We start from the raw sequence: 288,358 nt of genomic DNA, 5'->3' as shown, positions 1-288,358 counted from the left end.
CTGAGGCAGGAGAACTGCTTGAACCCAGAAGGCGAAGGTTGCAGTGAGCCGAGATCACACCATTACACTCCAACCTGGGTGACAGGGCAAAAACTCCATCTCAAAAAAAAAAAAAAAAATTTGTAAACAGATTACAATTTAGTATAAGTCAAAAACAAACATACATATGTGGTACAAAGGTAGAATAGGAGAGTAATTTTTCTGGGATTGAGCATAAAATTTATCAAATAAAAATTTCCTGGAAGAGTAATATCTGAACTGGGGTTTATTTAGCTAAAAGATAACGAGTTTGGCAAGTAAACAATGTGAAAAGCCACTGCAGGCAGAGGAAACAGCACATGCAACTTGGTATGTATAGATATAAATTTTAAAGCAAGAGCAACAGGACAATGAAAATATGTAAAAGCCAAATCAAGAATTCATGAATTCTTGCTTGCCAAATAAGAACTTTATCCTGAAGGGGGTGAGGAACCACTGAATAGCATTAAGAAAAACAGAGAGATAATCATATTTATATTTTATGATGATGAAGGATTTTAGAAGGATGAAGGATTTTCCTTGGAATCATTTACTTTGAAAATAATGTAAGCCTGAAACTATCAATGGCCATTGTTGCGCCCACTCAGAGAAAGCATAAATGAAAATGAAGCTAACACAGAGGAAAGTACACCAAAGATAGGGGTAAAGAAAAGCAAAGTCATTCTTTGGTGTCTTATACAAAGCTTTGCCTAAAATCAAGAACTGCTTCTTGGACTTGTAGTAAATTATCTTATTTGCTAGGAAAAAAAAAAATGAAATGAGAAATAAGGAGGAAAGACTACTCTGACAAGAGTTAAGCTAGAAAGACAATGAACTAAAGCCAAAAACCTCCTATAAAACTTCTATAGAGAGATGACGCATGGCAGTAGGAATGAATATGAAAGGACTGATAGGACCTAGTGACAAATTACATGTTAGAAGTTAGGATAAATGGATGGGGACTCCTAAGGCATCCAAGCAAAATAAAAAATATAGGTTAGGGGTAGGTTTTCTTTCATTTTTTTAAATGAGAGACACAATATAAAAAAGATGCCTATGAAACATAAGACAAATAACTGGAGAATTTAGTAGGCTACTGGTAATATAGTTCTAGAGTCCCAAAAAGACACAAGGGAGTCATTAGCATACAGTTGATAAATAAAAACCCAAAACTTAAGAATAGAGTCTATTATTTCTGGACAAGCTATCAAAGCAATGAGAGAAGTAGGCCAGGGATAAACCAGGGAAGACCACATTTTAAAAGGCAAACTGGTCAGGCACCGTGGCTCATGCTTGTAATCCCAGCACTTTGGGAGGCCAAGGCAGATGGATCACGAGGTCAGGAGTTCAAGGTCAGCCTGGCCAATATGGTGAAACCCCATCTCTACTAAAAATACAAAAATTAGCCAGGCGTGGTGGCACACACTTGTAGTCCCAGCTACTCAGGAGGCTGAGGCAGAAGACTCACTTGAACCCAGGAAGCGGAAGTTGCAATGAGCCAAGATTGTGCCACTGCACTCCAGCCTGGGCGACAGAGACTCTGTCTCAAAATTAATAAATAAATAAATAAATGGCAAACCAAGGCCAGGTGTGATGGTTCATGCCTGTAATCCCAACACTTTAGGTGTTCAAGGCAGGCAGATCAGCTGAGGTCAGGAGTTCAAGACCAGCCTGGCCAACATAGTGAAACTCTGTGTCAACTAAAAATACAAAAATGAGCTGGGTGTGCTGGCGGGCACCTGTAATCCCAGTTACTCAAGAGGCTGAGGCAGGAGAATCGGCGCTTAACCCAGGAGGTGGAGGTTGCAGTGAGCCAAGGTCGCACCACTGCACTCCAGCCTGGGTGACAAAACTCTATCTCAAAAAAAAAAAAAAAAAAAAGGCAAACCAAAATTGTAAACTTAAAACTGTAAAATAATACATTCTGTTGTGTATGCTTTATCACAATTAAAAAACAAAAGTAAAAAAGAAAGAAGAAAACCACTTTGTTGTGCCATAAAATATACATGTGCTGAACAGATGAGGACATGCTGGTTATAAGCAGGAGCCATCTTGAGAGAGCTCTAACCTGACTAGGTTTGAGATATTCTGAACATCAAAATGAATGAGGACAAGAACGGATAGAAATCCATGTTGGAGTCCATATTAGCACTAAAAAGGGAGAAAATTAAAATATAAAAATAAAAAATGAAGTGGAGAGGAAAGTTATTCTTTATAGAAGAATACTGACAGACGTACAGGGAATAACAAATTTAAAAATCACCATCTTGGCCAGGCACAGTGGCTCATACCTGTAATCTCAGCACTTTGGGAGGCCGAGGCAGGCGGATCACGAGGTCAGGAGATCGAGACCATCCTGGCTAACATGGTGAAACCTCGTCTCTTGAAAATACAAAAATTAGCTGGGCGTGGTGGTACGCCCTGTAGTCTCAGCTACTCGGGAGGCTGAGGCAGGAGAATCGCTTGAACCCGGGAGGTGGAGGTTTCAGTGAGCCGAGATTGTGCCACTGCACTCCAGCCTGGGCATAGAGCGAGAGTCCACCTCAAAAAAAAAAAAAAAAAACAAACCATCTTATAATAAGCATAATAGCTGATTCAAGCAAAAATCATTAGTGGAAGCTAAAATATTGAATAAAGACTGTCGGGGAACACAGTTTTAAAATATCACTCCAAGGATCATTTATTAATTACAAAGAAGAAAAGGTACATTTATAGTGAGCAAATCTGGTAGATACCATCATAACCAAATGACCAAATCACCAATTCTAACCACATCAAATTTTGTAACTGACATCACATGTCTCTGGAGAGCATATACTGAACAGGGCACATTCCCTATATAATGTTCTTGTCAAAAATACTTAACCTGGCTGGGCGCGGTGGCTCTTGTCAAAAATACTTAACCTGGCTGGGCGTGGTGGCTCACGCCTGTAATCCCAGCACTTCGGGAGGCCAAGGTGGGCAGATCACTTGAGGTCTGGAGTTCAACACCAGCCTGGCCAACATGGTGAAACCCTGTCTCTACTGAAAATACAGAAAATTAGCCGGATGTGGTGGTGCATGCCTGTAATTCCAGCTACTCGGAAGGTTGAGGCCAGAGAATCACTTGAACTCAGGAGGCAGAGGCTGCAGTGAGCCAAGATCGTGTCACTGCACTCCAGCCTGGGTGACAGAGCGAGATTCCATCTCAAAAAAAAAAAAAAAAACTTAACCTGAAGCTAATCATATAAACATATCGGGCAAATCCAAACTGAAGGACAAAACAACTGGCCTGAACTCTTGAAAAACATCAATGTCATTAACAGCCAAAAAGAAAAAAAAAAAGCAGGCCGGGCGCAGTGGCTCACACCTGTAATCCCAGCACTTCGGGAGGCCGAGGTGGGCGGATCACAAGGCCAGGAGTTCGAGACCAGCCTGGCCAATATGGTGAAACCCCATCTCTACTAAAAATACAAAAATTAGCCGGGAGTGGTGGCGGACACCTGTAGTCCCAGCTACTTGGGAGGCGGAGGCAGGAGAATTGCTTGAACTGGGAGGCAGAGGTTGTAGCAAGCCGAGATCAGGCCACTGCACTCTAGCCTGGGAGACAGAGCGAGACTCCACCTCAAAAAAAAAAAAAAAAAAAAAAAAGCAGCATAACTGTTCTAAATGAAAGAACATTAAAATTATATGACTCTCAATGCAGTGTGTGATTCCTGGCTGGAACTGACTTAGAAAAAAATAAAAGAAATTAAAAAGGACAGCTGAGATAACTGGAGAAATGTAAATATAAACTGCATATTCAATAATAGCATTCTATCAATGTTAAACTTCTTGAGTTTTTGATAATTGTGGTTATGTAGGAGAGTATACTTGTTTTTAAGAGATACTTGCTGATGTATTTTAGGATAAGTTGACATAATGTCTACAAGTAACTCTCAAATGATTCAGGAAAAAAATGTACATATATGCACCTATATATATTATACATAGAAAAAAAGGCAATATGGTAAGATGTTTGCCGAATCTAGGTGAACAATATACTGGCATTCCTCATATTATGTATGTAACTTTTCTGGAGGTTTGAAATATTTCAAAATGAAGACTTGGAGGGAATAAAATATAGATGCATAGTACTGATACGCAAAAATATTCATAACATTAAGTGAGAAAATTACATTGTCTTTCAAAGTATACATTTCTCTGCAACTCATATTGGTCTGACTAGAAAGAGGAAGTTTAAGCAACAAGGATTTCCCTTCAGCCAAATTGCTTGAAAGAACGCTTGGTGCTTTGACTTTCTCACTTCCTATTCATGTCAATGTGAATTACAGTCTGATGGCAGGTCCAAGGTGGTCAGCAGTAAGGGATTTTTGTTTTTTTATTTTATATTTATTTATTTATTTATTTTTTCCTAGACAGAGTCTTGCTGTCTTGCCCAGGCTGGAGTGCAGTGGTGTGATCTTGGCTCACTGCAACTTCCACCTCCCGGGTTCAAAGAATTTTCCCTGCCTTAAAATAAGAAGTCAGTGGGGGAAAAAAGATGAAAGTTGGTTGAGTGCAGTGGCTCACATCTATAATTCCAGCTATTCAGGAGGCTGATGTGGAAGGATTACTTGAGGCCAGGAATTCAAGACCAGCATGAGCAACACAGCGAGACATTATCTCCACAAAAAAAGTAAAAAATTAGTCAGGTGTGGTAACACATGCCTGTAGTTCCAACTACCGGGGAGGCTGAGACAGAAGGCTCCCTTGAGCCCAAGAGTTTGAGGCTGCAGTAAGCTATGATCTCACCACTGCATTCCAGCCTGGGCACAACAGGGTGAGACCCTGTTTGAAAAAAAAAAAATTAAAGCTATAGTTGAGATAGAATGTGTCCCTTTATGGGTCATAATCTCAGACACTGTTTATTTTCTTGGCTTCTTCAATAAAACTATATATAATAACCACACTTATTTTTTTGTTGTTTTGTTTTGTTTTGAGATGGAGTCTTGCTCTGTCGCCCAGGCTGGAGTGCAGTGGCACGATTTTGGCTCACTGCAACCTCCGCCTCTTGGGTTCAAGTGATTCTCCTGCCTCAGCCTCCTGAATAGCTGGGACTACAGGTGTGTGCCACAGTGCCTGGCTAATTTTTGTATTTTTAGTAGAGACAGGGTTTCACCATGTTGGCCAGGATGGTCTCGAACTCCTGACCTAATGATCCGCCTGCCTCGGCCTCCCAAAGTGCTGGGATTACAGGCGTGAGCCAACGCGCCCGGCCCACACCTATTTTTTTCCCCTCCAAATTACCACTAGTGGACTTCCTGTCTCAATTGTTCCCTCTCCTTTTCTTTAATAACTTAAAACGTTCAATCACTTTTCCTGCTTTAAGTCTCCCTTCTTTACTAAATACTCCAAAATCTACATTTCTGGCCTTCTTATCATCTCTAGGATTTAGAGAGAGGGTAAAAGATATTTCACATGAATAGACACCATGATATCAACTCAACATTTCCAAATCTGATCTCAAGATCATTCTCTCCTAGGTTTTCCTTGTTAATGTCCCTACTTCTTTCACAAGGTATTATGAACTGTTTCTTTAAAATCTCTTCCAATTTTGGCACTTTTTCATTCTCACGTAAGTTGTTAATGAATGTGGAGAAAATAAACAATATTCCTTTTGTTTAGCACTTCATTTCACCCTTGGATTATTATAAGTGGGTTTTTAACTCAACTTCTGTCCTCCTCTATTCTGATCTAGGTTAATGCCTCACATATATAAACCTATTAAACCACTATTTTGATCATTCCACTTTCTTTATAAAAACTACAATTGCTCTTTATTATAAATTCCTATGTAACTTTCAAGATACTTTGCAATCTGGTCCCTCCTCACCTACCCGAACAATCTTCAGAGTACTGTAGTGCTAACATTTAACTTACAGAAATTCAATTATACTTGTTTAGCAATAATAATACACTTTTTAAATGTGCTAGCAATGCCACTTGCTATTCTACTCAATGAATGTATGCACTGATATAATCAAACCCAACTGTTAATGCACAGAAAGAAAAACCTAACGAAAGGATGAATACATTTCGAAAATGTCCTGACCACTGAAAAGTGCCCAAACAAGTATAGTTTTACCATATCCTTTCATGTTCAAAAAATGCTGAAAAGCATAGGGAAATAACAACTAAAAGTAGATATAATTATTTTAAATATTAGCCTCAGGCCGGGGCAGTGGCTCACGCCTATAATTCCACCACTTTGGGAGGCCACGACAGGTGGATTACTTGAGGTCAGGAGTTTGAGACCAGCCGGGCCAACATGGTGAAACCCCATCTCTACTAAAAATTCAAAAATTAGCCAGGCATTGTCGTGACCACCTATAATCCCAGCTACTCAGGAGGCTGCGGGCAGGAGAATTGCTTGAACCTAGAGGGTGGAGGTTGCAATGAGCCGAGACCCCGCCACTGTGCTCCAGCCTGGGCGACAGAATGAGACTCCATCTCAAAAATAAATAAATAAAATAAAATAATAAAATTGAAAATAAATAAGTTTCTAAAGAGAAAGATGACTATGGACAGGAAGACCCACCAAATTAGAATCTTTATAAATATGCTCAAGTACTTCAAAATTCAAGCACTTCAATATTTTACTTTATAAATATGATCCTGCTACATTACTACATATATATTTGGAAATTTTTTTTTTTTTTTTGAGGCAGAGTTTTGCTCTTGTTGCCCAGGCTGGACTGGAGTTCAGTGGTGCAATCTCGGCTCACTTCAACCTCCACCTCCCAGGTTCAAGAGATTCTCCTGCCTCAGCCTCCCAAGTAGCTCCCACAGGCGCCCACCACCATGCCCAGCTAATTGTTTTATATTTTTAGTAGAGAGGGATTTCACCATGTTGGCCAGGCTGGTCTCAAACTCCTGCCCTTAGGTGATCTATCCGCCTCAGCCTCCCAAAGTGCTGGGATTACAGGCATGTGCAACTGCCCAGCCTTAGATGCATATTAAAGTGTAAGGTTATGCATAAAGTGATATGTATTTTACTGGTGATTTAAGAGAATTAGGAATATTTTGATCATTCTCAATTTTCAACTTAAAAGGGCTCTAAAACCTATTCCCAAATAATATTGAACTCTGTTAGATAATTCACATACTTAGCTCTCATTAGACAATGTCAAGAAACCTTTTGTTACTCAGGAGCCAATTTCGAAAAAAAGTTGTAAACTCTGTATTTTTTTTCATAAATTATATCAACAGGCTATTAATAAATACATTTGTGCTTATATATTACTGCATTCTATCAATGAAGGAGTGACTAGAAACTTTATAGATTGTATTATAATTACTGGCCATAACTCTTTTTTCTTTTTTTACTACTGGCCATAATTCTATATTTGATGAAGACACTTCAGAAACTCATTTGTTTTCCATTTATTGACTTTATAAGTTTTAAATTTTGAATTCTGGGTCACAAAAAGTACTCTTCAATCCACTTTATTTGAAACACAAGATTTTCTTCAGCCACTGTTCTAGCAATAACCATATACAGATTTCAACATTGAAGAGGCAATCTACCCACTTAGAGCACCCCACACTACTTTCTGTCCTCAACTTCTCTTTTTTACTGTTCCCTTTCATAAATCAAGTCCACCAGCTACCTTCTCTAGCTAGACTACTTATTCTCTGGTTTGATTTTGTACATATATCCAAACATTGTCTAATAATCAAGGCAAAACTCTTGCATGCATCAAGGGCAGGAATTTTTGAAAGAATGTATAAAAGAGCAAATTTTTCAATTGCTGTCTTAGCAGTGAGAAAAAGGGAAAGACTCTGCCACAGAAATCTGAGCAAAGAAACCAGGCAGTCTTAAAAAAAGGGCAAGAAAGAAGCCAGCCAGTTGTTTGGGGCTAACTAGTTCACGCCTCAAACCAAATATACAAAAGAGGTCTCTCATCCCAGCTCAACAAAGAGGAGAATCATAAAGAATCTGGGGACTGGAAACTCCATTACTCCTCAACACTGTTCACAAATTGCCTATCACTATGCTTAGCACCTAACAGCTACTCAAATATCTGTTAAATGAATAAATGGATGGATGAATGAATGAGTGAACAAATGGGATAGACACTGTAGTCAAGGTGAATGTGTTCCAGTGGAAGTTATCCTCTGTGTCCTTCATTTTTGGTCAGGAATACTAAGCATAATAGTGGGTCCTAGATCAGATGTTTTATAATACAGACTATTCATTATTTAGGACCTAGTTTTAAGTTCTAGGCTTCTCTAGGATGCTTCCCTTGATTATGCCAACCTAAAACTCTCAAAATTCTTTCATCCAGCTATTTGTAAATAACTGTTTTACTTTGAAATATCTTGTATAAAACCTATGTGTACGGTATAAAAATTAATACAATGAATACTACATGCTACTACCATCTATGTTAATAGGACACTGCCAATATCCTAGAAGTCCCTTGTTTGCCCTTGCCCAATCCCATTCCCCTCCTTCTCTTCAGAAAAACCACTATATTGACCTTAGCAAAGACCAATTTCCTAACTGTTCTTTCATTTATTACCTTTGAAAGTTTCCCTATGCAATATATTTCATTTCCCCAGTTTTGGAACTGTATATTAATAAAATCATATTTTCTGCATATATTATATGGCTACCATCCATCAAACTTAAAACTTCTTTACTTTGGAATTTTTCTAACATATAAAAAAATAGAATAGTATAACAAAGTCCTATATACACATCACATAGTTTCAACAACTATCACCATTTTACCATTCTCTTATTTGATCTATATTGGCATTGTTTTTAAAATCATCTTCATTTCTATACCAATTATTTCACTGTTAAATACCATACCATTGTATACAAAATACATATAATACCATTTTAGACATAATGAAGCTATTAGATTTAACAATATGTATGTGTCTCATAGTCCACAGATTCAAAAGTTTCTCTATATGTATACGTATAGACATAACTAGAAATGGAATTGATGCATACTAGAAATATGCATGCATACATATGTACATGTGGAAATGGAACTGATGCTTCTTAGGATACATAAACAATCAACTTTAATAAGTAATACTCAAGTTGGTTGTAACAACTTAATGTAATACCAACAGTGATGTGTGAATTCATGTTGCACCACTTCTTTACCAAGACTTAATACTGTCAGACCTTTTAATTTTATGATGTAATGTGTATGGTCTTCTGCTTTTGGCTATGATGGAGTAACCAATACCAGCCTGTGCCTCCTAATGTAAATAACCATAAAACTTATATGAATATGAAACAACTATTTTTAGGGATTGAACAAAAGTAGTGTAAGACTGTGATCTCTGAGAGAAGAGCTCACAAAATGGGCTCCACAATCACCCCAGCTCTCTTTCTGGGTACAATTTCCTAACCATGGCACAGCAAGCTTCAGCCCAAGCAAAGTATAACTATCCTGCTGAGCTGAGAAGGTAGTGCTTTAGAGTTCAGTACAGTTTAAGCAGTGGAACCTGTGGAATAGAGCACTGGAGACAATCTATGCAGGGAAGAGTCGGGCAATAAGTCCATGTGAGGGTCAGGCTGCTGTGTGTACTTGGCTGGAGGCAGAGCACATGTGTTCAGGATAAGACTACCTAAGACATATCCTAAAGTGACTACTATGTGGTTAAGCTGAACAGATACACTAAAGGTCCAGTAGTGCTGGGGGATGGTGAGCATACAAGCCCAGTTAAGAATGGATACCCTTTGTAAGCCACTCGTTAACACTCTGGGCATTCATCTGTGATACAGTTTTGAAATGAAGCCATGCTACAGAATAAGGTCCACACTCAAGTACAGAGAATAAGACCTGCTCTAGACTCACTAGCAAAGCCTAATATAAAACCTGACAAGATCTAGAGGAGACACAGAATGTGGAGGTTAAGTTCTGTCAAGTTAAAGAGGCTTTCCACAGATCTAACCTAACAAAGAGTAAAATAAGCCTACACAATTGCAAGTGTAGCCTACAACACCCAATAAAACAAAAAAACTCAACAGCCTTCAGAGGAAGATGACATCTATAATCTCTACAGCATATGTATAATGCACAATATAGAATTTTTAAAAATACTAGCAGTGAAAATAAATAAGAAAATGTAACACATAGTCAAGGTAAAAAAGCAGTCAGTAGATCGCTCAAATGTTATCACAAGATTTCAGATGTCAAATGTCAGATTTTAAGACAAGGACTTCAAAGCAACTATTATAAATATATTTGAAGAAACAGAAGAAAAACATGGTCTTAATAAGTGAACAGATACAAAATCACAGCCGAAAAAATGCAAACTATAAAAAATGGAAATTCCAGAACTGAAAAATATATACTTGGACGGGTCTAAAAATAGAATGAAAATGGTAAACAAATATTAGTGAAGTTTAAGACAGACTGATAAACACAGTACAATCTATAGAACACAAATATTTCAGGAAACAGAAAGAACCAGGCATGGCGGCTCACGCCTGAAATCCCAGCTACTCGGGAGGCTGACGTGCGAAGATCACTTGAGCTCAGGATTTCACAAGAAGTCTGGGTAGTATCTCAAAAAAAGAAAACAAAAAAACAGAAAGAACCTCAAGGACCTGTGAAACATTATCAAATAGCGTAACATACCTGTAAGTGAATTCCCAAAGTAAAAAATGAATAAGGAACAGAAAAAATATTTGAAGAATTAATGACTGAAATGTCCCCAAATTTGATGAAAAACATCAAATTACTAATTCAAAAGTTTCACCTAACCTCAAATTGGATATATTCAAAGAAAACCAAACCAAGACACATCACAGTAAAACTGCTAAAAATCAATGGTAAAGTAAAAGTCTTGAAAGCCAGAGAGGAAAACAACACATTACACACAAGGGAAAAAGAATACAAATAATGGCTGACTTCTGTGGTTCTCAACTGGGTTTTGATTTTGTCCACACCTCCACCATACATTTTTTATTGTCATGGGATTGGGGTGGGGGGATGCTACTGGCATCTTGTGGGTAGAGACTAGAGATAATGCTAACCATCCTATGACATATAAGACAACTTCTACAACAAAGAATCACCTACTTCGAAATGTTAATAGTACTGAGGTTGAGAAACCACCACGCACAGCTAATTTTTATATTTTTAGTAGAGATGGGGTTTCACCATGTTGGCCAGGATGGTCTCAATCTCTTGATCTTGTGATCCGCCTGCCTCAGCCTCCCAAAGTGCTGGGATTACAGGCATAAGCCACTGTGCCTGGCCTCTGAAATCAGGTCTCTTGATTCACTTGACTGTCCAGCAGAAAGAACTTTAGTTCAAAACCATTTCTAAAGAGTGACTACAGTTAACTTGAGAGCTCACGTTGTCCATGAAAGGAAAGCGATCTGAGAAGTCTTTCAGAGTAAGGTTTAGGAAGAGTGTAAAAGAATTTTGCATTTTGAAATATACAACATAATCCAGGCACAGTGGCTCATGCCTGTAATCCCAGCACGTCGGTAGGCCGAGGCGGGCAGATCACCTGAGGCTGGGAATTTGAGACCAGCCTGAGAAACATGAAGAAACCCCGTCTCTACTAAAAATACAAAATTAGCCAGGCGTGGTGGCGCATGTCTGTAATCCCAGCTACTCGGGGGGCTGAGGCAGAAGAGTAGCTTGAACCCGGGAGGAGGAGGTTGCAGTGAGCCGAGATTGCGCCATTGAACTCCAGCCTGGGCAACAAGAGCGAAACTCCATCTCAAAAAATAATAATAATAAATTTAAAAAAGAAATATACAACCTAAGAGGACTAATAATGGAACTGTGGCACCTGGAAGAACTCCACAGACTATACTTTAATGGTACAGTTTCTATGTAAAGGCTGCCTAAGCTTCCATATTCTTTAAATTCTTGGTCTTCCCTCCATTTGTAGCATTGTTTCTGGTCCCACATAACCATCTGGTCTTTGTTCTTTCTTCATATACGCCCAGTTTTTTACAGTTTTCAAATTCTTTACAACCCCATGAGGTGGAGAGGGTAAAAATGACTCCTGCCTGAGATTCACAGAAGTTAGGTTTCGGTCCAGAACTGCACTCCCAATGGAATTTGCACATAGTTGACTGCTAGTCAAGAACAAGCTTAGCCAGACAGGTTCTCAACTTGGTGTACTTCTCTAATAAGGAGAAAAGTTCACCTCAAGTGATGGTAAGGAGACAGGAAGTTTACATGACTCTCCTCTTGACAAGTCAGTATGAAGCTATTGTTTCTGTCTGCCAGCCATCTCCTGATAAATGTGTACAGCATTTCCACCTTTATACCAAATACTCTGCCACAACTGAAGTTCCTTTCACTCTCTGAAATAAATACAGGTAAGGACTTGCCTCATTTCTAAGGGGGATGCTGCATAAGACAGTGAAGTAATCAGCAAAGTCAAAGTGAATGAAAGCCATCCGGTCTTCCAAGGCTCAAGGACCCCAGTAATTCCAGAATGCTGTCCGGGTCAAGGCAGAAGAAAGCCACTAAAGGTGGGCTTTTTTGTTGACAGTGTAACCTCTCAACAATGTGCTTGCTGATGGTCTCAATCGCCTCACTACTGGAAATGTTCTCTCAAATACCACAAAGCTAAGTACATCCAAGAAAAATTCTGGGAACTGATGTTTAGGCCACCAGTGAGGAGTATAAGTTCACCTGATAATATATAAGTAGTACTGGACAAAACTGGTATATTTCACTACTGTAAAAGCAATGAGCCTAAAGATTAGATTAAGTGATTGGCAGATGTGATTCAGAAGTTTCAAATTTGAAGGTTCTTCCTAAAATGTTGGAGATAAACACATTAGTATATTTAAGTTTCTACACAAGCAACTTGGGCAGAGGATAGAATACTGAGCAACTTGTAATGGGTTTCTCTCTCTCTTATTCTGTAAATACAAATTAAACATTTCTAGTTAGGGGAAGGTATCATGAGATAGTGGACCAGGAAATACCTGAGCTCATAAGCCCAGATGCTAGCCAATGATACCAATAATAAGATGTAAAGGCCTACCAGCGTATTTTTGGGATGGACATCTGATCTCTACATCCTATGTTAACAAAGCCTTCAATACTGTACAGATTTATACCACTCAAGCAGACCACTGGAAAGGAAGACAAATAGGTGGGCACAAAAAAGCAGAGACAACTGACCAACTGCGGTGGCTCATGCCTATAATCCCAGCACTTTGGGAGGCTGAGGCAGGTGGATCACAAGGTCAGGAGTTCAAGACCAGCCTGGCCAAGACAGTGAAACTCCATCTCTACTAAAAATACAAAAATTAGCCGGGCATGGTGGTGCATGTCTGTAATCCCTTGGGAGGCTGAGGCAGGAGAATCACTTGAACCCGGGAGGCGGAGGTTGCAGTGAGCCAAGATCACGCCACTGCATTCTAGACTGGGTGACAGAGCAAGACTGTCTCAAAAAAAAAAAAAAAAAAAAAAAAACAGAGACAATCAACCTACCTTGACTTTAGACCAAGGAACAACAACGTGGCACCTTCAAGAAGTAAATAAATCAGCTTTGGCTTGCCTCTTTTGTAGTACCCATCCCCCTTTAATTCTAGCCTTTTAGTATTGTTATGAAATATGCCTCCTAGAAGAATACACAAAATATATATGTGCAACTTATAATGCATTCATGTAACAACTACGAGAAATACAACTGTTAGTATTTTAGAAACTTCTGAGTATCCTACACCTCCCCCCAGCCCCCACAATGAACAAATTCTGACTTATGTAATAATTATTCCAGGTTTTTCTTTATGCAACTATCTATATACGTAAGTATACCTAAAAAATCATGTTTCATTTAACCTGTTCTTGAGTTTTGTGGAGTCATATTGTGTATGAACCCTCATTTCTTTCATTCAGCATTGTTTTCTTTATGTATTCATAAAGATGTGTATGGCAATCTTTTTTTCTCTACTATATAGCTACTTTTCACTACTATGATGACATAGTCAAGTACTGATAAATACTTCAAATATTTTCAATTTGTGACTATAATGAATTATTCTGCTATATTATTACACATTGCTCCTGGTGAACACATCTAAACTCCTCTAGGGTAGTGCCATCCAATACAAACACAATGTGATCTTAAATTTTCCATAACTACAAAAAATATAAAAAGAGGTACATTTTAAATATTTAATCTATTTTGACATGCAATAATTATTAAAATTTGAGATATTTTATATTCCTTTTTGTTACTAAGTCTTCAAAATTCAATATTTTACAGTTAAAACACATTCTATTTTGACTAGCCACATTTCAAGGGCTCAATGTCTTTGTTAACCAATGTTAACCAATTGTTTAATCAATGTTAACCAATGTTAACATATGGTTAATGTCTACTATATTTAAACAATGCAACTCGAGAATATATTCCTGAGTGGAAATGGTGGATCATAGCATATGGTTGACCATTTTTTATTCCCAGACAGATTGAGGTTCTTGCTCCAAATACTCCCAAACTCTATTTACCATCTGATGTCTTAACACTGCTAATGTAAGTTTTATGAACTATTTCATTGAAATATTTTTATCTCCTTGACTAATAATGTTGAACATCTTCTTGTGTTCTGTCATTTAGACTGCTTCTTTTGTAAAAAGTTTGTTCATGTCTTATAAGCGGTATACTGAATCTTTTCTTCTTTTTTTTTTTTCTTTTTTTTTTGAGACAGTCTCACTCTGTCGCCCAGGCTGGAGTGCAAAGGCACGATCTTATACTGATTTTGTTGTAACAGTTACACAGTTACAAGCATTTAGTAAATCTACTTTATGGATTTTTTTCTTCCTTTTAAGAGATAATGCCTCACTATATTACCCAGGCTGAAGTGCAGTGGCCATTCACAGGTGCAATCATTGCACACTACAGCACTGAACTTTTGGGTTCAAGGGATCCTCCTGCCTTAGCCTCTAGAATAGCTGGGACTACAGGTGCATACCACTATGCCTGACTTACAGACATTCTTTAATGCCTAGACCGTTAGTGGTTTGGGGACTTCTTATGCTTCTTAAAAAAACTGATATATGTATATTAGTCGTACATACTTCTGGGGTACATGTGCTATTTTGATACCTGTATACAATGTGTAATGATCACATCAGGGTAATGGGGATATCAATCACCTCAAATATTTTTCTTTATTCTCTTCTATTTTTTTCTTTTTTATTCAAGTGATCACAATCTTCAATCTGTTAATGTGAATTTCCTTTACTAACTTTTCTAATGTACAATTAATTCATGATCTTGAATGAACACAACTTGGTTATCTATTTTCTTAAAAACTGCTAAATTTGGTTTACTAAAATATTGTTTAGACTTTTTAAAAATTATTATTATTAATTTTATTTTTTTGAGACAGGGTCTCACTCTGTTGCCTGGGCTGGAGTGAAGTAGCGTGATCTCAGTTCAATGCAACTGCCTCCCAGGTTCAAGCGATTCTCGTGCCTCAGCCTCCCAAGTAGCTGGGACTACAGGTGCCCACCACCATGCCCAGCTAATTTTGTATTTTTAGTAGAGACAGGATTTCACATTGGCCAGGCTAGTCTCGAACTCCTGACCTCAGGTTATCCACTTGGCTTGGCCTCACAAAGGGTTGGGATTACAGGCATGAGCCACCATGCCCAGCTATTTAGCCTTTTTATACCTAGGTAATGCCTGACTCTCATTCATATTCTCATGAATTCTAATTTCTTATGTATAGTTCAGGTACCAATGATAGGTTCTTCTCATAAGTATTATCCCCCACCACTACCATTTCCACAAATATTTGACTTATTATTAGCTCTATTCACTGGAAATATTTGTGCATTCCTGAAATCATTCATTCTAAAGAGATATGTTAATAAAATATCTGTATTTGAAATTATTATAGAGTTTGAAGATGTTTTAAATTGTCATAGCACTATCTGGACTTTCTTTTCCACTCAATTTTGAAGTTATATACTTTTCTAGAAATCTGTCTTTATAAAAATGTTCAAATTTATTGCTCTAAAATTATATTTTAAAATTTCTGTATGATTAGTAACTATATCCCCTATTGCATTCCATGTAAAATATCTATTTTCTTTTTTGTTATCATAAGCTTAATTCTAGCCTTTTTGAAAAATTAAGTCCTGAAATGACTAAGTCATAAATTAGGTCCTCTATTATGTGTTAGATGTAATTAATTAAATTCTGCTATTTATTTCCTTCCATATTTTTTATGGGGGTTTATATTGTTAATTCTTTTCCTAACTTCTTGAGATCAATGCTATAGCAGATTCTGTTATGTTGTTCAATCCTCATATTCCCCAGAAGAGAAGATTATGCATATTCACCACTGTCACCTGCCTTTTAAGAATATATATTACAGGCCGGGCGTGGTGGCTCAAGCCTGTAATCCCAGCACTTTGGGAGGCCGAGACGGGCGGATCACGAGGTCAGGAGATCGAGACCATCCTGGCTAACACGGTAAAACCCCATCTCTACTAAAAAATACAAAAAACTAGCTGGACAAGGTGGTGGGTGCCTGTAGTCCCAGCTATTTGGGAGGCTGAGGCAGGAGAATGGCGTAAACCAGGGAGGCGGAGCTTGCAGTGAGCTGAGATCTGGCCACTGCACTCCAGCCTGGGCGACAGAGCGAGACTCCTGTCTCAAAAAAAAAAAAAAATATACACACACACACACACACACACACACATATATATATATATATATATATATATTCCAAAATTAGCCAGGTTTGGTGGTGCATGCCTGTAGTTCCAGCTACTTGGGAGGCTGAAGCACAGGAATTACTTGAGACCAGGAGGTGGAGGTTGCAGTGAGCTGAGATTCATGCCACTGCACTCCATTCTGGGTGAGACAGCAAAACTCTGTCACCACCCGCCCTAAAAAAAATATACACACACACACACACACACACACACACACACACACATACACATATATATATAAACACGCACATTTGTGTATATAGTGTGTGTATATATATTCCCCATCCAAGTACAAAGAAATGATAAATGTTCGAGGTGACATATATAAATTACCCTAATTTGATAATTACACATAGTATGCATGTATCAAAATATCACACGTATCCCATAAATATATACAATTATTATGTATCACTAAAAAATAAATTTCAAATGGAATGAAAAAATATATGTTCCCCAGCCTATAGGCTTGGCCATATAGTCAATGGAATATAAAAAATGCACAGAAAGCACATACAAGCAGCAACGTCAAATATAACTAAGATTTGGCTCTGCCTCTTGTTCTTCCCCTCTGCCACATGAATAAGCATGTATTGTACAGGAACTGCTGTTCTGGAATTAATCCCCAAATGAGAAGACAATTGGAGAAGAACCAAACATACAGAGCTGCAATAGCTGACCCACAGCCAATGTCAGGTAACATGAATGAGAAGCTTTTGCTCTATCTTTGAGAATTGGGGGAGTTTTTTGTTTGTTTGTTTCTTTTTTATTTTTTTTTTGAGATGGAGTCTCGCTCTGTCGCCCAAGTTGAAGTGCAGTGGCACAATCTCTGCTCACTGCAACCTGTTGGGGGAGTTTTTTTTTAATAAAGCCAAGATAATATTGGTAATTGGCCTATTAATTTCAAGTGTTTTCCCTAATATTTGCATTTAAGCCTATTGCCTTAGCTGCACTTTTTAACTTCAGTTATCATTCAATTCAAATTTTCTAATTTCTACTAATTTCTTCTTTGAATGCTGAGTTATTTAAAACCATACCATTTTCAGGAATACGGGAATTTATTTCATTTAGTTTTATTATTATTAATCACTAGCTTGACCAAGTGCAGTGTGGCATGCCTGTAATCCCAACACTTTGGGAGGCCAAGGTCATAGAATCTCTTGAGGCCAGGAGTTCAAGACCAGCCAGGCAACATAGTGAGACCTCACCTCTACAAAAGTATTTAAAAATTAACAAATAAAATCACCAGTTTAATTCCACTAATAATGTGCTTTGTGTAATATAAAAGCTTTGGAATTCACTTTATAAACCAGCGGAGGTCTAAGTACCATGTATATACTAAAAAAGAACATATGCTCTGCAGTTCTTAGGCAAAACATTGTTTCTGAAATTACTTTTTATTGTCTGATTATGCCTTGTTTATATAGAGAGTAAATCACTCATTACAACAGTGGATTTGTTTTACCAATTTTTGTTTCATATATTTGAAGCTTTGATATTAAATATATTGAATTTGAGGTTATCTCCTCTGATAAACTTCACTTTTTATCATTATATGACACTTGCACACTAGTAATGCTTATCTCTAAGCCAACTTTGTAAGTCTATTCCATCTACTATTAATATGCATGTATGTTTTGGTTTTTGGTTCGTTTTTTTTTTTTTTTGATATGGAGTCTAGCTCTGTCTCCCAGACTGGAGTGTAATGGTGCGATCTCAGCTCACTGCAACCTCCACCTCCCGGGCTCAAGCAATTCTCCTACCTCAGCCTCCCGAGTAGCTGGGATTACAGGCATGCATCACCACACCCAGCTAATTTTTGTATTTTTAGGAGAGATGGGGTTTCGCCATGTTGGCCAGACTGGTCTCGAACTCCTGACCTCAGGTGATCCTCCCATCTCAGCCTCCCAGAGTGCTGGGATTACAGGTCTGAGCCTATGTGTATTAAGTTTTCTTTGGTTATTTTTTTTTAATTTGGTATGTAGTTGGATTTTTTAAATAATTTTTAATTATGTTAAAAAACACATCACAAAATTTACCATCTTAACCATTTTAAAGTGTGCAATTCAGTAATGTTAAATATATTCACACTGCTGTGCAACAGATCTCCAAAACTTTCCTCTAGCAAAAATAAAACGCTATACCCATTAAGCAACACTTTCCCAGTTTCTCTCCTGCCCTCAGCTCCTGGCAACTACCTTCTTACTTTGTTTCTATAAACTTCACCACTTTAGTTAGGTATCTCCTATAAGTGGAAACATACTTTGATTGAGTCTTTTTGTGACTGAAGCATAAAGTCCTCAAGGTTCATCCGTGTTGCAGCAAGATTTCCATCCTTTCTAAGGTGGAATAATAATCCATTGTATGTATATGCTACATTTTGCTTATCCATTCCTCCACTGAAAGACATTTGACTTACTTCCACCTCTGGGTATTGTGAATAATGCTGCTCTGAACATGGACATGCAAATACCTCTTAAAGATCCTACCTTCATTCTTTTGGATATATGCCTAGAATAAATATTGCTAGATAACATGATATTTCTATCCTTAATTTTTTGAGAAACTGCCATCCTGTATTCCATAAGGGCTGCACCATTTTACACTCCCACTGAGAGTTCACAAGGGTTCTAATTTTTCCAAATCCCTGTGAACAACTGTTATTTTCTGTGTGGTTTTTTAAATGGTAAACATCCTAATCAGTGTGAGGTGATAATCCTGTGATTTTTTTTTATTTGCATTTCTATTCTGAGTAGTGATTTTGAGCATCTTTTCAAATGTTTGTTAGCCTTTTTTTTTTTTTTTTTTTTTGAGATGAAGTCTCAGTCACCCAGGCTGGAGTGCAGTGGTGCGATCTCAGCTCACCACAACCCCCACCTCCAGGGTTCAAGCGATTCCCCTGCCTCAGCCTCCTGAATGGCTAGGATTACAGGCGTGCACCACCAACCCTAACTTTTTTGTATTTTCAGTAGAGATGGAGTTCCACCATGTTGGCCAGACTGGTCTTAAACTCCTGACCTCAAGTGACTGACCCACCTCGGCCTCCTAAAGTGCTGGGATTACAGGCGTGAGCCATTGCGCCCAGCCTTATTAGCCATTTTCATATCACCCTTAGAGAACTGTCTATACAAGTCTTCTGTCCATTTTTAAAATTAAGTTATATTTTTTGTTGATTTGTAGTTCTTTATATACTCAGGATACTAATCCCTTATCAGATATATGATTTGCAAATATTTTCTCCCATTCCATAGGTTGCCTACTGTTAACTGTGTCCTTTCATACACATACATTTTTAATTTTCAAGAATTCCATTTGTCTACTTTTGTTCTATAACATGTGATTTTAGTGTGATACCCAAGAAACCACTGCCAAATCCAAGATCATGAAGGCTTTCCCCTAAGGCCTTCTTCTAAATGTTCAATAATTTTAGGTAATATGCTTAAGTGTTTAATCCAGGTTAACTCACCTTTGTTTATGGTATACGGTAAAGATATACGGTAAAGATCTAACTTCCTTCCTTTACATGTGGATACCCAATTTTCCCAATATCATTTGTCAAAGAGATTATCCTTTCTCCATCGAGTGGTCTTGATACACTTGTCAAAAAAATCATTTACCCGGACAGGTTCAGTAGCTCACACCTGTAATCCCAATACTTTGCAAGGCCAAGGCGGAAGGATTGCTTAAGGCCAGGAGTTTGACACCAGGTATAACAAGACCCTGCCTCCACAAAAAAAAGCTGTTATAAAAAACAACAAATAAATGGAAAGTCATCTCATGTTCATGGATGACTTAATATTGTTAACATGTCAGTACTACCCAAAGTATCTGCAGCTTCAGTGCAATGCCTATGAAAATCCCAATGGCATTTTTTGCACAGTTAGAAAAATTCACCCAAAAAATTCACATGGAATCTCATGGGACCTTGAATAGCCAAAACATTCTTGAAAAAGAAGAGATTTGGAAGCTTTAGAGTTCCTGATTGTTACAGTAATCAAAACATTGTGGTACTGTCATAAAGACAGACATACAGACCAATTGAATAGACAGTCCAGAAATAAACCCTTATGTATATGGTTAAATGATTTTTTTTTCTTTGAGACGGAGTTTCACTTTTGTTGCCCAGGCTGGAGTGCAGTGGTGCGATCTCAGCTCAATGCAACCTCCGCCTCCTAGGTTCAAGCAATTCTCCTGCCTCAGCCTCTCGAGTAGCTGGGACTACAGGCCTGCACCGCCACGCCCGGCCATTGTTTGTATTTTTAGTAGAGATGGGGTTTCACCATGTTGGCCAGGCTGGTCTCAAACTTCTGACCTCAAGTAATCCACCCGTCTCAGCCTCCCAAAGTGCTAGGATTACAGGCGTGGGCCACCGTGCCCAGCCCGATTTTTTTTTTTAATTAATTTTTTTTATTCACTCGAGTATACAATTCAATTGTTTTTCATATATTCAGAGTTTCACAACCATTACCACAATCAACTACAGAACATTTTTATCACCTCCAAAAGAAACCTGATAACCATTAACAGTCACTCCACATTTCCTCCTAGCCACTCACCAGTACTGGTCTGTAGCCTGTTAGGAACCATGGTGAGTGGTGGGCGGGCAAGCGAGTAAAGCTTCATCTCTATTTACAGCTGCTACCTATCACTGTCATTACTGCCTGAGCGCCACCATCTGCCAGATCAGTGGCAGCATTAGATTCTCAGAGGAGCATGAACCCCTTTGTGAACTGCAGATGCGAGGAATCTAGGTTGTGTGATCCTCATGAGAATCGAATGCCTGATGATCTGTCATTGTCTCCCATCACCCCCAGATGGGACTATCTAGTTGCAGAAAACAAGCTTACGGCTCCTGCTGATTCTACATGATAAGTTGCACAATTATTTCATTATATATTATAACATAATAACAGAAATAAAGTGCACAATAAATGTAATGTGCTTAAATCATTCCAAAACCATGCCCCCCAGTCCATGGAAAAATTGTCTTCCATAAAATTAGTCCCCAGTATCAAAAAGGTTGGGGACTGCTGCTCCGTAAAATGTAGTCTTTTATGATGGCTCCTTTCACATACTGTCTTCATAATGCTTTCATATTGTATCATGTATTAGTCCTTCATTTCTCTTTCTCTGAAGCAGGTTAGAGAAAAAAGATCTTAAGACAAAACTAAAATAATAATTAAAATAAAAATTTAAAAATCGGCCAGGCACAGTGGCTCACCCCTGTAATCTCAGCACTAAGGAAGGCAGATCATTTGAGGTCAGGAGTTCAAGACCAGCCTGGCCAACATGGCAAAACTCTGTCTCTACTAAAAAATACAAAAATTAGCCAGACGTGCCTATAATCCCAGCTACTTGGGAGGCTGAGGCAGGAGAATCACTTGAACCCGAGAGGCAGAGATTGCAGTGAGTCAAGATCACGCCACTGCACTCCAGCCTGGGCGACAGAGTGAGACTCTGTCTCAAAAAATAATAATAATAATCAAAAAAAATTAAGTACTTCATTTCCTTTGATTGCCACTCTATTGTATGGATATACCACATTCATCCAAACATCAGTTAATAAAAATCTGAGTTCTGTTCATTTTTTGAAATGCTGAAATGAACATTCATGTACAAGAACATGACATCTATCTGCATAAATGTCTTTGTTTCTTTGGATTACATACATAAAAGTGGAATTGCTGGGTCACATAGTAACCCTATGTTCAGCCTTTTGAAAACTGCTAGACTGTATTCCAAAGCAGATGCACCATTTTACATTCCCACCAGTGTGGTATGAGGGTTCCAACTTCTCCCTATCCTCACACTTGGCAGTGTATCTGTCTTCTTTATTATAGTTATCCTGTTGGGCATAACATGGTATAATTACGATTTTATTTCAATTCCCCTGGTGGCTAATGATGTTAAGAAACTTTTCAAGTGTCTATTGGCCCCATGTATCTCTTCTTTGAAGAAATGTCTACTCAAATTCTTTGCCTATTTTAATTTATTTATTAGTTTTTAGAGACAAGGTCTTGCTTGATTGCTCAGGCTGGAGTGCAGTGGCACGATCATAGCTCACTGTAACCTCAGACTCCTGGGCGCACACAATCCTCCTGCCTCAGCCTGTGGAGTAGCTGGGACTACAGGCACACACCACCACATCTGCCTAGTTTATATCTTTATTTTTTTTTAGAGACAGGGTCTCACTAAGTTGCCCAGGCTGGCCTTGAGCTCCTGTTTTCCCTTTTTAAAATCAGGTTATTCATCTTATCGATTTGTAAGAGCTCTTTGTATATTACAAATATTCTTCAACACATACAGACGGGCAAAAACTTTTTTCAAAGAAAAATTTTTGGAAGAAAATAAGTTCTTTGCCCCTCCCTCCTTTAATTTGCAAATATTTTCTCCTAATCTGTTATCTTTTTTTTAGGTATTCTTAGAAGTTTTAGGTTCACAGGAAAACCAAGCAGAAAGTACAGAGTATACCATAGACCTCCCGCACCCAAACACATACAACCTCCCCCACTATCATCCTGCACTAGAGTGATACATTAGTTACAATAGATGAACACACTTACGGTATGATCAAAATTGTCCTGCACATTTTCTATGGGTTTTGAGAAGTGTACAATGGCATGTATCCATCATTAGAATATCATAGAAAATAGTAGCACTGCCCTAAAAAACCTGTGCTCTGTCCATTCATCTCTTCCAACCCTTGGCAATCACTGATCTTTTTACTGTTACTATAGTTTTGCCCTTTCCAGAATGCCACCTAGTTGGAATCATACAGTATGTAGTCTTTTCAAATAGGCTTTTTTCACCCAATATAAACTAAGTCTTGGTATGAATCCATGTCTTTTCACAGCTTGATAGCTCATTCATTTTTGAGCTCTGAGTAAGTCCACTGTAGGAAGGTACCACAGCTCGTTTATCCATCCACCTACTGAAAGACACCTTGGTGTTTTCCAAGTTTTGACAATTTATGGATAAAGCTGCTATAAACATCCATGTTCAGGTTATTGTGTGGCTATACATTTCAACTCATTTGAGTAAATCTGCTAGATCCTTTGGTAAGAGTATGTTTAGTTCAGTTTTGTATAAAATTGTCAAACTACCTTCCAAAGAGGCTGTACTGTTTTGCATTGCCGCCAGGAATGAATGAGATTTCCTAATGCTCCACATCCCTGCAAGCATTTGGTGTTATTGTTTTGGATGTTGGTGCTCCTAATGAGTCTACGGTAGCATCCCATTGTTGTTTTTACTTGCAACTCCCTAATATTTGATATCGAGCATCTTTTCATATGCATTTGCTGTTTATCTTCTTTGGTGAAGTGTCAGCTCAGTTCTTTCAATAGTTTTTTCTTTTTTTCTTCAATAAACTGATCTATCAACCATTTTTTCGTGAACCATTTTTAAATTGGGTTCTGTTTTCTCAGTTTTAATAGTTATTTGTATATTTTGGATAATAGCCCTCTATCAGATTTGTCATTTGCAAATATTTTCTAGCAGTCAATGGCTTCTCTCCTTTTTTAAAAAAATTTTTTTTGTAGAGACAGTCTCACTATATTGCCCAGGCTGGTCTCAAACTCCTGGTCTCAAACTCCTGGTCTCAAGCAATCCTCCCACTTCAGCCTCCCAAAGTACTGAGACTATAGGCACGAGCCACTCACTGCACCTGGCCTTCCTCATTCTCTTGACAGTATCTTTCACTGGGCAGAAGTTTTTAATTTTGAAGAATTCTAGCTTATTTCTTTCATGGATTGTTTTGGTGTTGTATCTAAAAAGTCATGATAAGCCCAAGGTCATCTAGATTTTCTCTTAGATCATCTTCTAGGACTTTTACGGTTTTGTCTTTTACATTTTGGACTACAGTCCTTCCACTTTCTCCACCCTTTCTGAAGGGTGAAGATTCATTTTTTTTCACATGAATGCTCAGCTGTTCTAGCACTATTTGTTGAAAAGACTTTTCTCTTTTGTATTGCCTTTGCTCCTTTGTCAAACATCAGTTGACTGCATCTGTGTGGGTCTATTTCTGCAGTTTCCATTCTGTTCTATTGATTTAGTTGTCTATTCTTTCACCAATACTGTACTGTCTTCATTACTGTAGCTTTACAGTAAATCTTGAAGTCAGGTAGTATCAGTCTTCCAATTTTCAATGTTGTATTAGCTATTCTGGGTTTTTTAGGTGTTTTTTTGCCTCTGGAGATATCCACAAAATCATTTGCTGAGATTTTGATTGGGTATACTAAATGCATCTCAATTTAACAAGACCATAAACTGCACAGAATCTATAGTTATGTTGGAAAGAATTGACACATTATTGAGTCTTCCTATCTATAATATGAACATGGAATATTTCTCAATTTACTTATTCCTTTTTTTTTTTTTTTCCCCGAGACGGAGTCTTGCTCTGTGGCCAAGGCTGGAGTGTGTGACCTCAGCTCACTGCACCCTCCGCCTTCTGGGTTCAATCAGTTCTCCTGCCTCAGCCTCTCGAGTAGCTGGGACTATAGGCACGCGCCACCACACCTGGCTTTTTTTTTTTTTTTTTTTTTTTTTTTTTTTTTTTTTGAGAGGGAGTCTCGCTCTGTCACCCAGGCTAGAGTGCAGTGCAGCGGTGCGATCTTGGCTCACTGCAAGCCCCACCTCCCAGGTTCACGTGATTCTCCTGCCTCAGCCTCCCGAGTAGCTGGGACTACAGGCGCCACAACCACGCCCAGCTAGTTTTTTTGTATTTTAGTAGAGACGGGGTTTTACCGTATTAGCCAGGGTGGTCTCAATCTCCTGACCTCGCGATCCGCCTGCCCGCCTCGGCCTCCCAGTGCTGGGATTACAGGCGTGAACCACCGCACCTGCCCCCTTTCTTTCTTTCATCAGGGTTTTGTAGTAATCCTCATATAGATCCTGTACATATTTTGTCAGATTTATACTATTTCATGTATTAGGGTGCAAATGTAAATTGTATTGTGGTTTTTTGTACAAATAGCCCCAGGCTTATGATAGTTTGACTTACGATTTTGCCTTTACAATGTTGTGAAAGCAAGAGGCACTTAGAAGAAGAAACTGTATTTCAAAATTTTAATTCTCCCAGGCCAGCAATATGTGGTATACTTTCTTGCAATGCAGGGCAGCAGCAGTGAGCCATTCTGTTTTTCACTTTCAGTACAGTAATCAATACATTATATAAGATATTAATACTTTATTATAAAATATGCCTTGTGTTTAAATGATTTTGCCCAACTAAGGCTAACATTAAGAGCTCTGAGCAGGTTTAAGGTAGACTAGGCTAAGCTATGATGTGTGGTAGGTTAGGTGTACTAAATACATTTCAGTTTAACAGTATATTTTCAATTTATGATGAGTTTATAAGGATGTAACCCCAACATAATTTGAGGAACATCTGTACTGGCTTTTCACTCTCTGTATGGTATCCTTTGAGATTCAAAATTTTTAAATTTTGATGGTGTCCAACTTACCTGTTTTTATCATTTGTCGCTTGTGCTATTAGTATCATATGAAAAACCACCGTCAGATCCAAGGTCATGAAGATTTTACACATCTTATCCTAAGAGTTTTATCCTTTTTCCTCTTAAATTTATGAATTTAATTCATTTCAAGTTAATTTTGATATGTGATGTAAGATAGGGAGGGACCCAACTTCCTTCTTTTGTATGTAGATATCAAGTTGACAGAGTCCCAGTTGTTGAAACAACTATTCTTTCCATACTGAATGGTCTAGGCACATTTATTGAAAAGTTAGTTGAAAATAGACATGTTTATTTCTGGGCTCTCAATTTTATTCCATTGATCTATATGTTCATCCTTATGATAGTACCACTATCTTGATTACTGTAGCTTTGTAGTGAGTTTAGAAATCGTAAAATGAGTCCTTCAATTTTGTTTTTGTTGTTTGTTTGTTTTGAGACAGAATTTTCACTCTTGTTGCCCAGGATGGAGTGCAATGGCACAATTTCGGCTCACTGCAACCTCCACCTCCCAGGTTCAAGCAATTCCCCTGTCTCAGCCTCCCAAGTAGCTGGGATTATAGGCATGCACCACCATGCCCGGCTGATTTTGTAATTTTAGTAGAGACAGGGTTTCACCATGTTGGTCAGGCTGGTCTCCAACTCCTGACCTCAGGTAATCCACCCACCTCAGCCTCCTGAAGTGCTGGGATTACAGACGTGAGCCACCGCACCCGGCCATAATTTTGTTATTTTTTAAGAGTGTTTTGACTACTATGGATTCCTGAAATTTCCATATGAACTTAGTTCACCTTGTTAATTAAATGGTATCCTTCAAACTGCAATTTGCAAACTTTAATAACTTTAATCAGTACCTTTTTTCCAGATATGAAGTTACATTTAAATACTAGATTCATTTGCTGCTCTCTCTCCCAGTTTGTGTTAATGTTATAGTAAATCTATCAGACATAATAATTGCTTTATACAGTTAATATTCACTTAGGTTTATTCATGTATTTATTACTTGTTTTGCTCTGCAGTCCTTTCTGTGTTTCTGACATGTAAAATCACTTTTATTCTACCCTTTGGGACTTTCTTTCATGAGGCTCTGCTGGTGGCAATTTCTCATATTCTACACTCTTACTGAAAGATATTTTTGCAAGGCCTACAACTATAAGTTGATAGTTATTTTCCCTTGCAAATTAAAGCTATCATTCTATTGTCTATTGGCTGTCACTGTTGGGAAACTAGCTATCAGCTGTCTAATGATTCTTCTTTCTTGAAAGTAATATGTCTTGGGCCGGGCGCGGTGGCTCACGCCTGTAATCCCAGCACTTTGGGAGGCCGAGACTGGCGGATCATGAGGTCAGGAGATCGAGACCATCCTGGCTAACATGGTGAAACCCCGTCTCTACTAAAAATACAAAAAATTAGCTGGGCGTGGTGGTGGGCGCCTGTAGTCCCAGCTACACGGGAGGCTGAGGCAGAAGAATGGCATGAACCCGGGAAGCAGAGTTTGCAGTGAGCCGAGATCGTACCACTGTACTCCAGCCTAGGCAACAGAGCAAGACTCCGTCTAAAAAAAAATAAAAAAGAAAGTAATCTGTCTTTTTTTTCTGGCTAAACTCTGACACCTCTCCTTAGTTCTGCAGAGGTCCTAATTGCCTCTTATAATAATGACTTGGCCCCATTCTCTCTACCCTTTCACTCTGGAACTCTGACTAAATGTGTATTTTAGACCTTCTCCATTATCCTATATTCCAAGTTTCTTGCTTACCTTTTTTTTTAAAAATAAAAATAAAAAGCTTTATAACAAAATCTAGATGTTAAATTACAAAATTTGATTTAAAACTTATCAACTGATAGGAAAGACTGTGTAGAAAATCATTCTGTACCCTCTTTTCATATATTCTATTTCTTTGCTACTCTGGAAATTTCTGAATAAATTCTTGTGAACAGTCTTCCAAATGACTAATTCTCCAATTCTGTCTAATCTGTTGTTAATCCCTTCAATTGATTTAGCTCTTAATTTTAATCATAATTGTTTTTACTTCCAGAAGTTCTATGGTTATTCTTTAGGATTTCTTCTTTTCTACACATATTTTTATTTTCTTAAACATAGTAAGCCTAGCTACTGCGTATTTTGTTTAATAATCTGACTATCTAAATTATTTTAAGGGGCCAGTCATGGTGGTTCACACCTGTAATCCCAGCACTTTGGGAAGCCGAGGTAAGCAGATCACTTGAGGTCAGGAGTTCGACACCAACCTGGCCAAAATGGTGAAACCCTGTCTCTACAAAAAATATAAAAATTTAGCTGGATGTGATGGCACACGCCTGTAATCCCAGCTAGTTGGGAGGCTGAGGCAGGAGAATCACTTGAACCTAGCAGGCAGAGGTTGCAGTGAGCTAAGATGGTATCACTGCACTCCAGCCTGGGCGATGGAGCGAGACTCCATTTCAAAAAAAAACTATTTTAAGGTATGTTTCTGCTGCCTGTTACTTTCTGCTCATTCTCACATGCAAGATCTCACTTTCTTGTTAGATTATTCACTTTATGTGCTGCTAACTTTCCTTGCAATATAATGTGAATAAAGGAGGTCTAAGATAAAGGTGAATATTTTCACACACACAAAAATATCTTTATTTTCATATGCTAGGTGTCTGGGAAACAAAAAGACCGCAATCACATTAAATTTACAACTAGTGCTTCCTTTAGTCACCCACAGAGTATGAACTTGGGTTTCATGAATACAACTTCTAGCCCAATTTTTTTCCTCCCTATTCTGCTCAGCACAACCAGAAAACATTCTTTTTTTTTTTTTTTTTTTTTTTTTTTTGAGACAAGAGTCTTGTTCTGTCACCAGGCTGGAATGCATTGACGTGATCTCCGCTCACTGCAACCTCTGCCTCCCAGGTTCAGGTGATTCTCCTGTCTTCAGCCTCCCGAGTAGCTGGGACTACAGGCACGTGCCACCATGCCCAGCTAATTTTTGTATTTTTAGTAGAGGTGGGGTTTCACCATATTGGCCAGGGTGATCTCGATCTCCTGACCTTGTGATCCACCCACATTGGCTTCCCAAAGTGCTGGGATTACAGGTGTGAGTCACTGCACCAGTCAGAAAAATATTCTTTATAGAGTCCCTTAGGGGAGTAGGTAGGAAGCAAGTTTAGTTCTTTCACTGTAAGTGTATTCTTTGGGGTACCTTTTTTTCCCATAGATTTTTGGGGAACAGGTGGTATTTGGTTACATGAGTAAGTTCTTCAGTGGTGATCTGTGAGACTTTGGTGCACTTTTGGGTACCAATTAAATGGGAAAAGGAATCCTATGGGAATCCACAATTTTGGCTGGTCCCTGAGTTTATGGTTTTTACCCCTGTTTGGGTAGCTTCTACAAAGGGTCCTAAGGGTAAAAGTAAGTTTCAGTACTTCACTTCTGTATAGTTTTATCCTGATAATAATGTACCTAGCATATCTTCAAATATTTTAAGCAGATATTTTCTTACCTATAAGCCTATTCATTTTAGTAGTCTTCAGCAGTAAATATATGCCAAAAACAGAATAAAGCCTTTACTCACTCTTTGGTCCAGTTCAACATAGCTTCTGGATCCACTAAAACTCTTATTGCAGAGGTCGAAAATCAGTACTAAACTGCCCTATCAATTTGGCATACTTTTCATTTCTATCTAATTCAACCTGTAAAGTTGCTGACACACCTATTATTCTTAGGGCCAGCTTTTGACTTTCACAACAACACACTTTCCTACACAACTGCTATATAATCATTCCTCATGGCTCAGATGAGATGGGTCTTCTCACTTCTATATTTCCTCTGCCACCTGTTTGTCTCAGCCTACCAATTCATCTTCTATATGGATAGCCTCTTAACTGGATTTCTTCTGCCCATTTTTGTCCCTGTACAATCCATTCTGTGCCAAAACAACCAGAGTGATTTATTAAAAATAAAAATTAGATGTTACACTGCCTTTGCAAAACCTAAAGTACTGCATTTGAACTTTAGATAAATTCCACATTATTTAACATGGCACATAAATGATATGACTCCTGCCTATTCATCTATAATTAACCTTTTATATAATACCGTAGGCAAATTGACCTTTTTTCCATTTCCTCAAATACGCCAAATTCTTTCCTGCCACATATCCTTGACATTTACTGTTCCCTCTTCCTGGAATACCGTTTCCCTACTCTTTGCTTGGTTACATGTCCTACTTCCACTTCAGATTTCACTATTACTGACTTTCTCAGAGGCCTTCCCTGACTACTCAAAGAAACAGCATCCTGTTTTTTTCTTTTAGAATATTTATTATAATTTGTGATTAAGTACTTCTTGTGGGTTTATGTCTGTTCCCCCAATTATCTGTAGGTTCTAGGTATGTAGAAACCCTATTTGTTATCTTCTCACTCTGTGCCCAGTTTCTAGCAGTGCTTGGCACACAGTAAGCATTCAATGAGCATATGTTAAATGACTGATTTCTCTCCCTTTAAGCAGACCCACAGGAAAAGTATAAGTCTAATGAGGAACTACATGTAGACCACAGAATCAGAACCAAAGAGAATGAGTTAAATGACAGGAATGTAAGAATCAAGTCAAAGTAAGATATATTTGCAATTATAATGGTTAAAGTTATATAGCCAAGATTACTTTCTGTTAATAGTTAATGAATAAGATCAGCACATGCCTCAAGAACTCAATACATGGCATTTAATTATTGTTGTCTATAATTTAAGGAAATAATCACCTACAAATGGCATGTTTCTCAAGTTGGCTTACAAATTTGTTACTACTTGGAAGACTGAAAACATTTTCCCACAGAACCAATATTACACACAATGGTTGGGTTCCTTTGGTTAGTGCATAATGTTTACTCTATAATTTATTTACCCACTTTAACAAACATGAATTGAATATTTATTTGTGCCAGAAACCATTCTAGCACTAGAGATACAATAGTAATGAACAAAATAGACAAAAAATCCTATTGTCATTGGTATTACATCCATGGTTTTTCTCCAAGAGAATAAAAGTAAGTAAAATATACAGAATTATAGATAATGATACATGCTATGGTGAAAAACAAAGCTGGGTAAAGGGATTGAGAATGGGGGAAGAATAATTTTAACTGATTATTAGTAGAATGTACTAGAATCTCTGTTCTAAAAGGATTTAAGATAGGTATTACTTACAGAAACTAAGTATTACAAATAAAATAGCAATGCTTACACTAGGAAAGCCTTTCAACTGAGAAGCATTATAAAAACACACTTCCTTTCCCATAGCAGTAGGATAGGCAGAGAACTACTCAGGCTCTAAGTCACATAACAAGCTATCATAGCCTGAGGCAGGTTCTCCAAGAAGGCAGTGGTTACAGAAGGCTAAAAGCAGTACTGGGGATTCCAGGAAGAAAAGAAATGAGGAGCCAAGAAGGCTAGGACACTTCTTGCTGATGATATGAAGCCCCATCAACAGGCAGTCCCCTCTACCCAGCCACTAGTTGGCTAGCTTTTCTTCCTACAACTTTTTAACTATTTCCAACCAAGATCAGTTTCCTATTTGGCATATAATGTTTCCCTTATTATACCCTATCCTGAAAACAAATATTTAACTATTGGGACTTTTCTGATAAACTTAATGGCAGAAAAAGATCCCTTTTTATCCCCATATCTGTGCCATTATAATTCATATTGAAGGAATGCAGATACCTAGTAAACTATTCTGGGTCTCTATTTTACCTTAATAACTAGGATAGAGACCAGGATCTGAGGTGAAATGCAAGAAGATAAAACAAATTAGAACAAGGTTGTAAAAAGTAACCCTAGCACCACAGTAATGACTAGACCAAGAGAGACAATCATCCAGTTTAGTCATTTATAGTTTGTCCACAACCATTTCCACTATCTTAGATCATTCACCATAGACTAAGTGGGGAAAACAGAAAGGGGGAAGAAGAGTGCTCTCTAAAGCCACTGGCTCATACAGCTGTGGTGATAGCCAGGTAAGTAATGAGTATATAATTCAAGCCTGTCCCCACAGTAAGTTGTTTTTATTTCATATGAGAAAGCGTGTTCTTAGTATTTTCACCTATTAAAAAAAAAAAAAAAAAAAAAAAAAAAGCAAGGGTTTAAGTCAGTGAGTGCTAATTTTCTTTTGTAATTACAGTATTCATCACGCTGTTACTTTCATAAAATAAAATGATTCCTCAGGTAGTAATTATCAGGTATATTTCCAGGAATTTTAAGTTAAATACAATGTATTTATATTCAACATTTCATAAAATAGAGCCTCAAGTTTAAGAAAATATAAACAGCAACATACAATCAAAACAAAGCATCAGTAGAAAGATGTTGGCCAGAAACAATTACCTTTATGGCTGTATGTTTGTTTTCATCTTCTTCCATCCATAGATCCTGTTCATAATAATATAAGCCATCATTGATAACTTTAGCAAGTTCAGATGTGATTTTTGCCCGAGACATGTGGTTGCCTGTTCGATCTCCTCCGGGATGTTTTTTCACATAAGGTGGTGTCTGAGTTACAATCAAAATCTTGTTTAAGTCTTGGTCATCAATTTCATAATCTGAATCATTATCAGACCAATCAGTAAATGTGTTTTTTCGTCCTATTTGTTCAATCTCTTCATCAAACAAAAAATCAAGTTCTTCTTGTTCTGGTTCTTCTGAAGAACATAGCTGATTTAATGACCCTTCAGGGACAGACACTGATTCCTGAAGGAAGAAATTGGTAATTTATATAAAAAACTTTCTATCACTTTTAAATTAAATGTCATAAAACAGTGTTGCAAGTAAGTAATATCAAGCTTTTATGCTCAATTTCTAGTTTAACAGCCAAACTGTAAAAGAAAATCAAGTTAGTATTATTTTGGCCCAGTAAATTTAAGACTAAAGAAAAACACAAAGTTGAATAAAGAAAGGATTACATTAAAGACTCTTTTAGAGTTGGAATAGTCTTAATCATCAATTACATTGCAATGACTCATCTTACTGATGAAAACAAACGTCCAGAGATATGGAAGTATTTGCCTATGATTTCATAATTATAAACAGAACCAATTATCTGGGTGTGGTTGTAGATTCCTATAATCCCAGCTACTCAGGAGGCTAAGGCAGGAGAATCATTTGAACCTGGGAGGCAGGAAGGTTGCAGTGAGCCCAGATCGCACCATTGCACGCGAGCCTGGGCGATAAGAGTGAAACTCTGTCTCAAAAGATAAATAAACAGACAGACAGATAGATAGAATCAAGGTCTTCTGATTTTCAGAGTCAATGGTCTTCCCTATTCCAAACCTTTTTACCTCACAATGATAATAACATAGTTTCCTAGCTAATCCCTCTACTCTATCCTCATCCCCATTCTACATGGCCCAATTTTCATGTCAAATTCACACTAATATTCAGCAAATGTTAAAATGTCTACTCCTCAGGCCGGGTGCCGTGGCTCACACCTGTAATCCCAGCATTTTGGGAGGCCAAGGACGGTAGATCACAAGGTCAGGAGTTCAAGACCAGCCTGGCCAACATGGTGAAACCCTGTCTCTACTAAAAATACAAAAATTAGCCAGGCGTGATGGCACGCACCTGTAGTCCCAGATACTCGGAAGGCTGAGGCAGGAGAATTGCATGAACCTGGGAGCCAGAGGTTGCAGTGAGTCAAGATCATGCCACTGGACTCCAGCCTGGGCGACAGAGCAAGACCTTGTCTCAAAAAAAAAAAAAAAAAGAAATTGTCCACCCCTATATAGAACTTAAAACAGCTAGGCCAGGTGCAGTGGCTCACACCTGTAATCCCAACATTTTGGGAGGCCAAGGTGGGCAGATTACCTGAGGCCAGGAGTTCGAGACAAGCCTGGCCAACATGGCGAGACCCCCGTCTCTACTAAAAATGCAAAAATTACCCAGGTATGGTGGCGTGCACCTGTAGTCCTAGCTACTCAGGAGGCTGAGACAGGCTGAGACAGGAGAATCACTTGAACCCCAGAAGCAGAGGCTGCAGTGAGCTGAGATCGTGCCACTGTACTCCAGCCTGGGTGACAGAGCAACACTCCAGCTCAAAAAAAAAACTTAAAACAGTTGTTGGTTTACATGAAAAGTCTAAGCTTTTAGATCCTAGATCTTCTAATATATAAACTAGTCTAAAACTCCCAACAGCAGGAAGTAGTTTCTCCTTGGTGTTACCTTCATTGGTCATCCTCTGGTCTATTTTACCCTTCAGTTCATGCTAACTTCCTATGTCTAGGAAAAAGACAATTCCTCCCTTTCAAAACTCCCAATAACGTAGATCCATATTCATTTAGTCAGTTGATAATTATCTGAGTGCTCCCTCTGAGCCAGGCACTGTTCTAGACAGGGACAGACAGCAATAAATTTAACAACAACTATGCCCTGATGGAGCTAACAGTCTAGTAAACAGAAGGCTGCCCAAGATGTTTTTACTAAAAAAAGACAAGTTGTAAAACATTGTGAATATATATTTTTTAAAAATTGATGATATATTTTAAACTATATACATTGCTTTTCACATTTGCAAGTACATAATAAAAGTCTAAGACAATAAACACCAAACTGTCAAATTTGTTTTTGTAATTTCTAAGGAAAAGACCATTATTAAGAGATTAGGAGTTGAAGATGACTTAAGTTTGCATACTTATTTGCAGTAGTAATACACAGTGCAAAGAATAAAAGCAATAAATCCACATCAATACTGAAAACACGTATTACTATTGGAAGATCGAAGACTTTATGACTTTCTGGAAAGCAGAAAATAAATGGGATTGTATTGATAATAAACAAGAGTAGAGAAAACAGCAGCCTAGAACTCATACAAAGGTTAAAAGGGAAGCAAAAGCCATTGATACCGCCGGGGTTCTAGAAAGTTTTGAGATGGCAGTTAGAAGGAGTAGGAATGGACTACTGGATGGTAATCAAAATAGGTATGTGGAAAACCAACTACAGAATACAGCTAGAACAGTCAATCCAATCCCTTTATCTCAGAATATAAAACTATATAAAGATCGCTCCCAACTAAAAGCCCGAGAATTACTTCCTAAACAAAATAAGATTTCACAAGAGAGGGCTCATGTTTTGGGTACTGGGGCTGAACAGAAGTTGAACACATCCTAGTATTATTTTGAACCTCTAAAATAGAGTTGGGGAAGGAAAAGAAAAGGTAATTTCACCAATGAATGAGATACACTAAGAAATTCTACGTCTCAGAGAAAACTACTTTTTTTTTTTTTTTTTTTTTTTTTTTAGCAATTTTGGAGAAAAAGAGCCAGCCTCTCTATTCTCTGCCTAGGTGTCCAAGTCCATAGGACGTTTTCACTTACCAAGAGTGTGCAATCAGCTGAGCGCAGTGGCTCACGCTTGTAATCCCAGAAGTTTGGGAGGCCAAGGCAGGTGGATTGCCTGAGGTCAGGAGTTTGAGACCAGCCTGACCAATATGGTGAAACCCCGTCTCTACTAAAAATACACAAAAAAATTAGTTGGGCGCGGTGGCAGGTGCCTGTAATCCCAGCTACTCGGGAGGCTGAGGTAGGAGAATCGCTTGAACCCAGGAGGTGGAGATTACAGTGAGCCGAGATCATGCCACCATTGCACTCCAGCCTGGGCAAACAAGAGCAAAAATCTGTCTCAAAAAAAAAGCTAAAAATAGAGTGTGCAATCATACCTCACATTAAACAAAACAGTCCTGGATGAGCAGATTACACCAAAAAAGAAAACCATACCAATTTACTGATATTAACATGAACCATCAACCAAAAATCGCCAGATATTAAGAAAGCCTTCAAAAAGCAACCAAAACAATGATGCAAATAATGAAAGTATCAGAAGAGAACTTTTTTTAAACATCCAACACCCAGTAGTTAGATGATCAATCATAGAGGTCCAACATCAGATGAAAACAGATACCAGAAAGTGGAAATAAGAGAAACATTAGCTTCCCCAAAATGAAGGACATGAATATTCAGCACAATGAATAAAAATACACCTGACTGAGCTGGGTGCGGTGGCTCACGCCTGTAGACCCAGCACTTTGGGAGGTCGAGACGGGCGGATCACGAGGTCAGGAGATCAAGACCATCCTGGCTAACACGATGAAACCCCGTCTCTACTAAAAATACAAAGAAAAAAAATTAGCCGGGCATGGTGGCGGGCGCCTGTAGTCCCAGCTCCTCGGTAGGCTGAGGCAGGAGAATGGTGTGAACCCAGGAGGTGGAGGTTGCAGTGAGCCAAGATCGCGCCACTGCACTCCAGTCTAGGTGACACAGCGAGACTCCATCTCAAAAAAATAAAAAATAAAAAAAAAGACCTGACTGGGCACGGTGGCTCATGCCTATAATCCCAACACTTTGAAAGACTGAGGTGGGTGGATCACTAGAGCCCAGGAGTTCAAGACTAGCCTGGGCAGCATGGAGAAACCCTGTCTCTACAAAAAATATATATACATACACGAAAATTAGCCAGACCTGTTGGTTTGTGCCTGTAGTCCCAGCTACTTGAGAGGCTAAGGCAGGGGAATCGCTTGAGCCCAGGAGGCAGAGGCTGCAGTGAGCAGAGATCACGCCACTGCACACCAGTCTGGGCAAAGGGAGTGAAACCTTCTGCCAAAAAAAAAAAAAAAAAAAAAAGATTTTCTATTTAAAATTAGACCTACACCAAAGCATATCATCTTGAAATGTCAAGAGTGGGGATGAAGAAATGATCTTAAAAATCTCAAGCAAGGCCAGGTGAGGTGGTTCACACCTGTAATCCCAATACTTTGGGAAGCCGAGGCCAGCGGATCACCTGGGGTCAGGAGTTCGAGAACAGCCTGGCCAACATGGTGAAACCACGTCTCTACTAAAAATACAAAAATTAGGCCGGGTGCGGTGGACCACACCTGCAATCCCAGCACTTTGGGCGGCTGAGGCGGGTGGATCACCTGAGGTCTGAAGTTCGAGACCAGCTTGGCCAACATAAGGAAACCCCGTCTCTACTAAAAACACAAAAATTAGCTGGGCCTGGTGGCGCGTGCCTATAATCCCAGCTACTCTGGAGGCTGAGGCAGGAGAATCACTTGAACCTTGGATGGGGAGGTTGTAGAGAGCTGAGATCGCGCCACTGCACTCCAGCTTGGGGAAGAGTGAGACTCTGTCTGAAAAAGAAAAAAATAGATAAATACAAAAATTAGCGGGGTGTGATAGCAGGTGCCTGTAATCCCAGCTACTCACAAGTCTCAGGCAGGAGAATCTCTTGAACCCGGGAGGTGAAGGTTGCAGTAAGCCAAGATCACACCACTGCACTCCACTCCAGCCTGGGCAACAAGAGCAAGACTCCGTCTTTAAAAAAAAGAAAAAAAAAGAAAAAAAAAAATCTCAGGCCAGGCACAGCGGCTCATGCCTATAATCCCAGCACTTTGGGAGGCTGAGGCAGGCAGATCAGGAGGTCAGGAGATCGAGAACATCCTGTCTAACACAGTGAAACCCCATCTCTATTAAAAATACAAAAAATTAGCTGGGTATAGTGACACACGCCTATAGTCCCAGATACTCAAGAGGCTGAGACAGGAGAATCACTTGAGCCCGGAAGGCAGAGGTTGCAGTGAGCCAAGACTGCGCCACTGCACTCCAGCCTGGGCGACACAGCGAGATTCCATCTCAAAAAAAAAAAATCTCAAGAAGAAAAAAAAAAAAAAACACTTGATACAAAGAATGCGAAGGGACTGACTTTTATAAGATGACAAAAGAAACCAAGATGACAAAAGAAAAATGCTTTTAGAATTCCAAAGAAAAATGATGTCCAACCAAGATTTCTATACCCACTCTAGAATGTTTTTAAAAGATCACTTTTTAAAAACTATATTAAAAATAATGTCAATAACTGAGCTACCCCAACAGTTATCTCTGAAATATCTAGGTCCCCAGAACCTAAAGCCATGTTTCCTCCAGGCCAGATCCTCAGTCTGTAGCATCAAAATACCATACATTTCAGATATACTGGCATTCTTTGGCCATAAAACTATGCAGTTCTCCTTACACTTTTAAAACCAGCTACCAGAAACAATTTGCTGGTCCTCCACATCACAATCCTCTCAATACCTTCCATCCTCTTTAGAGAGCTTACTTTCAATATTTGAATCTTTTGAGTGGCATTCTTCCCAAGTTTATTTTTAGTGAACTTTTACTTTGAAATAATTATACATTCACATACAGTTGTAAGAAATAATAGAGATCTCATGTATCCTGGTTTCCCCCAATGTTAACATCTTACAAAAATATACTACAACATTCCAAACAAGGTATTGACTTTGATATAAATCAGTCTTAGCTTATACTTCCCCAATTTTACTTGCACTCATTTTTTACTTAGATCAAAGCAATCCTATCACATATGTAAGTTCGTGTATCTGCCACCAGCGAAAAATGCAGAGCAGTACCACCACAAGGATCTCCTATTGCTCTTTTTATAAATATAACCATCTCACTCCCTTATGTACCCCCCACCAAAAATTCAATTTTCTTTTCCTTTTGTGCATTATATCACCAAAACATATATAAAGCTGATGTATAAATCACCAACACTTATATAAACCTTATAAATAATTAACATGGGTATAACTTCAAAATTTATATATTTTCTGGCCAGGCTGCAGAGGCTCACGCCTGTAAGCCCAGCACTCTGGGAGGCCAAGGCAGGCGAATTATTTGAGGACAGGAGTTTGAGGCCAGCCTGGGCAATATGGTGTAATCCCGTCTGCACCAGAAACACACAAAAAAATAGTTGGGCATGGTAGAGTGAGCCTGTAATCCCAGTAATTCAGGAGGCTGAGGCACAAGACTGTCTTGAACCCAGGAGGCAAAGGCTGCAGTGAGCCAACTTCGCAGCACAGCACTGCAGCCTGGGCGACAGAGCGAGACTCTGTCTCCAAAAAAAAAAGTCATATTTTTTTCAACTTTATAAAAAACTGAAATATTATTCAAGTTAAAATTAGTCACAAGTAGAAAAACCAAGACAAAATTCTTTCTTTTTTTTGAGATAGGACCTCACTTTGTTGCCCTCCCTGGAGTGCAGTGGTATGATCATGGCTCACTGCAGTCTTGACCTCCTGAGCTCAAGTGTTCCTCCTGTCTCAGCCTCCTAAGTAGCTGAGACCACAGGCACATTCCACCAAAAAATTGGCATTTAGCTAATTTTTTGAATTATTTGTAGAGACAGGGTCACCCTATGTTGCCCAGGTGGCCCCGAACTTCTAGGCTCAAGCAATCTTCCTGCCTCGGTCTCTCAAAGTGCTGTGATTACAGGAATGGGACACTGTGCCCAGGCTCCAAAATTCTTAAATCATGTTCAGAAATAAAAAATACACTTTAAGGCCGGGCGTGGTGGGTCACGCCTCTAATCCCAGCACTCTGGGAGGCTGAGGCAGGTGGATCACGAGGTCAGGAGTTCAAGACCAGCCTGACCAACATGGTGAAACCCCGTCTCTACTAAAGATACAAAAATTAGCCAGGCGTGGTGGCTCATGCCTATAATCCCAGCTACTCAGGAGGCTGGGGCAGGAGAATCGCTTGAACCCGGGAGGCAGAGGGGGCAGTGAGCCGAGATCCCACCACTGCACTCCAGCCTGGGTGATAGGGCGAAACTCCATCTCAAAAAAAAAAAAAAAAAAAATACACTTTGAAACTTGATACAACTTATTTTCCTCATAGAATAACCCATAAGTGTCTACTGAAGGCCAACAATCACAAATTTAAAACTTTGCTAAACTTTTCCAAATTTTACATATGCACCTAACAAACATAAAATGCACTGACCTTATACTCCACCCAGGGTATGTCACACTTCACTCAGTCTGTAACAACTTACCTTCAATTTCACTGGTGCTGGCTGATGTCTCTTTTTAACTTCTATCCAAGGTTCTGAGTCCAAGTCAGGCAAACTGGTGGACAAACCTCTAGACATTGCTTGAAGAATACTTGTTTCGCTATTTTTCTTTGGGCTCAATGGGCTTCCAATTCTTGGAGAATTTGGGGCAGACTCTAAAATTTTAAGTTAGTTCTATAGTTAAAATGATAATGGCTTTTCTTACTTATAAAATACACTTCATTTTTTCCTTAAATGGGGCTTGATATTTTTTCACAAAAGCATGATCAGTCTCAACTGTAAGGTTTCCAGTGATTTTCAAACCTGAAGATTTACTAAAAAGTGAAACCATTGAATAATTAAAGGAATGTCACCAACTCTTACATAGACCACTACATTCACGCAAACTTCTCAAGAATATCAATGTGATTCACTTCCTAATTATGACAGTACAACTATTAGGAAGTCAAGTTCTCTGAAAAATCTCAGATTAAAATCTATAAATTATAAGGAAATTATGGAATCTCAATTGCTATTAAGCCATAGTTAAGCTAAATGCACATCTTATTCAAGATAAAATTAGTCTCTTGTTCTACTAGGGTCTAAACTAAAGCCGTTATTATTCCTAGTTTTCACATTTCCTTGGCTCAACAAGGTTTGCCTACTGCAATAAATGCAGTGTAGTCATTTACTACTTTGGCTCATACTGAAATACTTTAAAGAGTAAAATGTCGACCAGCCTGACCAACATGGAGAAACCCTATCTCTACGAAATATAGAAAATCAGCCGGGCGTGGTGGCGCATGCCTGTAATCCCAGCTACTCAGGAGGCTGACGCAGGAGAATCGCATGAACCTGCGAGGCGGAAGTTGCAGTGAGCTGAGATGGCGCTATTGCAATCCAGCCTGGGCAACAAAAGCCAAATTCCATCTCGAAAAAAAAAAAAGAGTAAATGTCACATCACTACATCCTTAATGCACACAGCCCTGGCATTAAAAGCATTTAAAAGCTGTTGGAATTTAAAATGTCTTTCTATACAGTACACTTCTGTAGGTTTATTTTTAATCAAAATTATAAAACTCAAATTGTAGCCGGGCACGGTGGCTCACGCTTGTAATTCCAGCAGTTTGGGAGGCTGAGGCAGGTGGATCACAAGGTCAGGAGTTCAAGACCAGCCTGGCCAATATGGTGAAACCCCGTCTCTACTAAAAATACAAAAAAATTAGCCAGGCCTGGTGGTGGGTGCCTGTAATTCCCGCTACTCAGGAGGATGAGGCAGAAAATTGCTTAAATCCACAAGGTGGAGGTTGCAGTGAGCTGAGATCCACACTCCAGCCTGGGCGACAAAGCGACACTCTGTCTCAGAAAAAAAAAAAAAAATCAAATGGCTTCTTTTATAAATATTTTTTCAAAAGTCAGAGTATTTAAGTATTTTAAGCCACATTCAGGTTCAGGTCTGAAGATGCAATATGAACTTGCTTTGGACACAAGGTGCCTTTAAAAAATGTAATCTCTACCATTAGGTTGTAAGTCTCAAATATACACAATAAAATTTATTTTTCAAAAATGTATACCATAAAATTCTTAACATCATTAACTTCTCTAAGTCAATTCATTGACAATATGGAGAAGTTAAATGTTAGATGCAGAAAGCTGATATAAATTAACACCAGCAATCTTTTTTTTAATATTTACTAAATGAAAGGCACATTTCAAGAATGGATTTAAGAAGAGTATTTCAAGATTTTACATTCATCTACATGCTAGACATAGATAAGAGTAAAAGCTTTAAAATCTTCCCCCTTGGACACATGGACTCAACCAGGACTCAACTACTAGATTACTGTATTATTTATAGAAGACTATATATTTGTTTCATAACAGGAAAAGCTCTAGAACTGTGCTGTGCAACAGAGTAGGCACAGTTGGGCGTGGTGGCTCACCCCTGTAATCCCAGCACTTTGGGAGGCCAAGGCGGGTAGATCACCTAAGGTCAGGAGTTGGAGTCCAGCCTGTCTGACATGGCAAAACCCCATCTCTACTAAAAATACAAAAACTAGCCAGGCGTGGTGGTGGGTGCCTATAATCCCAACTACTTGGGAGGCAGGAGAATCCCTTGAACCAAGGAGGCAGAGGTTGCAGTGAGCCGAGATCGCGACATTCTACTCCAACCTAGGAGACAGAGCAAGACTCCATCTCAAAAATAAATGGATCTATTAAGTTACATTAAAATATTTATTTAAAATATTAAAATTAATTTCAACTGTTTTATAATTTTAAGAATACTAAAATTTTTAGTTATATATATGGCTCACATTTTCATTGGACACTGGTGCTCTATAACTTTATTAACAACACATGTATCACCAATTCATTCACAAAAAAAGTACAAGTGAAATACATGCTTTGGATGAACATTAATAGTCTAGTTATAGGAATGGGAAAAATATTAACTCCAGAGAACACTTTTTTTTTTCCTTTCTCATGAACCATACAAGAGACTTAATTTTTTTTTTTTAAGAGACAGAGGCCAGGGCGCGGTGACTCACGCCTATAATCCCAGCACTTTGGGAGGCCAAGGCGGGCGGATCATCTGAGGTCAGGAGTTCAAGGCTAGCCTGGCCAACATGGTGAAACCCCGTCTCTCTAAAAAAATAAAAATAAAAAATAAAAAAATTAGCTAGGCGTGGTGGCAGGCGCCTGTAATCTCAGCTACTCGGGAGGATGAGGCAGGAGAATCACTTGAACCTGGGAGGCAGAGGTTGCAGTGAGCCGAGATCACGCCACTGCACTCCAGCCTCGGGGACAAGAACAAGACTTCGTCTCAAAAAAAAAAAAAGAGAGAGAGACAGGGCCCCTTACAGCAGTACAGTGCCATGGTAATGCTCACTATAGCCTCCAACTCCTGGGCTCAAGCAATCCTCCCAACCCAGCCTGCTGAATAACAAGGACTACAGGTACACACCACCATGCCCAGCCAATTTAAAAATATATATATTTTGTAGACTGGGTCTCACTTTGTTACCCAGGCTAGTCTTGAACTGGTCTCAAGCGATCCTCTCACCTCAATCTCTAAAGCGCTGAGATGATAGGCATGAGCTACTGCACCTGGCCCAGAGAACTCTTATTTCTAATACTATGAATTATCAATGTTCATACTAAATAAAGCCTTAAAAGTAGACGAAGACCTGGGCATGGTGGCTCATGCCTATAATCCCAGAACTTTGGGAGGCCAAGGCAGGTGGATCACCTGAGGTCAGGAGTTCTCGAGACTAGCCTAACCAACATGGTGAAACTCCGTCTCTACTAAAAATACAAAAAAATAGCCAGGCGTGGCAGCACACACCTGTAGTCCCAGCTACTCAGGAGGCCGAGGCAGGAGAATTGCTTAAACCTGGGAGGCGGAGGCTGCAGTGAGCAGAGATCATGCCATTGCATTCCAGCCTGGGCAACAGAGCAAGACACCATCTCTAACAAAAAATATATATATATACACACACATATATATATATATGAGTTTTTGGTATGTCACCCAGTCTGGCCTCGAACTCCTGGGCTCAAGCATCCTCCCAACTTTGCCTCCCGAGTAGCTGGGACTACGGGTGTATGCCACAACACTCAGCTGTTTCTTATAAAATGATCTCTAAATGTTATTTAAGCTTGAATTATGCTTCTACTGGGAAGTAAAGCATTTCAATATATTCACAACACATATGCTTAGAAATGAAATGACATTAAAACACTAAAGAATTTGGGTAAGATGAGAAAACATGCAATTCTTAGAATAAGACTTGTAAAGGTGTTAACCTCATAATAATTAATTTATACATATGCTCTGTGCGGTCTTCTGCATCTTTTTTTTAGATAATGAAGATTTCAAACTATACATCTGAACAGATTAAGGGTAACAGTAAACCCCTAATCTTCCAAGACAAAATGAGTTTAAATGACTTAGATTACCTGATATTAAACTTACTTAAAAACAAAAAACAAATTAGATACATATATTGAATACTTGTTATAATTTGTAAGAACACAGAAAATTTATCTTTGCTGCTTTTATTAACTGAAAATTATCAGTGGCTGGGCATGGTGGCTCATGCCTGTAATCCCAACACTTTAGGAGGCTGAGGTGGGCTGATCACAAGGTTAGGAGTTCAAGACAAGCCTGACCAACATGGTGAAATCCCGTCTCTACTAAAAATACAAAAATTAGCAAAGCATGGTGGCGCGCACCTGTAATCCCAGCTACTCAGGAGGCTGAGGCAAGAGCCTTCTGCTTGAACCCAAAAGGCAGAAGCTGCAGTGAGCCATGATTGCGCCACTGCACTCCAGCCCCTGCACGACAGAGCAAGACTCTGTCTCAACAAAAAAAAAAAAAAAAAAAAAAGGAAAGAAAATTATCAACTAAACTCTCCAAAGATAAATCACCATATACATTTCATCTCTGGTATGTTTTTTTTCTACCTTGGGAGGATCACATTTCTGGGTAATTAAACAGGTTTCCTGAAAAAGGGATTACATATTTTAAGTGTGGCACTTTTTAAAATTCTCATTGAGTGGTGTTAAGAGTCAAAGGAAAAAAAAAAAAAAAAGAAAGAAAAACACTACATTACAGTGCACTTGTGAAGATTATTAAAATTTAAAAAAAGAAAAAAAAAAAAAACATTGTCAGGTACCTGACCTTTCAATTTTGATGAATGAAATCCTTTCATTTAAAAGTTAATAGTACAATACTAACAATATCCATAAAACTGCAAAACCTGTTTCAGAAGTAATCTTACCATTCCCATAATCAATGTTTTGTGGTGCATAAAGGTAGACTTCTGCTCAGTTCAACCCCTATTAGAAAATTCAACCTCCAGATAGGAAAAAAAAAATAGAAATTTTAATCTCTTTGATGAAGAAGACCAATTATGTTAGAATATTTTACTATACAAATCCCTCCCAAATCATAAAGAGTTATGTCGTTCAAATTTTTAAGGTCTTCAAATTTGAGATTAAAATGACATATAGTTTCACTACTTTTCTCTACCCATAGATACATATAAACACAGTCTATGCTTCTTATCCCTATTTCCACTTCAAATTTTTGGTGACATACTACTCCCCATTGACTTAAAGAAACTAGGCTTTCTTATCACTAGGAAATTATTAAGGTGAGAAATTTGGGAATTCATGGAAAGAGGCGATTTACATATTTATTCCTATGACCTAATGTGAATCAGTATAATTCTAAGAACCCTCCATCTTTCTATATTTCTTCATTAATCATCTAGTTGCTGATATGTAATCTAAAGAACCTAAAATGTATGACATTTGAATATATACTGGCTTGTTTCAGACAATATGTATGTGCATGCATCTGAGTGTATATAAAAAACACAAAAATGTACAAGACATTATGATTTTATTCTTATAATTTTATTAGTATGCATAAATGGTTGATGGACAGTCATTACCAACTTGACTGACCTATCTTACCTACCCTATAGAGAAAGTATATGTTATTTCATCTAACTTACCCAATGCCTGTTCACAAGTTGGCTAAAACTATCATCTTGGACCCAAGTTGATACAATAAATAAATCTAACTTATTTAATCACTCACTATATCTTAACAAAAAATAAATTAAAAATCACTAGCTAAAATAATGTCACTTTTCTTCAGCTTTTAAAATGCCTGTCCAAGTTGCTTACTGGAATTAGAAGCAGAAGCCTGACAAAGAAACATAAGATAAAAATACTGTGAGACTGCCCATCATCGATGCTTTGTTGATGGGACGTTCTCTCATATTGATGTATCAAAAATACATTTTGAAGAGTAAAGAAAGAAATACCCTCATCCAGTTCTTAAATTCCTTACCCCTTAAGTGTCCACATTAATAAGTCTTATGTCCAAGTGAAACATCATGACAATATCTGAGTTTTGCAATGTACACTACACTGAAAGGCAAATCAAATAACAAAGTACTTAAGAATCTGGGAAATGCTACTCAATCCCCTTTTTCTGCTTTATTAATCTGGACACAAGTACATAACCCTGGAAACAGAAAACATACTCTTGCAGTATTTCCAGAATAATAATAATTAACTTTCCCACCATGAATAAAAGCAGCCCATGCAGCCCAGGCCAATCACACAGAAATAGGCAGCTCCTATAAAAAGAGTAGCAGTCCTCTGGTCTGTCTCTCATTATCGCAAAGGTGGTTATCTCCACTGCAGTGTTGGCCCAACTTCCTCCACCAGGAGGTGGGAATAGACATTCTTGAACAGAAGACAGTCTGATCGCTTTCATTTTTGCAGCAGGATTTGTTCCAGTATTTATAATGGCATTTCAGTGAGTCACCTATTCCACTGCATATTCCGATCAAATGACATCCAAGAGCTTCAGAAGATCATCACCCTGACTGAAAAAAGTTTAAGCACACATTTTTTCCCAAGAGGGAATGTCTTAAAAATGATCCAGGAAAAAATTATTAACATTAAAGCTGTTGGAAATTCTAAACACAACCAAATTAAAGAGAATCCCAATTCTGATTTAGAATGTAGGTCATCTTATCTTTCCAAGACAAGATTAAAGCACATTGGTAACAAAATTAAAGGAAGACTACCCCACTCTTGAGTATAAGACCTTTCTAGAATAATCCAATCATACTATTCCAATTTTACAGGGGAAAACAGGATATATATCTACAGTTATTTAGTAAAAATAAAAGGAAGAAACTCCATACATGACAAAGTACACATGTAATTTAAGAACAAGAAACATAAGACAGCTTTCCTCATAATTCTTAAATCCTTAATTTATACCTCTGTGAGTGAGGCAATATGAATACAAAATGGGACATCAAAAGTCCTTCAGTTAGCTTTAATTTTCCTATCAAATCTAAATAAACTATAAATAAGTAAGTAAGTAAACTGGACCAAATAACCCACTGTTACATCGTTTGCTCTAGAAGAAAAGATGTTACCTGTATGTGAGCAAAAGGCTTGGCCTGGTACAAACTCTGGACAATCAATCAGTTGAGAGAAGTCTGTTGGTGGCACATTGCGTGAAGGAGGGCCTGGAATTGGCCATTTTTCTGGTTCTATCTTTTTTCTCATTTTCTCATCCACAATTTCTACTTCTGTGCTATCCTTCAGTGCCTATTAACAGAAATTGAGCTATTAAAATTATGAGCTATTTCACTGCCTATGCTATACTTCTAAGAACCTAAAAATTTGAAAATCTGAAATTAGCAAACTAATTTGCAGTTAACGATTCTAAACAATCCATAACTACATAGAACACAACAAGTTTTAAAATCATTTGTGCCTGTAAAGTAACAAATATCCTGGATCTCCCACTTAAATTTAACTTCAGATGATAAATTTTTCACAATTAGAATAGTCATTTAAGGAATACTGAATCAGCTAGAAGCAAATTGACTTTTGCTATTTTCTTCTCTCTCTCATATTTCCTTGTCTTCCATTAAAATATCACCAAATAAAATTTAGGCATTTTATTATTGTAATAATTACCACAATTTATTGAATAATAAGTACTACATGTACTCATGATTCCTCACAATACCTCACAAAGAAGGTATCACCCCTACATATAGATGAGGAAACTGAGGCTCAAAGAAATAAACTTAATCGAAGATCATAGATCTAGTATGAGACAACACCAGGACTCAAACCATTATCTATCTGCAACTAAAAGTCTTAGGCGTTAGGCTATGATGCCTCCCCAATATGTACTATAATTTAAGGATAAAACAAAACTAGGCCAAAATCTCTTCAAGATACAAACTAAAGCCTTACTGATTTAACTTCTCACTGAAGTACAGGAGTTTTTAGAAATTAGGATAAATACAAAATGTATAATATAAAAACAATACAAAGTTATATGTACATTAACTTATAAAAATTAAAGCCCACTACATTTTAGTTAGAGAACATGCTGTATATAATTAAGAACATTAACCGGGCGAGGTGCTCACGCCTGTAATCCCAATGCTTTGGGAGGCCGGGGCAGGTGGATCATGAAGTCAGGAGATCGAGACCATCTTGGCCAATATGGTGAAACCCCATCTCTACTAAAAATACAAAAATTAGCTGGGCATGGTGGCACGTGCCTGTAATCCCAGCTACATGGGAGGCAGAGGCAGGATAATCACTTGAACCAGGGAGTCAGAGGTTGCAGTGAGCCGAGCTCACGCCACTGGACTCCAGCCCAGAGACAGAGCAAGACTCCATCTCAAAAAAAACAAAAAAATATAATATTATCCATTCAGAAATGAACAGATTTTGAAAAAAGAACATACTCTTGCTCTTAATATTAGTATGGTACTTAACTCTCAAGTTATATTTTCCATAACTGGGTATTTCTTTTTTATTATTATTTTTATTTTTTGAAACAGTCTCGCTCTGTCACCCAGGCTGAAGTACAGTGGTGTGAACTCGGCTCACCGCAACCTCCACCTCACAGGTTCAAGCAATTCTCTGCCTCAGCCTCCCAAGTAGCTGGGATCACAGGCGCCATACCCAGCTAGTTTTTTGGACTTTTAGTAGAGACGGGGTTTCAACAAGTTGGCCAGGCTGGTCTTGAACTCCTGACCTCGTGATCCACCTGCCTCGGCCTCCCAAAGTGCTGGGATTACAGGGGTGAGTCACCGTGCCCAGCCATAGCTGGGCATTTCTTTAAATTACAATTAGGACTTATTTTAAATGAAACTCCTTTGAGAAGGGAGTCTGAAATATAAAATGGAGAAAGATAGGAAAGAATCCTATGGTGAAAGCTTTAAATGAGTAAAATCAGTATATTTTTCCCAACATATATTTTCCTCCTTTTGTCCACTGAAAGACCTAGAAGCAATGACGCCCCAGTAGCAAACAGTATGCCCAGCATCCAGACCATGCAACGACATGGATGAATGTCAAACACTACCAATGAAAAGAACCCAGAGACAGAAGTCAATTTATACAAATGCCAAGAACAGACTAATCTAATCTATGATATGAAAATCAGAAAAGTTGTTGGAGAGGCTGTGTGAAACTGACTAGAAAGAGCCATGAAGGAAGTTTTTAGAATAATGAAAGTATTCTACATCTTGTTTGGGGTAATGCTTATGTTTAATTTTCAAAACTCACAGTGAACACCTAAGATCGCTATATTTTACCATATGTTATCTATCCCTGAATGTTAAAAAAAAAAAAAAAAATTCCTCGAATCTTTCCCATATGTTTAAATTTTCCAAAGTAAAGTTGTGGAAAAAGACTGCCAATAGTGTTGTTTTCTAGTGAAGCAAGTCAAATTCCTAATAGTGGTAGTTTTGATTGGTTCGATACTTTAAAAAAACGTTTAGCAGCATCTACACAGAAAAATTAACTGTTGCTGGGCATGGTGGCTCAAGCCTGTAATCCCAGCACTTTGGGAGGCCGAGGCAGCTGGATCACCTGAGATCAGGAGTTCGAGACCAGCCTGGCCAACATGGTGAAACCCTGTCTCTACTAAAAATACAAAAACTTAGCCAAGCTTGGTGGTGGGTGCCTGTAATCTCAGCTACTCGGGAGGCTGAGGCAGGAGAATCGCTTGAACCTGGGAGGTGGAAGATGCAGTGAGCTAAGATCAGGTCAGTATAACTCTAGCCTGGGCCACAGAGTGAGATCAGGTCAATATAACTCCAGCCTGGGCCACAGAGTGAGATCAGTCTCAAAAAAAAAAAAAAAAAAAAAAAGAAAAGAAAAGAAAGAGAAGAAAAAAAGAAAAGATTAACTGCTTTATTCGTACAATGGAAAAACTACCAAAAAACAGAAAGTAAACAACTGCTATACACCAATATGAATAAATCTCACAGAAATAACTTCAGAAATAAAATCAGATATAAAAGTCATAACACCCTTTATGTGAAATTCAAAAAACAGGAGAGAGGCCTCTTAAAAGGGAGAGCAGTGGTACTGACTAGGAGGGTACAGAAGGCGGCTTGCTTGGGTCTTGAAAATGTTCTATATCTTAATCTGGATGGCAGTTACCTGACCGTATACATAGGAAAAAATATCATCTCTAATCTTATGAGTTACAATATGTAATGTATAAAGGCCAGGCATGGTGGCTCACGCCTGTAATTCCAGCACTTCGGGAGGCTGAGGCAGGTGGATCATGAGGTCGGGAGTTCGAAACTAGCCTGACCAATATGGTGAAACCCCGTATCTACTAAAAATACAAAAATTAGCCAGGTGTGGTGGCGAATACCTATAATCTCAGCTACTCAGGAGGCTGAGGCAGGAGAATCACCTGAAGCCAGGAGGCAGAAGTTGCAGTGAGCCAAGATCGCCCGACTGCACTACAACCCAGTCATCAGAGCGAGACTCCGTCTCGAAAAAAATAAATAAAATAATAATAATGTATAAATTAGGCCTCAATTTAAAATAAAATATTTAAGGAAAAACTTGTGGGATGAAAAAGCTCAAAGTTCTTTATGTACAGCTACTAAAGCCTCTTCCAACACATGCTTTTTATAAAAAATAAAAAAGAGGAGGCCGGGCACGGTGTCTCACACCTGTAATCCCAGCACTTTGGGAGGCCGAGGCAGGCAGATCATTTGAGGTCAGGAGTTCCAGACCAGCCTGGAAAACATGGCAAAAACCCGTCTCTACTAAAATGCAAAAATTAGCTGAGCGTGGTGGCAGGGGCTTGTAATCCCAGCTTCTCAGGAGGCTGAGGCAGAAGAACTGCTTGAACCCGGGAGGCAGAGGTTGTAGTGAGCCAAGATTGTGCCACTGCACTCCAACCTGGGTGACAGAGTGAGACTCTGTCTCAAAAAATAAAAAAAAAGAGGAAGGGGCATAACAAACATTGTATATAGTAAGGTATCATAGTATTCTCTTATATAAACCAACTATCTCAGGAGGAAGACTCAAGAAAGAAGTAACACTGACCACTACCAAGGCAGGTAACTCATTCACTGTTGGTGAAAAATGGGAAAAAAATGTTTTACCATATACCCTTTTTTTCCTTGGACAATCACTGGAAGATAACCATATAACCTTCTGAGTTTTGAATTTTGTGTAATTTATTTCCTATTTAAAAATAATAAATTTAAAAGGGAAGTGAAGAACACAGAAAGTGAAACATTCATCACTCAGGCCTTAAAAGGATCATACAGAAACTACACCATGCACAAAATTAAGGTAAAGACGAGAAGAAACAGAGTTACACATATTTTTATTAAAAACCAGGCCTTGGTAATCCTGAACTCCTAAACAATGAGTTACTGGGTACATAAATATTTTCCAGTATCTGAGGTTTTATCTGACTTAGCTATTAATTTTGATCCTTTTCTTAATGATACACACCTACTATTATGAATAACTACCAATGCTGGAATACATAGATGTTGCATTCTCACTGCCTGGTAGTAAAGGAAGACTTGAATGTGCAAAGACCTGGAGATAAAAAGAAAAGAGCACAAGTTCTGAGGAACCACAAGTTCAGACAATTTAGAAAACAAGGTTTGAGATGAAAGTAGCAGGTACAGTTCTGAGGCTGATATTATATTAATTATTCCTCTCAATCCTCATACTCTATTATAGCTTAAGTATTATTTCCTAAATTTTAACAAGAAAATTGAAGCATGAAGATGTTATGTCAATTACTTAGTTATACAACTGGTAAGCTATAGAACCAGGATCAATTTGTTCTAATAAATGGAAGACACAAAAAGCTTTCAATTACAGGGAAGACATCAAGAATGCAGTAAGCTAAAAAATAAATGAGTGGAGAAGAATCAGATTCAACCAGTTTGGTTTGCGTATGCATATTTAACCAGGGCAGATACAGGTACCAGCTAAAGTATTTTGCTTCTCTCGAGTTTTTTTCAAGAAAGGAAAACCTTCAGCATATTCAAATACATACAGGAAGAAGACGGTAGAAATGAAATGCATGAAGATAAAGGAGTTAACAACAGAAAGACATCATTTAAGACTAACAATAATAGCAAATGTTTACTTATTTAGAGCTTACTACCTTTGGCAGATACTTTCATTAATACAATTCATCCTCACAACAACCCTAGGAAGTATATATTATTGTCTCAGGACACTGACCATAGTCACAGAACTATAAGGGACATATTCATAGGTCCATGACCTTAGTATCTTTACACTGCAATGCATAATGAAGCCTCAGTTTCTTAACAGAAAAAGAACACCTTTCCTACTATTACAAATGGTAGGTGCATAATGAATGTTAAATGAATGCAGACTTAAGTTCTTCTAAATTGCTATGTTTACATGTTTCTGCTTTTCAATAGTGGTATTTTTTACTGTATCATTAGCTACTGTATCAGTGCTAACATAACAGCAGCTCAAAAGTTTCCTTTTAAAAATCCTTCCTAACTGTTGTAGGTTGTAAAAACAAAACGTCAATGATCTTAAAATTGTGCTTGAGGATTTAATGGGACTACAAACAGACCAAAAAGGCATACAATAATAAAATTACAACTATATTCGTACAGAAGTAGACAGGGAAAAAATGGCAACAACTTCATAAAAAATGGCAGCTGAGTTGGACCTTTGCTATAGCACAATGGCAGCAGTTAATAAACTCATTCTAATGCCGGGGACAGTAGCTCACGCCTGTAATCTCAGCACTTTGGGAAGCTGAAACAGGAAGATCACTTAAGGCCAGGAGTTGGAGACCAGCCTGGCCAACATGGTGAAACTCCATCTCTACTAAAAAATGAAAATAAATAAATAAATAAACAAACTCATTCTACTATGAATCATAATATTTGCTCTAAGAACAAATTTGGAAAAAAAAAACTAATTTTCTCTGTTAATTACAATATATAGAAACCTTACATACCTATCTATAAACAAATGCAATAATGACATTGCTGACAGTAATTATTTTCATGAAACCAAGAACCATTAATTATACACCAACAAATCATTATTTTATGTTGTTTTTAAAACATGGATTTTACTATAGTAAAATCAATTCTCCTGTCTCAGCCTCCCGAATAGCTGGGATTACAGGCACATCACCACATCTGGCTAATTTTTGTATTTTAGTAGAGACAGAGTTTGACCATGTTGACCAAGCTGGTGTCAAACTCCTGACCTCAAGTGGTCCACCCGTCTTGGCCTCCAAAAGTGCTGGGATTACAGGTGTGAGCCACCGCGCCCAGCCCCATAGTTGATTTTTAAAATAGGAAGCACAAATGTGTTCAAAAACTTGCTATTCAAAGAAGCCTGTTAAGAAATGAGGGTGGGCACAATGGCTCATTCCTGTAATCCCAGCACTTTGGGAGGTTAAGGCAGGTGGATCACCTGAGGTCAGGAGTTCGAGACCAGCCTGCAACATGGTGAAACCCTGTCTCTACTAAAAAATACAAAAATTAGCCGGGCATGGTGGCAGGTGCCTGTAATCCCAGCTCCTCAGGAGGCTGAGGCAGGAGACTCGCTTGAGCCCGGGAAACGGTGGTTGCAGTGAGCCAAGATCACACCATTACACTCCAGCCTGGGTGACAGAGCAAGACTGTCTCAAAAAAGAAAAAAAAGAAAAGAAAATGAAAAGACAAAAACTAGGAAAAAAAATTTGCAAAATACATATAATGGACTTGTATCCAGAATAAAGAACTCATACAATTATCTTTTAAAAAACACTTCAATAATAATGAACAAAAAATCTGAACAGACATTTCCACTAATAAGGTATGCAGATAAAAAAGCACATGAAAATATGCTGACAGCTTTAATCACTAGGGAAATGCAAATTAAAACCACAATGAGTCCAGGCACAGTGGCTCATGCCTGTAATCCCAACACTTTGGGAGGCTGAGGCGGGCAGATCACAAGGTCAAGAGATCAAGACCATCCTGGCCAACATGGTGAAACCCTCATCCCTACTAAAAACACAAAAGTCAGATGGGCGTGGTGGTGTGTGCCTGTAGTCCCAGCTGCTTGGGAGGCTGAGGCAGGAGGATCACTTGAACCCAGGAGACAGAGGTTGCAGTGAGCCAAGATCACACCACAGAACTCCAGCCTGGGCAACAGAGAGAGACTGTCTCAAAAAACAAACAAAAAAACACAATGAGAGGCCAGGTACAGTAGCTCACACCTGTAATCCCAGCACTTTGGGAGGCCAAGGCAGATGGGTTGCCTGAAGGTCAGGAGTTTGAGACCAACCTGGCCAACATGGTGAAACCTCATCTCTCTTAAAAATATAAAAAATTAGCTCAGCGTGGTGGCAGGTGCCTATAATCCCAGATACTTGGGAGGCTGAGGCAGGAGAACTGCTTGAACCCAGGAGGCAGAGGTTGCAGTGAGCCAAGATCATGGCATTGCACTCCACTCCAGCCTGGGCAACAAGAGCAAAACTGAAACTTTGTCCAAAAAATAAACAAACAAAAAAAGCCCACGATGAGAAACCACTACATATCTATTATTCAAAAAACTGACAATATAAGCCATGAGGAACAAGTCCCACACATAATGGTAGGAATGCAAAATGGTAAAGTCACTTTAAACAATAGGTTGGCATTTTCTTATAAAGATAAGCATATACTTACTATACTTTCCAGCAATCACAATACTATTTATCCAACAGAAATATATATATCCCTATAAAGATCTTCATGCTTTACTCATACTCTCCAAAACCATAAACAATCTGAATGTCCACCAACATGTGAATGGATGAACTGTGGTATATCCACACCATGGAATACTAGTCAGTAATATGAAAGAACAAACTACTGCTACATGCAACATAGGTGAATCTCAAAAGCACTATACTAAGTGAAAAATCAGAAACAAAAGGCTACAACTTCTAAAATTTTATGATAGTCTGGAAAATGCAAAACTATAGAACTATAGGGATAAAAAGTAGACTAGTGGTCAGGCGTGGTGGCTCACATCTATAACCCCAACACTTTGGGAAGCCAAGGCAGGTGGATCACCTGAGGTCAGAGAAGTTCAAGAGCAGCCTGGCCAACATGGGGAAACCCTGTCTCTACTAAAAATACAAAAATTAGCTGGGTATGGTGGCACACTCCAGTTATCCCAGCTACTTGGGAGGCTGAGGCAGGAAAATCACTTGAACCTGGGAGGTGGAAGTTGCAGTGACCCAAGATTGTGCCACTGCATTCCATACTGGGCAACACAATAGGACCCTGTCTCAAAAAAAAAAAAAAAGCAGATTAGTGATTGTGGTTACCAAGGGCTGTGTGTAGGGAAAGAAACTGGCTAGAAAAAAAAAAAAAAGATGTTGAAAGTATTTCTAGAAACAGGCCAGATGAGAGATTTTTTTTTTCCCCAAAGTGCTGGGATTACAGGCATGAGCCACCATGCCCAGCCAGAAGGACTATTTTAAATTAGCCTTTCAATAAGTGGGAACGGCTGGGCATGATGGCTCACACCTGCAATCCCAGTATTTTGGGAGACGGAGGTGGGTGGATCATGAGGTCAGGAGTTTGAGACCAGCCTGGCCAAGATAGTGAAGCCAAGTCTAAAATACAAAAAGTAGCCAGGCATGATGGTGCGTGCCTGTAGTCCCAGCTACTCAGGAGGCTGAGGCAGCAAAATCGCTTGAACCCGGGAGGTGGAGGTTGTGGTGAGCTGAGATCGTGCCACTGCACTCCAGCCTGGGCAACAGAGTGAGACTGTCTGAAAAATATATATATATTATATATTTATATACATAATAATAAATATATATTATATACTTTTATACATAATAATAAATATATATTATATATTTTATACATAATAAATATATATTTATATAAAATAATAAATATATATTATATATTTATATAAAATAATAAATATATATTATATATTTATATAATAATAATATATTATATATATAAATAGATAATATCTATATTATATATCTATATATAAATATATATGGGAACACATGCTTTTTTACAGTAACCTAAAGAAATTTTTGTTTGATTGTGTTGTTGCACTCTATTGCCCAGGCGTGAGCCACCACGCCCAGCCCTGAAGAAGTTTTAAGGACCAAGAATGTTCAAAAGGGTTAAAGTTTGAAGGATCAGGTTTAAAATAGGTTGACTAATTGAGGGGGAGGGGAAGGAGAAAATATGTAGTAACAACATTAGCAATACTTTCAGGGTTTTCCAAGGTTAGACATTTATGAAGGTTTTACAAAACAGAAAAACGTCATGGAACGCTGTCTGAGCCTCAAGCAACTACAGATTGTCTGTTTTTAATATTCTGTTTTTTAGAGAAGTTTTAGGTACAAAGGAAATTTGAGTGGAAAGTACAAACTGTTCTTCAAATGAGCAATTACCTCTAAGATGAGATTAAGGTTTGTAGTGAGAGCCTGAACACGCTGAAAACCAGCAATCAGGGAAATAGGCAAGAAACCTTGTTCATCCATCTTTCCCCGAAGAAAGAAGTCTCGTTCCAAATTTTCTACACTGAAGTAATATTCACTGAAAAGAGAAATTAGAATTTCATCCATTTATTCAGTAGAAAAAAAATATTTCTATTGCTCGCACACTAACTGTGAAAAACAATCATTAACATGAAAATATTATAATTTGGCTAACAATATGTATAGGTCTAATACAACATAGATAGGGTAAAGATATAAGATAGCAAAAAACCCTACTGAATTAATTTCTCTTATACTTAAAATACTGATTTTCCAAAAAATTAATAACTTCTATTTAGATCAGCTTCACTAAATATAAAGAATTAAGCTGCTCATTTTACTTTAAGATAGTTCAATAATTGATTTTAACGAGTTAATTAGATGAAAATCTCTACAAAGCCACTTCTACTTGTTTCATTTAAGTATTAGATAACAAAGCTAATCACGTTAGCATAATGCCTGCCAATTTTTTCCCAGTCACTGAGAAGAATGGTATATTGGAAGTATCCTTTGCCAAATTCGCATACAGAAAAGTAGTTCGTTTTGTTTTCTAAATTGACAAAGTACTGACATGTTTAACACTTCTGAAGCCTAGTAACCAGCACAATGCTTAGTTAAAAACTTAGTGAACATGGCCAGGCGGGGTAGCTCATGACTGTAATCCCAGCACTTGGGGAGGCTGAGACGGGCAGATCACCTGAGGTCGGGAGTTCAAGACCAGCCTGACCAACATGGAGAAAACCTGTCTCCACTAAAAATACCAAATTAGCCAGGTGTGGTAGCACATGCCTGTAATCCCAGCTACTTAGGAGGCTGAGGCGGGAGAATCCCTTGAACCCAGGAGGCAAATGTTGCAGTGAGCCAAGATCGCGCCATTGCACTCAAGCCTGGGCAACAAGAGCAAAACTCCGTCTCAAAAAAAAAAACTTAGTGAACACACAGGCATATGTGCACATATATATTTTGAATGATTCAAGTCCTCCATACTTCTTTCTTTGATAGACGGACTATAAGACATTAAGGGTGGCCCGGTGAGGTGGCTCATGCCTGTAATCCCAGCACCTTCAGAGGCCAAGGCAGGTGGATCGCTTGAGGTCAGGAGTTTAAGACCAGCCTAACCAATATGGGGAAACCCCATCTCTACTAAAATACAAAAACTAGCTGGCCATGGTGGCAGGTGCCTGTAATCCCAGCTACTCAGGAGGCTGAGGCAGGAGAACTGATTGCACCTGGGAGGCAGAGGTTGCAGTGAACAGGGAGCGTGCCACTATACTCCAGCCCGGGCGACAGAGCAAGACTGTCTAAAAATAATAATAAAAGACATTAGCTGGCCGTGGTGGCTCACACCTATAATCCCAGCACTTTGGGAGGCTGAGGCGGGCGGATCACAAGGTCAGGAGATCAAGACCATCCTTGGCTAACACAGTGAAACTCCGTCTCTACTAAAAATACAAAACACTAGCCGGGCGTGGTGGTGGGAGCCTGTAGTCCCAGCTACTCGGGAGGCTGAGGCAGGAGAATGGCGTGAACCTGGGAGGCAGAGCTTGCAGTGAGCCGAGATTACACCACTGCACTCTAGCCTGGGCAACAGAGCCAGACTCCATCTCAAAAAACAAAAAAAAAAAACAGAAAAGACATTAAGGTATAACAGAATACAGCTAAAGAAGGAATATCCTTGATACCATGAGGCACATGGAGGCAAAAATATAGAAAATGATTAGATGTCTTCTCTTGAAAAACACAAACTGGCAGGGTGTGGTGGCTCAAGCCTGTAATCCCAGCACTTTGGGAGGCCGAGATGGGCGGATCACGAGGTCAGGAGATCGAGAACATCCTGGCTAACACAGTGAATCCCTGTCTCTACTAAAAAATACAAAAAAACTAGCCGGGCGAGGTGGCGGGTGCCTGTTGTCACAGCTACTCGGGAGGCTGAGGCAGGAGAATGGCATAAACCAGGGAGGCAGAGCTTGCAGTGAGCCGAGATCCGGCCACTGCACTCCAGCCTGGGCGACAGAGTGAGACTCCATCTCAAAAAAAAAAGAGAAAGAAAAACACAAAACCACTTAACCTTTCTGAAAGAAGTATAAATGGATGAACATCAATGATGATGGGGCCTACAGTTTAATAATCCCACACTATTTCCAAATCACAGAGAAAGTTTTCAAACATGGTATACAAGTTATGGGAAAACAAACCAGCTCACATTTTGGGGTATAAAACTCAGTGACTAAAGATGCCCTTGAAGTATACGGACCAAATTCTCTCTTTGAAAAAAAGGCATCATAACTGAAAACTGGTTTTCAGCTATCTTTTACACAAGGGGAAGAAAATAAATCAACTTATTTTAAGAATGTAAATATCCAAATTTTCCTTTAATAGTTTGACATTTATCCAATTGTCAGAGCGCAAAACTCTCTCAAAGACTACTGAAATACTACTGACATCTCAGTAACACTAGTAAATCACTTACTCTTTTTTTTGAGATGGAGTTTCACTCTTATTGCCCAGGCTGGAGTGCAATGGCATGATCTCAACTCACTACAGCCCCCACCTCACAGGTTCAAGCAATTCTCCTGCTTCACTCTCCTGAGTAGCTGGGACTACAGGCGTGTGTCACCTTGCCCGGCTAATTTTTGTATTCTTAGTAGAGACGGGGTTTCACTATGTTGGCTGGCCTGGTCTCGAACTCCTGACCTCAGATGATCCACTCGTCTTGACCTCCCAAAGTGCTGGGATTACAGGAGTGAGCCACCTCGTCCTGGCCTCATTTACTCTTTTTAAACACTGAAGGAAAAAATCTAAGTCTTAAAGAAATGAATATTCTGATGGTTGTTACGCCTCAAAAGCCTTATTCATAATATCTGGCATGTGGTAGATACATAATACATGTGTTAAAATTCTAAAATTTCATGCAGGGCACGGTGGCTCATGCCTGTCATTTCTACATGTTGGGAGGCCATGGCAGGCGGATCACCTGAGGTCAAGAATCCGAGACCAGCCTGACCAACATAGTGAAACCCCAACTTTACTAAACATACAAAATTAGTCGGGCATGGTGTTGCATGCCTGTAATCCCAGCTACTTGGGAGGCTGAGGCAGGAGAATCGCTTGGACCTTGGAGGCGGAGGTTGCAGTGAGCCGAGATTGCACCATTGCATTCCAGCCTGGTTGACAACAGCAAAACTCCATCTCAAAAGAAAAAAAAAAATTCGAAAATTTCAGACATTAAGACATTTGATTTAGTCACAAGTTACAACTGGTCTTAGCTGTGAGATGTGAACTTCCCTAAATCAATAATAAACTGTCCCGGCTAGGCACAGTGGCTCACGCCTATAATCCCAGAACTTTGGGAGGCTGAGGTGGGTGGATCACTTTGAGCTCAGGCATCCGAGACCAGCCGGGGGAACATGGCAAAACCCTGTCTATAATAAAAATACAAAAATTAGCTGGGCACAGTGTCACGCGCCCGTAATCCCAGCTATTCGAGAGGCTAAGGCAGGAGAATTGCTTGAACCCAGGAGGCGGAGGTTGAGGTGATCTGAGATTGCACTGCTGTACTCCATCCTGGGTGACAGAGTGAGACAATGCCTCAAAAAAAAAAAAAAGAAAAAAGAAAAAAGGAAAAAAACCTCTAAAGAGCTGCAAATCTGTCATCTCTCAGTGCCAAAAGAGATTATCACAGCTAGAAATAATCAAGATCTTTACATTTTAATGCTGATATCACAAACAATTAATATAAATGTTAAAATGTTAAAATATAAAACTTAAAATGTTAAAAACAAGTAGGCCAGGCACGGTGGCTCATGCCTGTAATCCCAGCACTTTGGGAGGCCGAGGAGGGCAGATCACAAGGTCAGGAGTTCGAGACCAGCCTGACCAGAATGATGAAACCCCGTCTCTACTAAAAATACAAAAATTAGCTGGGCGTGGTGGCATATGCCTGTAATCACAGCTACTGGGAGGCTGAGGCAGGATAATCACTTGAACCCGGGAGGCGGACGTTGCAGTGAGCCGAGATCGTGCCATTGCACTCCAGCCTGCACAACAAGAGCAAAACTTCGTCTCAAAAAAAAGTTTAAAAAAAAGACCTTCAACCTGACACCTTCAACCATTTTGAATACTTTTAGGCCTCATACTTTACAATTCATTTTGCATCATTTTTCCACAGGTGTCAGGAAAACTTTTGGTGACTTCTCATAAAGAAAATCAAAATCTTAATCAATCAGCCTATCTATATATTAGAAACCAAATAATACAAGGTAAAAAGCACGACTCCTTCAAAGCCAGATCTCCACTAATCAAATAATGGTAATAATAACAAGCCACACTAAACCTAGTGCTCTACTAACATTTGCCAAAATCCCTACTGCTAGATCAACCAAAAAAAGAGGCATGACCAATGCCATATCTGACATTTTGCTCAGTGTCCTAGGGACATCATCAAGTCCTACCTTAGAGGTTCTGGATTCTACACTGCATGATCAGAAATTTTGTCAACACTGAAGTAGCTCTGCTCCTCCCTCACTTGTATGAGCACTGGAGGCCGATTATCCTGACGTGGAGTTGCATGTCCACTGTCAGGTCTCAGAAGGGGCTTGGCAGCAAAAGTTACAAAAAAGACAGTAATAGTGGTATGAAGTTGACAGCCACATGTCAAGCACTTTCTGCCCATAAAAAGGCCCTTTTCTTCAGTGTTTGCATCAACTGTAACAAAAGAAGCAAGAACAAAATAAACAAGTTGCTCCACACTGTAAGCAAATTGGATCCACCATGAAGGCAACCCAGGAAGGTGCCTGGCTGATGATGATAAAGAAATTTTCTAGTAACAGAGTAGAGTCTATTTTATTTTGGAAAAATAGATGATTCTAAAATGCTTATGCCCTTTCAAAAATAGCCCTTTTCCTTCACCTTGTAAGGAGAGAAAAATTTCAAGTTTTAACAAATTGGTTGTGCAAACTGCTTGGCAACATTTTTCTCTTGCCTATAAATAAGCAAAATATCCTATACAATACTAATATGCATAGGGTTTGTTTTTCCTTTCAAAAAATAGAGCTGATATTCTCCTGACTTCACATTCAGTACCCAAAAAGCAACTACTATGAGAACTAGAGTAAGAAGTCTGAACTAACATATAAGGTAGTCCCCATTTAATTACATGTCACAAAGAAAAACTCAGAAGATAAAAAAAAAAATTTAGAATTCAGAAGTCAATTGCTAAGAAGAAAATTAAAAGATACTACCATTCTTTGTTATTTACATTCATTTGCAAATTCTAATATAAACACCTACTGGCAAATAATAAGCCAAATTTTACTTCTTCAATTTCAAGTATATATAGAGAAGCTTTACAGTCTTATATTTATTCATATTATGCAATAACATTTTACCTAATCTCCTTTAAGGAGAAAAATATCTAAATAGTATAGAAGCCAGGAGACATATAAACAACATAAACCAAATACAAAATTTTTCAAATACCTATTTTAATCATATTCCCTAAAAATATATAACCAAAATAATTGTTAACATTTTCCAACCTTTACTAATAAGTAGCTTTAAAAATGTTATAACAGGCCAGGCATGGTGGCTCACACCTATAATCCCAGCACTTTGAGAGGCCAAGGTGGGCAGATCAGCTGAGGCCGGGAGTTCAATACCAGCCTGGCCAACATGGCGAAACTACAAAAATTAGCCAGGTGTGGTGGCATGTGCCTGTAATCCCAACTACCCAGGAGGCTGAGGCACGATAATCACTTGAACCCGGGAGGCAGAGGCTGCAGTGAGCCAAGATCGTACCACTACACTCCAGCCTGGGCAACAGAGAGAGACTCTTTCAGGAAAAAAAAAAAAAAAAAAAAAAAAAAAGTTATAACATATTCATTATCAGTAACATTAAAGTTTGATATTGCCACAGATTTTGCTATCCCATCTGCTTACATCAAACATCCACTTACATTTGACGCTTAATATACTCTTTAAGCAATGCTTCTTCCACAGGATACACCTGTACACCTGTACCATCATCATAGTAATACATCATACTGGTATTAAGTTCTGTTTGAAATGGTTGATCAGTCCTTTCACCATGTTCTTGATAACCATATGAATAATCAAAGTTCACTTGATGTGAATAAAGAAAAAGAAAGGTAATCACATATTAGAAAAAAAAATAGTTACTATAGATAAAGTGAAGAACTTCAAAGGTTAACAAACATAAAATCATCTATTACCAAACAAAGAAAATTAGTTAAAACATAATAGAGGATAGTTGCTCTATTTTTTTCAAAGTTTATCTAATTTAACAAAACAAAAATTATGTCATACATCGAGGATTTCCTCTGCCTCGTCCTCTTCCCCGTCCTCGGCCTCTTCCTCGACCTCTAAAGGAACCTCGGATATTACCACCCTCACTTCTCACACTGGAAACTTCATCTTGATCATCTCTTTTTTCTCTCTCTCGCCTCCAACCTTTTAAAAATAAAAATATTTTTATATACTTCGATTTGCCAAGTAAAATAACATGATTGTCTTTATGAAAACATAGTAGCCACCTTCTTCCACTTTGTCACTAATTAACAGTAGCCAGGCATTTTTCAGATGGATACAAACTGAAGAGATCCAACAAGAATTTATCAAAAATATCTCTAGCATAAAACAGAGCCTAAAAAGTATTGGCATATGAAGAATACATTCTAACAAGTAAAATCACATATTAGAAAGATAAAGAGATAATTTTATGAAGATTGTGCTGATAAAGATTCAAGAAATTCTAAGACTACTAATTTGTACTATATAAAACTCCTAAAAAACACTTCTCACAAAATATTTAAGGATGGTTCTATTTAAGTAAATGACATTCCTTATAAAGTAAAAAGGAAGCCGGGCGCGGTGGCTCACGCCTGTAATCCCAGCACTTTGGGAGGCCGAGGCGGGCGGATCACAAGGTCAGGAGATCGAGACCACGGTGAAACCCCGTCGCTACTAAAAATACAAAAAACTAGCCGGGCGAGGTGGCGGGCGCCTGTAGTCCAGCTACTCAGGAGGCTGAGGCAGGAGAATGGCGTGAACCCGGGAAGGCGGAGCTTGCAGTGAGCCGAGATCGCGGCCACTGCACTCCAGCCTGGGCGACAGAGCAAGACTCCGTCTCAAAAAAAAAAAAAAATAAAGTAAAAAGGAAATGAAAACACAAAACAAATTGAGAAAAGATATCTGAAGCGAAATACAGAAATTCTATCTAGAGTACATGTAAGAACCATACCACTCTCTCTCATGCAACACACACACACACACACACACACACACACACACACACAACCACTCAATGGGGAAAATATCTAAAATACAAGCAGGGCAAAAAAATGCAAGTGGACAATAAATACTGAAAATGCTGCCTACCAATGAGTCAATAATCATACAAGTCCGGGCACAGTGGCTCAGGCCAGTAATCCCAGCACTCTGGGAGGCCGAGGTGGGTGGATCAACTGAGGTCAGGAGCTGCAGACCAGCCTGGCCGACATAGTGAAATACCGCCTCTACTAAAAATACAAAACTTAGCCAGGCGCCGCAGCACACACCTGTAATCCCAGCTACTCAAGAGGCTGAGGGAGGAGAATCACTTGAACTCGGGAGGCAGGGGTTGCAGTGAGCCAAGATTGCACCACTGCACTCCAGCCTGGGCTACAGAGCAAGAGTCCCTCTCAAAAAAAAAAAAAAAAAGAAAAGAAATCATAAAAAGAGGCCCGGTGTGGTGGCTCATGCTTGTAATACCAGCACTTTGGTAGGCTGAGACGGGCAAACTGCTTGAACTCAGGAGTTCAAGACCAGCTTGGGAAACATGGAAAATCCTGTCTCTACTAAAAATACAAAAAATTAGCCGGAGGCCGGGCGCCGTGGCTCAAGCCTGTAATCCCAGCACTTTGAGAGGCCGAGACGGGCGGATCACGAGGTCAGAAGATCGAGACCATCCTGGCTAACACGGTGAAACCCCGTCTCTACTAAAACTACAAAAAAACTAGCCGGGCGAGGTGGCGGGCGCCTGTAGTCCCAGCTACTCGGGAGGCTGAGGCAGGAGAATGGCATGAACCCGGGAGGCGGAGCTTGCAGTGAGCTGAGATCCAGCCACTGCACTCCAGCCTGGGCGACAGAGCGAGACTCCGTCTCAAAAAAAAAAAAAAAAAAAAAAAATTAGCCGGGCGTGGTGGTGGAGTGCCAGTAATCCCAGCTACTTGGTAGGCTGAGGCAGAAAAACTGTTTGAACCTGGGAGGTGGAGGGTGCAGTGAGCCAACACCCTGCCACTGCACTCCAGCCTGGGCAACAGAACAAGACTCCATCTTAGAATAAAAAAAAAGAAAAAAGAAAACAGTGCTCAGCCTTACTGACTATAAGAAATGCTAATTAAGACAATGAAAGGTTCTTTACCCCAGTACAACAAATATTTTAATGTCTCTAATATGAAACGTGGACAAAGTTTAAAAAGGTTTAACATTAGCCAGGTATGGTGGCTCACACCTGTAATCTCAGCACTTTGGGAGGCTGAGGGGGGCCAATCACTTGAGGTCAGGAGTTTGAGACCAGCCTTGCCAACATGGCGAAACCCCATCTCTACTAAAACTACAAAAATTAGGCCGGGCGTGGTGGCTCACGCCTGTAATCCCAGCACTTTGGGAGGCCGAGACAGGCGGATCACGAGGTCAGGAGATCAAGACCATCCTGGCTAACACGGTGAAACCCCGTGTCTACTAAAAAATACAAAAAACTAGCCGGGCGAGGTGGTGGGCACCTGTAGTCCCAGCTACTTGGGAGGCTGAGGCAGGAGAATGGCGTGAACCCGGGAAGGCGGAGCTTGCAGTGAGCTGAGATCCGGCCACTGCACTCCAGCCTGGGCGACAGAGCGAGACTCCGCCTCAAAAAAAAAAAAAAAATTAGCCAGGCATGGTGGTGGCACCTGTAATCCCAGCTACTTGGGAGGCTGAGGCAGGAGAATCACTTGAACCTGGGAGGCAGAGGTTACAGTGAGCCGAGATCTCGCCGCTTCACTCTAGCCTAGGTAACAGAGTGAGACTCTGTCTCAAAAAAACAGGTAGAACATTTGTATATTGCTAATAAGGTTGAAAACAGGTATATCTACTTTGAAAATCAACTTGGAATAATCTAATTAATGTGAAGATATGCAAATCCTAGAGAAAAGGTTTTACAACCTTAGCACTTTAGACTTTGGTGTGGGGGCCTGTTCTGTGGACTACAGGATGTTTAGCATTATCCATGACCACCACCTACTAGATGCCAGTAGCACCCACTCACTCCCTCAGTTGTGACAACCCGTAACAAATATCTCCAATGTCAAATGACTCTATGGGGAAAAAAAAAATCACCCTCACTGAGAACATTACCTTAGATTCCATAGTTCCATCCTCAATGCTTAGACCTAAAACAGTCTTTTTCAAACATTTCTCTTTTTTTAAAAATAGAGATGAGGTCTCACTACGTTGCCCAGGCTTGTCTTGAACTCCTGAGCTCAAGCGATCCACCCACCTCCCCCTCCCAAAGTGTTGGGATTACAGGAGTGCACCACCGTGCCCAGCCACTTTTTCAAACATTTCTGCCTTAATCTGTAAGTAAGCCTTATGTATGTCACACACAAGTACACTTACAAGAAAATTTATAATTTAAACACATATCATTTTAAAATTTACTATGTGAAGCACTCTAGGTTTTTAAAAACCTTATCATGAACCAATATACTGATTTCATAACCCACTCACAGACTATAGTCTGCAGTCTGAAAAAATTACCCTAGAGAACCTCTTGTACTTGAGTGCTGGAAAACATGCATATTAAAATGTTTACGGTAGCACTTTAATATCAAAAAAACAAGAAACAATCCAAATACCCACCACCATTAGTACAGATTTTATCAAATAGTGAAACAGCCTTTCAGCAGGAGGAGAAAAGAAGACTTACAGTAATACAACCAACACACATTAATCTAAAGAAAAGTAGGCTGGATTTAAAAAAAAAAAAAAAATTCCTGCCAAAGAATGTTGATAAAGTCACATTGCACGGCGATTTCAAAACATGCAACAAACCAATGCACTTAAGCTCATTTTTTCCGAAACAATGGGATGAAACTGCAGAATGCACGACGGGAAGTTTAAAAGTAATAGTAATATATATTTCTTAAACAGGGTGAGTTTCCACTGTTCATCATCATCATCATTATTATTATTATTGATTTTACAGATGGGGTCTCACTCTGTCACCCAGACTGCAGTGGCATGATCATAGCTCACTGCAGCCTCGAACTCTTGGGCTCTCAAGCAATCCTCCTTACCTCAGCCTACCAAGTAACTGGGACTACAGGTGAATGCCACCATAGTCAGCTCATTATATGGTTGTTCTGTATAACTTTATATCTATTTTCTTGTATATTCAATATTTTTCTTTTTTTTTTTTTTTTTTTTTTTGAGACGGAGTCTCGCTCTGTCCCCCAGGCTGGAGTGCAGGGGCCGGATCTCAGCTCACTGCAAGCTCCGCCTCCCGGGTTCACGCCATTCTCCTGCCTCAGCCTCCCGAGTAGCTGGGACTACAGGCGCCCGCCACCTCACCCGGCTAGTTTTTTGTATTTTTTAGTAGACACGGGGTTTCACCGTGTTAGCCAGGATGGTCTCGATCTCCTGACCTCGTGATCCGCCCGTCTCGGCCTCCCAAAGTGCTGGGATTACAGGCTTGAGCCACCGCGCCCAGCCGTATATTCAATATTTAATAAGAAAAAAATTAATGAAATTAGGAGTATCCATTACTTTTAGAATAAAAACTTAAAATGACATTTTGAAAAACAGTAGGAAAAAAGTCCATTTTGCTATAGACAAGTTTTATACATACATACATATATATATGCACCCCTACACATGCATGATCACTGTGCATTACAGCCCCAAATTCCCAGGCTCAAGCAATCCTCCCACCTCAGCTTCCCAAGTAGCTGGGACTACAGGCTTGCACCATTGCATTTAGTTAAAGTTTTATAATTTAGAAGTCATATTTTGTGGACAATTGAGAAAAATTAATTGTTGACTAGATTTTAGATGGTACTAGGAAACTAGTGTGATTTTCTTAGATGATGCATTTTCTTAGGACATTAGTGATAAAGCGTCAACAGCTCCAAGTTACTTTCAAGGGATTCAGCAAACAAATGAATTAAATACAGAGAAATTATTAATCTAGATGGTGACTAGACAGGTATTCACTGTACAATTCTTTCAATTTTTTGTATGTTTAAAGTTTTTAATAATACATTAGAAATTTTTTTTAATCAAAATATATTTACCTCCACACAGGTATATTTAAAATTTTTGAATGGCTATATTGTCTGTAAAATTTCCTTAGGCCTTTCTATCCATTCACAGGACATGACTTATCAGATTTCAGCAGAAAACTATAAAAACAAATGCTCATCCTATTGTTTCCACATATCCTCCTATCCTCTGCTTTCTGAAAATCTGAGCAAACTCCGTGAAAAAATGTATCTGGGTTGGATGTGTTGGATCGCACCTGTAATCCCAGCACTTTGGGAGGCCGAGGGAGGCAGATCACCTGAGGTCAGGAGTTCGTGACCAGCCTGGCCCAACATGGTGAAACCCTGTCTCTACTAAAACTACAAAAAGTAGCCGGACACGGTGGTCCATACCTATAATCCCAGCTACTTGGGAGGCTGAGGCAGGAGAATCCAGCCTGGGCAATACTGTGAGACTCTGTCTCAAAAAAAAAAGTATCTGGCCAGTATATTTAATGAAAGTAAAACCATTCAGTAAAAACTAATGGGCCGGGGTGCAGTGGCTCACACCTGTAATCCCAGCACTTTGGGAGGCAGTGAGCCAAGATCGCGCCACTGCACTCCAGCCTGGGCGACAGTGAGGCTTTGTCTCAAAAAAAAAAAAAAAACCCAAAGACTAATGGGATACTTTTTATGGAATGATCAGCCTAACACCTGAGCTAACTCGATATTAACACAACTGAAAGTGAAATACACACAGTAGTATTCCAAGCAAAAAAAAAAGCCTGAACCTAATCAACCTAGCTCTTTCTTATTGCCAGTTTTAAAAGGAACAGGCAGGCCGGGTACAGTGGCTCTCACACCTCTAATCCCAGCACTTTGGGAGGCTGATGCTGGAAGATCGCTTGGGCCCAAGAGTTTGAGACCAGCCTGGGCAACATGGGGAAACCCCATCTCTACAAAAAATACAAAATTAGCCAGGTACGGTTGTGCATGCCTGTAGTCCCAGCTACTGAGGAGGCTGAGACAGGAGAATTGCTTGAGCCTAGGAAGTGAAGGTTGCAGTGAGCCGAGATCATGCCATTGCACTTAGCCTGGGAGACAGAGTGAGACTCTGTCTCAAACAAACAAAAAAAAGGAACATGCAAATGCCAAAGAATACCATGACAAAGCGGCCGGCACAGTGGCTCACGCCTGTAATCCCAGCGCTTTGGGAGGCCAAGGAGGGCGGATCATGAGGTCAGAAGATCAAGACCATCCTGGCTAACATGGTGAAACTCCGTCTCTACTAAAAAATACAAAAAAAATTAGCCAGGTGTGCTGGCGAGCGCCTGTAGTCACAGCTACTTGGGAGACTGCGGCGTGATGTGGAGCTTGCAGTGAGCCAAGGTGGCGCCACTGCACTCCAGCCTGGGTGACAGGGCAACACTCGGTCTCAAAAAGGAAAAAAAGAATACCATGACAAAGCAATCAGTCAAATCCAAAATACAGGAATTCCACTAGACATGGGACTTAACACATAGCAAAAAGAAAAAAAGTTGCTGATGAAAATGTAAAATGCTACAAAGTAGCCGTTTCTTATAATGTTAAATACACAGCTACTATATGACCAATCAATTCACTCACAGGCATTTGAGAAATACATACATTCCACACAAAGACTTGTAAACAACTATTCATCAGCGTTATTCAAAGTCCAAAAACTATAAACAAGCCCCTTATCCATCAACAGATAAAAAGACAAAGGGCTATATGCATTCAACAGAATATTATTTGGCAATAAAGAGGGAGAAGCTGAGTGCAGTGGCTTAACTTTGTAATCCCAACACTTCGGGAGGCCGAGGCAGGAGAATCGCTTGAGACAAGGAGTTCAAGACCAGCCTGGGCAACACAGCAAGACTGTCTCTAAAGAAAACTTTTTATTTAATTAGCCGGGCATAGTGGCATGCACCTGTCATCCTAGCTACTCAGGAAGCTGAGGTGGGAGGATCACTTGAGCCCAAGAGTTCGAGACTGCAGTGAGCTATGACTGTCCCACTGCTCTCCAGCCTGGGCAACAGAATGAGACCCCATCACTTATTTTAAAAAAAAAAAAAAAAAAAGAGGAAGCTAAAGCTTGTTTGAAAAGTCTAATGAGAAAATTATTATCTCCACAGTCTCAAAGCCTCTCTCCACAAATTACATAGTAATTACAAAGGGAGAAAAGAGTATTTTTATAATTAAACAAAAAACTGAAGAAAATTTAAAAATTTTTAGTCTAGAGTACACTACCTAAACCAAGTTATCAAAGTTAATAATCAGTGTTGTGGTCGGTCGCAGTGGCTCAAGCCTATAATCCCAGCACTTTGGGATGTTGAGGTGGGTGGATCATCTGAGATCAAGAGTTAGAGCCCAGCCTGGCCAATACGGTGAAACCCCATCTCTACTAAAAATAAAAAAATCGGCCGGGCACAGTGGCTCAAGCCTGTAATCCCAGCACTTTGGGAGGCCGAGACAGGCGGATCACGAGGTCAGGAGATCAAGACCATCCTGGTTAACACGGTGAAACCAAGTTTCTATTAAAAAATACAAAAAACTAGCCGGGCGAGGTGGCGGGCGCCTGTAGTCCCAGCTACTCAGGAGGCTGAGGCAGAAGAATGGCGTAAACCCAGGAGGCAGAGCTTGCAGTGAGCTGAGATCCGGCCCCTGCACTCCAGCCCAGGCGACAGAGCAAGACGCCGTCTCAAAAAAAAAAAAAAAAAATTAAAAATTAAAATTAAAAAATTAGCCGAGTGGGGCCGGGCACGGTGGCTCAAGCCTGTAATCCCAGCACTTTGGGAGGCTGAGACGGGTGGATCACGAGGTCAGGAGATCGAGACCATCCTGGCTAACTCGGTGAAACCCCGTCTCTACCAAAAAAATACGAAAAACTAGCCGGGCAAGGTGGCAGGCGCCTGTAGTCCCAGCTACTCGGGAGGCTGAGGCAGGAGAATGGCGTAAACCCGGGAGGCGGAGCTTGCAGTGAGCTGAGATCCGGTCACTGCACTCCAGCCTGGGCGACAAAGCAAGACTCTGTCTCAAAAAAAAAAAAAAAAAAAAAAAAAAAAAAAAAAAAAAAAAAAAAAAAATTAGCCGAGTGTGGTGGCATGAGCCTGTAGTCCCAGCTACTTGGGAGGCTGAGACAGAAGAATTGCTTGAAACTGGGAGGCAGAGGTTGCAGTGAGCCCAGATCACATGCCACTGCACTCCAGCCTGGGCAACAGAATGAGACTCCATCTCAAACAAAAAACATAAATAATAATAATAATAACCAATGTTGTAATCAAACTAACAATCAAATAAAGTTACAGGAGCAATCAAAATTAATATTAATCAATGTTGTAATCAAATAACCAAATAAAGTTATAGGGGTAATCAAAGTTAATATCTTCAATAATGGAACAAACCAAGGTCATACTGCCAGGCAACTCACTAAGAAGAAAATATTATTTTTTTACACAGTACTCCTGGCCAAAAATTCACAACCCCAATCCAATCACATGGAAACATCAGAAAACCCACCCAAAGTAAAGGATATCTACAATACAATTATCCTACAATCTTCAAAAAAATCAACGTCATGAAAGATAAAAGCAAAAGAACTGTTACAGATTAATGGAGCCTAAAGAGAAAAAAAAAAATTAAATGAGTGATCCCAGAATGGATCCTTGGAGCAGGGGAGGGAACGACTATAAAGGACTTTATTGAGAAAAATCTGCCTGTGGACAATCACATTGTATTAATGTTAAGTTTCATTGTTGTTAATTGCATTACGGTTATATTGTTCTTATGAAATATACTCTGAAGGTATTTAGGGTTAAAGGGACATGATGTCTTCAACTTATTCTCAAATGGTTTATACATGTGGTTACTAAAATAACAAGCATTAAGACTAAGTCTTTCCTTAGTCATTTTTGTCTTAGAATGGTAACTTACTTCGTGTATCATTTCTCCTATTGTTATGTGTTGGTTTATTTGCTTCAGGTTGACATCTTGAGCTGTTCCGGGATCCAGGTCTTTCTTGACTCTCTGATCTTACATCATCTAAGTGGAGTGGTACCCACTTGTGTTTATTAGCTTGAAGAAAACAAAATAAAATCATTTAAGGACAAATGCACAATTTTCACTAAACCCTTGCAATTTGAAAGCACTCTGAACTTTAATCAAATAAGTGAAACAATGTATATTTTAAGATTATTTGTAAAGAGGCCAGACACAGTGACTCATGCCTGTAATCCCAGCACTTTGGGAGGCCGAGGTGGGTGGATGACTTGAGGCCAGGAGTTCAAGAACAGCCTGACCAACATGGAGAAATCCTGTCTCTACTAAAAAGTACAAAAATTAGCCAGGTGTGGTGGCACACGACAGTAATCCCAGCTACTCAGGAGGCTGAGGCACAAGAATAGCTTGAGCCTGGGAAGCGGAGCTTGCAGTGAGCCAAGATCATGCCAAAAGGCCGGGCGTGGTGGCTCACACCTGTAATCCTAGCACTTTGGGAGGCCGAGGCAGGCAGATTACCTGAGGTCAGGAGTTCAAAACCAGCCTGGCCAACATGGTGAAACCCCATCTCTACTAAAAATACAAAAATTAGCCGGGCCTGGTGGCACATGCCTGTAGTCCCAGCTACTTGGGAAGCTGAGACAGGAGAATTCCTTGAACCTGGGAGGCAGAGGTTGCAGAGAGCCAAGATCGTGCCACTGCACAAGACAAGACTCTGTCTCTAAACAAACAAACAAAAAAGTACATATACATACTATTCTGTTTAGTACCTTATGCTTTAAAAAAAAAAAAAGTTTAATTTAAAATTCTTAGGCTTTAGAATGGGATATATCTGATAAAACACTATAATGTATACTTTGGAAAGTTAGGCTTTAGGTTTGAAGCACTTTTAGCTCCAGATCACTGCCTAAAATATTAATTTACCCAGGATTTTTACTAATGAATGAGGTTTCTCAAAATATAAGAGGGAAAATGGATAAGTATAAAATTTGTTTAACTTGACAGAACTTTTTACAGCTATTGTGCATCTTCCTAAGGACAAAAAAACACAAGCAATTTGACTTTTCTTGATGACTAAATGACAATGTAACTATTTATGATTATTCTATAGTGAAATTCTGAAGATCATCTATTCATGAATGCCATACCTCGGGTTTCAAAATGTTCAGTATTCTGCCCAATCTATATTTTCTACTAAAATAAAGACTCATGGGAATGAAAAAACTGCCAAGGTAATTTAAAAAGAAATATTAGTGTGCAACTACAATATTGATATCCTATAAATCCTGCAAACTATGGATCAAATGAGGAAAAGTGAATATAAATGCATCTAAAAAGGCTTTTAATCTTATACTATAAATTTATGTCAATGAGATTCCTTGACACAAAGAAACCCTTCTTCTGAAGTCAAAAATCTGTACTCTAGATCAATTAATAGCTTGATTATATGAATTGTTCTAACTACAAAACACCTGGGTTTTAGTGTTGACTGACCAGTTTTAATTGAAGCAATTAATAAAGACAAATTTTAGATCAGGATAACAAATCTGTCATCTGTATGGATTCTAGACAGTCAAGAACACTACTTATGTATGTAGAAAGCAGGAAATAGTTAAGCGACGAAGTAGTTAAGAAATGGGGAGGCCAGGCATGGTGGCGCACACTTCTAATCCCGGCACTTTGGGAGGTTGAGGCAGGTGGATCACTTGAGCCCAGGAGTTTAAGACCAGCCTAGCCAACATCGGGAAACCTTGTCTCTACAAAAAAATACAAAAATTAGCCAGGCGTGGTGGCACATGCCTGTAGTCCCAGCTACTCAGGAGGCTGAGGTGGGAGGAACACTTGAGCCCAGGTCATCGAGGCTGCAGTGGGCCATGAGCATGCCACTGAACTCCAGCCTGGGTGACACAGCAAGACCCTGTCTCAAAATTTTAAAAACATTTTTAAATTTAAAACTTAAAAAAAAGAAATAGGGATAAATTTTTCTAACAACCACTTGTTTGTCTTCTTGTCACTGTTTCTGAGCAATCAGCCTTTATTTATGGTATCAAGTAACCATCATGCTTATCCTGAACTAAGGATTAGTTGTTTATTAGAAAAACAAACTATTCGGCCAGGCACGGTGGCTCACGCCTGTAATCCTAACACTTTGGGAAGCCGAGGCAGGTGGATTGCCTGAGGAGTTCAAGGCCAGCCTGGGCAACACAGTGAAACCCTGTCTCTACTAAAATACAGAAAGTTAGCCGGGCGTGGCAGCGTGTGCCTGTAATCCCAGCTACTCAGGAGGCTGAGGCAGAAGAATTGCTAGAACCCGGGAGGAGGAGCTTGCAGTGAGCTGAGATCCGGCCACTGCACTCCAGCCTGGGTGACAGAGCGAGACTCCATCTCAAAAAAAAAAAAAAAAAAAAAAGAATCCTAACTCCAAGGCCCTGTATACCATGGACCTTGCCTATCTATGTCTCTAACCTCATCTCCTGCTACTCTCCCAGAAGATCACCTTGCTTCAGTCACCGACAACTTAACAGTTTAAAGCCCTTTTCTGCCTAGAAGCGCGTGAAGACACTTTGACCAAGACTCTGACCACTGAATGAGTATATGCTTTTACAAAGCAGGTAAATCATAAACTGTCCCTAGACACATGAAAAGTTCAGAGAAGAAAATGGAAAAGGACATGAAGACAATATTTTTATTCCTTCAAAGTGTAATTTTGACAGGGGAATGCTATGAGGGAAAAGGCTGACTAAAAATTTTTTTTTTTTTTGAGACAGTGTCTTGCACTGTTGCCCAGGCTGGATTGCAATGGCGCAACCTTGGCTCACTGCAACCTCCACCTCCTGGGTTCAAGCAATTCTCCTGCCTCAGCCTCCCGAGTAGCTGGGACTACAAGCGTGCACCACCGTGTTCGGCTAATTTTTTTTGTATTTTTAGTGGAGACAGGGTTTCACCATGTTGGCCAGGCTGGTCTCAAACTCCTGATCTCAAGTGATCCGCCCGCCTCGGCCTCCCAGAGTGCTAGGATTACAGGTGTGAGCCACTGCGCCTGGCCTATTCTCACTTTTCTCTTAGGAAAAAAATGTATCTAATTTTCACAGTACTCCCTAAATATAGGGAGCAGTTCCAATGCAGATGTAAAAGAACAATAATTGTCACACAACTTTCCAAGAATGTATCTACAACTGTACCTCTAAGTGGAACTCCATTCCATTTTCTTGCATAGAATACAAGTTGCATACAAAAAGGAAAGTCTAATAGTTCAGAAATGTTACAAAAGCAAATGAGTTACCACTGCAGATTGTTTATCCTGAAGAAATACAAACTATACATTTTTGACTATCAGAGATAAGTTAATGAAATACAATTCCTCATTACAACTTTCTTCAAAAACTAAAATCAAAATAAAGATATGGACAAACTGACCTCTCTTTCGTTGATTACTTGACTGAGCCTCATCCTCACTGACATTTTCACCAGGACCATTTAACTTTGTTTCCCGATTTTCTTTGCTCTCACTGTTACTTCTCTTTTCAACCTTCTCTTCTTTTTCTTTTCTATTTTGTGGCTTTTTATTTCCTTGGCTGAGGACGCTCTGAAACTGCAAAAAGGTTTTCAGAATGAAATGATTTCCATTAACATTTTCACTAACACACCCAAAAATTTGTGGTAATATACCTAACTTAAAATTGCAAAACAAATGACAAAAACTGTTATCAAAAGCAAAAAATTACTTCTCAAAAGACAGTTAAAAGTAAAGCTGCAGACTAGGAGAAAGTATTTAAGTATTTGAGAAAGAACTTTTATCTAAAATACAGAATGAACTTTCAAAACTCAGTAACAAGAAATCAATTCCACTTTTTTTTGGTGGGGGGGAAGGAGTCTCAATCTGTTGCCCAGGCTGGAGTGCAGTGGCACGATCTCAGCTCACTGCAGCCTCCACCACCTGGGTTCAAGCAATGATCCTGCTTCAGCCTCCCTAGTAGCTGGTATTACAGGCACATGTCACCACACCTGGCTAGTTTTGTTTTTTTTTTTAAGTAAAGACAGGGTTTCGCCCTGTTGGTCAGGCTGGTCTCAAACTCCTGACCCCAATGATTCACCCTCCTCAGCCTCCCAAAGTGCTGCAATTACAGGCATGAGCCACTGCACCCAGCCTTCCATTTTTTTAAATGGGCAGATTGATCAGATACTTCATCAAAAAGATATACCGATGGCAAATCTATGAAAAGATTATTGCATTCATTCGTCAGAAAAATGTAAATTAAAACTGCAATGGGAGACCACTCCACATTTATTAGAATGGCTAAAATTTTTTTGAAACTTGACTAAACTATGGGCGAGTAAAGATGGGTGCGGTGGCTCACACCTGTAATCCTAGCACTTTGGGAAGCCAGGGCAGGTAGATTAGTTGAGCTCAGGAATTTGAGACCAGACTGGGCACATGGCAAAACCTTATCTCTACAAAAATACAAAAAACTTAGCCAGGCATGGTGGTGCATGCCTATAGTCCCAGCTACTTATGGAGCTAAGGTGGGGGATCACTTGAGCCCAGGAGGTCAAGGCTACAGTGAGCTGAGATCACGCCAATGCACTCCAGCCTGGGTGACAAAGTGAGATCGGGTCTCACAAAAAAAAAAAAAAAGAGAGGGCGTGAAAATGTGGAGTAACTGGAATTCACGTACACTGCTGACAGAAGTGCAAATTCGGCAATTTCTTAAAAAGCTAAAACAGGTAACTACTATATGATCCAGCCTAGTGACATACCCAAGAAAAAATGAAAAATGTTCTACACAAACGTTCATATAGCAGCTTTATCTGTATCAACCAAAACCCAAAATTAATCCAAATGTCCATTAACAATAGGTGAATGGACAAACTGTGTTACATCCATACTACTCAGCAAGAAAAAGGAATGAACTGCTGACACACAAGTAAAATCTCAAAATAATCACGCTGAGTAGAAGCCAGGAAAAAAAAAGAAAAAAGAGTACCTACTGAATGCTTCCATATATACAAAATTCTAGAAAATGCAAATCTCGCATATAAGGTTACCTCTTTTTTTTTTTTTTTTTTTTTTTTTTTGAGACGGAGTCTTGCTCTGTATCCCGGGCTGGACTGCAGTGGCCGGATCTCAGCTCACTGCAAGCTCCGCCTCCCGGGTTTACGCCATTCTCCTGCCTCAGCCTCCCGAGTAGCTGGGACTACAGGCGCCCGCCACCTCGCCCGGCTAGTTTTTTGTATTTTTAGTAGAGACGGGGTTTCACCGTGTTAGCCAGGATGGTCTCGATCTCCTGACCTCGTGATCCACCCGTCTCGGCCTCCCAAAGTGCTGGGATTACAGGCTTGAGCCACCGTGCCCGGCCAGGTTACCTCTTAAGAATACAACCAGAGGAGGCCAGGCACGGTGGCTCACACCTGTAATCCCAGCACTTTGGGAGGCCAAGGTGGGTGGATCACCCACGGTCAGAAGTTGGAGACCAACATGGTGAAACCCAGTCTCTACTAAAAATACAAAAATTAGCCGGATGTGGTGGTGCGTGCCTGTAATACTAGCTACTCAGGAGGCTGAGGCAGGAGAATCACTTAAACCAGGGAGGCAGAGGTTGCAGTGAGCTGAAATCCCACCACTGCACTCCAGCCTGGGTGACAGAGCAAGACTCCGTCTCAAAAAAAGAATACAATCAGATGAGGGAAATGTGATGAATTAAACTAGGTTATCTGAAATGTGGGTAAACTATCAAAAGGATAGCTGCCATGTTTTCAGCACCTCTTTATCAATGTATGTAATTTTATACAAATATAAAAATTTGATTACAATTTATAATATGTCTTCATTATTAAAGAAATAATAGGCAAGGCATGGTGGCTAACGCCTATAATCCCAGCACTTTGGGAGGCTGAGGCGAGCCAATTGCTTGAGCTCAGGAGTTCGATATCAGCCTGGACAACATGGCCAAACCCCCATCTCTACAAAAAGTTTAAAACCTGCCAGTGTGGTGGCGCACACCTGTAGTCCCAGCTACTTGGGAGGCAAAGGTGGAGGATCACCTGAGCCTGGAAGGCCAAGGCTGCAGTGAGCTGTGATCACATCACTGCACTCCAGCCTGGGTAATGGAATGAGACCCTGTCTCAAACAAACAAAAAAAAAAAAGAAAGAAAGAAATAATAGGTTAGGTTAAGCTTACCATGAGTAAACCTTAAGACAAGTTCATTACTAATGCTACTGGCAGCATCAAAGAATAACTGCAAATTAAACTAACAAAATGTAATCTTCTTGATGAATCAAGTTTTTAAATCTGTTACTCAGCCAGGTTCGTAGCTCATACTATAATCTCAACACTTTGGGAGGCTGAGGCAGGAGGATCACTTGAGCTCAGGAGTTGGAGACCAGCAAAATCCTGTCTCTATGAAAAATACAAAAATTAGCTGTGCACAGTGGTGCGTGCCTGTAGTCCCAGCTACTCTGGAGGTCAAGGTAGGAAGATCACCTGAGCCTAGGAGTTTGAGGCTACAATGAGCTGTGATCACACTACTGCACTCCAGCCTGGTGACAGAGCAAGACCCTATCTTAAACAAATAAAAAAAAATCTGTCCCCCAGTATGACAATTCTTTACATTTTAAATAAAATAAAATTCTGCATGTTGAAATGGATATATTTTCCTTTCTTTAAAGAAAAACTTTAAAATAATACTCACTCCAGTGTTCACTAATTCACTTGGTGTTGGCCAATTCTCCATATCGCTGAAATCACTAGCCTAAGAAGTAACAAATAAGAGTTAGGTCTGCAAATTAGTTTTAGAAATTTTAAGCAGAAAAAAACATTTTCTAAAAGTGAAAGAAGTTTTAATAATCATTCACATTCAGTTATATGCAGGCATCTGCCAAATTAATCTAAAAGTTTCTGCAAACAATAGAACATTTGCAATAAGAATGGCTTAATCTTATGATAAAACTTTCACCACTATTTAATGACATTAACTAAATTGAGTTATACATGATAGCAAAGGCATATATAGAGATTTGGATAAAGGTTATGATTCTCCATAATATTAACTTTAATCTAATACCAACAGTACAATTAGAAGAAAAATACACTTACAATAACCTAAGAGTTCTTAGCCTCAATTTTCAAAAATCAGTACAGTTAAGAACTATTTCCTATGAAAACATACCTTGTTGGATTTCTTTGTCTTGAGTTTTCCTGCTTTTATAATTTTGAGGGAACCGAACTCTAAAGAAAATATATAGAATTGTTTTTACAACTACTTCATTCAATAAATTTAACAAAATAACTATTATGGCAATTTCAGTAAATCAGTATAATCATCATTTCCAACAAAATCCAAAGTTCTAAGACTCAAATTCCTAGCAAAAAATCAACTCCATTTGACACATAGATTCAAGGTGGTCTTCAGTCTCCAAATCAAGAAGAAAGAAATATTAACAGTGTGTTACACTGAACGAACAGAACAATCCTTTCATTAATAGAATACAGGCTAGGCCTGGTGGCTCACACCTGTAATCCCAGCACTTCGGGAGGCCAAAGCGGGTGGATCACTGGAGGTCCAAGAGTTTGAGACCAGCCTGGCCAACATGGTGAAACCCCATCTCTACTAAAAATAGAAAAATTAGCCAGGTGTGGTGGCATATGCCCATAGTCCCAGCTACTCAGAAGGGTGAGGCAGGAGAATCGCTTGAACCCGGGAGGTGGATGTTGCAGTGAGCCGAGATCAAACCACTGCACTCCAGCTGGGGTGACAGAGCTAGATTGTCAAAAAAAAAAGAATATAACAGGAGAAAATTACAAATATAACTTTTTTTTTTGAGACAGAGTCTCTTATTTCTCTCATGCTGTTGGTAAGAGTATGACGTAGTATTTCTTTCTTTCCTTTTTTTTTTTTTGTTGAGACAGAGTCTTCTCACTCTGTCACCCAGGCTGGAGTGCAGTGGCACAGTCTTGGCTCACTGCAACCTCCCCTTCCTGGGTTCAAGTCCTTCTCCTGCCTCAGCCTCCCAAGCAGCTGGGGTTACAGGCGCCTGCCACCATGCCTGGCTAACTTTTTTGGATTTTTAGGAGAGACAGGGTTTCACCATGTTAGCCAGGCTGGTCTAAAACTCCTGACCTCAAGTAATCCGCCCACCCTGGCCTCCCAAAGTGCCGAGATTACAGGTATGAGCCACGGCGCCCAGCCAAGGTAGTATATCTTTCAAGGGTAATCTGTCACTAAAATGTATATAACCTTTTAATAAAAGAATTCCATTTTCGGGAAATTATCTGGGAATCAAGAAAAGGTACCAAGATGTTTATATAGGATGTTCAGTGCAACTTTGTTGATAATCCTATTTAGCCTCTACGTATTAATACACAAAATACTATATAACTTTTAGAAATCAGACAAAGCTGTGTATGTATTGACATGGAAAGAAGCCCACCAGGTTTTAAATATAATTTTACATACACAGGCCAGGCTCAGTGGCTCACGCCTGTAATCCCAACAGTTTTGGGAGGCCAAGGCAGGCAGATCTCTTGAGGCCAGGAGTTCAAGACCAGCTTGGTCAAAATGACGAAACCCCATCTCTACTAAAAAAACAAAAATTAACCAGGTGTGGTGGCGCACGCCTGTAATTCCAGCTACTTGGGAGGCTGAGGCAGGAGAATCACTTGAATCCAGGGGTGAAAGTTGTAGTGAGCCAAGACTGCACCACTGCACTCCGGCCTGGGCAACAGAGTGAGACTCTGATACAAAAAAAAAAAAAAAATTATATATACATACAGATTACAGGTAAAAGAAGCCTAAGAAAGGAAATTTTTCATTTTCTCATTGTTTTAACATGGAGGAAATCACACTGCATGTCATTAGAGAACACCTAAGACTGAAATAGCAAGCCAATTTAGGAAATTGTTTTAAATTAAAAAATTTTTCACATTAAAAAATATGTATATCTTTTTTTTTTTTTTTTTGAGACAGAGTCTCATTCTGTCACCCAGGCTGGAGTATAGTGGTGCAATCTTGGCTCACTGCAACCTCTGCCTCCCAGGTTCAAGCGATTCTCCTGCCTCAGCCTCCTGAGTAGCTGGGATGATAGGCGTATGCCACCACGCCCGACTAATCTTTCATATTTTTAGTAGAGATGGGGCTTCACTGTGTTAGCCAGGATAATCTGGATCTCTGATCTTGTGATCCGCCTGCCTCAGCCTCCCAAAGTGCTGGGATTACAGGCGTGAGCCACCGCACCCGGCCTAAAACATGTATATTCATACAGATGAAATCTGTTTTTTGTTTCTAAGTAAGAAACAAGCCAGGCACAGGGGCTGTGCCTGGAGGCTGAGGCATGAGAATCTCTTGAACTCAGGAGGCAGAGGTTGCAGTGAGCCGAGATCGTGCCACTGCACTCCAGCCTGAGGAAGAGAGCGAGACTCCATCTCAAAAAAATAAATAAATAAAATAAAATAAAAACAAATAAACAATAAAATGTTATTTTTAAATACTGGGACCTACAAGGAAATAACTATAAACAGATAAGGAAAACAATATACTTTTAAGGGCTAGGATACTTTAAACAAAAGCTACAACATAACAGAGCCTATTTCACTCAGTTTAATTCTTATGACCATAACCTTTTGGCAAAATTTTAATTAAGAAAATGCACTGATGATATCAATATTTCACATTTTATCATATTTAAGGGCAAATGTAGTAAAAATTAGTGCTTTTAAAGATGTTAAAGAAGGCCCGGGCGCAGTGGCTCACACCTGTACTTCCAGCACTTTAGGAGGCCAAGGCAGGCGGATCACCTGAGGTCAGGAGTTCAAGACCAGCCTGGCCAACATGGTGAAATCCCGTCTCTAGTAAAAATATAAAAACTAGCCAGGCGTGGTGGTGGACGCCTGTAATCCCTGCTACTCGGGAGGCTGAGGCAGGAGAATTGCTTGAACCCAGGAGACGGAGGTTGTAGTGAGCTGACACAGTGACACTGCACTCCAGACTTGTGAAACAGTGAGATTCTGTCTCAAAAAAAAAAAAAAAAATGTGAAAGAAGACAATTCTCAAATTCTAATAGTGGGAGTATCAATTTGTACAGTTACTTTAAAAAGCAACTTGTAAAGGCCAGCACGGTGGCTCATGCCTGTAATCCTAGCACAAATAAAAAATAAAAATAAAAATTTAAAAATTTAAAAAATAAATAAATAAAAAGCAACTTGTAAACTAAAAAAAAATGCTCTATAACCTAACAATTCTACTTCTCAGCATCTACCCTAGAGAAAGGCACACATGGATATAAGATGAATAAAAATGTTCGGTTTCCTCACCTAAATACAAAAATGAAAAAAAATTAAGATGATCAATAGGTAAATATCTAAATTAACTATGTCAGCTATATTTAGGACCATTCCTTAGCTTTTTTTTTTTTTTAAATTGAGATGGGGTTTCACTATGTTGCCCAGGCTGGTCTCAAATTCCTGACCTCAAACCCTGGTCACCTCGGTCTCCCAAAGTGTTAGGATTACAGGTGTGAGCCACCACAGCCGGCCATCCTCAGCCTTTTTTTTTTTTGAGATGGAATTTCACTCGCCAGGCTGAAATGCAATGGCACCATCTTGGCTCAGCGCAACCTCTGCCTCCCGGGTTTTTAAGCAATTCTCCAGCCTCAGCCTCCCAAGTAGCTGGGACTACAAGTGCTGGCCACCACCCTCGGCTGATTTTTGTATATTTAGTAGAGACGGGGTTTCACCATGTTGGCCAGTCTGGTCTAGAACTTCTGACCTCAGGTGATCCGCCTGCTTCAGCCACCCAAAGTGCTCAGATTAAGGGCATGAGCCACCGCGCCCGACCAGTCCTCAGCAATTTTTAAAAGGAGTTTAGATTTAGTAAATTCTTTTGAGACCGAGTCTTGCTCTGTCACCCAGGTTGGAGTGCAGAGGTGCCATCTTGGCTCACTGCAAGCTCCACCTCCCGGGTTCACTCCATTCTCCTGCCTCAGCCTCCTGAATAGCTGGGACTACAGGCGCCCGCCACCATGCCCAGCTAACTTTTTTTGTATTTTTAGTAGAGACGGGGTTTCACCGTGTTAGCCAGGATGGTCTCGATCTCCTGACTTCATGATCCACCGACCTCAGCCTCTACCTCCCAAAGTGCTGGGATTACGGGCGTGAGCCACTGCGCCCAGCCTCAGTGAATTCTTAAGGTGACATGAAAGTTTTTTATTTTTGTAAAGAGAATATATTTATGCAGTTTTTTCTATATAACTTACTTAAAATGGTATTTCATGGCCGTGGGATTACACGCCTGTAATCCCAGCACTTTGGGAGGCCGAGGCAGGCGGATCACAAGGTCAGGAGATCAAGACTATCCTGGGTAACACAGTGAAACCCTGTCTCTACTAAAAATACAAAAAAATTAGCCAGGCGTGATGGTAGGTGCCTGTTGTCCCAGCTACTCGGGAGCCTGAGGCAGTAGAACAGCGTGAACCAAGGAGGCGGAGCTTGCAGTGAGCCGAGATCGTGCCACTGCACTCCAGCCTGGGTTACACTCCAGCCTGCACTGGCCTGTAGTGAGACTCCGTCCCCCTCAAAAAAAAAAAAAAAAAAAAAAAAAAGGTATTTAATTAGGGTAACAACAGTAAGCTTACTTGAGGTTTCTAAGAACCAAACAGGAGAAAATAAGGTTGAAGAACCAAATAGTAGGAGAAAAGAGGGTTGATGATGAACATAGGGTTCAAGAAAAGCAAGAACTTTTTGAAAAAAATCAGTATTTTTTTACACATCATAATTTTATGAGTAAAAGAATGGAAATTATACTAGAATGCTGATGTTTAACAGGCAAAAAACAACCATAACTACAAGTAAGGGATTAATAAACCCATATTGTGATTTTAATAAAGAATCTGCACCCTTTCCGTCTAGTGGCAGCCATCATGTAAGCCAAGATGGGTGCATACAAGTAAATCCAGGAGCTATGGAGAAAAGCAGTCTAATGTCATGCGCTTTCTTCTAAGAGGAGGTTGCTGGCAGTACTGCCAGCTCTGCTCTCCACAGCGCTCACCATTCCACTCGGCCTGATAAAGCGCGCCAACTGGGCTACAAGGCCAAGCAAGTTTACGTTATATATAGGATTCATGTTCGCCATGGTGGCTGAAAACACCCAGTTCCCAAGGGTGCAACTTACAGCAAGCCTGTCCATCATGGTGTTAACCAGCTAAAGGTTTGCTCAAAGTCTTCAGTCCATTGCAAAGGAGCGAGCTGGATGCCCCTGTGGGGCTCTAAGAGTCCTGAATTCTTACTGGGTTGGTGAAGATTCCATATACAAGTTTTTTGAGGTTATCCCCATTGATCCATTCCATAAAGCTATCAGAAGAAATCCTGACACCCAGTGGATCACCAAACCAGTCCACAAGCATAGAGAGATGCATGGGCTGCCATCTGCAGGCCGAAAGAGCCATGGCCTTGGAAAGGGCCATAAGTGCCACCACACTACTGCTGGTTCTCACCAGGCAGCTTGGAGAAGGCGCAATACTCTCCAGCTCCACCATTATGGTCAATGTAAGTAAAGTTTGTAAAATTCATACCTAATAAAAATTTAGGACGCTCATGTCTGCTAATAGGTGTTATTTATCTGTTGAAACTAGTCTGCAGGCTGTTTCATGAATGCTTTGTCAAATTAAAAAAAGTTGGCCGGGCGTGGTGGCTCACGCCTGTAATCCCAGCACTTTGGGAGGCTGAGGTGGGTGGATCACAAAGTCAGGAGATCGAGACCATCCTGGCTAACACGGTGAAACCCTGTCTCTATCAAAAATACAAAAAAATTAGCCGGGCATGGTGGCGGGCGCCGGTAGTCCCAGCTACTTAGGAGGCTGAGGCAGGAGAATGGCGTGAACCCGGGAGGCGGAGCTTGCAGTAAGCCGAGATGGCGCCACTGCACTCCAGTCCAGGAGACACAGCAAGACTCCGTCTCAAAAAAAAAAAAAAAAAAAAGAAAAGAAAAGTTACAGTGCAATACTGTTCGAAGAGAATAAGTTATGGTGTATCTTCTTTCTAATAAGATAAACTTTTTTGGCTTTGCTTTATCTTGTTAGGGTGTTATATATCTGTATAAAACATACTGTATGATATAATAGGTTTAAAATAAATTATTTGAAAGAGGGAAAAAAAAAGAAATCTGCAAGGCCAGGCTCACACCTGTAATAGCAGCACTTTGGGAGGCTGAGGCAGGGAATCCTTTGAGGCCAAGAGTTCAAGACTAGGCCTGGGCAATATAGGGAGACCCTGTCTCTAAAAATAATAAATATAGCTTGAGTTCAAGAGTTCTGAGACCAGCCTAGGCAACATAGCAAGATACTGTCACTATTTTTAAATTTAAAAAATAAAAATAAAATAATTTGCCAGACATGGTAGCACACGCCTGTAGTCCTAGCTACTTGAGAGGCTGAGGCAGAAGGACCCCTTGGTCCCAGGAGTTATAGGCTGCAGTGAGCTATGACTGTACCACTGTACTCCTACTCTAGCCTAGGTGACAAAGTGAGACCCAGTCTCTTTAAAAAAAAAAAAAAAAAAGCTGCGCACAGTGGCTCACGCCTATAATCCCAGCACTTTGGGAGGCCAGAGTGGGTCAATCATCTGAGGTCCAAAATTCAAGATCAGCCTGGCCAACATGGTGAAACTCCATCTCTACTAAAAATACAAAAATTATGCAGGCATGGCGGCAAGCGCCTGTAATCCCAGCTACTCAGAAGGCTGAAGCAGGAGAATCGCTTGAACACGCGAGGTGGAGGTTGCAGTGAGCCGAGACTGCGCCATTGCACTCCAGCTTGGGCGACAAGAGCGAGGCTCCATCTCAAAAAAAAAAAAGGAGGTATCCAAAATGAAACTAATGCCAAGTCAGGACACAGATGGCAGAAGTTCCTTCTGGTCTCATGACTAAATTTCAAGATAGCAGGCCTCTTGGGTGGGCAGCAACTTTGGCTGAAGAGTGCCTTATCTGGATTTCTGGAAACAGCAACACATGATCAAAATCATCCTAAAAGTGGAAGAAAGTATCTCACGAGGGCCGAGGCATCAAGAATCTGGTTCACTTAGATCTGCAGGTTTTAATGTAGAGAAGATTCATAATTTCTGTCCTGAAATACTCTCCCATGTGTTTCCTATGTTTCTAACTGTAGTAGGAAACTTCCTGGCAAAATTTTGTGGATGGAATTCCTTTACCTCATTAACAGAGTGACAGTAAATCCAAGTTTGAGCAGGATAGACCTGATTTAAGTCTATTATTTCAATACAATTATCTCTCTCAAAGAGTATCCTGTTTTGTAGAATTATACAATTTATATTGTATAAATTATACAATCACTAATAGATAACTAATAGATTTAGAGGTACCCACTGTGAACTTTAAACAACCTCTGGTCCTATTTATTTACTTCTTAAGTTGCAAATTTGCTTAAGAAAATAGAAAGTCCAAGACCAAGCATGGTGGCTCACCCCTGTAATCCCAGCACTTTGGGAGGCCAAGGCGGGCAGATCTACTGAGGTCAGGAGTTCGAGACCAGCCTGGCCAACGTGGTGAAACCCCATCTCTACTAAAAATACAAAAAAAAAAAGAATTAACTGGGCATGGTTGCGCGCACCTGTAGTCCCAGCTACTCAGGAGGCTGAGGCAGGAGAACTGCTCAAACCTGGGACCAGGTGGGGGGTTGCAGTGAGCCAAGATTGCGCCATTGCACTCCAGCCTGAGTGACAGAGCAAGACTCTGTCTCAAAAAAAAAAAAAAAAAAGGAAAGAAAATAGAAAGCCCGGCCGGGCGCGGTGGCTCACACCTGTATCCCAGCACTTTGGAAGGCGGAGGTGGGAGGATCACCTGAGGTCGGGAGGTCAAGACAGCCTGACCAACACGGAAAAACCCCATCTCTACTAAAAATATAAAAATCAGCCAGGCATGGTGCCGCATGCCTGTAATCCCAGCTACTCGGCTGGCTTAGGCAGGAGAATCACTGGAACCCAGGAGGTGGAGGTTGCGGTGAGCCGAGATCACACTATTACACTCCAGCCTGGGCAACAAGAATGAAACTCCGTCTCAAAAAAAAAAAAAAAGGCCAGGCGCGGTGGCTCATGCCTGTAATCCCAGCACTTTGGGAGGCTGAGGCGGGTGGATCACGAGGTCAGGAGATTGAGACCATCCTGGCTAAAACGGTGAAACCCTGTCTCTACTAAAAATACAAAAAATTAGCCAGGCATGGTGGCGGGCGCCTGTAGTCCCAGCTACTCGGGAGGCTGAGGCAGGAGAATGGCGCGAACCCAGGAGGCGGAGCTTGCAGTGAGCAAAGATCGTGCCACTGCACTCCAGCCTGGGCTACAGAGCAAGACTCCGTCTCAAAAAAAAAAAAAAAAAAAAGAGAAAATAGTAAATAGAAAGTTGCCAGGCAGGGTGGCTTACACCTGTAGCCCCAGCACTTTGCAGGGGCTGAGGCAAGAGGATATCTTGACCCCAAGAGCTCAATATCAGCCTGGGCAACAAAGGGGGATCCTGTCTATACAAAAAAAAAAAAATTAAAAATCATTAGCCGGGCATAGCTAATTCCATGCATGCCTGTCATCCCAACTACTTGGAATGCCAAGGCAGGGGAATTGCTTGAGTCCAGGAGGCCAAGGCTGCAGTGAGCTACGATCTCACCACTGCAATAGAGCAAGATTGACGATCTACCTACCTATTTAAATAAATTAAAGTAAAATGTATTAAGTAAATTAAATAATATTAAATAAATAAATAAATGGAAGCCAAGGCAGCCAGGTTATAAGTGGCACTCTGGTATTATGAACCAGAGATGAGCCCATCCATGTTATTCATTTATAATGCCCAGAAATCTTGCCAGAAGTCAACTAGCTAGTTAGTAACAAATACCTGCACTAGAACCCAAGTCTCTCAAAACAGTACATTTCTACACCACAATCTCTTTTATCTAAGTTACCTAAGTTATGCAAATAGAGTGTGGTCCTATTTCTTTTACTTCTGAAGTTGTAAATTTGCTGAAGAAAATAGAAAGCCTGATTACGTCTGTAATCCCTGCACTTTGGGAAGCAGGATTGCTTGAGGTCAGCAGTTCAAGACCAGCCTGGGCAACACAGAGAGATCCCATCTGAGGAAGGAAGGAAGGAAGGAAGGGAGGGAGGGAGGGAGGTGCAGAGTCAGTGTTGGGAAGAGACCATGGTTACTACACTATTACTACACTATTCCAGGTCTGAAAGATGGTCTTCCTGCCAGTGTGGAATGGATTCCATCCAAAGACAGAAAAGAGTTGCCTACACAAGACAACTTTCTACACAAGACAAAATTTCAGCAAAACTGAAATTCCCGTGAACCATACCATAAAACTAGTATCACAGTGTTCTTAATCTCCAGTGAAGACTGGAGAATGAAAGCATCAATAGGTTAACTGTTAAATATTTTTCACAGGTCATTTGCAATTAAAGTTCCCAAGGCTTACCTTGACAGTTTTTAAAGTTCTATTATTATTATTATTATTTTAAATGTGATCTTGCTATATTGCCCAGGCTAGAATGCAGTGGCTATTCACAGGCACTATGATAGGACACTACAGCCTCAAACTCCTGGGCAAAACCGATTTTTCCGGCCTCAGCCTCCCAAGGAGCTAAAACTACAGGCACACACTACCATGCATGGCTTCAAAGTTTTAAAATCTGTAATACTGGTTTTATGATCAACAAAGGGTTCCTACTTGGTAATTCACTGAATATACAATTGTCTGTAAGTCTAGAAGTAGAGAGGTGAAACAGCAAATAAGATGATTCACTAGGGTTTTCTTTCTTTGCTAAATTTTAAAGTGCTTGCCACTGGGTTTTAAAAAAGAAAAAAAAGAAAAACTTTATGAGGTCTTTTTTTTTTTTTTTTTTTTTTTTTTTTTTTTTTTTTTTTGAGACGGAGTCTTGCTCTGTCACCCGGGCTGGAGTGCAGAGGCCGGATCTCAGCTCACTGCAAGCTCCGCCTCCCGGGTTTACGCCATTCTCCTGCCTCAGCCTCCCGAGTAGCTGGGACTACAGGCGCCCGCCACCTCGCCCGGCTAGTTTTTTGTGTTTTTAGTAGAGACGGGGTTTCACTGTGTTAGCCAGGATGGTCTCGATCTCCTGACCTCGTGATCCGCCCGTCTCGGCCTCCCAAAGTGCTGGGATTAAAGGCTTGAGCCACCGCGCCCGGCTATGAGGTCTTTACTAACAGTGTTCTCTTCAGTTAGTAACAGGAGTAAACAAACAGCTCTTTACAGCGAGGAAGGAATTATGCCAATATTAAATCCGGAGCAAACTGCTAAGCTTTTTTCTGCAAGTGTCAAAAGTTACCAACAATTAATTAGGAGTATTTCTATGCAAAGGCAAGAGAATCAATTAACTCAACACTTATCTCCCTCTGTTGGAGAGTTCCTCTGAAGAAATGTTAACATAACAAAACGGTGCTTGTAACAATCTCCTTTTCTTTTCTTTTCTTTTTTTTTTTTGAGAGGGAGTCTTGCTCTGTCACCCAGGATGGAATGCAGTGGCTCAGTCTTGGCTCACTGCAACCTCCGCCTCCCAGGTTCGAGTGATTCTCCTGCCTCAGCCTCCTGAGTAGCTGGTATTACAGGCACGCACCACCACATCAGGCTAATTTTTGTATTTTTAGTAGAGACGGGGTTTCGCCATGCTGGCCAGGCTGATCTCGAACTCCTCACCTCAGGTGATCCACCCGCCTCGGCCTCCCAAAGTGCTGGGATTACAGGCGTGTGCCACCGCGCACCGCCAATTGCCTTACATTTACACCACATCTTCATCGCATTTGATCCTCACAAGTCAGTAAACATGCCCTAATATTTCCTATTCTACTAACCTTTAATTTTAAATAAGAATGAAAACTTGGGCCGGGCGCGGTGGCTCAAGCCTGTAATCCCAGCACTTTGGGAGGCCGAGACGGGCGGATCACAAGGTCAGGAGATCGAGACCATCCTGGCGAACACCGTGAAACCCCGTCTCTACTAAAAAATATAAAAAACTAGCCGGGCGAGGTGGCGGGCGCCTGTAGTCCCAGCTACTCGGGAGGCTGAGGCAGGAGAATGGCGTAAACCCGGGAGGCGGAGCTTGCAGTGAGCTGAGATTCGGCCACTGCACTCCAGCCTCGGCCACAGAGCGAGACTCCGTCTCAAAAAAAAAAAAAAAAAAAAAAGAATGAAAACTTGCAACTAAACAGCTGTCATTTGCATATAAAAAGTTCAACTCATTTACAACTTAACTGAGAAAGTAGAATATACAGGGTTTTTTGGGGGGTTTTTGGTGTTTTTTTTGAGACAGAGTTTCGCTCCTGTTGCCCAGGCTGGAATGCAGTGGCTCGATCTCAGCTCACCGCAACCTCCGCCTCCCGGGTTCAAGCGATTCTCCTGCCTCAGCCTCCCGAGTAGCTGGGATTACAGGCATGCGCCACCACGCCCGGTTAATTTGTATTTTTAGAAGAGACAAGGTTTCTCCGTGTTCGTCAGGCTGGCCTCAAACTCCGGAGCTCAGGTGATCCACCCGCCTCAGATTTCCAAAGTGCTGGCATTACAGGCCACCGCGCCCGGTCAGATACTGCTTTTTGTCATGGTTTTTATTTCCATTTTCACTTTTTTTTTTTTTTTTTTTTTTTTTTTTTTTGAGAGGTAGTCTCACTCCGTTGCCCAGGCTGGAGTGCAGTGGAGCGATCTCGGCTCACTGCAACCTCCAGCTCCCGGGTTCAAGCAATTCTCCCTGCCTCAGCCTCCCGAGTAGCTGAGATTACAAGGGCCCGCCACCACGCCTGGCTAATTTTTGTATTTCTAGCAGAGACGGGGTTTCGCCATGTTGGCGAGGCTGGTCTCGAACTCCTGACCTCAGGTGATCCACCCGCCTCCGCATCCCAAAGTGCTGGGATTACAGGCGTGAGCCACAGCGCTGACCCATTTTAACTTTCTTAAGCTGCAGTTGCTACAATCAAAATAAAGTACCAAGGGCCATACTGCATTGGTCAGCATTCAAATACAGTGGCATAATCTTATCTCTTCTAAAGGGAAGGAGAGCTGACAATGTTAGAAAACCATTTACATAACGTGCAATCCACGCTCGCATGTCAACCATCCTATTTAATTATTTTCCAGCACACTCACAACTTAAAGCACTTTAAAAACCACATTTAAAGTCTCATTTTTAATATAACTGCTTAGCAGTGTTTCGAAAACCTTGAGATTTTCATCTTATTTCACACTAAAAGACTACAATCGCGCTTCCACTTACGAATAAATCCCCTTGCTCTGACTTGCTTCAATCCTTTAAAAAAAAAAAAAAAAAACACCAAAACTTTCCCATACGAAGCACTGCAATATCTAAAGTTAGCTACTTTCCCAAGTCACTAACACGTGGGGACAAAACACAATCGCAACCGCGCCAGCAGAGCTGCGCCGCCAAGCTACCCCCTCCTTGCCCCCATCAGGCAAGGAGAACCTGAGGTCCCACCTCTTCCTGCCGCTCCCTTCCCAGATGCCCATGTATGTAAATAGGCAGCGTGAATGACACCTTGGAACAAATTACATCCGACTGACAGGGAAGGGAGGCCTGCAGTTACCCGGGCCCGGCGCCCGCTATCGCCGCCACGCGCCGGCAAGTCCCGCAAGTCGCCCCTGCCCGCACCCTGCCAGTGCCCAACGCACAGCAACCACAGACCTGCCTCCAGGGTTTCCAGCGGGGGCGGCGGTGGACCTGTCGTGTCTGGGGACAGGTGCTGGGGAGGCTTTTTGGTCCAGGGATTTCCCTTAGGCGGCAGCGGCGGCGGCTGCCGCTTTTCCGCAGGGCCAGCTGCCGCCTCTTCCCGGGCGTCCTCGGCCGGCGGATCCCGCAGCAACGGCGGCAACGGCGACGGCGGCGGCGGTGGCGGCTCCCCGCCGAAGGGGCCACCTGGCCCACGCGCCTTGTGCGCCAGGTGCAGCGCCAGGGGCCTCACGGGGACAGCCGCCTGGGGCACGCTGCGTCCCAGCACCAGCGCCGGCGACGGCTCTCCCCGCGCCCCCGCGCTAGTGGCGGCCGCGGCCCTGTCCTCCCTCGCCGCCTCTTTGCCCTCACGTTCGGGCGGGGGCGGCTGCTCGGCCGGCCGGTTCGCCGCGGCCAACAGCGACTCCCTCTCAGCAGTCACCGCGGACGGATCCTCCCGAGAATGGGCGGCGGGCACCGGGGCGCGAGCAGACATCGTCCCTCTGCTCCAGCCGCCCCGGCCGGGGTGGCCCCGAGGCCAGGGAGCCCGACTGCCCGTCTCTCCGCCCGGACACCGAACGGCTCCAGCTGGGGGCAGAGAACCTGAGAGCCCGGCGGCCGTGGCCGCCACTGCCGCCGCCCGCCGAGGCCGCGCAGCGCCCGGCGTGACGCCCCTCCCCGCACCGAACGGAGCGCCAACCGCCCGCCGGCCCCGTCCTCTCCGCGACGCACGCCCGGAGCCCGCCACCACGCGCCGGGAGCCGCAGCCGGGAGCCGCGAGCTCTCACCTGGCGCAGGGCAGCTGCGGAGGCGCAGCACGCAGGGGCCTAGGAGCTTTACCCGAGTTGGGGAGGCGCGAGCAGCCAGAGCCGGTAACTGCCCGCGGAGGCGTGGAGACGGCGAGGAGGGGCGGCCCGAGAGCACGGGGCGGGGCCTCCCTGAGGAGCGTGACGTGGCTACTCACCGGCTCCTTCCCTCGCTGGGCCACTTGCGGGAGCTGACGGATTCGACCGCCCGGGTGCCGCCCGGCCCGAAGGCCTGCCCCGCCCCGGAGGCCCTCCGAGTGCTAGGGAGGACTTAGGGGACGACTCCCGGCTCACGGTCTGAGGCCGCCCCTACTGCGGACTCAGGGGCGGGGCGCGCACCAGGCCTCTGTGGCTCGCGGCCTGCCCCCGCGGCGACGGTGGCCAAGGGCCTGGGCGGGCCGCGCACATGGCGCCGGGAGGACTGGGCGCTTGATTTGCCCTTAGGCCCTAAAGCTGGGTCGCGGCTAGGCTAAGGGAGGGGACGCGGTGTCGACCCCCGGCCTGGGGCGGCTCCCAAGTGAAGTGGGCTCCCAGGCCCAGCCGCTTGGCCCCCTGGCGCCCGGCGCCTCCCCCCGGTGAAAGTTGCCTCCTGGCGCCTCCGGGCACGGCGATCACCTGTAATGTTGAGCCACGTCCGAGTTGAAAGCGGCGTTACCTCCTGGTAACTGTTTAGGAAACCTTTGCCAGGGCGTTCGGTTTAGTGCGCCTCCGCGCCCGGATTCCCACCCACCAACTAAGAGTTTTACAAGGGTTCCTGAGTAAATTAAATAGTATTTCGCCGGCTTTTAGATTTTTTTTTGTTGTTTTTTCTTTAATTTGGGGAAACAGCACTTAATTATAAATTAACCATATTCCCAATAGGCTTTTTCTTCCTGGTATGGATGTTAAAATGGTACAAAGACGTTGCGATAATAAATCGGATACTAGCTTTCTACTTGGCACTCACATTCACTTAGAGATGATACTCGTTTCATATGCGTGTATTTTTGAGTCATTGTTTGTGTTCTGGTGCAAGGTGGCTGAGAGCAGGTTCCGCCGCTGATGTTTCTTTTTCCGAGCCCCACAACCCCATAGCCTTGTTAAATAAGTTATCCGTGCTTGCCTTTTGTATGGGCTTGCAACCCCCACCCCATGTCCAGTAGGTCTGGCTTCAATTACATTCAACCCGACGTTAATACTTGTTGCTTACTCAAAAGCTGTACTCGGCATAAATGATTTTCCTAAGGCTAATAACCTATTTATACATAACAGCTATAAACAATGAGGGTTTTCTTGTTTTCCATGTCAGTGATCTCCAGTTTACCTGACCCTAAGTAACCTAGAGAACCTTGTTGCAATTAAACGGGGATTGTACTTCCACCTATATTCCTAGCCATCTTTACTAGCTCTGTTATGTTATTAGTGGCCATGTGGTTTTTTTGTTGTTGTTGTTGTTTTGAGACGGAGTCTTGCTCTGTCGCCCAGGCTGGAGTGCAGTGGCCGGATCTCAGCTCACTGCAAGCTCCGCCTCTCGGGTTCATGCCATTCTCCTGCCTCAGCCTCCCGAGTAGCTGGGACTACAGGCGCCCGCCACCACGCCTGGCTAATTTTTTGTATTTTTTAGTAGAGACAGGGTTTCACCGTGTTAGCCAGGATGGTCTCGATCTCCTGACCTCGTGATCCGCCCGTCTCGGCCTCCCAAAGTGCTGGGATTAGAGGCTTGAGCCACCGCACCCGGACTATCGCTTTGTATTTTTTATTGGTGGTGGTGGTGGTGGTTGTTTGAGACAGAGTCTCTCTCTGTTGGCCCAGGCTGGAGTACAGTGGCGTGATCTCGGCTAACTGCAACCTCTGCCTCCGAGGCTCAAGAGATTCTCCTGCCTCAGCCTCCTGAGTAGCTGGGATTACAGGCACGCCACTACCACCCAGCTAATTTTTGTATATTTAGTAGAGACGGGGTTTCATCATGTTGGCCAGGCTGGTCTTAAACTCCTGACCTTAAATGATCCACCCACCTCAGCTTCTCAAAGTGCTGGGATTACAGGCGTGAAGCACGGCGTCCGGAGTTCTTTTTTTTTTTTTTTTTTTTTTTTTTTTGGAGGTAATCTCTCTGTGCCCAGGCTAGAGTGCAGTGGTGCAGTCAGGGCTCACTGCAACCTCTGCCTCTCGGGTTCAAGCGATTCTCATGCCTCAGCCTCTGGAGTAGCTGAGATTACAGACTCCCACCACCACACCTGGCTAATTTTTGTATTTTTGGTAGAGATAGTGTTTCACCATGTTGGCCAGGCTGGTCTTGAACTCCCGGCCTCAGGTCATACCCCCCCGCCCACCTTGGCTTCTCAAAGTGCTGGGATTACAGGCGTGAACCACCATGCCCAGTCTCACACCTCTGTAAAGGGTCCTTTTAATAATAAACTTAAAATTACAAATTTTGAGCGTTCCGTCTGATTTTAGTTTCATCTGACTGACCTAATTTGCTGTTATTAACCTCTATCTTGTTACTTCATTCTGCCTCTGCAGCTACGTGCCAGACTCTTCCTCTGCTTCTTAGTTCAAAATCAAGGATAAAAGACTGCTTGACCCTAGTTATTTTTTCCAGCCAGATTATACAAGTCATTAGCCAATCTGTGGATTTTCTGCCCTTGGGTAGGGTATTCACCTGGTCTGGAAGAACAAATTATTTGGTTCAAAACACTGCCATCGGCCAGGCGCAGTGGCTCAAGCCTATAATCCCAGCACTTTGGGGGGCCGAGGCTGGCGGATCACGAGGTCAGGAGTTTGAGACTAGCCTGGCTGACACGGTGACACCCTGTCTCTACTAAAAATACAAAAATTTAACCGGGCATGGTATTGTGAGCCTGTAGTCCCAGCTACTCAGTAGGCTGAGGCAGAAGAATTGTTTGAACCTGGGAGTCAGAGGTTGCAGTGAGGTGGCACCACTCCACTCCAGCCTGGGCTACAGAGTGAGAGTCCATCTCAAAAACAAAAAAACACTGCCCTCTGGGTTGGCGTGGTGGCTCACGCCTGTAATCCCAGCACTTTGGTAGGCCAAGGCAGGCGGATCACTTGTGGTCAAGAGTTCGAGACCAGCCTGGCCAACATGGTGAAACCCCATTTCTACTAAAAATACAAAACTTAGCCGGGCATGGTGACGGGTGCCTGTAATCACAGCTACTCGGGAGGCTGAGGCAGGAAAATCTCTTGAACCCAGTGAGCTGAGATCGTGCCACTGCATTCCAGCCACTCCAGCCTGGGAGACAGAGAGAGACTCACTCTTAAAAAAAAAAAAAAAAAAAAAAAGCTGCCGTCAAGGCAATGGGGGTGAGAGAAGAGCCAATTTACAGTAAGCATGTGTGAGAGGTAGCATCCTTTAACCAGATTTTTTAACCCTGTTCTCTATCTCAGTGAATAGCACCATAAAACCTAGTCCATAAAACCTAAGAGTCATCCTTTCACCCCCGTCCCTCAAGCTCCATGGCTAGTTTATTCATTTGCAAATATTTCTTAAGCATCAGCCAGGCAATGTTCTAGGCACTCAGCAAGACCAATTGATTGTACCTCCTAAATCTATCAAATCCTTCTGCTGCTTTCTCCACTACTATTGCCCTACTCCAAGCTGCCGTCCTCCTTCCCTAATAGTATTATAGGCAGGCATTGTGGCGTGTGCCTGTAACCCCAGTTACTCAGGAGGCTGAGGCCGGAGAATCACTTGAACCTGGGAGGCAGAGGATGCAGTGAGCCGAGATCATGCCACTGCACTCCAGCCTGGGCGACAGAACTAGACTCCCATCTCAAAAAAAGAAAAGAAAAGAAAAAAAAAAGCCGGGCATAGTGATGCTGACCCATGTAGTCCCAGCTACTCGGGAGGCTGAGGCGGAAGGATCTCCTGAGATGGGGAAGCTGCAGGATGCAGCTAGCCAAGATCGCGCAACTGTACTTATAGCCTGAACGAAAGAGTGAGATCCTGTCACACAAAAAAATTAATAAAAGAGGAATAAAAGCATTTTTAGAAAATGTTGCTCTTTTTTTAACTGACCTATATCATACAAATATGTAAAAACACAGTGTTTGCTGTGCAAACATAGGCGCTTTTTTTGGGGGGGAGGGGTGTTGGTTTTGTTTTTGTTGTTGTTTTGTATTTGTTTTGTGTGTGTGTGTGTGTGTGTTTGTTTTGGTTTTTGGTTTTGATTTTGGTTTTGGTTTTGTTTTTTGAGACAGAGTCTTGCCCTGTTGCCCAGGCTGGAGGGCAGTGGCACGATATTGGCTCACTGCAACTTCCTCCCGGGTTAGGCATTTCTCCTACCTCAGTCTCCCGAGCAGCTTAGACTACTGGCGCATGCCACCATGCCTGGCTAATTTTTGTATTTTTAGTACAGACGGGGTTTTGCCATGTTGGCCAGGCTGGTCTGAAACTCCTGACCTCAAGTGATCTGCCTGCCTCAGCCTCCCAAACTGCTGGCATTACAGGTGTGAGCCACCGCCTCCGGCCAAGCAGTTTCAACTCAAATCCAGGCTACTTTCCAGCCAGATTGCTGTTCTTAAGCCCCTTCTAAGTAAGCATTTTGAAGCTCTCTTTACTTTTAGGTAGGTTTTGTTTTCGTTTTTGTTTTCTTTTTGAGACAGAGTCTCGCTCTGTCGCCCAAGCTGGAGTGCAGTGGTGCGATCTCGGCTCACTGGAACCTCTGCCTCCCAGGTCAAGTGATTCTCCTGCGAGTAGCTGGGACCAGAGGCGCGTGCCACCGCGCCCGGCTAATTTTTTGTATTTTTAGTAGAGATGGGGTTTCACCATGTTAGCCAGGATGGTCTGGATCTCCTGACGTCGTGATCCACCCGCCTCAGCCTCCCAAAGTACTGGGATTACAGGTGTGAACTACCGTGCCCGGGCGTTTAGATAGGCTTTAAGGGGCCAGTTTAACAGAAATAGGGACTAAAAAGTTTATGTGTCTTGGCTAGAAACTCTCAGACTAATAATTGAGTTATGATACATATTAAAATCTATCTGCCTTTCCTGACACACCAATCTTTTTTTTATAACAACTTGGAATACACAAATAACAGTAATATTTAATATTTTTGAAAAAGTACTCCAATGATATTCAGTAAGCTCAAGGAAGCATATCTTTTTCTGTTTTCCAGCTTTCAAAGAAGTGTTCAAACAATAAGGTGTAGGAGAAGGGGTCAGTTAGTTTTTCAAATATTTCTTGTTATCTAGTTATATTAATATTAGTACAGTCTTGTGAATACTGGTACAACATAAATGTGCTTTTCTGTTTGTTTGTTTGGTTGGGGTTTTTTTTGGTTTTTTTTTTGAGACGGAGTCTCACCCTGTCACCCACACTGGAGTGTAGTGGCAAGATCTCAGCTAACTACAACCTCTGCGTCCCAGGTTCAAGCAATTCTCCTGCCTCAGCCTCCTGATTAGCTGTGATTACAGGTGCCTGCCACCGCACCCAGCTAATTTTTTAATTTTAGTAGAGAAGGGGTTTCACCGTCTTGGCCAGGCTGCTCTCAAACTCCTGACCTCAAGTGATCCACTCGCCTCGGCTTCCCAAAGTGGTAGGATTACAGGCATGAGCCACGCACCCAGCCATAAATATCTTTCTTTTTTGTTGATTTTTTATTTTTAGCTGGAGTCCAGGCTGTAGTGCCGCAGCACAATTTCGGCTCACTGCAACCTCCACCTCCTAAGTTCAAGAAATTCTCCTTCCTAGGGCCGGGCGCGGTGGCTCAAGCCTGTAATCCCAGCACTTTGGGAGGCCGAGACGGGCGGATCACGAGGTCAGGAGTTCGAGACCATCCTGGCTAACACGGTGAAACCCCGTCTCTACTAAAAAATACAAAAAACTAGCCGGGCGAGGTGGCGGGCGCCTGTAGTCCCGGCTACTCGGGAGGCTGAGCCAGGAGAATGGCGTAAAAACCCGGGAGGCGGAGCTTGCAGTGAGCTGAGATCTGACCACTGCACTCCAGCCTGGGCGACACAGCGAGACTCTGTCTCAAAAAAAAAAAAAAAAGAAATTCTCCTTCCTCAGCCTCTGGAGTAGCTGGGACTACAGGCGTGTGCTGCCATACCCAGCTAATTTTTTGTATTTTCAGTAGAGACAGGGTTTCACCGTGTTGCCCAGGCTGGTGTCCAACTCCTGAGCTCAGGTGATCTGCCCACATTGGCCTCCCAAAGTGCTGGAATTACAGGCGTAAGCCACCTTGCCTGGCCTGTTTTTTGTTGTTTTTTTTTTTTGTTTTTTTTTTTTAGAAAGAGTCTCACTCTGTTGCCTAGGCTAGAGTGTAGTGGTACGGTTTTGGCTCACTACAGCCTCTGCCTCGTGGGTTCAAGCGAGTCTCCTGGCATGCGCCACCATGCCTAATTTTTCTTTTTTTGAGACGTAGTCTCACTCTGTTGCCCAGCCTGGAGTGCGGTGGCGGGATCTCAGCTCACTGCAAGCTCCACCTCCCAGGTTCAAGCAATTCTCCTGCCTCAGCCTCCCTAGTAGCTGGGACTACAGGCATGCACCACCACGCCCAGCTAATTTTAGTAGAGACAAAGTTTCACCATGTTGACCAGGCTGGTCTTGAACTCCTCACCTCAAGTGATCCACCCTCCTGGGCCACCCAAAGTGCTGAGATTACTGGTGTGAGCCGCTGCGCCTGTCCCTAATTCTTGTGTTTTTAATAGAGACAGGGTTTCACCATGTTTACCAGGCTGGTCCTGAACTCCTGACCTCAGGTGACCTGCCAGCCTCAGCCTCCTAAGGTGCTGGGATTACAGGTGAGAGCCACCACGCCGGGCCTCATTTTAATTTTTTCTTTTTTTTTTTTTTGAGACGGAGTCTTGCTCTGTCACCCAGGCTGGAGTGCAGTGGCCTGAACTCAGCTCACTGCAAGCTCCGCCTCCCGGGTCACAACATTCTCCTGCCTCAGCCTCCCGCGTAGCTGAGACTACAAGCGCCCACCACCACGCCTGGCTAATTTTTTGTATTTTTTTTTTTTTTTTTAGTAGAGACGGGTTTCAGCATGCTAGCCAGGCTGGTCTTGATCTCCTGACCTCGTGATCCGCCCACCTCGGGCTCCCAAAGTGCTGGGATTACAGGCATGAGCCACCGCGCCTGGCCTCCTTCTTTTTTTTTTTTTTTTTTTTAAAAGACAGGGTCTCACTATGTAGGCTAGGTTGGTCATGAACTGCTGAACTCAAGTGATCATCCTGCCTTAGCTTTCCTAGTAGCTGGAACTACAGGTGTACATCACCATGCCTGGCTAGAAAAAATAAACTGAAAAACAAAAAGAAGAAAGATGGGCGTGGTGGCTCACACCTATAATCCCAGCACTTTGGGAGGCCAAAGCAGGTGGATCACGAGGTCAGGAGTTCAAGACCAGCCTGACCAACATAGTGAAACCCCGTCTCTACTAAAAATACAAAAAATTAGCCGGGCGTGGTGGCGTATGCCTGTAATTCCAGTTACTCAGCGGCTGAGGCAGGAGAATCCCTTGAACCTGGGAAGCAGAGGTCACAGTGAGCCGAGATCGTGCCACTGCATCCAGCCTGGGTGACAGAGCGAGACCCTGTCTCAAACAAAATAAAAAAGAAAAAAAGAAACTCTGTAGAGAAATTAAGCAAAAGTTTTTAATCAGCTTCTCAGTACTTATCACGGCTTGTTTTAATCAATTTATAAATATTCACTGACTGATTACTATGATCCAGTAACTGATCTGGTGAACTAGTCACTTCAGGAACTTACACAGAGAGGCAAAATGCATAGTGCAATGACTTTCACATCTAATGACTTAATATGTATAATTGAACCAAAAGTTTCAGAAAACAGTACTTATCCTTACTACATGAAGACATTCTTTTTTTTTTTTTTTTTCCGAGACGGAGTCTTACTGTGTCACCCAGGCTGGAGTGCAGTGGTGCAATCTCGGCTCACTGCAACCTCCACCTCCCGGGTTCAAGCGATTCTCCTGCTTCAGCCTCCTGAATAGCTGGGATTACAGGCGCCTGCCACCATGCCCAGCTTCTTTTTGTATTTTTAGTAGTTTCACCAGGTTGTAGTAGTAGTTTAGTAGTAGTTTCACCATGTTGGCCAGACTGGTTTCAAACTCATGACCTCAGGTGATCCACCTGCCTGGGCCTCCCAAAGTGTTGGGATTACAGGCGTGAGCCACTGTGCCCGGCTATGAAGACATTCTTACATGGTCTATTCAGTTCCATTTCACTTTTTAATTAATTATTATTATTATTATTTTTTTGAGACAGAGTCTCACTGCATTGCCCAGGCTGGAGTGCAGTGGTGCCATCTCAGCTCACTGCAAACTCTGCCTCCCGGGTTCAAGCGAGACCCTGTCTCAAAAAAAAAAAAAAAAAAAAAAGAAAATGGCCAGGTGTGGTGGCTCAAGCCTGTAATCCAAGCACTTTGGGAGACCAAGGTGGGTGGATCACTTGAGGTCTGGAGTTCGAGACCAGCCCGGCCAACATGGCAAACCCCGTCTCTACTAAAAACACAAAAATTAGCCAGGCATGGTGGTGGTGCCTGTAATCCAAGCTACTGGGGAGGCTGAGGCAGGAAAATTGCTTGAACCCAGGAGGCGGAGGTTGCTGTGAGCCAAGATCATGCCACCGCACTCCAGCTTGGGTGAAGAAGCAAGACTCTGTCTCAAAAAAAAGAAAAAAAAAGCATGAGTAAAGATGAGGTGAGAGAGAGAGCCTAAGGCAGAGCCTGCAGGGGCTTCTGGATTATGACAGATTTGAATTCTATCAGAGCAATGGGGAAACACTGAAAAGATGTAAGAGTTAATACCCCTGTTGCTGTAATATGGAAAATGAAGTGGAATGGGCAGTGACAAAATGCAGAATATGAAAAACATGAAGTTGTTGTTGTTGTATTCCAGGAACGATATGATGATGGTCTGGACTTAAGAAGTGGCAGTGCATAGGGCAGTGGAATGATTTGAGATACATTTTGGGAATTATCTCATTAACTGGAATTGCTAATCTAATGGATATAATAAATGAAATAAAGAGATCAAGTTCTAAATTTCTGACTAAACCTGGGCATAGTGACAGCTGCCTGTAGTCCCAGCTACTTGAGAGGCTGAGGCAGGAGAATCATTTGAGCTCAGGAGTTTGAGACCAGACTGGGCAACATAGCAAGACCCTATCTCAGCTCATCTTCTTAGTATTCTTAGAATTTAATTAAGTAGGAGAAAAAGTTGAGAATTAACTGTAGATAGTGTATTCTGAGTGTAAAATCTGAGAGAATCAAAATGCTTCATATGTTATATGAAAACCATAGGCTCGGCCAGGCGCGGTGGCTCACGCCTGTAATCCCAGCACTTTGGGAGGCTGAGGCGAATGGATCACCTGAGGTCAGGAGTTCCCAACCAGCCTGACCAACATGGTGAAACCCCATCTCTACTAAAATAGAAAAAATTAGCCAGACATGGTGGCAGGCGCCTGTGATCTCAGCTACTCAGGAGGCTGAGGCAGGATAATTGCTTGTACCCAGGAGGTGGAGGTTGCAGTGAGCCGAGATTGCGCGATTGCACTCCAATCTGGGCGACCAGAGCGAAACTCTCCCTCAAAAAATAAAAAGAAAATCACAGGCTGGGCATGGTAGCTCAAGCCTGTAATCCCAGCACTTTGGGAGACAAATGTTGGTGGACTGATTGAAGCCCAGGAGACTTGAGCCCAGGAGTTCAAGACTAGACTGGGTAACGTGATGAAACTCTGTCTCAAAAAAAAAAAAAAAAAGTAGCCAGTGAGGACTAAGCTCTCATTTTTTTTATCTTGCCCAAATTCCTATTTAATGGGTCTGGGGATTCATGCCCTACAAACCATAAATTCTCATCAGATGGGTTTTATTTAACCTTATATATTGTGACTTACTTTCCAATCTGACTCTGGCATAACAAAGAAGAAAGTCAAAATATTTTACCTCAAAACATGTTTCTTTGCCATATTTTGTTTTATTTTATTTATTTATTTATTTATTTATGAGACGGAGTCTCGCCCTATCACCCAGGCTGGAGTGCAGTGGCACAATTTCAGCTCAATGCAACCTCCACCTCTCAAGTTCAAGCGATTCTTTTCCCTCAGCCTCCTGAGTACTTGGGATTACAAGTGCACAACACCACGCCTGGCTAGTTTTTGTATTTTTAGTTGAGATGGGGTTTCACTGTGTTAGCCAGGCTGGCTTCAATCTCAGTGACCCCAGGTGATCCGCCCGCCTGGGCTTCCCAAAGTGCTGGAATTATAGGCTTGAGCCACTGCGACCGGCCTTTTTTTTTTTTTTTCTTTGCCATATTTTGAAATGGCCCTGCAAAGCTGTCCTTTGTGTGTGGGGGGGTGGTGAATTTGCATCTGTAAAGAATCTATATTAACATAGCTAGATCTTTTCTTCCAGGCCCTCTCAATCCTAAAGCGATTAACTAATAGTGTAGCACCTTTTAAAGATCTGAATAGGAAACATTTGTCATCTATTGTCTCTAAGCTAGCCACTATACGACCTCAAAAGAACCTTGGTCTCCGTAATCTTTTAACTTCAACATTTTGTTTCTTTCGAAAGGAAAATGCCTTTCTTTCCCAGGTTTTGTTTTTGTTTTTGTTTTTGTTTTTCCAGACAGAGTTTCCCTCTTGTTGCCCAGGCTGAATGGTGCGGTCTTGGCTCATCGCAACTTATACCTCCCGGGTTCAAGGGATCCTCCTGCCTCAGCCTCCCAAGCAGCTGGGATTACAGGCACTCGCTACCACGCCCGGCTAATTTTTGTATTTTTAGCAGAGATGGGGTTTCACCATGTTGGCCAGGTTAGTCTCGAACTCCTGACCTCAGGTGATCTGCCCTCTCCGGCTTCCCAAAGTGCTGGTATTACAGGCATGAGCCACTATGCCCGGCTACTTTCCCAGGTCTTTAAACAAACTCAACCAATTGTCAACCAGAAAAGGTTTAAATTTACCTATAGCCTGGAAGCCCCCCACCCACTCCGCTTTGAGTTATCCTGCCTTTCTGGGCAAAACCAACGTATTTCTTAAATGGGTTTGATGTCTCATGCCTCCCTAAAATGCATAAAACAACGCTGCACCCCTACCACCTTGGGCACATGTTCTCAAGACCTCCTAAGGGTTGTGTCACAGGCCATGGTCACTCATATTTGGCTCAGAATAAATCTCTTCAAATATTTTACAGACTTTGACACTTTCCTGGATACCTGGTATTGTGGCATGCCTGTAGTCTCAGCCACAAGGGAGGCTGAGGTGGGAGGATCACTTGAGTCTGGGAGATTGAGGCTGCAGTTAGCTGCGATCATACCACTGCACTGTAGCCTGGGTAACAAAGTGAAACCCTGTCTCAAAAAAGAAAAAGAAGAAAGAAACAAAATCATGTTTAACCTCATTAGAAAGCAGGGAAATGGGGCTGGGCGCGGTGGCTCACGCCTGTAATTCCAGCACTTTGGGAGACTGAGATGGGCAGATGACAGGTCAGAGAGTTCGAGACCAGCCCAACCAACGTGGTGAAACCCCGTCTCTACTGACAATACAAAAATTAGCTGGGCATGATGGCTTGTGCCCATAATCCCAGCTATTTGGGAGGCTGAGGTAGGAGAATCGCTTGAACCCGGGAGGGGGAGGTTGCAGTGAGCCAAGATCGCACCACTGCACTCCAGCCTGGGCGACAGAGCAAGAAAGCAGGGAAATGTAAGTTAAAATCACAAAGAGAAAACACTACAACCTGGCCAGGCACAGTGTCTCACGCCTGTAAACCCAGCACTTTGGGAGGCCGAGGCGAGCAAATTACAAGGTCAGGAGTTTGAGACCAGCCTGACCAATGTGGTGAAACCCCGTCTCTACTAAAAATACAAAAATTAGCCGGGCATGGTGGCACACACCTGTAATCTCAGCTACTCAGGAGGCTGAGGCAGGAGAATTGCTTGAACCCGGGAGGTGGAAGTTGCAGTGAGCCGAGATCCAGCCACTGCACTCCAGCCTGAGCAACAGGGCGAGACTCACATCTCAAAAAAAAAAAAAGGAAGGAAGGAAAAGAAAGAAAGAAAGAAAACACTACAACTTACCAGATGACATAAAAAAAAAAAAAAAAGTCTGACACTACCAAAATTAGTACAGCTATTGTGGGAAACTGGCAGTACTTACTATAGTCGAATATGAACATATCTCTGACCCAGCCATTTTGCTCCAACAGTAATGTGCACCAAAACGCATGAACAGAAAAATCCCAGCATTCTTTATCATTCTTCTATCCCTAAACTGGAAATAGCCTAAATACCTACCAGCAGTAGAATACATAAATAGTGGCATGGTATATGTAATGGTTAATATTGAGTGTCAACTTGATTGGACTTTATTGAAGAATGAAAATCCTGCAATCCAAGTATTGTTCTGGGTGTGTCTGTGAGGGTGTTGCCAAAAGAGATTAATATTTGAGTCAATGGACTGGGAGAGGCAGACCCACTCTCAATCTGGGTGGGCACCATCTAATCAGCTGCCAGCGTGGCTAGAATAAAGCAGGCAGAAGAAAGTGGAAGGACCAGACTTGCTGAGTCTTCCATCCTTCATCTTTTCCCCATGCTGGATGCTTCCTGCCCTCAAACATCAGACTCCATGTTTTTCAGCTTTTGAACTCTTGGATGTACACCAGTGGTTTGCCAGGGACTCTTGAGCCTTTGGCCGCAAACAGAAGGTGGCATTGTTGGCTTCCCTACTTTTGAGGTTTTGGAGGACTGATCTACCACCACTGACTTCCTTGCTCCTCAACTTGCAGACCACCTATCCTGGGATTTTACCTTGTGATAATGTGAGTCAATTCTCCTTAATAAACTCCCTTTCATATCCTATTAGTTCTGTCCCTCTAGAGAACCCTGACTAATACAGTATATAATGAAATAATATACAGCTTTGAAAAATTAACTACATCTACAAGCAACAATATGGATATATCTCACAGGCATAGTGTTAGGCTGGTAAACGTAAAAGATGGCACACATAAATACACTGTGATTTGTATAGAGTTAAATTTACTTAAAGTTCAAAAAGAGCAAAATTAATCTATTGTGTTAGAAGTAAAGATAGCAGTTATCAGGCCGGGCGCGGTGGCTCACGTCTATAATCCCAGCATTTGGGAGGCCGAGGCGGGTGGATCACGAGGTCAGGAGTTCAAGACCAGTCTGGCCAAGATGGTGAAACTCTGTCTCTACTAAAAATACAAAAATTAGCTAGGCGTGGTGGCATGTGCCTATAATCCCAGCTACTCAGGAGGCTGAGGCAGATAACTGCTTGAACCGGGGAGGCGGAGGTGGCAGTGAGCTGAGATCACGCCACTGCACTCCAGCCTGGGTGACATAGAGAGGCTCCATCTCAAAAAAAAAAAAAAAAAAAAAAAAGCCGGGCGCGGTGGCTCAAGCCTGTAATCCCAGCACTTTGGGAGGCCGAGACGGGCGGATCACGAGGTCAGGAGATCGAGACCATCCTGGCTAACACGGTGAAACCCCGTCTCTACTAACAAATACAAAAAACTAGCCGGGCGAGGTGGCCGGTGCCTGCAGTCTCGGCTACTTGGGAGGCTGAGGCAAGAGAATGGCGTAAACCCGGGAGGCGGAGCTTGCAGTGAGCTGAGATCTGGCCACTGCACTCCAGCCTGGCCTACAGAGCGAGACTCCATCTCAAAAAAAAAAAAAGATAGCAGTTATCTTTGGGAAAGTCAAAGGAGTTAAGAAAAAAATGTAAGGAATATGATCAATGATTCATGGAAAATTGAGTATGCATCTGTTTCTTCACCTCTACCTTTTCAGTCCAGTTTCTGGCTCTATCACTCAACCATGTCACTAAAATATCAAATTACTTACATGTTAATAAGTCTACTGGGTAATTTTCAGTCTTCATCTTTTCCTTTCAGCTTTATTTTTCACAATTAACTACCTAGTGGTAGGTAATAGTTAACACACATATGCTAGACACTAAGTGTTTTACATATGTTAATTCATTTAATCCTAAGAACAACTATATAAAATACAGATTATTATTGCCCCCCTTTTTAGGTGAGGAAGTTGAGGCAAAATGGATAAATGGCTTGCTTAGAATCATACAATTAGACAGTGCCAGGGCCGGGCATGGTGGCTCACACCTGTAATCCCATCACTTTGGGAGGCCAAGGCTGGTGGATCACCTGAGGCCAGGAGTTCAAGACCAGCCTGGCCAACATGGTGAAACCCTGTCTTTGCTAAAAATACAAAAATTAGCCGGGTACATGCCTGTAGTCCCAGCTACTCGGGAGGTTGAGGCAGGAGAATCACTTGAACCTGGGAGGCGGAGGTTGCAGTGAGCCAAGATCACACCACTGCACTCCAGCCTGGGTGACAGAACTAGACTCCCATCTCAAAAAAAAAAAAAAAGTGCCAAAGCAAGGATTTGAGCCCAAGCAATCTGGCTTCATAGTTCTCCATAGTTCATGCTCTTAACCATAACAGTACACTATATTGCCTTTTTTTTTCCCTTAAATTTGTTCAACAATACTACAAAATAGCTTGCGATTTTTAAAATGCAATTAGCCACTGGGTGCAGTGGCTCATGCCTGTAATCCCAGCACTTTGGGAGGCCGAGGCGGGCGGATCACCTGAGGTTGGGAGTTCGAGACCACTCTGACCAACATGGAGACACTCCATCTCTACTAAAAATACAAAATTAGCTGGGTGTGGTGGCCTGTAATCCCAGCTGCTCAGTAGGCTGAGGCAGGAGAATCGCTTGAACCTGGGAGGCGGAGGTTGTGGTGAGCCGGAGATGGCGCCATTGCACTCCAGCTTGAGCAACAAGAACAAAACTCTATCTCAAAAAAAAAAAAAAAAAAAAATGCAATTAACTTCTGCATATGGTAACACCAAATGGTACAATATAGTTTATTATGAATAAAAAAAAAAAAGTTCTACTTCACAGAGGTACTAATCCCCAAAGTCACTATCTTTCAACTTTTGCCTTGCCACTATAAAACATGAGGATCAAACACACTTACATAAGCCCCTCCTCGATTCTCCTCCCAATTTCTGATGTTTTTTGTTGTTTACTTGGAAATTTTAAATAATTTAAGTACTTTGAACATTTACTTACTATTTCACTGATTTTAGAAAGAGCTTCTTGGCCGGGCGCGGTGGCTCAAGCCGGTAATCCCAGCACTTTGGGAGGCCGAGACGGGCGGATCATGAGGTCAGAAGATCGAGACCATCCTGGCTAACACGGTGAAACCCCGTCTCTACTAAAACTACAAAAAAACTAGCCGGGCGAGCTGGCGGGCGCCTGTAGTCCCAGCTACTCGGGAGGCTGAAGCAGGAGAATGGCGTGAACCCGGGAGGCGGAGCTTGCAGTGAGCTGAGATCCGGCCACTGCACTCCAGCCCCAGCGACAGAGCAAGACTCTGTCTCAAAAAAAAAAAAAAAGAAAGAAAGAGCTTCTTATATTGCCACTCTATAAAATGAGAATATATCATCCTACACTTTGTTCTACCTTCCAACTGTTGTCTGTTTTTCTTTATTTTTACATTAAACCCTCTTTATTGTAAAATATAGCATACACAGAAAAGTACCCCCCCCACTTCAAATCAAAACCACAAAATGTACACATTAATGGTTAAAGTGAACAACCATTCCATATAATGACCACCCAAGTCAAAAATTAGAACTCCCATGTGTCCCCCCACCAACACATACCTTTTTTTTCTTTTGGAGGGGGGACAAGATCTCACTGTGTTGCTCAGGCTGTAGTTAAGTGCTGTGATCACCGCTTACTGCAGCCTTGAACTCCCAGGTTCAAGAGATCCTCCCACTTCAGCCACTCAAGTAGCTAGGACCAGAGGCATCAGCTGCCAAGCCTGGCATTTTTTTTTTTTTTTTTTTTTTTTTTTTGAGACGAAGTCTTGCTTTGTTGCCAGGCTGAAGGGCAGTGGTGCAATCTCAGTTAACTGCAACCTCCACCTCCCAGGTTCAAGCAATTCTCCTGCCTCAGCCTCCGAAGTAGCTGGGATTACAGGCACATGCCACCATGCCCAGCTAATTTTTGTATTTTTTTTTAGTAGAGACAGGGTTTCACCATGTTGGGCAGGATTATCTCAACCTCTTGACCTCTCGATCAGCCTGCCTTGGCCTCCCAAAGTGCTGGGATTACAGGCGTGAGCCACTGTGCCTGGCCCTGGCAAATTTTTTATTCGTTTCCATTTTTGTAGAGAGCAGGTGTCCCCATGTTGACCAGGCTCATTTTGGACTCCTGGGCTCAAGCTATACTCCTGCCTTGGCCTCCTCAAATTTCTTGTTTTTCTTTATGGTTTCTCACTAAATATGCATCCCATAATTTTGCCTATTTTTAAAATTATATGTAGACGGAATCATATGCTATTTTCTGTCTTGCTTCTTTCATTCAATATTATGTTTTTAAGATTTATACAAGTTGAGAGTAGCTATAGGTCATTTGTTCTGTTATAGTATGTGTATTTCATTGAATGACTATATCACAATTTTTTATGCTATTGTTGATGAATTTTTTGATTTCCAGTTTGGGTCTACTATAAACATGGCTTTTATGAACATTTTTTTTTTTTCTGGTGTGTGTGTGCATATTTATTGAGGGTATCATTTTAGGAATATAATTTCTGAGTCATAGGATCTGCATATCTTCATTTGTTCTAAATATTGCCAAGTCATTTTCCAACCTCTTGTACCAATTCTCACACCCACTGGTAGCATATGAGAGGTCTCCACATCCTGGACATTTCTTCCTTTTCCTTACTTTGTCAGGAGTAATCACTTATACTCTATTGAGTAACCGTAATGTACCTTTGTGCTTTGTTCACAGATTGGTCTGAAAATTTAAGAACCCACAAACAGCTTTATGTTATTTGGAGTTTATAATATCTCTTACTACAGAACAGTGTAGTATGAGAGGATTGCATTCCCTTCTCTGTGGTTTCAGTGTCATGATCCCCTAGAAATAAGATCAAATGGGGCTGAGCACAGTGGCTCACCCCTGTAATCCCAGCACCCCAGCACTTTGGGAGGCCGAGGCGGGGGGATCACCTGAGGTCAGGAGTTCGAGACTAACCTGGCCAACATGGTGAAACCCCATCTCTACTAAAAAATACAAAAACTGGCTAGGTGTGGTGGTGGGCGCTTGTAATCCCAGCTACTCCAGAGGCTGAAACAGGAGAATCACTTGAACCCAGGAGGCAGAGGTTGCAGTGAGCCGGGATCGTGCCCCTGCCCTCCTAGGGAACAGGGTGAGACTCTGTCACACACACAAAAAAGAAAAAACTATTGATAACAAAATAGGTTTACTTGTGCTTAGGTAATTTGGCAGACATTTTCTAAAAAATGAATGAAATGAGCCTGTCACATCAGTGGCAACAACTAGACAGTATCTGTTGTCAGTGATAACCTTCAAGTTTTCAAGAGAAATTGAGAAGCTTGGAAAACTTGTAACCATTACCATAAACTCAACAGCTTCCTAGTGCTTAAAGACTTTCTGATGAGCTCAGTAGTGATTTTAATGAACCTACTTTTTGCTGTTGTGTAATGAAATGTGTCAACATTTTGGAGGTCTACATAACTCAGTAACCCAATATTTTTTTTTTTTTTTTTTTTTTTGAGACGGAGTCTCGCTCTGTCGCCCAGGCTGGAGTGCAGTGGCCGATCTCAGCTCACTGCAAGCTCCGCCTCCCGGGTTTACGCCATTCTCCTGCCTCAGCCTCCCGAGTAGCTGGGACTACAGGCGCCCGCCACCGCGCCCGGCTAGTTTTTTGTATTTTTTAGTAGAGACGGGGTTTCACCGTGTTAGCCAGGATGGTCTCGATCTCCTGACCTCGTGATCCGCCACAAAATCATAGATAGGGAACATGAAGGGTAAGAAAGACTACTGGCTTTTTTTCTGACTTACAATGTTTTTATTACTATATGTCACATATATGAACAACCATATTTGTTACTATATAACTGCTTGATTCCAATCATAAGCACTAGTAAAAATATATTACTTAGAAAACAATTCAAGGTCATATAGATTATCTGGATCAGGCCTTGGCAAACTATGGCCCATGGGCCAAATCTGTCTACCAACTATTTTTATACAGGGACAAACTAAGAATGAATTTTACATTTTTTAATGATTATGAAAATAAAAAAAGAGGGGCCAGGTGCGGTGGCTCACACCTGTTATCCCAGCACTTTGGGAGGCCGAGGCGGGCAGCTCATGAGGTCATGAGATCGAGAACATCCTGGCTAACATGATAAAACCCTGTCTCTACTAAAAAAATACAAAAAATTAGCCAGCCGTGCTGGCGGGCGCCTGTAGTCCCAGCTACTCCAGAGGCTGAGGCAGGAGATGGCACGAACCCAGGAGGCAGGAGTTGCAGTGAGCCGAGATCATGCCACTGTACTCCAGCCTGGATGATAGAGTGAGACTCTGTCTCCAAAAAAAAAAAGAAAAAAAAAGGAAAAGAAAAAAAAATAGTCTTTTGTTACACATAAAAAAACACATAAATTTCAAATTTCTTTCCTTTTTTTTTTTTTTTTCTGAGATGGACTGTTACTCTGTCAGCCAGGCTGGAGTGTAGTGGCTCGATCTTGGCTCACTGCCACCTCAGCCTCCCAGGCTCAAGTGATTCTCCTGCCTCAGCCTCCGAGTAGCTGGGACTACAGGTGTGCACAACCACACCTGACTACTTTTTATATATTTTTTTAGTAGAGACAAGGTTTGGTCTTGAACTCCTGACCTCAGATGATCCACCAGCCTCAGCCTCTCAAACTGCTGGGATTACAGGCATGAGCCACTCCACCCAGCAAAATTCAAATTTCAGTTTCATAAATTAAATGTTGTTGGAACAAGGCCATACTTATTCATTTATGTATTGTCTATGGCTGCTGTCACACTACAACAATAGAGTTGAATAGTGGTAACAGAGACCTTATGTAGTGCTATCATCACTTTATATTGCTGCAGAAAGGCTGAAGGGCAAATATCAGGAACAGAATCAAATAGAATTCTATAAATTGCCTTTCAAATGGTGAATATGTTCAATTAAAAGCATTTGCTTGGCTGGGCGCAGTGGGTGGAGGCAGGAGAATTGCTTGAATCTGGGAGGCGGAGGTTGCAGTGAGCCGAGATCATGCCATTGCACTCCAGCCTGGACAACAGAGTAAGACTCCATCTCAAAAAAAGAAGAAGAAAAAAGAATTTGCTTTTAGATTGATATCAGTATTTGGCAGTACCTATCTGTGTGGAGATATTTTTGAAGCTGAAATACGTAAAATGTCATTACAGGTCAGTATTAATAGATGAATATTTGCAACAGATTTTGTTGACAGGGAACACAAATCAATAATTATTGTATTTTGAATTTCATCAGTAAAAATTTGTGGAAATTTATTTTCAACCTCATATTAGTACCTAAATTATAGCCTCAATTTTGTGTGTTGGCCTGCAAAGCCTAAAATATTTACTCTCTGGCCCTTTGTAGATGAAGTTTGCCAACTCCCTGATCTAGATCATTGTAAATCTCAACATTGACAGTACATTTTTTTTTTTTTTTTTTTTTTTGAGGTGGAGTTTCGCTCTTGTCGCCCAGGGTGAAGTGCAAAGGTGCGATCTTGGCTCACTGTAACCTCCGCCTCTTAGGTTCAAGTGATTCTCCTGCCTCAGCCTCCTGAATAGTTGGGATTACAGGCACCCACCACCATGACTGGCTAATTTTTTGTATTTTTAGTAGAGACGGGGTTTCACCATATTGGCCAGGCTAGTCTTGAACTCCTGACTTCAGGTGATCCACCTTCCTTGTCCTCCCAAAGTGCTGGGATTACAGGTGTGAGCTACTGTTACTGGCCTTGACTTTACATTTAAATCATCTCAAGATCTTTGGGGGAAAAAATGCCCTTGTAGGGGGCCCCCTTCTCAGAGGTTCTGATTTAATTAGTCTGGAGTGTAGCTTGGACATCAATATTTATTAAAAGCTTTCTACTGAGACTCAAATCCATAACCAGAATTGAGAACTATTAGCCTAAATGATGCAGAAGATTGTATACTAGTTGTTGTTTTAGAATGTCATTAAGACAAAAGCATGTAATTTTATTTTTTTATTTTTTTATTATTTTTTTAATGAGATGGAGTCTCACTCTGTCACCCAGGCTGGAGTTCAGTGGCATGATCTCGGCTCACCTCCCAGGTTCCACCTCCCAGGTTCAAGCGATTCTCCCACCTCAGCCTCCTGAGTAGCTGGGATTACAGGTGTGCGCCACCACACCTGGCTAATTTTTGTTTTTGATTTTTTTTTTTTTTGAGACAGAGTCTCGCTCTGTCGCCCAGGCTGGAGTGCAGTGGCCGGATCTCAGCTCACTGCAAGCTCCGCCTCCCGGGTTTATGCCATTCTCCTGCCTCAGCCTCCTGAGTAGCTGGGACTACAGGCGCCCACCACCTCGCCCGGCTAGTTTTTTGTATTTGTTAGTAGAGACGGGGTTTCACCATGTTAGCCAGGATGGTCTCGATCTCCTGACCTCGTGATCCGCCTGTCTCGGTCTCCCAAAGTGCTGGGATTACTAATTTTTGCATTTTTAGTAGAAACAGGGTTTCACCATGTTGGCTAGGCTGGTCTCAAACTCCTGACCTCAGGTGATGTACCCACCTTGCCCTCCCAAAATTCTGTGATTTCAGATGTGAGCCACCTCACCTGGCTGTAATTTTTTAATTCTAAAAAACAACTCTGAGAAGCATGTGGAACCCAGTTTGAAAACCACTGGAGAAGATCATAAAATTTCTGCTTAAAATTGCTGTCTAATATGGTTTAAAATTGCAAGTTGGAACAGTGAAAATAGCACTACACTTCAAATCATTCTACAAAGTTTGATGGACCACTTGGTAATGCCAATAGTGCCAGGCACTAAGGGCATAAAAATGAATAAGATCTGCTTCCTTCACAGACTGGGCATGGAGGGGGTGGGACGCAATTAACTAATTATTTAAATTATTTCATTGTGTTTTCTTTTTATAAAATAGACATAGTTCAGGCTGGGCGCGGTGGCTCACCCCTGTAATCCCAGCACTTTGGGAGGCCGAGGCGGACGGATCACTTGAGGTCCAGAGTTTGATACCAGCCTGGCCAGCATGGCGAAACCCCGTCCCTGCTAGAACTACAAAAAAATTAGCTGGCCGTTGTGGCACGCGCCTGTAATCCCAGCTACTCGGGAGGCTGAGCCAGGAGAGTCGCTTGAACCCGGGAGGCGGAGGTTGAAGTGAGCCGAGATTGTGCCATTGCACTCCAGCCTGGGCAACAAGAGCAAAACTCCGTCTCCAAAAAAAACAAAAAACTAAAGACAAAAAAACAGTTAAAGGATTTCTTACATGAAAAAGTTTGAGAACCATTGTCCCATGTCCTCTTCCTTTCCTAGGCTCTCCTCAAAATCTCACCCATGCCTATAACATCAGTTACCATCTAAATACTAGTGATTTACGAGTTTTTATCTCCTGTTCAGGCCTCTGCTCTGAGCCTTCAACTGCCATCTTACTGTCTAGTTTTAGACATATAAAAATCTGTATGTGCCTGGCGTGGTGGCTCACGCCTGTAATCCCAGCACTTTGGGAGGCTGGCGGATGCCTGAGCTCAGGAGTTCCACACCAGCCTGGGGTAACATGGTGAACCCCTGTCTCTACTAAAAAATACAAATAATTAGCGGGGTGTGTGGCAGGCGCCTGTAGTCCCAGCTACTCAGGAGGCTGCGGCAGGAGAATCGCTTGAACCCAGGAGGTGGAGGTTGCAGTGAGCCGGGATCGCACCACTGCACTCCAGCCTGGGACAGAGCGAGACTCTGGCTAAAAACAACAAACAAACAAACAAAACCCAAAAACACCAAGGTATGTGCCAGACTAAGATCTTTAATCTGTATTCTCACACTGGTTTTCTTCCAGGGTTCTCTCTTTTTTTTTTTTTTTTTTTAAGACGGGAATCTCGCTCTGTTGCCCAGGATGGAGTGCAGTGGCTCAATCTCGGCTCACTGCAAGCTCTGCCTCCCAGGTTCACGCCATTCTCCTGCGTCAGCCTCCCGAGTAGCTGGGACTACAGGTGCCCGCCACCAAGCCGGACTAATTTTTTTTTTTTTGTATTTTTAGTAGAGACGAGGGTTTCACCATGTTAACCAGGATGGTCTCCATCTGCTGACCTCGTGATCTGCCCTCTCGGCCTCCCAAAGTGTTGGGATTACAGGCGTGAGCCACCACGCCCGGCCCTCTATCTCAAAGAGTGCCACCCTCACCCCCAACCCACCATTACTGCATCACCTGTATTATCTCTGAAATCCGTCCACATTTCTTCATATCCACAGACACCATCCTAGTTTTAGCTATCATCATTTTTTACCTGGCCACATTGATGACCTTCTAGTTGAAACATTTGCATGGACTACAGGCCCCCTTCAATTGGTTCTTCTCACTGAAGCCAGAGTGAATGACATTTTTTTCCAATGATCAATTGACAATCTTTTTTTTACTTTAAGTTCTGGGATACATGTGCAGAACGTGCAGGTTTGTTACATAGGTATACACATGCCATGGTGGCTTGCTGCACCCATCAACCCGTCATCTAGGTTTTAAGTCCTGCATGCATTAGGTGTTTGTCCTAATCCTAAATCTGTACCAAACATATCTTAGAATGTACTTAAGACACGTTAAATCAGTGGAGAAAAACCTTTAATGTCTTCCGGTAGCTCTTTGCATAGAGACTAAAATCCTACAGGACCCTGCGTAATCTAGTTATAGCACTTCATTAATATTTTCAGGAACAAATTTTAGTGACCAAGTTAAACTCTGATCAATTTCTTCACGATGCAGTTAAGCCCATTTCCACTTCCTTTTTTTTATTTTTATTTTTATTTTTTAATTTTTTTTTTGAGATGGAGTCTTTCTCTGTCGCCCAGGCTGGAGTGCAGTGGCACCATCTCGGCTCACTGCAAGCTCCACCTCCCAGGTTCACGCCATTCTCCTGCCTCAGCCTCCAGAGTAGCTGGGACTACAGGCGCCCGCCACCATGCCAGGCTAATTTTTTTGTATATTTAGTAGAGATGGGGTTTCACCGTGTTAGCCAGGATGGTCTCAATCTCCTGACCTTGTGATCGGCCCACCTCGGCCTCCCAAAGTGCTGGGATTACAGGCATAAGCCACCGCACCTGGCCCATTTCCACTTTCATACTAATTCTTAACTAATTTTCTTGGGATCAGTTCTCATCCCTCTTAATTTTATATTTTGAGTTTTCTTTGAAAATCTTTAATCGATTTTTGTAGGTCAAATTCACAGATCTAAATTTTGTCAAATTTTGGTGCATCTGTAAATTTTTTAGTCAACATCAGTTTATTTTTATCTGGAGACGGAGTCTTGCTCTGTCGCCCAGGCTGGAGTGCAGTGGTGGGATCTTGGCTCACTGCAAACTCTGCCTCCAGGGTTCAAGCGATTCCCCTGCCTCAGCCTCCTGAGTAGCTGGGATTACAGGTGCGTGCTACTGCACCCAGCTAATTTTTGTATTTTTAGTAGAGATGGGGTTTCACCATGTTGGTCAGGCTGGTCTTGAACTCCTTACCTCGTGATCCGCCCACCTCGGCCTCCCAAAGTGTTGGGATTACAGGCGTGAGCCACTGCACCCAGCTATTTTTGTTTTTTAGAGATAGGGCCTTGCTCTGTCACCCAGGCCGAAATGCAGTAGTGCAACCATAGCTCACTGCAGCCTTGAATTCCTGGGTGCAAGTGATCCTCCTGCCTCAGCCTCTTGAGTAACTGGCAGTACAGGTACACAAGACTGCCCTACTATGCCTTTTTTTTTTTTTTTTTTTTTTCTTTTTGAGATGGAGTCCTGCTCTGTTGCCCAGGTTGGAGTGCAGTGGTATGATCTTGGCTCAGTGCAACCTCTGTCTCTCAGGTTCAAGCGATTCTTTTGCCTCAGCCTTCCGAGTAGCTGGGATTACAGTTGTCTGCCAGCACGCCTGGCTAACTTTTGTATTTTTAGTAGAGATGGTGTTTCATCATGTTGGCCTGGCTGGTCTTGAACTTCTGACCTGAGGTGATCCAGCCACCTCGGCCTCCCGAAGTGCTGGGATTACAGACACGAGCCTTTGGACCCGGCCACTTTTCAGGTTTTTTTTGTATCGGTGCTATCTAATAGTTACCAGTTACATGTGGCTATTTACATTAAATTTTAACACTTGAGTATTAAATAAAAAATTTAGACCGGGCGTGGTGGCTCACACTATAATCCCAGCACTTTGAGAGGCCAAGGTGGGCAGATCACCTGAAGTCAGGAGTTCAAGACCAGCCTGACCAACATGGAGAAACCCCATCTCTACTAAAAAAATACAAAATTAGCTGGGCGTGGTGGCGCATGCCTGTAATCCCAGCTACTTGGGAGGCTAAGGCAGGAGAATCACTTGAACCTGGGAGGCAGAGGTTGTGGTGACCCAAGATCGTGCCACTGCATTCCAGCCTGGGCAACAAGAGCAAAACTCCATCTCAAAAAAATAAAAAATAATAAAAAATAAAAATTCAGTACTTCAGTTATGATTGCCTCATTTCACATGATCAATAGCCACATGTGACTAAAGACTACTATGTTGGGTAGAGTAGATGGAGTACCTTTCTGTCACTGTATAAAGTTATATTGGACAGTGCTGTTTTATACTCTTATTTAATGGTTGCTCACATGACCTGTTACCTCAGTCTGTTTGGGCTACTATAAAATAATACCTTAATTTGGTGGCTTAGACAACAGATATTTATTTCTCACAGTTCTGGAGCTGGGGAGTCCACCAAGGTGCTGGCCCATTTAATTCCTGGCTTATAATTCATACAGTCATTGGTTTCCTAGGATTTTGTCTATAAGAATATTCCTAGAATTAGGCTATTTTACTGCAAAGTGGCCAAATGACCTTTTTCCCCTTTGTCTAATCTACTATAATCTTTCCTCACATTTCCACATGCAGTTGCTATTATTAACATACAGGAGACTCTAAGACTCCCATTCCCAGTCTAACTAAATCTCTAGATTTTGTTTGCAGTATATTTATTTATGAGTATAAATGTAATCACATTCAACATTCAGCAACACTGAGATAACTATGGTCTGTAAGAATGTTTATTTCCCTCAGATCACACAACTTTGGGGAAAATTTTGGTTATTTTTATAGAGATACTGATACTGTTCTGCTAGAGCCTCCCTTGCTTATTTCTGTCTTACCTTGTTTAGGGCATAACAACAAAGAGGGAACATACACACTCAGTTTAAGTTTGGGTACATTAATCAAACGTGACATGTGTCTACTGTATTTACAATAATACCTCTTTAAAAAAGCACAAATGATTAGCTTTTAAAATATACTTTTATTGTGAAATATAATACAAGATTTGAAAATGATTTTTAAAATTTCAATTACTGTGTTAACAATTCAATTATCTTTATGAGAGAAAGCACCACATTACAAAAATACAAAAAAGGAATCTAAAATGCACATGCTAAAATGACAATAGTAATTACATTAGCAAATCATGAAATTCAGAAGCCTTTTCTAATTACAGATCTAAATCAGGGGTCTCAAACTTAGAAGTCTTCAGGGCTGAGTAGGAACTACAAAGTAGAGAAGTTGTCTGATATAAGAGGGAAGTCCAGTAGGCTGTGGCAAACTGGAGAATGCATACCCAATCGAAAGACTTTTCAAATTCAAAAATTTTTGAAACATTATGTACATCAAATAAAACAACTGTGGGTCAAACTGGCCTACATGGACTACAAGTTTACAACTCTGGTCTAAATGAATTTATAATATTTTATGTAGTACCTAATCCTCAAAATGGCAGACAAATGGCAGACCGCCCTTCGAGATTTCTTTTTTTTTTTTTGGAGACGGAGTCTCCCTCTGTGCCCCTGGCTGGAGTGCAGTGGCCGGATCTCAGCTCACTGCAAGCTCCACCTCCCGGGTTTACGCCATTCTCCTGCCTCAGCCTCCCGAGTAGCTGGGACTACAGGCGCCCACCACCTCGCCAGGCCAGTTTTTTGTATTTTTTAGTAGAGACGGGGTTTCACCGTGTTAGCCAGGATGGTCTCGATCTCCTGACCTCGTGATCCGCCCATCTCGGCCTCCCAAAGTGCTGGGATTACAGGCTTGAGCCACCGCGCCCAGCCTCAGGATTTTTTATATATATGTATATGTATATATATGTGTATATACATACATGTATGTATATGTATATATATATTTACGTATTTGAGAATACTTAAGCCACCATTTTGGGGGGAATAGATTAAAAAATTCTAAGAAAAGTTGCAATTTGAATTCATCAACTGAGGTAGTTTTAGGGATATATATATATATATATATAAAAAAATATATATATATATATTTTTGAGAGACAGAGTTTTGCTCTTGTTGCCCAGGCTGGAGTGTAATGGCACAAACTTGGCTCACCGCAACCTCCGTCTCCCAGGTTCAAGCGATTCTCCTGGCTCAGCCTCCTGAGTAGCTGGGATTACAGGCATGTGCCACCACGCCCGGCTAATTTTTTTTTTTTAATTTTGTATTTTTAATAGAGACGGGTTTCTCCATATTGGTCAGGCTAGTCTCGAACTCCTGACCTCAGGTGGTCTGCCCACCTGGGCCTCTCAAAGTGCTGGGATTACAGGTGTGAGCCACCACACCCGGCCTAGGGATATATTTTTAATACATCTGGTTAAGAGATGAAATTTTAAAAATACTTTCTTTCACACTTTATTTGGGAAAAGTTAGTTATGCCTAAGAATTAATTAAAACTAAATCAAAATTTCATTTTTTAACAATAGAAATTCACACAACATATTACATTATTGCTTAGTAAGAAATGTTTATGTGAACAATAATAAAGTACTGGTTTTACTAAAACCATTGTTCAAAAAGCATTCAATCATATAACCTCAATATATACATAATATAAGAAAATCATAATTCAGTTGACAAGTTTTATTTAAAGAGCATTTTGTGGAAGAACTTTAGTAGATTTTATACTTTTGGTTAAAACTAAAGGTTCTCATCTGAACATGTAAAATTGCTTATCGCTCAAAGAGCTGTACAGTGTTGGCTTTTTGTGCCAAAGTAGTTTGAAAGAAGTTACTACTTTACCATCAATAACTTTACATTAATAATTTTTAAATATTTGTAAAAAATTAAGATGATAGAGGCATTAGAGGTGACAAATGAAATCTCCTTTAAAAAGACTGCAAAGGCACATTATAATTCAAATATCTTTAGTAGACTAAGAATACCTATTTAAAAATAATTCACAGACAACACAGATTTCGAACGAAACTCAAATATACCTACTGTAAAACTTCACACAATACCCCAAAATATTTTCTACTTTTTTAACATTTTAGCTGAGAGCTAGAGAAGTTTAACATAAACAGAAAGCACCAAATCTAGCCATATAATCCCCCATTTAAAAGAGTTAATAGCTATTACATAAAACTGTATTTTCTGTAAAATAAAGTTTATATGGGACAAATCAATTGCATATGTGTCTATTAAATTCTGAAATTAAAAGCCAAAGCTGTTAAGTATTTGGGTAGTTAGATGGTTAGTAATCCAGAGTAAGCATATAAAAAAAGTAATTAAAAAAAAAAATAGGCTGGGCACAGTGGCTCACACTTGTAATTCCAGCACTTTGGGAGGCCGAGATGGGCAGATCACGAGGTCAGGAGATTGAGACCACGGTGAAACCCCGTCTCTATTAAAAACATAAAAAATTAGCCGAGCGTGGAGGTGGGCGCCTGTAGTCCCAGCTGCTGAGGAGGCTGAGGCAGGACAATGGTGTGAACCTGGGAGGCGGAGCTTGCAGTGAGCCGAGATCGTGCCACTGCACTCCAGCCTGGGTGAAAAAGAGACTCTGTCTTAAAAAAAAAAAATAAATAAAATAAATAAAATGTCAGGTCGGGTGTGGTGGCTCACGCCTATAATCCCAGCACTTTGGGAGGCCAAGGCAGGTGGATCACTCGAGGTCAGGAATTTGAGACCAGGCTGGCCAACATGGTGAAACCCCGTGTCTACTAAAAATGCAAAAATTAGCCAGGCATGGTAGCAGGCACCTGTAATCTCAGCTACTCAGGTGGAGGCAGGAGAACCACTTGAACCCGGGATGCGGAGGTTGCAGTGAGCCAAGATCATGCCACTGCACTCCAGTCTGGGCCACATAGTGAGACTCTGTCTCCAAAAAAAAAAAAAAAAAAAAAGAAAAGACACAGTATCCATCAGTTAATGCAACAGGTCTTCCAATGTTTCCATTTTTGTGAATTGAAACTTTTTCAGTAGGGAGAAATAAGTTTGGCATTTTGTTTTGTTTTGGTTTGAGACTGAGTCTTGTTCTTGTCTCCCAGGCTGGAGTGCAATGGTGTGATCTCGGCTCACTGCAACTTCTGCCTCCAGGGTTCAAGCAATTCTCCTGCCTCAGCCTCCTGAGCAGTGCCTGCCACCACGCCCAGCTATTTTTTTTTTTTTTTTTTTTTGAGATGCAGTTTTGCTGCTCTCTTGCCCAGGGTGGAGTGCAGTGGTGCAATCTCAGCTCACTGCAACCTCTGCCTCCTGGGTTCAACAAATTCTCTTGCCTCAGCCTCCTGAGTAGCTGGGATTACAGGCACACACCACAATGCCCCGGCTAATTGTTTTGTATTTTTAGTAGACACAGTGTTTCACCATGTTGGCCACGCTGGTCTTAGCCCGGCTAATTGTTTTGTATTTTTAGTAGAGACAGTGTTTCACCATGTTGGTCACGCTGGTCTTAAACTCTTGACCTTGTGATCCACCCGCCTCAGCCTCCCAAAGTGCTGGGATCACAGGCATGAGCCACCGCACCCGGCCTACTGGCATTTTTTTTAAACCCTAATCTTTAGTAAAGTTTTAGTCTAGAAAAGTCTAATGCATTTTATCTGCAGAACACTCATTTTGATTATTATTATTATTATTTTGAGACGGAGTTTCACTCTTGTTGCCCAGGCTGGAGTGCAATGGTGGGATCTCGGATCACTGCAACCTCTGCCTTCCGGGTTCAAGCAATTCTCCTGCCTCCCGAGTATCTGGGATCATAGGCATGCGCCACCATGCCTGGCTAAGTTTTTGTATCTGTTAGTAAAGAGGGGGTTTATATTGGTCAGGCTAGTCTTGAACTCCTGACCTCAGGTAATCCGACTGCCTCAGCCTCCCAAAGTGCTGGGATGACAGGCGTGAGCCACCACACCCTGTCACTCACTTTGATCATTAAAAGCACTTGCATTCAAGTAGAGGTACATATCAAAAAAAGAAAAAAAAAAAAAAAAGAAAGCAAAGCACTTATCTATGAAGCTATCAGGATATTTTAGAATTCAAAGTTAACACTGATTTTATACATCGTAAGTATTTATTTCCACAGCAGAAAATTAGTTGAACACAAGATTATGAATTCACCATACATTCAAAAAATAAACATGTTTTTCAAATAAAGTCAATAGTGAAATGTTATAAGGGTACAAAGTAAATGCTGATATATTAAAATCTTGGTTTGATTTAGCAATTTTACTAAAACCCAGAAGAGTTTCTATGAATAAATTTATTTAATTTAATAAATTATTCATGATTAAAAATTTAGTTTTCATAGATAGTAACAACAGACTAAACATTGAGTATATGGGATTCCAATGAACAATAATAAAAATACTTTAACATTATTTACTTCAAATATTATCTTGAAATTATTCAAATGTATTCGAAGTTTATAGTTAACAGATCTGTAACAATGAATTCCAGACTACATTGATAGCGATTAGATATATTAGTGCTGTCTGCTTGTCCTTCACATGATCATAGGATGAAGCTTCCTTTTGTAAGAAACATCTTGGCCACACTGGTTACATATAATAATCCAATTAGTTAGCGTATTTATGGAGGAAGCGTTCAAATGCATCATAGATGGCTTGTCTAAAATTAAATATGAAAGAAAAACTCTAAGTAACTAACAAAAAGGGGGGACAAACAATGCCTTTACCGTAAGTTATTTCCAAATTTATCTGTGGCTTGCAACTTTACATCTTCTCTAAATAGCTATGAAACAGGCAGTTTACCCTCCTCAGAATGGGTGTTTGAATCCATGTAACTTTTTTTTGTTTTTTTGAGACGGAGTCTCACTGTGTCACCCAGGCTGGAGTGCAGTGGCGCAATCTCAGCTGACTGCAACCTCTGCCCCTCCAGGTTTAAGCAATTCTCTGCCTCAGCCTCCGGAGTAGCTGGGATTATAGGCGCATGTCACCACGCCCGGCTAATTTTTTTTGTATTTTTAGTAGAGACGGGGTTTCACCATCTTGGCCAGGCTGGTCTTGAACTCCTGACCTCGTGATCCACCTGCCTCGGCCTCCCGAAGTGCTGGGATTACAGGCATGAGCCACTGCACCCGGCCTTTTTTTTTTCTTTTGAGACAGGGTCTTGCTCTGTCGCCCAGGCTGGAGTGTAGTGGCATGATCTCTGCTCACTGCAACCTCTGCCTCCCAGTTCAAGTGATTCTCATGCCTCAGCCTTCCAAGTAGCTAAAATTACAGGCATGCACCACTACACCCTGCTAACTTTTTGTATTTTTAGTAGAGAGGGGGTTTCACCATGTTGGCCAGGCTGGTCTCGAACTCCTGGCCTCAACTGATCTGCCCACCTCAGATGCATGCAACTTTATCACCACTACTGGAAAACATCAAACATACTTCCAACTTTGATGGATCTAGAAGCATTATCTTTTTCTGAAGCACTTTTTTGTGCCTTAGAATATATATATTCATACATACATACAGGCACACACACAGTGGCATATGTGTGTGATGTGTGTGTATAAAATAAATTATGAAAGAAAAAGGGACTGATTTATCATCACTTTGTTGAAAATTAATTATGTGACTTTTCAGAATGTAAGATTCTGTTTCACAGATTATGATATAGATGCTTTTCATTTACTATGAACATGTTCCTAGCTACTTAAAATCAAAAGCCTTGGTTTCCTACATTAACTTTACCGAGTATTTTAATATTTCAATTGAAAACGAATAGACAAATTTTATCTTCCATAAGGTATTTTTTCTTTCTTTCTTTTTTTTTTTTTTTTTAAGAGAGAAATCTCACTATGTTGCCTAGGCTTGAGTGCAGTGGTTACTCTCAGGTGCAATCCTAGCACGCTGCAGCCTCAAACTCCTGGCCTCAAGCTATCTTCCCACCTCAGCCTGTTGAGATCTGGAACTATAGTCCTGTGACAACCTGCCCCACTCACAAGATATTTTTTTCTAAAGCTGTTTTTTTTTCTATTGTATAATACATTTTCATAGCAGAATATTCAGAAAATCGAAAATATAGGAAGGGGAAAACATCATAATCCCATCACTCACATCTACTGTTAATCTTTTCATATCTTTCCTCCAGGCTTTTAAGAAAATGCATGTCTAGGCCGGGCGCACTGGCTCATGCCTGTAATCCCAGCACTTTGGGAGGCCAAGGTGGGCGGATCACAAGGTCAGGAGTTTGAGACCAGCCTGGCCAACATGGTGAAACCCCATCTCTACTAAAAATACAAAAATTAGCCGGGTGTGGTGGTGGATGCCTGTAATCCCAGCACTTTGGGAGGCCAAGGTGGGCGGATCACAAGGTCAGGAGTTTGAGACCAGCCTGGCCAACATGGTGAAACCCCATCTCTACTAAAAATACAAAAATTAGCGGGGTGTGGTGGTGGGCGCCTGTAATCCCAGCTACTTGGAAGGCTGAGGCAGGAGAATTGCTTGAGCCTGGGAGGCAGAGGATGCAGTGAGTCAAGATCACGCCACTGCACTCCAGCCTAGGTGACAAGCAAGACTCCGGCTCAAAAAAAAAAAAAAAAAAAAAAAGAAAGAAAGAAAAAAGAAAATGCATGTCTATATTTTCATCCAGTTTAAATAATAACTATGAGATATTAATTTTGTATCCCATTTGTTCAACTAAGCATTTCCTGACATCCTAACAAAGCTATTAAGACTATCTTTGGCCAGGTGTGGTGGCTCACGCCTGTAATCCTAGCACTTCGGGAAGCCGAGACACGTGGATCACGAGGTCAGGAGATCAAGACGATCCTGGCTAACACAGTGAAACCCCGTCTCTACTAAAAATACAAAAAAAAAAAAAATTAGGCAGGTGTGGTGGCAGGCGCCTGTAGTCCCAGCTACTCGGGAGGCTGAGGCAGGAGAATGGTGTGAACCTGGGAGGTGGAGGTTGCAGTGAGAGGAGATCATGCCACTGCACTTCAGCCTGGGTGACAGACTTGAGACTCTGTCTCAAAAAAAAAAAAAAAAAAAAATAGATTATTATTTCCAATATGTTGGGAAGTCATAGCTTTACAACATGCTTGTCTTTCTTTGGCTCAAGGATTCGATCCTTGTGAATTATAATGAACCATGAGAAGGGAAAAAAATTAGAGGTGGATATTTGCATGTTGGTGTAAACACATAAAGAGATTTTGTTTTGAAGATAGATATGACAGCAATAGGGGAGAAGTAAAGAGGACTTTGAAATTATTGCCCACTGGATAATTTTTTTCCTCAGAGTTAGTTCCAGGCACTTGCTTTTGTGGAATGAATCTGAATTTGTTTACTTCCTGGTGCCTAAAGTTACAATACAGGCTTGTGTACATGTGAGAAGGGTTAGGAAAGGTACATGTCCCTTTTTAATCATTTAAATAGCCTCTTATTCACTTGTATTATCAATAAGCTCTAAATAACACAAAATATTAGAGCACATAAAGGAATGGCTTTATTTATTTATTCATTCATTCATTTTTTGAGACAGAGTCTCACTGTCACCCAGGCTGGAATGTAGTGGCACAATCTCAGCTTACTACAAGCTCCGCCTCCCGGGTTCAAGTGATTCTCCTGCCTCAGCCTCCTGAGTAGCTGGGACTATAGACGTGCACCACCATGCCCGGCTAATTTTTGTACTTTTTTTTGTTTTTGTTTTTGTTTTTTTGAGACGGAGTCTCGCTCTGTCCCCCAGGCTGGAGTGTAGTGGCCGGATCTCAGCTCACTGCAAGCTCCGCCTCCCAGGTTTACGCCATTCTCCTGCCTCAGCCTCCCGAGTAGCTGGGACTACAGGCACCTGGCACCCCGCCCCGCTAGTTTTTTGTATTTTTTTTAGTAGAGACGGGGTTTCACTCCTGACCTTGTGATCCGCCCGTCTCGGCCTCCCAAAGTGCTGGGATTACAGGCTTGAGCTACCGCGCCCGGCCTAATTTTTGTATTTTTAGTAGAGACGGGGTTTCACCATATTGGCCAGGCTGGGCTCAAACTCCTGACCTTGTGATCAACCCCCACCTTGGCCTCCCAAAGTGCTGGGATTACAGATGTGAGCCACTGCGCCTGGTAGCTTCTTTTATTTTTATGTTTGGTGTGTGAAAAGACTGAATTTTTAAAAATTCTACTATTCCAATGTCATCTAAACTCTGTTAAGTTTTGAAGTGACTGATGGGGAATGGAAGAGGTCAAATAGCTTAGTAGTGACTCCACCTGAGCAAGTTACTTAATCTTTTTTGTTCCCCTCATTCTGTGTAAAGGGGATAATAACAGAGCAATTGCCCTAGCATCTGGCACATGATAATAGTTAGCATTTATGTCTCTCAAGTGAAGCCTTCATAGTAGCATTTTTGAGTTTTCATATTTGACTTTGATTATAAGTCTACTCTTCCTAATACCTCTTAGCTATACTCCCACTTAGATACACAAAAGAGTGAAATAAATTTGATACTAATTTACTAATGCAAACAAGTGGGTCCTCTGCATTCACATGTATAACAGAACTTTAGACTCTTCTTAAGCAACCCTAGCAACCCTAGGTAGTCACAGATTTTTGTTTATTTGTTTATTTATTTATTTTAGAGACAGAGTCTTGCTCTGTCGCCCAGGCTGGAGTGCAGTGGCATGATCTCGGCTCACTGCAAGCTCTGCCTCCCGGGTTCAAGTGATTCTCGTGCCTCAGCCTCCTGAGTAGCTGGGATTACAGGCACCCGCCACCACGCCCAGCTAATTTTTTGTATTTTTAGTAGAGACGGGGTTTCACCGTGTTAGCCAGGATGGTCTCGATCTCCTGACCTCGTGATCCGCCCACCTCAGCCTCCCAAAGTGCTGGGATTACAGGCATGAGCCACTGCACCTGGCCTGTTTATTTGTTTTAATTTTGTTGTGCCAGAGGGCCAATGAGTATTGGATAGTCTGCTCACTCACCAATAGGGACTCAAATGCTGCATGAATGCTTCTTAAAAGATCATACTATAAAAAGAAAGGTTTACTATATCCTTCAAGACATGACAGACTTGAAGAATTGGTCTATTTCTCAAAAAGGTGACATTTATAAGTTGAGCTAGATAAGTAACAACATACGAAAATTATTTCTTACCTTAACAAGAGCTAAAACATGTCAAACATATCACATACAATTCTTCCATTAGATAGTTATCCAGTTGGCAGCTTTTTTGAATACTTATGGACAGGGCACTGATCTAATCATTTATGTGAACTAATTTATTTAACCATTAATAATAACATGATGAATATGTTCCAATAATGCAGAATACCAGAAAACTGTAGTTTTAGCATAAAAGTTTTTTTTTTTTTTTTTTTTTTTTTTGAGACAGAGTCTCGCTCTGTCTCTCTGGCTGGAGTGCAGTGGCACAATCTTGGCTCACTGCAAGCTCCACCTCCCGGGTTTTAAGCCATTCTCCTGCCTCAGCCTCCCGAGTAGCTGGGACTACAGGCGTGCACCATCTACGGCCGGCTGTGCACCACCTACACCTGGTTAATTTTTTTTTTGGTATTTTTAATAGAGACGGGGTTTCACCATGTTAGCCAGGATGGCCTTCATCTCCTGACCTCATGATCTGCCCACCTCCGCCTCCCAAAGTGCTGGAATTACAGGCGTGAGCCACCGCGCCCAGCTAGCATAAAAGTTTTTATAAGTTCTAACTAAAATAGTGGAGTCATATAAAGTTCTTAACATTAAAAGCACTTCTTATTTAAGGTTCAATATTCACTTGCCAACTGAAAAACATTGCTAAATTATTCCACAGATGTTCAGGCCATTCTGAAAAAACATCAGAATAGAGTGAAAAAACTCTTGATGCACCAAAGCAACTTTAACAAGCTGTGATCGTCCTTCTCACATCCTAAAATACCTGGCCATTAATATTTGAAGAGGGGAAAGCCACAGGATAAAGCATGCCTATGATATGCATCATGCCTAGTTCTCTAGAAGAAAAAGAAAAGAAGAAGATGAAATCCTAGGAAAGAGGGAAAAGTAACTCAATGTGAGATTTGTGGGAGGTGAGGGGGGGAATTCAAAGATTGAAACAGATAATAAAAATATCTAATCTTTTATATTTGTTGAAGCAAAAAAATCCAGAAAACAAACAACAAAAACAAACAACAAATGAACGAATTAGCCGTTTAGACCAGCCATCTTACCTGAAGAGTCCTTGTTTAAAAAGATAAGCACTAATATGACCCCCTTCTAAGTATCGGATCTCACAACCAGGCCAAATTTCTTGTAAACTTCGAACTCCTGTTCGTGGAATATAGGCATCTTCTTTGGCTTGAACCACTATAATGAGGCTTGGATCAACTGGTACTAGGTATAGGATTTTAAAAAATTCAACATATACACATTAGAAAATAAAAAACACCACACAATGTAGTAAATAAAACATTCATCAAACTAAACATTTTTTTTTTTTTTGAGATGGAGTCTCACTCAGTCGCCCAGGTTGCAGTGCAGTGGCGCGATCTCGGCTCACTGCAAGCTCCGCCTCCCGGGTTTACGCCATTCTCCTGCCTCAACCTCCCGAGTAGCTGGGACTACAGGCACCCACCACCACGCCCGGCTAATTTTTTGCATTTTTAGTAGAGACGGGGTTTCACCGTGTTAGCCAGGATGGTTTCGATCTCCTGACCTCGTGATCCACCCGCCTCGGCCTCCCAAAGTGCTGGGATTACAGGCGTGAGCCACCATGCCCGGCCTAAACATTTTTGATTAAGTTAAAAATCAACTATAATAGGCTACATTACTCATCTCCAGTACGAGATAAACATTCTAAAAATGATACAAAATACTGTGGTTTTTAAAAATTAACTAATTCTTTCTTTTGTGTGTGTGTAGGTACACAGTATATTATGGGTTACATGATGTAAGATATTTTGATACTGGCATGCAATGCATAATAATCACATCAGAGTACATGAGGTATGCATCACCTCAATAATTTATTTTAAAGATGGGATCTCACTATGTTGCCCAGGCTGAAGTGCAGTGGCTATTTACCGGCAAGATCATAGTGCACTACAGCCTTGAACTCCTGGGCTCAGGTGATCCTCCCTCCTTAACTTCCTGAGTAGCTGAGACTACAGGTGAATGCCACCACACTCAGCAATCTAGTGGTTTTTTTTTTGTTGCTTTTTTTTTTTGGGAGACAAGAGTTTCACTTTGTCACTGAGGCTAGGGTGCAGTGGTGCAATCATAGCTCACTGCCACCTTGAATTCCTGGGCTCAAAGGATCCTCCTGCCTCAGCCTCTGAGTAGCTGGGACAATAAGCATGTGCCACCACCCCCAGCTAATTTATTTATTTATTGTATTATTATTTTTTGAGATGGAGTCTCACTCTGGTCCCCCAGGCTGGAGTGCAATGGCACGATCTTGGCTCACCGAAATCTCCGCCTCCTGGGTTCAAGTGATTCTCCTGCCTTAGCCTCCTGAGTAGCTGGGATTACAGGCGCCTGCCACCACGCCCGGCTAATTTTTGAATTTTTAGTAGAGACAGGGTTTCACCATGTTGGCCAGGCTGGTCTCGAACTCCTGACCTCAGGTGATCTGCCCGCCTCGGCCTCCCAAAGTGCTGGGATTACAGGCTTGAGCCACTGCGCCCAGCCTATTTATTTTTGAGATGGTGTCTTGCTCTGTCACTCAGGCTGGAGTGCAGTGGAACGATCTCTGCTCACTGCAACCTCTACCTCCCGGGTTCAAGTGATTCTCCTGCCTCAGCATCCTGAGTAGCTGGGATTACAGGCGCCTGCCACCATGCCCAGCTAATTTTTGTATTTTAAGTAGAGATGGGGTTTCACCATGTTGGCTAGGATGGTCTCAAACTCCTGACCTCAAGTGATCCATCCGCCTCGGCCTCCCAAAATGCTGGGATTACAGGCGTGAGCCACTGGGCCTGGCCACCCAGCTAATTTTTACATTTTTTGTAGGGATAGGGTCTCACTATGTTGCCCGGGCTGGTGTCAAACTCCTGGGCTTAAGCGGTCCTCCCACCACAGCCTCCCAAAGTGCTAGGATTATAGACGTGAGCCATTGTGTCCAGCTCCAGAGTGTGTGTTTGTGTGTCTGTGTGACAGAGTCTTGCTCTGTCACCCAGGATGGAGTGCAATGGTGTGATCTTGGCTCACTGCAACCTCTATCTCCTTGGGCTGAAGTGATCCTCCCACTTCAGCCTCCCAGGTAGTTGGAACTACAGGCATGCACCACCACACATGACTACTTTTTCGTAATTTTTTTTGGTAGAGACAGGGTTTTACCATGTTACCCAGGCTGGTCTTGAACTCCTGGGCTCAAGCAATCCACCTGCCTCAGCCTCCCAAAATGCTGGGATTACAGGCATGAGCCACCATGCCCGGCTGTCCAGTGTGTTTTTTAATGAGTAAGATAATCTTAAATTTTCATAGATAGAATATGATACATTTAAGTAAAGCAACTTATCTTTGCAAACATATTCTGGAGCCAACAAAAAAATATACCCTTGAAATATATAAAATTATCTTATAAAGCATCCTTTAAAATGTTTCACAAATATTTACACATCAGCAAATATTCTCAATTTCATATAAAAATTAGTACCTGAGAAATTTGCTACATGAGTACATTCATCCATGACACCTTTCATAAATATTAAAGATTCTTTCCGAAGATTGTTTCTTCTTTGTTCTTTACTAAGTAGGTGGTATGACTGAGGGTTGCAACTTGTATAACTACTTTTGTTGGTTGAAAGTGTTTGACTGAAGCACTTCATCTTAGAGGTATCTTGCAATAAGAGTCCTTCTGATGTTGCACTGACAGATGTTTTACTAGAATTATGGCAGTCAGCAGGTTTTTGGGATACAACTTGGTTTGTTATATCTAAATTTAAAGTTCTGGAAACCAGATTAAGGTTAGTTAGCTTGTCTGCACTGCTAGTGAAGCATTTCACAAACTCTTGTCCCATTTTGAAAGAATCTGTCTGAACATATGAAAGAAAACATTATTTAATATAAAATAGGGTTTTATTAACAACTTTGTCAAAAAAAAAAAAAAGAGAAAAGACAAATGTCCATCAGTGAATAAATGGATAAACAAAATGTGGTACATTCAAACCATTAAATATTATTCAGTCTTAAAAGGAATGAAATTCTGACACATGCTACAACATGGATGAACACTGAAGACATTATCTTAAGTGAATAAGCCAGACACAAAAGGAGAAATACTGTATGATTCCACTCATATGAGGTCCCTATAGCTGTAAAATTCATAGCAATGAAAAGAGAATGGCAGCTGCCAGAGACTGGGAGAAGGGAGGAATGAGTAGTTTTGTTCAATGGGTAAGTTTCAGTTTGAAAAGATAAAAACGTTTTGGAGATAGATGGTGGTGATGATTGCACAACATGTATATACTTAATGCCACTGAACTATACACTTAAAAATGGTCACGATAGTAAATTTTATGTTGTATATATTTACCATAATTTTTTTCTTTTTTGAGATGGAGTCTCGCACTGTCCCCCAGGCTGGAGTGCAGTGGCGCAATCTCGGCTCACTGCAAGCTCCTCCTCCCGGGTTCCTGCCATTCTCCTGCCTCAGCCTCCCGAGCATCTGGGACCACAGGCGCCCGCCACGACACCCGGCTAATATTTTGTATTAGCCAGGATGGTCTTGATCTCCTGACCTAGTGATCCACCCGCCTCAGCCTCCCAAAGTGCTGGGATTACAGGCGTGAGCCACCGTGCCCGGCCTCATAATTTTTTTTAAAAAAGAAAGAGGTATCAAAATTTAACTCAGGACTAAGATAAATGACTTACACTTTATTGCTGTTTCCTACTTAACAGTAAAGGGTATCATTTAGCCTGCATCATTTTTTTTTTTTTTTTTTACAGCCAAAGTTTTGAAATCCATGATCTGCCTTAACCTTTGAACTTCTTTTTTTTTTTTTTTTTTTTTTTTTTTTGAGACGGAGTCTTGCCCTGTCGCCCAGGCTGGAGTGCAGTGGCCAGATCTCAGCTCACTGCAAGCTCCGCCTCCCGGGTTTACACCATTCTCCTGCCTCAGCCTCCCGAGTAGCTGGGACTACAGGCGCCCGCCACCTCGCCCGGCTAGTTTTTTGTATTTTTTTTTAGTAGAGACGGGGTTTCACCGTGTTAGCCAGGATGGTCTCGATCTCCTGACCTTGCGATCCACCCGTCTCGGCCTCCCAAAGTGCTGGGATTACAGGCTTGAGCCACCGCACCCGGCCTAACCTTTGAACTTCTAAAAGTCTTACAAATGAGTAACGTAAATTCAAACAGAAGAGGACACCAGCTTCCCCAAGTCCCTTTCTCTGGTTGAACTAACCAGAATTAAAAATTATTGGCTGGGCGTGGTAGCTCACGCCTGTAATCCCAGCACTTTGGGAGGCTGAGGCGGGCAGATCATGATGTCACGAGATCAACACCATCCTGGCCAACATGGCAAAACCCTGTCTCTAATAAAAATACAAAAATTAGCTGGGCACGGTGGTGTGTGCCTGTTATCCCAGCTACTTAGGAGGCTGAGGCAGGAGAATCACTTAAATCTGGGAGGCAGTGGTTGCAGTGGGTTGATATTGTGCCACTGCACTCCAGCCTGGGTGTCTCAAAAAAAAAAAAAAAAAAAAAAAAAAAAAAAAATCAAGAAAAAAAAGAAATATTGCCTATTAAAGTCTCAAAACTGTATTCTAAGTTTAAGGACTTGTAAATACAGTTATGTGTTGTTTAATGATGGGATATGTTCTGAGAAATGCATCATTAGGTGGTTTCATTGTTGTGTGAACATCACTGTGTATTTACATAAACCTAGATGGTATAGCTGACTACACACCTAAGCTATATGGTGTAATCTATTGTTCCTAGGTTACTAACCTATACAACATGTTACTGTACTTAATACTGTAGGCAACTGTAACACAATTGTAAGTATTTGTATATCTAATCATAGAAAAGGTACAGTAGGCCAGGCACGGTGGCTCATGCCTGTAATCTCAGCCCTTTGGGAGGCCGAGGGTGGGTTGATTGCTTGAGGTCAGGAGTTCCAAGACTAGCCTGGCCAACATAGTGAAACCTTGTCTCTACTAAAATATAAAAATTAGCCAGGTGTGATGATGGGTACCTGTAATCCCACCTACTTGGGAGGCTGAGGCAGGAGAATCATCTGAACCCAGGAGGTGGAGGTTACAGTGAGTAGAGACTGTGCCACTGCACTCCAGCCTGGGTGACAGAGCAAGACTCCATCTCAAAAAAAAAAGAAAGAAAGAAAACGAAAAAGAAAAGGTATCATAAAAATATCGTATTAAAATCTTTTGGGCCACCTTATATATGTGACTGAAGCATTGTTATGCAGAACATGACTGTACAATGTAAGTAAATAATATATGAGGTAAGTGTCTCCCTATAAAAGTATTCAAACTAATACATGAAAAAGAAGTAATAGAATATCAGCAACCATCAATGTATTGATACAGTCATTAAGCATCAGTAGAGGCTTACATCATAAAAAAAGAGAAAATCAGATATTATGTGTTTCCTATAGCCTTGTGAAAGAAATCAAAACAATGAGTTTAATCAAGCCTTTATCTAGATCCAACTGCCAATTTTCAGGCAATGTAGAGTAAAATGCTGAACTGTACCATGCGAACACAAACAGAAAAATCTAGATTGTGAGACACCTACAGGTCAAATAACCTAAATTCTTCATGAAATAAATTATAAGGAACATAAAGGGATGCAGGGCAACTTATTTCTTTTCTTTTTTTACAGATTGATTGATTGATTGATTATTATTATACTTTAAGTTCCAGGGTACATGTGCACAACGTGCAGGTTTGATACATAGGCATACACGTGCCATGTTGGTTTGCTGCACCCATCAACTTGTCATTTATATTAAGTATTTCTCCTAATGGTATCCATCCCCCAACCCCCCACCCCCCGACAGGCCCCAGTGTGTGATGTTCCCCGCCCTGCCCTGTGTCCAAGTGTTCTCATTGTTCAATTCCCACTTGTGAGTGAGAACATGTGGTGTTTGGTTTTCTGTCAGAAGGCAACTTATTAAAGGCACTTCAAAAAAAGAACTATAGGGTCTACAGATACACATTTGGATAATAAAATTATTTTAAAAGCAGAAGGAATAAACATAAGGATAATGATTACTAATAATGCAGGAAGGAAGGCTTTGTGATTAGGACACATTTGAAGGGGTTTCTGGTTTGGGTGGTCAAGTTTTATTTTTGACCTAGGTAGTAGTTACAGTGTGTTTGCCTTTTAATAAATGTAGTAAACCACATATATGCTTTGCATGATTCTCTGTATCTGTGTTTTATTTTAAAATAATTTTTATTTGTTTATTTTTAAGAAAGAGTCTCACTCTGTCACCCAGGCTGGAGTGCAGTGGCACAGTCTTGGTTCACTGCAACCTACAACTCCCAAGTTCAAGAGATTCTCCTGCCTTAGCCTCCTGAATAGCTAGGATTACAGGCATCCAACAACACATGCGGTTAATTTTTCTATTTTTACAGAGATGGTGTTTAGAGATGGGTTTGGCTGGGCTAGTCTCAAACTCCTGACCTCAAGTGATCAACCCACTTCGGGCATCCCAAGGTGCTCGGATTACAGATGTCACTCACCATGCCCGGGAAAAAATGAAAAATTTTTGAAGTTAAAAAATAGTATGTACGGCTAGCTATGTTTTTAAAAATTTGCTATTCTCTTTAAAAACCTGAATCATTAAATATACAATCAACTCCCCCCTCCACCAATGTTGGGTGGAAAGTGAAATACTTACTCCACAGTATTCAAGCATGTGAATAATTTCTTCTTCATAAACTGTCTGGGTATAATATTGCTTTTCCAGCTCCCGCCAATTAATTGATTTACTCAACACACCCTGAAATAATAAGCTAAATTAAGATCAAACCACATCATAAGGCAATTTGCCCAATACTTTTATTATTATTACTGTGTGAGACTACCTATCTTTTTTTTTTTTTTTGGCAGACGAAGTCTCACTCTGTTGCCTGGGCTGGAGTGCAATGGCACTATCTCAGCTCACTGCAACCTCCGCCTTCCGGGTTCAAGTGATTCTCCTGCCTCTGCCTCCCAAGTAGCTGAGACTACAGGCATGTGCCACCATGCCCAGCTAATTTTTGTATTTTTAGTAGAGACAGAGTTTCACCAAGTTGTCCAGGCTGATCTCGAACTTCTGACCTCAGGTGGTCCACCAGCCTCAGCCTCCCAAAGTGCTAGGATTACAGGTGTGAGCCACCGCTCCCGGCCTGAGACTGCCTATCTTTCGCCTGCGTGTAAGGTTGGCCCTTAACTAGAGTCTGGGAAATTGACCAATAAACAGCTTTCTATACTTATATAAAACTTTTCCTAAAAGATAAGACTGTGTCACTGTATCTAAACTGCTTATATGAACAATGCAGTTTCTGCTGAACACCTGCTTTCCTTCTGAATTTTTGGTGCATGCTAGGCAGAAGTTATCCAAGTCACTAACCCTTGATAAAAACTCTGGACTGCAAGGCTCAGGGGAGCTTCACTGATGGACAGCGCTTTGCACTTACTGTCAATAATTATTGCTGGAAGAATTAAGCATGAACTGTAACACTCCATTAGGAGAGGAATCTCGGAAGCTTGTTCTTGGTTTCTTTTGTTGTAGTTAAGCCTTAATCATGATTACGACTATATCATCATACGACTCAGGAGTCCTATAATTCCTTCCATGAATCACCAAAGCTGAGGGTGGTTTTGGGGACCCCCAAAACAATTACCTCTAATTATATATAGCTACCTAATATTAATTACAATTAAATTACCGTAGTGAAGACCCCAGATGCTGTGGACCAAGACAGGCATGGAATCAATGGCATGGGCTTAGGCCAGTTGGATACCGCTAAGGAAGCCATCTGTAATATAACAGATAGTTTAGAGAGCTTCTGTAGAGTTTCTATTCAGTAAAATAAAAATATTTAATATTAATAAGCATTCAGTGCAGTAAGTTGGTCAGATAAACACAAAGTCTGCAAACATTTGTGAGACTGTCTAGCAACCTCATTAAACTTCCCAAATCAAAAATTCAACAACATTTAATTTCCCCCTTAGAAAGCAATAAAATGTAATAGAAAACTTTAAGTAACCTCAAGACCATTCACTGAGAGCTACTTTCTACTGTGTAAATATGGAGCAAAGATGCCGAGATGTAGATGCTGGGCAGCAGGATAAACACACTCATTACTTAAGTGACTTACTCAGATACAGCAAAATCACAACTATAAAACAGACCATTGAGGTGGACTGAGTATGCAAAGAATTTGGGAAACCACAAAGCAGATTATATAATAGATATAAAATAATGTAATGGTGTGTGATTAGAGAAGGGAAAATTACTCTCCCTTTTGGAGAAGGGAGAACTTTATCTTCTGGAAAAGTTACTTTCCCTTCTGGGCTGGAGGAATCAGAAGGGAAAGGCAGGCTTCATGAAATGGGTGAGTCTTCTAGAGGAATGAAAGATAGGGTCTTGTCTTCCATAGAAATAAATCAGTATGATCAAAGGCAAGATGGTGAGAATGCACAGGGTCTCATAGGGAAATAACCAATATGCTTCAGTTGGGATGGTCAATAGGCACATGTGGCCAATGGAGTGAGGGAGATATGTAGGGCTAGAAAGATTGATCAGGATCAGATTAGAGGTCCTTTGTTCTATAGATAATCGAGAATTAATAAAGAGGTCTGAGCAAAGGAGTAGTATTGTCAAAGAAGTGATTCAAAGAAGGTAACATGATAGTAGTTTACACGACTGAATAGAGAAGGGGAGAGTTGAGGTAGGAAGACCAGTTAATAGAGAGTAATCCAGGTGAAAGTTATAAGGACCTGACCTAGGTGATAACAATGGAAACACTACTAGGTAGGAATATAAATCCTTTTCCATCTTCTGTTTCACTGTCAGGTAGTTGTTTTGAATTTTTCTTTTTTTTTTGAGATGGAGTCTTGCTCTGTTGCTCAGGTTGGAGTGCAGTGGCGCAATCTCAGCTCACTGCAACTTCCGCTTCCCAGGTTCAAGCGATTCTCCTGCCTCAGCCTCCTGAGTAGCTGGGATTACAGGCGTGTGCCACCACACCTGGCTAATTTTTGCATTTTTAGTAGAGATGGGGTTTTACCATGTTGGTCTGACTGGTCTTGAACTCCTGACCTCAGGTGATGTGCCTGCCTCAGCATCCCGAAGTGCTGGGATTACAGGTGTGAACCACTGCGCCCAGTGTAGTTTTAAATTTGAGTGTTTTTGAACTTAATTTCAAATTCAAGAGAAATATAGAAACTTCATATAATAATAATTATTATTATTATTTTGAGATAGAATCTCACTTCTATCTGGGTCACCTAATCTGGAGTGCAGTGGTATGATCACAGCTCACTGCAGACTCAAACTCGGGGGCTCCCCCTCAGCCTCCCATGTAGCCACAACTACAGAGATGTGCCACCATGCCTAATTTTTTAAACAATTTTTTTGTAGAGACAGGATCTTACTACTATGTTGCCTAGGTTGGGGTATGATTATTTTTTAGGCCAGGTGCAGTGGCTCATACCTATAATCCTAAAACTTTGGGAGGCCAACCTGTGTGGATCACTTGAGCCCACACACAAACAAAATACTAATAATTTTTAAAAAATGTACTGAGTGACTAATATGTGCCATGTAATAAATCAGAGCATATTCCTGGCCCTCTATGTCTCAACTGCTTCATGGAGAAAACAGACTGCTGAACAAGTCAGTAAAGTACAGTAAAAAGTTACTAATGAGAGTTTCAAGTATAGTCTGGAGGTAAGGCTGGGTGTCACAGCTGAAACAGAAGGATAAGCTATTACTCAGCTAGGTGAAAGGGAATAAGGGAGCACTAGAGGGATGCTAGCATGTGACACAGCTGGAGCCCAGTGTGCACACAAGCTTTTGGCAGGTTTTGAACAAGACAGAACAAAGACAAGACTTAGAAAGATCACTGTAGTTAGGGTGTGGAGGAGAAATGGTTAAGGAAAAGATCAATAAGAGGCTGGGCTTGGTGGCTCATGCCCGTAATCCCAGCACTTCGGGAGGCTGAGACGGGTGGATCATGAGGTCAGGAGATCGAGACCATCCTGGCTAACATGGTGAAACCCCGTCTCTACTAAAAATACAAAAAATTAGCCGGGTGGTGATGGGCACCTGTAGTCCCAGCTACTCGGGAGGCTGAGGCAGGAGAATGGCATGAACCCAGGAGGCAGAGCTTGCAGTGATCCAAGATCAAGCCACTGCATTCCAGCCTGGGCAACAGAGCAAGACTCCGTCTCAAAAAAAAAAAAAAAAAAAAAAAGAAAAAGATTAATAAAAGACTAGAGACAGAAAAGCAATTAGGAATCCATTTTAGTACACTCTAAAAGGCAGACAAAAAGTAAAATAGGTTGGTGGTACTAGGGAGATAGATAAATGGAAAGTATTTTCCAATTCAGCTATCTTGACCAATGTAACAGCAAAATTGGGCATTTATACTTGAGACTTGAAAAGTTAAATTTTATAATTAATTTGTAATAAAATATTAAATCTAATACCTGAGATACAACTGTGGAACAGTACAGTGTCTATATAAATCATGCAAAAAATTAACATCATTACTTCATAATTGGAATAAGAGTTTGGAATCTGTTTCTGCTTCCTACTTTTACCAAAACTAATTCTATACCTAAAGTGAATTTTTAAAATAACCAGGTTCTCTAGATCTTATAAACATAAACATAATTAAATGTAAGCAGAAATAAAAAGGCTTACGTGTCCTCCCATGGATATTCCAGTCATTCCTAAAGGGCCGTAACCTTCCCTCTCTAGCCAGTGCAAGAGAGCTGCAGATTCTAAAACAAGAGCTCCTCCCATCACAAAAAGGTCAGACACATTTTTTAAGCTGGACCTCCTACCCTCACAAAACAAAATAGAAAATGATTATTTTATGTATTTACATGCTAATATGTGCAAATTTACAACAGGCTGCCAGACTTCATGTATTTCTTTTAAAGGACCAGATAGTTAGGTAAAACAATGTAATAAATTGGAATTAGGGCCAGGTGTGGTGGCTCACACCTGTAATCCCAGCACTTTGGGAGGCTGAGGCAGGGGGATCACTTGAGGTCAGGAGTTCAAGACAAGACTGGGCAACATGGTGAAACCTTGTCTTTACTAAAAATACAAAAATTAGCAGGGCATGGTGGCGCATGCCTGTGATCTCAGCTACGTGGAAAACTGAGGCATGAAAATCGCTTGAACCTGGGAGGTAGAGGCTGCAGTGAGCTGAGATTGCACCACTGTACTACAGCCTGGGCAACAGAGTGAGACCTTGTCTCAAAAAAAGAAAAAAGAAAAAGGAATTAGACAGCTGCTAACATTGGATTACACATCAAATCACCTAAAACTTAACAAAAATTGTGTTCCTGTTCTATAGCACATAATCTTTACTGAAATTATTATAATAGAATTTAAAGCATAACTTTTTTTTTTCTTTGAGACAGTGTTGCTCTGTTGCCCAGGCTGGAGTGCAGTGTCATGATCTTGGCTCACTGCAGCCTCCACCTCCTGGGTTCAAGCGATTCTCCTGTCTCAGCCTCCTGAGTAGCTGGGATTACAGGCGTGTGCCACCACGCCTGGCTAATTTTTGTATTTTTAGCAGAGACAGGGTTTCGCCATGTTGGCCAGACTGGTCTTGAATTCCTGAGCTCAAGTGATCCGCCTGCCTTGGCCTCCCAAAGTGCTGGGATTCCAGGTGTGAGCCACCACGCCCAGGCTTAAAGCATAACTTTTATTTTATTTTATTTATTTTTTTGAGATGGAGCTAGGCTGGAGTGCAGTGGCGTGATCTCGGCTCACTTCACTCCCGGGTTCAGGCCATTCTCCTGCCTCAGCCTCCCAAGTAGCTGGGACTACAGGCGCCTGCAACCACACCCAGCTAATTTTTTGTATTTTTAGTAGAGACGGGGTTTCATCATGTTAGCCAGGATGGTCTTGATCTCCTGACCTTGTGGTCTTGATCTCCTGACCTCGTGATCTGCCCACCTTGGCCTCCCAAAGTGCTGGCAGGATTACAGGCAAGAGCCACTGCGCCTGGCCAAGCATAACTTTTAAAAAAGGCAACATAAATAAAGAATTTAACCAAACACTAGGCTCATGTATTACTGAAATCTTAAATATGTTGCTTATTTTCACAAAATACACAATTTATGAATATAATAAAATATAAAACAAATACGTTTTTATAAATATACATGTTTTAAATAAAGACCAATTCAACTGGAATTTCATTTTTAGAAGCTAATTTTACACAGAAGTATATTTCCTTATAAAAAGTACTTAAGCTGGGCGCAGTGGCTCACACCTGTAATCCCAATACTTTGGGAGGCCAAGGCGGGCAGATCACGAGGTCAGGTGTTCGAGACCAGCCTGACCAACAGGGTAAAACCCTGTCTCTACTAAAAATACAAAAATTAGCCAGGTGTGGTGGCGCGTGCCTGTAATCTCAGCTACTCAGGAGGCTGAGGCAGGAGAATCGCTTGAGCCCAGGAGGTGGAGGTTACAGTGAGCCAGACATCATGCCACTGCACTCCAGCCTGGGTGACAGAGTGAGACTCCATCTCAAACAAAAACAAACAAACAAACAAAAGTATTTAAATATATCCTTTTGGGTCCTAGAACCATCCGTATACAGTGATTGAAATATATTTTATTTTATACTAAAATGACCAAATTAGAATCTATTTTTCAAAATGCAACTTGTATTAAGACACACATAACTGGTTACTGGATGAAACCTTGCCAAAGTTACAAAAATTCATTTTACCAATGATTATTTATCGTATGCCTACACATAATATGTGCAAAGAACCAGGTGCCAGAAGGAATGCCAAGCATGAAAAACAAAATCTTGGCTCCCAAAGACCTTACTGCCACTGTCCTACCAAGTTCTCTCGGAGCTCTAAGTCCAGAAGGTAGAGTTTCTGTTTATGGAAACTATGCTATCCTTCATCCAAACAGATCATAGTCATACTTCATCAGAAAAAAAATCCATTTATTCTTATCTTTGTTTCCTATCCTCAAGTCATTTTTCTATTTATGATTACACAATTTCCCCAACTTTTTCTTTTAGCCTTGTATGGGAGCCTTGAATTCTCAGGTCTCCCAGTTTGCTCTTTTAGAAGTTACTGATATGAAATTCTGGGACAGTGGTTATTTATAACGGTAGACTCGGTCTCAAATTGTTTCAGCATTTTTGCTGAAAACAGACTTAAGATGGCTTTTTAAAAAGAAAGAATGCGCAAGAGAGAAGTATCTGTGATTTAAATTGCAAACCATTTCTTTTTTCTTTGAGACTGGGTCTCACTCTCATTGCCCAGGCTGCAGTGAAGTGGCTTGATCATGGCTCACGGCAGCCTCGACTTCCCGGGCTCAGGTGATTCTCAACCTCAGCCTTCTGAGTAGCTGGGACTACAGGTGTGCACCACCATTTCTGGCTTTTTTTTTTGAGATGGAGTTTCGCGCTTGTCATCCAAGCTGGAGTGCAATGGGGTGATCTCGGCTCACTGCAAGCTCCGCCTCCTGGGTTCACGGCACTCTCCTGCCTCAGCCTCCCGAGTAGCTGGGACTACAGGCGCCTGCCACCAGGCCCGGCTTTTTTGTATTTTTAGTAGAGATGGGGTTTCAGGGTGTTAGCCAGGATGGTGTTGATCTCATGACTTTGTGATCTGCCCACCTTGGCTTCCCAAAGTGCTGGGATTATAGGCGTGAACCACCGCACCCCGCCCAGAACTTTTGATTTCCCTCCCACAACATCCAATTCATAAACAAGTCCTATTATTTAAACTTAAATATATCTTGAACCCAGGAAAACTTCTCTCCATTTCCACTGCTACCTAAAGTCACTACTCTTTCCTGCACCATTCCAATAGTTTCCTATTTGTTTTCTCTGTTGCTTTATTTATTTATTTATTTTATTTTTTGAGACGGAGTCTTCACTCTGTTGCCCAGGCTGGAGTGCAGTGGCATGATCTCTGCTCACTGCAAGCTCCGCCTCCCGGCTTCACGTGATTCTCCTGCCTCAGCCTCCCCAGCAGCTGGGACTACAGGCACCCGCCACCACCCCCGGCTAATTTTTTGTATTTTTCAGTAGAGACAGGGTTTCACCGTGTTAGCCAGGATGGCCTCGATCTCCTGACCTTGTGATCCACCCGCCTCGGCCTCCCAAAGTGCTGGGATTACAGGCGTGAGCCACGGCGCCCGGCTTGTTTTCTCTGTTGCTACTCTTGCCCCAGTAAACCAAAGTAGGTCTTAAAAAATATAAATCAGGCCACTCATCTGCTTGAAGTCCTCTAGACACTTCCCATTGCACTTTCAGATCATTCACATTCAAAGCATGATGGCCTTTCACAATCTGGTCCTTGTCTTTTTTTTTTTTTTTTTTTTTTTAGACGGAGTCTTGTTCTGTGGTCTAGGCTGGAGTGCAGCGGCATGGTACTGGCTCACTGCAACCTCCGCCTCCTGGGTTCAAGTGATTCTCCCGCCTTGGCCTCCCCAGTAGCTGGGGCTATAGGTGCATACCACCACACCTGGCTAATTTTTTTATTTTTAGTAGAGACAGGGTTTTACCATGTTGGTCAGGCTGGTTTCGAACTACTGACCCCAAGTGACCCACCCACCTTGGACTCCCAAAGTGCTGGGATTATAGGTGTGAGCCACTGCACCCAGCCCTTGCCTATCTTTCTGACCTCATCTTGTACTACTCTCCCCTCCTGATGCTTACATGGGGCTTTTCATTTACTTTTCCTTCTCTGTGGCTGATCTTCTTCCAAGTCTTCATGCAGGTGGCTCCTTCTCATTATATTATGTTTTCATATATAATACTGTTACTACACTGCACCCCATATTACTCTTTATACAATTGCCCTGCTTTACTTCATTCATTGGGTATTGCTAAAAATCTGAAATCACCTTATTTATTGTTATCTATCTCCCACATACAAACTTTATGAGAAAATGTTGTCTTATTGTTGCAGTATTTCCAGGGTCTAGGTTCAAATATTTATTGAATAAACCAAACGAAACACAGTATAGATTATGGAAACGCCTTGAAGTTTATCATTTTAAAAGAATGAAAAGAGAAAGTTTATCTTCAGATTTTCTTTTTTTTTTTTTTTGAGACAGAGTCTTGCTCTGTCATCCAGGCTGGAGGGCAGTGGAGCGATCTCGGCTCACTGCAAGCTCCGCTTCCCGGGTTACACGGTTCTCCTGCCTCAGCCTCCTGAGTAGCTGGGACTACAGGGGCCCGCCACCGCACCTGGCTAATTTCTTGTATTTTTAGTAGAGACGGGGTTTCACCGTGGTCTTGATATCCTGATCTTGTGATCCGCCTGCCTCGGCCTCCCAAAGTGCTGGGATTACAGGCGTGAGCCACCGCACCCGGCCTATCTTCAGATTTTCTATACTATTCATTGTAACAATAAAGTGTCTAATTACACAATGTAAATGTACCTTAAAAAGGAAAAGGTAGGCTGGGCACGGTGGCTGACGCCTGTAATCCCAGCACTTTGGGAGGCCAAGGTGGGCGGATCACTTGAGGTTAGGAGTTTGAGACCAGCCTGACCAACATGGTGAAAGCCCATCTCTACTAAACATACAAAAATTAGCCGGGTGTGGTGGTGCATGTCTATAATTCCAGCTACTTGGGAGGCTAAGACAGGAGAATCGCTCGAACGCCGGAGGCAGAGTTTGCAGTGAGCTGAGATCGCACCAGTGCACTCCAGCCTGGGCGATGGAATGACTCCGTCTCAAAAAAAAAAAAAAAGCAAAACAATAAAAACCAAAAAAGGAAAGGGTTTTATCATTTCTTCATTTACAGTTTCACAACTAAACTATATATTAAGTCTACCTATTAAAATTTTTTATTGTATTTCCTTAACAGACATTAAAATGCAAAAATCTTAAAAATAAAAATTAAAGTCAGTATTCATACTACAGTTTTACAACAGAACTCCCCCCATAATATTTAGATATTCAATTTAGAAATGGTTAACTGAAGGCAACCAAAATTTTAATACTGCTGGATATTTGGTAAAAAGACTGCAAAAATGAAGGTGATATATACTTACACTTGGTCCTTGGGTTTCCTGCAGCCATTTAAGAATGTGGGTCAAAGAGAAAGTTTTAAAATAATTAAATAATTTTGTTTGAGAGTACATTAAGTAGTTAAATTTTCTACAATTTAATACTGAAATAACTCCATTCTAATTCTCTTAAGTAGGCTGTTTAGTTCTTAAATTTTCAACTTAATTATTTTCCTTTTTATTAAAAAAACCCCCAGCTTTATTGATATCATCATATATCACATAATTCAGCCAATAAAGTATACCTATTAATGTTTTCAGTAAATTAACAGGGTTGTACAATCTTCAATTTAAATTTTAAATGAAGTTTATTGATTTTTTCATTTATATAATTTTTATTATAGAAAATCCAAAAAGTACTAAAAAGCAGATTAAAGAACAACTACTTAATCTACAGACAACCAGATTACATTTTGGTATATTTCTCTTTATGTACACTTTTTTTTTTTTTTTTTTTTTTTTTTTTTTGAGGCATAATCTTGCTCTGTCGCCTAGGTTGGAGTGCAGGCAGCTCACTGCAACTTCTGCCTCTTGGATTCAAGCGATTCTCCTGCCTCAGCCTCCCAAGTAGCTGGGATTACAGGCGCATGCCACTATACCCAGCTAATTTTTGTATTTTCAGTAGAGATGGAGTTTTGCCATGTTGTCCAGGCTGGTCTCAAACTCCTGACCTCAGGTGATCCTCCTGCCTCGGTCTCCCAAAGTGCTGGGATTACAGGCGTTGAGCCACCGTGCCAGGCCAATGCACAGTTTTTGCTTTGGATTTTGTTTTTAGTTTTTTTGCATACCTGTGCCACACCATAGAGTCTATATCCTATTTTCTTTTCTTTTTTTTTTTTTGAGACAGAGTTTTACTCTTTTTGCCCAGGCTGGAGTGCAATGGCGTGATCTTGGCTCACTGCAACCTGTCCCCTGGATTCAAGTGATTCTCCTGCCTCAGCCTCCTGAGAAGTTGGGATTACAGGCATGTGCCAGCATGCCAGGTTAATTTTATATTTTTAGCAGAGATGGGGTTTCACCATGTTGGCCAGGCTAGTCTTGAACTCCTGACCTCAGATGATGTGCCCACTTCAGCCTCCCAAAGTGCTGGGATTACAGGCGTGAGCCACTGCACCTGGCCTATATCCTATTTTCACATCAGAAATACTTGTCATACATTATTGTAAACTTTTTAATAATAATAGTTAAAACTTACTGAATGCTTATTATTTATCAGGGACTGTTCTAGATAGTATTAATCATTTAATAACCTCAATAACCTAAGAGATTATTCCTATTTATCAATGAGAAAATTGAGGTATTAAAAGTTTATGTAATAGCCAAGGTCACAAAGGTAGTAAGCAGTAGAGAAATAAATATAACACAGGTAGAGAAATAAATGTAACACAAGCAATTGCATAAAATTCCAATATTATGAACCACAGTTTACATAACTATTTCTATTTTAGACACTGAGCTATTTCTAATGCTTTACTGTCTAAACTAAAGCTATACAAACATGTTTTTGTTATTTAATTATTTCTTAGTTTTTATCCTTAGAATAAATTTCCCAGAATCAAAATCATTTTGTCAAGGGATATGATGTTTCAAAGCTCCTGATACACATGGTAAAAAATGTTTTCCCAAAGGGTTGAACTAATTTTCCGTCATTAATAACAAGAGTGCCCATTTCAAAGCAGCCTCACCAGTACTGTGTTTTTTTCTTAAATAGTTGATCATTATTGTTTTAACTCTACATTTATTACCAGCAACGTTGGACATTTCTTTATATCTGTGCATCAGTTTCATTTCTTCTTCTGTGAATAGTCTGACGTCATCTTGAAAATTAAGTTAAGAACTGTCTAAACCTCAACTGATACTGTAAATGCATTTAAAACATGAGTGTTTCCTTAATAGTAAACATTTGACTTACTAATATTAAAAATCTAGCATAAGTCTCCCAAGAAATAGAAGTACAATTTCTTTACTGCACAATAGAAGTACAATCCTTATGTTAATTTTTAAGAGGCATGAAATAGTCTTTCTCTCCTTTTGATTATTGCTTCTTAAGTATTTTCTGAACTGATGACTAAATTTAACTGGTTTAGAAAACTTGGTTACTATCATTTATTTTGATGACTAACTATATTAATAAATAAACAAGGCAAAAGATTTCTTAGATATCACAAAAGGATATAATAAGGGTTTTCTAACAATAAAGAAGCCATTCGGGCTTCTTTAATCATAGGACGGGCCATTAGTGTTCGTCGCCTCCAGTAATGCTAAGGAAAGAAAAGAACACATACTCAAAAGAATACAGTAGCCACATCTGTTAAGGAGAACATGTTAACAAATTATCTGGAGATTAAGGCATTATAATAAAGTCTTACATGATCTCCTGTTCCAGCAAGATGAATGCATACAGGCCTATATTTGCTGTTCCATTCTTTAGGCACAATAAATTGGAACCTATTTTTAAAAGCAAAGACTTATCAATAAAATTCTCTTTAAAGGGCTTTCAATAAAAACTTTCAATTCTTAAAAATTTTACACAAATTATTTGAGAGAAAAGATCTGTCGAAATTTTAACATTCAAATTGTAATTAACTAAATTAAGTTGTCCAAACACTACAAAGATATTGTAAATCTGCTTTCTGTTAGGATATTAAAATATTAAATACAACATAAACACAGAATTTATTGTCACTATTCTTTACCTTGTTCAATATCACAATTTTATAAATACATAAAGGAATTTTCTTATCTTGTAGAGACACCACCGTATATGAGTAAGTCTTAAAAGAAGTAACTATTAGCCGAGCGCAGTGGCTCATGCCTATAATCCCAGCAGTTTGGGAGGCTGAGGAAGGTGGATCACCTGAGGTTGGGAGTTCGAGACCAGCCTGACCAACATGGAAGAACCCTGTCTCTACTAAAAATACAAATAAAATTAGCCAGGTATGGTGGCGAATGCCTGTAATCCCAGCTACTCGGGAGGCTGAGGCAGGAGAAGCACTACAACCCAGGAGGCAGAGGTTGCAGTGAGCCAAGATCGTACCACCGCACTCCAGCCTGGGCGACACAGTGAGACTCCGTCTCAAAAAAAAAAAAAAAAGAAAAAGAGAAAAAAGGAACAGAGTCTCGCTCTGTCACCCAGGCTGGAGTGCGGTGGCACGATCTCGGCTCACTGCAACCTCTGCCTCCCGACTTCAAGTGCTTCTCCTGCCTCAGCCTCCTGACTAGCTAGGACTACAGGTCCACGCCACTGTGCCTGGTTAATTTTTGTATTTTTAGCAAAGATGGCGTTTCACTATGTTGGCCAGACTGGTCTCAAACTTCTGACCTTGTGATCCACCCGCCCCAACCTCCCAAAGTTCTGGGATTACAGGTGTGAGACACCGTGCCCGGCCAAAAGAAATAACTCTTTAGATATAGCTCTGACTTTTCCTCTTTGCAAAAGAAATGCTTGGCTGTACAAGCTGTTGATGAATCAATAAAATAGTTTATGTTGTCTTTTTAAAAAACTTTTAGTATATGATAGAATCTGACTCATTAAAATGTTGATACTAACAAGTCAAGTCAATCCATGCCAGAAAACAAAAAACACAAATGCGCAGATAGTTTTCTCTATTTGTCTTTTTTTTTTTTTTTGAGACAGGGTATTGCTGTTACCTAGGATGGAGTGCTGCAGCATGATCACAGCTCACTGAAGCCTTAACTTCCTGGGCTCAAGTGATCCTCCCACTTTAGCCTCCCAAGTAGCTGGGATTACAGGTATCTGCTACCAAGCCCAGCTAATTTTTTATTTTTTGTAGACATGGGGTCTCGCTATGTTGCCTAGGCTGGTCTCAAACTCCTAGACTCAAGCGATCCTCCTGCCTTAGCCTCCCAAAGTGCTGGGATTACAGGCATGAGCCATTGCAACTGGCCTTTGTTTTTTTCTTAATTGTAGTATTTTGTTCCTCATTTAATGTTTTATGTTTTTTCTTTTAACCTGTACGACTTCTTTTTTTTTTAAACTGTGGTAGAATATACATATCATAAAATTTACAATTTTAACCATTATTATTTTTTTTTTAGAGACAAGGTCTCACTTTTTAGCCCAAGGTGGAGTGCAGTGACACAATTATGGCTCACTGCAGCCCAGACCTCCTGGGCTCAAGCAATCCTCCCACCTCAGCATCCCAAGCAGCTGGGACTACAGGCATGTGCTATCACACCTGACTAATTTCTTTCTTTCTTTCTTTCTTTTTTTTTTTTTTGAGAGACGGAGTTTTGCTCTTGTTGCCCAGGCTGGAGTGCAATGGCGTGATCTCGGCTCACTGCAACTTCCGCCTCCCAGGTTCAGGCGATTCTCCTGCCTCAGCCTCCTGAGTAGCTGGGATTACAGGCATGCACCACCACACCCAGCTAATTTTGTATTTTAAGTAGAGATGCAGCTTCTCCATGTTAGTCAGGTTGGTCTTGAATGGCTAATTTCTTTTATTTTTTGAAGAGACAGAGTCTTCTTATGTTGCCCCAGATGATCTTGAACTCCTGGGTTGAAGTGATCCTCCTGACATGGCCTCCCGAATAACTGTGATTACGGACATGAGTCCCCACACCTGTCCGTTTTAACCATTTTTAAGTGTATGATTCAGTGGCATTAAGTACAGTAATGTTGTGCAACCATCACTACCATCTATCTTCAAAACATTTTCATCTTCCCAAACTCATTTCTCATTTTAATTTTCTTAGTAGTTTATATTTTAGAATTACTATCATAGGAAAAGACTGTACTGTCACCTGAAGGTTTGACCTGAGGTGACTAGATTCTCAAGCAACATAAAACCTCAATTCTGAGCTGAAAACTTTGCTTGGACAGAATGGGTAATATCACCACTTATCCACTGTCAATAAATTGCAGAATAGAACAAAGACAAATAAATTTAGGATGATTTAAGAATTATTTATGTTTTGTGCTCATGGGAACCTTTAATTTTCAGTTCCATAATGAGAATTGCCACTGTTAACTAACAGCTTTGCTTCATTTTGCATTCTGAGCATTGTCCTGTTTCCTGATATTTTAAAGATTTTGGGGAAATGAAAACATTTACAAATTTTTTCAGTAGAAAGCTGGACATCTCTGCTATTATTTGTACTTTCCTTTTGATCCACAGCAATGCATGTAGTGACTTCATTATTGGATAATAGCTTTAATAGGAATTTTTTATTGTAGTATTAACTAGCTACCCACCTAATTCGACTATCTTTTAACAGTCTTCCCCAGTGTCCCATGATGAATGGGTATAGGCCATGTGACTCCTCTGCCACAGCTGACTGGGCCAAGCATAAGCCAAGTTAGGGCAATGAGATTTGCTCTTTTGGTAATATGGAATTGGGACAGACTATAGTTAGATTCTGTTGAGCTTTTGGATATGAAAGCTTTTGGATATGGCACAACCCCGTCTCTATTAAAAACACAAAATTAGCTAGACATGGTGGCGAGTGCCTGTAATCCCAGCTACTTGGGAGACTGAGGCAGGAGAATCACTTGACTCTGGGAGGCCGAGGTTGCAGTCAGCCAAGATTGCAGGGCCACTCCATTCCAACCTGGGTGACAGAGCAAGACTCCATCTCAAAGGAAAAAAAAAAAAGAGAGCAATGGAGCCTTGCTCTGTCGCCCAGGCTGGAGTGCAATATCATAATCTTAGCTCACCACAACATCTGTCTCCCGGGTTCAAGTGATTCTCCTGCTTCAGCCTGCAGAGTAGCTGAGATTACAGGTGCTCACCACCATGCCCAGCTAATTTTTGCATTTTTAGTAGAAATGAGGTTTCAACATGTTGGCCAGGCTGGTCTCGAACTCCTGACCTCAGGCGATCCACCCGCATAGGTCTCCCGAAGTGCTAGGATTACAGGCGTGAGCCACCATGGCTGGCTCCAGCATGTTTCTAACAGGAATCTCAGAAAAGAATGGAGAGAAAACAGGAGAAAAAAAAGTGGCAAAAATAATAGATGAAAATTTATCTGTTTTTTTTCAAACTGAAAGGGTCTTCTAAGTGGCAGGCACAAAGAATTAAAAAAAAAAAAACAAAAAAAACCCAAACCAAAACAACAACAACATCTAACCACTAAGGATACAGAAAAGACCACAAAAGTTTCTAGAGAAAAACAACTGGTTACCTACAAAAGTAGAAGAATCAAGTTGGTATCAAGTATTTCATCAATAATGCTGGAAGACAGAAAAAAACACACCAAAGCCTTCTAAATTCTGAAGGAAGTTATTCTGAACCAAGAATTACATGAGTAGGCAAGGGGTTAACTAAGTATGAGGGACAATAAAGTCATTTTTACATATGAATAACTCAGAAATTTACTATCTACAGAACCTCAAGGAAAAAAGTATCAGAAGCTATAAGGACAACACTAGCACATCAAAAAGTTATCCACTACAATCAAGTGGGCTTTTATTCCTGGGGTGCAAGATTGGTTCAATATATGCATATTAATAAAGGTTATTCACCACATAAACAGACTTTAAAAAAACCACATGATCATCTCAATAGATACAGAAAAGGCTTTTGATAAAATTCAACATAACTTCATGTTAAAAACTTTCAATAAATTAGGCATCAAAGGAAGATACCTCAAAATAAGAGCCATCTATGACAAACCCACAGCCAACACCATACTGAATAGGCAAAAGCTAGAAGCATTCCCCTTGAGAACTGAAACAAAACAAGGATTCCCATTCTCACTACCACTATTCAACACAGTATTGGAAATCCTAACCAGAACAATCAGGCAACAGAAAAAAATAAAAGGCATCCAAATAGAAACAGAGGAAGTCAATTATCTCTCTTTGCAGTCAATATAATGTTATACCTCAAAAACCCCATAGACTCTGCTAGAAGGCTCTCAGAACTAATAAATGACTTCAGTAAAGTTTCAAGATAGAGATAGAAGATTAATGTATAAAGCTCTGTAACATTTCCTTTTTTTTTTTTTTTTTTTTTTTGAGACAGAGTCTCACTCTGTTGCCCAGGCTGGAGTGCAGTGACCAGATCTCAGCTCACTGCAAGCTGCGCCTCCCGGGTTCACACCATTCCCCTGCCTCAGCCTCCCAAGTAGCTGGGACTACAGGTGCCTGCCACCACGCCCGGCTAGTTTTTTTTTGTATTTTTTTAGTAGAGACAGGGTTTCACCATGTTAGCCAGCATGATCTCGATCTCCTTACCTCGTGATCTGCCCGTCTCAGCCTCCCAAAGTGCTGGGATTACAGGCTTGAGCCACTGCGCCCGGCCCGCTCAGTAACATTTCTATACACCAATAACATCCAAGCTGAAAGCCAAATCAAGAACACAATCTCATTTATAATAGCCACACAACAACACACACAGAAACCTAGGAATACAGCTTACCAAGGAGGTAAAAGATCTCTACAATGAGAATTACAAAACACTACTGAAAGAAATCAGAGACAACATAAACAAATGTAAAAACATTCCATACTCGTGGATAGGAAGAATCAATAGTTAAAATGGCTGTACTGTCCAAAGCAATTCACAGATTCAATGCTATTCCTATAAAACTACCAACACCATTTTTGACAGAATTAGAAAAATTATTCTAAAATTCATATACGGAACCAAAAAAGAGCATGAATCACCAAAGCAATCTTAAGCGAAAAAAGCAAAGCTGGAAGCATCACATTACCCAACTTCAAACTATACTACAAGGCTATAGTAACCAAAACAGCATGGTACTGGTATGTTGGTATAAAAACAGACACATAGACCAATGGAACAGCATAGAGAACGCAGAAATAAAGCCACACACCTACGACCACCTGATCTTCGGCAAAGTCAGCAATAACAGTCAAAGAGAAAGGACTCCCTATTCAATAAATGGTGTCAGGATAGCTGGCTGACCATATGCAGAAGATTGAAATTGGACCCATTCCGTTCACCATAAACAAAAATTAACTCAAGATAGATCAAAGGCTTTAATGTAATACCTAAAACAATAAAAACCCCAGAAGAAAAACCTAAGAAATTCTGGGTTCAGCCTTGGTGATATGGTTTGGCTGTGTCCCCACCCAAATCTCATCTTTAATTCCCATGTGTTTTGCGAGGGACCTGGTGGGAGGTAGTTGAATCATGGGGGTAGGTCTTTCCCATGCTGTTCTTGTGATAGTGAATAAGTCTCACGAGATCTGATGGTTTTTAAAAGGGGAGTTTCCCTGCACAGGCTCTCTTCTCTTGTCTGTCGCCATGTGAGACATGCCTTTCACCTTCGGCCATGACTGTGGGGCTTTCTCAGCCACATGGACCATTAAGTCCATTAAACCTCTTTCTTTTGTTTGCCCAGTATCAGGTATGTCTTTATCAGCAGTGTGAAAACAAACTAATACACTTGGCAAAGAATGTATAAGTCCCCAGAAGCAATTGCAACATAAAGAAAAGAGACAAGTGGGACCTAATTAAACTAAAGAGCTTCTGCACAGCAAAAAAAAAAAAAAAAAAAAAAAGAAAGTAGCAACAGGCTGAGACAACCTACAGAAAGCAAGAAAAATATTCACAAACTTGCATTCAATAAAGGTCTAATACCCAGAATCTATAGTAAACTTAAACAATTTAACAAAAACCAAATAACCCCATTAAAAAACAGGCAAAAGATACAAACAGGCAGCCTTCAAAAGAATAATAATCCCATCACCCAGGTCATGAGCATAGTACCTGATAAGTAGCCTTCCTAGAGATTCCTCCAGAATCTGTATTATTTGCACTCATTTCTATAATGACCATGTATTATTTTGTAATTTTAAAACAATCTAAATGAGGGCTCTAGCTAATATGTTGTCACTGTTTTGTTTTTAAATAGAGTGAAAAAATCCTGTTTTTTCCCACATCAGCAGCTCACCTTCACCTAGGAACCTCTTTCATTCTAAGCCATGGTAGGAACTAAGCCACCAGAAGGCTACTTTCTTATTTATTTTTTAATTCTATTTTTGAGATGCAGTCTCACTCTGTCACCCAGGCTGGAGTGCAGTGGTGCGATCTTGGCTCACTGTAACCTCCATCTCCCAGGTTCAAGTGATTCTCCTGTCTCAGCCCACCGAGTAGCTGGGATTACAGGCATGCGCCACCATGCCCAGCTAATTTTTGTATTTTTAGTAGAGATAGGGTTTCACCATGTTGGCCAGGCTCATGTTTTATATATATATATATATATATATATATATATATATATTTTATATATTTAAATGAGAGTTTGCGTATAATAACAAACTCATTCTACCTTGAGTAATCAAGAAATCAGTGAACAAGTGTATCACTTTCATAGCTACATAACTGCTTTGCTTTGGATTCTAGACACTAAAACCCAATATTTCATCCCAATAATCATTCAAAAGATTTTTAAAGTTCCTAAGTATGTAAAGCATCATAGTGGCAGAGTTAAAGACAAACTATAGACTTAGACAATTCATATAATTTAAAATGTAACGTTTATAGGTTACTAGAATAAACTGTTTTGCTTTTATCTGGTTTAGTTCTTTGCCTTTTTGGGGGGGCTACATTTAATAATGGCATTTGCAGAGAGAGGGAAGTGGAGAAAAACCAGAAAGACCTGAAGAATTAGAGCTGGATGCAACGGTGCCCACCTATAGTCCCAGCTACTTGGAAGGCTGATGGGTAGAATCACTTGAGTCCAGGAGTTTGAGACCAGCTTGGCCAACAGTGAGATCCAGTCTCTTAAAAAAAAAAAGTCAGCCGAGAGCAGAGGCTCACACCCGTAATCCTAGCACTTTGGGAGGCCAAGGCAGGTGGATCACAAGGTCAGGAGATCGGGACCATCCTGGCTAACACGGTGAAACTTCGTCTCTATTAAAAATACAAAAAATTAGCTGGGTGTGGTGGCGGGCGCCTGTAGTCCCAGTTACTCAGGAGGCTGAGGCAGGAGAATGGCGTGAACCTCGGAGGCGGAGCTTGCAGTGAGCCGAGATTGCACCACTGCACTCCAGCCTGGGCAACAAAGCGAGACTCCATCTCAAAAAAAAAAAAAAAAAAAGTCTTGAAAAATGTACACAGGATAAGACAAATTAGACCAAGTCAAAGAAAGACAGAGAGAGAGAAGAGGAAGTGAGATAAAGAAGTGAAGCTGGGGATGGTGGCTCAGGCCTATAATCCCAGCACTGTGGGAGGCTGAGGCGGGAGGATCCCTTGAGCCCAGGAATTCAAGACCAGCCTAGGCAACACAGAGAGACCTTGTTCTCTACAAATAATAAAAATATTAGTTGGTTGTGGTGGTGCATGCCTGTAGTCCCAGCTACTCAGGAGGCTGAGGTTGGAGGGTCGCCGGAGCCTGGGAGTTCAAGACTGCAGTGAGCTATGATTGCACTACTGCACTCCAGCCTGAGCAATAGAGCATGACGGTCAGAAAAAAAAACCCAAACAACAAAAAATAAACCAAAAAAAAAAAATGAGGAGGAGAAGGAGAGGAAGAAGGTGGAGGAGGAGGAGGAGGAGAAGAAAGAGAAGGACAAGAAGAAGGAAGAATAAAGAAGCAGGGAAAGTGGAACAGAAAGTAAGGAGGGAGGGAGATGAGAGCTAATAAGAAATGACTAAGTTTTTCTCTGAGCCAACAGCTGCTATGGTTACATATCTTTAATCATACATTTGCCTACTGCTGCTAGGTCGTACACTGCTTTTCTTAATCACTTGTTGCCTTTGACAAGGCTGAAAGCAGTACTCTACAAGTTTCAAACCACAAATTCCAAAAGACAAATACCTAGCTTTTTGAGTCTAGAAGGAAGGCAGACTGAAGAGGATTGAGATTCAAGGAAACTCTAATTTTAGTCATATGAAATGAGCATTCCTTCTACCCCGCCCTCAAAGAACTCCTTGTACTGATTCTGCCTAGTCTTTTGTTGTTACTTTTTCCTTTTTAAAATAAGAATATCCTTTTGACTGCCTAGTCTTTTGAAATGTAAGTCTTCAACACTCTTTCATCATATTTCCTGATCTCCGGAGAGTACAGTAAGATTGTGTATGTGGCAGGGCTCAGTGGCTCAAGCCTGTAATCCCAGCACTTTGGGAAGGGCCGAGATGGGCAGATCATGAGGTCAGGAGATCGAGACCATCCTGGCTAACACGGTGAAACCCCGTCTCTACTAAAAAAAAATACAAAAAACTAGCTGGGCGTGGTGGCAGGCGCCTGTAGTCTCAGCTACTCAGGAGGCTGAGGCAGGAGAATGGCATAAACCCAGGAGGCAGAGCTTGCAGTGAGCTGAGATCCGGCCACTGCACTCCAGCCTGGGCGACAGAGCGAGACTCCGTCTCAAAAAAAGGATTGTGTATGTACATCTGTATTAGACACAAATCAATTAGAAAGTGTGTTGTGGGAAGTCAGGGACCCCGAACAGAGGGACTGGCTGGAGCTGAGGCAGAAGACATAAATTGTGAAGATTTCAGGGACATTTATCAGTTCCCAAAACTGATACTGGTATTTTTTTTTTTTTTTTTTTTTGAGGCAGAGTCTCGCTCTGTTGCCCAGGCTGGAATGCAGTGGCCAGATCTCAGCTCACTGCAAGCTCCGCCTCCCAGGTTTACGCCATTCTCCTGCCTCAGCCTCCTGAGTAGCTGGGACTACAGGCACCCGCCACCTTGCCCGGCTAGTTTTTGTATTTTTTAGTAGAGACGGGGTTTCACCATGTTAGCCAGGATGGTCTCAATCTCCTAATCTCGTGATCCGCCCGTCTCAGCCTCCCAAAGTGCTGGGATTACAGGCTTGAGCCACCGCGCCTAGCCAATTAATACTTTTATAATTTCTCACGCCTGTCTTTACTGCAATCTCTGAACATAAATTGTGAAGATTTCATGGACATTTATCACTTCTCCAATCAATACTCTTCTAATTTCTTATGCCTGTCTTTAATCTCTTAATCACATTAGCTTCGTAAGCTGAGAAAGTACATCACCTCAGGACCACTATTGTACAAATGGATTGTAAAACATGTGTGTTTGAACAACATGAAATCAGTGCACCCTGAAAAAGAACAGAATAACAGCGATTTTCAGGGAACAAAGGAAGATACCCATAAGGTCTGACTGCCTGCACAGTCGGGCAGAATAGAGCCATATTTTTCTTCTTGCAGAAAGCGAGTAGGAGAAATATCGCTGAATTCTTTTCCCAGCAAGGAATAACCCTGGGGAAGGAATGCATTCCTAGGGGTAGGTCTATACACAGCCACTCTGGGAGTATCTGTCTTATGAGATTGAGATAAGGACTGAAATATGCCCTGGTCTCCTGCAGTACCCTCAGGCTTACTAGCATTGGGAAATTCCAGCCTGGTAAATTCTAGTCAGACTGGTTGTCTGCTCTTGAATCCTGTTTCCTGTTAAGATGTTTATCAAGACAATGCATGCACAGCAGGACGTAGACCCTCATCAGTAATTCTAATTTTGCCTTCGCCTGTGATCTTTATTGCCCTTTGAAGCATGTGATCATTGTGACTTACTCCCTGTTCATACACCCCCTCCCCTTTTAAAATCCCTAATAAAAACTTGCTGGTTTTGTGGCTTGCGGTCACCATCACAGTCCTACGAATATGTGATGACACCCCTGGAGGCCCAGCTGTAAAATTTCTCTCTTTGTACTCTTTCTCTTTATTTCTCAGATTGGCCAATACTTAGGGAAAATAGAAAGAACGTATGTTGAAATATTGGGGGCTGGCTCCCCCAATAAAAGTGAAAAGGTGAGTGAATACTATTTATTTGAACAGTTAAATTTTGACTCTGCTCAGGTCATATCACATTAGTTTTATAAAAGATTTTTGCTAAATACTGGTTTTCCAGCACATATAAATAAATATGTAGCTGTCTACTCCTTTTCCTCTACTAGTCCACACTCCTTTCAACTTTAATTTCTTTATTCCTGCCTGTATCTTTCCAGCAAGCCCTAATTCAGAAGTGAGAAGACGTTAAGTACCACACAGTTAAATAAATTACCCAAGGACAGGGAGCTGAGTGGCTGAGTCATGGCTGAGACATAAGTCTTCCTTATGTTAGACACAGGGAATTATCAGTACCTACACAGAATTTTTTACAGCCAAGGAAAATTTGTATGCAACTTTTTTTTTCCTTTTTAGAATGAGTAGAGAACTACTGAATGCCATTTATGCCATTTAAAGACAGTAAGAATGATTTTTAAAACATTGGCAAAAACTATTGTTGTAATCATTAGAAAAAAACAGAACATAATATTAAAGTCTTATTTTTCCTGCTTATAACATTGAATTTACTAATTTAGTTACATACTTATATTTAAAATGATACATATATTTAGATTTACTGCTGTTAAAACCATCAAAATAAAGTAGCAGTGAAAATTAAAGTATTATTTTTCCTGTTTATCTTTATTTTATTGATATGTATTTAAAATGTTATAAAATTTAATTTTTAATTTATTTTTTATTTATTTATTTTTTATTTTTTTGAGACCGAGTCTCACTCTGTCGCCCAGGCTGGAGTGCAGTGGCGCGATCTCGGCTCTCTGCAAGCTCCGCCTCCCGGGTTCATGCCATTCTCCTGCCTCAGCCTCCCGAGTAGCTGGGACTACAGGTGCCTGCCACCACGCCCGGCTAATTTTTTGTGTTTTTTTAGTAGAGATGGGGTTTCACGGTGTTAGCCAGGATGGTCTCGATCGCTTGACCTCGTGATCCACCCGCCTTGGCCTTCCAAAGTGCTGGGATTACAGGCGTGAGCCACCGCACCCGGCCTAATTTTTAATTTTAAAGTTTAATGTATATATATTTAAAATCACATGAGTCTATTAATTTAGAAATATTGCTCTTTCTACTCTCTAATAAACCACTATTCTTTTAAAAATAAAAACTAGATCAGTAGTAAGCATGAAATCAGAACAGGAATTATCTACATTTCGTTATTTTAAGTAGTATCTTACTTCTTTGGTTCAATTTGGAATATGGCATAAAAGTAACATCTGAAGTAATGCTGAAAGGATAGCTGGTTTTGTTACAAATACACACACAGATATATACATATACATACACACATATTTCTATAAATGGAAAAAAATATCATGAAAGCCTAGAGCAGTTTATTGGCAAGTATGTATAATTTAAAATGAGTGCCTGGCTGGGCCAAGTGGCTCAAGCCTGTAATCCCAGCATTTTGGGAGGCTAAGGCAGGTGAATCACTTGAGGTTAGGAGTTTGACACCAGCCTGGACCACATGGTGAAATCCCATCTCTACTAAAAATACAAAAATTAGCCAGGCGGGTGGACGTAGTGGCATGTGCCTATAATCCTAGCTACTAGGGAGGCTGAGGCATGAGAATCCCTTGAACCTGGGAGGCAGAGGTTGCAGTGAGCCAAGATCGCATCACCGCACTCCAGCCTAGGCAACAGAGTGAGACTCCATCTCAAAAAATTTAAATAAATAAATAAATAAATAAATACATAAAATGAGTGTTTTATCCCTCAATATTTGAGGAACCTAAACCCAATTATGTGAAAAATATTTTTTACCTCTGATGCTGAGAAATGAAAATCGCATAGAAGACATATAAACTATCCTCAAAGGAATACTAATATTTTACCAGAAGATAAATATTAAATTTTCCTGAACTTTTATTACAATTCAATCTTGGGTAATATTTGAATACTAAATTATGCCATGTTACCATAAAATTATTTAAGGTTGCTCAAATGGATATTTTCTTTTTGTTTTGTTTTGTTTTGAGACAGAATTTTCGCTCTGTCACCCAGGCTGGAGTGCAATGACACGATCTCAGCTCACTGCAACCTTCGCCTTCCTGGTTCAAGCAATTCTCCTGTCTCAGCCTCCCGAGTAGTTTGGATTACAGGCACCCGCCATCATGCCCGGCTAATTTTTGTAGGGACAGGATTTCACCATGTTGGCCAAACTGGTCTCGAACTCCTGACCTCAAGGTGATCTGCCTGCCTCGGCCTCCCAAAGCGCTGGGATTATAGGCCTCCCAGAGCCACCACATCTGGCCTGAATGCTATGTTTTAAAATATTATAGTTCATTTGGAATTTTGACATAAGTACATTTCCAATATAGGCTGTCCAGAAGATACATCACAATTTCATGAGCTATTTTACATTACATAGGGAAATCCATAATTTGTGATCTATAAATCCCGTCACCACAGATCTTTAGCAGTCTTAAAACTGTTCTTTTAAGAGAAAAGAATGCTTGCAGTTTCCTTATTTCATTTACCTGATATATTTTTCTCTACCTCAATAAAAACAGAAAGTGTGAAAAAAGAGACAGAATCATGAGTAATAGACCAAATGATAATAGGACAAATAGGTTTCCCCCTGTGGATTAATCTATACTTGGCATAGCCTTAAACTTTTCCTACTTATTTGACAATATAAGCAAAAGTTCAAAATCTGCACAAATCTTATAAATACAGAAATTCCATGTTTAGCAACTTATGGCACAAAAATAATCAGAGAAGCAGGTAAGGAGATATACATAAGGATGGTCATTGTGATGTTTATAATAGTGAAAAACAATGCAACTTAAATGTGCACCATAAGGAATTAGTTAATTATGGTAGAGCCACAGTATGGAATACCAAACAGTCATTAATGATAACCAACTGCATATTCATTGATTAATTAGGTAAAAAAAAGAGTAAGTACAGTTGTATGTGAACACATAGGAAAAAGATTAGAATATACATAAAATAGTGGTTATCACTCATTGGTGGAATTACCAGTGATTTTTTTTTTCTTTTTTCTTATTTGCATTTTCTAATGTTTTAATGCAATGAGATAAATTGCTGCACAAGAATGACAGGGGGAAAGAAATGAAAAGTAGATGTCAATGTGCATCACCTGGGAATTTATAGTCTTTCATCAAAATAAGTTATACTTTACATCTGACTAGAAATTGTTGAAAAAAATATTAATTATGTTGTAAAAATATGACACTGCAGAGACAGGAAGTCAACTTGTTTCCCCATTCCTGTCACTAACTGGAAAGAACCCTTCCTCAATTTCCAACAGATGTTGAGGAGTACTTCTGAGTCTGAGTAAAATCACATAATTTTCCTCCTTTCTTTATGCTTTATAGCTTGTATAACTGTCCAGATAAGGTGGAGAATCTATGAGAAAGGGACACATAGTTCCAGGGATTGAAGTGATGATATGTAAAAACTGAAAGTTTCTTTTCCTTCTATATCCTTTTGCCTACAGGCTAAAGAGCTACACAACCACTTATGCTTTAAAAAAATTTTTTTTTTTTTTTTTGACACAGGGTCATGCTCTGTCACCCACGCTGGAGTGCAGTGGTACAATTATAGCTCACTCTAACCTCGATCAGGCAACCTTCAGCCTTAGCCTCCTGAGTAGGTAAGACTAGAGGCACATACCATCATGGCCAGTAAATTTATTTTCTATTTTTTTTTGTAGAGATAGTGTCTTTCTATGTTGCCCAGGTTGACTTAATGCTTTTAATAAAGCATTAATAAGACAAAGCATATCTAAAACAGTTAAGGCTGGGTGCAGTGGCTCAAGTCTGTAATCTCAGCACTCTGGGGAGCAAAGGCAGGAGGATCACTTGAGCCCAGGAATTTGAGATCAGCCTGGACAATGTAGTGAGACCCCTATCTCTACAAAAAAACTAAAAAAAAATTAGCCAGGTCTAGTGACATCAGTCTACAGTCCCAGCTACTCAGGAGGCTGAGGTGAGAGGATCACTTGAGCCGGGGAGGTTGAGGGTGCAGTGAGCCAAGATAGCACCACTGCATCCTAGCCTGACTGACAAAGCAAGACTCTGTCAAACAAATAAATAAATACATAAACTAGCTACACGTTTATGTTTTTTATATTCCCTGCACACTATTTTCATTCCTTTTTTTTTTTTTTTTAAGATGGTGTTTCACTCTTGTCACCTAGCCTGGAGTCCAATGGCATGATCTCAGCTCACTGCAACCTCGGCCTCCCATGTTCAAGTGATTCTCCTGCCTCAGCGTCCCGAGTAGCTAGGATTACAGATGTCTGCCACCATACCTGGCTAAATTTTTTTGTATTTTTAGTAGAGACGGGGTTTCACTATGTTGGCCAGGCTGGTCTCGAACTCCTGATGTCAGGTGATCTGCCCGCCTTGGCCTCCCAAAGTGCTGGGATTACAGGTGTGAGCCACCGTGCTTGGCCTCATTCCTTATTTATTACTTTCAACAACCCTACGAGATTAAGTGTTATTAGTCCTACTTTATAAAGCCTGGTTCAGAGATTAAGTAATTGACATTAGGTCCATAAGTAGTAGACTCAGGGTTCGATCCCAGATCTGTTTAATTCCAAAGTTCTAGTTCTTTCCACTATATGACATTGCTTGCCTTTCATTCAGAGGCTATCAACAGAAAAAAATATAAATTTAAAATAATGCCTTAGGGGTAACAAAATAATGGACAGCTGACTAAAACTTCTAATCAGGTCTATCAAACCGCTCTTCTGTTAGTTTGCACTTTATAGGTTCATTTACAGGGTTGGTTAAAAGGTTAAGTAGGTTTCCATTACAGAATAATCTCTTCTTGACTGAAGAATTTTTCAAACGCCCATACATGTATCACTATTTTATCATTGCTATTGTAGACAAAATCTTAAAAGGAGAAAACACCTACTAACCAGAAACAGCAAATAGTTTATTATCAACAATGTAGGGGAAAAAAGTACAGTATTTTGTTCTTTTTAAATAAAATTAGTTATAACATAAAATAGAGAACTGTGTAAAGATCTAGGTTCAACACTGATTTAGAATTAAAAACAACTTAAAAAACCCATTATCAAGCCAGGCACAGTGGCTCACTCCTGTAATCCCAGCACTTGGGAGGCTGAGGTGGGCAGATCATTTGAGGTCAGGAGTTCGAGACCAGCCTGCCCAACATGTTGAAACTACATCTCTACTGAAAATACAAAAATTAGCCGGGTGTAGTGGCAGGTGCCTATAATCCCAGCTACTCCAGAGGCTGAGGCAGGAGAATCACTTGAACCCAGGAGGCGGAGGCTGCAGTGAGCACCACTGCTCTCCATCTAGCCTGGGCAACAGAGTGAGACTCTGGAGACTCTGTCTCTAGCCTGGGAGACAGAGTGAGATTCCATCCCCAAAACAAAACAAAACACAAACCATTAACAGTGGCTGAGCGTGGTGGCTCATACCTGTAATCCCAGCACTTTGGGAGGCGAGGCAGGTGGATCCCTTGAGACCAGGAGGTTGAGAACAGCCTGGCCGACATGGCAAAAGCCCATCTGTACTAAAAATAAAAAAATTAGCCTGGTATGGTGGCACACGCTCATAATCCCAGCTACTCAGGCAGCTGAGACATGAAAATTGCTTGAACCTGAAAGGCAGAGTGCACAGTGGGCAGCACTGCTCTCCATCCAGCCTGGGAAACAGAGCAAGACTCTGTCTCAACAAACAAACAAACAAAAAAACCACTAACAAGACTGAGCTAAGAATAATCTCTGTACTCTAACAAAGATCCAAAAAGCCAGTTTTCAACTATTGTATAATTAACCACTTAGGAACCTCAGGTATTTCAGAATATCTATTTACATTCTCAAACTGACATGCTAATTACATACCAATCCTGAGGTGCTTTACTTAGCTGAACTATGTAGTCTGTCTAGTCTAAGTTACCACATGCTTTTTAGTTTCTTCACTTAAAAGTACTTCTTCTTCCTGTTATAAAATCAACACATGTACATGGTATTTTTTTTTTTTTTGAGACAGAGTCTCACTCTGTGGCCTAGGCTGGAGTGCAGTGGCACAATCTTGGCTCATTGCAACCTCCGTCTCCTGGGTTCAATCAATTCTCCTGCCTCAGCCTCCCAGGTAGCTGGGATTACAGGTGTCTGCCACCACACCTGGCTAATTTTTTGTATTTTTAGTAGAGATGGGGTTTCGCCATGTTGGCAAGGCTGGTCTAGAACTCCTGAACTCAAGTGATCCAACTGCCTTGGCCTCCCAAAGTGCTGGGACTACAGGCATAAGCCACCATGCCTGACCTAAAACTAAAAATTTAAAGCCAAAAATCTCTCCACTCAGAGATAAGCAGAGTTTGTATATTCATATATATCCTTTGGAAACTTCTGTGTGATTATGTGTGCATACTTATGTATTTACAAAAATGGAACTAAAAAATCCTTTGTATTATCTTCTTAAACTTTCACACGTTGTGACCATATTTCCATGTTACTAATGGTATCCACAGTATGGATAATTAATCACCTACTGTTGAACATTTAGGCATTATCTATTTTTTGCAACTATAAACAATGCTTCGATGAATATCCTTGAATTAAAATATCTTCTAATTCAGCCTTTTCAATAATTTAGGCCTGCCTTGTTAGTCCTAATTTCAAATAACATAGTGTTGACATTATAATTTCAATGAACATAAATAACATATTAATTCATCTTTTTGAACAAAAAATTCTTACCTTGCAATAACAGATTCAATTGGCATGATATCAGGCACATAGTGAGCCATAGGGGAAACAAAGTGTCCATCTAAGATCTTACAATCTGATTGCTCTTCAATCTAAAAGAAAATCAAAACCAAGATGTATGCAAGAAAACTAAGATATCTTGGTCTATCATGGATGTTCTTCTAATAAAAAGTTCTATTCAATTAAAATCATGTTTTCAGCACCTACCACGTAAACTTTTCGTGCCACTGTACTTTATTATTAATTATTCTATGTGCATAATCATTGAGTATATTATAGGGTACATGTGATGTTTTGATACCAGCATACAAGTTGTAATGATCAAATCAGGGCAACTGGGGTATCCATCACCTGAAGCACCTATCATTTCCTTGTGTTAGGAACATTCCAATTTCACTCTTATTTCAAAATATACAATAAATTATTGTTAATTATAGTGACTCTATTATGCTATCAAATACTAGATATTATTGATTCTAACTGTACATTTGTACCTGTCAATCATCTCCATTCTATCTTCCCCTCCCTGCTACTTTTCTTAATCTCTGATAATCATCAATCTACTCTTCATCTCCATGAGTTCAATTTTCAAAAATATTTAGCTCCCACGTATGAGTGAAAACACATGAAATTTGTCCTTCTGTGACTGGTTTAATTTACTTAACACAATGTCCTTCAGTTCCATCCATGCTGTTGCAAATGACAAGATTCATTCTTGCTTATGATTGAATAATATTTCACTGCATATTTGTACATTTTCTTTATCCATTCATCTGCTGGTGAACACTTAGGTTGATTCTGCATCTTGGCTACTATGAACAGTGCTACAATAAACATGGGAGTGCTCATATCTCTTTGATACAGTGATTTCCTCTCTTTTTCATATATACCCAGTGGGGGGATTGCTGGGTCATATGGTAGTTCCAGTTTTAGCTTTTGAGGAAGTTCCATACTGTTCTCCACAGTGGTCATACTAACTTACATTCCCACCAACAGTGAACGAGGTTTCCTCTTCCTCTTTCTCTACATCCTCACCAGCTTTTACTATTGCCTGTCTTTTGAATAAAAGCCATTTTAACTAGGGTAAATGATATATCACTGTAATTTTGATTTGCATTTCCCTGATGATTAGTGATGCTGAGCATTTTTTCATATACATGGTTGGCCATGTGTATGTCTTCTTTTGAAAAATGTGAAATGTCGGCCAGGCGCGGTGGCTCACGCCTATAATCCCAGAACTTTGGGAGGCCAAGGCAGGCGGATCACCTGAGGTCAGGAGTTCGAGACCAGCCTTACCAACATGGTGAAACCCTGTCTCTACTAAAATACAAAAAATTAGCTGGACATGATGGTGCGCGCCTACAGTTCCAGCTACTCAGGAGGCTGAGGCAGGAGAATCACTTGAACCCAGGAGGCAGAGGTTGCAGTGAGCCGACATTGAGCCACTACACTCCAGCCTGGCAACACAGCAAGACTCCGTCTCAAAAAAACAAAAGAAAAATGTAAAATGTCTATTCAGATCTTTTACCCATTTTAAAATCAGATTATGATTTTTTCCCTATTAATTTATTTGAGCTCCTTATATTCTGGTTCTTAATTCCCTGTCAGATGAGTAGTTTGTAAACATTTTCTCCGATTCTGTGGACCACAGTGGTTTTTAAAGACATGGTTCCTGCCTATACACATTTCTTTTCCTTCCATATCCTTTACTATAATCTAGTTGAGAAAATAAACTATAAATAAATCACATTGATACACTGACATGCAATAACTCAAAATAAACTACTAGTTAAGAGAATTACATTCAACACCTAAACTTATTTTCCCCTCCAATAAGTATTTTATTTTTGTAGAGACAGGATCTTACTATGTTGCTCAGGCTAGTCTGGAACGCCTGGCCTCAAGCCTCCCAAAGTGTTGGGTATTAAGGCATGAGCCATCGTGTCTGGCCTAATTATTTCTTAAAAATTTCAGGTCAATAGTAAAAAAATTAAAGTAGCATTGAATTACCACATATTTTCATTCAAATCAGAAACAAAAACGTATCTGTGGATGATGTATATATCTAACTTTTTAAAAAATTAATTAACTAATTAGTTAATTTTTGGGGAAATGGGGTCTCACTCTGTCACCCAGGCTGGAGTACAGTGCTGCCATCCTGGCTCACTGTATGCTTCACCTCCCAGGGTTCAAGCAATCCTCCCACTTCAGCCTCCAGAGTAGCTGGGACTACAGGCATACCACCATACCCAGCTAATTTTTACATTTTTTTGGTAAAGACAGGGTTTTGCCATGTCGCCCAGGATGGTCTCAAACTCCTGGACTCAAGCAATCTGCCCGACTTGGCCTCCCAAAGTGCTAGGATTACAAGCTAGCTTTTTTTGTTTTGAAACAGAATCTTACTTTGTTGTCCAGGCTGGAGTGTGCTGGCGCGATCTCGGCTCACTGCAACCTCTGCCCCCCAGGTTCAAGCGATTCTCCTGCCTCAGCCTCTCGAGTAGTTAGAATTACAGGTGCACATCACCATGCCCGGTTAATTTTTTTTATTTTTAGTAGAGACGGGGTTTCACCATATTAAAAACCACCAGGCTGGTCTCAAACTCCTGAGCTCACATGATCCACCCATCTCGGACTCCCAAAGTGCTAGGATTACAAGTGTGAGCCACTGCACCCGGGACAAGCTAGTTTTTTAAAAAACAAATTCTAGGTCATGTGCAGTGACTCACACCTGTAATCCCAGTACTCTGGGAGGCCGAGGTGGGCAGATCTCTCGAGCCCAGGAATTCAAGATCAGCCTGAGCAATATGGCAAAAACTCTGTCTCTACAAAAAATACAAAAATTAGCTGAACGTGGTAGCATGTGGCTGTGGTCCCAGCTACATGGGAGGCTGAGGTGGGAGGATCACTGGAGTCCAGGAGGTCATGGCTGCAGTGAGCCATGACTGCACCACTGCAGTGCAGCTGGGTGACAGGGTGAGACCTTGTCTCAAAACAAAACAACATTTTGTTTTGTTTACCAAAAAAAAAAAATTTTTTTTTGTAATCAGCTGGACAAATGTTATCTATTAAATGACCCACATATTTTTGCAACTGACTTAAAACACTACTATTACTATGTACTAAACATCCATATATTTCTGCTAGTTATTTTCAATCCTTCATTAGGTCTTATTTGCCTACCTTTTATTTCTGCACCCATATCATGCTGTGTTGATAACTGTAGCATTTTAATACTCATTGTTATATGACTAAACTAGTCTTTGTTTACAACTCTTCCTTTCCAGCGTATTCCCAATCTGATTTTATTCTCATGCATTTTCTTAAAATAATTTTAGGATGCTTTTATGGATGTAGGTTCTATGTTCAATACTTTAATTGAAATTGCATTACATTTTAAAAAATGCTTAAGGAGACATAATATCTCTATAAAACTGAATTTTTAATCCAAAAAACTTTCCAATTTAGTTTTTTATGCCTATTGGTATAGTTTTAAAGTGTTCTTCTTATGTATTCATTTTTATTTATTTATTTTTATTTTTTGAGTCTTGCTCTGTCACCCAGGCTGGAGTGCAGTGAGTGCTATCTTGGCTCACTGCAACCTCTGCCTCCCAGATTCTAGCAATTCTCCTGCTTCAGCCTCCTGAGTAGCTGGGACTACAGGCATGTACCAGCATGCCTGGCTAATTTTTTTGTATTTTTAGCAGAGATGGGGTTTTGCCATGTTGGCCAGACTGGTCTCGAACTTCTGACCTCAAGTGATCCACGCTCCTCGGCCTCCCCAAGTGCTGGGATTACAGGCATAAGCCATCGCACTCAACCCTTTTATGTATTTTACAAGAATAAGTTATTTGATAAAGCAGCAGCACAAACTAATACATAATTAATTTTTTTTTTTTTTAAGACAGGGTCTCATTCTGTTGCCCAGACTTGAGTACAGAGGCATGATCTCAGCTCACTGCAACCTCTGCCTCCTAGGCTCAAGCAATTCTGCTGCCTCTGCCTCCCAAGTAGCTGGAATTAGAGGCATGCACCACCATGCCCAGCTAATTTTTGTATTTTTAGTAGAGACGGGGTTTCACCATGTTGGCCAGCCTGGTCTTGAACTCCTGACCTCAAATGATCCACCACCTCAGCCTCCAGAAGTGCTGAGATTACAGGTGTGAGCCACCGCGCCCAGCCCATTATTAATTATTAATAAAGGAAGCAGAACAAACTAATGTTAAAGGGAAAAATAGTGCAACAAATTAGCGTTCTGATAGCTGGCAACTTGGTAAGAAAAGACAATTTCAGAATTACACATATTATACATAACATGGATTTTAAAATTAAGCAAGATACAACCCAACAATAAAAAGATAGAGAACTCAATGTAAAAAGGAGCAAAGGTTTGAAAAGACAGTTCCCCAAAGAAGGTATACAAATGGCCAATTCACACTTGAAAAGATGTTCAGCCTCACAGCCATTAGGGCGTAGTCAAAACCACAAGGAAATACTTTTATACCCACTATGATGACTTGGACAAGTACAAAGTTGGTGCGTATGGCAAAATCAGAATGTTTATTCACTGCTGGTGGGAATATATAAAATAGTATAGTCACTATGGAAAACAGTTTGATAGTTAAACTTAGAGTTATCATCATATGACCCAATAATTAAACTCTTCAGTATACACAAGAGAACTAAAAACATACATTCACACAAAAATCATACTTGAGTATTCATAGCAGCACTATTTATAATAGCCAAAAAGTGAAAACAACCCAAATGTCCATCAATTTATGAATGGATAAGCAAACTGTGGTATACAGTACAATAGAATATTATTTAGCTATACAAAAGGATTAAGTTTTCCTTGAATGTTCTGATGCTGTAAAAAAAAAAAAAAAAACTAAAAAGAAGTACTGACACATGCTACAACATGGATGAACCTTGAAAACATTATGCTAAGTGAAGAAGCCAGATAAAAAAAGCTACATATTGCATGATTCCATTTATAAGAAATGTCCACAGTAGGAGAACCCACAGAGACAGAGGGTAGACTAGTGATTGCCAGCAGGTGGGGGAAGAGGCAAGGGAAAGTGACAGCTAATGGATACAGGGTTTCTTTCTAGGACAATGAAAATATTCTAGAATTAGTGACAGTGTTGATGGCTGCACATCTTGGTAATATAATTTAAAAACCATTCAATTGTATACTGTAAAACGGTGAATTTTATCTCCATTGCTTTTTTTTTTTTCTTTGAGACGGAGTCTCGCTCTGTCACCGGGCTGGAGTGCTGTGGCATAATCTCGGCTCACTGCAACCTCCGTGTCCTGGGTTCAAGCGATTCTCCTGCCTCAGCTTCCCGAGTAGCTGGAACTACAAGTACGCGCCACCACGCCCAGCTAATTTTTGTATTTTTCTTTTAGTAGAGACGGGGTTTCACCATGTTGGCCAGTATGGTCTTGATCTCTTCACCTCACGATCCTATCGCCTCGGCCTCCCAAAGTACTGGGATATCCTTGTCTCAGTTTTTAAAAACTAAAGGTAGTGGATCAGTAAGAATGCATTCCAAAATCTTAACAGCAATTCACTCTTGGGAGGGAAATGGAATTAGGTAGTGGAAAGTGGCAGAGATTAAAGGAGATTTTTTTTTTTAACTTGGTACATTTTAAATTTTTTTTAAGTTTATAATTTTTTAATAGAAAAAATATAGAGGATAAAAATATTTGGCAAAATTTGAGGGTACAGGGAGAAATGCTATTAATTCAGAAGATACAGAAAGAACTTCTATTATGTGGAGGAGGGGTTTTCAATCTATAAAATTTTGTTCTTAGCAGTCGAACTCTTTTGAAAAGAGAAATCTAAAGATATCCAAAACATATGAGATGCAAGTACAGTTACTTTGGTTGAAGGGGAGTGAGGGATGTGTGAAGCTTGCCTATTTGTATCCCCTCTCCAACAATACATCAAAGTATGCAATTACATAAACCTAGAAATATTTTACGGAAAACCAGGTGCCTCCTTTAAAAAAAAGATCTCAAAAACATCCTTGGCTTCTCTAATTTTATAGCTTTTTCTTTCTACCATTCTCTCAGGAATTAACTGTATCCCATAATATTTTTCCTGGTGTTATTTAACAGTTGTTTGCTAATAATTTCTTATGTGCTGATTCTCCAACTAGATTACTCCCCTTTAATACTCACTATTCTTCTGTAACGTTGAGTAGTTTAACCCTCCTGAGCCTAAAGACAGAGAATGAGATCCAGAAATATCCAGCCTAAGTACTTCTTTATATATTAGGCAAGTAATAAACATATGCTCCCAAATATACGTGAACGTAGTTATTAACAACATCCAGTTAGTGCACAGATAGTATTATTTGTTTATTTTTGAGACGGAGTTTCACTCTTGTCATCCAGGCTGGAGTGCAATGGCATGATCTTGGCTCACTGCAACCTCCACCTCCCGGGTTCAAGTGATTCTCCTGCCTCAGCCTCCTGAGTAGCTGGGATTATAGGCATGCGCCACCATGCCCGGCTAATTTGTATTTTTTTAAAGTAGAGACGGGGTTTCTCCACGTTGGTCAGGCTGGTCTGGAACTCTCAACCTCAGGTGATCCACCTGCCTCCACCTCCCAAGTGCTGGGATTACAGACGTGAGCCACTGCACCCGGCCCACAAATAGTATTCTTTAAATATGAAATGAAAAATCCATACTGCACTCATATTTTAGTATTTATTGTTGTTATACTCCAATATGTAATCTATTCTTTTTTTCTGTTTTTCTCTCGTTTGAATACCTTATCAATGTGTACTGGATAATCGCTTGAAACCAGATTCTGGCATCTTTCTCGATTTCCAATCATCTTTCTGAATTCAAAGAGTCTATTATGGGAAAGAAGACAAAAAGGAAAAAATTCATCTTTTATATCACCTACTAGGCATATTATAATTGAGACTGATTAACAGTAATTAAAAATTAGCAAATCCAGTTCATAAGCCATATTAAAATTTAATTTTGATCATTAAAGAAAGAGATTAGGCTGTTTTTTCCCAAACTGAACACTTTTTTCAAAAAAATGTGAGAAACAATATTGTTCAGAAAGTAATTAATACATATAAGACTCAAAATTAAAGGCACCAATCCTGAAAATTCATTTTCTCTTTTTTTTTTTTTCCGAGAGAGAGTCTTGCTTTGTCACCCAGGCTAGAGTGCAGTGGCGCGATCTCACCTCACTGCTCTCACCTCACCACAACCTCTGCCTCCCAGGTTCAAGCCATCCTGCCTCAGCCTTCCGAGTAGCTGGGATTACAGGCATACGCCACCACATCTGGCTAATTTTTGTATTTTTGTATTTATTTTTTTGAGACAAGAGTCTCACACTGTCGCCCTGGCTGGTGTGCAGTAGCGCTATCTCGGTTCGCTGCAACCTCCACCACCCGGGTTCAAGCGATTCTCCTGCCTCAGCCTCTCGAGTAGCTAAGATTACAGGTGTCCGCCACCACGCCCGTCTAATTTTTTGTATTTTTAGTAGAGATGGGATTTCACTACATTAGCCAGGCTGTTCTCCAACTCCTGACATCGTGATCCGCCTGCCTCGGCCTCCCAAAGTGCTGGAATTAGAGAGTGAGCCAGCGCGCCTGGCCAATTTTTTTATTTTTAGTAGAGACGGTTTTACCATGTTGGCCAGGTCAGTCTGGAACTTCTGACTTCGTGATCCGCCCACCTCAGTCTCCCAAAGTGCTGGGATTACAGGAGTGAGTCACCAATCCTGGCCGAAAATTCATTTTCTTAAGTCCAGATTTTCCTATGAGCTACAGTGTATTCCAGTTTTAAAGTCATTACAAATTTGGGTTACCCAAGAAGACTCAATCCTTGAAAACTACATACAATTCTTATCAGCTTAATAATTATTGAAGTAAAAAATCTACCCTGTGTTTCTGAGAGCTCTCTATTTAAAAAATCTGAATTATTTTTAAAATAGTACAATTTATGATATGGGCTAAAACTTAAGAGAAATAACTAAAAAGACAAAAGTAAAAAGGAAATAATTACATTTTACATAGTTTAATGTCTAATTTGCTGGACAAATGCTCTGTACTTGAGAGTAAGGGATTTTATAACAAAGTTTTAAATGTTCATTAAAACAACAAATTCAGAACAAGTATTCAGGAAAAAAAATTGCTTGCCTTTTGAGATCTTCTGGCCTTCCCCATCCTCTGATAAAAAGTTTTGTTAGGAGAAGTCTCCGGTATAGAATATCTAACTTGCTCACACCCATCAGTAGCAAACAAGCATCTATAAAACAAAATTAAAATGGTTTTAAAATGTTTTGTTTTTTTCAAGGCAGCAGGTCAATTCTCTAACCATTTCTTTGACTATCATGTAAAATTAAAGATTCAGACTAAATTCTTGAATTAATTCCTTTGGAAACAAAATACAAGATTTTGGGGAAAAAAAGAGCTGGGTTGAAAAGAGAGAAGATGTACACCCTTGAACTTCACTAAACTGTGAATTCCTCTAGGGTAGGATCTTCCCATCCTCAGTACAGTTGCTGAAATAAGTACCCTCTATTTGCTGGAAAAAAATAGTAGGGGAATATGTGATAGTGTATTATCTGCCAGGCACCACTATTTTAAGAACTACAAACACATGCACAGGTTCTCATTAAACCTACCAACAATTTTGAGGATGGATTTATTATCCCAATTATACAGACAAGAAAACTGAGGCACAGATAATTTACTCAAGGTCACACAACTAGTGGAAAACATAGCTAAGATTCAATCCCAGGCACACAACTTAACATCTAACTATGACACTACACTCTCCTCTACTATACTACAGTGAATGAAAAATAATAATCACTGCTACTACTTGCATACCGTTTATCTATCTTCTCAAATATTTCCAAAGATTTTTAAGTATCTACCTCCATCTTGTCAAACTGAATGGTAAGATTTTGATTTGTGGGTGAAACCTGACACAGATTCAGTGTTTACTCTACTTAGATAAATGAAAAATGAAAATCTGCATTTCCTTTTTCAATTGTTTTATTTTTTCTCAGATCTTAGGAAATCTGCATTTTCATCAACGAGCTTTAAGAAGTACTTATCCATTGCTTCAGATTTTTTTGAAACCTTCCCTTTTATCTTCTATTTTAACTTTTTCATTTTTTAATAACCTGCAAGACCAACTTAATATCCTCTGTTTGCCTAGGTATAGAATGTAACCCACCATCAATTGGGCTGGCATTTAAGTTGTTTTAATGGTTGGACCAGCAAAACCAAGTCATTCATACTGCCTCTTATAATTCTCAGTACCAAGAAGAAACATTTACTAGCCAATGTACTTGTTAGACAAGACAACCTATAGCCAGAGTATAGGATTAAGTGTTTTTAAAAGCACCCATCTCTCTTTTTCCCAGTTTCCATGTGCTCTTCAATGACTCTTTGATAAATGTGTGGTTTAGACATAACAATGTTTGAAAAAATGTATTGCATACACAGTTTTGTTATTATACTATTTATGTCTACCACTATACATAAACTGGTATTAATTACTAGAGTCCTATAAATTATCATCCATCCAGTGTTAAGTGCAGTTCACCATAGACGAACCATCTCTGGGTGGGTTAATAAGTTCCTGAACTTGTAAGACTATGTATGATTTTTTTCATTCAACAAATATTTATTAACTGCTTATTATATTCCAATCATTATTTTGGGCCCTGTGCCACAAAAATGACAAAGGAATGGTCTTGTTCTCATTGATCTTAGATTTTAGTGGAGGGAAAATAATTAAAAATTTAAAAAAATCTATCTAACTATCAAAATAAGTAAGAGTAGAAGATAATAACACTATGGTTAAAATGAAACAAAGCAATGTGGTAACAACTAAAGGGCTCTTCTGGTAATTTAAAAACCTCTTTGAAGAGGTACCAAAAAGGCAATACAGATGCTCCTCAACCTACAATGGGATTGCATCCCAATAAACCCATCATAAGTTAAAAAAAAAATCGTATGTGGAATATACATTTAATACTCTGACAAACTTATGGTCAAAGTCAAAACAATCATAAGCCAAACCATCATAAGTTAGAGACTGTATGTATTTAAGCCAATAGCTACATGACAAGGAGCACTCAAGTCTTTAAATTGCAAATCTCATTAAAATCATACACCTCTTGAAATCTACCCATTACTATGTTCCAGTGAAATTTGTTGAAAATTACCTACTCAGTGGGTAAAGCACAGGTAGAGATAATTAATATAAGGGAAACGAAAGAAAAAATAATTACATACTCTTTTTAAATTAAAAACGCTCACTGTAAAATTCTTAAATTCACCATTATGAAGGTATGTATAGTAAAAATGGAGAAAATAATCCCCTTCCAATCTTTTTTTTTTTTTTTTTAAGAGGGAGTCTCGCTGTTGCCCAGTACAGTGGCGGAATCCCAAGCTCACTGCAACCTCCGCCCCTTGGGTTTGGGCAATTCTCCTGTCTCAGCCTCCTGAGTAGCTGGGACTACAGGCACCCATCACCATTCCCAGCTAATTTTTGTATTTTCAGTAGAGACGGGGTTTCACCATGTTGGCCAGGCTGGTCTTGAACCCCTGAGTTCAGGTGATCTGTCCGCCTTGGCCTCTCAAAGTGCTGGGATTACAAACGTGAGCCACTGTACCTGAGCCCCCTTCCTATCACTTTTAATTTTACTTTTCAGGCATATCTAGTGCTAACAGTTTGGATTCTACTCTTTCTGATCTTTTTCTTGTTGATGTTACTTATTTACCTACACATACTGTCTTGCTCTGTTTTGTGTTGCTATAACAGAGTAACACCAGCTGGGTAATTTGTAAAGAAGAGAAATTTATTTCTTAAAATTCTGCAGGCTGGAAGTCCAAGGCTGAGGGGTAAACATTTGGTGAGGACCTTGCTGCATCATAACATGGGGGAAGTATCACATGATAAGAGAGCAACAGAGAATTGAACTCACTTTTATAGTAAGCCCACTCTCCAGATAACTAATTCACTTCCAAAATAATAACATTAATCCATCCATGAGGATAAAGCCCTCATAACCTAATCATCTCTTATTAGGACCCACCTCCCAACACTATTGTATTGGGGATTATGTCTCCAACACATGAACTATGGGGGACACATTCAAGCCACTGCACATACTTTTTAAAAAATTACAAAAGTAATGTAACACATTTTGGGCAGAATTAAGACAATATAAAAATTTTATACAGAGTAAATGGAGAAGCTTCTCTTCATCACTTCTTCGTCTCCTCCCATTGGCTTTTTTTTTTTTTTTTTTTTTTTTTTTTGAGATGGGAGTCTCACTCTTGTCACCCAGGCTGGAGCACAGTGGCACAATCTTGGCTCAATGCAACCTCTGCCTCCTTGGCTCAAGTGATTCTCCCATCTCAGCCTCCTAAGTAGCTGGGATTATAGGCACGCAACAGCACACCCAGCTAATTTTTATACTTTTAGTAGAGCCAGGGTTTTGCCATGTTGACCAGGCTGGTTTCGAACTCCTGACCTCAAATGATCCACCTGCCTCAGCCTTTCAAAGTGCTAGGATTACAGGTGTGAGCCACTGCACCTGGTCACCATTGTTAATATTTTAATACTTTGTTCTATCCACTTATACACATACACATGTTTTATGGTGTTTTGTTTTTTTTCTTTTTTTTTTTGAGATGGAGTCTCACTCTGTTGCCCGGGCTAGAGTGCAGTGGCATGATCTCGGCTTACTGCCAGTTCCGCCTCCCAGGTTCATGCCATTCTCCTGCCTCAGCCTCCCGAGTAGCTGGGACTACAGGCGCCTGCAACCACACCCGGCTAAATTTTTGTATTTTTAGTAGAGATGGGGTTTCACCATGTTAGCCAGGATGGTCTTGATCTCTTGACCTCGTGATCCGCCCGCCTCGGCCTCCCAAAGTGCTGGGATTACAGGTGTGAGCCACTGCGCCCGGCCTTTCTGATGTTTTTTAAACATGGAAGAGAGTAACTACTAATTTTTTTTTTTCAGTGCTATTCCTCCTTTTGTTTATAAACATCCGCAAAGCTCTTTCAAATTCAGGGTATATAGATCCACCTCATATTTTTCTCTTAACAGGTAAATTTAGATAATTTATATTTATTATTATGATAAATATTTGGTTTTAGTTTTTTATTGATTCTGTCGGTTGTTCACATTTAACTATTTTACATTTACTTTGAATAAACAGTTTGACTTACATACTTACCATAAAGTTGATGCTTCAACTTTATGATGAATTTATACAATGTAACCTCATCATAAACTGAGGAACATTTAGACTTACAGTGGTTCAACTTACAATTTTTCAGCTTTACAGTAGGTCCATCGGAGTGTTCAGTGCATTTTCAACTTAACAATATTTTCTATTTACAATGGGGTTTATCAGGATGTAACCATATCACAAGCTGAGGAGCATCTGTATTTAACATGTGATATATCACTGTGGCTAAGAGAACCGACTCTAGAGCCAAATTGGGTCAAATTCTTACTATAAGACTTTTAACAAGTCACTTAGCCTTTTTGTAATTCACCTGTAAAATGGAAGTAATGATAATACTTACCTGAAATAATTGGTATGCAATTTAAATTAGTTTATAGAAGGCACTTGAACAGCTCTTTGAAAATTTAAGTGCTACACCTAGTATAGAATCAGGATTTTAAGTCTTTATCAGATTTATAGCAAAAAGCTTCTACCATTCCATTAACTTTACAAATTATATTTACATGTATTCTATATGCTTAAATGTTTATATAATCAACCACACATCCAGTAGAACTCAATACACTGTAAAAATATTCAAATTTAGTTCTTTAAAATATGAAATTCCTTTTTCTCATTGGAGGTCATTGTAAAATGGAGTATTTTTCTTCTCTTTACTAATGATTTTTCCAGGAACATTTTCTTTCTACTGTATTCTAATTCCTATTTTTTAAATCTAGAAATCTATAAATCCATACACCTACTATGTACCCACAAAAATTTTCAAAAATAAAAAAAACTAGAAATCTTTTATAAACTTGGATTAAGTTCTAAAATCTATATTGTTTTAAATTTCTTTCAAATAGCTCTTATTAACTACAATTGTTGTTTTCATGTTTAAAATTCTACAATGAGTTTTCCATATATATTCAATTTGTCATGACTTAAAAAATAAAAATGTAATTATTTAATAGTGTTCAATCTATATATTAACTCGATAGCACTGTGACTTTTAGTCTTCTCATCAAGCGATATACCTATTTATTCATTAATCCAGTTTTGCTTATTTTCTCCACTAATGTTTATGCTATCCCTTAAGTATCTTTACTACACACATTCTGCTACTAATAAATTATTTAGTATTTGTGATAACTACTATAAGATTCCTTTTCTTTGTATTTTCTACCTAGATGTTTATTACTAATTCATAAAAAAAAATTTATTCTAAATGTTTCTTCTGTCCTGCAAGTTTTGTATTAGAATTGCAAATGAATGCATCACACATTGAGCAGACTTATTCATTTGTAATGCAATATGCATCTTTCTACTATACTATGCCACTCCTCCAATATCTTCAAAGTTAAGCCTATCAGAAACCCAAGGTGAAAAATCATAAAGTTCTATGCATGTTACTACCTTTACAGGATTAAGCTTTTCAATCTGTACTATCCTAAATATTTTTATAACTGTCTTTAAAATAGATTTTATTTTCATTTTTAAAACAGATTTCTGATTATATCTGAATAACATTTTTCCAAAACAGCCTTAATAATATACCTAATTGGGAGAAAATATTGACTTTAAGGTACACAAAAACTAAAGGCTATTTTATTATTTATTTATTTTTATTTTTATTTTTCTTTGAGATGGAGTCTCACTCTGTTGCCCAGGCTGGAGTGCAGTGGCACGATCTTGGCTCACTTCTAGCTCTGCCTCCCATATTCACACCATTCTCCTGCCTCAGCCTCCCAAGCAGCTGGGACCACAGGTGCCCGCCACCACATGTGGTTAATTTTTTGTATTTTTAGTAGAGACGAGATTTCACCGTGTTAGCCAGGATGGTCTCAATCTCCTGACCTTGTGATCCGCCAGCCTCGGTCTTCCAAAGTGCTGGGATTACAGGTGTGAGCCACCGTGCCTGGCTGAAGGATATTTTAAAAACAACTTATACTAAGTATATCCAATGACTGGTAGGATACCTAGTAGAATTCCTCATGGAAAAACAATAAATAGATGATATAAACAAAAAGTTTTAGTTTCCATTATAATATGTTTTCAAATAGTATCTGAAAAGAATGCTATAAGAAGACTACAGGAGAGACCCTGCAAAGTTTTTGCACAAAGGGTCGAAGAGTATATATGACAGGCCTTGCAGGACAAGAGGCAAAGTTAAGGATATTATGTAGGTATTTCAGATAACAAAAGTCACATTTTTTTCACTGAGGAAATTCAAAATGTCATAAAAATAACTGAGTATAAATTTTTGTAATGTATAATTAATGAGAAGAATGAACTTTTTCTTCTTGGGAGTTTGCTTAGTTGAGATTCAAAGTTAGTACCCCATAATGAAATTGGGTACAAATGTTCACCTGTAAAAACTATTCTTAACTTGAAAGACATAGAAAAACAGGCAGGTTGACCAATAGGCCATAGCTTACTGACCCCTGGGTTAGAAAATCAAATAAATCATAGGTATGACACAAATACAACACTGTTATAAATGTAAACATACAACTATAAATCACTACATTAAAATTACAGGCCAGACGTGGTGGCTATTGCTTGTAATCCCAACACTTTACGAGGCTGAGGCAGGCGGATCACTTGAGGTCAGGAGTTCAAGACCAGCCTGGCCAATATGCCAAAACCCCATCTCTACTAAAAATACAAAAACTAGCTGGGTGTGGTGGCACATATCTGTGATCCCAGATACTCAGGAGGCTGAGACAGGAAAATCACTCGAACCTGGGAGGCAGAGGTTGCAGTGAGCCGAGACTGCACCACCGCACTCTAGCCTGGGTGACAGAGCAAGATTCTGTCTCAAAATAAAATAAATAAAATAAAATAAAGTAAAATAAAAAAGTAAATTATCCCAACCCTATAAAATGGGCAAAAATATAATACAAATACTGATTTTAAGGAAATTCTATATGCCATAAAGTAGACCTAAAATTAATATTCTATCTAAAGTAAACACTAGTTATCTAATCAGCCATGCATTGTTTTCCTCCATAAAATTTAGAATTTGGCAGAAGCTTCTTCACTTCCTAGGTAATAAATACATAAAAGGTGGAAGCTTTTAGTGCCCATTGGCAGATGAATGGATAAGCAAAGTAAGTACATACAAACAATCACAAACAACACACAATAGGAATATTTCAGTCATATAAAGGAAGGAACTTCTGGCACATGATACAACATGGATGAACTCAGAGGACATTATGCCAAGTGAAATAAGTCAGTCACAAAAAGACAAATATTGTATGATTCAATTTAAACAAGATACCTAGAGTAGTCAGATTCATAGAGGCAGAAAGTAGAAGCATGGTTGCCCAGTACTAGGGGGACGGGAAAAGGGGAAGGCTATTGTTTAATGGGTATAGAGTTTCAGTTTTGCAAGATGAAAACCGGAGATGGACGGTGGTGATACAGCTGCACAACAATATAGACGTACTTACCTTTGAACAATAGAGTTAAAATTATTAAGATGGTAAATTCTGTTAGTGTATTTTACCACAAGAACAAAAACTGAGAAAACAAAATAGAATTTGGGGTTAATCTGAGTCTCCAAATATAATTCTGAGGGGAAGTAAATTGATGCTTTCTTTTCCTTTTGACAGCTTTGTCAGTAAGCAGAAGTAGTTCACTATTCTTTTTTTTGAGAATTTTCGCTCTTGTTGCCTAGGTTGGAGTGCAATGGAGCGATCTTGGCTCACTGCAACCTCCACCTCCTGGGTTCAAGCAATTCTCCTGGCTCAGCCTCCCAAGTAGCTGAGATTATAGGCGTCCACCACCACGCCCAGCTGAGTTTTCTATTTTTAGTAGAGATGGGGTTTCACCATGTTGGCCAGGCTGGTCCCAAACTGCTGACTTCAGGTGATCCACCCTCCACCCTCTTCAGCCTCCCAAAGTGCTGGGATTACAGGTGTGAGCTACTGAATCCAGCCAGACGTAGTTCACTATTTAACTCAGAACAGAACTAGCCAGATGCCATGGCTCACACCTGTAATCCCGCACTTTGGGAGGCTAAGGTGGGTGGATCGCTTGAGCCCAGGAGTTCAAGACCAGCCTGGGCAACATGGTGAAATCCCATCTCTACAATAAATACAAAAAACTAGCCATATATGGTGGTGCATGCCCATAGTTCCAGCTACTTAGGAGGCTGAGGTGGGAGGATTGCTTGAACTGAGTTGGCAGAGGCTACAGTGAGCCAAGATCATGCTACTGCACTCCAGGTCTGGGTGACAGAGTGAGACCACATCACACAAAAATAATAAACAGTTGGGTGCAGTGGTCCACAGTGGTGTGGGCCTGTAGTTCCAGCTACTCAGAAGGCTAAGGTGGGAGGATAGCTTGAGCCTGGGAGAGTGAGGTGGCAGTGAGCTATGATAGTGTTGTTGCTCTCCATTGTGGGCGACAGAGTAAGACTCTGTCTCAAAAAACAAAACAAAACAAAACCACAAAACTTAAGACCACTGCATAATTTAAATAGTTGGAAGCTTTTAATAACTAAAACCTTTAAAGAATAGAATTTGAAGAACAAATCTCTCGCATCTAGTTTGTTTCCTCCATCTTCTTTCCTTTTCCTTGAGGATTACCTTCCAAGAACCCAGCCTACTTGGGTTTTCTGCTTCAGGATCTCATCTGGCTTCAATCAAGGTGTCAGCTGGGCTTCATTTTCATCTGTAGGCTTGAAGAGACAAGAACTCACTTCCACGCTTACTCAGGTTGAAGGCAGAATTCATTTTTTTTGTGGCTGTCGGACCATGAGCTTCAATTTTTCTTTTTTTTGCTGTCCATCAGCCAGAGGCCAGCCTCTGCTCCTGGAGGCTATCCACAGCTCCCTGTCACATGGCTGTCTTCATAGGAAGTTCACAACATGGCAGCTATTTCTTCAAGGCCAGCAGGAAAGTAAGTGTGGGCCACACGAGCCATACTTTTGCCATATAACATAATGTCATCATGGGAATGGCAGTCAATCACCTTTGCCATATGACTGGTTAGAAAGCAAATCATGGGTTCTGCCCTAACTCAAGGAAGGGAATCACACAAAAATATGAACATCAGAATTTGAGGATCTTGAGGGCCACCTTAGAAACTGTCTGCTACGCTGGGAGAAACCAATTGTACTTCTCAGCTTTTGAGTAGAGTATCTGGGGTGACATCCTCAATACCTGGTGTTACTTACTTTCTTCACATTTTCCTACCAGTATGGGGGAAAAAACCCCCAAACTCCACAGACTTGAACAAACATTTGTTTATAAGCAAATTTTGAAAGTTTGTCTAAATCAACAAGGTGTGGTGGCTCACATCTGTAATCCCAGTAGTTTGTGACACCGAGGTGAGAGGGTGAGAGGATCGCTTCAGTACAGCAATTCCAAACCAGCCTGGGTGACATGGGGAAACCCTGTCTCTATGAAAAGTACAGAACTTACCTGGGCGTGGTGGTGTGTGCCTGTGTAGTCCCACCTACTCGGGAGGCTGATGCAGGAGGATTGCTTGAGCCTAGGAGGCAGAGGATGCAGTGAGCCAGGATCACACCACCACACTCCAGCCTGGGTGACAGAGTGAGACCCGGTCTAAGAAAAGAAAGGAAACGAGTAGGGAGGGAAGGGGAGAGAAAAGATTGTCTAAATCATGTTTATATATTTTCATTCACTTAACACCTTTGTCAGAAACAAGAACAAAAAAACCAAAACAAAGTAAAAACACTTGCCTCTTAGAATTTTGGTTTTTAATCATGAAACAAATGGTAAAAGGCAAACTAACTTCTGAAATGTTGTCTTCATTACATATATTTTCTACTTTAGTGCAATTACAATCATGTAAGTATATGTAGTATACATTTAAATTGCTTGACTAGTGTTTTTTTTGTAGAGTGCATGTCAATATGGAATAATAAAGAGTATATCTGGGCCAGGCATGGTAGCTCACGCCTGTAATCCCAGCCCTTTGAAAAGCCAAGGCAGGTGGATCACTTGAAGTCAGGAGTTCAAAACCAGCCTGGCCAACATGGTGAAACCCTGTCTCTACAGAAAATACACAAAAATCAGCCAGAGCAAGACTCTGTCTCAAAAAAAAAAAAAAAAACCCAAAACAACAACAACAAAAAAAAGAGTATGTCTGGTCTTTGACCTCAGTTCCTGGCATGAACTTCCTAAAACCCTTGGTTTTTCTTAAGTGATGAGTATCTGTTATGCTAAACAAGCAACTCCCTGTGGGCCCCCTGAAAGTTTCAGAATCAGGGCTGGCCACCAGAAAGGAACTTTGGGACCCTCTGACCTCCAGAGGGGAAGGGAGCTGGAAAGTGAGTTCAATCACATGGCCAAAGATTCAATCAATCATGCCTATTAATGAAACTCCAGTAGAAATTCTGGACACTAAACCTTGGTGGAGCTTTCTGGTTGATGAACACCTTGATGTGTCGGGAAGGAGATGCTCCCTGAGTACATAAGAAGAGGCCAGGTAGTTCCACATTCATTCCCATACCTTGCCTCATGTTTCTCTTTGTTGGGCTGTTCCCGAGTTGTATACTTTATAATAACCTATAATCATAAATATAGCTGTTTCCTGAGTTCTGAGTCATTCTAGCAAATTACAGACCCACAGGGCTCTCAGGAACTCCTAAATTTTTAGTCAAGTTGGTCAGAAGGATGAGAGGCCTGGAGAACCCTGAAGTGCATCTGAAGAACTGAGCCCTTAACTTGAGGGGTCTGCATTAACTCTAGGTGGTTAGTGTCAGAACTGGGAACCAAAGTACACCCAGTTGGAGTGGAAACGGAATAGATTATTCTTTACCAAAATTCTGACTAGTGTTACATATTCCAAGTAAGATGCCAACTCTTAGGCCAGGTGTGGTGGTTCACACCTGTAATCCCAGCACTTTGGGAGGCTGAGGCGGGCAGATCACGAGGTCAGGAGATCGAGACCATCTTGGCTAACATGGAGAAACCCCATCTCTACTAAAAATACAAAAAATTAGCCGGGCGTGGTGGCGGGCGTCTGTAGTCCCAGCTACTTGAGAGGCTGAGGCAGGAGAATCATTTGAACTGGGGAGGTGGAGGTTGCAGTGAGCCGGGATCACACCACTGCACTCCAGCCTGGGCAACAGAGCAAGACTCTGCCCCCTCAACAAAAAAGCCAACTCTTTGGATATACTTAGCAAGACTTTGGATATACAGAGCAAGACTCTGTCTCAAAAAAAAAAAAAAAAGTCAACTCTTCAGATATACTTACTTTCTTCACATTTTCCTGCCAGGGGAGTGGCGGGTGGGGTGGGGTGGGGGGCAGGTGGGAGTGCTATGGCATGAATAAAGATAATTCTAGGTGATAATAATTTTAATTATTTTATTCCCTGGGTCTTCCCGGAATTGTTAAAATATACAGCATCAATATATCTTTTGCATACATTTATTAAAGTGCAAGAGAACAGTGGCATGTCATTGGAATGCAAGACTTCATTGTCTTTTTTTTTTTTTTGAGACAGGGTCTTGCTCTGTTGCCCAGGCTTGAGTGCGAGTGGGACAATCATGGCTCACTGCAGCCTCAACCTTCTAGCTCCTAGGTTCAAGTAATCCACCCAGTGCAGCCTCTAGAGTAGCTGGGACCACAGGCACACAGGCCATCTTCCTTGCCTGGCTAATTTCTGTTTCTTCTTCTTTTTTTTTTTTTTGAGAAGGAGTCTGGCTCTTCTCACTCAGGCTGGAGTGCAGTGGCGCCATCTAGCTCACTGCAAACTCCGCCTCCCAGGTTCAAGCAATTCTCCTGCCTAAGCCTTCCAAGTAGTTGGGATTACAGGCATGTACCACCACTTCTGGCTAACTTTTGTATTTTTAGTAGAGACGGGGTTTTACCATGTTGGCCAGGCTGGTCTCGAACTCCCGACCTCAGCTGATCCACATACCTTGGCCTCCCAAAGTGCTGGCATTACAGGCGTGAGCCACCATACCCAGCCTTTTTTATTTTTTGTAGAGATGAGGGTCTTGCTATATTGACCAGGCTGGTCTCGAACTCCTGAGCTCAAGCAATCCTCCCACCTCAGCCTCTCAAAGTCCTGAGATTACAGGCATGAGCAACTGCACCCAGCTAGGACTTCACTGCCTTTTGCAATATATTATAGGTCACTTATTTTCTTTCTTTTCTTTTCTTTTTTTTTTTTTTTTTGAGACGGAGTTTCACTCTTGTTGCCCAGGCTGGACTGCAATGGCGCAATCTTGGCTCACCACAACCTCTGTCTCCCGGGTTCAAGCAATTCTCCTGCCTCAGCCTTCCAAGTAGCTGGGATTACAGGCATCTGCCACCATGCCTGGCTAATTTAGTATTTTTAGTAGAGACGGGGTTTCTCCATGTTGGTCAGGCTGGTCTCACACTCCTGACCTCAGGTGATCTGCCCGCCTTGGCCTCCCAAAGTGCTGGGATTACAGGCATAAGCCACCGCACTTGGCCCACTTATTTTCTTAACAGCAGCATGAAATGAACCAGGGGCATCATCTTCCTTTGTAACATCCATGGCATCAATAACAATAAGTGGAATCCATGATAGTAAAACAAAATTTAATTAAAAATCCTGGCTAGGCTGGATGTGGTGGCTCACATCTGTAATCCTAGCACTTTAGGAGGCTGAGGAGGGAGGATTGCTTGAGACCAGGAGTTTGAAACCAGCCTGGGCAGCATAGTGAGACCTCGTCTTTAAAAAAAAAAATCCTGGCCAGGCACAGTGGCTCATGATTGTAATCCCAGCACTTTGGGAGGCCAAAAACAGGACTGCTTAGGCCCAGGAGTGCAAGACAAGCCCTGGCAACACAATGAGACCCTGTCTCTACAAAAAAATTTTGAAATCTAGCCAGGTGTGGTGGTGCACACCTGTAGTCCCAGCTACTCAGGAGGCTGCAGTGGGAGGACTGTGTAAGCCTGGGAAGTTGAGGCAACAGTGAGCATGGTTGCACCACTGCACGCCAGCCTCGGCAACGGAGCAAAATCTTGTCTCCAAAATAAATAAACAAATAAATAAATAAACCCAACAACAACAAAAAACAACACCTATATTTTACAGTAAGAAGAAAAGTAATATACTGCTCATGAAGTGCTCCATTTTCCTAAACTTTGATATTCTTCTAGATTGGTAGATAAAACCAAGGTAAGGCAAAAATACGGAGCTAGAAAGTTGCAAAGGAAGCAAGAAAGGACCTAAGAACGATGAACTTTTCAAATATTTTTGTAAAGTACTATATTTATTATTTGCCTAAATTGTTTACTTATTTCCAGTTTTCTACTCAAACTAGAAAACGTTCCCAGTGGCTCATGCCTGTAATCACAGCACTTTGGCAGGTTGAGGCAAGCGGATCACCTGAGTTTGGGAGTTGGAGACATGCCTGACCAACATGGAGAAACCCCGTCTCTACTAAAAATACAAAATTAGCCAGGTGTGGTGGTGGGCACCTGTAATCCCAGCTACTTGGGAGACTGAGGTAGGAGAATCCCTTGATCCCAGGAGGCAGAGGCTGCAGTGAGCTGATATCGCACCATTGCACTCCAGCCTGGGCGACGAGAGCAAAAGTCCGTCTCAAAAAGAAAAAAAAAAAAAGAAAACCTTCCCAAATCACTTTAATTCCCTGCATAATAGGCCACAAAAGTCAGCACTCCAAACTTAGACACAGCATATTCCTTACTATATTTACCTACTAATAAACAACTAATAAATGAGGAACAGAAAGTAAATCAAACACACATACAGGTTAGTATAACTTTGGTTCTGGGGTGTGGGATTACACAAATCTTCTTAAATTCCATTTCAGCTCCAAGAACAACATAAAAGACAGGTTTTGTGGAACTCTCTAAACACTTAAGTTTTTCTAGACAGGGTTGGCTGGGTCCAGGGTATTCAGTGCCAACATGAACAGATAAAAATCCAAGCCCAGGGTGAACATAACTATAAATTACCAAAATGAGGCACCATCTGGAGCCATGCCAGATACTTAAAAGTCCCTGCTTCAGGCTGGACAGACAACGAGCTTCTGCAGAAATAGAATCCATTTTTGAAGTATATATCAAGCCAAAATGACCCAATTATCAATGTGACAGGGAAAAGCAAATGGAAATAAAAATAGGAGTTCTAGTACAGTACCAAGAACTAAAAAGTCTTCCCTAGAAATGAGTTGCTAAAGTGACACTCATCATTTATTATGCTATCTACTACTTTTATTTCCTGTCAATCTGGTATCTAAGTATTTAACAATGCAATACTAATTTTTTTCTGGACTTTTATCTTTACATTGGTGATATATATCTCAAAGGCATAAATGAAAATTAAAAAAATATCACCATGTACAAGAACTTATTCCCTTACCTAAAAAAAAAGAGCCTTCAAGTTTTATCTTGTAACTTCACTTCTAAATAATGTCTATAGAAGTTTAAGCAGCTAAGAAAGGGTTTAGATACCTCAGATATCCACTGATAAAATCTACTTCCCTAGCTTCACAAATATAATTCAACAAATATAATTCCTTTTAATCTTACACTGAACAAGAGTAAGAAAATAGGAAGCTTGTTTGTTTGTTTGAAACGGGTGTGGGTAACTATCCTGAGCAGTCACCTAAGGAAATCCACCAACTGGACTGTCTCATATTCTCGTGTGAAACATTCAAGAAATAAGAAATAATCTAATCTCTTCAAATTTAGCTCCTCTTTTCCATGGGCTTTATTAAAAAAAAAACAAACATATATATATATACACATACACACATATATGTTTAAATGTTTACTTTGTTTGGATGCTATGTGTTCCTAAGAAACATTTTTTCTTTTTTTTTTTTTCCCTACTGGTACAATACACTAAGCTTACTTAGATTTCACCAGCTGTATATGTACTCATCCCATGTGCTTTTGTGGTCTGAAGTCATCACTTGGAGGCACCAATGGAAAAGAGCAGTGTCAGAGGACTGGGATTCCTCTACTAGCTGTATGACCTTGAGTAAGCCACTTTAACCTATAAACAGAAAGTAATATCTGCCCTGATACATGATAGCCAATTATTTCACTTATATAAAAACTGAATATCTACTATATATTTTTATGAGATACGAGGAAAGATCCTGCTTGCTGCTTTGCCATTTTTTTCCCATAAGAAGCCTGGTGGTAAAGTGCACAGGTTTTAGAACCAGGAGTCCTGCATTTCTTGAATTCTAGCTCTGTTGCTTGTTAGCTGTATGATTGTAGGCAAGTTACTTAATCTCCCTGCCTTCCATTTCCTTGTATACATGAGACAATTCCCACCTCAGAGGATTGTTGTAAGGATTAGATGAGGTAATTCAATGAGCATTCATCCAACGTATATTTATCTAGGAACCATTCTGCCTACTGCTATACTGGTTAAAAATCCCCTTGTCCACTATATATGTGCCATACATTGCTAGCCCCCAGGAATTAAAAAAGACAATATAGACAATATAGTAAAGCGACATTATGGAAAGAAAATACTAACTTTTCTACCTATGTATCTTCTTGGAACCAATAATACAAATCTGACTTGTTTTTGTGAACTGTTACAAATGAATCTATAAGACTGAATCCAAGTGCAAATAGGTCTTGATTTAGATGGTATTTCTGAATAGTACGTTTCAAGGTTTTTATTTATTTATTTATTTTTGAGACAGAGTCTCGCTCTCTTGCCCAGGCTGGAGTGCAGTGGCACGATCTTGGCTCACTGCAGCCTCAGCCTCCTAGGTTCAAGGGATTCTCCTGCCTCAGCCTCCTGAGTAGCTGGGACTACAGGTGCGTGCCACCAAGCCCGGCTAATTTTCTTTTTTTTGGTGTATTTTTAGTAGAGTCGGGGTTTCACCGTGTTAGCCAGGATGGTCTCGATCTCCTGACCTCATGATCCGCCCGCCTCGGCCTCCCAAAGTGCTGGGATTACAGGCGTGAGCCACCGCACCGGGCCTGCACGTTTCAAGTTTAGGTGTTCACCAGTTGACCGTGCCTGGTTGATACACACAAGGTCAAAAATGACACAAAGATCAGAAGTGATGTCATATATCATACACGACTGTGTAACTAGTATAGGACCTAGCATTGGGTAAATGCTCATAAATATTAATTTAAAAAATTAAGTTTGGTTTCCAACTTTGCCACTTCCACACCGAGTGACTCTAGGTTTAACTTGTCTGGATCTTAATTTTCGGTAAAATAGAAATGTGTCTGCTTTGCCTATCTCATAGGATAGTTGTGATCAAATGAAATTACATGACAATGTATCTGGCGCTAATAAAACGGTAATTTATGAGACACAGAATGACTACTGACACCAGCGAGCCTACAAGCCTAATAGTAAAGATAAGATGTTAATACATAACTACCAGGAAATAAACATGGCGATCTCGTGAAAACCCATGACATGTTTTCTAAAAATGTCATCTTCCTTGTGACGAAAGGAGCCGGTCATTGCTAGGCAGGTGCTGTGCCTTTTTCAACTCCCACGTTTCAGCAGCAGGCTCTTCTGAGTGAGATTTTGCAAGGCTCAGGGCCCCGTAGGCGCAGCCGCTGTTGGGGTGCGCATCCGGCAACCTGCAGTTTACAAGCAGCGGATCCCACCTTCAGTACTGGCTTTGACAAGCCCTCCAGGTAATGCGCCTTTGCATTTAGCCGACCTAGAGAAGAGAGCTGGAAGCCAGCTCTACCTTTCACGGGGGGGAAGGGACTGCCCACCCTCTCGCCCCCATCACCTCGGCCCTCCGGAGCGCGCCGCGGGCTCCAGCCTTGTCTCTCGCCCCTGCCTCACCCCGCGTCCCTGACCCGCGAGTCTCCCGCCTAGCTCCGCGTCCCAGGTCCCTGCCTCCTGGCACGTACACGACGCGCTAACTGGCGCGGGGAGCTCTTAGCGCGCCTGCTACTTAACCCAGCCGGCTACCTACCGGCCGTCAGGCAGAAGCCTGCGATCCAGCTGGCCGGGCCTCCCAGCACCGCCGCTCTCCAGGCTCCCTTTCGAGGACTCGACTTTGGTCCGAGCCCCAACCGCAGGTCGGGTAACCTTTCCAGGAATCCAAACGGAAGGCGAAGCGGAGAGACGAAGACCAGCGCGGGGCGGAGCGGGGCGGGGCGGCAGTTTGGACACGCCCCGAGCTCGCCTCGGTTCTTCCTCCCCCTCAGAATGGGAAGCGCCTACTGAGGGAGGAGGCGCCCTCGCCCTGCTGCCCACCCTGCGCGGTCTGGCCTTCCGCGTGACCCCGCCTATGACCTCGGGGCGTTCCGCTCTCGTCTGACCGTCAGGTGCGCACGCGCACTTGCAGGCTTGTTTTGCCAGCTTCACGCCACCCAGAATGTGAGAAAGCAGGTGTCGCGAGAGTTGGGCGAAAGACGCCTTGTAGGGACTGTAACTATGGCGGATCTGCAGATCGAAGGTGAACGGGAGCCGCTGTTAGGCGACACACCTGGAAGCAGGTGAGCGAATCCTGATAGAGGGACCCCTCAGCCTCCTGCGCTGTTGGGACTGGCTCCTTTCCGGGCGTCACCCGCACTGGGACGAACCCTCGCTGCCAGAGGGGTGCCAGCGCGGTGGGAGCCGGTGGCCCGGTTGTGTGAGCCGAGATTCGCTCCCAAGGTAAGATAAAGGGCATCTGGCCGCACCTTGCGGTGATGAGCCGGTGGGTTCGAGTGACGGGCCGGAGAAACCCAGGCTGCTGCTTTGCCTGTTGCAGCAGCCAAGCCACCACATTCTGTATCTTCAGAATTCTATATTTGGCCCTTTGTAGCTGATCACTTTACACATTTCACAGTTCCAAAATGATGGATTTAATCGATACTTGAAGTTATCGGTCTTAATAATGACCTGCTGCCTGACTGCCTGACAACCTCTTTGAAGGAGTGGCCTGCCCCTCCACATCTGTGGGCGTTTCTCTTTAGGTGGAACCAGAGACTTGAGAAAAGAAATGAGACACAGAGACAAGGTATAGAGAAAGAAAAGGTGGGCCCAGGGGACCCGCGCTGAGCATTCAGAGGACCTAAGCTGGCACCGGTCTCTGAGTTCCCTTAGTATTTATTGATAATTATCCTTACCGTCTTAGAAAAAGGGAAGTGACAGGATAATAGGATCATCATAGGAGAAGGTCAGCAGTAAGACATGTGAATAAAGATCTCTGTGATATTAGTTTAAGGAAAAGTGCTGTGCCTTGATATGCATATGCAGACATCTCCATAAACCTTTTTAGTGCATAAAGAGCAGCATTGCTAGGAAGTCCCACCTTTTGCCCTAAGGCGGTTTTCTCCTTTCTCAGTAAACAACAACTGGGCTTTACACCGAGATGTTCCATTCTGCTTTTCTCTATCTCAACTGCCAAGAGGCCTTCTTTCTTCTTACACTAGTCCTCCTCAGCACAGACCTTTCACGGGTGTCAGGCTGGGGGACGATCAGGTTTTTCCCTTCCCATGGGGCCATATTTCAGACTATCACATGGGGAGAAACCTTGGACAATACCTAGCTTTCATAGGCAGAGGTCCCTGCGACCTTTGGCAGTGTAAGTGTCCCTGGGTACTTGAGATTAAGAGAATGGTGATGGCTTTTAACCAGTAAGCTGCCTTCAGGCACTTCTTTAACAAAGCACACCCTGCACAGCCCAGAATCCTTTAAACCTTGAGTCACCACAGCACATGTCTCTTGCAAGGACAAGGTTGGGGGTAGGGTCACAGATTAACAGCATCTCAAATACAGAACAAGGTGGATGTTAGGCAGGAATCTAGACCCAACATGGCGGCGTTACCCGGCATAGCAGGCCTTTTGTTAAAGACTCCCTTCACCCTTGTACACACCCGCAGACTTACATATGTCAGAGTTCTGGCTGGGCAACCACACTCCCCCATGACCTGCAGCTCACCTGCATTCCACAAGTTCGTAAACAGCAGTTTCGGTTGACAGTTTCCAAAGACCCCTTCCTCATGTCCCTTACTCAACTCCTGCCCTAGTAGTTTCAGGACCCCCCAAGCCCTGTTTGCACAACCAGCTTCCCTACCTCCCGGGCTATAAAAAGCCCCTACCGTCCTCCCTCAGTGCGACTTCCTCGGCCCGCACCTTTGGACCGAGGAACCTCGCTCGCAAGTCCTAATAAAGGCTATTCTCACTGCCATTTGCCTTGTGTCTTCGTTTCCGGTTCGGCTCCAGCCTCAGTTTACCTTTACATTTGGTGCCGAAACCCAGGAGGAGACCCCTCCCCCGGACTCTTCCCGGGTCGGGCAGGCTCTCCTCTCCCAGAGCCAGGACCTTCTTTCTGAGCCGGGAGCCGTTTCACCAAATCCAAGACTCAATTCAATCACTGCTGGGTAAGTTTTCCCCTGTCCTGTAGACCCCCTCTGGGAAGTCCCTGTCCGAAACTCATGACCACGTCAGGGGCTCCCTCCAGTCAACTGTGACCTTGGCACTGGGGACTAGGAGACTTCCAACCTCCCCGGAAGCTGCCGTACCCCGCACTCCGCATGACAGTGAGAGGATGCTCCCATTGCCACCAGACTGCCCGCCTTAGGACCATGGGAACTACTCAGTCCAAACCAAACTGAAAATCCCCTCTGAGGTGCCACTTGGCTAATTTCCAGACTTTAAGTCTCAGCCAAGACCTAAAACAAAAGCGGCTCATTTTCTTCTACACAGTAGCATGACCTCAGTATAAATTGGATAATCAGTCTCAGTGGCCTGCAGAAGGCACTCTAGACTTTAACATCCTTACGGATCTGACCAACTTCTGCAAGAGACTAGGCAAATGGCACGAGATAGCCTATGTTCAAGCCTTTTGGGACTTGCGTTCTCGCCCAGATCTCTGCGCTCAATGCTCATTAGCTCAGGTCCTACTCGCAAAGTCTCTTCCCTCGAGCAAGGAGAGGGATGATTCCTCCTCTTTTTCTGAGCCTCCTGACACCCTATCCCGGCCACCCCTTTGGTCTCCCACCCAACCTTCTCCTTACCCTGACCCGCCATTATCTCCGTCCTTGTCACCACCTCCCCTCCCTTCCACCCTCCTGTGCCCTCACCAAACCTGACAGATTCTGTCTCCCCTACCTCCACCTCCTCCCCTTCTTCGCCTGTCTCAGCCCGTACTCGGTCCAGGACCGACCTCCTGTGTCCCTTGCGAGAGGTGGCAGGCGCCGAAGGAATGGTCCGAGTCCATGTGCTGTTTTCGCTGGCAGACCTGTCTAAGATTGAAGAGCGTGTAGGCTCTTTCTTGGCCAACCCCACTCAGTATTTCAAAAAGTTGCGATACCTGTGCCAGGCGTAGGACCTCACCTGGCATGATCCCCATGTCGTTATGACCTCAACCCTGTGCCCTGAGGAACAGGAGCGTGTCCTAGCGGCAGCCAGGCAGCACGCTGACCAGGTTCATTTAACTGACCACGCCATGCCAGTTGGCACTGAGGTGGTGCCCTCAGCCGAGCTCAACTAGGACTAGCAGGTTGGTCAGGCAGGCCGCCGCCGCCGCCGAGATATGATGGTCCAGTGCCTTCTTGCTGGCATGCAGGCAGCCTCCAATAAGTCAGTCAATTTTAATAACTTAAAGGAGGTAGTCCAAGGCTCAGATGAAAATCCGGCTATTTTTCTTAACCAACTGACAGTCACTTATTCAGTACACCCGCCTTGACCCTGCCTCCCCTGCAGGAGGAGCCATCTTAGCTTCATACTTTATTTCTCAGTCGGCCCCCGATATCCAAAAAATGTTAAAAAAAGGCGGAGGACGGCCCTCAAACTCCCATCCAGGATTTAGTCAAACTGGCCTTCAAGGTCTACAACTCCAGGGAGGAAGCAGCTGAGGCCCAACAACAGGCCAGGCTGAAACAGAAGGTACAACTCCAAACCCAGGCCGTGGTAGCAGCCCTGAGGCTGGCCGGCTCCAGGAGCTCCCAGAAAAGAGGTACTACCCGAGCGCCACCTGGTACCTGCTTCAAATGCAGCAACGACGGCCACTGGGCCAGGCAGTGCCCTAACCCAAAGGAGCCAACTCGCCCCTGTCCAAACTGTTGGCAGATGGGCCACTGGAAGTCAAACTGCCCCAACCTAAGGACGGTCGCTGCGCCTCCACGTGACGACCCTCCTCCAGGTATTGGAGGCACCTTCCAGCTCCTCGACACCAACGAAGATTGAAGAGGCCCAGACTCGGGAACCCCTCTTACTCTCGCCAAGCCCAGGGTTATGCTCCAGGTAGTGGGTGAGTCCATATCTTTCCTCATGGACACAGAGGCTACCTACTCTGTTTTGCCTTCTTTTAGTGGCCCCAGCCACTCCTCCACTGTCACAGTCATGAGAATTGATGGCACTCCCTCCACCTACCGCCAGACTCCTCCTCTGTCTTGCCGCTTGGATGGTTCCCTCTTCTCGCACTCATTTCTTATCATTTCTTCGTGCCCAGTCCCCCTGTTAGGAAGAGATCTCCTCTCCAAGCTAGGGGCCTCAGTTCACTTCCGACCCAACCCCTCCCCACACCTTGCGTTCCTCTTCCCCCTTCTCTCAACTGACAAACCCCGCCAGGCTGACCCCCCACTCCCGTTTCCAGTCCCCATTAACCCTAAGGTGTGGGACACCTCCATCCCCATCATTGCGCAGCACCATACTCCGGTCCGCATCCGGCTAAAAGACCATTCCAAGTTTCCCTCTAGACCCCAGTTCCCTATCTCCCTTGAACATCGACAGGGATTAAAACCTATCATTACACGCCTGCTCCGACAGCACATTCTGGTTCCCGCCAACTCACCATGCAATACTCCTATCCTACCTATACAGAAAAGCTCTGGGGCCTGTCATCTCGTACAGGACCTACGCTTCATCAATGAGGCAGTAGTCCCTACTTTCCCAGTTGTTCCTAATCTGTATACACTCCTCTCACGTGTTCCCCCTGACACCACCCATTTCACTCTCCTTGACCTGAAGGATGCCTTCTTTACCATCCCTCTACACCCAGACTGCCACTTTCTGTTTGCTTTTACATTAGAAGGTCAAGACACTCATATTTCTTCCCAGCTGACTTGGACTGTTTTGCCTTAAAGGTTCCGTGATAGCCCCCATTTTTTCAGACAGGCACTGGCACAGGATATTGTCCTCTGTCCCCTGACCCACAGCACACTATTGCAGTATGTCGATGACTTATTACTATGTAGTCCTTCCTAGGAGTGCTCCCTTGCAGATACTGCTACACTTTTAAATTTTCTAGGCGACCAAGGTTATCAGATTACCCTGGCTAAGGCTCAACTTTGCAGCCCTTCTGTCACCTACCTAGGCATACTCCTCACACCCACTACAAAAAGCCTCACAGCAGATAGAATAAGCCTCATTGAAACTCTCCAGCCTCCTCAGGATGCGGAAGAGATCTTGTCCTTCCTAGGACTGGTGGGCATAGTGAGTTTTTCCTGTGGCCCCACTTAGGATCTTTTAAGGCCTACATCAAGGTCGTAAGCAGCCTCATCAGCCTGGCCTCTGACATCAGACAACAGGAGGAAGCCGTCTCAGCTCTAGCCCAGGCAGCAAGCCCCAGGACAGCAGCAACCCTTTTTCCTGGCTAACCTTAGTCAGGGAAGGGGCTCAAGTGGTACACATGGCCGAGGTACGCAACACCTCGTTGTTTCTTGTGTGCAGCCTTGAATAAGCCCCCACTGGTTGTGGTACCCTTACCCAACCCTTTTAACTCCTCTAACCTAACCCCCTCCTTTCCCCTTCCCAGCAGAACACTACATCAATGAGTCAGGACTAGTAGAAACCAATCTCCTCACTCTAGAAAAGATTCGGGAAAGACTCCACCAGAAAAACCTCGGATCAAGGCCCTCACTTAGGTGGTGGCAGTTGTCTGTGGCCGGTTAAGTCCTACCCTTTCTAAGCCCCTTACTAATCACTGGCTTCTTGCTACTCATAGCTCCCTGTGTCTTCCGCTTCATCCAGGACCGCGTGAAAGAAGTCTCCCAGGTCACTTTCAATCAGATGCTGCTCCACCCCTATACCCGAGTTCCGACCTCCAAAGAACCCCACGACGACCCATACCAGCAGGAAGCAGCCAGATGAACACGTTGCCCCATTTTCTTATTAGAAAGAGGTCGGAAGGTTACGCAGGAATCTAGACCCAACATGGCGGCGTTACCCGGCGTAGCAGGCCTTTTGTTAAAGACTGCCTTCACCCTTGTACACACCCGCAGACTTACATGCGTCAGAGCTCTGGCTGGGCAACCACATTCCCCTATGACCTGCAGCTCACCTGCATTCCAAAAGTTCGTAAACAGCAGTTTCGGTTGACAGTTTCCAAAGACCCCTTCCTCATGACCCTTACTCAACTCCTGCCCTAGTAGTTTCAGGACCCCCCAGGCCCTGTTTGCACAACCAGCTTCCCTACCTCTCGGGCTATAAAAAGCCCCTACCCTCCTCCCTCAGTGCACCTTCTTTGGCCCACGCCTTTGGACCGAGGAACCTCACCCACGAGTCCTAATAAAGGCTATTCTCACTGCCATTTGCCTTGTATTCCTCGGTTCAGCTCCAGCCTCAGTTTACCTTTACAATGGAGTCTCTTATGTCTACTTCTTTCTATATAGACACAGTAACAATCTGATCTTTCTTTTCCCCACACCTCTTGATACTTTAACAAACCTGTCTAAAATGAGCTCGCCTTTGTCCTATGCCAAATGTACAAATAAAAACTAATTTTAAGGCATTGAAGGAATAACGTCAGTATTTTGATCCTTATAATTCTGGTTGTTTTGATCCTAGTTTATGGTCAATGACTCAGCAATGTTCACCTTTTGCCTCTTACTGCATAATTATGTATTTTTACCTTTAGGAAAATGGAATTATTTTATTTGAAATATACATAATTATCTCAAGTAAATTAATAAATTCAGTTAAACTTCAGCTGTCTATGACCATGTTAATTTTTACTCATTTGTTCCTTGTAAGCACCAAACCTTTTTTGATCACTCTTAACTCAAAACCCTTTGGAAAATGTATTTCCCTGGTCCTCGATTTACTAAACAGAGTTTATGGAATGCAGTTTTATCTTGATTTTATCTTGAGATCATTAAAATGAATATTGATGCTGAAATGAATTTTAATAGAGTGATGTCGTCAGAGCCTATTTAAACATTTGGGACTGTTTGCTTCTATACCAATTTATTCTGCACTGCTATACTTTTTTTTTTTTTTTGAGACGGGTTCTCGCTCTGTGGCCTAGTCTGGAATGCAGTGGTGCCATTTTGGCTCACTGTAACCTCTGCCTCCCGGGTTCAAGTGATTCTCCTGCCTCAGCTTCCACAGTAGCTGGGATTACATTCGCGGGCCACCAGACCCGGCTAATTTTTGTATTTTTGGTAAAGACGGGTTTCACCATGTGGCCAGGCTGATCTGAAACTCCGGATCTCAAGTGATCCACCCACCTCAGCTTCCCAAAGTGCTGATATAGAAGCAAACAGTCCCAAATGTATCAATAGGCTCTGAGGCCAGCTGCTCTACTTTTAAGTACTTAACATCTGCTTTTTAGTTTTTCTGACAGACTGTTTTCCTGGCAGACTATTCTGCAGCATGTTTTTGAAATCTGGCAGCAACAGTTTTTTTTGTTGTTGTTGCTATCACCACACTCTTTCCACCAGCTTTAATTTGGGGCTTCTTGTTTGTTATAACTTTGATAACCCTGTATCTATGCTTCATATAACTGTCTCATTACAACCTGGTAGTTCTGACTGAGAGCTGAATGTCTTTCCTATTAAGTGCATAAGCTTGAGTGCGTGGACTTTGTGACATTTGGTTTTCTCAGAATTCTTTTTGCTTCGTCCTGATTTTTAGCTATTTTCCAGATAATTGCAGGATCCCTGAATTATGGTTAAATGTGGTCTCCTGGTACATTCTGTCACCTTGTACAAAAGGTGATTTTTTTTCATACTCTTAGCTTTAATTTCATCAAAGTGATTGATGCTCGTTAGAATCTGTCCAAATTTAGATGTTCCTGCCAGTAATCAATACCTCTGATTGAGGTTCTAGATTAAGCATTTTAAAAACAAAAAGAGAGTATTTTGAAAATAATTCAATAAGTATATGTCTTTAAAAACGCAAGTATATTCCCTAGTAAAGTGAACCTATATATAGCTAGTTGGCAGGACCTGTTCACTTTGAATATATTGCACAAACATGTCTAGGTCACCACCAACCTTTCCTCACTAACAAGGTTGATTATTATTTGCTGGTCTGGTGGAGCTGGCCTCTTGAATCCTCAGTGCTCCCCACTGACCCCCACTGTGGAGGACGGACAACAGGGGTTGGCAAACATTTCCTGTAAAGTCCCAGATTGTAAATATTTTAGACCTGTTTAGGGCAAGGGGAAAAATAAAGGATATTGTATAGATGTTTAGATAACCAGAAAAAAATTCCACAGAAATTTTTAGTAATGACATTTAAAATATACTAATAAGTATAATATAGGTTTGCTAATGAAAGGGATAGAATTTGGTGGGGGAGGGGATGACATTTTCCTTAATTGCACTTCCAAGTTGGTGTTTTCTGTCATCAAACTGATAACAAATATTCATCTGTAAAAACCATTTGTAGCTCACATGTTACTGATCCAAGTTACAACTGATTTCACACTTTCTTTGCAACCTTAGCCTAGTCTCTGTAAAATTTGTATTATTAGGGTATCTGTCCTTATAGGGCATATCTTTACAGAATATTTTCAGTTTATTTCCGTAACTGTTATACCACTACACTGTTCTGTCAGTGAGCACACACTTCTTTATTTTCTCTCTCTCTCTCTCTCTCTCTCTCTTTTTAGGACAGAGTGTCCGTCTGTCACCCAGGCTGGAGTGCAGTGGCACAATCTCTGCTCACTGCAACCTCCGCCTCCCAGGTTCAAGTGATTCTCCTGCCTCAGCCTCCTAAGTAGTGGGGGCTACAGGCATACACTACCACGCCCGGCTAATTTTTGTATTTTTGGTAGAGACAGGGTTTCACCATGTTGGCCAGGCTGATCTTGAACTCTTGGCCTCAAGCAGTCTGCCTGCCTTGACCTCCCTAAGTGCTGGGATTATAGGCATGAGCCACTGCGCCTGGCTGTTGTTAAATTTTATCTAACTCACTTTGCTATTCAGTTCACTCCACTATATTGTGTATTCCTTTTAGTTTTTAAGTCACAAGTTTGACAAGCATGCTATCATTTGGAGTATTTCAGTTTGTAATAGAAATGTTGAACAGGATAAAACTGTAGCAGGACATCCCACTATTGGGAATGCCAAACATGACCACTTGTTAAGAGGGCGACTGCTATATCTTTCAATTATAAAGGTTCATGTTCCATTTTGTAATTAGTAAGCAGACACTGGGTTGACATTTGAGGGCCTTTGACTGTCCTCTCCTTAACAATCTTTCAACCAGTTGTTTTAGCGTCCATTGATGATCCTTCCATTGTTACATAGAAAGTGGCCATTAAATTATTTTCTAATTTTATCCTTTCAATATTTAATAATTGTCATTAAAAGAAGAAAGATTTTGACTGAGCTCTAAATCAGTCACTCAAACAATTTTATTTTTTTTTTAGAATCAAATAATTTACTTCTTGATTCCCTAACTTAGATATATATGATGTTTTATTCAAATTCTAGTATATTGATTTCAAACTATGGGTATCTGGGGTTCTGGTATTTTTCTCAGGTAAGCTACATTATCATTAAGGTCTGTTATTTTTGTTTTTTTCTTATCTACTCTCCTTTGACCTAGAAGAGGTTTGTTTGTATGGCATGACATATACAGTGTTAAACATTTTAAATATATTAGGAACTAATATGTTTGGCATATAATACATCTAAAAAACATTGTTTTTCTTCTTCCTTTCCTCTTTACCACTCCCAACCATATCATGTTTGAAAAAAAAAAAAGTTTCTTTTTTGAAGACTAATTTGACAGTTCTAAGACTTATTTTTAAGAAATTAATCTTGGTACATAAGAAGGCATTTTGTCTGTTCTGCATGTCTTGATTATTTGAAAAGATAATGCTCACATTAAGGTGAACTTGTTAACTGTTTCTATTATGTGTGTGAAAAAGTAATGAGTGTATAGACTCATGTGTTACCTAATGGAGGTAAGATGTCTACTTAGTATACATGCCCTTGGTCCAGATCAGATACTTGTCCAAAGAGATCACTTATGTCTAGGGTGTCATGGTCTTTCTTTTGTCTTCTGGTAAAATTTATCTGGTAACCCATTTAGGAGGTCCCAGGGCTGAAAATTTCTTAGGTTACATTAAACCTTCCTGGTATCACTTCTATTTTCTGAAGTAGGAAGCATAAACAGCTTCCTGCAACAATTTAATTTGCTGTCATCAAGTACAGCATGTTATAATGATGACAGTTACTATTTTTTAGTACTTAGTAGCTATGGGGGATCTAGTTGTAGCTAGTTTATTTGATTTATCTTGATGTAGTTTATTCATTTTTACAAATTGCAACATTCTTGATTAATAAATCTGCTCATGTCAACAGTAGCAAAATAATTGCCTTGCAAAATGTTTCCTCTTTTAAAACTATACTGTTTCCCAAATTTCTATATACAATAATGCATACATACAATCCATGGAAATTCAAAAAAATAATGCTTATTCATAGATAAATTAGTGTAGCAGAACCAGTATTAGTAAATTCTACCTCTATCACATCGTTTTCATAACTTTAGTAGATAATACAATTGTTGACACTTAAGATCCACATGTAATGAGATAAATTTATACTACTTTTTTCTTATTTACACCTAGAGAATGGGACATTTTAGAAACTGAAGAGCATTATAAGAGCCGATGGAGATCTATTAGGATTTTATATCTTACTATGTTTCTCAGCAGTGTAGGTAAGTATTAGAAATACATAATTTTAACAATTCAGATCAGATGTCATATTTTAACTTCATTTACTTCATTTACTTTTGTTGCCTCTGAAATTATCTTTATTGTGCTAAAAAATATGTAACAGAATTTACCATGTTACCATATCTAAGTTCAGTAGTTAAGTATATCCACATTGTTGTGCAACCAATCCCTAGAACATTTTCATCTTGCAACAGAGAAACTCTATACCCATTAAACAACTCCCTGTTTTCCCATCCCCCAAGCCCTAGCAACCATCATTCTACTTTGTTTCTTGGAATTTGACTACTCTAGATAGCTCATATAAATGGAATTATATGGTATTTTTCTTCTTGTGATGAGATTATTTCACTCAACGTAATGTCCTCAAGTTGATCCATGTTGCACTTGTGATAATTTCCTTTTATTTAAAGGCTATATAGTCCATTATATGTATTGTAGGGTAGCAGAAACTTTTCCTCTAATCTCTTATGTTATGTGCCTAAGACTGGTGAATTAAGCTGACAAAAGAAACACTAACAGTAAAAAAGTATACAAATTTATTTGATGTTAATATTTTTTAATGAAAAGAAACAAAAAACATTAAGGAATGCACATACAAGGCCGGGTGCGGTGGCTCAAGCCTGTAATCCCAGCACTTTGGGAGGCCGAGACGGGCGGATCACGAGGTCAGGAGATCGAGACCATCCTGGCTAACACGGTGAAACCCTGTCTCTACTAAAAAAAAAATACAAAAAAAACTAGCCAGGCGAGGTGGCAGGCGCCTGTAGTCCCTGCTACTCGGGAGGCTGAGGCAGGAGAATGGCGTAAACCCGGAGGCGGAGCTTGCAGTGAGCTGAGATCCGGCCACTGCACTCCAGCCTGGGTGACAGAGCGAGACTCCGTCTCAAAAAAAAAAAAAAAAAAAGGAATGCACATACAAATGAAACTAGACAACTACTAAGAGTTCCTAACACTTTCATGTACTCACAAAAATATTTCATTTTTTTTTTTTTTTTTGAGACGGAGTTTTACACTTGTTGCCCAGGCTGGAGTGCAATGGCGCGATCTCAGCTGACTGCAACCTCCACCTCCCAGATTTAAGCGATTCTCCTGCCCCAGCCTGCCAAGTAGCTGGAATTACAGGCATGTGCCGCCACGCCCAGCTAATTTTGTATTTTTAGTAGAGACGGGATGTCTCCATGTTGGTCAGGCTGGTCTCGAACACCCGACCTCAGGTGATCTGCCCACCTTGGCCTCCCAAAGTGCTGTAATTGATTACAGGCGTGAGCCGCCACGCCCGGTTCAAAGTCTTTTTTTTTTCTTTTTCTTTTTCTTTTTCCTTTTTTTGAGATGGAGTCTCACTCTGTCGCCCAAACTGGAGTGCAGCGGTGTGATCTCGCCTCACTGCAAGCTCCACCTCCCAGTTCATGCCATTCTCCTGCCTCAGCCTCCCGAGTAGCTGGGACTACAGGCACCCACCACCATGCCTGGATAATTGTTTTATATTTTTAGTAGAGACGGGATTTCACTGTGTTAGCCAGGATGGTCTCGATCTCCTGACCCTGTGATCTGCCAGACTCAGCCTCCCAAAGTGCTGCGATTACAGACGTGAGCCACCGTGCCTGGCCAAAAGTATTTCATCTTTACAGCCATCAGTGAATGATTTGTTTTGCTACTTCTTGAAGATGTGCAAAATTTCTTTTTAAAAACATTTTATTATTTATTCTTATTTATTCATTTTTTGAGGTGGAGTTGCCTAGGCTGGAGTGCAGTGGCATGATCTTGGCTCACTGCATCCTCTCCCTCCTGGGTTCAAGCGATTCTTGTGCCTCAGCCTCCTGAGTAGCTGGGACTACAGGCGCACGCCACCACGCCCAGCTAATTTTTTTGTACCTTTAGTAGAGATGGGTTTTCACCATGTTGGCCATGCTAGTCTCAAACTCCTGACCTCAAGTGATCCACCTGCCTCGACCTCCCAAAGTGCTGGGATTACAGGCATGAGGCACCCCGCCTGGCCAGTGCAAAATTTCTTAAGTTTAAATGTACAGTCTTAATTATACTAGTGTCTTTGTGTCCCAAGACAGATTGTAGGTAACAGAGTCTCAATTGTGCCTCAAAGAATTAACAACAAAACAAAATTCAATCTGTTCTCTGCATTCAGGCAGAAAAGGGGAGAGCAGAGAACCCTTCCTGCATCTGCTATTTCTTGGTTGCCTTCAGCTTGAAATAATTAATATGGCAAAGCAGCATATTTTTGGAGTAGCATACTCTGATTGCCTTCAGTGTATACCACATTTTTTGTTTTTTTTTGAGACGAAGTCTCGCTGTGTTGTCCAAGCCAGTGTGCAGTGGTATGATCTTGGCTCACTGCAACCTTCACCTCCCAGGTTCAAGCAGTTCTCTGTCTCAGCTTCCCAAGTAGCTGGGATTACAGGCACCTACCACCACGCCTAGCTAATTTTTGTATTTTTGGTAGAGACGAGGTTTCACCATCTTGGCCTGCCTTGGCCTCCCAAAGTGCTAGGATTGCAGGCGTGAGCCACCGCACCCGGCCTACCACATTTCGTTTAGCCATTTATCTGTCGATGGACATTTGGGTTGCTTCCACCTCTTGGCTGTTGTGAATAGTGCTGCTCTCAATATGGGTGTGCAAATATCTCTTCAAGATCCTGCTTTCAGTCCTTTTGGATATATATCCAGGAGTGAAATTGCTGGATCCTATTATAATTTTCTTTTTAATTTTTTTGAAAAATTGCCATGCTGTTTTCCATAGCAGCCGCAGCATTTTACTTACTTTCTCATCAACAGTCGGGGTTCCAATTTTTTCACATCCTCGCCAACATTAACTTTCTTTTGGATAGTAGTCATCCTAGTGGATGAGATGGTATCTCGTTGTTTTGATTTGCATCTCCTTAATGATTAGTGATGTTGAACATGTTTTCTTGTACTTACTGTTCATTTGTATATCTTCTGTGGAGAAGTGTTTGTTCAAGACCATTGCCCATTTATTAATTGGATTTGTTGTTGTTGTTGAGTTGTAGGAATTCTTTATATATTCTGGGTGTTAGCCCCTTATCCAATATATGATTTGCAGATATTTTCTCCCATTCCAGGACTCTTCTATTCAGTGTGCTAAATGTATCCTGTGATTCACAGAAATGTTAAATATTGATATAGTCCACCTTATCTGGTTTTTTCTTTTTGAGACAGAGTCTTGCTTTGTTGCCAAGCTGGAGTGCAATGGCACGATCTCGGCTCACTGCACCCTCCCCCTTTCGGGTTCAAGTGATGCTTGTGCCTCAGCCTCCCTGGTAGCTGGGACTGCAGATGTGTGCCACCACACCTGGCTAATTTTTGTATTTTTAGTAGAGATGGGGTTTTGCCATTTTTGCCAGGCTGATCTCAAACTCCTGACTTCAGGTAATCCACTTGCTTTGGCCTCCCAAAGTTCTGGGATTTCAGCCATGAGCCCCACACCCGGCTGTTTTTATCTTTTGTTGCCTCTGAACCTCATCTTATTTTTATATTGTTGAAACATACAGAAAGTAAATACAAGAATCTTAATTTGTATTGCTTGATGTATTTTAACTTATTCCACATTATTTCTGAATATGTAGTTACTAAAAAGTAAAACTTCATGAGGAAAACTTTTCAAAATATTAAACATCTATAACCATGTTAAAAGGATGGAATGAGAATGTATAGGAATGATCAATATTGTGATAGTTTTTAAAGGACTGTTTTAGGAAATGAATTTTTTTCTGAGTTGAGACCCTCTAAATCTATAGGCACTAGTATTACAAGTGGTCTCTTTCTCCTGAGAGGAATTTAAGGAAGGTCATTTTACTAAATTGCTTTCCATGTATTTTCTATATATATTTCCATATATTTTCTGTTTACTCCAATCATCCTGTTTTCTCTCACTTGCCAAACTTGTGCATGATTCAATACTGGGTGAAAAGAAAAGTGAATGATAAAGGATATTTTCAAGTATTCTTTTTTTTTTTTATTATTATACTTTAAGTTCTAGGGTACATGTGCATAACGTGCAGGTTTGTTACATATGTGTACTTGTGCCATGTTGGTGTGCTGCACCCATCAACTCATCAGCACCCATCAACTCATCATTTACATCAGGTATAACTCCCACTGCAATCCCTCCCCTCTCCCCCCTCCCCATAATAGGCCCCGGTATGTGATGTTCCCCTTCCCGAGTCCAAGTGATCTCATTGTTTGGTTCCCACCTATGAGTGAGAACATGCGGTGTTTGGTTTTCTGTTCTTGAGATAGTTTGCTGAGAGTGATGGTTTCAGCTGCATCCATGTCCCTACAAAGGACACAAACTCATCCTTTTTTATGGCTGCATAGTATTCCATGGTGTATATGTGCCACATTTTCTTAATCCAGTCTGTCACTGATGGACATTTGGGTTGATTCCAAGTCTATGCTATTGTGAATAGTGCTGCAATGAATATACATGTGCATGTGTCTTTATAGCAGCATGATTTATAATCCTTTGGGTATATACCCAGTAATGGAATGGCTGGGTCATATGGTACTTCTAGTTCTAGATCCTTGAGGAATTGCCATACTGTTTTCCATAATGGTTGAACTAGTTTACAATTCCACCAACAGTGTAAAAGTGTTCCTGTTTCTCCACATCCCCTCCAGCACCTGTTGTTTCCTGACTTTTTAATGATTGCCATTCTAACTGGTGTGAGATGGTATCTCATTGTGGTTTTGATTTGCATTTCTCTGATGGCCAGTGATGATGAGCATTTTTTCATGTGTCTGTTGGCTGTATGCATGCCTTCTTTTGAGAAATGTCTGTTCATATCCCTTGCCCACTTTTTGATGGGTCAACTATTCTTTATAATACAGTTTCATCTGGCATTTTGTATCAGTTAGAATGACTTGTGCAGGACCAGGCAAGGTGGCTCACGCCTGAAATCCCAGCACTTTGCAAGGCTGAGGTGGGCAGATCACGTCAGGACTTTGAGACCAGCCTGGCCAATGTGGTGAAACCCCATCTTTACTAAAAATACACTTGAACCCGGGAGGCAGAGGTTGCACTGAGCCAAGATCACGCCACTGCACTCCAGCCTGGGCCACAGAGTGAGATTCTGTCTCAAAAAAAAAAAAAAAAAAAAAAAAAAAAGCCTTACGCAAATTCAGAAAAAGTGCTGAATCAGTTGGCTTATACGGTAATGTAATTTATTATTATTATTATTATTTTTAAGCTGGAGTGCAGTGGCATGATCTTGGTTCACTGCCTCCCAAGTAGCTGGGATTACAGACATGCACCTCCATGCCCAGCTAATATTTGTATTTTTGGTAGAGACGCGGTTTCGCCATGTTGGACAGGCTGATCTTGAACTCCTGACTTCAAGTGATCCACACACCTCGGCCTCCCAAAGTGCTGGGATTACAAGCATGAGCCACTGCACCCAGCCTAATTTATTATGTCTTACAAGATATCCACAGTAGAGCAATTCCAGATGAGATTCAGTGGGACTGTGGTTCCGCTTTTCAATAAGTTTTTGGGGTTTGATTCTCCTGCCTAAGCTTCTCAAATAGCTGGGATTATAGGCATGCACCACCACACCCAGCTAATTTTGTATTTTTAGTAGAGATGGGGTTTCTCCATGTTGGTCAGACTGTCTCAAACTCTCGACCTCAGGTGATCCGCCTGCCAGCCTCCCAAAGTGCTAGGATTACAGGTGTGACCTGTAAATTTCTAAACCAACATCAACTAAGATAATGGGATTACTCCAGTTGAATTTTTTAGACTAATTAGAATGTACCCTCTGGAATCGAACATGGAGAGAGTTTCTCTTAGACCATGAGGCTTTGTTGAGGAAGTCTGGATACCTGAATAGAACTGGGATTCCATCAAGAAGGTGGAAGGGGCCAGCTGATACTGTTTTGGTAGCAATGCCTGCAATTGATTTATTTTTCCATTTTAAACACTTCTAGTTTTGAGTACTCAATTATCTAAAATTATAAGAAACAATTTCAAATTCAACAGCAAAATAAGAAAATTATTTTAACTTTAGATTTTTTTTTTTTTTTCAGGTAGAGTCTCACTCTGTCTTCTAGGCTGAAGTGCAGTAGCACGATCTCAACTCATCACAACCTCTGCGTCCCAGGTTCAAGCGATTCTCCTGCCTCAGCCTCCTGAATAGCTGGGACTACAGGCGCCCGCCACCATGCCCAGCTAGTTTTTATACTTTTGGTAGAGATGAGGTTTCACCATGTTGCAATTGCTGGTCTTGAACTCCTGACCTCAAGTGATCCGCCTGCCGCGGTCTCCCAAAGTGCTTGATTTACAGGCATGATTCACCATGCCCGGTAAACTTTAGATTTTAATTGGCATGTTAAACATTTTGTTTACAAATTTCTGTATTCCAAAATTGTAGCCTTGATTTAAAAGATTAATTGGTGCTTTTAATCCTTTACTGATCTAAGTAACTGTGTCAATTCAAAATACTTAAAAATGAAGCTAATAATTATTTATTTATATATATTTTTGAGACGGAGTCTTGCTGTGTCACCCAGGCTGGAGTGCAGTAGCGCAATCTCGGCTCACTATAAGCTCTACCTCCTGGGTTGACACCATTCTCCTGCCTCAACCTCCCCAGTAGCTGGGATTACGGTGCATGCCGCTACGCCAGGCTAATTTTTTGTATTTTTAGTAGAGATGGGGTTTCACCGTGTTAGCCAGGATGGTCTCGATCTCCTGTCGTCGGGATCCACCCGCCTAGGCCTCCCAAAGTGCTGGGATTACAGGCGTGAGCCACCGTGCCCGGCCTGAAATGAAGCTAATAATTAAATTCTGTTTTAAAATAGGGTTTATATAAGGAACATACATGTACACCATGGATGAATCTTGAAAATATAATGCTAAGGCAAGGCGCAGTGGCTCACGCCTGTAATCCCAGCATTTTGGGAGGCCGAGGCAGGCGGATTGCGAGGTCAGGAGATTGAGACTATCCTGGCCAACATGGTGAAACCCTGTCTCTACTGAAAATACAGAAAATTAGCTGGGTGTGGTGGCACGTGCCTGTAATCCCACCTATTCAGGAGGCTGAGGTGGAAGAATCGTTTGAACCCAGGAGGCAGAGATTGCAGTGAGCCGAGATCGTGCCACTGCACTCCAGCCTGGTGACATAGTGAGAGTCTGTCTCAAAAAAAAAAAAAAGATAATAGTAAGTGAAAGAAGACAAAAGTCCATGTATTATATTATTCTATTTGTGTGAAAATACAGATAAAAATCTATAGAGTACAAACAAAGTGCATTAGTGGTTGTTTACAGCTGACTGGAGAGGGGATGAAACAGGGTGATAGCTGAAGGGTATAGAGTTTCTTTTTGAGGTGACAAATGTGTTCTAAAATTGACAGTGATGGCTGGGCGCGGTGGCTAATGCCTATAATCCCAACACTTCGGGAGGCAAGGCAGGCAGATCACCTGAGGTCAGGAGTTCAAGACGAGCCTGGTCAACATGGTGAACCTCATCTCTACTAAAATACAAAAATTAGCCTGGTGTGGTGGCAGAAGCCTGTAATCCCAGCTACTCAGGAGGCTGAGGCAGGAGAATCGCTTGAATCCAGGAGTCGGAGGTTGCAGTGAGCCGAGTTCAGGCCACTGCGCTCCAGCCTAGGCTACAAGAAACTCCGTCTCAAAAAATAAATTAAATTAAATTAAATTGACTGTAATGATGGTTGCACATATCTGTGATTATATTAAAACCCATTGAATTGTATACTTTAAATGCATGAATTGTATGATATGTGAATTATATCTCAACAGCTATTTTTTAAATTTATTTTTTTCTTTTTTTTTCCTCTTTTTTTGAGACAGAGTCTCACTTTCACCCAGGCTGGAGTGCAGTGGTGCAATCTTGGCTCACTACAACCTCTGCCTCCATATTCAAGAAATTCTCCTGCCTCAGCCTCCCAGGTAGCTGGGATTACAGGCATGTGCTACCATGTCCAACTAATTTTTGTATTTTTTTTGTAGAGATGGGGTTTCTCCATGCTGGCCAGGCTGGTCTCTAAACTCCTGGCCTCAAGTGATTCACCTACCTCGGTCTTCCAAAGTTCTGGGATTACAGGTGTGAGCCACTGTGCCAAGCCTTAATAGAGCCATTTTGAAGAACAGGCTTTATAGAATTTCTTAATAGATTTGCCTAACATTTATTTATTTGTTTTTCATTTTTCATTTTTTTTTTCTTTTGAGATGGAGTCTTGCTCTGTCACCCATGCTAGAGTGCAGTGGCGCGATGTTGGCTCACTGCAACCTACTCCGCCTCCTGGGTTCAAGCAATTCTTCTACCTCACCCTCCTAAGTAGCTGGGATTACAGGCATGTGCCACCATGCCCAACTAATTTTTGTATTTTTTTTGTAGAGATGGGGTTTCTCCATGCTGGCCAGGCTGGTCTCTAAACTCCTGGCCTCAAGTGATTCACCCACCTCGGTCTTCCAAAGTTCTGGGATTACAGGTGTGAGCCACTGTGCCAAGCCTTAATAGAGCCATTTTGAAGAACCATGCCCGGCTAATTTTTATATTTTTAGTAGAGACAGGGTTTCACCATGTTGGCCAGGCTGGTCTCAAACTCCTGACCTTAGGTAATCTGCCTGCCTCAGCCTCCCAAAGTGCTGGGATTACAGGCATGAGTCACTGCTGGCCGCATTTGCCTAACATTTAAAATTGACAAATAGTGTTGGAGTTAATTATAGTTTTCATGCAGTAAAGACTAGCAGAAATAGTGAGTTTTCTTTTAAGGTATGGCCATCTTGAAGTATTCTGGTTTTCTACAGCCCCCCTGTAGATGATCATTTTCCTTATTCCTGCTCTTCTCTTCAGTCAATTATCTCCTCCAAACGACACAGGATAGAAGCCTAGCACTTCCTGTCTAACAAAATAACCTTTCCTCCATTCATTTCTGCTATAAAAACAAAGTTTTTGGTTATTTCCATTTACAGTAAAAGCACACAAATATGGAGAAATAGATCCTCTGCTTTTTTGTATTCATTATTAATTATGATGATGGACTGTAATTGTATGTTCTTTTAGTATTTATTTTCCTTCTGATAATTAAAATCTCATTGCCTGATAAATTATGCATTTGTATGCATAAATTTTAGGTTCAGAATATTTTACAATCCATGCCACAGTTCAGAAAATTGTATCTGTAATAATTATTAAATTATTATAAGTATAAATAACCTAGTTTGCTTCTTCACAGGGTTTTCTATAGTGATACTGTCCATATGGCCATATCTCCAAAAGGTTTGTACATTTCAATCTATTTTTCCCTTATAGCTACAGTAGTAGTAACTCTTACATAGTTAAGCATTTTCTAAAGAGTCTCTTTGGTATTGTATGATTTGATCTTTACAACAATAATGAGATAATAGTTCCTTAAAAGAGGCTTATAAGTAAGGTGACCATATGCTTTATTGTGCAAGCCAGAACACTTTTGAAGTGAAGAGAGTGCTATACAAGGAAAAATAGGATCATACCCAGATAGTCCCAGGCAAATGTACATGTATGGTCACCTACTCAGAAGCCACGTTCACATTCCATCATTACCTCTTCCCTAATAAAAAGGAAACTAGTAATAGTCTGAATTCCCAAAGTGTGTAAATGATATGTTTGTGGAATAATTTAATGCTTTTCCCATAAAATTAATGTGGGCTATCAGGTAACATTGTAAAGACTAGAACATATGTATTTTTTGATGCTGTTATTACTAGAAGGGGAAGAGGGGGTAACATGAAGATGTAAGTTTGTTAGGTAGCTTGACATCAGTTGATCATCAAGTCCGGTCAGTTCTATCTTAAATCTCCAGGAAGGAACTTAACTAAAAATCGGTATATAAGTTGGTTACATAATTCATCTATAACAATGTTTTAGTAAAGGTTCTTAAAGAGTTCCTCTGTATTCCCTAACCTACTCCTTAACCTGCTACTATCTGATTAACTTTTCTGCTGTCCTGAACTCCTCTTGTAAGTTTTCCAGTTACTTAATTGTTGATCATGAAATACTTTTCAGTCCTTACTTTAGGTGACACCTGGATAGGATTTGACATTGTTGTCCTCTCCTTACTTCCTGAAGCTACCTGTATTAGTCTGTTTTCTGTTGCTTGTAACAGAATACCCTAAACTAGATAATTTATTTAAAAAAAGGAATTTATTTCTTACCATTATGGAGGCTGAGAAGTCCAAGGCTGAGAGACCACATCTGGTGAGGGCCTTCTTGCTAGTGGGGACTCTCTGAAGAGTCCCAAGGCATTGTAAGGCATCACATGATGAAGGGGCTGAGCATGCTAGCCCAGGTCTCTTTTCCTTCTCTTATGAAGCCACCAGTTCCACTCCATGATAACCCATTAATACATGAATGGATTAGGTACAGTAGGTAGGTAGTTGGGTATCAACAGGGCACAGCCGTCATGATCCAATTGTTTGTTGGCAGATCTGTATCTGTACGGGTCTGCAGCAACCTCAGTTCTTGCCTCCTGAGAAGAAGTAATTCAAGTAAAGGACATAAGGCAGAAGGAGAACCTGAGGCAAGTTGTAGAGCAGGAGTGAAAATTTATTAAAAAGCTTTAGAGCAAGAATGAAAGGAAGGAAAAGAAGGAAAGTACAGTTGAAAGAAGGCCAGGTGGGCAACTTGAAAGACAAGTGCGCGGTTTGACCTTTTGACTTGGGATTTTATACACTGGCATACTTTTGGGGCCTTGCATTACTTCTCCCCACTCACCCCATGCCTGAGATCATATTGGGAAGCTGCTAATCACCAGGTGTTTTCTATGTAGTAGGAGGCTGCCTTTTCCTAGCCCTGGCTGTGACCAATATTACTTTAGAGAGTTAACAACTGCCTGACCATCACCTAATGGTCTCCAGACACTCCCTATGTGTGGGGCAGGGGAGACCTTTCCTGCCCTGTTGATACCCAACTAACTGCCTAATGTAACACAATTACCTCTTAAAGGTCCTACCTTTCAATATTTTAATAATATTAATTTAAATATTAATTTCCAAAACACGAAATTTGGAGGACACATTAAAACCATAGCACGACCTCTTAGCTTCTATGACATTTCTCTATCCTGGCTTTCCTCTTAACTCTAACGACTTATTCTTAAATTCTTTTGTGTATTCTTCCTTATCAGTTTGTCCCTTGTTGGTTTTCCTAAGAGGTTGGAGAGTGTGTGTGTGTGTGTGTGTGTGTGTGTGTGTGTGTTCGCACATGCATGTATGTGTTTTATACTAGATTCTGAACTTTGTCCCATATTAGATGTATAGCCATCAACTTATTAGATAGATCCATGGTACTTGGATGAACCCAGGCTCCTTAGGTCTTTACACATTTTTACTGGAATGCTTTTCCTCTCTCCATCTTTCTTTTGCTCTCCCCTTTCTCCTTCCTCACTGTCTTTTATTCACTCTTCAAGGTTTTGCTCCAGTGTCACTTCCTCTGGAAAGCCTTCTCTTTTTTTTTTTTTTTTTTTTTTTGCGATGGAGTCTTGCTCTGTTGCCCAGGCTGGCATGCAGTGGCATGATCTTGGCATACTGCAATCTCTGCCTTGAGGGTTCAAGCGATTCTCCTGCCTTAGTCTCCCAAGTAGCTGGGACTACAGATGCCAGCTACCACACCCAGCTAATTTTTGTATTTTTAGTAGAGATGGGGTTTCACCATGTTGGCCAGGCTTATCTCTACCTTTCCTCAGGTGGTCCACCCACCTCAGCCTCCCAGAGTGCCGGGATTTCCACCTCCCGGGTTCAAGCGATTCTCATGCCTCAGCCTCCCAAGTAGCTGGGATTACAGGCACCTGCCACCATGCCTGGCTAATTTTTGTATTTTTAGTAGAGATGGGGTTTCGGCATGTTGGCCAGGCTAATCTCGAACGCCAGACCTCAGGTGATCCTGCCTCAGTCTCCCAATTGCTGGGATTACAGATGTGAGCCACTGCACCTGGCCTGGAAAGCCTTCTCTGACTGTCCCTCACAACAGTTTGGATCAGAAGGTTTTCCTGTATACTCCCGTTTCCCTTTATCATTAGCCCTTAATGTGGAGTGTCCTAACACTGTATTTACAGAGAGTTTACTTAACTCCCCTACTAGATTGTCTAGATTGTTAGGATTGTTTTGTTTTTATGAATTTTTTTTTTTTTTTTGTAAATGGAGTCTCCCTCTGTTACCCAGGCTCGAGTTCAGTGACGCAATCTTGGCTTATTGCAGCCTCCACCTCCAAGGTTCAAGTAATTCGCTTGCCTTAGCCTCCCAAGTAACTGGGATTACAGTCGTGCACCACCATGCCCAGCTAATTTTTGTATTTTTAGTAGAGACAGGGTTTCACTGTGTTGACCAGGCTGGTCTCAAACTCCTGACCTTGGGTGACCCACCACCTCAGCCTCTCAAAGTGCTGGCATTACAAGTGTGAGCCACCATGCCCGGCCCAGTTTTACGAATTTCTACTTTTTGAAAATGGTCTCCTAAAATATATTTTTAAAGGAATATAAGAAAAAAAGAAATACAAATTTTAATTTTTACTGATTTAGTGCCATATTTTCATTGTTATTTTGAAAATTACTTGAAATTATTACCCATTACACTAAAAATCCTTTCCATACTGATAGTCATTGGAATTGGCACAATTCTGGAGCAGTGTCTTCTCTACTAAAAAGATATTTTCATGTATGAAAATTCTTAATTTCTTGGCATTTAGTCTTTTTAGTCAAAATTCTCAAAAGAAGGATATTAGTAATAATTAGGTCTAGTCAGCATACTGTGTTGAGTTTTGAAAAGTACTCTCTTTTCTCCAGATATTTTGAAAACTCTTTGAAGAGTTTTGCTATCAGGCCTAGTGTTGTGGCTTATGTGCCTGTAATCCCAGTGCTTTGGGAGGCCAAGTTGGGAGGATTGCCTGAGCCCAGGAGTTCAAGACCAGCCTGGGTAACAATATAAGACCTTGTCTCTACAAAAAAATTTTAAAAGTTAGCTGGGTATGGTGGTGCTACTCCCTGTAGTCCCAGCTGCTTGGGAGCTTGAGGTGGGAGGATTTCTTGAGCAAAGGAGTTTGAGGTTATAGTGAGCCAAGATTATGCCACTGTATTCTGGCCTGGGTGACAGAGCCAGACCCTGTCTCAAAAAAAAAAAAAAAAGTTTTGCTTTCAAATCACTACACATTTAACATTAAAATTGAGTTTTCATTACTTTTTTGAAAATTAATTTAAAATTTTATATGACATGAAATTATTATTTTCTATTTTCAGAGATGACAAATGAAACTAAAGGTAGTACAGGGAGAAAATGAAAACCAGAGTACCTAAACTGAAAGATATTTTAACGGCTAGAACTTTAAATATTATGTATCGTTATACTTTTGCATATTATTTCTTATGTCCCATAAAGAAAAACGCACCTAAATATTTTCAGTTTAAATATCTTTAGGGAATTGCCAGGCATGGTGGCTCACACCCAAAATCCCAGAACTTTGGGAGGTCGAGGCAGGCGGCTCACCTGAGGTCAGGAGTTTGAGACCAGCCTGGCCAACATGGTGAAACCGCGTCGCTACTAAAAAAATACAAAAATTAGCTGGGCCTGTGTGGTGGCATATGCCTGTAATCTCAGCTACTTGGGAGGCTGAGGCAGGAGAATCGCTTGAACCCGGGAGGTGGAGGTTGTAGTGACCTGAGATCACGCCATTGCCCTCCAGCCTAGGCAACAAGAGCAAAACTCCATCTCAAAAGTAAATAAATAAAATTAAATAAATAAATAAATATCTTTAGGGAACAAAAGGTCATAGTTTTCCTTATTAAATTGTTCTACCACATACCTATGTTCATTTAAATTTATTTCCTAAAATTTAATAAAAGCCATTAAATAGAAAGATTAGAGATAGAATCTTCCTGTGTTGCCCAGACTGGAGTACAGTGGCTTTTCACAGGTACAATCATAGTGCATTACACCCTCCAACTCCTGGGCTCAAGGGATCCTTCTGTTCTAGACTGCTGAGTAGCTGAGATTACAGGCATGTGCCACTTCACCTGACTTAGCCTACCATATATGAAAAAAAATAATCTGGCTGGGTGTGGTGGCTCATGCCACTAATCCCAATATTTTGGGAGGCCAGGGTGGGAGAATTGCTCCCTCCCGAGGCAGGAGGATTGCTTTTCGAGTTGGAGGCAGGAAGTTCAAGACCAGCCTAGGCAACACAGGGAGACCCTGTCTCTACAAAAATAAAAAAATTAGCTGGGCATGGTGGTGCATGCCTGTAGTCCTAGCTACTCAAGATGCTGAGGCAGGAGGATCACTTGGACCTCAAAGGTCGAGGCTGCACTGAGCCGTGATCGTACCACTGTGCTGCAGCCTAGGTGACAAGAGTGAGACCCTGTCTCAAATAAATAAATAAAAATAAACAATAGTGTCTTTTCTATGCTAACATTTTCTGTTTTTCTGAAAGTATTTTGTTTTCTGAGTTGTAGTCATTTGGTTCTCCCCTCATGTTCATCATGATGTGTAAACCCTTTTAAAGTGGTAGAATACTGAGTTGCCTATGTAGAAAGGAAGAATTTATAACAGGTTTATTGAGAGAATTGTCTGTCATCTTTTGTGTTTTTATTATCTTCTTTATGCATTTGATTCTTGTGCCTAGTTTGTTTTTTAAAAAAAGATTTATGGTGCTAATGGCTGTTTAACCTATAGGGTAGCATAAGTCTAAAGAATTCTACTTACAAGAATTAAAGAATAGCTTGTATTATTTTTCATGATGTTATTGCTCTATGTATACATAGTGTGTGTGATTATCTTCTTACCAAGGTTTATATGAACCAAAAATTTCCATGGTCATTCTTAAAAATGAGCCTCCCAAGCATTTTTCCCTTGTGCACAGTCTGTTGTTAGCACTTTAATTGTATTGTCAGAAGTTTGAATCCTTTACTGTAAGTAATAGTGTTATAAAACTTATACGTTAGAATTGTTTTTATTTTTTTAATAGAAAATTTTACATGGTATGACAAATGTATTTAGATTTTAAACTTTTCTTGGATAACAATTCTTAAAGCACATACTTTTGTCTGCAGATTGATCAGACAGCTGATACAAGATTTTTGGGCTGGGTTATTGCTTCATATAGTCTTGGCCAAATGGTAGCTTCACCTATATTTGGTTTATGGTCTAATTATAGACCAAGAAAAGAGCCTCTTGTCGTCTCGATCTTCATTTCCGTGGCAGCCAACTGCCTCTATGCATATGTCCACATCCCAGCCTCTCATAATAAATACTACATGCTGGTTGCTCGTGGATTGCTGGGAATTGGAGCAGGTAAGTTTGTATGTTGATTGTGTCAAATTCACATTCATTCTGACATTTATGGCTCACTTTCACCTGGTCTCATCCCCTTTTAAACTCATATTTCACAGTTCAACGTACATGTCTCTCATTATAAACAAATATTTTTCCTATCATTTTGCCTTTGCTCATGATGTTCTCATTACCTATAGTTCTCTTCTGTTCCCATCATTCTTCATTCTTCAAGATTCAGTTCAAACCAGGTGTGGTGGCATGTGCCTATAATACCAGCTACTCAGGAGACTGAGGTAGCAGAATCTCTCTTGAGCCTAGGAGTTCAAGGTCAGCCTGGGTAACATAGGGAGACCTCCATCTTAAAAAAAAAAAAAAAAAAAAAAAAAAAAAAAAAAACCAGAAAAACCCAAAACAAAAATAGATCCAATTCAAGCTCCACATTTTCCACAAAGCCCTCTTGGGCTACCCTGCCCCTTCAGAGAATTTTTTCTTCTCTGACATGTCTCTGGCACGTGCTTATGGTATTGTACTGTTTTTATGCTTTCTCACTAACAAGATAATAAACTTTTTTTTTTTGGAGTCTCACTCTGTCGCCCAGACTGGACTGCAGTGGCGCGATCTCGGCTCACTGTAACCTCTACCTGCCTGAGTTGAAGCAATTCTCCTGCCTCAGCCTCCCGAGTAGCTGAGATTACAGGCACCTGCCACTGTGCCTGACTAATTTTTGTATTTTTAGTAGAGATGGGGTTTCACCATCTTGGCCAGGCTGGTCTTGAACTACTGACCTCGTGATCCACCTGCCTCGGCCTCCCAAAGTGCTGGGATTACAGGCATGAGCCACCACTCTTAGCCTAAACTTTTTACAATTAGAAAGAATTTATGGTACTTTAAAAATATCCTATTCCCCCTAACAGAATCTCTTGAATGTAATGTACTCAATGAAATTTTTCAGTAAAATTGTTAGTGCATTTTTTTCTGTTTCTTATATTACATGTTTATGCATACAGAGTTTGTAATACTTTTTAAAATAGTTGTAATCAATGATGTGCCATTCACTCAGTGCTTTCTTAGTATTAAGTTTGATACTCTTTTTTTTTTTTTTTGAGATGAAGTCTCACTTTGTTGCCCAGGCTGGAGTGCAGTGGTGCGATCTTGGCTCATTGCAACCTCATCCTCCTGGGTTCAAGCAATTCTTCTGCCTCAACCTCCTGAGTAGTTGGGACTACAGGTGGATAATTTTTGAATTTTTAGTGGAGGCGGGGTTTCACCATGTTGGCCGGGCTGGTCTTGAACTCCTGACCTCAAAATGATCCACCTACGTTGACCTCTGAAAGTGCTGGGATTACGGATGTGAGCCACTGTGCCCAGCTTGATTTACTTATGATACCATTTCTTCACTCATTGATATCTTTAACTGTTTTCATATTACCAAAACTAGTATGGTCCGTTAATTGATGCATTTGCTTAATAAAAATACCTTACATGCTTTGTATGATCATAAAGAGGAAGTAGTGACTATACTGTTAACCAAGATTTCTTCTTCTGTATAAAGTCAAATTTGATTGAATTTTATAAACTGAATGATAACTTACTTTTACTTTGGATTATTGTGCCTTGTTTTTAAGGAAACGTAGCAGTTGTTCGATCATATACTGCTGGTGCTACTTCCCTTCAAGAAAGAACAAGTTCCATGGCAAATATAAGCATGTGTCAAGCATTAGGTTTTATTCTAGGTCCAGGTAGGTGTTCTTCACTTGTCATTACTTGAATTTGAATTGGGAAAACTTTTGAGGCTTAAATATTCAATGTAACCCAAGTATAAAAACTCATAGCTGAAGGGAAAGGGAGGAAAGCTAATTTTTTTTATCCAGCAATGAGGCTATAGTCATTTTATCTTGATGCCAATCCACTAAATTAAGTGCTATTAGTCCCCTTTTATAGTTGAGAGTGCCAATGCATAGAGAATCTAAGTAAATTGTCCAAGGTCATCCTTTTGCTGAGTGTTAAAAAAATTAGTGAGGCCAGGCGCGGTGGTCCACACCTGTAATCTTCAGCACTTTGGGAGGCTGTGACAGGCAGATCACCTGAGGTCAGAAGTTCGAGACCAGCCTGGCCAACATGGTGAAACCCCATCTCTACTAAAAATACAAAAATTAGTCAGGTGTGGTGGCAGGCACCTGTAATCCCAAGCTACTTGGGAGGCTGAGGCAGGGGAATCGCTTGAACCCGGAGGCAGAGGTTGCAGTGAGCCGAGATCACATCATTGCACTCTAGCCTGGGCGATAAGCGTGAGACTCTGTCTCAAAAAAATATTAATGAGATTTAATATTTCCTCAAGGCAAACTAATTTTCTGCTGAGTAAAGAATCGGTCATTTTCATGCCTAGGATAATATTGAAAAACCATATAATTGGTCCATATTTTAAATATTGAAGTTATGAATATTATCAGTTTGAATCCAACTCAGCTTACTTCATCATTAACACCCCATCTCCCACCCCCAGTTTCCATTACGTTCCTCTATTTAGCCAAAAGGAAAAGGCTCAACAGAAGGGAATCTAATTCACTGTTCACCAAAATCTATTTCGATTTAGTACCCTGAAACAAATACAAGCACAAATGTAGAATAATTGAACTGGAATACTATATTGTAAAGTACATCAGGACATGGTTTGAGTCTTTATTTTCCAGTCTACCCTCAGTATCTAGCATAATACCTGGTATAGACTTATGTTCTTAGCAAATACTTTTTACCACCTTAAAAGCATTTTAAAGATTATGTGTCATTTAAAAATTTTGCATTATAGATGACTAAATATAAGCCTGAAGAACTTCGATGACTTTTCCAATAATAAACCCTCAATAAGCACTAACATTTATTGTGTGCTTACTGTATGCTAGTCACAGTTCTAAGTACGGTAGGTGCAGTATCTTAAGTCCTCACCCTAGAGTTATATGTGAATAACTATAGAGCCACATATAGAATCTAAATCAGAAGAGCAAATCAGTACTCTTCCAATTGAGTTTTTGCCACAGATCCAAATTAGATTTTGCCACTTCATATTTCTTTAGAGTGATTTATCCAGCAGTCCAAAAACACTTCTAATGTTTAAAGTCACTAAAAAATTTTCAAATACTAAGGTAGATTATGTATGCTTTTGGATGAAATGATTTTTTTTTTTTTTTTCATTTTACCTGTATATGACATTATGGTCAAATGATATTAAATATATATATATACACTTATATGTATATGTACCATATACACAATAATATTTAAGATATCTGATCTAAAATATGTTTTCATTCTTATAATGAAGCTGATTAAACCTTTATAATTATTGGAAGAATTGGTATAATTTAAATTGCCTATGGAGATGTTTTGTAAAAAACTGAGAAGTTATGTAAAATACAACTCCTTGTGAATGCATGTACATCAGTGTTTCACAACCTTTTTTTCATTATTGTCTCCCTAAGGAGCCTTTTTCAATATTTTTTCCTACTCTCTTTACCCCATAAAATTTTAGTGCCACAGATGTATCATATATCTTTTATGTACCATATGTATATCTGTACATACCTGCTTTATACCTAAAAAGAGGAAATTTTTTGACCCCCCCATCAAGAACCAATTACATCTGTTGCGAATGCATGATATAGAAGGATGATTCCATAACATTGTTCCCAATTCTGTTGTAAATGTCTTTTGCATTTTTTTATCCTATGCTTCTCATATAATAATTCATCTATGAAAATTTTATCTTAATAAGTTTTTCAGACTTGTTTTGCATTCATTGGAGAAAAAGGTGTGACATGGGATGTGATTAAACTGCGGATAAACATGTATACAACACCAGTTTTACTTAGTGCCTTCCTGGGAGTTTTAAATATTATTCTGATCCTTGCTATACTAAGGTAATTAGATAGAAATGATAAAACTATTTTTGTAGATTGTGAAATTTAATGAGCTTTGTAATTGTTGGAAGATAATTATCCTTATGAAGTGTATTTGGTTTTTTATGTCTATAGTTTGTTTATATTTTTTGGTCAGGTAGTACTAAAGCATGTAATACCGGCAACCAAAAGACAACCTAATAAATGAGAACAGAAAAGGAAGGTCTTTGAAGATTCAAGGTTTGGTTTTTTTTGTTTTGTTTTGTTTTGTTTTGTTTTTGAGACAAGGTTTTACTCTGTTGCTCAGACTAGAGGGCAGTGGCACTATCTCGGCTCAGTGCAACCTCCATCTCTCAGATTCAAGGATTCTCGTGCCTCAGCTTCCCGAGTAACTGGGGCTACAGTCGCGCACCACCACATCCAGCTAATTTTTGTACTTTTAGTAGAGACGGGGTTTCACCATGTTGGCCAGGCTGATCTCGAACTCCTGACCTCAAAACGATCTGCCCGCCTCAACCTCCCAAAGTGCTGGGATTACAGGCATGAGCCATGTGAGGCTGTGCCCAGCCTGAAGGTTTGATCTTGATTTACTAACTACATGTTTCTAAGTAGGAGAAAGGCAAGGAAAGTAACATTTTAAATAGATTAATGGATTTGTATCAGTCTTAAATATATAAGTTACTAGTGATGTATATCTCTTTCATATATTTGAAAAAATTTTTTAAATTATGTTTTGTTTGTTTTTAGAGTGCTTTATTCAATAGTCTAAAAACATTTATTACTAATGTTTATAATCACTGTAAAACTTCAGATACTAAAGTAGATTATGTATGCTTTAGGATGAGTTGGATTTTTTTCATTTTACCTGTCTGTGAGAATTTCATAAGAATTGTAACTTCTGTCTTAAGTTTATTGGTTATATCTCATTGGTAACAGTTTTATTACTGAAAAACCAATAAAAGAAACTGTATTAGAATGTGAAAAAAATACAATGCCAATAATAAATTTAAACAACTTCTCTATTAAGCATTTTATAGGTACAATGTTTGTGTTTTTCTTTTTAAGAGAACATCGTGTGGATGACTCAGGAAGACAGTGTAAAAATATTAATTTTGAAGAAGGTACTTTAAACCCTTTTGGCTGAATTAATGTAACATTATCAAAGTGTTTCTGATGATTCTGTTTGTTTGGTATTTACTTCGATTTTGCTTCTAAGGACAACACAGTGGGTGATTGGGGAAGATCTTAAAAGCTGGAAGTGACCTAAATTGATTTTTTTTAAAGAGGCATACCCATATTAGTTATTTGGTGGTCATGATTGACAAGGTTACAGACATTGTAAAAAAATCACTTTGTCTTATTTTCAGAGAGCCAGTATCCTAAAACCTTTGAGATATTTGCAATGATTTCCATATCTTTACTACCACATAAATATGTCTTTCTTTTTTTTTTTTTTTTTTTTTTTTTTTTTGAGATGGAGTCTCGCTCTGTCGCCTAGGCTGGAGTGCAGTGGCGCCATCTCGGCTCACTGCAATCTCCGCCTCCCGGGTTCACGCCATTCTCCTGCCTCAGCCTCCGGGTTAGCTGGGACTACAGGCGCCCGCCATCGTGCCCAGCTAATTTTTTGTATTTTTCAGTAGAGACAGGGTTTCACTATGTTAGCCAGGATGGTCTCGATCTCCTGACCTCGTGATCCGCCGGCCTCGACCTCCCAGAGTGCTGGGATTACGGGCGTGAGCCACTGCGCCCGGCCATGTCTTTCTATTTAAAGCAGTTCTTTATTCTTTTAAGCATGAGAACAGGTATGGTTTTGCCTTTTTATTTTTGTGGTTTTGGTATACTTTACAAATACACATTTTCATCCTTTAGATCTTCTCTGATTCATGTAAGTCAGAGAACCTGGTAAGTAGCTATATTTTACCAAAAAAACTGTTATTTAGGTACTAATTTATCCTCCTTGGGGAAAGAATGCAAGGACTGATCCTGGCCCTCAATAGTTCATAAAGTTGTGGAAAAGACATAGTATTATTTTACCAGATACTTTCATAGCTCTATTCTTTAATTTTCACAAAAGAAATAGTGGAAGATAAAGTTAAATGTAGTAGGGTGGAGAGCAGAGTGGTGAGGAGCTATAGTAAGTTTTTGAACTAGGACAGCTTTGACATTGATCCCATGCAGAGGCTAATCCAGATTGGTTATATCTCACTGGTAATATCTCATTGGTAACAGTTTTATTACTGAAAAGCCAGTAAAAGAAACTGTATCAGAATGTGAAAAAAATATGATGCCAGTAACAAATTTGAACAATTTCTCTATTAAGCTTTTCAAAGGTACAATATTTGTGTTTTTCTTTTTAAGAGAACATTGTGTGGATGACTCAGGAAGACAGTGTAAAAGTATTAATTTTGACTAGGCCTGAAGTAGGGCGATGACTGAGAATGGAGAAGGGATAAGCAGGAGTTGTTGAAGGAGGAATCAAGATAGAGCTTTGGATAGAGAATATTAAGGATTAGAGAGAGCCAACATTTCTGCCAGGTTTTGATTCTAGATCACCTGGAAGAATGAGAGAGAACAAGAATTTAGGAAGGGAGATTGGATGAAAAGAGAAGATGATTTCAGTTTGGATCAAACTGAATATGCTGTTACTCTAGAACAACTAAAAAATTCCAGAGGCATTTGTAATTTTGACAGTAAAAGTAAAAGCTAGAGATAAAAATTTGTGAGTCACCCAGTGAAAAACACTATGGCAGCAAAGAGGGAGTGAGAGAAAGAATGGGGTGATGATTCAAGTGTGGCAAAAGATTGTTGAATCTGAGGAATGAATATGTGAGAATATGTTTGAAAACTTTCAAAATAAAAAATAAGAATGAGAGGTGAAGTGCCAACAGTGGGTATAAACTCCTTTATTCAAAGGTAAAAAATAGGATGCTAACTTCAAGGAGCTATCAGGTAAAGGGAAGGAGGAAGTTAAGAGGTGAGGTAGAGGTATGACAAAGGGAAGATATGTAAAAATCAGTATTTCAGAAGTTGGAAGGGGATAATGATACACATCAATCCTTCATTTACTTTCATGTGCTTAGAAATCACCTGGGAACCTTGTTAAGATGCAAATTCTGATTCGTTAGGCTTAGGGTGATACTAAATAGGGTTGCCAATAAAACATAGGATGTTGCTTCTCAGAATAGGGGAGTTAATAAATAAATGTAAAAATATATAATATATAAAATAAAAAATAAAACACAGAATGCCCAATTAAATTTGAATAATGTTTTAGTATAAATATGTCCCACCTGGTTAAATTTGGATTTCAATAAACAACAAATAATGTTTTTTTGTTTGTTTGTTTTTTCTTTAGTAGAGACAGGATCTTGTCGTGTTGTCCAGGCTGGTCTTAAATTCCTGGACTCAGCCTCCCAAAGTGCTAGGATTACAGATGTGAGCCACTGCACCTGACAACAGATAACTTTTAGTGTTAATACAATCCAGCTGGGTGTAGTGGCTCATGCCTGTAATCCCAGCACTTTGTGAGGCCAAACCAGGTGGATCACCTGAGGTCAGGAGTTCAAGACCAGCCTGGCCAACATGGTGAAACCTTGTCTCTACTAAAAATACAAATGTTGGCTGGGTGTGGTGGCAGGTGCCTGTAATCCCAGCTACTCAGGAGACTGAGGCAGGAGAGTCGCTTGAACCTGGGAGGCAGAAGTTGCAGTGAGCCGATATCATTCATACCATGTACTCCAGCCTGGGTAACAGAGTGAGACTCTGTCTCAAAAAAAAAAAAAAAAAAAAAGTATAAATACAATCCAAATACTTCATGGAACATTCTTATACTTAACTTTCAAATATGGCACAGAACATATTTATACTAATACTTACTGTTTATCTGAAATTTAAATTTAACTGGGTCTCCTGTATCTTTATTTACTATATTGGCAACCCTAGTGAGATGCTGAGCATCTGCATTTATAACAAACTACCATGTGATGTGATGCTGCTGGTCTAGAAATCATAGATTATGCTGCAAAGATCGAAAGCTATGCTGTCCAGTATAGTAGCCATTAGCCACGTGTGGTTATGTAAATATGTTAAAGTAAATTTAATAAATTATTTTCTGTCATACTAGCCACATTTCAAGTGCTCAGTAATGGGTATATGTGGCTAGTGGCCACTGTATTAGCACAGATAAAGAACATTTCTATCATGTCACAGTTCTATTGGACAGCACTATTCTAAAGTACAAATGAGAATGAGTTTAGAGGAGATGTAGTGTTTTCTTGTATGAGATTTCTAGTTACTTCAGAATAATTTTTATAAAATAAAATTTTTAAATTTCAATAAATGTTTACATAAAATATGTCTGGTAAAAACTTCCATAATTGTTTTAATTTAAAGATATTCAAATTTAAAGAGGTTATTATGAGACAGGATTATAATTTCTAATTGCATAGAATTTGAGTCCATATACTAATGCAGTCTTTTAAAAAAATTTATAATTAGGATATCTAGTCAGTCCCCATAGTCTAGGATGCAACATTTCTGAGATTCTGCACTGAAACCAGCACTGAGTAGAGGCTACAGGAAACTAAGCACATATTATGAAGCAAACTCCAGTCTGACTTGGGGCAATATTGATACTGACTTGAAGGAGTAAAGACTGACTTCTAGGTGGTGATTAAGAATCAGAGAGGTCTATCCAAAATAATACAAGAGCCACAACCATCAGGGCCTACCCCTGGCAAAGGATCTGGACAAAGGTGACCAGTTCTGTTTGTGTGATTATAAAGGAAGTCATAAGGCTATGTTGAGTGTCCAAGGTGCTTAATTCCCTTTAAGTATAGCAGTCTATTTCCAAATCTACTTATTGTTGGAGGAGGAACTCCTCAAGAATCCTGAGATGGAAAGGCAGGCATTATTATGAAAAAAATATAGAAACTTACTACATCTTAGGAAAGCCCTCCCCCCTCCACCAACAACTGACACTGCACACAATTTAAGCTAGCATAAATAAACATATTGTAATATTTTATGTATTAATTCCTGGCTTAGGCTGGGCGCGGTGGCTCACGCCTGTAATCCCAGCACTTTGGGAGGCCGAGGCAGGCGGATCAAGAGGTCAAGAGATTGAGACCATCCTGGCCAACATGGTGAAACCCCATCTCTACTAAAATTACAAAAATTAACTGGGCATGGTGGCATGCACCTGTAGTCTCAGCTGCTCGGGAGACTGAGGCAGGAGAATCGCTTGAACCCAGGAGATGGAGGTTGCATTGAGCAGAATCACATCTCTGCACTTCAGCCTGGCAACAGAGCAAGACTCCGTCCCCCTGCCACCCCAAGAAAATATCTGGCTTATTTTGGTATTTATTGGTGTATTTATTCTGAATAAGTGGAAAAATTACAAAACAGCGTGAATATGTATGAGTAGATTAATATGTCTGCATGATTCTCAGTTACATCAAGAATAGCTTAATGTGTATTAAACTTAAGACGTTCTTCAAGATGAGAAGTCAGTACACTTACTTTGTCCTCCTTGTTTATAAACCACCATCAAATCCTGATTATTTCTTTACAGAAACATAAATGATAGGAGTTTTTAAAATGGTAATGAAAACATAAGGATCTTTATGAATACTAATTTCTATTTATTTATTTATTTATTGAGGCAGAGTCTCTGTCACCCAGACTGGAGTGCAGTGGCTCAATCTTGTCTCACTGCAACCTCAGCCTCCTGGTTGAAGCAATTCTCGTGCCTCAGCCTCTCAAGTGGCTGAGATTACAGGCGTGCAGCACCGTGCCCAGCTAATTTTTTTTTGGTATTTTTAATAGAGATGGGGTTTTGCCATGTTGGCCAGGCTGGTCTCAAACTTCTGACCTCAAGTGATCCACCTGCACTGGCCTCCCATAGTGCTGGGATTACAGGCATGAGCCACCGTTCCTGGCCATGAATACTAATTTCATGTAGCACTGAAATTCAAAATATATATGCGTTGAAGTAAATCATAGAACTGGGAACTGATTTAATAAACCACTGGAGTTCTTCATGAAATTCTTATAAGTCTAAGATTTAAGTAAGGTGGAAAAAAATCTGCAATTGAAATTTAAAGCAAATATATTTAATATGAGATCAGTATGTTATAGAGTTCTATAAATTACATTTTTGGATTGAGATATACCAAGTACAAAATACATCTGAGTATTTCTTAAGATAACAGAATTGAAGTATATCTCTGGGGAAGAAAATTCACCTTGCTTTTAAATGCCATTTAAAAATTATTTCTGTCATATAAATTATCTTATTGTTGGCCATGCACAGTGGCTCACACCTGTAATCCCAACACTTTGGGAGGTCAAGGCAGGCGAACTGGTTGAGCTCAGGAGTTCGAGCCCAGACTGGGTAGCATGGTGAAACCTCATCTCTACAAAAAATATAAAAATTAGCTGGATGTGGTGGTACATGCCTATAGTCCCAGCTTCTTGGGAGGCTGAGGTAGGAGGATCACCTAAGCCTGGGGAGGTCAAGGCTGCAGTGAGCTGTGGTCATGCCATGTCACTCTGGGTGACAGAGTGAGACCCCATCTCAAAAAATAAAAATAAATTATCTTATTATTAAACTACTCTGAATCCTTAAAAAATTTTTTAAATATTTATAAATTTTGCTACAATATAATTTCTACATTATTTTAATGTCATAAGAAAAAGTAGATGTATAGGTAATGTAATCTTTCTCCTATTTACCTACAGCAAGTACAGATGAAATTGAGGTTCCCCAAGGAAATATTGACCAAGTTGCTGTTGTGGCCATCAATGTTCTGTTTTTTGTGGCTCTATTTATCTTCGCCGTTTTTGAAACGTAAGTTTTATTCCATCTTTATCTAAATCAGATTATGTTTTAACCTTTATTTCTTAATGCAGTATTAATTAGGCATATCGAGGTTATTAAAAATCTTATGTAAGGCAAATTTTTCTTACCATGATGTAAAAAATGTATATATATTTTATTGCTTTTAACTTGAAAGTAGTTAATTCTTTGGCCGTAATCTTACTATCTTACTTTCTTATAAAAGAATCAGTTTCACAACTCTTTCCCTCTTTCATCTGAGTTTTATGATAAATACAGTTATAAAACTTTAGTGCCATGATTTAATTATCCTTAAGCTCTATAATTTCCTACATATATATGTATATGATATAGAGTTCTATAAGTTACATTTTTGGATTGAGATAAATCAAGTACAAAATACATCTGAGTATTTCTTAAGATAACAAAATTGAAGTATATCTCTGGGGAAGAAAATTCACCTTGCTTTTAAATGCCATTTAAAAATTATTTCTGTCATATAAATTATCTTATTATTGGCCATGCACAGTGGCTCACACCTGTAATCCCAACACTTTGGGAGGTCAAGGCAGGCGAACTGGTTGAGCTCAGGAGTTCGAGCCCAGACTGGGTAGCATGGTGAAACCTCATCTCTACAAAAAATATAAAAATTAGCTGGATGTGGTGGTACATGCCTATAGTCCCAGCTTCTTGGGAGGCTGAGGTAGGAGGATCACCTAAGCCTGGGGAGGTCAAGGCTGCAGTGAGCTGTGGGTCAGCCCCCCAAGTAGCTGGGACTACAGGCATGCGCCACCATGCTCAGCTAATTCGTTTGTATTTTTTGTAGAGACAGGATTTCCCCATGTTGCCCAGGCTGATCTTGAACTCCTGGGCTCAAGTGATCTGCTCACCTTGGCCTCCCAAAGTGCTTGGATTACAGATGTGAACCACCGTGCCTGGCACTATCATGTTAGCTATTTTTAAGGTATGCAATTCAGTAGCATTAAGTGCATTCACAATGTCGTGCAACCATGACCACTAACTATTTCCAGAACGTTTTCATCATCCTAAACAGAAGCTCCATATGCATTAAAAAATAACATACCAATTAAACAATATTAATTAAATTTCAGACTGGGTGCGGTGGCTCACGCCTGTAATCACAGCACTTTGGGAGGCTGAGGCAGGTGGATCACTTGAGATCAGGAGTTCAAGACCAGCCTGGCCAATATGGTGAAACCCTGTCTGTACTAAAAATACCAAAATTAGCTGGGTATGGTGGTGGGCACCTGTAGTCCCAGCTACTCAGGAGGCTGAGGCAGGAGAATTACTTGAACCCAGGAGATGGAGGTTGCAGTGAGCCGAGATCATGCCACTGCATTCCAGCCCAGGTGACAGAGTGAGACTCTGGCGTCTCAAAAATAATAATAAACAATAAATATAAATTGCATTTTGTAGTCAGTTACTAGAGATCGCATGTAGGGAGAGAAACTTGGCAAGGAAGGATATAGTCATGTAAAGGAAGAGACATTGAGAGGTAAAGAGAAAAATATATACATTCAAAAATCCAGTATATTCTGATAACTTAATATAACATTATTGCATTGAAAGAGACCAATTTAATTAAAAATATAACCATGATTATTTAGTAATGTTAGAATGATAGGCATTATGATTGGTGTGGTTTGTTTCCTTTTCCTTTGCTTCAGACTTTCTGTAATATGGCTATATTAGTTATATAATTAAAATAGACATTAGAAAGTAAACTATGAGTAGGCAGACTTAGTAACTTAGGTATGTAACAACAACATGCTTAAAATGTGTTCAAACTTTTGCTTAAGTCTGTTGTCATTGTTAAAAGGCATGCAGATTCTTGAATGTGTAGCTGTCATTTTAAAAACTTACACTTCACTTTAAGTATAACAGTTACTGTGATTTAAATAAGAATACTTTTTTTGGTTTTTCTTAGCATCATTGCTCCATTAACAATGGATATGTATGCCTGGACTCAAGAACAAGCTGTGTTGTATAATGGCATAATACTTGCTGCTCTTGGGGTTGAAGCAGTTGTTATTTTCGTAGGAGTTAAGTTACTTTCCAAAAAGTAAGTTAAGTGTTTTTGGTTTTATGTCTGTTTTTTAAAAATAAAACAAAAAACAGAGCTAACAATGCAAATGGATGTACCAGGAAAATAATCTAAAGCTTTTTTTGGACACAGATTTACAATTTATTAAGAGATCATAATATTTTTATACCCTACAGCATTTCTTTGGTAAAACAAAATTTCTCACAAAGTGAGACTTATTTATCTTTTGTCTATTATGTTTTCCTGAAAGTATATTTCATAAACCATTGTTCTGTATTGTAATATATATTGTGCAACAAAAAAGATTCAGTGGTTAAGTTTGGAAAATTTTGGTTAAGATTACCAAACTTATTCTAGGACGTCTATCCACAGTGTATATATTCTAAATCATCCATCATGGCAAATAAAATTTGCGACATTTCCCAGACCACATAACACTTTTTTTTTTGAGACAAGTCTCGTTCTGTTGCCGAGGCTGGAATGCAGTGGTGCAATCATGGCTTAGTGCAGCCTTGACCTACTGGACTCAAGTGATCCTCTCATCTCACCCTCCTGAATAGCTGGGACTACAGGCGTGACCACCATACCTGGCTAATTTCTTTTATTTTTATTTTTTGTAGAGACAATATCTCACTATGTTGCCCAGGCTAGTCTCATTCCTGGGCTCAAGCATTCCTCCTGCCTCAGTCTCCCAAAGTGTTGGGATTACAGGCATGAGCCACTGTGTCCAGCATAAGTGTTTTTTAACTGATACATGATAGATGTACATATGTTTGGGGTATGTGTGATACTTTGATACATTCATATAATGTATAAAGATCAAATCAAAATAATTGGGATACCATCACTTTAAATATTTACCTTTTCGTTATGCTAGGAACATTTGAATTACTCTTTTCTAGCTTTTGACATGTACGCTAAATTATTGCTAACTATAGTCACCCTACTGAGCTGTTGAAAACTAGGTCTTCTTCTAACTCTATATTTGTACCCATTAACCAACTATTGTTTATTGCCTCCTTCCCACTATTATTCCTGGCTTCTGGTAACTACCAATCTAGTCTCTTTTCTTTCTTTCTTTTCTTTTTTTTTTCTTTTTGTAAAAGATGGTGTCTCACTCTGTTGCCCAGGATGGAGTGGAGTGGTGTGATCATAGCTCATGGCAGCCTCAAACTCCTGGGCTGAAACAATCCTCCTGTCTCTGCCTCCTGAGTAGCTAGGACTATAGGCATGTGCCGTAATGCCTGGCTAATTTTTTTTTTTTTTTTTTTTTTAACTTTTTGTAGAGATAAAATCTTGCTGTGTTGCCTGGGCTCACCAGTCTACTCTCTATCTTCATGAGATTCATTAAAAAATTTTTTTTTTTAATGATGGAGTCTCGCTCTGTTGCCCAGGCTGGAGTGCAGTGGCGCGATCTCAGCTTACTGCAACCTCCACCTCCTGGGTTCCGGCAATTCTCCCGCCTCAGCCTCCCAAGTAGCTGGGACTACAGGCACATGCCATCACACCTGACAGTTTTTTAATTTTTATTTTTAGTAGAGATGGGGTTTCACCACGTTAGGATGGTCTCGATCTCCTGACCTCATGATCTGCCCGCCTCCGCCTTCCAAAGTGCTGGGAACCACCACGTTCACAGGCGTGAACCATCGCGCCCAACCTGAGAATCACTTTTTTAGCTCCCACATGAGTGAGAAAATGTGATAATTTGTCTTTCTGTGCTTGGCTTATTTCACTTAACATAATGACCATTAATTCCATCTATGTTACCCAAAATGATGAGATTTCATGGTTTTAATGGCTCAACAATATTCCCTTGTGTATATATACCACATTTATCCATTTATCCATTGATGGGCACTTAGGTTGGTTTCATATTTTGGCGACTGTGAATAGTGCTGAAATGAACATGGGAGTGCAGATGTGTCTTTGATATATTGATTTCCTTTCTTTTAGATATATACCTAGTAATGGGATTGCTGGTTCATATGATAGTTCCATTTTAATTTTTTTTGAGGAACATCTGTACTGTTTTCCGTAGTGGTTTTACTAATTTACATTCCCACCAACAGTATACAAGGGTTCCTGTTTCTCCACATCCTCGCCAGCATCCATCATTCCCTCTTTTTGATTAAAGCCATTTTAATTGGGTTGAGAGAATACCTAATTGTGGTTTTGATTTGCATTTCCCTGATGATTAGTGATGTCAAACATTTTTTGTACACCTAGTGGCCTTTTGTATGTCTTCTTTTGAGAATGTCTATTCACTGTTTAAAAGAATCATTTTGAGGGCCTGGTGCTCATGCCTGTAATCCCAGCATTTTGGGAGGCCAAGGCAGCTGGATCATTTGGGGTCAAGAGTTCGAGACCAGTCTGGCCAACATGGTGCAACCCCATTTTTACTAAAAATACAAAAATTTTTCTACTAAAAATACAGGGCATGGTGGCACGTTTCTACTAAAATAAAAAAAATTTTCTACTAAAAATAGAGGGTGTGGTGGCATGTGCCTGTAGTCCCAGCTACTCAGGAGGCTGAGGCAAGAGAATCGCTTCAGCCCGGGAGGTGGAGGTTGCAACAGTGAGCCGAGATCACACCACTGCCCTCCAGCCTGGGCAACAGAGTGAGACTTCATCTCAAAATAGATAAATAAATACAAATAAATAAAAGAATAATTTTGGCCAGGTATAGTGGCTCACATCTGCAACCCGAGCAATTTAGGAGGCTAAGACAGGAGGATCATTTCAGCCCAGGAGTTAGTTTGAGACCAGCCTGGGCAACATAGCGAGATCTTATCTCACTATGATATAATGAGATCCCTATTTCTTCACAGACACACACACACACACAATTAGCTGGGTGTGATGGAGCACGCCTGTAGTACCAACTACTTGGGAGGTTGAGGCGAGAGGATTGCTTGAGCCCAGGAGTTTGAGGCTATAGTGAACTGTGATTGTACCACTATACTCCAGTCTGGGTGACAGAGCAAGACCCATCTCTTAAAAAAAGAATCATTTTGTAAAAGTGTAACTCTAAGGAACATATTTTCAGGGAAATGCTTGTGTAAAATTAAGTTCAGTCATATAGTCTAAGGTGGAACATTAGCTGATGAATTTAGACAGTTCTATTTAAGTATTCCTGAAATACAGATCCTCTTTAACTTGCAGTGGGGCTACATCCTGATAAACTGATCATCGCAAGTTGAAAATAGCACAAAGTTGAAAATACAGGCTGCGTGCAGTGGCTCACGCCTGCAATCCCAGCACTTTGGGAGGCCGAAGTGGGAAGGTCACTTGAGGTCAGAAGTTCGAGACCAGCCCAGCCAATGTGGTGAAACCCCATCTCAACTAAAATTACAAAAAGTAGCCACGTATGGTGGCAGGTGCCTGTAATCACAGCTACTCCACAGGTGGAGGCACAAGAATCGCTTGAATCCGGGAGGCAGAGGTTGCAGTGAGCCATTGCATTCCAGCCTGGATGACAAGAGTGAAACTCCATCTCAAAAAAAGCGAAAAACAAAACAAAACAAACATTTAATACACCTAACCTTCGGAGCATTGTAGCGTAGCTTAGCTTAGCCTACCTTAAACACGCTCCAACACTCACATTAGTTTTCAGGTAGGTTAAATCATCTAACACAAAGCGTATTTTATAACAAAGTGTTGGATATCTCATGTAATTTGCCAAATACAGTATACTGTAGATTACGGTATTAGATGTTTACCTTTGTGATCATGTGACTGACTGGGAGCTGTGGCTCTCTGCTGCTGTCCAGCATAATGAAACAGTATCATACCACAGATCACTGGTCTGGAAAAATACCAAAATTCAAAATTTGAAGTGTGGTTTCTACTGAATGAGTATCACTTTCCCACTGTTGTAAAGCTGAACAATTATAAGTTGAACACTCATAAGTCAGAGACTGTATGTACTTTAATAAGTTTCTAAAATTAATCAACAAATGTTAAGTCAGTGTATCAGGTTCAGTGCTGTGGGGATTCTATGAGAATTCTTGTCCTTATGGAGGCAAGTAGAGGGATCAAGATATAAGATAGACATAGTTATAGTCAAAGTTAATAGGAAGTACATTACATCTTGCTACAGAAGTAGAGCAGTGCGGCTGATATACATTCTTACAGAATGTCCAATACTATACTCTCAAAGCATGTGTATTCCAGTAGGGGGAAAGCCAATAAACACAAATGTGAAGTCAGTGATAAGTATTACAAAGAAGAAGAGAAGAGAAGAGAATAAGGAGTGACAGGGCAGGGCTGGAAGGTGGGGAGATGTTGTATTTGATAGACTACTCAAGGAAGGTATATATGATGAAGTTACATTTAAGCTGAGACCTTAGTGAAGTCAGCAAAGAGCCATGCAATGGCCTGGAACTCTCTTCCCTCAGAAGGCTGAGCTTTGTATGTTTAAGGAACAAGCAGAAAGGCTGGTTTGACAAGAGCACAGTGAGGGAAAAGGCAAATGATAAATCAGGTTAGAAAGACGTGAAACCTGTTGGTATTCTGAGGGTGATGGAAGTCATCGGGTTTTTGTTAGTTGTTTGGTTGTTTGGTTTTTAATGCATGTATTTTGGAAGACTTTGGTTTTGTTTTTATGTTTTACTGTTATGCAGAATTTCCAACGTACACCAAAGTCTAGAGAGCATCTCCAATATTCATTACCCAGCTTCAACAATTATAAGCACTTAGACAATCCTGTTCCATCTCTACCTCTAGCTATTCCACACTCTCTTTCTCCTGTACCTGGATTATTTTGAAGCTGATCCTAGGCATCAATTCATATCTTCCACAAATATTTCAGTATGTGTCTCTAAAGTTAATAATATTATCTCATCCAAAAAAATGATTTGTTAATATCATCACATATTCAGGCAACATTCAGATTTTCTCCACTGTCTCAAGTGCTTTTTGGCTTTGTTTTATTGTATTTGTTTCTCAGTATGTTCACTAGATTCAGGCTCTTAAGTTTACTAAGTCTCTTTTAATCAATAAGTTTCTTCTCCATCTCTGTCTTTTTTTCTCTTTTCTTCTTACAAATTGAATAAACCAGGATTTTTGTACTATAGTTTCCCACATTTTGGATCTTACTGTTTGCATCATTGGTGTTTTGAAGACATTTTCCTTTCTGCTATATTTCTTTTTCTTTTTTTAAAATTATACCGTTTTTTTTTTTTTTTTGAGATGGAGTTTCACTCTTGTTGCCCAGGTTGGAGTGCAATGGTGCGATCTTGGCTCACCACAACCTCCACCTCCACCAGGTTCAAGCCATTCCCCTGCCTCAGCTTCCTGAGTCCGAGTAGCTGGGATTACAGGCATGTGCCACCACACCCAGCTAATTTTTGTGTTTTTAGTAGAGACAGGGTTTCACCATGTTGGCTTGGATGGTCTCAACCTCCTGACCTCAGATGATCCGTCCTCCTCGGCCTCCCAAAGTACTGGATTATAGGCATGGGCCACCACACTCAGCCTTTATTATACTTTGAGTTCTGAAATACATGTGCAGAATGTGCAGGTTTGTTACATAGGTATAAATGTACCGTGGTGGTTTGCTGCACCCATCAATCCATCATCTACATTAGGTATTTCTCCTAATGCTATCCCTCCCCTAGCCCCCAACCCCCAGCAGGCCCCCGTGTGTGATGTTCCCCTCCCTGTGTCCATGTGTTCTCATTGTTCAACTCCCACTTATGAGTGAGAAAATGTGGTGGTTGTTTTTCTGTGCCTGTGTTAGTTTGCTGAGAATGATGGTTTCCAGCTTCATCCATGTTCTGCGAAAGACATGAACTCGTCCTTTTTTATGGCTGCATAGTTTTCCATGGTATATATGTGCTACATTTTCTTTATCCAGTCTGTCATTGATGGGCATGTGGGTTGCTTCCAAGTCTTTACTCTTGTGAATAGTGCTGCAGTAAACATACATGTGCATGTGTCTTTATAGTAGAATGATTTATAATCCTTTGAGTATATACCCAGTAATGGAATTGCTGGGTCAAATGGTATTTCTGGTTCTAGATCCTTGAGGAATCACCACATTGTCTTCCACAATGGTTGAACTAATTTACACTGCCACCAACAGTATGAAAGTGTTCCTTTTTCTCCGCATCCTCTCCAGCATTTGTTTCCTGACTTTTTAGTGATTGCCACTCTAACTGGTGCAAGATGGTATCTCATTGTGATTTTGGTATGCATTTCTCTAATGACCAGTGATTATGAGCTTTTTTTTGTATGTTTGTTGGCTGCATAAATGTCTTCTTTTGAGAAGTGTCTGTTCATATCCTTTGCCCACTTTTTGATGGGATTGTTTTTTTCTTGTAAATTTGTTTAAGTACCTTGTAGATTCTAGATATTAGCTCTTTGTCAGATGGATAGATTGCAAAATTTTTCTCCCATTCTGTAGGTTGCTTGTTCACTCTGATGATAGTTTATTTTGCTGTGCAGAAGCTCTTTAGTTTAATTAATTAGATCCCATTTATCAATTTTGGTTTTTGTTGCCATTGCTTTTGGTGTTTTAGTCATGAAGTCTTTGCCCATGCCTATGTCCTGAATGGTATTGCCTAGGTTTTCTTCTAGGGTTTTTATGGTTTTAGGTCTTATGTTTAAGTCTTTGATTCATCTTGAGTTAACTTTTGCATAAGATATAAAAAAGGGGCCCAGTTTCAGTTTTCTGCATATGGCTAGCCAGTTTTCCCAACACCATTTATTAAATAGGGAATCCTTTCCCTGTTGCTTGTTTTTTCAGGTTTGTCAAAGATCAGATGCTTGTAGACATGTGGTATTATGTCTGAGGCCTCTGTTCTGTTCCATTGGTCCATATATCTGTTTTGATACAAGAACCATGCTGTTTTGGTTACTGTAGCCTTGTAGTATAGTTTGAAGTCAGGTATTGTGATAACTCCAGCTTTGTTCTTTTTGCTTAGGATTCTGTTGGCTATACGGGCTCTGTTTTGGTTCCATATGAAATTTAAAGTAGTTTTTATCTAATTCTGTGAAGAAAGTCAATGGTAACTTGATGGGGATAGCATTGAATCTATACATTACTTTGGACAGTGTGGCCATTTTCACAATATTGATTCTTCCTATCCATGAGCATGGAAGGTTTTTCCATTTGTTTGTGTCCTCTCTTATGTCCTTGAGCAGTGGTTTGTAGTTCTCCTTGAAGAGGTTTCACATCCCTTGTAAGTTGGATTCCTAGGTATTTTATTCTCTTTGTAGCAATTGTGAATGGCAATTCACTCTTGATTTGACTCTCTGTTTGTCTGTTATTGGTGTATAGGAATGCTTGTGATTTTTGCACATTGATTTTGTATCCTGAGACTTTGCTGAAGTTGCTTGTCAGCTTAAGGAGATTTTGGGCACCACTTATCCCACAGAAATACAAACTACCATCAGAGAATACCAAAGCATTCTCTAATACTATAAACACCTCTAGGCAAATAAACTAGAAAATCTAGAAGACATGGATAAATTCCTGGACACATACACCCTCCCAAGACTAAACCAGGAAGAAGTCGAATCCCTGAAATCAACCAATAACAAGTTCTGATATTGAGGCAGTAATTAATAGCCTACCAACCAAAAAAAGCCCAGGACCAGATGAATTCACAGCCGAATTCTACCAGAGGAACAAAGAGGAGCTGGTACCATTCCTTCTGAAACTATGCCAAACAATAGAAAAAGAGGGCCTCCTCCCTAACTCATTTTATGAAGCCAGCATCATCCTGATACCAAAACCTGGCAGAGACACAACAAAAAAAGAAAATTTAAGGCCAATATCCCTGATGAACATCGATGCGAAAATCCTCAATAAAATACTGGCAAACCGAGGCCAGGCACGGTGGCTCACGCCTGTAATCCCAGAACTTTCGGAGACCGAGATAGGTGGATCACAAGGTCAGGAGATCGAGACCATCCTTGCAAACACAGTGAAACCCCATCTCTACTAAAAATACAAAAAAATTAGCCAGGCGTGGTGGTGGGCACCTGTAGTCCCAGCTACTTGGAAGGCTGAGGCAGGAGAATGGCGTGAACCCAGGAGGCGGAGCTTGCAGTGAGCCAAGATCACAGCACTGCCCGCCAGCCTGGGACTCCGTCTCAAAATAATAATAATAATAATAAAATAAAAATATATAAATAAAAATTAAAAAAATAAAATACTGGCAAACCAAATCCAGCAGCACATCAAAAAGCTTATCCACCACGATCAAATCTGCTTCATCCCTGGGATGCAAGACTGGTTCAACACACACAAATCAGTAAATGTAATCCATCTCATAAACAGAACCAATGACAAAAACCACATGATTATCTCAATAGATGCAGAAAAGGCCTTTGATAAAATTCAATACCCTTCATGCTAAAAAACACTCAATAAACTGATATTGATGGAACGTATCTCAAAATAATAAGAGCTATTTATGACAAACCCACAGCCAGTATCATACTGGATAAAGTAAAACTGGAAGCATTCCCTTTGAAAACCGGCATAAGACAAGGATGCCCTCTCTCACCTCTCCTATTCAACATAGTATTGGAAGTTCTAACCAGGGCAGTCAGGCAAGAGAAAGAAATAAAGGATATTCAATTAGGAAATAAAGTTAGATTGTCTCTGTTTGCAGATGACATGATTGCTGTATTTCTTAAAAACTAGTACTTGCATCTAGAAGCTTGATGAAATTTGGGTTCGATTTTTTGGCAAGAATACTTTATAGGTGGGGAGATGTGCTTATATCAGAAGAAATATGTTTATCTGTTCTTGACATGTAAGTAGCCATTGATTATTCCATAGATCCATTAATTCATTAATGGATCATTGCAAAATTCTGGTATTTTAATTCTATCATTCCTTTATTTATTTGCTAGAATACTTACCATAAAGAGAATCTTTCTCTCACCAACTATTTGGTTAACCTGAGCTACAGTTGTATAGGAAAAGCAGGATAAAGCCTTGATTATTTTATAAACTGGTTTTTAAAATAATGAGTTGTTTCCCTAACATCCTCAGAAACTGACCAAAGAGTACTGTATTTTAATATACTATGAATTCATAGATTATAACACTTTTTTTTTTTTTTTTTTTTTTAAGAGACAGGGTCTTGCTCTGTCATCCAGTCTGGAGTGCTTTGGTGCCATCACAGCTCAGTGTAGCCTTGACCTCTTGGGCTCAAGTAATCCTCCTGCCTCAACCTCCTGAGTAGCTAGAACTACAGGCACCAGATACCACTCCTGGCTAATTTTTTAAATTTTGCGTAGAGATGGGGTCTTGCTATGTTGCCCAGGCTGGTTTTGAACTTCTGGCATCAAGCAGTCCTCCCGCTTTGGCCTCCCAAAGTGCTGGGGTTATAGGCGTGAGCCACCATACCAGGCTACAGATGATAATACTTTTGTGTGTTTCAATCCATTGCCATTATTATTCTGTTTTAGTACTCACAGTGTCACATTTTTGGCCAGCTTCTTCAAATTGGCTGAGTCAAAAAGACTTATACGACCGAGTAGTCACTGATAACTTCTGTGCTTTTTGCTGTGAAGGATCTGAGCTCTTCTACTTTTTGTGTCCCAGACCTTAAGTCAGCCATTTTTCAGAGGAGTCCTGGTTATTTTTAGTAGAAAATTATATTTAGCATTCTTTTTAATGGATATATCATTGAAAGTACAAGATATTATTTTTAGTTTTTAAAATTATGAAAGTAATGAAGCTATGTTATAATGTTTCATTTTAAAATTACAGAGTTTCTGTTCTTTAACAGGATTGGCGAGCGTGCTATTCTACTGGGAGGACTCATCGTTGTATGGGTTGGCTTCTTTATCTTGTTACCTTGGGGAAATCAGTTTCCCAAAATACAGTGGGAAGGTATAGCCATACATAATTCTATAATGTTAGCCTCTGTTATTTATCTAAAATCAACAAGTAATGCACTGCAATGATTTTGTTTTTACAGATTTGCACAATAATTCAATCCCTAATACCACATTTGGGGAAATTATTATTGGTCTTTGGAAGTCTCCAATGGAAGATGACAATGAAAGGCCAACTGGTTGCTCAATTGAACAAGCCTGGTGCCTCTACACCCCGGTGATCCATCTGGCTCAGTTCCTTACATCAGTTGTGCTAATTGGAGTAGGCTATCCAGTCTGCAACCTTATGTCCTATACGCTATATTCAAAAGTTCTAGGACCAAAACCTCAGGTAAGCCAGGTAGCCTGACATTGCAATTATACAAAATATACTTGTAAGCACTCACATTTTTTGCTGCCATTCTCTATTTTTACACAGACTGATTTGAGGGATTTTTATCATATTTAGCATTTAAAATTTTTAAAAATCCCACAACTTCTATAAAGTGTTTGCAAGATTTATATGTTGAAATTTACAAACAGTACCCTAAGCTATAACTCAAAGATGTTTTGAACTCAGAGATTAGGGAGCTCAAAATCATTTTCATAGGAAAAAAATAATCTGAGGTGTAATTTTTTTTTTTTTTTTGAGGTGTAAATTTCTTTTTTTTTTTTTTTTTTTTTTTTGAGACGGAGTCTTGCTCTGTAGCCCGGGCTGGAGTGCAGTGGCCGGTTCTCAGCTCACTGCAAGCTCCGCCTCCCGGGTTCACGCCATTCTCCTGCCTCAGCCTCCCGAGTAACTGGGACCGCAGGTGTGCACCGTGGGGCCTGGCTAATTTTTGTATTTTTGTACCGATGGGGTTTCACCATGTTGGCCAGGCTGGTCTCAAACTCCTGAGCTCAAGTGATCCTCCTGCCTTGGCCTCCCAAAGTGCTGGGTTTACAGGTACGAGCCACCGTGCCTGCTCACTTGTAACTCTTTTTAATAATAGTCATTTAAATGGCCACAAAATAAAAATATTATCTTCCTCTTTAAAAATTAAATAGCAGCCGGGCACCATGGCTCACGCCTGTAATCCTAGCACTTTGGGAGGCCAAGGTGGGTAGATCACGAGGTCAGGAGATCGAGACCATTCTGGCTAACATGATGAAACCCCGTCTCTACTAAAAATAGAAAAAGTTAGCCAGGCATGGTGGCGCCTGCCTGTAGTCCCAGCTACTTGAGAGGCTGAGACAGGAGAATGGCGTAAACCCGGGAGGTGGAGCTTGCAGTGAGCAGAGACCGCGCCACTGCACTCCAGCCTGGGCAACAGAGCGAGACTCCGTCTCAAAAAATAAATAAATAAATAAATAAATAGCTTTACGTTTTCAGAGCAGAAATTAGTGTTTCTCTATTGAAATAAGGCAAAGAGGAGAAAAAATGAATACCCGTGTTTTCAAGTTATAAGGAGTAGATACAACATTTCAGTAATAATTTCTGGGTTTGTTTTTAACCTAATAGATTATATTTTTAATTTTTCAAAATTAAGAATAAAAGCTTGTTAATTACCAAAGCAATATATAATGGTTGTAACAAAATTCAAATAATTTAGAAATGTATTTAACAGAAAATGGAGGCTCCCCTTAGCTTCACCTCACCAAAGTCAACCACTGTTAATTTGTATGCTTTAAGACATTTTTCTATCCATATCTAACATATCCACATTTGTACCTTTTTTTAGAAAAAGGGAGAAATGGACTATATCACATGGATATATACTTGTTTCTGCTTCTTGATAGGTTTTTTTTTTTTTTTTTACTTAATATGTTATAGCTTTCTTTCCATGTCAGTGTATACAGATGTTTTCAGAAGATTTTACTCTCTCTATATAAGACTTTATTCTTGTAAATAGCTGCTTATTAGTACCATAAGACAGGGCAAGGAAAAATTTTAAAAATATAAGTAGCTGCTTAGCATTCCAGTTATTAAGTATACCATAATTTATTCACTTAATCTACCAGTGACATTTAGGTTGTTTCCAATTTGAGGCTATTAAAAGCAATGCTGCCCTGAACATTCTTGGGCAGTTTATGTGGATTATGGTTTTGGATACAGAAGTTGTAGGAGTGGCATTGTGGTAGAGTGTAAAATGGCATAGTGGAGTCAGCCAAATATGGCTTCAAACTTCTTGAACAAGTTACTTAAACTTTCTGAGTTTCAGTTTCTACCTTTGTTAAACGGGGATACTTACCTGTCGTCGAAACTTATGAACATTACAAATGATGTATGTAAAGCACCTACCTCAGTGACTGGCATGTAGCAGGTACAAAATAAGTGTTAGCTTTAAAAGGTATTTCAATCAATTTTATTATTCCCAGGGCTTCAGCAGACATTAAGTTTTCCCTTTACACTCCTTTTATTTTTCTTAATCTGACTTGATATCAAATGCTATATTTATAGGAGGCATTTTATGTTTAATTTAAAAGTAAAAGATGGAGAAAGCGATTCTTGTTAGTTTGCTGTAGTTTGGTAATACCATTTCTTTGCTTTTAAATAACTAAACCCCAATATCAATCTGCTTGTCCCCCATTTCACCCCCAACAGGGTGTATACATGGGCTGGTTAACAGCATCTGGAAGTGGAGCCCGGATTCTTGGGCCTATGTTCATCAGCCAGGTGTATGCTCACTGGGGACCACGATGGGCATTCAGCCTGATGTGTGGAATAGTAGTGCTCACCATCACACTCCTGGGAGTGGTTTACACAAGACTCATTGCTCTTTCTGTAAGGTATGGGAGGATTCAGGAATAAACTAGCTAAGACTGTGATGGAAACTACTTGCTATGTGGCACTTCCTGGCTAAAGCTCTTCTAGACAATTGTGATGAGCCAGTCTCCAAGAATCAGACTACAGATATTGCAGATTTTGAAGAACAAGAACATATGTTGAATAACAGAGAGAATTCTACATGTGATTGTGAATAGTAGGTTGTATAAAAACATACTAGATCATAATTTCCTTATCTCAGAAATGAAAATTATTCTTATAACACCTTTTTGTGGTTGCATGAACTAATGAGTGATGGACAACGATGTATAAATGTGAAGTCGTATTCTTAATACCAACTGCAGAAGTGTCATTAAAATGATATACAGTGGAACCAGAAAGAGGGTTCTGTTAAGAATTAGCTATAGCAGAATAAAATTATAGAATTTTAAAAACTCAAGTAGAGGTATTTTTATTCAGACACCTACTTTTTATTTATAAAAAAATACATTTTCTATTAAGTTCTCTTATGAAATAAAAATTATAACACTTATATTTTCCATTTAGCATGTCTAACATCCTACCTTGCCTTCTATGAGTCTTCTAATACTGCACCTATGCCTTATTTTAGTTCAGGGTTTCAGTAAGTAACCCCTACATTCATAAATGAGGATGAATAATGCTAATATTTGAGCAATACAGAGGATTAAGAGATCAAGATACTTCACTGCCTATTAGCCTAATAGGGTTACCTACTTTCTTTCAAATGCCAATAATTCACATTAGAAACATAATCCACATACGTGTTATTGTATATATATACAAAACAGTAAATGGTTTATTAAAATTATTGCTATTTTTCAACCCCCTTAAACTGGAGAAAAACATTTAATTAGTAAAACATTAATTAATTTACTTCAATTTTTCCCATCTCTCAGTAGTGGTGGGGAGGAACACAACATTTTTCAATCTGTGTCTGCATAGTTGTTTAGAGCTGCAGAATTTTAGTTGGATTTTTAATTTGGATGGTCCCTGACAGCCCCAACCTAGTCAGGCTAATAAGTATTTGAGGCAAAATGGCTTCAATCTAACAATTTACTGAGTTTACCTGAAGTTGGCTAAATAACACTGTATGTTTAACTTCTCCCTCTACATAAGTTGAATGCTGATAAAAGGAACTAGTAGAGAACTGTGTATATGGATAAGCAGTGTTACAGAAAATGCAAAAATATTTCTAAATACTTTTCCAAATGTTTTCTACTTTAAGTTAGAAATATTTTCAAATCTGAGAATAAACACTATAATCTGCACTTTATAGACTGGGTGCAGTGTCTCACACCTGTAATCCCAGCACTTTGGAAGGCCAAGGCAGGAGGATTGCTTGAGGCCAGGAGTTCAAGACCAGCTTGGGAAACAAAGTGAGACCCTGTCTCTACAAAAAATAAAATAAAAACAAAAATTTAAAAATGTATAATCTGCACTTTATGCTAAACTTGCTGTGCTCTTACACTCAATTTTTTAAGCTCTAATAAAGGGCTTAATTTGATAGAATTATTCTACGATTAAATTTTGAAGACTGTTCACTCTCCTCTTCCACCCATAGCAAGACTGCTTCCATAGATTTCTCAGAACTGTAGCCAGGTTTCTGGCTATTTGGTCAAGTCTGGGATCCCTCTTACCTATTATTCTGCAGCTGCTTTCTCTGTCTTACATTTTTTGGGCCACTTCTAATCTTAAAGAGTAAACTCTACCGTTGGTTTGCATAGTGTGCATGACAGAAATAACAAGAATAATAGTAGTGATGAAAATGATAAGAGCAAAATTTGCAGAGTGCTTTCCACATTCCAAGTAATGTGTAACATATAATTTAATTCTTACAGCAGTCTTATGGAGTAAAAATACTATTATGATTCCCATTTTATAGACGAAAGAATGGAGGCACAGAAAAGTTACTTGTCTGTGTAACAGTCTATCCTTAAAGTCCACAGTCTTAACCACTGTATTTTTCATAGTGAGGAAAATAGCCCAGAAAGTTACAGTTTCAATTAGTTACTAATTGTAGGATAACTTAACCATACCAGTGACTCCTATTAGCAGAAATATTTGGGCAACATAAGCTCACTGACTGGAGCTTTTGTCGTAGCATAATAGCCTGTTTCCGCAAAAACAGAAAAGTTTCCCAGCTTTCAAAGGTTTATAATATTGATTAATATTTAGATAAACTTAACCTTGCATAAATGACTTACTTTCCTTTTTATTGAGAGCATTTTCTTTGGAGCATTTTCTTCTTTGGAGGTTTATACCTTGCTCATCTTCGCACAAAAGAAGGCGAAAGGAAGTAACACGGGATTGAGAAAAGAACAAGGAGGTAAAGTTTGAGGAAAAAAATCACTCTGTTGATGTCTTCTTGAGTAGGCCAAGTTGAGTATAAAGAGAAAATGACAACAGGAGATTTTAAGGTATGATACATTGTTGAGAGTGGTACATATTTAGGAAGAGAAAATATGTTTTTGAAAACATAAATTTAAACTTGAAAGGATGATTTTCATATTTTGAAGGGATTTATAACTTCACGAAGCATCTCTATTCTATCTTGTTCAGCTTTACATTTAAAAATAAACTCTTCTGGTTTATATAAAACTTATCTCTTACATAAAGTGAAATCTGTTAATTTTTTGTTTTGACAAGGATAAACTGTCTGCATCTGTTTAAGAATAGGTTAACTTATTTTGAGAAGAAATTCTGGGCACCATTTTTGACTATTGAAGACTTATTTGTAATTTAATATCTACTTTACATTGTGAATGTCCATTTTCTAATAAACAAGATTATTTTGCATATGTACCTTAAGCTTTAAAACTGTATTTTGTCGTGCTTTCCATACATATTTAAGGAAGTACCCCCTACGTGCCAATTACCATGTCATTTGGGGGATTGTGCAGTAAACAAAACACACGGAGCTCCAACCTTCATGAGGCTTATGTACCAGCAAGAAAGTCAGATATTCACAAGATGATTTCACAGATGATTATGATTGAGGGAAGGGTGATGAGAGAGAAGCATAGGGAGCTATGAGGGTGAATATGATTAACAGGGAACCTGACCTGAACAGGAGAGTCAGGCATGTTTCTCCGGGAATAAATGATTAGCTAAGACCTGGTGGAAGAGAACAATTTGGATTGGTGAAGAGTGGGACAGGTACTTTTCAGGCAGAAGGCAGTGTGTACAAAGCCCTGGAGGTGGGAAGATCTTGGAGCTTTCACAGAACTAAAAATAGGTCCAAGGTGGGTGGACTATAGTGGTTGAGAAGAAGCCTAATATTAGCTGAGTCTATACAGGGACAATGCAAGGCTTTGTAGGCCCCAAGTATAACTTCTTGTGCAACTAAGAGTTTGAGAATTCTATTTAGGCATGGTTGGAGCTAGAGTACAAATGTCATGAGGACTCTCTTCTTTGAGTTCTACATGTCTCTGCTTGACTTTATTTTCAGATGCCGTCCATGTTGTAGGAAGAGGACCACTGGCAGCCCTAGGCACACAACATCCTTATAGCTCACAATTCTAGAGAAAAATGGCTTGGGTAGTAGTACCAGAAAAAACATGAAGTAGCCGAGTTTAGCTCATGTACATATCCCTGAATTGACCACATGAGAATAGACTCCTCTACTAACCCAGACATAGATCACACATCCATTCTGGAAATGCAGTGTGGGAGGGAGGAGGGGAAGAACCCTGTGGAGCTTGTCCCAGTTACATGGTCTAAACAGACATAACTGGATGAAAAGGAGATTCCACCAAAGAAAGGTTTGCTGACAAAAAAATATATGCCCACTACCCCTCCCAGCTGTTTTCACATCATTGCACTCATAGGAAATATTATATGCCCCATTATGGAAATGGATGAAACCGTTTGTACCCAGCTTCTCTAGCCAATACAGGCCCTATCAATCAACTCCAAGCTCTGAAGGGATCAGTTTACCATCTGCAAGTATAACAAGTATTTATTTGTGATACACCAATGTTAAAAGCATGGTACTGTTCCATATTAGGTATTTTGGGCTTTATTTAAGAAAAGTGGCTTTGCATAGTGGCTCATGTCAGTAATCCCAGCACTTCAGGAGGCCGAGGCAGGTGGAAAACCTGAGGTCAGGAGTTCGAGACCAGCCTGGCCAACATGGCGAAACCCTGTCTCTACTAAAAATACAAAAATTAGCTGGGCATGGTGGCGGGCACCTGTAATCCCAGCTACTCTGCAGGCTGAGGCAGGAGAATTGCTTGAACCTGGGAGGCAGAGGTTGCAATGAGTCAAGATCACGCCACAGCACTCCAGCCTGGGCAGCACAGTGAGACTCCCTCTAAAAAAAAAGTGAGAAGGTATTTAAGGTAACATGTTCTCTTAAAAGAATCCTGGGCATCTTGTAGACATGGCTAGTTTCAGGTCTGGGGCAAGGAGAACTGGAGACATTTATTGTGCCAGAAAGCAAGGAAGTTATCAAAGACTACTGAAATCTTGCCAAAAGGACAGAGGACTCAAAGTGGCCAGTAGGCCAAAAAAATGGGGTAATTAACGTATAAAGTAGAATAGTATTTGTTGTTAATTTAAACAAATGTGTGAAAATCCATGAGTTCAAAATGATATTAAAAATAAGAAACTTGTCTCTTTTCCGGTTAGCACGGCGTGAGAAGCCATGAGCAGCAAAGTATCTCGCGACACCCTGTACGAGGCGGTGCGGGAAGTCCTGCAGGGGAACCAGCGCAAGCGCCGCCAAGTTCCTGGAGACGGTGGAGTTGCAGATCAGCTTGAAGAACTATGACCCCCAGAAGGACAAGCGCTTCTCGGGCACCGTCAGGCTTAAGCCCCCGCCCCAAGTTCTCTGTGTGTGTCCTGGGGGACCAGCAGCACTGTGACGAGGCCAAGGCCGTGGATATCCCCCACATGGACATCGAGGCGCTGAAAAAACTCAACAAGAATAAAAAACTGGTCAAGAAACTAGCCAAGAAGTATGATCTTTTTTGGCCTCAGAGTCTCTGATCAAGCAGATTCCACGAATCCTCGGCCCAGGCCTAAATAAGGCAGGAAAGTTCCCTTCCCTGCTCACACACAACGAAAACATGGTGGCCAAAGTGGATGAGGTGAAGTCCACAATCAAGTTCCAAATGAAGAAGGTGTTATGTCTGGCTGTAGCTGTTGGTCACGTGAAGATGACAGACGATGAGCTTGTGTATAACATTCACCTGGCTGTCAACTTCTTGGTGTCATTGCTCAAGAAAAACTGGCAGAATGTCCGGGCCTTATATATCAAGAGCACCATGGGCAAGCCCCAGCGCCTATATTAAGGCACATTTGAATAAATTCTGTTACCAGTCAAAAAAAAAAAAAGAAACTTATTGGTCACCTTTGGAGGCTTCTAGAGTGTTCGCTCTTTATTCTGAAAACCAGAAAATAGCTGTGGCTCACACCTGTAATCCCAGCACTTTGGGAAGGGGAGGTGGGAGGATCACCTGAGGTCAGGAGTTCGAGACCAGCCTGGCCAACATGGTGAGACCCTGTCTCTACTAAAATACAAAAAATTAGCCGAGAGTGATGGCACATGCCTGTAGTCCCAACTGCTCAGAAGGCTGAGACAGGAGAATCGCTTGAACCTGGGAGGCAGAGGTTGCAGTGAGTTGAGATCATGCCACTGCACTCCAGTCTGGGCAACAAAGTGAGACTCCATCTCAACAACAACAACAAAACCCAGAAAATAAAGAATGAAGCATCTATTCTGCCTCTCCTATACCCGAACATCAGAGTAAACAAATATTGAAGGAAAGTTCTTTTCTGTAGAAGAATCCAAGCCAATAAATACAGAGGGGATAATGGAAAAATCTCTATTTAGCAACCTCTAGTGAAATGAGATAATGAGCAGCGCTCATCAATGGATGCTGAAACTATGAGGGTGAAAGATTAATGAGGAACTTTCTAAGGATGGTTGAGGCTGACAACACTTGGACCCACTGATCACTGTTCACATCATTAAAAGTGGGATTAGCATTATGTGCCTCTTGATTTGATGGAGCAGGAAGTACACAGCACCATCTGTGAAAGTGTCCTGCCCAAAACATCAAACCAGAATCTAACCAAGCCTGTACATATAAACTACAAGTTTTAGGATGTATAGAGGATTAAAAAAAAGTTAAATGTCACCTCTAGGAAGTAATTACAATCCAGAAGGTGATATATATATATATATATATATATATATATATATATATTTATTTATTTTGAGACAGAGTCTTGCTCTGTCACCCAGGCTGGAGTGCAGTGGCGTGATCTCAGCTCAGTGCAACCTCCAACTCCTGAGTTCAAACAATGCTCCTGCCTCAGCCTCCTGAGTAGCTGAGGGGCACGCCACCACGCCTGGCTTTTTTTTTTTTTTTTTCTATTTTTAGTGGAAATGGGGTTTCACCATGTTGGTCAGGCTGGTCTCCAACTCCTGACCTCAGGTGATCTCTCTGCCCAGGCCTCCCATAGTGCTGGGATTACAGGTATGAGCCACTGCACCAGGCCCAAGGTGACATATTTTATAGGACAAGTGATCCAGTTACTTTAAAAACAGGGGGCTAAGGGGAAGGACATGGAAAGGTTGAGAAGACAGGATTCAGATGAAAAGAAACTTGAGACATATAAATCAAATGCATTATATAGATTTTTTTGGATTCTATTTCAAACCAAATGTAAAAAAGATATTTCTGAAGCAATTGGAAAAATTTGAAGCTGGGCTAAATATTAGATGATACTAAAAAATTATTAATTTAGAGGTGTGTGATAATGTGCTTTTAAAAAATTCTTATTGATTAAAGATACATACTGAATTTTTTATATAGAAATTACGTGATGTCTTATGGGCATGGCGGCACATGCCTGTAGACCTACCTACTCAGGAGGCTGAGGTGAAAGGATCGTTTGAGCCTGGGAGGTTGAGGCTGCAGTTAGCTGAGATTGTGCCATTGCACTCCAGCCTGGGTGACAGAGCAAGACCCTGTCAAAAAAAAGAAAAGAGAGAGAGAGAGAGAATAAATATGGGGAGGGAGGGAGGGAGGGAGGGAGGAAAGATACAAGGAAAGAAGGGAGGGACGGAGGGAGAAATGATGGAAGGGAGGGAGGGAGGGAGGAAATGTATATATACAACCATTAACAAAGAATGAAATCCTGTCATTTGCAGCAACATGGATGGAACTGAGGGTCATCATGTTCGGTGAAATAAGCCAAGCACAGAAATGTAAATATCAGCTAAAAAAACCCAAGTGAATCTCATGAAGGTAGAGACTAGATTGGTGAGCCCGGGCAACACGGCAAGATGCTGTCTCTACAAAAATTTTTTTTTTTTTTTTTTTCCTTAAAATTAGCCAGGCATTGTGGACACACATCTGTATTCTTTTTTTTTTTTTTTTTTTTTTTTTTTTTTGAGACAGAGTCTCACTCTGTCGCCCAGGCTGGAGTGCAGTGGCCGGATCTCAGCTCACTGCAAGCTCTGACTCCCAGGTTTACGCCATTCTCCTGCCTCAGCCTCCCGAGTAGCTGGGACTACAGGCGCCTGCCACCTCGCCCGGCTAGTTTTTTGTATTTTTTAGTAGAGACGTGGTTTCACCATATTAGCCAGGATGGTCTCGATCTCCTGACCTCGTGATCCACCCGTCTCGGCCTCCCAAAGTGCTGGGATTACAGGCTTGAGCCACCGCGCCTGGCCACACATCTGTATTCTTAACTACTCTGGAGGCTGAGGTGGGAGAATTACTTAAACCCAGGGGTTCAAGGCTGTAGTGAACTGTGATTATGCCACCGCACTACAGCCTGGGTGACAGAGGAAGACCTTGTCTCTAAAAATAAATGAAAAATAAGAATTTTTTAAAAGATAAGAACTGAATGTCATTTTAAGTGAGCTAAAATAAATGATTAGGTAATGGAAACTTGACAAAAAATGAAAATCATAATTGGAAACCAGAAATGTGGCCAGGTATGGAACTCATGCCTGTAATCCCAGCACTTTGGGAGGCCAAGGTGGGTGAATCACTTGACGTCAGGAGTTTGAGACCAGCCTGGCCAGCATGGAAAAACCCCGTCTCTACTAAAAATACAAAAATTAGCCAGGTATGGTGGTGCGCGCCTGTAATCCCAGCTACTCGGGAGGCTGAGGCAGGAGAATTACTTGAACTCGGGAGGCGGAGGTTGCAGTGAACTGAGATCACGCCATCACACTCCAGCCTGGGCAACAGGGCAAGATTTTCTCAAAAAACAAAACAAAACAAAACCAAAACAAAACAAAAGAGAAAAGGAAACAGAAATGAGACATACAATAGGAAGATATGAAAATGTTGCTGGGAGAGCTCAGGAAAGAATAAGAAATTTAAAAAACAATTTTATGCATGAAGACCAAATTAAAAGGAACACAAAAGTGATTTAGTTATCACAGATAACTTCATAAGAAAATAAAAGATGAGGGGAAATCAAAACAGCTTAAATAGGGTCAGGCGCGGTGGCTCATGCCTGTAATCCCAGCACTTTGGGAGGCCAAGGTGGGCAGATCACCTGAGATCAGGAGTTTGAGACCAGCCTGACTAACATGATGAAACCCTGTCTCTATGAAAAACACACACAAAAAAATTAGCCGGGCGTGGTGGTATGCCCCTATCCCAGTTACTCAGGAGGCTGAGGCAGGAGAATCGCTTGAACCCAGGAGTCGGAGGTTGAAGAAAATTTCCTACTGAAGATCGCTTTGTTTGAATGAGCGTCAACTGCAATGTGAATGCTGGGACTTATCGTGTCGCCACATTTGCCATGTCCCACGGACATTGTCACTTCCTTGACTAACCTATCCTGCCTTATAACCACTATCCATTTCCAGAACTTTTCATCACCCCAAATTCTGTACCCATTAAATAATAACTTCCCATTTGCCCCTCTGTCTAGCCCTTGGTAACCTGTTTTACTTTTTGTCTCTATGAATTTGCGTATTCTGGGTACTTTGTGTAAGTAGAATCATACAATGCTTATACTTTTGTGTCACTTAGCATAATGTCTTCAAGGTTCATCCATGTTGTATCATGTATCAATATTCCTTTTTTAGACTGAATAATTTTCCATTGTATTTACATACTGTACCATGTTTTGTTTATCCATTCATCCACTGATGGACTCTTGAGTTGCTTCCACCTTTTGAGTATTATAAATATCTTTCTTTAGCTTTTTGTGCTGGGTACATAATTGGTTTATTTTCTACTGTCATTTTTATTGATATAGATACTTAATGTTACTTATTTTCCTCTGAAATCTGTTTTAGCGGCATCCATTCTGATATGTTATCTTTTCAGTACTATTTTTTTCAAGAAATTCTGTGATTTCCGTTCATATTTCTTCTATGACCTAAGTTTGTTACAAAGCATGTTTTACAAATTAATTTTTAAGGAATTGTCCAATATATACAGAGGTAGATGGGATAGTATAATCTATCTCACTGTACTAATCACTCAGCTTCAAAAATTATCAACTTATCAATTTTATTTCACTATCTGCCCATTTCCTTCCTGTAAATGTATTACAGTCATGTATTGCTTGACGATGGGGATATGTTCTGAGAAATGCATCATTAAGTGAGTTCATTGTTGTGCAAACACCATGGAGTGTACTTACACAATCCTAGATGGTATAACCTACTACACACCTAGACTATATGGTATAGCCTATTGCTCATAGGCTACAAACCTGTACAGCATGTTACCGTACTGAAGACTGTGGGCAACTGTAACACAGTGGTAAGTATTTGTGTATCTATACATATCTAAACATAGAAAAGGTACAGTAAAAAATGTGGTATGAAAGACAAAAAATGGTACATCTGTATACATTTGTGTACACTTACCATGAATGGAGCCTGCAGGACTGGAATTTGTACTCAGTGAGTCAGTGAGTGAGTGGTGAGTAAACGTGACTATACACTTAGGCTATCCTACATTTATAAAATTTATTTTTTTTTCTTTTTTTGAGATGGAGTCTTGCTCTGTTACCCAAGCTGGAGTGCAGTGGTGCAATCTCGGCTGCAACCCCTGCCTCCTGGGCTTATGTGATTCTCCTGCTTCAGCCTCCTGAGTAGCTGGGACTATAGGTGGGTGCCATCATATCTGGCTAACTTTTTGTATTTTTAGTAGAGATCGGATTTCAAGGTGTTCACCAGGCTGGTGTCGAACTCCTGACTTCAGGTGATCTGCCCGCCTCAGCCTCCCAAAGCACTGGGATAACAGGTATGAGCCACCACGCCCGGTCGAATTACACTTTTCAGAATTTCTTGTTTCATTGCTTTGGTATTCTTTTCCAAGACTTATATGTGCGACATGTATCGCTTTCTCACAATAATTTTTTATTTTATTTTTATTTTTTTGAGACAGAGTCTCGCTTTGTCATCCAGGCTGGAGTGCAGTGGTGCCATCTCGGCTCACTGCACGCTCCGCCTCCCAGTTCATGCCATTCTCCTGCCTCAGCCTCCCAAGTAGCTGGGACTACAGGCGCCCACCACTACGGGCCGGCTAATTTTTTATGTATTTTTAGTAGAGACGGTGTTTCACCGTGTTAACCAGGATGGTCTCGATCTCCTGAGCCCGTGATCTGCCCGTCTCGGCCTCCCAAAGTGCTGGGATTACAGGCATGAGCCACCGCGCCTGGCCTGTATATTCTTAACAGTAACAACAATACCAACTAAGAACTATTCTTGTCTCACTTGCCCCCACTCCCCCAAAATAAAACTAAATCTAATGAAGTTTCTGGATCTTTTGGAAAATTGAGAAGATAGATGAGTATGTTAAAGGACACCATGGGAATCCAATCAGTTAAATCAATAATAGAATGTGAGAAGTGCTATAGAAGAAACGCCTCAGTTTCTTCAACAAATGAATTTCAGAAAAAGCTGGTGGTAGAGGGGGAATATGTTAAAAGATTAAGAGGTTTATCAATGAAATGCAACCTGTAGATCTCGTTTGGATTCTGATTTAAGCAAACACTTTTTTTTTTTTTGGTAAAAGTATCAGAAGGAATTGAACATTGGCTGAATATTTGAGGATATAATGTAATGAAAACTTTCTTTTGGGGTATAATGATATTCTGGCTATTCCTAAAGGGTTATTTATGGATAAGATGATATGATGCCTAGGATTTGCTTCTAAATAATCTAGCTGGGAGAGGGTAGGGTAAAATGAGGTACAAATGATACAAGATTCGCCACATGCTAACTATTGAAGCTGGGTGATGGTTACATAGGGGCTCATCATCCTAGTCCATTTATATTTGTATGAATCTTTCCATAATAAAATAGCTTTTAAGTGAAGGATTTACAAAGCCAGTTGGGTGGGCCGGGTGTAGTGGTTCACGCCTGTAATCCCAGCACTTTGGGAGGCCAAGGCGGGCGGATCACGAGGTCAGGAGACGGAGACCATCCTGGCTAACACGGTGAAACCCCGTCTCTAATAAAAATACAAAAAATTAGCCGGGCGAGGTGGCGGGCGCCTGTAGTCCCAGCTACTGGGGAGGCTGAGGCAGGAGAATGGCGTGAACCCTGGGGGCGGAGCTTGCAGTGAGCAGAGATCATGCCACTGCACTCCAGCCTGGGCGACAGAGCAAGACACCGCCTCAGGGAAAAAAAAAAAAAAAAAAAATTGCCGATTGGGTGGGTTCACTTTAGATTTCCCTGCAAGATCTTGGTTTGTTGGGGAACCCAAACTCAGCAACCTTAGGTCTTTCCTGCTGGAATGGACAGATTGTTTAATTAAGTCTCCAGTGTCCTGACCAGAGGGACAAAGTGTGGCTGCCTATATTCTGGGAACTAAGCAGGAGGAGGTTGAAGAGTAGAGGTGGGGTGTCTCTGCATTCAGCATTCACTATGTACAGTCACTTAATCCCTCCATTTTTATTTTATTTATTTATTTATTTTTGAGACGGAGTCTTGCTTTGTCTCGCCCAGGTTGGAGTGCAGTGGCGCCACCTCAGCTCTCTGCAGCCTCTGCTTCCGGGGTTCAAGCGATTCTCCTGTCTCAGCCTCTCAAGTCGCTGGGACCACAGGCATGTGCCACCATATCGGTTAATTTTGTATTTTTAGTAGAGACGGGGTTTCATCATGTTGGCCAGGCTGGTCTCAAATTCCTGACCTCAGGCGATCTACCTGCGTCGGCCTCCCAACCTCCATTTTTAGAATGGTACCCACACCCTCAACTGTTACTCCCCAGTTCACAAATAATTCCAGATGGGGGACATAATCTTATTAAGTTATACATATACATATATATGTATGTATACATACACTAAGAAAAAGCCAGGCAACACAGTAGGAAATAGGAAACACTGAAATATACCCAAATATATATTTGTTTTACATATATAAAACTTTCCACAAGGCCAGGCGCGGTGGCTCACGCCTGTAATCCCAGCACTTTGGGAGGCCAAGGCGGGCGGATCGTGAGGTCAGGAGATCGAGAGGATCCTGGCTAACATGGTGAAACCCCGTCTCTACTAAAAAAAAAAAAAAAAAAAAAAAATTAGCTGGGCGTGGTGGCGGGCACCTGTAGTCTCAGCTACTCAGGAGGTTGAGGCAGGAGAGTGGTGTGAACCTGGGAGGCGGAGCTTGCAGTGAGCCGCGATGGCGCCACTGCACTCCAGCCTGGGCAACACAGTGAGACTCTCTCAAAAAAAAAAAAAAAAAAACCAAAAACGACAACAACAACAACGAAATACTTTCGACATTATACACTTAGAAAAAGTAAAACAAACCATGTTTTGGAAGGCAATCTAGAAGAATATCTTTGCAACTTTGTATGTAACTAAAGAAACAAACAGAAAAAAAAAAACAAAAAAACGGGCGCGGTGGCTCAAGCCTGTAATCCCAGCACTTTGGGAGGCCGAGACGGGTGGATCACAAGGTCAGGAGATCGAGACCATCCTGGCTAACCCGGTGAAACCCCGTCTCTACTAAAAAATACAAAAAAAACTAGCCGGGCGAGGTTGCTGGCGCCTGTAGTCCCAGCTACTCGGGAGGCTGAGGCAGGAGAATGGCGTAAACCCGGGAGGCGGAGCTTGCAGTGAGCTGAGATCTGGCCACTGCACTCCAGCCTGGGCGACAGAGTGAGACTCCGTCTCAAAAAAAAAAAAAAAAAAAAAAAGAAAGATTGCATAATTGAACTATATTAAAGTTAAGAACTTATGTTTATCAAAAGATACTATTAGGAGAGTGAAAGGACAAGCCTATACACAGAGACAATTTATAGAGTTCTCAGAGAAATGCCTGGTGTGTAGTAACGGTTCAATGAATATTGACTGCTATTATTCCTATTATTGTTGTTGTTGTTACTGGAAAACAAGAACTGGTCCTACATTTATGAAACAATTATGCTGAAATAGTGACCTCTGATACACAGAGCAATATGTTTATGCTCCTAGCAGTATGTTTAAGAACGGATATACATTTTCATAAGTGTTCGAGGTTTTTATCTATGAAGAATGTGTCACTTGGTGCCTTCTGTGCATTTCATCTCGCCTGTTTAGTTTTTACCTTCCAATCATTTAGAAATGTCATCTTTGTCCCAAACCCTAATTTTCCTGTATCATGCTCACGAGGAAAACAGATAATTGTTTTCACTCCCATATCATGTTTAGCTCTGTGTCAGTTATCCTCTGGGATACTTTGTTAGCTTCCTTTGAAAGATCTCAGAAATGGATATTGTCCCAAATGGCAGTTTTACAAAACAATGTCTTCCATAAGGAACATAAAGGTTGTCAGCGTGGCATTTTCTTCCTCCAGTGAAATCTGCCAAAATCCATTGGCGCCATCCAGCCTGTGGAGAATGTGGAACCTCTCGCCAACTTAATTAAGGAGGATGTCTTCTAGCACTGGTAACATGTTTTCCTTACATGCGTGTTAATAAAGTATTTTAGAAATATATACATATATATTTTTAAAAGGACAAACATAGAAAGGAAGAATATATTTGCAACAAATGTCAATAAACAAAGGACACATACTGATAACTTTTTTTTTTTTAACATTTTTATTTTTTGAGATGGAGTCTCGCTCTGTCGCCCAGGCTGGAGTGCAGTGGCGTGATCTCGGCTCACTGTAAGCTTTGCCTCCCGGTTCACACCATTCTCTTGCCTCAGCCACCTGAGTTGCTGGGACTACAGGCGCCCGCCACTATGCCTGGCTTATTTTTTGTATTTTTAGTAGAAATGGGGTTTCACTGTGTTAGCCAGGATGGTCTTGATCTCCTGACCTCGTGATCCGCTCACCTCGGCCTCCCAAAGTGCTGGGATTACAGGGGTGAGCCACTGTGCATGGCCCATACTGAGAACTCTTAAAATCCACTAAGAAAAAGCCAGACAACACAATAGGAAAAAATAGGCAAAAGACATTAACAGGAAAATCACAAGACAAATATCTAATAAACACTTAACAACATTTCAACCTCCTTAGTAATGAGGAGAATTCAAGTTAAAACCACATTGATACATTGTTCTTGAACACCTGGCCTCAAGCTACCTTCCTGCCTGGCCTTACACTATTCTATCAAACTGGCAATAATTTTAAGAGACTCTAACAGCAAGTTCTGGTGAGGATATGAAGCAAAAAATATTTTTATATGCTGCAAGCGGAAGTGTAAAAAATTAGGCGTTATCTACTGAAGTTTGACATACACAAATCATAAGATTAGTAAATTCATTTGAGTAAAATCCTAGAGAAACTTGTATGTAGCTGCATCAGAAGATGTTCATAAAGTATATATTTACAGCCAAAATCTGGAAACAACTCAAATGTCCATCAATAGTATAACAGATAAACAAACTGCTGTACATTATACACTGGAAAACTACAAAGGAACCAGTCCAGGTACAAAAAGGAAAGCAGAGAGATGTCTCCAAAAGGGGGGATAAATGGATCAACAGAAAAACACAGACAGATTACCTGATGTATCAGAGCAAACAAAATAATTCCAGACAAAAAAATTGTTCAAGAAATATAATTCTAGTATAGTACATAGTTCAGCTGTATTTTCTTTTTTTCTTTTTCTTTTTTAAATGGAGTTCGTTCTTGTTGTCCAGGCTGGAATACTATGGTACGATCTTGGCTCACCACAACCTCCACCTCCTGGGTTCAAGCGATTCTCCTGCCTCAGCCTCCAGAGTAGCTGGGATTACAGGCATGCACCACCATGCCTGGCTAATTTTGTATTTTTAGTAGAGATGGGGTTTCTCCATGTTGGTCAGGCTGATCTCAAACTCCCGACCTCAGGTGATCTGCCTCCCTTGGCCTCTCAAAGTGCTGGGATTACAGGCATGAGCCACTGCACCTGGCGGAGCTGTGAATATTTTCATAGTCATAGTAATATAAACATTGAATATTAAACTACCACCATTTCCCTCCCCCAGAGAAAATGAGTAGAGAGAAAAAAGGGGATTAAAGGAAACTCAACTTGAAAGAAGTAACTGGAAAAAAAGAAAAGCAAAGCAAAAATATGGTACATGGAAAGCACAAAATTAATTACTAGACATAAATCCAAATAGAACTGTAATGACAAGACAGCCAGAAATAATGATATATGTAAAAATTAGAAGTTATTAAATTGTAATAAAAATAAAATTTAGCTATATGTTATGTATAACAAAAATATGTAAAAAATAAAGTCATAAAGACAAAGAGATAATAAAAAGTATACTAGTTAAGTTCTGTTAAAGCAGAAATGTATGTTTTGGGTCATCGGCCTTTAAAATTTAGCTCAGGTCGGGTGCGGTGGCTCATGCCTGTAATTCCAGCACTTTGGGAGGCCGAGGCAGGTGGATCACTTGAGGTCAGGAGTTCAAGACCAGCCTGGCCAACATGTTGAAACCCTATCCCTACTAAAAATACAAAAATTAGCTGGGCATGGTGGCATGTCCGGCTGTTTGGGAGGCTGAGGCAGGAGAATCGCTTGAACCCGAGAGGCAGAGGTTACAGTGAGCCGAGATCATGCCACTGCACTCCAGCGTGGGTGACAGAAGGAGACTCTGTCTAAAAAAAAAAATAAGTAAATAAAATAAAATAAAATAAAATATTGCTCAGGATTACTTTATTTCCATTTTTAATTAATTAATTTATTTTTGAGACAGAGTCTTGCTCTGTTGCCCAGGCTGGAGTGCAGTGGCATGATCTTGGCTCACTGCAACCTCTGTCTTTCAGGTTCAAGCAATTCTCCTGCCTCAGCCTCCCGAGTAGCTGGGATTACAGGCGTGTGCCACCATGCCCAGTGCATTTTTGTATTTTTAGTAGAGATGGGGTCTCATCATATTTAACAGGCTGGTCTTGAACTCCTGACCTCAAGTGATCCGCCCACCTTGGCCTCCCAAAGTGTTAGGATTATAGGTGTCAGCCACCGTGCTCGAAATTTTATTTCAGTTTTTAAGGGGAAACTGTTATTACTGATCATACTTTCTCTAAGGGCTTACATCCTTCCTTTCCCCAAAGTTGAATTATCAACGTGTTCTCATATATACTGCCATATTACTTTCACAGTTATCATTTATACCCTAATCAACACCTGAGAATGTCTTATACATATTGTGAGCATTATTAGTTCAATTTTTTTTTTTAAGACAGAGCCTTGCTCTGTCACCCAGGCTGGGGTGCAGTGGCGCTATCTTAGCTCACTGCAACCTCCACCTCCCAGGTTCTAGAGATTCTTGTGCCTCAGTCTCTCAAGTGGCTGGGATTAGAGGCATGCACCACCTAGCCTTGCTAATTTTTGTATTTTTAGTTGAGACATGGTTTCACCATGTTGGCCAGGCTGGTATTGAACTCCTGACCTCAGGTGACCTGCCTGCCTCAGCCTCCCAAAGTGCTGGGATTATAGGCATGAGCCACTGCACTGGGCTATTATTTAATCTTAAACCCATTCTTTGAAAAAGGAAAATTATTCTCTTGCTTTAACTTTGCATTTCCCCAACTTTTATGAGGTTGAGCATATTTCCTTTTTATTGATGATATGGACTTCTTTCCTTTGTGAACTATCAATTCATATGTCTTGTCCATTTTTCTACTGTGTGACAATAGAAAATTTCCTTCAATCCCCTTTTTTCCGTTATTGGTTTTCTCTGAGAGAGGGGTATGGTGGTAGTTTAATATCGGTTCTGCAATTTATGTTGCAAATATATTATTTTTCTTCCTTATTGTCTGAAAAACCTCCAAAACAATGTTGAATAATCATAACATTGTCTACTTGTCTACTTAAAAGAAATAGCTCTAATATTTCTGATTATAAAAACCAGCAGGACACATTAGGTTAAACAGTCTTTATGATATTGAAGTCATTTCATTCTATTCTTATTCCTTCATTAGGAATGGCTATCCCACTATCACATATTCTTTTTCATCATGTCAATTAATTGCATCAAGTTCTTCAGTGTTAAAATATTCATTAAGGAATAGGAACAGCTCTGGTCTACAACTCCCAGCAAGATCAACGCAGAGGTCAGGTGATTTCTGCATTTCTAACTGAGGTACCTGGTTCTTCTCACTGGGACTGGTTGGATACTGGGTGCAGCCCATGGAGGGCGAGCCGAAGCAGGGCAGGGTGTCGCCTCATCCAGGAAGCATAAGGGGCCAGGGGATTTCCCTTTCCTAGCAAAGGGAAGCTGTGAATGACTGCACCTGGAGGAGCGGTACACTGCTGCCCAAATACTGTGCTTTTCCCACAGTCTTTGCAACCAGCAGAACAAGAGATCCACTCCCATGCCTGGCTTGGCAGATCCCATGCCAGTGGAGCCTTGCTTGCTGCTAGCACAGCAGTCTGAGATCGACCTGGGACGTGGGAGCATGGTTGGGGGGAGGAACGTCCACTACTGCTGGGGCTTGAGTAGGCAATTCTATGCTCACAGTGTAAACTAAGTGGCAGGGAAGCTCAAACTGGACAGAGTCCACTGCAGCTCAGCAAGGCCTAGTGCCTCTCTAGATTCCACCTCTGTGGGCAAGGCATATCTGAACAAACGGCAGCAGACAACTTCTCCAGGCTTAAACATCCCTGCCTGACAGCTCTGAAGACAGCAGTGGTTCTCCCAGCATGGTGTTCGAGCTCCGATAATGGAGAGACTTCCTCCTCAAGTGGGTCCCTGATCCCTGTGTCGCTTGACTGGGAGACACCTCCCAGTAGGGGCTGACAGACACCTCATACAGGGGGGTGCCCCTCTGGGCAAAGCTTCCAGAGGAAGGATCAGGCAGCACTATTTGCTGTTCTGCAGCCTCTGATGGTGATACCCTGGCAAATAGGGTCTGGAGTGGACCTCTGCAAACTCCAACAGACCTGCAGCTGAGAGGCCTGTTAGAAAGAAAACTAACAAACAGAAAGGAATAGCATCAACGTCAACAAAAAGGACATCCACACCAAAACCCCATCTGTAGGTCACCATCATCAAAGAGCAAAGGTAGATAGAACCACAAAGATGGGGAGAAACCAGAGCAGAAAGGCTGAAAATTCCAGACACCAGAATGCCTCTTTTCCTCCAAAGGAACACAACTCCTTGCCAGCAAGGGAACAAAACTGGACGGAGAATGAGTTTGACAAGTTGACAGAAGTAGGCTTCAGAAGGTCGGTAATAAAAACTTCTCCGAGCTAAAGGAACATGTTCTAACCCATTGCAAAGAAGCTAAAAATCTTGAATGGCTTTTTCATTCATAAAAACGAATGACTAACTAGAATAACCAGTGTATAGAAGAGCTTAAATGACCTGATGGAGCTGAAACCACAGTACTAGAACTTTGTAAAGCATACACAAACTTCAATAGCCGATTCGATCAAGTGGAAGAAAGGATATCAGTGATTGAAGATCAAATTAAGGAAATAAATTAAGAAGACAAGATTAAAGAAAAAAGAGCAAAAATAAGCAAACAAAGCCTCCAAGAAATATGGGACCCTGTGAAAAGACCAAATCTACATTTGATTGGTATACCTGAAAGTGAGGGGGAGAATGGAACCAAGATAGAAAACACTCTTCAGGATATTATCCAGGAGAACTTCCTCAACCTAGCAAGGCAGGCCAACATTCAAATTCTGGAAATACAGAGAACACCACAAAGATACTTCTAAAGAAGAGCAACCCCAAGACAAATAATCATCACGTTCACCAAGGTTGAAATGAAGGAAAAAATGTTAAGGGTAGCCAGAGAGAAAGGTCGGGTTACCACAAAGGGAAGACCATAAGACTAACACCAGATCTCTTGGCAGAAACCTGACAAGTCAGAAGAGAGTGGAGGCCAATATTCAACATTATTAAATAATTTTCAACCCAGAATTTTATATCCAGCCAAACTAAGCTTCATAAGTGAAACAGAAATAAAATCCTTTACAGACAAACAAATGCTGAGGGATTTTGTCAACACCAGGCCTGCCTTATAAGAGCTCCTGAAGGAAGCACTAAACATGGAAGGAACAACCAGTACCAGCCACTGCAAAAACATGCCAAATTGTACAGACCATCAATGCTATGAAAAAACTGCATCAATTAACGGGCAAAATATCCAGCTAGCATCATAATTACAGGATCAAATTCACATATAACAATATTAATCTTAAATGTAAATGGGCTAAATGCCCCAGTGAAAAGACACAGACTGGCAAATTGGATAAACAGTCAAGACCCATCGATGTGCTGTATTCAGGAGACTCATGTCACGTGCAAAGGCACATATAGGCTCAAAATAAAGGGATGGAGGAAGATCTACCAAGCAAATGGAAAGCAAAAAAAAAAAAAAGCAGGGGTTGCAATCTGGTCCCTGATAAAACAGACTTTAAACCAACAAAGATGAAAAGAGACAAAGAAGGCCATTACATAATGGTAAAGGTATCAATTCAACAAGAAGAACTAACTATCCTAAATATATATGCACCCAATATAGGAGCACCCAGATTCATAAAGCAAGTTTGTAGAGATGTACAGAGACTTAGACTCCCACACAATAATAATGGGAGACTTTAACACCCCATTGTCAATATTAGATCAACGAGACAGAAAATTAACAAGGATATCCAGGACTTGAACTCAGCTCTGGACCAAGCAGACCTAATAGACATCTACAGAACTCTCCATCCCAAATCAACAGAATATACATTCTTCTCAGCACCACATCACACTTATTTGAAAATTGACCACATAATTGGAGGTAAAACACTCCTCAGCAAGTGTAAAAGAACAGAAATCACAACCAGCTGTCTCTCAGACCACAGTGCAATCAAATTAGAACTCAGGATTAAGAATATCACTCAAAACCGCACAACTACATGGAAACCGAACAACCTGCTCCTGAGTTACTACTGGATACATAACGAAATGAAGGCAGAAATAAAGATGTTCTTTGAAACCAATGAGAACAAAGACACAACAAACCAGAATCTCTGGGACACATTTAAAGCAGTGTGTAGAGGGAAATTTATAGCACTAAATGCCCACAAGAGAAAGCAGGAGAGACCTAAAATCAACACCCTCACATCACAATTAAAAGAACTAGAGAAACAAGAGCAAACAGATTCAAAAGCTAACAGAAGACAGACAAGAAATAACTAAGATTAGAGCAGAACTGAAGGAGATAAAGATGCAAAAAACCCTAAAAAAAAAAATCAATGAATCCAGGAGCTGGTTTTTTTAAAAGATCAACAAGATAGGCTGCTAGCAAGACTAATAATAAAGAGAGAAGAATCAAATAGACACAATAAAAAATGATAAAGGGGATATCACCACCGATCCCACAAAAATACAAACTACCGTCAGAGAACACTATAAGCACCTCTACACAAATAAACTAGAAAATCTAGAAGAAATGGATAAATTCCTGGACACATATACCCTCCCAAGACTAAACCAGGAAGAAGTTGAATCCCTGAATAGACCAATAACAGGTTCTGAAATTGAGGCAATAATAGCCTACCAACCAACCAAAAGTCCAGGACTAGACGGATTCACAGTCAAATTCTACCAGAGGTACAGAAAGGAGCTGGTACCATTCCTTCTGAAACTATTCCCATCAATAGAAAAAGAGGGAATCCTCCCTAACTCATTTTATGAGGACAAAAAAAGAGAATTTTAGGCCAATATCCTTGATGAACATCGATGTGAAAATCCTCAGTAAAATAATGGCAAACCGAATCCAGCAGCACATCAAAAAGCTTATCCACCATGATCAAGTGGGTTTTATCCCTGGGATGCAAGGCTGGTTCAACATACACAAATCAATAAACGTAATCCATCACATAAACACAACCAATGACAAAAATCAAATGATTATCTCAATAGATGCAGAAAAGGACTTCAACAAAATTCAACAGCCCTTCATGCTAAAAACTCTCAATAAACTCGGCATCGATGGAATGTATCTCAAAATAATAAGAACTATTTATGACAAACCCACAGCCAATATCATATTGAATGGGCAAAAACTGGAAGCATTCCCTTTGAAAACTGGCACAAGACAAGGATGCCCTCTCTTACTACTTCTATTCAACATAGTATTGGAAGTTCTGGCCAGGACACTCAGGCAAGAGAAAGCAATAAAGCGTATTCAAATAGGAAGAGAGGAAGTCAAATTGTCTCTGCCTGCAGATGACATGATTGTCTACTTAGAAAACCCCATTGTCTCAGTACCAAATCTCAAGCTGATAAGCAACTTCAGCAAAGTCTCAGAATACAAAATCAATGCAAAAGTCACAAGCATCCCCATACACCGATAACAGAAAAAGAGCCAAATCTTGAGTGAACTGTCATTCACAATTACTACAAAGAGAATAAAATATCTAGGAATACAACTTACAAGGGATGTGAAGGACCTCTTCAAGGAGAACTATTAGTCACTGCTCAAGGAAGTAAGAGAGGACACAAACACATGGAAAAACATTCCATGCTGATGGATAGAAAGAATCAATATTGTGAAAATGGCCATACTGTCCAAAGTAACTTATGGATTCAATGTTATCCCCATCAAGCTACCACTGACTTTCTTCACAGAATTGGAAAAAACTACTTTAAACTTCATATGGAACCAAAAAGGAGCCCGTATAGCCAAGACAATCCTGGGCAAGAAGAACAAAGCTGGAGGCATCATGCTACCTGAGTTCAAATTTTACTACAAGAATACAGTAATGAAAACAGCATGGTACTGGTACCAAAACAGATATATAGACCAATGAAACAGAACAGAAGCCTCAGAAGTAACATCACACATCTACAACCGTCTGATCTTTGACAAACCTGATACACATAAGCATTGGGGAAAGATTCCCTATTTAATAAATGATGTTGGGAAAACTGGGTAGCCACATGCAGAAAACTGAAACTGGATCCCTTCCTTACACCTTATACAAAAATCAACTCAAGATAGATCAAAGACTTAAATGTATGACCTAGGACCATAAGACTCCTAGAAGAAAACCTGGGCAATATCATTCAGGACGTAGGCATGGGCAAAGACTTCATGTCTAAAACACCAAAAGCAATGGCAACAAATGCCAAAATTGACAAATGGGATCTAATTAAACTAAAGAGCTTCTGCACAGCAAAAGAAACTATCATCAGAATGAACAGGCACCCTACAGAATGGAAAAAAACTTTTGCAATCTATCCATCTGACAAAGGGCTAATATCCAGAATCTACAAAGACCTTAAACAAATGTACAAGAAAAAAATAAACAACCTCATCAAAAACTGGACAAAGGATATGAACCGACACTTCTCAAAAGAAGACATTTATGCAGCCAACAGACATGTGAAAAAATGCTCATCATCACTGGTCATTAGAGAAATACAAATCAAAACCACAATGAGATACCATCTCATGCCCGTTAGAATGGCAATCATTAAAAAGTCAAGAAACAAAAGATGCTAGATAAGTTGTGGAAAAATAGGCACGCTTTTACACTGTTGGTGGGAGTATAAATTAGTTCAACCATTGTGGAAGACAGTGTGGAGATTCCTCGAGGATCTAGAACTAGAAATACCATTTGACCCAGCAATCCCGTTACTGGGCATATAACTAAAGCACTATACATCTTCCTATGATAAAGACACATGCACACGTATATTTATTGCAGCACTATTCATAATAGCAAAGACTTGGAACCAACCCAAATGCCCATCAGTGATAGACTGGATTAAGAAAATGTGGCACATATACACCATGGAATACTATGCAGCCATAAAAAAGGATGAGTTCATGTCCTTTGCAGGGACATGGATGAAACTAGAAACCATCATTCTCAGCAAACTATCACAAGATTAGAAAACCAAACACTGCATGTTCTCATTCATAAGTGGGAGTCGAACAATAAGAACACATGGGGCTGGGCGTGGTGGCTCATGCCTGTAATCCCAGTACTTTGGGAGGACAAGGTGGGCAGATCACCTGAGGTCAGGAGTTCAAGACCAGCCTGGCCAACATGGCAAAACCCCATCTCTACTAAAAATACAAAAATTAGCTGGGCATGGTGGCATGCACCTGTAATCCCAGCTACTTGGGAGGCTGAGGCAGGAGAATCGCTTGAAGCCTGGGAGGCAGAGGTTGCAGTGAGATGAGATAGTGCCATTGCACTCCAGCCTGGGCAACAGAATGAGACTCTGTCTCAAACAAAACAAATAAAAACAAAACAAAAAAACACATGGACCTAGGAAGGGGAGCATTACACACCGGGGCCTGAGGGGGATGGGAGGCTAGGGGAGGGATAACATTAGAAGAAATACCCAATGTAGGTAACGGGTTGATGGGTGCAGCAAACTACCACGGTATATGTATACCTATGTAACAAAACTGCACGTTCTGCACATGTAATCCAGAACTTAACGTATAACTAAAAAAAATTCATTAAAATATACCAAGATTTTCAGATAATAGAGAAACAATGTATTTAAAATTTGCAAAATTAATATTTAAAATTTAATTGACTCCTCAACAGGCAACAAAATTTAAAAAGTGAGTTTGCTGGTAAGTTATTTTAAAATAAGTATTTAATAAATGAATCAAAAGATAATGTAACTTATCACTATATTTATTTTTTTTTATAAAATGCATTTGCAAAAATGTTTCATAAGACACACTGGTGCTACAAAAATAAATATAAAACAAATATACATGTTTACATATGTTACTTATAACATAAATATACATTATTTACATGTTCAAAAATTCCAAAATTCCAGCAGGTTTTGTCCATGATTCTCAACATGTCTGAGACGCAGGGAAAACAATAAAAGCACAAATAAACCACACATCATTTACATTTTTGCTCTTAAAAGATTGTTCAATACAAATATATGAACATAGTAAGTTTGGGAGTTAAGGTCTAAGAGCAAAGTCAGGTATTCTGTTTTATACCCACTATATTTAGTAAGTGATTCAAGTTTCATTCTGCTTTGTTCTTTCAGAATACATCCTTTACATTATAGGTTAAAATTCTTTCATAGAAAGGCTTTCTGAAGACTTTATATTAGATTTAAAAAAATCACTTTACTTGAAAGCCAACAAAAAAGTTATTTATTAAATTTATATGTCTGAAAGGAGTTTTAATCAATGAAAATTAGAAGTCGGATTAGAAAACATCAAAAGGATGGAAGACAGACACTGTAATTTCTGTTTGATGTGTTCTGGTAATTTTTCATTTTCTCCATACCTAAGTGAAGCAAAAGAAAAAAAATACAAAATCATAACTGAATTACTTGGTTCTGAGAGTCCCAAAAAGCACATTATATTTTTCAGTAATTCTTCAATAACAAGAGGCACCATAGAAAAATTATAACAATTATTTATTAGATACCTAAATCAAGTGAAGCATACACAGTTTCTTTTCTTTTAAAACAGACCATTTTCTAAATATATTTAAATAACAGAAGAAAAATTAGACAAACTTGAACTGGCTTCATCATTTCAAAAGCAAGCCAAATATCTGGATTCCTCATTAAATTTAAAAGGCCCCAGACAGGCGTAGTGGCTAACGTCTGTAATCCCAGCACTTTGGGAGGCCAAAGTGTGAGGATCACGAGGTCAGCAGTTTGAGACCAGCCTGGCCAAAATGTGGAAACCCTGTCTTCACTGAAAATACAAAATTAGCTGGGCGTGGTGGTGTATGCCTGTAATCTGAGCTACTTGGGAGGCTGAGGCAGGAGAATTGCTTGAACCCAGCAGGCGGAGGTTGCAGTGAGCCAAGTCACACCACTGACTCCAGCCTGGGCAACAGAGCGAGACTGTCTCAAAAAAAAAAAAGCCCTAATTATACAGAAAGATATCAAGCTAAACACATTATGAATATATTTCTATTTAAATGTTAGCAATTTCCAAATGACCATACCAAATAAAATGTCAACATGTATCCTGGGAACAAGGGTTTTACCCACTTTGCATCTGCATCCTTCCACTTTCTGGAGCACCTCAAAGAGCTTTTGAAAAAGCCTCTCACTTGAAACATAGTTATTTAAGTGATGGCACTGCATTATCTAAATTTAATACAAAAATGCAGTTGGCAGGTATCTACACATATTTGTCTCAAGTACTTCCATTACAATAAGCAGTTCTCATAAAAGAGCACATCTGCATTGGCATCGTCAGTACCCTATTTTTAGCAAGTTCTTATTTAAATGAGGAAAGCAAACAACTCCTTTTTTTTCGCATTGCCAGATTTCTTATTTTTGGCTTGGTGCCTGACACACATTTTCATATAGAATGAATATACACATTCAAAAAAGTCTTTCAAACATTAATCACTTTACATTAGATTGGGGATATAGCCTTTCATTTGGGAAAAATAAGCAGGTTATATCTTAAAATAAAGATTTCTTTTTTCTGTTCTTTTAAGTAAACAGGTGTGGTATATTATTTGAACCTAGAATTAGAAGTCTCTTACTTCTGAAAAGGGCCATCGAGTTACGCTATAACAGTAAGGCTACAAGGAACCCAGCCTGTTAGAGTGGATTACTCATACCAGTTGCCCTGCGTTAATATAGATAATCATAAAATATGCATTAATGACTATATGAACTGCTAAGAATAATTAACAGTTTAAAGAATCACACGATCATTGTCAAAATGAAAGAAGTATCTTTATGAAATCATCTATTTCAACACATAGAGAAAGAGAAATTATAGCAAACGGCTGAATCTCAACCAGTATTTTAAGAACTTACCTAGTTGTTTGGCCATTTGATGAGGTATAACTGATAGAAGACACTCCTGCCTGCACGACCAACTGGGACCCATCATTAAACTGAACCCACACAGCTCCACTAGTTAACTAGAAAAATAGTAAGCATGGGTAAGAAGAGGCATAGAACAAAAAAAAAAAAAAAAAAAAGCAGCAGTAGCAGCATACAAAATTACTATACAGGAGAGGGTTTGTGGTTCTGTATTAATATTTAACATATTTAACAGGTTTTCCACAGTTAAAAAAAAAAAAACTCTCTAAGTGACTACAAATTTGGGGCTATGATGGCAGTAGCACTGAGAATATTCATGTCTTTTTCAGGTTATTCCTTTAATAGCTAAGATATTATAATATTAAAATTATTATAAGTGAATCCTGTTTCCCATTGATTTCCACTAGGATTTCTTGGTTGTTGGTTTTTTCCCCCCACAAGAAATATTTAGTATTTAACAAGAAGAGATTTAGGAAATAAAAGCAACATTTTCTTTGTCCTTAAGCCATGAGAATTTCTTTCCTGGCCTGAGAATATTACATTTTAGCCTCTGAAACTTCTTCTTTAGTCATTAATAGTCACAATGTGTCACTCAAAATGGACAAGTGCATAGTACATGGACGCCAAATCAAACCGACCTAGGCTTACATCTAGACTCTGCCAACTTAAGACTATAGTACAGGATTGTGCAAGTTAATCTACCATTATGAAGCATAATTTTACTATCTATAAAAGGAGATACATCACCTTTACTAGGTTATTTTGGGGGATAAACTAGACAATGTATGTGAAAAACATGGTAGGTACCACAAAGCAGGTGTCCAACAAATGTTACCTACCCCCATAAAGTACTAGGTTGCATTTTACTTCACTGTTAAGTAAAAGTACATGTGTCAGGCTCAGAAGTCTCCAAGTTTCAAGATTTTAGATAATATACACATATAGGTTCACAAGTACATAAAATTCTATAAGTTTGAAACTCAATACTGACTTCACTTTTAAAAGAGATGGGGTCTTGCTTTGTTGCCCAGGCTGGCCTCAAACTCCTGGACTCCAATGACCCTCCCACCTCAGATTCTTGAGTAATTGGGACTATAGGCACATGACATCACACCTGGCTTTCACTTGACTTTTAATGGAAAAATCCTTTTCTTCTTTTGCCAAATGAAAGTTACTCTACTGGCTGGGTGCAGTGGCTCATGCCTGTAATCCCAGCACTTTGGGAGGCTGAGGCGGGCAGATCACAAGGTCAGGAGATTGAGACCATCCTGGCTAACATGGTGAAACTCCGTCTCTACTAAAAATACAAAAAATTAGCTGGGCATGGTGGTGGGTGCCTGTAGTTTCAACTACTCGGGAGGCTGAGGCAGGAGAATGGCGTGAACCCAGGAGGCGGAGCTTGCAGTGAGCTGAGATTGCGCCACTGTATTCCAGCCTGGGCGAGAGTGTGAGACTCCATCTCAAAAAAAAAACAGAAGTTACTCTACTAATATTGATTACAAATAATTTCCAAAACCTAAAACGTCACAGATATCACACTCTACTCTTCACAATTAGTCATTATCATGACCTCTAATTTAAAAACAAATGGCAAAAGTAGGTCACCCAAGCCCTAGCAGACAACCTGTTATCAGCAATGTCTGGAGTCTTCCAACTGAACCCAAATTTAAGAAGTTAACATTTTTCATGATATAACTAATGTAAAAAGGTACCAAACTTCCTTGTAAAAAGATGGCATTACAATGATTTGTATTTTTTGGTAACTGTCTTATCAGTGTGAAAATGAAAAGAAATTCATAACAAGAAAATGCACTGTACTAGAAACTTCTCACCTGTGTAGCCCAACCAACATTTTTCACAAAAACAGATTTCAAAAGTTGTGCTGATTTAGGAAGACAATCTTTTAGACTATTAGAAGAGATGTCTGTTCCAGAAGCTGTAGTTGTAAGACCAAGTCCTTCATTTGTAACCATCTACAAAGAATAAAAGACAGGAAGATATTATTCCTCAGCATTTTTATAAGCCAAATTCAGCAAAAGCAGACAATTATGGGATTTTTCATTAGCTTACTTTTTTAAAAATAAAAATGTTTTAATGAAAATATAACTACATTATTGGAAATTAGAAAAATACAGAAAAGAATCCCCCACGCCCCTGCAGAATTGCTGTTTTCATTTTGGTGGATTTCTTTCATCTTTTTATCCCATGGCATGTTCTTTTTGTGCATGTGTGTGAGTACACACAAACATACACACCTGTTTCTTTAATGTTGCATTTTTCTACACTGCTATATAATCTTCATCGCCATGTTCATTAAATATATAATAAATTTAACCATGAGTCTATCATGAGCATTTAGGCAGTTAATGATATTTTACTAGTAAAAATAAAACAACTATATATGTATATATTAATACATTTAGCTTTTCCGAGAGGGCTAAGATTAGGGCTCATTGAGGTAACATTTAAACAGAGACTTGAAAAATAAGACTTAGGCATACAAAGTTAAGTGTTTGGGGAAAAGAGTTCCAGGTCAAGTGAACAGCATGTGAAAAGGCCCTTTGACTTGTTTAAAGAACTGAAAGAAGGCCTTTGAGGCTCAAACATAGATAGTATAGGATAAAGTGGCTCAGGATGAGGCTGGAAAAGTACGTAGATGATAGTAAAGTCACAATAAACTATTTTTTTTTTTTTTTGTTTGAGATGGAGTCTCGCTCTGTCACCCAGGCTGGAGTGCAGTGGCCAGATCTCAGCTCACTGCAAGCTCCGCCTCCCGGGTTTACACCATTCTCCTGCCTCAGCCTCCGAGTAGCTGGGATTACAGGCGCCCGCCACCTCGCCCGGCTAGTTTTTTGTATTTTTTAGTAGAGACGGGGTTTCACCGTGTTGGCCAGGATGGTCTCGATCTCCTGACCTTGTGATCTACCCGTCTCGGCCTCCCAAAGTGCTGGGATTACAGGCTTGAGCCACCGCGCCCGGCCACAATAAACTATTTTATATGAAGGGCATCAGGCAATCATTGAAAGGTTTAAAGTATAGAAGTGACATATATTTACTTACAGAGGGATTAAGGATTGGTGCCTTTGATGGAGAAGCAGCACTATGCATGACCATTCTATTGAAAGATGCTCTATCTCTCGTTGGGTAATCTGAATCCACAGGAGGAGGAGGTGATAAGGCCTTAGGTGAACTAGTACTACCAGGTTTTCTGAAGGAGAAAAGTCCAAATATATTCCCTTGAAGCTTTCAATTCACAGAAAACTAAAGAATGTTTATAATATAAACACCAAACTTTTAAAACATTTTAGCCACATGTTTAAAATTTTCAGACATTTACCTTCCTATGATTATTGGGAAAAAGGGAGCACTCCTAGTTTTCCTTTCCTCTTCTGAAATTATGGATTCCAGTGCTAAACAAATACGATGACCCTATTTCAAAAAAAGAGTGCTTCCGTCATTGTTTCACCTATGTCATTTGTAATCGTTATTAATTGGTATGAAAAACCTATAATTAGGTATGTACCTCATTAGCATGGTCCATATACATTTTCATCTCCTCTTTCAAGCTATTAACTTCACTTTCACTTTTTAAAGTGTAAGACCTCCCTGTCTTTTCAATCACCTGAATGAAATCTTCTGTTTTGTGTATTTTTACCCCTAAAAAAAAAAAAAAAAAAAAAAATCAGGAAACTGTTTTCTTATCCTTTTTAAAAATATTCCTAGATTTATATTTATTATCATACCAGTATATAATGGCACCTAGATCAAGGTATCGTTTTTATTCATTTATTGACTATTAATAAAATGAGACTATCAAAGTATTCAATAAATATAGGCCATCCATATTTTTCCCAACATATATCTGGTTTAAGCCTGATACTTCTATATTTTAAAAAATCACTATATTCATACAAAAACATAACTGAAGGATAGCTATAATTATATGTGTACTGTGTGATATGAATGCTTTGTGTCCCTTAAAGGAGCTTTATAGATTAAAAAATAGTTCATTTTTATAGAATAGATTTAGAAAATAAGAACATTCATCTTTACAGAATAGATTTAGACTCAACCCTATCCTTTTTGCTACATTTATAATTCTGATAATTTGGTATATGTCCATTTAAGATTTCTAATAATAAATAGGACATCGCTCATTTCATGTGATTTTTATACCATCAGCCTAGATGTAAACCGGAGCTAAGTAGGAAAAGAGGACCAATATACATATTATAGGATAATTGTTTAAAGGAAGGCTCGATAAATTTTGGTTAATATGATCTGACATGTATACTCTGATGTGCAATTTATATGTATAGTTATACACATATACATCTTTAAAACTGGCTGTGTTGAATTTTAAAAACCCACATATACATAACTACTAAATTATAAACTAAAGGAACAAATTACCATTTCCAAATGGTACTTACCATCATAAAACCAAACCTCAAAATCAGCACCAGGAGAATTCTCCATCAAAATGCATTTAGCGTATCTTGTAAAATAAGTGATTTTGGGAGACTTAGATCTTACAAGCTGTACAAACCTGGAAGCGTACTGATATTTTCGCCAGTATTTTTCTAAGGAAAAAAAAAAAAAAACAACTTAACATTAGGAAAGAAAGTGTTGACCTGACATATAGTTTTATCTATTTATTGTGATTTCTAATAGGGTTACATTAGACAGATTTTCTTATTCTTTTCTAAGAGTAACCTCAATGAAGTCTTACTATTCAGTACTTATGTCCCTAGTCCATAATATTCAGAAACCAAACTGGGAGTCAAATTTGGTTAACTATAATTATAAATAATCACTTATGTAGCAGCAGTGATTTCAAAGGTCAAAAGCCACATACATGGTGAATTATTCTTTAAATACAGAAGGCTTCATAAATTTGTGAGTCACGGGGGCCATGTTCTCTGTAACATTCCAACTTTAGTATATGTGCTCTGAAGCAAGCACAATGTTGAAATTTTTTTAAAACAACTATAGCCACATTCTAAACAAGTATACAAATTACATTTGTGAGACATATGACTAATGTTCTAGCGTTAGTTTTTACTTACAGTACCATTATAACACAGAATATTAACAATAAACATTGCATTAAAGGCATACAACTCTCACCAGAAACAAAGTACAAGAATATATGACCTTAAGTTTGACTGAAGCTATTTATAATTTATTATATCTATATATGGAGTTTATACACATATACATATAAATCTACTATCAAAATTTACTCCCTAGTAAATTCACATACCTGGTAAATTGTCAAAGCTGTACCTACTGATGTTGTCAGTAGGTGAGGGTGGTCTATCAGCAAGAGGAAAACCTCTTCCATCATTTGGATAATAAATAGTGATCTGCCAAAAGATTTTTTAAAAATTCTAATTACATGACATTAAGTTCCAGTACTATATTTTGCTAAAACATATAAAAAGTGTTTAAATGTAACATTAAATATTATTTTATAGAAAAATGTTAAATATTCTGTAAAAGTAATTTTTTTGTTTTTTAACTTAAACCAAAAGTTTAGATTTTCTTACCAGATATAATTATTTTTAACACTGCACCAATTTATTTAAATATGTTTAATATGCTATTTCAATTTTTGAATTCCAGAGACACTATCATACCAGGAAACTGATTTAAAAAAAACCTTATCATTATAAAATGAATTAGAATGCTAAATGTGTTTAAACGATAATTTGAAGTTGCAAGGTAATAAAGTAACTACACATTACCATATTTCCATCACTAGATATCTGAAGAACTTCTTTCACATATTCTTGAGAAGCATACTCCTTTAGAAGCTCCACACACACCTCCTCTGAATCAAGTATGCTCACCTAAAAAAAAAAACCCAAAAAATCAGTAATGATTATTTTGTTTACTAGAACAGCTCTGACATACATAATACTTAGGAGTACTTAACCATGGCAGAAACAAATATTGAAGTCAAAATCAAATAGCTGCTTCACTCTAACAGTCCAGATCAGAGGTATATTTGAGCACAACTGTGAACCATATGGTGCAAGGGTAAGAATGTATAATGAAGTGTCAAATGATAATCAATGAGCAGAAAGCAAACAGAAGGTAGGGTGGAGAATAAGGACTTTGAAAAGATAATAGCAAGCCAAACAAAGGCAAGGATGAAATGGGAAGTAAAATGTGAACAAAGAACAGGATAAAGATAAAATTAAAAAATCAAACAGCATTCTCAGTTCACATACAATAATTTTTAAACTCTAAACTTAAATGTGCATATGCCTTTTCTTTAGTTCCAGATGCTAAAAAAATAAAAGTTGTATTTTCCAGTTTTTTAAAAATTGAGATGGGATTAAATTTAGAAACAATAAAAATAGAAGCAAAAGGATAATATTAGCTCACTGACTGGAATTGTGAACAAAATAATCCTTAACCCAGCATAGAGCCAGTATTATTTTAAAATGTTTTTCATTCAAATCTACTTGAAATTAATAATTTAAAATTCAAAACGTATCAGTATCAATTCACTATTCTTAAGAAGACAGGGAAACAAGAGCTGTTTTTCCATAAACACCCAGTCTCTTTTCTCTTTAATAAAGTTGATCATGTATACACCCCAAAGTACAAGGACATTACAGAGGACTAAAAAATATGTTTTCAAGAATTGTATTCTCAAGTAAAATGTTATGTAGTAACTTAGGAAAATAACAGACATACCACAGCCTTTTTTGTTTTCTGTCTGATTGGTTTTAACCTGTGAGCAACCAACGGAGATGTAATGCTTCTTAATGTATGATTCTGATAACCCAATGGTGGCTCCATACCCCTAGTTTTGCTCTGTTCAGAAAGAGGATCTGAGCCAAAAACACATTCTTGTTGGATTATCTCAGGTTTACTGTGAAGTGCAGTCATATATTTCACGGTATTTGGCTGTTTTACAGAATGTGCATTATCAGAAGCATCAGAGTTCTTTTTGACTTTTGTATCAGTCCAGGCATTTTTTGATGTGTCCTTCTGCAAATCTGGATGGCCCTGGAAATCCTGGTTTGGGCTGATGCTGTCATATCCAGTAGTTTTTCTTAAATGAGCTGTAATATACATAGAATGAAGCAATTTAGTAAATAACTAAAAACTCAAGTTGACCCAAAACAATGTCACTCTGATTATAATAGCATTTTTTAAACAAAAGAAATCTAGTAAAAAAAACAAAATAAGAGCTCATAATTTTCTAACAAACAAGCAGTTTAAGACATGACTTTGAAAGAACATTTTAAACCAGATTGTGAAGAAATATCTTTAGTATTCCTAAGACTAAGACACAAAAGATATTAACATAAAATTAATTTTTCAATTAAGGCAAAAACCAGTCACTATATGGTCACCTATTAATCCTAAAGCATGCAATCGCCAATGCTCCAACAAAAGCAGATTTGAGTTCCCAAGTAATCATTCTACACGAGAAAAATATATAAATTTACTCTCTTTAAGCTAAGAACTGTCTAGCCCATCTTTACTTAGAAATACTTGTAATTAATGAAAATATGCAACTAAAAGCAAAAACACTATATGAACAGCTTTAACAGTCGTATTTAACATTACAACTGTACTTGCACACACATTTTTAAAAAAAGTCATTAATTTTACCAATTTTTATTTTGTATGGTTTTAAAGTTCACATACAGAACAGCATCTTTTAAAGGCTTCAAATGATTAGATTATATAAAACTTGGTAAGGCAATTTTTCAATGCTAAACTCTAAAAATTTGAATTACAATTTTTTTCTTAAATGACTTTTTAGTGCTTTCCCCCCACTCTCATTATGACAGAAAGTATTTTGTATCAAATAATATACTGAAACATTGCAGGAGCACTACTGGATTATTATAAACAAGGTTATTTCTCCATCTCAGACAAGTCTGTGTTACTAAATATAAGTATCTGTAAACACAACAGATGTGAAAAATTAAGTATGTGGCAGTTTTATAGTTTAAAAAACAAACCTGAATTATCTCCAATTAGGACAAAAGATTAATTTCCTTTTGGGCTTCTGAGAATAATATACATTAAAAAAAAGAAAAGAAGAATAGACTCAAGATAACATACAACTCTCTGCTTAAATTACAGCTGTGTTATTTGCTTTTTGTCTATGAGGTAATACGATACTTGGTAAAAAATCATCTCCTCCCTTCCATATGTCTTTTTTATTCTTTTTTCCATCATTATTTCCCAGTTCACCTTCTGTGAATCTGTCATGTTCATTATTTAACCTTCAAACTCTGTGTTATAAACAACATAATGACTTGGATGACAGCTGTTTAAAAATGTTTAGGTTTTAGTAGCTCTGTACTTTAGTGTGAGGTCCCACTGGTACCCTATAATGTCCTTATCAGCTTCCATTTAAAAATAAGGTCAATCATCTTTTGATTATTTTATGGGCACTGATAGAAGGTGCTGATTATAGAGTGGCTGTAAGAGCAGGGGTTAAGAATAAAGTCTCTGAGCCAGACTACTTATGTTCGAACCCTGGCTCCTCTACTGAATGGTCACATAGCTCGGGCAAATTGAGCCGTGTACCCAGTTTCCTCATCTGTAAGGAGATAATAACAGTATCTTCCTCATGTTTGTGAGAACTTAATATATGTTAAACATTAAGGACAGTGGCTGACTTATAGCAAATATTCAAACATTGTAAGACAGCTTTATTGAGACATACTGAAAGTGCTTTTTTTTTCTTCTGAGACAGAGTCTCGCTCTATCACCCAGGCTGGAGTGCAGTGGCGTGATCTCAGCTCACTGCAACCTCTGTCTCCTGGGTTCAAGTGATTCTTGTGCCTCAGCCATCCAAGTAGGTGGGATTACAGGTGTGTGCCACCAGGTCCAGCTAATTTTTGTATTTTTAGCAGATACGGGATTTCACCAGGTTGGCCAGGCTGGTCTTGAACGCCTGACCTCAAGTGATCTGCCTGGCTTGGCCTCCCAAAGTGCTAGGATTACAGGCATCAGCCACCACACCTGGCCAATGCTTTTTTTTTTTTTTGAGACAGGGTCTCTGTCTCTTGTCACACAGGCTGGAGTGCAGTGTGATCATAGCTCACTGCAGCCTTGAACTCCTGGGCTCAGGCAATCCTCCTGGCTTAGCTTCTCAAGTAGCTGGCACTACAGGTACATGCCACTACACTCAACTGATTTTTTATTTTTTGTAGATACAGGGTCTTTTTATGTGCCCAAACTGGTCTTGAACTCCTGGCCTCAGCAATCCACCTGCCTTGGCCTCGCAAGTGTTGGGATTACAGACATGAACTACTGCACCAAGCAAGAAAATGATTTTCTTTAAAAATCTCATATACAACACTGCAATGCTTGGTAAGTGTCCAAGTAATTAATTCTTGATTAAATACTCCATTAAAAACTCACCATTTATTTGCAGATTCCCAAACCACTGTTGTACCGTTTCAGTCTGAGGTGTCGGGTCTGCAAATGGAAAAGGAGTTTTTCCTGGACAAAGATGACTGGAGCTATATAAACAAACAAAAAAATCTCATAAGCTAATAAAAAATTATCAGGTAACTTTTTAAGGTAAAAATATTAGAAAAGGATTTCTTCTGATTTGAATACCTGAACATTTTAGAATAACTATAGAAAACAATATTGGCATAACTATGCTGTCTCTAAAAAGCTAAACTCCCATGCCAAAATGCCCAGGGCACTTTGACAGCATTTCTATATGGCTACTGCCCTCTTATAATTTAAGCATAAAAATCATAAAATGAACAGAAAAAGAAAAAATCACACACTACAGTCACTAAAAATTAGTTTTCATGTTGGAAGCAGTCAGTGTTATGAACACTCAGGCTCAGCTTTTCTATCTATGTATACAGTTATTATTAAAGTACTTTGGGGGTAAGGCATGACTAATATATATGATACTTTGCACTGGAGACTCACTCCATATAAAATTAAAAAATAAGACTAAGAATTTCCAAATATTAAACAATTTTATAAACACATTCATGAACACACACACTCCTTTTAAGACTGTTAACCATAGGTCAAAATCCATATGAGTGTTTTTTTTTTTTTTTTTTTAAGACATTCATTTCCCTGGTAACCCCCCGCTTAGATGCAGCTTCATATTTATACTAGTATAATGTTACCAAAAACCAAAATGTCTCTGATAGAGTTATTCTTACAGTGCTTGATTGTTATCAGGTCTTTCAAAAGATCCAGAACTACTGGATGTCTTTTCTCTAAAGAAGTTAAAAATGTTGGCATTGTTGTTTGTGGGTGAGTATCTCTCTTCATTTTCACCTCCTCCTAATCTTTTGGACATTGAAAGCATTTCTGCTGAGTGACATCGTTCCATTGTATATGTTTTTGCTCGAGATTGACTATTAGAAGTGCCAGATCTATCAGAGGAATAAGCTCTACGAAGGTATCGAGAATGTGGCCTTTCTTCTGCATCTTGAATTACTCTTCCCCTTCCACTATTACTGGTTTCTTGATTTCCCCACTGAGTATAAAAACTGCTTCCATCTCCTGAAGAAGAAAAATCTTTTGAACTTTTATTCTTTGGAAATACAGTCATTTTATTTGGGAGTGGCTGACCAATCAAAAGTCTTCTTTTGTCAAATAAACTACCACTTATACTGGTACTGGAAGAAGCTGTAATTGCAGTAGAAATTGTGGCATGCCCACTATCAATTGAGTCTTCCACAGTTCCTAAATCTTTACTTTTCGTTGAAGAATTTTGGGACATAAAAGGATGGTCCAATACTGAAGACAGACTTAAACGATCTGCTGGATTTCTACGAAGTAACTGGTGAATAAGGTCCTTGGCCTCTATTGACAAAAAAGTTGGCATTTCATAATCTGCCAATACTACTTTATTTAATGTGTTCTTGACTGTGTCAGTGTCAAAGGGTGGTCTCCCGATAAGTAATGTATAAAACATACAGCCCAGGGACCAAACATCAGATTCAAGGCCATGTGCACTTCGAGTGGCAATTTCCGGTGAAATGTAGTTAGGAGTTCCACATAATGTATAGTGCTTTTCATGTGGCATTTTCAACTGAGTTGCCAGCCCAAAATCAGCAATCTTGATGTTCATATTACGAGTAAGTAAGAGGTTAGAAAGTGTGAGGTCCCGGTGTAGTATACCATGAGAATGAAGATACAACATCCCTGTAATGATCTGGTGCATGAAGTGTCGAGCTGTTAGGATTTAAAAAAAGAGAATTTACAATGTAGAAACTCTGGAAGATTCAGCATCTAGTATTTAGTATACAACATGAAACCCAGGTAAATGTTCTACTACAATATTCCAGCATTGTAGTAGAACACTGGCTTGGAGCTTAGATTTACCAGTCACTTTAATTACCAGCAATTACCAGAGTGGTACCATCACACCACTCTAAAGATATCATATCAACCTTTAAGAAAACTAGGCAAAACTTTTAATCTTTGTTCTTTCCAACTGATGAGTGTTTTACATGCAGTTAAGAGAAGCTTAATTTTTTTAGCAATTAAGAGTCATTAGGATAACCACGGCAATTAAGAAAAACAGTTGCACACTGGGCCAGGCATGGTGGCTCACGCCTGTAATCCCAGCACTTTGGGAGGCCAAGACGGGCAGATCACGAGGTCAGGAGATCGAGACCATTCTGGCTAACACAGTGAAACTCCATCTCTACAAAAAATACAGAAAAATTAGCTGGGTGTTGTGGTAGGTGCCTGCAGTCCCAGCTACTCAGGAGGCTGAGGCAGGAGAATGGCATGAACACGGGAGGCGGAGCTTGCAGTGAGCCAAGATAGCGCTACTGCACTCCAGCCTGGGCGACAGAGCAGGACTCTGTCTCAAATTAAAAAAAAAAAAAAAAAAAAAAAGAAAAACAATTGCACAAACATTTCATACATATATTCTAATTGTTAAAAAAAAGAAAACGCTAAAGTTCCATCGATGTCCCCCAAACTCTCCCAAGTACTCAGTTTGTAAGTTTTTTTTTTTTTTTAGGACGGAGTCTTGCTGTCACCAGGCAAGTGGCACAATCTCAGCTCACTGCAATCTCCGCCTCCAGGGTTCAAGCAATTCTCCTGCCTCAGCTTCCCGAGTAGCTGGGATTACAGGAGAGTACCACCACACCCAGCTAATTTTTTTGTATTTTCAGTAGAGACGGAGTTTCACCATGTCGGCCAGGATGGTCTTGATCTCCGGACCTTGTGATCCATCCACCTCAGCCTCTCAAGTAGCTGGGATTACAGGCATGAGCCACCATGCCCGACTAATTTTTGCATTTTTATTAGAGACAGGGTTTCACCATGTTGGCCAGGCTGGTCTCGAACTCCTGACCTCAGGTGATCTACCTGCCTCAGCCTCCCAAAGTGCTGGGATTACAGGCGTGAGCCACTGCGCCTGGCCTAATAAGGCCTTTTTTATGAAGTATTATAAAAAAATGCAGTAGTCATTATCAATATGAGTATCTTTTTTTTTCAATTTGCATTATTTCTTTGCAACAAACATCCAACAATGGAACCTGAGTCAAAGAATATAAATATTTCCGTAACTCTAATGTTATGCCCAAATTGTCTTCCAAATGGCTTATATAGATTCAGATGTACAAGCCTATCAGCAACTACTTCTGTTAGCCTGTCTGTAATCTCAGCAGAGCAAGATAACTTGAAAACAATCATTTGTGTTAATGTATAGACCTTATTTGGTTCTGCTTTGAACTGCAAAAAAATCATGAGAAATTGAGGAAATCTGAAGATATATTTGACAGTAAAGAATTATTAGGTGTGATAATGACTTTGTGGCTATGTTTTTAAAGAAATCTATATTTTGAAATATTTATAGTTAAAAATATGTCTATAATTTGCGTCAAAATACTTTGGAAAATCAGGGTAGTAAAAACGGTAAACATGAAATAATATGACCATGAGTCACTAGTTTGGGAAGCTGAGTGTTAAGTTCAGGGGACTCATTATAGAACACTACTTGCATGTTTCATGTTTTCTATAATAAACAGTTTCAATGGCTATTTGTGCTTGATTTAGAACTACTTTATAGTCACCAATGGCATCCTAAAAAGCTTACTACATTTGAAAAAATACACAGTAAACTGCTACCAATAATTTAATTTAAAATGTTTTAAGGACAGAAGGGTAACAAATTTCTTACTTTACTACTGTAATAATTGAATTGTTTTAAGAATTAGCAGCTTGGGACGGAGGAAATCTTTTCTAGCTGAAAGTAACAATTCAAACAGTTTTACTATACATTACAAAATAGCATATTCCTCAAAACTACACTTTAAAATGCAAAACTTTTATCCACCGAAACAAAACAAACAAAAACAGACGCCTACCTTCATTTTCTGAGAAGGGTTTCACTCTATTCTTTAGATACCTGTTCATTTCTCCATTATGGCACATTTCTAATACCAGATATACATAATTGCTATCTTCAAAATAGTTATAAAGCTGAAATGTGAAAGGGCATAATAAATTAAAATATTCAAAAATTCACTGTCCTTGGTCACGTCTACAAAATTTGTATCTTACCTCCAAGATAGAAGGATGCTTCAATTGGCAATGTATTTTCACCTCATTTTGGACTCTCTGTACCATTCCTGCTTTGTACATGGCTTTCTTATCTATCTAAAAATAACACGTTTAAATGTTGACAGACTTTCAAATGTAAACTGGTTAAAAGTGAACTTTGAAAATAAAGTATACTTTAATTTAAAATAGACTGAAGTCCTTTTATATGTCTTTGTGGTCAACCTACTGTTATCTGTTTTCCTCATGCACCTAGCAGAGTGCTCGGCAGAGAGGATGCTTGGTAAAAGTTTGCCCAATTAATTCTAATATCCTATCTCAATTTAAATAATCTAATAGCACAACCAGCCTAACTGTAAGAAAAAAAAATCCCAATTCAGGCAAATTTTAAAGCAAAACATCCATTTCTTTTTCTAAGTGGTTTAGATAAATGATTTTTTTTTTTTTTTTTAAAGACAGGGTCTCACTCTGTCACCTAGGCTGGAGTGCAGTGACATGATCACAGTTCACTGCAGCCTCAACCTCCCAGGCGGAAGCAATCCTCCCACCTCGGCCTCCCGAGTAGCTGGGGCCACAGGCACGTGCCGCCACGCCCGGCTAATTTTTTTTTTTTTTGAGATAGAGTTTTGCTCTTGTTGCCTGGGCTGGAGTGCAATGGTGCGATCTCGGCTCACCACCTCTGCCTCCCAGATTCAAGCGATTCTCCTGCTCAGCCTCCAGAGTAGCTGGGATTACAGGTGTGTGCCACCACACCCGACTAATTTGGTATTTTTAGTAGAGATGGGGTTTCTCCATGTTAGTCAGGCTGGTCTTGAACTACCGACCTCAGGGGATCCACCTGCCTCGGCCTCCCAAAGTATTGGGATTACAGGCATGTGCCACCGTGCCCAGCACCAGCTAATTGTTGTATTTTTGGTAGAGAGGAGGTTTCACCATGTTGCACAGTTGTTTTCAAACTCCTGAGCTCAGGCGATCCACCTGCCTCAGCCTCCCAAAGTGTTAAGGTTACAGGCGTGAGCCACCCACCCGGCTGACAAACGATTCTTAATTTGCTTATGTTTATGTTACTCCTATTAGACTGACTTCTAACAATCAGGAATAATATTTTGTATTGTTACAGGAAAACACAGAATTATACACAATGAACTCTTACAAATTATTTGTTAGTTGATTTCTACTAATTACTCCAAGTATGAATAATTACACCATAAATGAGGCCTACTGAACATTAATGAAGATAAAACTTATTTAAGCAAGGTCAAGGCTTTCCTAAAATAGTCTTAAGTTCAACGGCTGGACTTGGCACTATTGTCTTCTGCCTATGCAAAGTGTTCCTTACACCATAATCAAAGGAAAGGCTGGTGGGTAAGGAGTTTCTTACATCTCTGATACCTCTCTAGTTACTGGCAAAGTACAGGAGAGAAGTCGATTAGTTTATTCTTACCATTTTGATTGCAACTTCCAAACCAGTGTGAATGGACTCAGCTCTGTAGACACCAGCAAATGATCCTTTACCAAGCAGATTTCCAACTTTAAAATCCTTAAAAGTTAAAATTAAAGATTATGTGTGATGACTCACAGTAGAAAGGAAGATGGGAAGGGGATGGAAAAAGAAGATAAAATGGATCGAGTGGGGAATTTGACAAAATTCAGGCAGGTATTACACCTCGATGCAGCAGGTGTCTAGGGTGGAAGGCATGTTGACGCCGTGCGGGGATCCCTGAGCTTCCAGGCTGGACTGGAAGCTCAGGGTGATGGTACACCCTAGAGATCTGGTTCCTCAACCTCAGTGCAGCCTAAGCGCCCTCCTCCCATCTCCAGCCAACCCCTGGGAGCCGAGGGCCCGGTCAGAATCCCGCCGCAGCTCCCGCCGGAGATAACCGCCATCCCCTTGGAGAAGTGTGAGGTAGCCCTGCCCTGCTCTAGCGCGGCAGCTCGGGCGGGATTGCTGACAGAAAGCCGCGGTGCCTGGGGACACTGCCAGGCGCCGAGGGACTCACCTGTCCCGCCTCCCCTACTCTTACTGTCTCCGCGGGGCGGGCCGCTCCGCCCCTAAACAGCTGAGGCCTGGGCGGTTGGGACCCTCCCTAAGCACCTCGGTGCCCGCCCCGCAGCCGTTAGCTTCGTTCGCTCCCCTTCCCACAGCGGTCTCGTGTCATCCCACAACTACTCCCACCCGCCCCGCTGCAGACTGCCTAGTCTTTTCACCTCGATCTTCTCCCCGATGCAGGTCGCCATATTTCCAGGCCCTGGCCTGGGTTCTCCGGATTAGTTTCCTTCACGCAGTCCCTTCGAGGCAGCGCTCCAAGCAGCCAGCCGGTCTTTGCGCCCATCAGGCTCGGCTCTCTAGACCGCCGCTCTAGGCGACGACGCTAAAACCGCGGAAAGTTCTCCCTGACACCTTCCGAGGCCTGGGCGGTGCCTATGCACTCCCATTTTGAAAAACTCCCGCCGGTTGCAGTCCGAGCGAGGCTGGTGGTGACGTAACGAGTAGGCTCACTCCGGAAAGGCTGAGTCGGAGCGCGCATGCGCGGCAGACACTCCTTTGCAGCCGGCCCAGGGTTCCGGACTTCTGGGCCAAGGGCCGGAAGCGCTGCGGAGAGTTCGGGCTTGGGCGGGAGTATGTCGCGGGCCGTCTCTCGGAAGACCTCCTGAAGACGGGTAAAAGAGCAGGCCTTAAAGATGACACTTATAGCTGATGGGTTACTTCACGGTCCGAAATACCACTTCTAATTCCGGAAAGGGTTTAAAACTATTTTAAAATGTCAAGCGTTTAAGACTTGACGGAACAGGGAAAAAAACATTACCCTCCTTTAAGGAACACCGTTTACACCACTACCGCTTATTCTATAGTTTGTTATAACTGTAATAAGTGTGTACGGTACCTTAAGAACTCCATTCTTTATTTTGGTAAACTCCTAAGTATTTAACATTATAATGTCATTTGTATAATAACTTACAGTTAGGAGATCTCTCATACACATAATTTGTATGGACCAAAAGAGACTTCTGTAAGTTTGGGATGGTGTTTTGCAGGTGAGAAAAGTGTGATGCTTAAGGAAGGATATATGACAAACAGAAGTAGCGCACAAACTTAGATCTCTGTTATTAAATGAAAGCTCTTTTCCTCGATGTTAGTGTATATTTCTTTTTCTTTTTTTTTGAGACGGAGTCTCTCACTGTCGTCCAGGCTGGAGTGCAGTGACTCTATCTCAGCTCACTGCAGCCTCCATCTCCTGGGTTCCAGCGATTCTCCTTCCTCAGTCTCCCGGGTAGCTGGGATTTACAGGTACGCGCCACCACGCCTGGCTAATTTTTGTATTTTTGGTAGAGACGGGGTTTCACCATGTTGGCCAGGCTGGTCTCGAACTCCTGATGTCAGGTGATCTGCCCGCGTCGGCTTCCCAAAGTGCTAGGAGTACAGGCGTGAGCCTCCAAGCCCTGCCCTTTTTTTTTTTTTTTTAACTTTGTATTTTGAAATAATTTTAAGCTTACAGAAAAGTTATAAGAATAATAGAGAACTCCTATTGTCCTTTACTGAGATCCACCAATTCTTAACATTTTGCCACACTTGTTTTACTATTCATCATGTATAATATATATGTATAAATATATAAATAATGAGCCTATTATTTGTATTTTATGAATCATTCTAAAATAGGTTACATACACTATGCTCTTTTACCCCTTATTTCTAAAGAGTGAATTTCTTAAGAACCAGGGTATCCTCTTGAATGTTTATCAAATTAAGGATATTTAACATTGATACAATATTATATGAAATCTAATCTACACCCAATATTCAGATTTGTCAATTTTTCCAGTAATGTCTTAATTTAACATTTTTTTCCCTCCAATATAGATCTAGTACAGGATCACATACTATATTAGTTACCATATCTTTTTAATCTCCTTTAATATGGAAGAGTTCCTCACATTTGTATTTTTGTGACATTGAGATTTTTGAAGAGTGCAGGCCAATTATTTATCATTTGTTCATTTGTTCATTTCAGTGTTAGGTATAGTTGACAAAAATTGTGTTTATTCAAGTTATACAGCATGATGATTTGATATACATAATACATTGTGAAATGATTACAACAATCAAATTGACACATTGTCACCACCCTTAGGGGTGTGTGTGTGTGTGTGTGTGTGTGTGTGTGTGTGTTGCAGTTATTTTACAGAATCTTCCCTACTTTGGGTTTATCTCATGTTTCCTCATGATTAGATTCAGGTTATGTATTCCTGATTGTAATATTACATATGTGAGGTTATATTCTTTACACGAGACCACATTTGGAAGCGCATGATATTGTTTGTCTCTCATTAGTGATGTTAATTTGATCCCAGTTTCTCCACTGTATAAATTGCTGGTTTTCCTCTTGCAACTAATAAGCAATCTATGGGGGAGACACTGGAATTTTCTGCAAATATTCTGCTCCTCAGCAAACCCCTCTCTCACAATTTAGCAGTATTATTGATTTTTCCTAAACTAGTCTTTACTATGATAGTTACAAAATAATTGTTCTCCCTCCATATGTATTAGAAACAATTTTAACAAAAAGAAGAGCCCCGCCTGGTGTGGTGGCTCAAGTCTGTGATCCCAGCACTTTGGGAAGTTGATGCAAGCAGATCACTTGAGCCCAGGAGTTCCAGACCAGCCTGGGCAAAATAGTGGAAACCTGGTCTCTACAAAAAAGTACAAAATTTAGCCAGGGGAGGTGGCTTGCCCCTGTGGTCCCAGCTACTTGGGAAGCTGAGATGGAAAGATCACTTGAGCCTGGGTGGCCAAGGCTGCAGCGTGCCAGGATCACGCCACTGCACCACAGCCTAGGTGACAGAGCGATACCGTGTCAAAACAAACCAACAAAAAAATCAGAAGAGCCCTACATTTTGCCCTGTTTGATGATATACAGATGGTCCCCAACTTATGATGGTACAATTTATGATATTTTGTCTTTATAATATATTTATTAGGGTATTAAATGCATTTTTACAAATTATTATCATACTTTAAGTTCTAGGGTACATGTGCACAACGTGCAGGTTTCATCTGCCGTGTTGGTGTGCTACACCCATTAACTCGTCATTTACATTAGGTATATCTTCTAACAGGCCCCAGTGTGTGATGTTCTCCATCCTGTATCCAAGTGTTCTCGTTGTTCAATTCCCACCTATGAGTGAGAACATGCGGTGTTTGGTTTACTGTCCTTGCCATAGTTTGCTCAGAATGATGATTTCCAGCTTCATCCATGTCCCTGCAAAGGTCATGAACTCATCCTTTTTTGTGGCTGCATAGTATTCCATGGTGTATATGTGCCACATTTTCTTAATCCAGTCTATCATTGATGGACATTTGGATTGGTTCCAAGTCTTTGCTATTGTGAATAGTGCCACAACAAACATATGTGTGCATGTGTCTTTATAGCAGCATGATTTATAATCCTTTGTATATACCCAGTAATGGGATGGCTGGGTCAAATAGTATTTCTAGTTGTAGACCCTTGAGGAATCGCCACACTGTCTTCCACAATGGTTGAACTAGTTTACAGTCCCACCAACAGTGTAAAAGTGTTCCTATTTCTCCATATCCTCTTCAGCACGTGTTGTTCCTGACTTTTTAATGATCGCCATTCTAACTGGTGTGAGGTGGTATCTCATTGTGGTTTTGATTTGCATTTCTCTGATGGCCAGTGATGATGAACATTTTTTCATGTGTCTGTTGGCTGCATAATGTCTTCTTTTGAGAAGTGTCTGTTCATATCCTTTGCCCACTTTTTGATGGAGTTGTTTGACTTTTTCTTGTAAATTTGTTTAAGTTCTTTTTTTTTTTTTTTTTTTTTTTTTTGAGACGGAGTCTCGCTCTGTCGCCCAGGCTGGAGTGCAGTGGCGGGATCTCAGCTTACTGCAAGCTCCGCCTCCTGGGTTTACGCCATTCTCCTTCCTCAGCCTCCCAAGTAGCTGGGACTACAGGCGCCCGCCACCTCGCCCGGCTAGTTTTTTGTATTTTTTAGTAGAGACGGGGTTTCACCTGGCTAGCCAGGATGGTCTCGATCTCCTGACCTCGTGATCCACCCGTCTCGGCCTCCCAAAGTGCTGGGATTACAGGCTTGAGCCACCGCGCCCGGCCAAATTTGTTTAAGTTCTTTGTAGATTCTGGATATTAGCCCTTTGTCAGATGGGTAGATTGCAAATATTTTCCCCCATTCTGTAGGTTCTGTTCACTCTGATGGTAGTTTCTTTTGCTGTGCAGAAGCTCTTTAGTTTAATTGATCCCATTTGTCAATTTTGGCTTTTGTTGCCATTGCTTTTGGTGTTTTAGACATGAAGTCCTTGCCCATGCCTATGTCCTGAATGGTATTGCCTAGGTTTTGTTCTAGGGTTTTTATGGTTTTAGGTTTAACATGCAAGTCTTTAATCCATCTTGAATTAATTTTTGTATAAGGTATAAGGAAGGGATCCAGTTTCAGCTTTCTACATATGGGCTAGCCAGTTTTCCCAGCACCATTTATTAAATAGGGAATTCTTTCCCCATTTCTTGTTTTTGTCAGGTTTGTCAAAGATCAGATGGTTGTAGATGTGTGGTATTATTTCTGAGGGCTCTGTTCTGTTCCATTGGTCTGTATCTCTGTTTTGGTACCAGTACCATGCTGTTTTGGTTACTGTAGCCTTGTAGTATAGTTTGAAGTCAGGTACCGTGATGCCTCCAGCTTTGTTCTTTTGACTTAGGATTGTCTTGGCAATGCAGGCTCTTTTTTGGTTCCATATGAACTTTAAAGCAGTTTTTTCCTATTCTGTGAAGAAAGTCATTGGTAGCTTGATGGGGATGGCATTGAATCTATAAATTACCTTGGGCAGTATGGTCATTTTCACGATATTGATTCTTCCTATCTGGGGGCATGGAATGTTCTTCTGTTTGTTTGTGTCCTCTTTTATTTCGTTGAGCAGTGGTTTGTAGTTCTCCTTGAAGAGGTCCTTCACATCCCTTGTAAGTTGGATTCCTAGGTATTTTATTTTCTTTGAAGCAATTGTGAATGGGAGTTCACTCATGATTTGGCTCTCTGTCTGTCATTGGTGTATAGGCATGCTTGTGATTTTTTGCACATTGATTTTGTATCCTGAGACTTTGCTGAAGTTGCTTTTCAGCATAAGGAGATTTTGGGCTGAGAGGATGGGGTTTTCTAAATATACAATCATGTCATCTGCAAACAGAGACAATCTGACTTCCTCTTTTCCTAATTGAATACCCTTTATTTCTTTCTTCTGCCTGATTGCCCTGGCCAGAACTTCCAACACTATGTTGAATAGGAGTGGTGAGAGACAGCATCCCTGTCCTGTGCCAGTTTTCAAAGGAAATGCTTCCAGTTTTTGCCCATTCAGTATGATATTGACTGTGGGTTTGTCATAAATAGCTCTTATTATTTTGAGATACATCCCATCGATACCTAATTTATTGAGCGTTTTTAGCATGAAGGGCTGTTGAATTTTGTCAAAGGCCTTTTCTGCATCTATGAGATAATCGTGTAGTTTTTGTCTTTGGTTCTGTTTATATGCTGGATTATGTTTATTGATTTCCATATGTTGAACCAACCTTGCATCCCAGGGATGAAGCCCACTTGATCATGGTGGATAAGCTTTTTGATGTGCTGCTGGATTCGGTTTGCTGGTATTTTATTAAGGATTTTTACATCAATGTCGATCAGGGATATTGGTCTAAAATTCTCTTTTTTTTGTTGTGTCTCTGCTGGGCTTTGATATCAGGATGATGCTGCCCTTATAAAATGACTTAGGGAGGATTCCCTCTTTTTCTGTTGACTGGAATAGTTTCAGAAGGAATGGTAGCAGCTCCTCTTTGTACCTCTGGTAGAATTCAGCTGTGAATGCGTCTGGTCCTGGACTTTTTTTGGTTGCTGGCTATTAATTATTGCCTTAGTTTCAGAACCTGTTATTGGTCTATTCAGGGATTTAACTTCTTCGTGGTTTAGTCTTGGTAGGGTGTATTTGTCCAGGAATTTATCCATTTCTTCTAGATTTTCTGGTTTATTTGTATGGAGATGTTTATAGTATTCTCTGGTGGTAGTTTGCATTTCTGTGGAATCGGTGGTGATATCCCCTTTATGATTTTTTATTGCATCTATTTGATTATTCTCTCTTTTCTTCTTCATTACTCTTGCTAGCAGTCTATCAATTTTGTTGATCTTTTCAAAAAAGCAGCTCCTGGAATCATTGTTTTTTTTTGAAGGGTTTTTTGTGTCTCTATCTCCTTCAGTTCTGCTCTGATCTTAGTTATTTATTGCCTTCTGCTAGCTTTTGAAAGTGTTTGCTCTTGCTTCTCTAGTTGTTTTAATTGTGATGTTAGGGTGTCAATTTTAGATCTTTCCTGCTTTCTCTTGTGGGCATTTAGTGCTATAAATTTTCCTCTTCACACTGCTTTAAATGTGTCCCAGAGATTCTGTTTTTTTGTGTCTTTGTTCTCATTGGTGTCAAAGAACATCTTTATTTCTGCCTTCATTTCGTTATGTAGCCAGAAGTAACTCAGGAGCAGGTTGTTCAGTTTCCATGTAGTTGTGTGGTTTTGAGTGAGTTTCTTAATCCTGAGATCTAGTTTGATTG

At 40.4% G+C, this 288,358-nt stretch overlaps 4 protein-coding genes and 3 pseudogenes across 38 annotated transcripts in view; 3 read left to right on the top strand and 4 right to left on the bottom strand.

Annotated features, from left to right (window-relative positions):
- Nucleotides 1–12,439, bottom strand: part of LOC103236679 (fos-related antigen 1 pseudogene) — a 15,501-nt pseudogene extending 3,062 nt beyond the window's left edge.
- Nucleotides 1–92,857, bottom strand: part of LARP1B (La ribonucleoprotein 1B) — a 154,060-nt gene extending 61,203 nt beyond the window's left edge. For 6 of the 23 annotated variants that reach the window (XR_012093434.1, XR_012093432.1, XR_005238337.2 and 3 more), the window contains exons 1-12: nt 91,444–92,397; nt 78,914–78,972; nt 78,437–78,496; nt 75,164–75,338; nt 71,684–71,824; nt 62,781–62,924; nt 62,411–62,576; nt 56,370–56,514; nt 47,035–47,209; nt 40,064–40,236; nt 37,284–37,355; nt 32,567–32,929 (exon numbers count right to left, since the gene is read on the bottom strand). Coding sequence is in view for 19 of the 23 variants with exons in the window: in XM_073017626.1 (XP_072873727.1) it covers nt 32,567–32,929; nt 37,284–37,355; nt 40,064–40,236; nt 47,035–47,209; nt 56,370–56,514; nt 62,411–62,576; nt 62,781–62,924; nt 71,684–71,824; nt 75,164–75,338; nt 78,437–78,496; nt 78,914–78,972; nt 91,444–91,963 (2,193 nt within the window). In the remaining 4 variants the exon portion in view is untranslated. Of the gene's footprint in view, nt 1–32,566; nt 32,930–37,283; nt 37,356–40,063; nt 40,237–45,468; nt 46,471–47,034; nt 47,210–56,369; nt 56,515–62,410; nt 62,577–62,780; nt 62,925–71,683; nt 71,825–75,163; nt 75,339–78,436; nt 78,497–78,913; nt 78,973–91,443; nt 92,400–92,431 lie in introns of those variants that run through there. The other 17 variants (XM_037991816.2, XM_037991825.2, XM_037991838.2 and 14 more) reach the window with 14 other exon arrangements.
- On the top strand, nt 83,670–84,286 carry LOC103236244 (large ribosomal subunit protein eL15-like; annotated as a pseudogene).
- A 24,754-nt stretch (nt 92,858–117,611) lies between the features above and the next one.
- ABHD18 (abhydrolase domain containing 18) lies at nt 117,612–188,766 on the bottom strand. 8 transcript variants are annotated; one of them, XM_073017624.1, is made up of 14 exons: nt 188,381–188,566; nt 180,911–181,054; nt 171,414–171,522; nt 170,024–170,108; nt 163,233–163,333; nt 146,142–146,220; nt 145,949–146,033; nt 143,758–143,785; nt 138,404–138,542; nt 135,423–135,512; nt 134,390–134,491; nt 130,181–130,559; nt 127,755–127,917; nt 117,612–122,223 (listed from the first exon to the last, which is right to left on the bottom strand). In XM_073017624.1, exons 3-14 carry the CDS (start codon nt 171,503–171,505, stop codon nt 122,172–122,174), a joined length of 1,395 nt encoding a protein of 464 aa, XP_072873725.1. In that variant the 5' UTR covers nt 171,506–171,522; nt 180,911–181,054; nt 188,381–188,566; the 3' UTR covers nt 117,612–122,171. The 8 variants fall into 8 exon arrangements, with proteins under 8 accessions (XP_072873725.1, XP_072873721.1, XP_072873720.1 ...); XM_073017620.1 differs by lacking the exons at nt 143,758–143,785; nt 145,949–146,033; nt 146,142–146,220 and adding an exon at nt 187,826–188,033 and having other exon boundaries at nt 188,381–188,490; XM_073017619.1 differs by lacking the exons at nt 143,758–143,785; nt 145,949–146,033; nt 146,142–146,220.
- MFSD8 (major facilitator superfamily domain containing 8) lies at nt 188,697–240,452 on the top strand. 5 transcript variants are annotated; one of them, XM_007999765.3, is made up of 12 exons: nt 188,701–188,906; nt 199,208–199,299; nt 208,547–208,590; nt 214,388–214,628; nt 216,236–216,349; nt 218,380–218,524; nt 219,569–219,624; nt 225,245–225,353; nt 227,290–227,424; nt 237,159–237,262; nt 237,351–237,598; nt 239,831–240,452. In XM_007999765.3, exons 1-12 carry the CDS (start codon nt 188,845–188,847, stop codon nt 240,035–240,037), a joined length of 1,557 nt encoding a protein of 518 aa, XP_007997956.1. In that variant the 5' UTR covers nt 188,701–188,844; the 3' UTR covers nt 240,038–240,452. The 5 variants fall into 5 exon arrangements, 4 of the variants coding, with proteins under 4 accessions (XP_007997957.1, XP_007997956.1, XP_007997959.1 ...); XM_007999767.3 differs by lacking the exon at nt 188,701–188,906 and adding an exon at nt 205,373–205,648 and having other exon boundaries at nt 199,206–199,299; XR_005238312.2 differs by lacking the exon at nt 237,159–237,262 and having other exon boundaries at nt 188,697–188,906.
- Nucleotides 240,453–244,664: 4,212 nt separating this feature from the next.
- LOC140712027 (large ribosomal subunit protein uL1 pseudogene) lies at nt 244,665–245,375 on the top strand (annotated as a pseudogene).
- An 18,666-nt stretch (nt 245,376–264,041) lies between these two features.
- Nucleotides 264,042–282,222, bottom strand: PLK4 (polo like kinase 4). 2 transcript variants are annotated; one of them, XM_007999758.3, is made up of 16 exons: nt 281,951–282,222; nt 281,187–281,282; nt 279,746–279,841; nt 279,550–279,664; nt 276,379–277,399; nt 275,603–275,703; nt 272,906–273,276; nt 271,945–272,049; nt 271,461–271,563; nt 270,628–270,777; nt 269,718–269,851; nt 269,532–269,623; nt 269,255–269,402; nt 268,027–268,167; nt 266,186–266,292; nt 264,042–264,678 (listed from the first exon to the last, which is right to left on the bottom strand). In XM_007999758.3, exons 1-16 carry the CDS (start codon nt 281,978–281,980, stop codon nt 264,576–264,578), a joined length of 2,913 nt encoding a protein of 970 aa, XP_007997949.3. In that variant the 5' UTR covers nt 281,981–282,222; the 3' UTR covers nt 264,042–264,575. The 2 variants fall into 2 exon arrangements, with proteins under 2 accessions (XP_007997949.3, XP_007997950.3); XM_007999759.3 differs by lacking the exon at nt 281,951–282,222 and having other exon boundaries at nt 279,746–279,837; nt 281,187–281,275.
- Nucleotides 282,223–288,358: the final 6,136 nt, after the last annotated feature.

Source organism: Chlorocebus sabaeus, chromosome 7 (assembly GCF_047675955.1).
Source record: "Chlorocebus sabaeus isolate Y175 chromosome 7, mChlSab1.0.hap1, whole genome shotgun sequence".
NCBI lineage: Eukaryota > Metazoa > Chordata > Mammalia > Primates > Cercopithecidae > Chlorocebus > Chlorocebus sabaeus.
Note: the sequence above shows the minus strand (reverse complement) of the source record. Positions and strands in the feature narration are given on the sequence as shown.

Bases quoted from the DNA above. Each gene is read 5' to 3' on its own strand.
- ABHD18 (XM_073017624.1), bottom strand. From the start codon at position 171,505: ATGGGTGTGAGCAAGTTAGATATTCTATACCGGAGACTTCTCCTAACA. The intron at 138,543-143,757 runs GTAAGTATATAT...TTGTGAGGGTAG, and splicing joins AGGAAACCCAAGGACCAAGT to GAGGTCCAGCTTAAAAAATG. The intron at 134,492-135,422 runs GTAATTTAATTG...TTATTATTTCAG, and splicing joins CATCTGGGGTCTTCACTACG to GGTGTGTTGAGTAAATCAAT.
- MFSD8 (XM_007999765.3), top strand. From the start codon at position 188,845: ATGGCGGATCTGCAGATCGAAGGTGAACGGGAGCCGCTGTTAGGCGAC. The intron at 216,350-218,379 runs GTAGGTGTTCTT...TATCTTAATAAG, and splicing joins AGGTTTTATTCTAGGTCCAG to TTTTTCAGACTTGTTTTGCA. The intron at 219,625-225,244 runs GTACTTTAAACC...ATTTACCTACAG, and splicing joins AAATATTAATTTTGAAGAAG to CAAGTACAGATGAAATTGAG.
- PLK4 (XM_007999758.3), bottom strand. From the start codon at position 281,980: ATGGCGACCTGCATCGGGGAGAAGATCGAG. The intron at 269,852-270,627 runs GTAAGTACCATT...TTTTTTTTTTAG, and splicing joins TGAGGTTTGGTTTTATGATG to GGGTAAAAATACACAAAACA. The intron at 264,679-266,185 runs GTAAGTTCTTAA...TGCTTCACTTAG, and splicing joins TCAAATGGCCAAACAACTAG to GTATGGAGAAAATGAAAAAT.